General features: G+C 38.1%; 10 protein-coding genes and 1 non-coding gene across 25 annotated transcripts; 6 read left to right on the top strand and 5 right to left on the bottom strand.

Annotated features, from left to right (window-relative positions):
• Positions 1-988: 988 nt before the first annotated feature.
• On the bottom strand, positions 989-59,698 carry LOC133531334 (pantothenate kinase 3). 4 transcript variants are annotated; one of them, XM_061869477.1, is made up of 13 exons: positions 59,547-59,698; positions 47,241-47,318; positions 44,698-44,753; positions 18,077-18,162; positions 16,415-16,527; positions 14,265-14,443; positions 12,921-13,094; positions 11,861-12,004; positions 11,061-11,212; positions 10,298-10,474; positions 9,617-9,752; positions 8,312-8,427; positions 989-7,545 (listed from the first exon to the last, which is right to left on the bottom strand). In XM_061869477.1, the coding sequence occupies exons 2-13, from the start codon at positions 47,248-47,250 to the stop codon at positions 7,461-7,463; spliced, it is 1,428 nt and encodes a 475-aa protein (XP_061725461.1). In that variant the 5' UTR covers positions 47,251-47,318; positions 59,547-59,698; the 3' UTR covers positions 989-7,460. The 4 variants fall into 4 exon arrangements, with proteins under 4 accessions (XP_061725461.1, XP_061725462.1, XP_061725464.1 ...); XM_061869478.1 differs by lacking the exon at positions 59,547-59,698 and adding an exon at positions 49,191-49,318; XM_061869480.1 differs by lacking the exon at positions 44,698-44,753.
• Positions 59,699-59,914: 216 nt separating this feature from the next.
• LOC133531356 (charged multivesicular body protein 7) lies at positions 59,915-82,962 on the top strand. The gene is made up of 11 exons (XM_061869517.1): positions 59,915-60,334; positions 62,159-62,378; positions 62,865-63,039; positions 66,702-66,868; positions 68,153-68,289; positions 71,148-71,235; positions 71,593-71,731; positions 72,926-73,111; positions 74,017-74,160; positions 75,472-75,634; positions 82,193-82,962. The coding sequence occupies exons 1-11, from the start codon at positions 60,063-60,065 to the stop codon at positions 82,362-82,364; spliced, it is 1,863 nt and encodes a 620-aa protein (XP_061725501.1). The 5' UTR covers positions 59,915-60,062; the 3' UTR covers positions 82,365-82,962.
• An 8,919-nt stretch (positions 82,963-91,881) lies between these two features.
• LOC133531336 (LIM domain-binding protein 2) lies at positions 91,882-184,557 on the bottom strand. Of its 8 annotated transcripts, none has more exons than XM_061869482.1 (9): positions 184,201-184,557; positions 156,859-157,241; positions 109,856-109,931; positions 106,188-106,290; positions 104,874-105,046; positions 98,542-98,742; positions 97,462-97,585; positions 96,601-96,719; positions 91,882-93,839 (listed from the first exon to the last, which is right to left on the bottom strand). In XM_061869482.1, the coding sequence occupies exons 1-9, from the start codon at positions 184,225-184,227 to the stop codon at positions 93,675-93,677; spliced, it is 1,371 nt and encodes a 456-aa protein (XP_061725466.1). In that variant the 5' UTR covers positions 184,228-184,557; the 3' UTR covers positions 91,882-93,674. The 8 variants fall into 8 exon arrangements, with proteins under 8 accessions (XP_061725466.1, XP_061725469.1, XP_061725472.1 ...); XM_061869485.1 differs by lacking the exons at positions 156,859-157,241; positions 184,201-184,557 and adding exons at positions 119,916-120,264; positions 122,070-122,155; XM_061869488.1 differs by lacking the exons at positions 156,859-157,241; positions 184,201-184,557 and adding exons at positions 119,916-120,264; positions 121,993-122,097.
• Positions 159,565-159,637, bottom strand: Trnad-auc (transfer RNA aspartic acid (anticodon AUC)). Its single transcript has one exon. It is a non-coding gene; the product is annotated as a tRNA-Asp (tRNA).
• A 996-nt stretch (positions 184,558-185,553) lies between the features above and the next one.
• On the top strand, positions 185,554-233,070 carry LOC133531354 (mannosyl-oligosaccharide glucosidase). The gene is made up of 16 exons (XM_061869515.1): positions 185,554-186,120; positions 191,666-191,817; positions 194,657-194,834; positions 195,908-196,067; positions 198,827-198,975; positions 199,177-199,364; positions 200,515-200,670; positions 201,200-201,348; positions 210,635-210,807; positions 212,304-212,434; positions 212,729-212,839; positions 220,205-220,293; positions 221,486-221,605; positions 224,101-224,218; positions 224,559-224,746; positions 227,749-233,070. Exons 1-16 carry the CDS (start codon positions 185,899-185,901, stop codon positions 227,883-227,885), a joined length of 2,421 nt encoding a protein of 806 aa, XP_061725499.1. The 5' UTR covers positions 185,554-185,898; the 3' UTR covers positions 227,886-233,070.
• On the bottom strand, positions 201,892-205,200 carry LOC133531331 (E3 SUMO-protein ligase ZBED1-like). The gene has a single exon (XM_061869471.1). It carries the CDS (start codon positions 204,328-204,330, stop codon positions 202,756-202,758), a length of 1,575 nt encoding a protein of 524 aa, XP_061725455.1. The 5' UTR covers positions 204,331-205,200; the 3' UTR covers positions 201,892-202,755.
• LOC133531344 (uncharacterized) lies at positions 214,801-219,742 on the top strand. Its single transcript, XM_061869503.1, has 2 exons — positions 214,801-216,006; positions 219,096-219,742. Exons 1-2 carry the CDS (start codon positions 215,035-215,037, stop codon positions 219,111-219,113), a joined length of 990 nt encoding a protein of 329 aa, XP_061725487.1. The 5' UTR covers positions 214,801-215,034; the 3' UTR covers positions 219,114-219,742.
• A 1,561-nt stretch (positions 233,071-234,631) lies between the features above and the next one.
• Positions 234,632-238,065, top strand: LOC133531403 (translocon-associated protein subunit delta). The gene is made up of 3 exons (XM_061869606.1): positions 234,632-234,990; positions 236,852-237,008; positions 237,925-238,065. Exons 1-3 carry the CDS (start codon positions 234,739-234,741, stop codon positions 238,023-238,025), a joined length of 510 nt encoding a protein of 169 aa, XP_061725590.1. The 5' UTR covers positions 234,632-234,738; the 3' UTR covers positions 238,026-238,065.
• A 760-nt stretch (positions 238,066-238,825) lies between these two features.
• Positions 238,826-241,986, bottom strand: LOC133531404 (cytochrome c oxidase assembly factor 4 homolog, mitochondrial). Its single transcript, XM_061869607.1, has 2 exons — positions 241,732-241,986; positions 238,826-239,670 (listed from the first exon to the last, which is right to left on the bottom strand). The coding sequence occupies exons 1-2, from the start codon at positions 241,828-241,830 to the stop codon at positions 239,560-239,562; spliced, it is 210 nt and encodes a 69-aa protein (XP_061725591.1). The 5' UTR covers positions 241,831-241,986; the 3' UTR covers positions 238,826-239,559.
• Positions 241,987-242,313: 327 nt separating this feature from the next.
• Positions 242,314-243,984, top strand: LOC133531402 (methyltransferase-like protein 17, mitochondrial). Its single transcript, XM_061869605.1, has one exon. It carries the CDS (start codon positions 242,650-242,652, stop codon positions 243,967-243,969), a length of 1,320 nt encoding a protein of 439 aa, XP_061725589.1. The 5' UTR covers positions 242,314-242,649; the 3' UTR covers positions 243,970-243,984.
• Positions 243,985-252,208: 8,224 nt separating this feature from the next.
• Positions 252,209-266,319, top strand: LOC133531341 (uncharacterized). 5 transcript variants are annotated; one of them, XM_061869494.1, is made up of 10 exons: positions 252,209-252,309; positions 253,495-253,603; positions 256,474-256,658; positions 257,134-257,257; positions 257,361-257,376; positions 257,937-258,082; positions 258,571-258,692; positions 262,064-262,198; positions 264,450-264,611; positions 265,981-266,319. In XM_061869494.1, the coding sequence occupies exons 2-10, from the start codon at positions 253,519-253,521 to the stop codon at positions 266,200-266,202; spliced, it is 1,197 nt and encodes a 398-aa protein (XP_061725478.1). In that variant the 5' UTR covers positions 252,209-252,309; positions 253,495-253,518; the 3' UTR covers positions 266,203-266,319. The 5 variants fall into 5 exon arrangements, with proteins under 5 accessions (XP_061725478.1, XP_061725479.1, XP_061725480.1 ...); XM_061869496.1 differs by having other exon boundaries at positions 252,227-252,276; XM_061869497.1 differs by having other exon boundaries at positions 252,304-252,387.
• Positions 266,320-274,510: the final 8,191 nt, after the last annotated feature.

The following is a 274,510-nucleotide window of genomic DNA, read 5'->3' as shown; positions in this document are numbered from 1 at the left end:
TGGCCTAGTGGGTAGTGACCCTGCCTACGAAGCTGATGGTCCCGGGTTCAAATCCTGGTAAGGGCATTTATTCGTGTGATGAGAATGGATATTTGTTCCTGAGTCATGGGTGTTTTCTATGTATTTAAGTATTTATAAATATTTTTATATTATGTATATCGTTGTCTAAGTACCCTCAACACAAGCCTTATTGAGCTTACTGTGGGACTTAGTCAATTTGTGTAATAATGTCGTATAATATTTATAAAAAAAAAAACGATTGCCGAAGAGATAACTGTCAATGTGAGTGTGTCACGCGTAAATACTGGAAAATTGGTGGATGATGGAATCCTATTTGTGTTTTAGCGAGACTACGTCCTTAGTATTCTAGGTCCATGGTTAATCCTACTATTTTTAAAACTAAGATTCCTAAATAGAGGGATCTGAGGTTGATGTTGCTCCAGACTTCTTAGAAATAGTCGCTCAGTATAAAGGAAAAATGTATGGTCGCTGGAAGTTCTTTGATGCAAGATCGCAAGAAAAAGGAATATGGTACAAGACCATCCAATGTGAGCCTCCTCGGATACCTTGGTGGGAAGTGGCTGACTTAAACCGGGCGAATATTGTACGTGCTCACAGGCTTCGGTCCGGTCACATTCCATTAAATATGTTTGCTCATCTGATGAGGAAAGCAGAGTCGCCCAACTGCGATATTTGCGGCTCTGTCGAGGATGTACAGCACTTCCTAATGGAATGTGTTCGGACTCGAGACAATAGGGCGCAACTATTTGAAGCAAGGCGTTATGCAGTAACTGATATTGGGGTTTTTCACTCGATATTGGCGGAACCCCTGTCTAAAACTGCGAAATTCGTGTACAGTTTTTTTGACAACTCGTAACACATTGAAACTGTAATGTAGAGGCCCAACGGAGCCGACATGTCTCATTGATAAAGGCTCCTTTTAAATATGTAGATAAAAAAAAAAAGATTCCTAAATAAAACAACACAGTGTAATAGATTATTTTATTTCTAGTCATACAAAATATTTAAAATCGCTCCACACGACCGCCCACACCTCGTCCATTTTCAACAATAAGCGCCAGAAGCAGGCGAAAAAAAATTTTAGGCACCTTACCATATAGTTCCGATTAGAACTATGAGAAAGTACCGCATTTCATCGAAGTCTGTGATCCTGGTACCAAAACCGTACTAGAATTAGAATTCGTATGTCATTTAAGTCACAAAATGCCTAAATATCTATATTATCTGCAGCTTTCATTTATATAATTGTTTTTTTTTTTTTTTAGTATTAGAAAAAAGGTAAACAATCTTGTCTTTTAATTGCTAAACGCTTTTTAAAAATCAGTAACTATTATATCTCATTTTTAATGTAATTTTATTATTATTATATATTTTTTTATGGTCAGTCTGAGTCTGAAATAAATACATAGAATTGAATTTAATTACTTATTAAAGCAAAAGAATGTAAATTATCGTATATGATTTATAATTGTGACATATTTGCCGTGACTTATTTCTTAGAAGTATTTTTCAATAGGGAGCGTGCATGAACTGTAGGAGGCAGCACAGGAGCCGTCAGATTTTTGGCGCGAGGCGTAAATGTGATGTTTATTGTTCCGATGTAGCCCACAAGATGGCAGAACCTACTATACACAAGAAAACACGTGACGTGTAAATGTGCATGTTTATGGTTCCGATTCAGGCCACAAGATGGCAGACCCTCCAACGCGCACGGTCCCTATAAAAAGACCTCAAAATCGTTTACCTTCTATCTAATGTAATAATTCTGGCACAATTTTAAGTAGTTGTATGTAACTGACCTAGAGTGACAACTGATACAGTATGGTTGACGAAACATAATTTCCACCGATCTCTCGTTATGTTGAATCGTGTATTTCGTCAACTATAGACTAAGAACTGAAATACGTACATGTACTCAAATCCATATTCAACAGCTGACCCGGTGGTACATGTAGTATGGCACCAACTGTTTTTATACCCGGTGTGAACATGAGGAAACCGAAAGATTTTAACAGTGTATTCCTGATCACATTTATAGACTAAAATGTCATATAAACTTTTCTGGCTTTCGCTTAGTTTCAGAGTTAACACCAATTAAAAAAAAAACATCTTATTGTAACTTAGAGCAAAACGCCTTTTTATGGCGATGATGCCATTATGGGGCGTAGTCTAATTGATAGATTATCCTTATTGATAGATGTCAAAAAGTGATAAGTAACCTTTGCAAAATCTAAGTTTCACAAAAAAATCGTAAGAATTCATTTTTAGTGCCAGTTTTACCATAACATTAACTTTTTATGTACAAATACATTCAAAATTTAAAATAATATATATTTTTGGCCAATATACTAACTCATATAACATTTTTCCCTTTTTTTGCCTGAGAAGTGCGTGGTTAAAATCTTTCGTGTTCCTCGTGTTACACAGTGTTTGCCAGATACCAAAATGATATTTCGATTGCCCAATCTACTACCCATTCTGACCAATGCAACTGACATATTAGGTACCAATTTTAGTACAAGACCAGACAGATTAGGTAGTAGCAAAGAGAATTTGCAATAGAGGTGGATTGTCAAAGAAAACTTTGTAGACACAGTAAATTAACTGTCATCTTTCGACACATGATTAAAACTTTTAGAACGCCATTTGACTTTGATCCTTATTCTTTCACTGATATGTGTTAAATTTGTTAATAGAGCATAGGCCAGAATGGCGCATCGTTTCGAGCAATGGCGCCATAACCTACAAAGTTTTATTTGACAATCCACTTCCATTTTAAATTCTGTTTGGTAGATAGGGCAATTAAACAGCTATTTTACTATCTAGGGTATAAAACCAGATAACACATGAATTTTAAAGGAATAAAGCGTTAAAGCTATAAAACTGTTTTGGTAATTTATTAAAATAAATAAAACGTTAAGTTTGTCACCCTGCTTTGCGCTCGTTATCACAACACAAGTCTTTACCCATAAAAATATAAATTAAAAAGACGTATAAAATCTTACCCCCCGTTATAAACTACATTATTTTACTACATAACTTTTGGAAAAAAACATTGTCGAGAGTGGGCTGTGTCAAAGCAAATAATAATCAAAATAGATTTTAACTCAAGAATTTATACCGAACAGCTTAATATTTGAATAAAATTTTAATATTTTTTTTATATATATTAATGAGGTCCTTATTATTATTAAGTCAAACCACTTTTTTTTCACTTCAGGCAAAATACTTCCGCCGAAGAGCACAAACGCATTTTGCTCAATGTGCGCAGTGAGGAAAAGTTACTTTGTCCCAAATTAAAAAGCTTTTTCGCAAAAAAGCTTTTTCTCCCTGCTGTTGTAAAAAGTTGTAATCTCAATATTTGTAATTCAAGACTCAATTATTATAAAACTTGTAGTTCGCTCGAGACATAAACTCACAGCAAAAACAAATTTTGCTCTCATGTTGCACAAATAACATGTTACTAAGTAAGTTTTGGCATAATAGTACATTACGATACAAGTGCGAAAAGGGCCGACGACAAAGGGAACACGACCGAAGGGAGTGTTTTAAATCGACACGAGTTGCGAATTACCTATTCGCACATGTATCGTACAACGTTTTACAGTACATATGGCCCTTTAAATGTTCGACACAGTAACATAATATGCTACTTCTCGCACTAGTGCTATAAAGTAACCCCATATGTACTGTAAAATAAGTTTTAAAATCGATTTCAATAACTTTGTCGCCCACTCTCCCGCGTTTCACGCAAAATAAATTCACAATAATATCAAAAATACATCTAAAAGTGGAAATCGTATTTGTGCCTCCAGGAATGACTACTACAAAACACGAATAAGCACTATCCCCGTATATAACCATCTTACCCGTGACGGATATTTCCGTCAGCGGGATCAATGCAATAGCGACTTACGTGCGTTAAAATAAGGATTAAATTCGTATAACGACGCTTCTGTTCTTCTTTTATATGCTTTTTACAATGATTTTTCACATGGATAAGTATTTTATGCCTGAAAGGCTTTCCCTTCGTATAAATATAGTCTGCAGATGTAGGTAGGGCCAAGCGTCCAAAATTTGCTATACACGCTCTCTTATAAAAAAAAAGTGTTTAGATAATTTTGGAGAATTGGCCCGTTTAGTTACTTCTGCTATTGACTGTACATAGCATATCTCTTTCTGGCCAATGCGAGAGAAAGAGACGACGCAAACTATTATTTCCTATAATATCTCTATTATTGCTGACAATGAAATTGAAATATTTTATAAAACGATTTACAATTTTATAAAAAAAAAACATGTACAGTCAAGGTATTAAAAATCGAATAATAATCGTACTTTATTGTATGGGCAATAAGGTCGTTTATATATATTTTTGGCACTTTGTCCGTGCCGATATTTTAATACCTTGACGTACAGTCATTTAGTTAATATGTATTTTTGTAACAATATTATGCTATAAATTAATTATTTTACAGGCATTTTAGCATAAGACATAGTATGACAGTTATTGCTACTATCATTTTTGTATGATCGTTAATTCATTATTTACAACGATATTACTCGAAGAAAAAATACTTGTCTCTTCAAGTTTCGGGCAAACTATGCCAACCATGGGTATAGTCAGCTACAAAATAACGTAGCAGTGGCTATATGCTTATAACTGACTGTACTTACACCTTCATGAAATATAACTATTTCTTTAAAAGAAAACATGTCAAACAATTAATACTCATAATGAAATTTCCAAACAATTTTTTTGATTCATCCTTTCATTAGCAGATTATGTCACAAGGGAGCAAAATGACATATTTACGGTGGCGATGGATGGATTCTATAATATAATTCCGAGCGTAGTGAGGGATTCAAGTGTTAACGCCCTAGTTGGAAATAATTTTGCTACCATGTGGCACACCCTGCTTTTCACATCACCTATGAGGAAATTATTGTTTTAAAATATTATTTCAGCTTAAAAAAAAAAAAAATAATAATAATTCAGCCTATATACGTCCCACTGCTGGGCACAGGCCTCCTCTCATGTGCAAGAGGGCTTAAAAAATAGTATGCAAAAATATAAAAAAATACTGTCCTTGGACAGAAAAGTGCCACTTTGATCTCTCCTAGCAGGGAAGAAAAATCCCTTTTCCTAGGTGATGTGAAAAATATTTTATTCAAAGAAAATGAATTTGATTTTAAAATAATACCTTTACATTTCAACATTTTCAACTCGTTATTCAGTCTAAAATAGATACATTCGAGAGGTCAAAACCGATATATCAAAATATTTTTTCATTAGGCGGGTCCACACAGAGCGAGCATACGCGCGGGCGAGAAAAACGCGTGCGTCGCCTCGGCCGAGGCACGTCTACACTAGCCGTTTTGTGCGCGAGGAAATTGCCTCGCGCGTATGCCCGCTCTGTGTGAACCCTGTTCAAGAACTTAACTTCTTCTAAGCCTATTCAAGAACTCCACGTATGTCACATATAGTTCCAATCTCAAAAACTCTTTTGCTCAGATTTGACCAACCACCCCACGCATTTTATTTAAGTCAATGCATATTTTGATCAATGTCAAGAAATGTAAACCTGGTATCCACAATGCAATTTAGCTGCACCATTTTTAAGGCAAGTAAATATCAAATGAGTGTCAAAAACGTCATTCAACCTTTTCATTTCTCATGCTCGTGAAGTCGCGTGTAAGCGGCTTAAAATTGCTTATTACGCTCTAGAGCATAAAGTAAAATTGTCTATTATAACCCTTATTAACTTAGCTATAAAGACCAAAATCTGCCATACAAACTGCCCCCGCCCGGTCTGAGTACGATTTTCTTTAGTATTGAACAAATACGGTAAAATTACCTAAAATATTGTATATTTTACTCACGATGGGAAATAGCTATAGACAATAAACATCTAATTTAATGAACATATTTTCATAATTTCAATATTTAGGGAGGATAATGAGGACTATGTTGGAGAACCGGTCGCCCGTTTTCCTCTTAATACATCGATATAATATACCTAGGTCACGGCGGCCTTACCGCGTAATGTCCACGTCTGAAAATATAGACACGTACTATAAAGTGCCCAAAAATATGTATACATTTTAATACATGTGCAATAAAGTGGTGTATACATATTTTTGACACTTTGTTCGTATCGATATTTTCAGACGTGACTGTACGGCTCCCACTGACCGGCTGGAGTCGGGCCGCGCGGATTTATATGCGCATATACATTATGTATGGCAGAAACGATAGAGTCCGTCCGGAGCCGGCCGCGTCCGCGAGGAGCCGACCGTACTAATGTGAAATGTGATCCGACTCCACCCAAGGGCGCAGCCAGCCAGTGAACTAGGGAGGAGGGGCAAGTTGATATCACAGGAGGCCTAGAGGGAGGGGGGGGGGGGGGGAGGGGGGGCAGACGCCCCTTGCCTACGCCCATGACTCGACCCGTTCGGTGGGAATCGTACTTTAGTATGTGATTTGATCTGGTTGTATGTTTGAAAAATCACTAATTCATAACTTTCATTGTAGTATCTGATAAATACAAATGTCCAGAGTTTTAAGATTGAGGGTAAAGTCCAAGCACGCTCATGTAGCGTTCAGAACAGGGGGCCTATCGCGAAAACCAAAATTCGCAAATTGCGGGGATCTTTCTCTTTTACCCTCACGGAGACCTAATAAGAGTGACTGAGAAAAATGCCCGCAATTGACGAACTTCGATTTTCGCGGTAATAACCCCGGTCGATCCACGAATGGAAGGAAGGAAGCTTTCATTGTATGAGTGACATTATCGGTGTACAGTCAGAGCCGCCATTTTACTGGTTGATGTAATACCAATGTTGCCAGGTGAGCGGAAGAGAATTATCGTATTTGAGTGTTAAAATTATCGTACCAATTAAAAAAATATCGTACGTATCAAAAAGGCGCCACTCCTAAAATTTCTTGCAAAATAAGCTTACATGTCCAATGTATATTTTTGTTCAACCTAGCGTTTTCCCGGCCTGGCGCTAGCGGCTTGCCTACTTATGTCCAATGAAAGAATTCAAAGAAAAATCTGTTTTATATTTGTGTATTTTTGTGATAGATCCAAACGGTTTACAGGAAATTACGATTTTGACGTAAACCAAGGAGCCGAACACTTAATTATAGTCTATTTCTGAATGAAAATGTCATATTTTGCTTCAAAATCTAGATTTTTTGCGTGGCATCGTCCAAGGGCTGAAATTATCGTACTTTTAACGACAATGCTCTTTGGAACGTACATCGTACGGGAGCCCAAAATATCGTACGTGTACGATAATTATCGTACACCTGGCAACACTGTGATACGTACACAAATATTTTCGTTCAGTGATTGATTCCATTCGTGCCCGTAGTTGTGGATCGGCCAGTGGCGTGTAGCCGGGCTCGCGTGCGGGTGCGGGTCCCGCGGCGATCACCGGTCGGCCGCCGCGGGCTGCGGGCGCGGCTTGCGGTAGTGCGCGTCCAGCTGCAGCAGGCAGCCCACGGCACCGAAGTATCTAGAAGGAATGGGGACATATTACTTTTCCATCTAAATATATTTTTTATTAACACAATAGTATTTTATACAACCGTGATATAATAGAGAGCTTTTCAGTCGAGTACCGTGTTTGGGCAACGAAGTTTGCTGAGTTACCTAAGTAAGGTACGATATTGAAAAGCTTCATTATATCACTATTGTCATAGAGAAATAAGAAGTAATAGAGTGCTCACTCCATACATCAGTTTTGGTACCAAAATACTTATTATTTTCGCAGTCAACATCTAGCATCGAGTAGCGGAACTCTCAGTACTGCTACTCGAAAATAGATATCGCGGTAAACAAAAAGTCTAATGCTCAACGATTTTCGATAATATTATAACTACAGTAAGCGTAGGAGTTGAAAATAGAGTTCCGGTTACTTTGGTTATAATATTAGCGCAATATCGTTGAGCATTAGACTTTTTGTTTGCCGCGATATCTATTGTCGAGTAGCAGTACTGAGAGTTCCGCTACTCGATGCTAGATGTCGACTGCGAAAATAATAAGCATTTTGGTACCAAAACTGATGTATGGAGTGAGCACTCTATTACTTCCTCTTTCTCTATGCTATTATATACAATACGTTTCTAAGAGTCATCTAAAATAAAACTTTTCTTTACTATAAAACCGAAAAGATTAATAAAATTAGTAAGTATCTCAGTACACAAAAATGTTAAGAAGAAAATCGAAATTTAGTGTAATAAAACTAAGTCTATACGTAGATAATTAAATGTAAACCTTACCCTTCATGCTCTAAAAAGAGCGCCTTTAGCGCGCCGCGCGACCAGTACGACATGGCGTATGAGAGAAGTTTCATCGATAGAGGGTTCACTCGTAGGAAATTTCCACAGAACACCACCTTTAAAAAATTTTAATATTCATCATTTTCCTCGCGCTGTCCCGGCATTTTGCCAGTGCACATAATTAAGAACCTTCACTAATGCCAAGAACAAAAAAACCCAGAGGGTAAACTAGGCCTTGTTGGGATTAGTCCGATTTCCTCACGATGTTTTCCTACACTGAAAAGCGACTGGTAAATATCAAATATTTCGTACATAAGTTCCGAAAAACTCATTGGTACCCGGGTTTGAACCCGCGACCTCCGGTTTGCAAGTCGCACGCTCTTACCGCTAGGCCATCAGCGCTACTAAAAAATGACAATTTTAGGTAAGAAAAATAAGATAGAAATTACTTTCACTTTACTTTTTCGTTACTAGAAAATATGCGTCTGGGGGCCCATTTCTCAAACATTATTAGTCTAATATGATTAGCGTGTTGCCATGGTAACCCATACGATATGACAGTTCGTGGAGTAATAATATTAGTCTAATATCGTTCGAGAAATGGGCCCCTGGTCCGACAAACGCGCTGCTAGAGATCCATTCGCGAAGACTCCTCGGGGGATTTAGCAACTGGAGACGCCTTGTCTGCAATTTTCCGTACAAAACAGTCTGCCGATTTTTGCGGGGGAGGGGCACGTCAAATGTATGGCTACTTGTACGTAGCATACAAATAGCCATGTCAGATAAATGTCAGTCCATACAATACATATGACCATTGGCCGAGCTTTTCGACAGAGGGGTAAAAAGCTCTTAACCCTTTTCCAGGCCGCACCAATCTACAAAGCTTTCCCGAAACATCCAAATATATTCCAATTAATACAGCTTAGATGATTCATTTGAAGACAAGTAACATTTCCTAAAAGTGTAATCTAATTTGAAACTTAAATCGGAATGCTAAAGTTGATATTTAAAGGCGCGTATGTGGTCGATAAATCGTACTATGCCTGGAAAAGGGTTAAAGGCGACTCCAGTTATTAATTGCTCTAAGGTCCTACCTATAACACTAATTAAGTTCGATGAAATGTAAGAAAATTAACAAAATCAAGTTCATTTCTGACATTAAGAGATCAAATTAGGAGGGTATAGCACATTGTGGAATGAGGGCGGGTATGTGAAATTTTGCAAACGAGATGCACGACAGGCGCAGGCTGAGAGTAATCTTTAATGGCCGAAGTCAGTGCGAGGCCGTTTAGACAAGCGACTCACCCGCTCTATATTCTGGTTGCTGGCGCACAGCCGCGCTATGGAACCGATGTTGTTGGTGATGGTGACCAGCGTAGCCCGGGCCAGGTCCTCCCGGGACACCTTGGCTCTCCGGTCCGCTGTGCACATTTGTCCAAAACTGGAAACGAAATTTACATAATCAAGTATACATGACATTTGAATAAAATTAAATTATGGCCTCTTCGTACCTGCTGCAGCCGGTTACTAGGCAACAGAGCTTAATAACACTCATTTTTTGGGCATTCGTGAAAAACATATTTTAGGCCTCACCTGCAAGGTCCCCGGAGAGACCGAACCGCGCATAATTCGTAGCTACTGCAGTCGGATAGCAGGCAACAAAGGCCTAATAACACGGTCTTTTTTTGGGCAATCATATGAAAAATACTTTAGGCCTCACCTGCTAGCTACAAGGTCCCCAGAGAGGCCGAACCTCACATAATCCCCGCCGTATTCGTACCTGCTGCAGCCGGTTACTAGGCAACAGAGCTTAATGACACAATTTTTTGGGCATTCGTGAAAAAAATATATTAGGCCTCACCTGCAAGGTCCCGGAGAGGCCGAACCGCGCATAATTCGTAGCTACTGCAGTCGGATAGCAGGCAACAAAGGCCTAATAACACGGTCTTTTTTGGGCAATCATATGAAAAATACTTTAGGCCTCACCTGCTAGCTACAAGGTCCCCGGAGAGGCCGAACCTCGCATAATCCCCGCCGTATATGTCTCTTATCAGCTTGTCGACCGTAGTGTTGTCACCGGAGGCCGCCAGCGTTATGGCCTCTTCGTAACTGCTGCAGCCGGTTAGCAGGCAACAGAGGCCGAGGAATGTGCCGCCGCCAAGACTGGTAGGTGAGGTAGTATTGTAAGAATTACACGATAAATAAAATAAAGTGGTATTATTTTCAAAACTTCTGATTTTAATGGGTTACTAGATAAAATGTATAAAATTATCAAGGGTTACTATTTTAAAGGGTTACTCGATAAATGTCTACGATTTTAAAGGGTTACCAGATAAATGGCTAAAATTTTAAAGGGTTACCAGATAAATGTCTACAATTTTAAAGGGTTACCAGATAAATGTCTAAAATTTTAAAGGGTTACTAGATAAATGTCTACAATTTTAAACAGTTACTAGATAAATGTCAAAAACTTTCTAACATTATGTCACAAAATATTTACAAAGTTTAAGTATCTAATAGACAATATTGACAGTCAAAAAGTTAAGCACGATTTACTTCAGCTATCAAGTTTTGCTACAACATTTTGTACTTTACATCTTTAAATATTTATTTGTCTATGTTAAAACTAATTAACCCTTTGAACGCAACGCCTATCAAGGTGCGTCATCAATGCATCAATATCAATGCAATTGATATTGGATTGTAGTCGCGCCAGGCGGTCAGAGGGTTACTTTGGTAGAAGTTGTACCTGGTGCCGCTGACTCGGTAGAAGTCGTTAGGGCCGTTCACAACCAGTATGGAGACGCCGCTGCCAATGTTCACCAGCAGGAACGGGTACGGGTTCGAGAAGTCGAACGGCTGTCGCTCATAAAGACTCAGGGCTGCTTCGAGGTATGGCGGCTAAAAAAAAATTTGACTTCAGCGATTGAATTAAACTTTTGTATATAGAGCTCCCGACTCAACTCTAATGGATCAATTATGCAATACTTTAGTGTACTATAATGAACTCATAATACAACACCTTAGTGAACTATAATGGACTCATTATACAACACATCACGAAATGATACTATACTTTAGTGAACTAGGCAACTCTGTATAGGTGGTCCAAAAGCCAACATAAATGAGAGTTAGGTCATTAGATAGGGATTTCAATGTACTTCATTTCGTTCTATGGTCACCAAGCGGAATTCCATTGCAGAACTGAGATATTTGTATTTTAGTCAAAATGTCATCACCCTTATTACTTAGGCAATAGAGTCCAAGTAAATGAATTTCTGCAGTGTAGATTTCCGTACCCCTGCGAGAGCGGCAAACCATTCGCCACGCTCGCCCAGCGGTGGACTCTATTGCCTAGGTGATAAGGGTGATGACATTTTGACTAAAATACAAATATCTTAGTTCTGCGATGGAATTCCGCTATGTACCTATACAAGGAAATAAAGTACATAGAAATACCTATCTAATGACCTAATTCTCAACTCTGTTGGTTTTGGGACCATTTTGACGCACAGTCCTTTGACCAATCAGTATTCAAATATGACTAACCGTGTTACTAGTATTGTGGTGAAGTAGCTCCGAGTCCGGCGGCGCCCAGTAGTAGCACTCGGCCGAATGCCACGCGTCGACGAACAGCAGTCCGGCGATTAGCGCGTCCAGTTCGTCCAGTTTTTGGAGGTGCATGTTCACTTCCTGAAAGAAAATTAAAGTTTGTCCTCAGTTTAGATTTTTCTCTTTTTACAAGCTTTTATTTAACTTGCCCTTTAAGTATGTACAGTGAAACTTGGTTAAGTGGGACCTGGATAAGTGAGAGACCTCTATGGCTGGGACTCATGGCCAAAAGAAGGAAAAAAATGTTACATGAGATTAATTAAATTTTTAAAATGTACAAAAGTTAATGTTATGGTAAAACTGGCACTGAAAATGAATTTTTATATTGAACTTAGTTTTTGCAAAGGTTACTTGTCAGTTTTTGACATCTATCAATAATGATATTTAGACTACGCCCCATAATGGCATCATCGCTATAAAAAAGTGGCTGTGACAGAATCGGACAGACAGACGGACATGACGAATCTATAAGGGTTCCGTTTTTTGCCATTTGGCTACGGAACCCTAAAAAGGCGTTTTCCACTAAGTTAAAATAAGAAGTTTTTTTTTAAATTAGTAATAACTCTGATACTAGGCGAAATCCAGAAAAGTTTACGTGACATTTTAGTCTCTAAATGTGATCAGGAATATACACTGTTAAAATTTTTCTGTTTCCTCATGTTACACCGTGTATTTATGTTATTTTGTTAGTGTGGGACAAATCTTCGAAGCTAAATTTGACCCACTTCCCGATTTTCTATTGATCTGAAAATTTTCATACATATATGTATAAATCGGATGACAATAAAATAAATAGAGTTGATCTGATGACGGAGACAGGAGGTGGGCATGGGTGCTCTGATAAAACAACGCAAACTAATTGTGTTTGGGGTTGTTAGAATTGTCTCGATGAGTATTGGTTGCCTGTGGAAAGAAAAGTACAGTATTGTATCTAAATGAGCCGTTAACACGGGGGTAGTAGAAAGTGTACACTCAGGATGGGGTGTGCCTGACTGACCTTGATGAAGTTTTCCTCGAATTTGTAGGCACCGCCGCCCGTGGCGTATATGGTGTTGACGAGCGCGGCCATGCCTTTAGACCGGGCGAGCTGCAGGAACGCCCCCACCTCCGTGGTGGGGAAGCGGATGAAGTGGAGGGTGCCGCGGCGGCCGCGGATCGTCACGTTGTCCATCTGAAACGATTTGAAATTATAAACTGAAATAAATGTCATATACTAAGAAAAGTGACCAAGGCCTCCAGTGCCCCAGGCTGGAATCGAATCAGCGTCCTCTGCTATCGCGGCAGGTGCCTGAGCCATTCGGCTCACGGCGGTATAAGTCGACTTTTTCCAAGTACATGCATTTCTTACTGAAGGCTTACGGCGCCCCCTGGCCATCCTTAAGGTAGAACAGTATGGTTCGACCTTGTAACTAAATCAACTCAAGTGATTCCGAGCTAGCGAGAGAGATGGCGCTGCCAATCAATACTATTAGAAATATTAGAACAAGAAATAAAATGAAGTGAATATAAGAAGCGTGTAAAATTAATGACATATACGCGAACAAATTAAATTACTTTCAGAAAATATTTAAATTTGTTTTTATTTCAAGTAGAAACAGTACGATGTAAATTTGAAACTCAAATAAAAAATAAATATTTTCTTATAATAAATTAATTTATTCTAATGCTTCTAATAGGATTTACTATACTATTAGTTTCAAAAAGGGTATTCTGAATTTGTAATTTATTGTTTAAAATAGAATTAAGCATTGTTTTGTCGCCGCGCGCGGTTATTGACCTGCGCGTTGAAGGTCGCTCCAATATATTGCGTAGACATTTAAAACTAGCTCACATTTTAATGTCCAGACAAAGACAATTTATAGAGGTGGATTGTCAAAGTAAACTTTGTGGCCACGGTAAATTTACTGCCATCTTTCGACACATGATTAAAACTTTTAGAACGCCATTTCACTTTGATCCTTATTCTTCACTAATATGTGTTAAAGCATGGGTGAAAGGTATGGCGCCATCGCTCGAAAAGATGCCGCCATACCTTTGGCCTATACTCGAGTAGATGGTGCCACTTTTAGATATTTATCACTTCAGTGAAAGAATAAAGATCAAAGTCAAATGGCGTTCTAAAAGTTTTAACCATGTATCGAAAGATGGCAGTAAATTTACTGTGGCTACAAAGTTTACTTGTACGTTCACCATCATCTTCCTCGCTTTGTCCTGTCTTTTGCCATGAGAGCCTTGGCAACCAATCGCAACAATTGGCGTAGGCACTATTATAGATATATGTTCGTAAGAACTAATGTATAATCTGTAACCAATATAAGTCAAGAAAGTATAAGAATTTAACCTGTAAATGGACGTCCCTTCTCCCAGTGTTGCCATACGCGGAGTTCCTCGTGAGGTACCGCCTAATGTTCTTGAGGACCTCTGTTTCCTTGTCGAGTTCTCGACGGTTTGTCTCTCGCGGCTCGAAGTAGACGAGTTTGGTCAGGGTGCCGCCGATGTCCATTCCGAACCAGGGCATTGCTGAAACGAGATGGAAAATAAAGGAAAACTTGAAAAATTCATTGCCTCAGGCGAGACTCGAATTATCTCGAATTGGAACCGGGTACGGCCTTGAACTACGTCCAAAAGAGAGTTATGGGCATTGTGATTGTCATCTCGCTTTGTGTGGTAGGGCACAGCAGAGAGGATGTTATTCTATCTAGATCTAGAACAGAGCCCAACTGGGGAAGTTCAGAAAACCGCAGCCAAATAACACTACCTAGTTGGTTACTAAATTGTTACTGCAATAATCTTTATCTACATAAAATATACGAACGAAAGTTGAATAAACTATATATTAAAATGAAGTACACAAAATCAAGAATTACATATGACAATATCATTCAAAATGGCCTCCTCTCGCCTCAAACGACGACGAAACGACGAGGCCAGTCATCAATAGCGGCACGCACGATTGTCATGTCTAATTCCGTCACTGTCTTAACTATGGCCCGCTTGAGGGAGTCAAGATTTGTGTGGGGTTTAGCACATGCTTTCTACTCAATAACCTGCCATATGGCATAATCCAGGGGGTTAAGGTCCGGGCTGGAGGACGGCCAGTCTTCGTGAGCAATAAAGTCAATTTTGTTCCTTCGAAACCAGGCTTGAATTGTTTTTGCCTTATGTGCAGGAGCTGAGTCCTGTTGAAAGACCCATGGCTGGATTTGAAATAGGGTGTGGCTTAAGGGCTTCACTATTGGTTCGAGAACGGTTTCCTCGTAAACTTTGGCCCCAGTTTTCACACCTTTTTCACAGAAATGAACCTGTGTTAGCCCAGAGTATGACACACCCAGCCAAATCATCAGAAGGATGATGGCCTCGTTGCACTCTCGGAACAGCCGCAATCGCCTCTTGACTGTTTTTTGCATACACTCTGTCAGTTTGGGGGTTACAACATTCTTCAATGGTAAATTTTTTTTCATCTGTAAATAGTATTTTTTGGTGGCCATTTTGTGCGTACCGCTTCAATAGCATGCGACTTCTCTCCAGCCTCATAGTCTTTAATCGTCCATTAAGCAAATGACCTTTTTGTCTGCGGTAAGCGTCTAGTCCAAGGTCTTCATTGATAACTTTTTTTAGGGAGCTTCTCTTCACAGACATCTGTATTGCCAACAACTTTTGCTTCCGGACGGGGTTTCTTGCAATTCTCGCCTTCACTGCCTTTATTACAGCTGGGGTCCGAAGGGTGCGTGGTCTTCCAGACCTCTTGCGGTCATCGAAGCTCTGAGTACTATTGTATCTATTAATTGTGCGATAAACAAATTGTTTGTTCATTTTTAGGTTTTCAAGCAACTTCAAAATCATGTTTGGCTGGTGCCCACATTTGTGCAACGCAATTACTGCGATACGATTCTCTTTTAGGCCCCAATTCATTATAGATACGACGAGATAAGCGTTATGTGTGGTATATAATTATAGCTCATAAATCCACCACATTATGTCATTTTTTATTTTTTCGGTAGCATTTGTTTTAACGGAAATAAAGAGGTTGCAAATCGAGTAACAGAACTTAGTAACCAACTAGGTAGACCCTACTAATAGTGTTGCGTTCCTGTCGGTGAGTAAGGTTGCTAGAGCTCAACGGGGTTGCGGAGTGTTAGGATCGGCAACGCGCATGGATCTCCTCTGGAGTTGCAGGCATACATAAGCTACGGAGACTGCTTACCATCAGGCAGGCCATATGCTTGTTTGCCACCGACTCAGTATGGAGAAAAAAATATACAAGTGAACTAATATAAACCTTACTTATGAGAGCCACCCCTAACTAACGTCTACCGAGAGTCGGCGTCTAGTCAACTCTATGGCTGCTGCATGACGCAACATTGGCGCTACTGCGCAGCGACGCCATTTTCCATAGCGGTAACTAGATGCCGACGGTCATAAGACGCTGGAATTAGTCATTAACAAGTGGCACATGGTAAGTAGGTCCAGTAAATCGGGAAGGATACTTACGTGGCGCATTATTGTCAGGTGGCGTGGGCGGCGTGGGGTCCGCCATCTTGGTACAGTTCGATTTGCTGTTGCTCATCGGGTAGGGCGAGCGGCGTCGCTTGCACAACGTGGTTCTGCCAGTACACGAGAGATGGCGTTAAAATAAAAGTGTCTAAATTAAAAATATTTTTGTGTGAAGTAAAAAATGGTAATTTCGCTGAGTCCCCGGCAAGCTCGGTCGAATTTTAACTTCCAATACAAACGGAGTTTCGTTCTCATTTTAAAACTACGTGTTGGATTGTAATGAAACTTTGCACATAAAATGACATGAGGTCAAGTCCTGTAATTAGTTTAGTACCTGGGCGACCGAGCTTTGCTCGGTGATAACTAAGTATTTATTGTAATATGGTGGTGTATAGGTAATAATCTTAACTACATTTTTTTACTAAATTAAACTTGTCTAAAACAATAAAAATTAAAAAATTATATATAAACTTGAACATATAAAAAAAAAAAACAAAAGTTAGTCACCGGGCGAGATTCGAACCCGTAACACTCGTTTCTAGCCGTCCGCGTCTTAACCCGCTGGACCAGACGGAGAGTGACTGGCATCTCGAAATTAGCGACTATATTCTGCGTCGAAAGAAAAACGCATGAAAACTCGAAAACACGCGTTTTCCCAAACATAAGACTAATCTAGATCGATTGAATACCCCCAAAAACCCCCATATACCAAATTTCAGCGAAATCGTTAGAGCCGTTTCCGAGATCACGGAAATATATATATATATATATATATATATACAAAAATTGCTCGTTTAAAGGTATAAGATATAGCTCCAGTTTATAAAACAAACGAAATATAGCAAAATTAAGTTTGAAAAACTTAAATTCGCTGTATTTTTTAACTAGTAAGCTACTTCACATACCATAATTAAACTAATTACAGGATAGATATAAGTATCCTATTGTAAGTACAAAGTTTCAGAGCAATCTAGCTAGTCGTTATAAAATGGGAGCGTAACTACGTTTGTATGGAGAACCGAGCTTGCTGGGGACCCTTAAAAAAACACGTCGGAAGGGAGAAGCCTAAGCGAATTTTACCGAACAACTCATTCTTGCTCAACTCATTCATAGAAAATTGAATTAATAATAAGCAACTGTTTTATTTAAATGCATTTTGATAATTATTATTATCTTCGAGCAACACTGGCTTCCGACAGGAGCCCAAGCGATATGTCACCGTACAAATCGTTCTGCCATTTTTTGCGGGGGGAAACGTGCACACAGTCGCACTTCTCACTCACTACATACAAAATCCATTCCGTAATGACGATACAAGTACATAGAACACACGTCAAGGACAAATCTTGCACACCTCGATCTCTTTTTGTGTACGGACGAGTCACAACATGCACCGCTATAGGTACAGTTGTACCTATGCTGCGGCAGAGGGGAAATAGTATGAATACCGTCTCCCTTCCCGGTGTTGCTCGAAGGTTTGAACGTATCTTTAAACGTCTTTATAATTGCGCAGTGCAGTAACAATCCAAGCGCCAGCTCTGCGCGATTTCTACTTGAGGAAATGGGGGATGAGAGGGGTAAGCGAAGCTCTTCTATAGATCTCTTCTTCTTCTTGGATCTTTGTGTACAGAGTGTAGGCACCAGGCTGTCACGACTTACTTGAAAATACTGCGGGGATAGTCCGCAAGCGGCGCCCGGCGCGGCGGGCACGCCGCGAGGCAGCCCTCACAGCGATGCAGGCGCATCTGAAAAAAGAAAGGTTCATAAGTCATATGGCATATCATCATTTCACATGGGCGTAGGCAGGGGGGGGACAGCTGTCCCCCTAGAGCTCAAATTTTACATACAATGTAAGCCCCTCTGCGGCGAATATTTTTATCTTATAAGGCCCTTACGAGCGTATAAACTTGGCTGAGGGCCTGTTTACATATTTATTAGTGTTAGTACGAGTGTATACATTCGCTACTAAACGTAAGTACAGTCAGCAGCAATAGTAGCGGATGAAACAACGCGCCAAAAGTATCTGATATTCTGGATAAGTTTTCCAAAGATAGATCAATCTCTAAAATTCACGTTCGAAATTATATCTTTTACAGTTTAAATTGTTCTACATATAGAACCATCACTTTTTGTTACGCAGTTACAGAATGGTAGATAATTTTGATGCTGGCTGTACTATCTCGGACGATTGATGTTCGAAATGACATTGATATGTCACCGTTTTCAATTGTTTGGTTGAATTAAATGTAATGCCCGTGTTACAACAACGCTATATGCAACATTTAATTACATATTGTGTAATTCCGCACAAAAAAAAAACCCTTGATGATTAGCGTCTATTTTTAATTATTCGCTGTTAGTATTCGTAATCGCCCTAAGGTGCCCTGTTAATAAACGCCACCAAAAGATCATGACAATGAATTAGTCGTAAGGCACTTTTCACAAATATAACTATACTTGTTTTGACGTAATACAGTACAAAGTCGAGCCAGTGACCTTGATCAGCTGGCCTGCTTAAATAACCTCGAATAATACGCAAAAGATAAAACCTGATTAGCAATAATGTAGGCATCACACCACTATGACGTCACAGTTCGAATTAAAAATGCAAATATGTCTGCGTTATTGATATGCAAAAGAAAACAATACAGCGTGAATAAATAGGTAGTCTGTCTAAGCAAATTTTGCATTGACATGGCAGCGAAAATAAGCGTCATACTTTCATAGGCATTTGACGTTCATAGTATAGTGATCTAGCGACGCATTCCACACCCGCTTCTGTATTTGACGTTCATAGTACAGTGACCTAGCGACGCATTTCACACTCGCTTCTGTATTTCACGTTGATAGTAGTGATCTAACGACGCATTTAACACCCGCTTCTCTATTTGACGTTGATAGCAGTGATCTAGCGAGAGCGACGCATTTAACACCCGGTTCTCTATTTGACGTTGATAGCAGTGATCTAGCGACGCATTTAACACCCGCTTATCTATTTGACGTTGATAGCAGTGATCTAGCGAGAGCGACGCATTTAACACCCGGTTCTCTATTTGACGTTGATAGCAGTGATCTAGCGAGAGCGACGCATTTAACACCCGCTTCTCTATTTGACGTAGATAGCAGTGATCTAGCGAGAGCGACGCATTTAACACCCGGTTCTCTATTTGACGTTGATAGCAGTGATCTAGCGACGCATTTAACACCCGCTTATCTATTTGACGTTGATAGCAGTGATCTAGTGACGCATTTCTCAGCTTCGTTAGTCGGTACAGAGTGAGGTTAGACTCGCAGTACTTAAACTTTAAGTATAAATAAGTTTTTACCAAAAATATCATTTCTGACACAAGCTTTTATCGCTGACTGTACTTCTTTTCCACAGGCAACTAATACTCATCGAGACAGTTATAAAAACCCCAAACACATTTAGGTTGCGTTTTTTCATCACAGAGTTTCCATGGCCACCTCCTGTCTCCATCAGATCAGCTCCATGTCATCATAATATTGCATTGTCACCCGACTTATATATGGATGCAAATTTTCACCTCAATCGGAAATCGGGAAGTGGCTCAAATTTAGCTACCGAGATTTGACCCACACTAACAAACCAATTAATAAACTAACATACTAACAGGGCAAGTTAAATAAAAACTTGTAATAAAGCAAGATTATTGATTATTTTATACAGTATGTTTGCCAATCTTAGCCAAACGCTGCTGTTGGAAAACCACTACAGGTAATTATACTAAAATGTATGTATGTAATAAGTTATTACTAATAACCTGCCATTGTTTATGTCATATATTGTCAGTTATTACATAGGTAATAATTATTCTATTTGTATGTAAAAATGAACAAAGTTACCAGTAGTGGTGTAGGTAAATAGTACCTACATAGTATTTTCTGTAAAATATTTAATATCATATTTTTTACATAAGTTACTAAAAGGTTAAAAAAAGCGTAACAAGCTTGAAATAAATAAATAAAAACTCTTAAAACAGGTTTTGGTAATTTGTTTGAATTTTGGACTAATCTGTGTATGTAAATTGTTTGAACAATCAATAAAATTAAATTCAAGGTTATTACTCGTATTTAGTAAATATTGAATATTGATGAAACACAATAAATATGTATTGTAATTATACTCAATAGCAAATTAATGTAAGTAGTTAAATGATATTATGAGTAATATTCAGATTATTTAGCGATAATTAACCTAAAATTACACGTGTGTGCATCTTTTTATGGTAAGTATAGGAGACAAACGAGCAGACGGATCACCTAATGGTAAGCGATTACCGCCGCCCATGGACACCCGCAACACCAGAGGGGTTCCCCGCGACAGCCGCCGCAGCCGAAAGGCGGAAGCGGCCCCTCATACCCCTCTGACGGGGGTATCGAACGACATCCAGTGCAGAGGGGTTGTAAATGCGTGGCCGGCCTTTATAAGATGGGAATACGCTCTCTTCTTGAAGGTTAGGTCGTACGGTCACGTCTGAAAATATCGATACCAAAAAAATGCCAAAAATATGTATACACGACTTTATTGCCCATATGGTAAGGTAGTGTATATATATTTTTGGCATATTATTCGTATCGATATTTTCAGACGTGTCTGTACTGGTCCGGAAATACCGCAGGCGACAGTTCATTCCACAGTAGCTGTGCGATGCAGGAAGTATAAACTTCTGCTGCTAACAGAGCTAACAAAACATATACGTACAAAAGGCTTTGATTATTTTTGACCAAAAATTCGCAAGAAACTTGAAATAGGTACCTTTGGTTGTTCTTCCTTTTTAATTTCCATTATTACTAAACACTCAAAACTAACACAAACATTTCATTTCAACTTTAAACGCTACAATAGTCATGTTTTGGTAAAATTATTTCACGAAAAAATAAACTAATGGATACACTTAAAATAACAACATCGATTTACAGTTTTATGACGTTCTAAATAAATTCTCACTACGAGTAAAAAGTGATTACACACTCAAATAAAATGGAGCAAACGAATAACACGTCTTTTGCAAAAGAAATATGAATCATGACTGATATGATATAGCGATCCACGAGGCTAAAAATAGGCGATAATATACTATCTCCGAGATTATATTCTGCAATAAAAATATATACATCCGTATTAATTAAATTTATGTTATTCATTATTTACACTCGAGAAAGTGCTCTAATTGGTTTATATTATAATACTCTGTATTTTTCTCCGATCGAATCGATGCCGAAATTTCGTTAGTCCGAATATTATTTTTTTCCAAAACCGATTAGTTTTTCCTAACTTATTAGAAAGGTTTCGTGTAGAAATTGGTTCGGTTGCATTTGTGACCCCAAATATAAATAATAATGTTGGAAAAAATAAATGTACACGACCTTATTGTCAGTGAAACAGAGGCGTGTAAGTATAGTACATTAATATAGAGGCCGGGAAACGTAGGGCTGCAGACCAAGTAGATATATACGGCTGAGCGTAGCGAAGCCGGATAGAGATATGCGGCCGGCAACCCTGTTTCGCGCCGAGATTTGTATAGTGCTTTTCTCAAACTTGCAATTAAAAAAAAAATTGTAGACAATTTGTTTTGTGGCGAACTACTCGACTCGCCACTCTACCAGCGAGCGGTGCCTTACGCGTGTAAGTCCACGCGCCGGTGCGATGGGCCACCGCCGTTGCTAAGCAACGAATATGCACAACAGATCACCGTACCGTACCTATACTTTTTGATGGTTGAATGCCAAGACGTTGTGTCACAATTTGACGTTAAAAAACAAAAGAAGGTTACTTTACAGTCCTAGGTGTGTAAGGCAGTATGAAATTCCTTTACATATCATCTTCACTCATCGCATCTGATATGAAGTATTTCCGGACCTAATTTGACGTAAGTCATGTTATCATTTCATAGCAAGTTTTAGAAAAAGAATTTCTATGTATTTAAGTAATTATATCTCATATATGACGTTGTTTAAGTTGGCCCTCAACCCTCAATGGCTCCTTAAGCCAGTTGAGGGTAGATGAAAACATTACATGATCAAATAATGTAGGTTAAAGATAGGTCGTTCAGTGACAGATCCAGGCGATTTTGCATTTGGTTGGTTAACCAATAAATATTGTAACTACCCCAAAATTTACAAATTTTTTGTTTAATTTTATTTAAATACCTACAGCTACAGATGTTATATGTAGTGTACTGTTGAGGTTGAGTTGACAGCCAAGGATGCGTTCCTGCTTGCCTAACGATGATGAAAAAAACGTAATGCCTATGCATAAGTCTTGGGCAACTAAGTCGAGAAGGCTACATACTTTGTATGGATTCAATCAATCTTCAAGACAATTAAAACCTAAATTTTTATACTTAGTAGAATTAAAAATGGTAATAATTTCCACCTCGGGCGAGATTCTAACTCGTGACCTTGGTATACTTGCCGCAAAACTAAGTGGTGACTGAGGTCATGATGCTATCTCCTTTACTCTTATTAAGATCAACCAAGAGTGAAAGAGATGGCATTATGACCTCAGTCACCAGTTGGTATTGCGGCAAGTATATCTCAGCTGTTAGGGCGGTCCAGCTTACACAGCTTCGAGTTAGAGAAGAGTGGGTATAAAATGCTCCTTGTACCGAATTTATACCGAAATAATTTAATTTATAAATGTCCCGTGTTGAATCTTATAACGACCGGTCTGGCGTAGTGGGTAGTGACCCTGCCTATGAAGCTGATGGTCCCGGGTTCAAATCCAGGTAAGAGCATATATTTGTGTGATGAACACGGATATTTGTTTCTGAGTCATGGGTGTTGTCTATGTATTTAAGTATTTTTATAATTATATATTATATATATCGTTGTCTAGGTACCTACAACACAAGCCTTATTGAGCTTACTGTGGGACGTAGTCAATTTGTGTAATAATTTTAACGCAGCGTTTATCGCATAAAACAACCTCGCGCTCGGTGGCGGATTTGCAGTCTTGGCCGCCCTAATCCTCAGGCCCCTTATAAGTACTGGCCGCCCTCTTTTCAGCACCTTACTATAAATTAGACTGCCGCCTCTAATATTCAGCCGCCTCAGGCCCGCAAAAGCTGACAATCGCGAATAACTCGCGACAGGCCGATATCAGTGGACCCCTTCAGCTTTTGCGAATATCTGACAGGCCGATATCGTCCGGTGAACTGGTAATCAGTGGGCCCCTTCAGCTTTTGCGAATATCTGACAGGCCGATATCGTCCGGTGAACTGGTAATCAGAGGGCCCCTTCAGCTTTTGCGAATATCTGACAGGCCGATATCGTCCGGTGAACTGGTAATCAGTGCCCCCCTTCAGCTTTTGCGAATATCTGACAGGCCGATATCGTCCGGCGAACTGGTAATCAGTGGGCCCCTTCAGCTTTTGCAAATATCTGACAGGCCGATATCGTCCGGCGAACTGGTAATCAGTGGGACCCTTTAGGGCAACTCCGCCACTGCGCGCGCTTGAGGATTTTGTCTGTTTATTATATTGTTATTTCTTACATAATTAAAAACGACTCGTCCTAATAAATTGCAACGGGATTATTTGCCGATTGTAGTGCACAACAACTCAGTTTCCTACACAGAAAAACAAAAAGACATATTGTTAGAAGCTAACAAATAACAATACAATACAATGTGTTCTTACAAAAGTCTATTTAGAAATCCGTTCTAGCCACGCTCCGTGAAATGTATGTAATGTCATACAAAACAGTTGTTATTTATAGAATGAGGAAGTGGTGATGGAATATTGATAATTCGACACGATTAAACATACCTCGTTTGAAACACTTTACGTCAAATAAGTATTTAAAAATGTATGACAGCCCCCTCCCTCAACACAAGCCTTATTGAGCTTACTGAGGGACTTAGCCAATTTGTGTAATAATGTCCTATAATATTTATATTTAATATTTATGACAGAGCCCGTTCATATAATTCCGAACGAATATTCTCGTTTGGAGAATGCAACGCGATTGGTTGATGAGTTCGCAATGTTCGCATCACCCGCGCGATTGGCGCAACTTGTTGCGTTGGACTACGAGTTGTATCCCTTTTGTATGGGAAATTTTCTCGCTCAAGAATATTTCCAATAGTAAATTGAGAACGTTCTCGAGTACGGTACAACTATAGTTGGACTGTACGCTTGGCTCGCATGCGTGTCAGTGTCAGTGACACCACCATTCTTACCATCTTAGGGCCCGTCTTTAGAAAGAAGAAAGAAAATAAATAATATTGCTTAAATCTATTAAAACACAGCCTCCTCAGCTTGATGTCAAGTTACCGTTCAGCATAGAGAAATAAAAAGTAATAGAGTGCTCACTCCATACATCAGTTTTGGTACCAAAATGCTTAATATTTTCGCAGTCGACATTCGACATCTAGCATCGAGTAGCGGAACTCTCAGTACTGCTACTCGACAATAGATATCGCGGCAAACAAAAAGTCTAATGCTCAACGATTTTCCGCTAATATTATAACTAAAGTAACCGGAACTCTATTTTCAACTTCTACGCTTACTCTGGTTATAATATTAGCGGAAAATCGTTGAGCATTAGACTTTTTGTTTGCCGCGATATCTATTGTCGAGTAGCAGTACTGAGAGTTCAGCTACTCGATGCTAGATGTCGACTGCGAAAATATTAAGCATTTTGGTACCAAAACTGATGTATGGAGTGAGCACTCTATTACTTCTCATTTCTCTATGCTTTCAGGTATCTTGACGCTGGTCTTCCGTGGAGACCTGTCCAAGCGATCGCGTCTGTACATAAACTTAACTAACATTAAACTAAGTCGAGATGAGGATAGGAATCACAAACTTTACGAAGTAATATAAGCCAATGCTTTAATATACGTCAATTAAAATTTCCACAGTCACTATAAATAGCTACATTCTAGTATAAGATGTAGGTAACAGTGGCGGATCGTTCAAAGAACTCGATTCCCACCGGCTTGTCTAATTTCAGACCGTTGAGTACTTTCACGATCGGATCATGAAGAAAAGGAAAGTAAAATTAGCTCCGGGTTCCCTACGAATATTTGTGACGCGCCGCCACTGGTAGGTAACATGCCTAATTTGACAGTTTTACCGTTTACATGCCAAATTAACTATGCCAAGATAGGAAAGATACATGGCATTCATACAATTGTTGAACCGTCGCGAACTGTCACGCAATTTTGGCAGATGTATCATTACATTAGAACGCGGAAATCCTAAATGGATTTAAATATAGATTTCTATATACGGGGTGAATAATACGTGATCATGATAATAATAATTAGAATTTATTATGGAAAAGAAACAGTGATAAACTTATACTGACTGTCAATATAAAGACTTTCGAGCGAAAGTCAAATTAAATTTTTTTTTTTTTTTTTTATTAATTTATTTCAAGCTATTTGACTCATATTTGTCCAATATTTACACAACACACACATTATAATAGAAATAGACACTAAAGAATAACTACACTAAAATATACAATAAAATTACAAATATTTTTTTTTTTCATAATAATCGATGAAATCACTACAGAAAATCCTCCAGATTGCTATACTATCCGCAAAACTATCTGGCCGGTCAGGTCATAATGCCATCTCTTTCATTCTTGGTTGGTCTTAACAAGGGTAAAGGAGATAGCATTATGATCTCAGTGGCCAGTTAGTTTTGCGGCAAGTATAATTAAATATTGGAGAACCGTATTGTTATCTAAAAAGACGGTACGTTTTTTCAAAAACGTACGTAAAGTTCACGTCAATCAAGGTACACGAGTCGATAACCCTTCGCGCACGACACTAAATATTTGGAAAGTAGATCAAAGTTCATTGACTTCGCCAATGTCACGGATTCCCTGTATTGAAATTTGAGCTTTAATGTACAGGGATATAGTCTATTTTTATGTGTGGAGCTTTGGTACATATGACGATTTGTTGGATAAGTACAGTTATTGCAAAAAATGCGTATGCGATTGTTATGTAACGTAGATATCGGATTATTTGCTTCGCGGTGCCAGCTTGCGAAATTGTGAGTGTATTTGTATTGTTAGGTACTTGTGTTTACAGTAAAAGGCAAAATACGCGTTATTGTATATTATGGTCATTTTATTTAGATTATTTATGCGAAGGATGAAGACTTCTTCAAAATAGTTGAAATCCAGACCCAGCCTCGACCACAGGAGGATTAGGTATCTAACCCTTCTTCATTGTTCCCATTAGGATTACATTTACTTTAATTTTAAGTGGTACACAAAAGTAATTAGACGATATTTACAGTTTCACATAATTTACCAACATCTAACATGCAAAATATGATAAAAACAATTAAAATGATTACCTATTCCAATCTTAAATAGTAATATTTTTTTTTCGGTAAACTTCGGAGAATAAGGGAGACTTCGGAAAAAACTTGAAAAAAAAATGTGTTATGGAATGAACAGTTTGAGCTCTTTCATGATATGATATTTATGATGATGATATGATAATGATATGATGATATTTATGATGATATGTTAATGATATGATGATATTTATGATATGATAATGATATGATAATGAATGATGATGGACATGGGAGATGGAGAATATCATGGACAAGGAACATAAGAGACTGGTTGGACGTGGGCAGTACAGAGAAACTAATTCGCATGAAATTCAGATAGAATTTAATGGCATATAGACATAAGGTCGCCAACCTCCGGGACGGAGAAGGCACTTAAAGAAGAAGAAGAAGAAATGATACCCCACTAGACTTTGAATTTTGGCCCCCTATTCATATTGGACATTTTCCATACTTAATAAAAAAAAATACTTTCAATGTGTCTGGGATAAGCGTTGTTCATAACTATTCCATTTCAAATCGATAGTTTAAGTGGTTCTCGAGATATTTAGCGATGTGATCATAAGGGTTCCTTTTGTACCTTGTTGGTATGGAACCCTTAAAATAACATGTAAATATAAGTCAAGTTATATAATTGTGAGAATTTTTTTTACACTAACCAAACATCTGGAAAAACAGAAATTATTTTAACATTTCTAAGCGCATTATTTTAAAATAAACAACGTTATAAATACACGAAATAATTCCCGCACCAAAACCCCGTAGTACGTTAATTACAGACACATTAATGACAATTGGAATGTCGGTGAATAAAAAATAGAATAATAACATATATTAAATAGATACCACCCTGTATAAAAATATTATGATTTTCGTGGATTATAGTGTTTTCGATACCAATTTTTACTAAACGTTAATGTTATGTTTGTACATAAATAAAAAATACGTTTTTATTCCTTCCCCAACTTTCACATAAAGCTTGTTTACCCAAGTGTTGATACTACTCAATTTATGTGTATTGTATGTTATATAAAAAGGTTCGTCTTTGTTGTATTTAATTTACTCTGTAGCTGTGTTTTTCGTGTTTTTATTTGTATGTACAATAAAGTATACTTATACATACCTATACATACATACATATAACATAATTACGTGATATCTGGGTTGTTATTGTTATCACATTAACTAGTTATATGTATTATTTATTATCTCATTATATCCGTATGTATAACCTTCAAGTGTATAGGAATGTGTTAATTTACATTTCCTTAAAATTGTTATTGTATTGTATTAATAACTCACGGTAACATATTCAGTCATTTTTTCTATATTTCTGTAAAGAAAAGACAGGGCGTATAAAAATTATAGTAAGATGTAACATAATGGTTATTTACGATACGAAAGGAAATTCGCAACGAGCGGCGATAAATTAAATCTAAATTAGGAATATTCTAGATTAGGAATATTCTGTATTTTGCTAAGCCCTATCCGGGTCCTAGTAGATATGTATGTACCTCCCAACTAGCAAAAGAGTCTCAGGTTGCGCACTTTATAAGACTGATGAGCTTATAGAGCTCTTATTATTGTTTTGGAACATATCATCACTCTTATATTAGTCTTAGACAAGCTAGTACCGGCTTTAGTAAGGTCAGTCTTATTACCTAGTCTTATATATGTATATAAGAGCATTTTATAATACTATTATAAACCTCTTGCTCTTACAAGAACATTTACGAAGTCTCATTGAACTTGAGAGTGCCTGGTCTTATATCCCCTTTCTCTAAGTTCATTTGATTTTATATTAGACTTTATAAATGCTATTGTAAGAATGTAAGACTAATATCAACATAGTATAATACTATTATAAGCCTCTTGGTCCTACAATAACATTTACGAAGTCTTATTGAACTTGAGAGTGCCTGGTCTTATATCCCCTTTCTCTAAGTTCATTTGATTTTATATTAGACTTTATATATGCTATTGTAAGAATGTAAGACTAATATCAACATAGTATAATACTATTATAAGCCTCTTGGTCCTACAATAACATTTACGAAGTCTCATTGAACTTGAGAGTACCTAGTCTTATATCCCCATTCTCTAAGTTCATTTGATTTTATATCAGACTTTCTAAATGCTATTGTAAGAATGTAAGACTAATATCAACATAGCATAAGAACACTGTAAGTACGTACTTTTCTGATCTTATTTAAAGCTATAAACAAGCATAATAAGATCAACAGCAGCACTTTAGTAAGATATTAGAGTGATTTACACTGGAAAGACCACATCGAGCAAATTTGTGTTAGACTGAACAGATTTGTGTTTGCTCTACGAAGATTGAGAAACACAATATCTGTGGAAGCAGCTTTGGCGGCTTATCACGGATATGTGTCTTCAGTCCTTCACTACGGCTTGATTATGTGGGGTAATTCTGTCGATGTTGAAAGAGCATTCATTATTCAGAAAAAATGTGTTCGGGCTATCTGTAACGCCTGGCCTGAAGACCCTTGCTTTCCACTGTTTAAAAAATTGCAGATACTCCCCTTACCCTGCTTATACATAAAAGAAATATGTATGTTTGTAAATAACAATAGACCTTTTTTCAAAAAACGTGGGGAAGTGATACACAGACAGACCCGACCAAATATTATGAATTTGCTACATAAACCACGAGCTTATAAAATTATTTACAAAAAAAATGTATATAACATGTGTATAGTAATATATAATCGATTACCTAATGACATCAAATTATTGAAAGGAAATAGATTTAAGAATAAACTGACTGCTTGGCTTCTTGATAATTGTTTCTATAGTGTACAAAAATATTTAGATCACAACTGACATGCTGCTGAAATTTCTAGTTGATAATTGACATTCATATTCAGGAAATATTGTAAATTCTATTTTATTTATTATAACTTTGACATTTTGTTTAACTTCGACCCTCGATTATTATTTTACTTGACATTGTGTAAATTTGATATTTTTAAATTTTTGTTTCTATTTTTATATATATTGACTGTTTTTTAAAATATTTGCACGCCTGCATGCAGACTGAATGCACGGATTTTCTTTTATCTTGTAAGACCTTTATATTACTGTGTTCTATGCAAATAAATTCTTTGAATCTTTTTGAATCTTTGATATAGGATAAAGATACTTATATCACAAAAGACAAGATCAATATAAGATCGTTTGATCTTAAATCGATTTTGGGAACACTTGTAAGTATGATATTTAATAAAAAAAAAATTGTAATTTAAAGTAAGAGTGTAATTTTAAATAGGTATGGATTACGACAACTGGAAAAAACGTTCGAGAAGTGATGGTTATCGGCGGAAAATTCAGAAGTACAAAAAAATCATAAGTAAATCAAATACATATACAGCTCCTGCCAAGACAAGGTAGTGTTGGTGAAAATATTAGTGAGGGTTCTGTAGGTTCTGCTTGCATGAAAGATGTAGAGGTTGAGGACAAAGTTTTAGTATGTGAAATTAATGATTTTAGTGAAAAAGAATCTTCGACCGATGACAAAACAGATTATGAGAAAGATTTTGCCTTAAAAAGTGAATTACAAAAATGGGCGTTAAAATTTAATATCCCTCATGCAGCAGTAAATGGATTGCTAATTATTTTAAACAGAAGACTAAATAATGTTCTACCAAAGGACGCAAGGACACTGCTTAACACAAACAAAGAGATTGTGCAAATTAATGAGTTGTCTCCTGGAATGTATTGGCATAGTAGCTTAATAACAAGACTTGTATATTGTGTTTCTTCCCAAGGCCATGTTAAATGTTTTAACATGCGAACGTCTTTCTTCATCAAGTAATGGTCTATATCCATAAATACAACCATTTTGCATCACCAATCTTGTCACTTAAATAAAAAAAACATTTAGTTTATTAGTATGTGTCAAGTGATCTAGTAAGGATAAACAAATGTATTTAGGGTTTTAGTAAGTAAACCAAGGAACCCTAATTAATTCAACATGGCCATATCATTTGTATTCTGAATGCAGAATTTAGTGTAATTAATCTTATAATAGTCTAATAGTGCGCTTTAAAAATACACCTACAGCTATGGCTGACTATCAGTACAAATAAAGAAATAAAATAATTATAAACGGATACAAATACCATATTTGATCAGGCGCATGAAGTTTGAAGTGGAAAACAGGGTCTACTTTACAGTAAATAATATTTTCCCACGTGATTACATACCGTAAAACATAAACACACACGATGATAACGAGCACGTTATTCTATTTAAACATAATTCATAAACAGTTAGATAAATACTTACACTAACATATTTATGTCACGCTGCTGCATTTAATTTCACTCGTACACTTATACTTCACAAATAGAATGTTTCAACTCTCTGTGTGATCTTACAAAAAATCTAAATAAGCTTATTAAGGCTCATAAGATTCTAACGTTGGACCAATATAAGCCTATGTAGGCTTACAAGATATTTACGTAAAAGCGATATTAGCCTAAGGTAGCTTAAATAAGTTTTGGAAAGATTACTGTAAATGCAAGCAGCATTCAATTAGACTGATATTAGAACGATATCAAAATAAATACGCTTATAATTTGTGCCTAAATCCGGGCTTATACGATGCTATAAGATCAATATAAGAGCGAAAAAATTGTAGTCTTGAGACTATTCTAAGCGTGTTTTTGCTAGTTGGGCCTAGCATTAAGTTGCATTTGTCTACTGTAATCTACTTTGGTTGTAAATAAATATTGAAATTGAAATTGAAATCGACACAAGTTGCGATTTACCTATTCGCACGTGTATCGTACATCGTTTAACAGTAGATATGGCCCTTTAAGCTTTGTTATTTTACACCGTGGCCCAAAATTACGTTGACAAAATTAAAAAGTAAAATTTTTGAATTTGGAACGCCAAACGAATTCGGTTCATTTTCTGTTACATTCTTACACATATTGGCAACGTTTTATGAATAATAGCTTGTTTGAATTATATGAATATTTTTGGTTTTTATGATGTCTACGCAGCGTAAAGCAATAATTTCCTTGCACGAAGCGGGAAAACGACAGTGTGAGATAGTTAGATCGCTCGGTGTCAGTCGTCAACTGGTGTCCAAGACTATTGGGCGGTATAATGAACTCGGGCATCTTGCTGACCGCCCAGGAAGAGGAAGAAAGAGGAATGTTAGGACACCGTGGCTTCGAAATGTTATAAAAAAACGGCTTAGTCGTAATCCACGGATTTGGTCCGTGGTGGCGAAAAATGGCTCGGGAACTGGGTGTAAGTCGATCAACGGTCCAACGTATTGTCGCTAATGATCTAAAATTAAAGGCATATAAGCTACGTAAAGCTCAGCTTCTAGAAGATAAAGATAAAAAAGTTCGTCTACAGAGATGCCGTTTGATTACGCGACGTGCCGCTACTGAAAAATGGAAAAATATCCTTTTTACTGATGAAAAACTTTTTTGTATAGAACAGGCCCACAATCACCAAAATGACAGAATTTACTCTTCTAGTCGCCCCGGAGAGGTCGCAGTCATTCCCCATCGTCAAAAGCCGGATTCAGTTATGGTTTGGGGTGGTATTTGCTCTACAGGCAAAACTCCTCTCATTTTTATTGAAAAGGGTGTAAAAATAAACCAAGAAATATACAGGAGAGATATTCTGGAAGTTGTAGTTCTTCCTTGGAGTCAACAACATTTCGGCAACCAGCCGTGGATATTCCAGCAGGACCAGGCGCGGATACAAGATTTGGCTTAGGGGGGGGCCATTTTGAGAAAATCATATATTTTTGGTAAAAAATAAAATTTACTCAATTTAGTAATGTGAGAGCCAGGGTTTTAGGGGGGGGCCATTGCCCCTATGGCCCCCCCCTTGTATCCGCGCCTGAGCAGGACTCTGCTCCATCTCACAGGGCCCGAAGTGTGCAGCAGTGGTGTAAAGACAATTTTCCAGGGTTCATAAGCTCGAAAGAGTGGCCGCCCTACTCACCTGATCTAAATCCAATGGATTATAGTTTGTGGTCTATCTTAGAAACAAGGGCCTGTGCTACAAAACACAAGAGTGTAGACGCTTTAAAAGCGAAACTTACCCAGGAGTGGGCAAAAATAACCATGGAGGAGCTGCGGCATATCGTTGAAAATTTTACCAAACGTTTGCGTTTGTGCATTAAAGCCAAAGGGGGCTATTTTGAAGACAATTGATTTTTCTTAAATAAAAAAGGCTGTATTTTTAATTTTAAGTTGTATTGAATAAGTTATGTAAGTATTTAATATTAAAACTTAAAAAAATCTTTGTCAACGTTTTTTTGGGCCACCCTGTAATACTAAGCGCGCGAAATTAAAACCTTACCACGTTACCTACAGGCCTTTTAAAAATATCAGCGATAAAGATTTAGATGTGGACTTAAGTGCACGGAGTGCAGCCGACGCGAGCAACCAAGCCTGAAGAAGGACCCCCGATGGGTGCGAAATATGTCGCCGATAGCGTCGAAAAAAGTCAAGTGAGTGTAGCCGTAATATTTAATATTTTTTAAAAGGAAAAAAAGTTCTCTGCTCACAGTTAACCACCTACCTAGAAAACAACAATATTTTGCCAGATGTCCAATCACATTGCCATATATCTAACGACGGGCCTTACGGGCACTAAGAATGGTGCTAGTTCAGTGGTGTCACACACGAATTCGAGCCAATCGTGCAGTCTAACGCAACTAGTTGCGACCAATCGCGCGCGTGATGCGAACTCATCAACCAATCGCGTTGTGGCGTTACACTGCACGATTGGCTCGAATTCGTGTGCGTGATACCGCTGTACTGGCGCCATTCTTATCGCCCGTAAGGCTCGTCCTCAGATATATGATGTCCATCGGGTTTCTATTTAAGGACGTAGTACATTGACTGCTTTACTTAATGTCATTGAAAAAGGAAATGTGCACATTTTTAGGTACTCCTCGATTTCTCAAGAGCTTTTGATTGTCTGAATCTTAATCTGCTATTATCGAACTGGGCTACCACCTGGCTACCACAAACGAAACCACCACATTACAGTTTTGATCACAAAACTGTAATGTGGTTTGCAAGCTATCTGTAACCGTTCGCAAAGGTGTGGTTGAATTTGTCAAAATTTTCGATTGTATGCAAAGGTGATTTAGTGCGGTACTCCACTTTCCGGTTTAAAGATTTTTTCTCATAAGAATATTTACAATTCACTTACTTACTTTCGTCTTAATTTCCCAGGTTCACCAACATTTCAAACGTCAATGCAATATATCCTTCCTATTCATACCTTAACTACGATACGAGTAAAAGAAAGAGACAAAGCTTTGGACTCTGCCCTCAGTTACGTACATAAGTTGATAAATATACAAATTACATTGTTACCGTGCCGGGTTTGAACCGGTGACCTTTTCTGCATTACGTACAATAGCGACGACAGTACGTACACATATAATTATTTTTTTAATTCAAGGGATTACGAATGCGACATTTAGTTTGCGGTCGTTGGCTTCCGTAAATATTAAAAATAAATCTTAATTTATTATGAAAATTTTAAACGTCTTAAATATAAGAGCCTCGGTACAGAGTACCATTTCATTTGGCGTTGAAACTAGCTCCATGGGCTCCCAGCGCGCACAAGTATTTTTGCAGAAATCGCGAAGCATCTGGTTGCCGTAATTGGTAACCGACGAGCTGGCGGCTTCCTCGCACAGCGTAATAGCAACCACAAAAGCTGATAATCGCGAATAACTGACAGGTCGATATCGTCCGCCGAACTGGTTATCAGTCGGCCCCTTTAGACGATATTTTTTTGGCAAACTTCATAGGTCTAGGTCAACGGGAAGTACCTTATAAATTTTGATTCCCTCGAGAGTTTAGAAATATACTTTTTTTGCGGCATAAGCGGCCGTATTTTTTTTTTTACCTCAACTTAGAAATTTTAGATTTTCACAGCTTCAAGAGACTGTAGACCTGACTATATGTTTTGAGAGGCAACAAAAGTGGTCATTTCTCCATACAGTACATATATGCCCTTACCAGGATTTGAACCTAGGACCGTCAGCTTCATTGGTAGGGTCACTACTCACTAGGCCAGACAGGTCATTATTGATATTTAGGTTCACATTGTTTTGACGACTTTTATTTTAATACTAATACTGACTCTCTGACCTATGTCAAGCAAATATACAGAATGTTTTTTTTTTTATGGAGTATAGGCAGGCGTTTGACCACGATCACACCTGATGGTAAGTGATGATGCGGTCTACGGTGGAGCACGCTTACCTATGAGATACTTATTTACTCTAGCCTTGAAGAGATTCAGATGACGTTTATTTAGTCAGCTGCAATAATTACTTACGGGGTGAAGATACAGGTCATACTGAGTAACTATGACTATGGGACCGACAACATAATCGCAAAAAAAAATCTCTCCTACACAAAATGTCAAGGTCAGACAGCCAAAATGTATGAAACATAATTTTTTTTATTCGTAATTTGGGGTTGGTCCCATAGTAAAAGTTGCTCAGTATGACCTATATATTCACCTCACCCCATCAATTATTGCAGGTGACTAAATAAACACCTGTATGGAGAGGTTTCAATACAGGCGCAGGGGTCCTATCTGCTATCTTTAGTTTGTGTCTCACATAATATATGTCTTAGAAAGTCGACTCATATATGCAAATAAGAAAACTGATAAGGTTCTTCTTCCTCGCGTTGTCCCGGCATTTTGCCACGGCTCATGGGAGCCTGGGGTCCGCTTGAAAACTAATCCCAAGATTTGGCGTAGGCACTAGATTTCACGAAAGCGACTGCCATCTGACCTTCCAACCCAGAGGGTAATAAACTAGGCCTTGTTGGGATTAGTCCGGTCTCCTCACGACGTTTTCCTTCGCCGAAAGGCGACTGGTAAATATCAAATGATATTTCATACGTCCCGAAAAAATTCATTCCCAAAAAAGGAAAAGAAAAGAAAAAAAGGACTTACTTGATGAATAGTAATAACTCCAGTTTGCTGCTTCATATTGAATAAATTAACAATAAATAAAAAATAACACTAATATCACAGATTGAATAAATAACAGCACTATTATCACAAGTCACTCATCCTCCAGCTCGAAAGCGTCAACTAAATTCCTCAATAGTTTTTTCAGGGAATAATTTAGAATTTTGCATAAAAAGAAGTTGTAATAAATAAATATGTAAGTTATTTGTATTATGAGGCGCGGGTCTGTCATGCGTGCGCGCGCCGCGACAGTCGAGGAGCGACTGATCGTTTTTCATTGGAGTTGCGCGTTTTCTTGCGTATGCGCATAGGGCAAAAGTTTATTTGTTTACACGCGCGTTCGGGGTGGACACGAGATATCAGGTTATCAGCGGGCAAAATTTTGCATGTTTTAATTAGATAACTGGAGGGTTATGAGTGAAACTGAGCGTGATCAGTATAAATGTCACTCTCGATACCATGATGCTTGTCAGAACAGGTTAAAATGTGCTATAGATATAGAGCGCAAGAAGATACTGATACAGAATGTTTATTTAGCCATCTGCAATAATTTACGGGGTGAATATATAGGTCATACTGAGCAACTTTTATTATGGGACCAACCCCGAATCGCGAAAAAAAATTGGCTGTTTCATACATTTTGGCTGTCTGACCTTGACATTTTCTATGGGAGTTTTTTTTTCGAGATTTTGGGTTTGGTATAATAGTAAAAGTTGCTCAGTATGACCTATTCAGTCCGTAATTTGTTGCAGGTGACTAAATAAACAGCCTGTATTATTTGCGCTACCCTCTCGACGTTCAGAGTAATGAACATTTAGCTGATAATATCCATCAGGATTTGAAAAAATGGCCTCATGGCATCGTGGCTTGGCTTAACGTTTTTTTTTGAGGGCAAGTTCGTGTAAACAGATGGTTCAAACGATTAACTGAGAAATAAACGATACAAGTTACAGCTGCCATGCCTTCACTGATTTTTAATGTTAGCAAAGCATATTATTAATTTATGAAATATTATTCAGCATTCAGCATAGGTACAAGGTCGGAGGTGGCGGTGTCAAGATTATGACTTTTTGTAAGAACTTGTCATTCAATAGAATTTGTTCTTTGAACTCGCGAAAATTTGTGGAAAAACCATTTGATGTAAGACAATAAATATACGTACTTACAACAATATTCAGATCGTAGGTGAGTCTTATATCTTTGAAATAAGGTCTTTTTGGAAGATGTCAATCGATTCTACTTCCCGTGAGATTCAAATGTTTCTAATAAATCTAATACTTCTGTCTGTAATTATCAGAGAGGAAACTCGGACTGCTCTGAACTAAGTCGGTTGCATAAGTCGTACGCCTGTTCGTTCCTTCTCTGGCTAAGGCCCAATTTAATTTCCGACCGCGAAGCCACCTATCAGCTGTGCCTAAAACACGCACTATGTCCCGTGGCAAATCACCACTTTTCCGCTCTCTTTAATATATTAACGCGTTCCTCGCATAAGCACCGGAATGTATTTTCAATGAAAGTAGTTGGATGAATCTGTGTAAAGAGTGTATGAAGTTCTGTGAGAGGATGGATGAACGTGAATCTTCTGTCTTGTATTAGTCCTGTTTGTCCTCCCCTTATCATGTATATACTCTGTATAATACTGTCTGTTTTAAATTTCACAGTGTATTAGTTCGCTGTAATGCTGTGTAATTTTTTGAATCAATAAAAAAATAAACCTGCTATCTATTGTACCCCAGAAACTTCCAAAATGGGAAAATAAATGAAATGAAAATGCTACATACAAAAAGCGCGCCCTGTGAAAATCGTATGAAAGCCGTTGTTTATCGCGTACATACAGACAGACAGACGCGGCGCGGGACTTTATTTTATAAGATGTACTTACTACGTCGACGCAACGACCCAAAGTGAGTTCAAGCCTCCGACACCAGATCACGGCATGCCTCTCGGTCTTGTAGAAGTAGTAGACTGCGGGCCAGGAGCCCAGGAGCATATATCGTCAGTCATCGCCTCCCGGCTGATGCATTTAAAAAATAGTGAGCCGGTTATACCTACCGCGGTGGAAAAACCGTCAGTTGATGACATGAACATGAAAAAAAAATTTTTTTTATCAGTAATCGCCTGCCGATTCAGATGATAGTTTAGATGCTATTTTAAATTTAAAAAAATCTGTCAGCCGGTTGTATCGGTGGGAAGACCGTCAGCTGGTCACATGAACATGTAAAAAGTGGCTGTGACAGAATCGGAATCGGACAGACAGACGGACATGACGAATCTATAAGGGTTCCGTTTTTTGCCATTTGGCTACGGAACCCTAAAAATACGCGCCTTACCACTTATGTCCGCAAAGTATGCGTTATGCGTGATCCGTTCCGATCGGTTTATTTGAAACAACTGATGGAATGCTACATGCCAAGTGACGTGATTTTGTTATTACTATCATAATAAAGTAAAGCGCTTGTTTTTTACGTTTATGCGACCAGCTGACGTTCTTTCCACCGCGATACAACCGGCTGAAGATTTTTTAAAATAACAGTATCTAAACTATCATCTGACAAAGTATCAAACGGGAGGCAATGACAAAAATTTTTTTTTTACGTGTTTCGGTGGCTGCAATTCCACAACCCACCAACGGAGCGGCAGCTGACGTCCAAGAGGATTGGTCATGGAAATGTACTCCTGGCTCGCGGTGTATTGCGATAGCTCTCGCCAGTCGCAATGGCCGAGGTTGAGCAGGTCTTGAGCTACTACGTACGACGCGGTAACTAGGACGTCCAATCGGGCAGCTCCCATTTTTTTGTCCCAAGTACGCTCTCTTCACGGCACGATCCTCTCCAATTCTCGCTAAGGTCCGAACCACTGAAGCTTAGCCGCTTTTTGTGCTTCTGTCTCTCTCATAATGTTGGGTTCGGACACCAGGTCTTCTATCTCTATATTCTTCCTCCACCTCTTGTCCGCTGTCTGTTCCGCCTGTTGTCTGCCTCTACATTTAATCAATTGTTTATTTTCTTGTATCTTTTTACTGAGGTGTGCCAATAAAGAGTATTATATCTATTCTATCTATTCTATCTATTCTTCCTGTCTCCCACCTCCCGGTTCCGCTTTTGTCGGCCCCAGAATCTTTCTTTCCGCCACTAACAGCTTATTCTCCTCTTTTATTTAGGTGTGCCAATAAAGAGTATTATATCTATTCTATCTACTCTTCCTCACTCTCCCACCTCCCGGTACCGCTTTTGTCAGCCCCAGAATCTTTCTTTCCACCACTAACAGCTTATTCTCTATCAAGGTCAATGTCCAGGCGTCGCATCCATACATTTAAATGGGTTTAGTGACAGTTTTGTAGACTTTAGTGATTTCGTATTTTTGAACATATTTACTGAACAAAATATATAAAATATCTTTCATGCACGTAGACTGTCGTCAGTGACGAGTAGGGAATGCTAACCGGTTAACCGGTTAACCGGTTACCCGGTAATTTGACCAATATTACAGTCGGTAAAATACCGGTAATTTCCAGCCGTAACCGGGAATTTACCGAACGTTGTATAGGCAAATAAAAATGTAACAACCTGTTGAATTAGCCCATCTCAGTCTTCGTACTTACACAAAAAACAATTACTACGGTTTACGATTACGAAGAGACACTTAAAATACTTACTTTTCTGCATCTTATGATCTCGTCGGAGTAGGAACAAGGAAGCAATGTTTGCTTCTCGCCACCCCTATCCGATCCGCCTTACTATGTTCAGTGTCCTTTGTTTTAGTCTGTAGTGTCAGACAAGTGTGGAATGCGAAAGAACATTTTCTACCGCTGGTTACTTGTGTTCAAGATATCGTTCACGAATGTCTAAGCAACGTTCTATATTTTATATATAATTAACAGAATGATCTGATGATGACATATTCCTGATTCCAACTCCTATCTTAAGAGCCCGGTAACGATTTTAGAGCAAAAATTTTAAATTGAAAGATTTAGTCGTTGGAATTGTACACCTTTTGTTACGTAATATCTAAATAACAAGTATTGGTTTCTATTAGCACGTTTTTTCATCTTGCCTTTTAATAATGAGGTCGCAAGCGTGCGTCCCCCCCCCGGTAATAGGTGACGAGAAGGGATAGTTTTTAAAAATTCATATAAATTATGGTAGTAAATTATACAAAATGATGTATAAGAACAGTTTCAGCAAATGTTGGAGATTGTTTAAGTATCAAAATTACGTTGAAATTAAGTCAATTTTCAGAGAAATTGTCACTTGTTTTGAAGTAATTTCTGGAGAAAATTGATTTCGTCTTACTTTCATTTACACTACTTCAAATTTATAGTAACAAAAATGTAGTTTATTAAAGTTGAAGTACAGGATATGTGTAATACAAAATTACCATTTTTAGCAGTCCAAACTTAACGAAGTTTACAAATAAGATCGACAAAATCACTGCTTTTCGCGCGTTTACCTAAACGTCCATCAGAAAAAAAATCATTACTAATTAAGTGAGTCTGTTTAAAAAAAAAAAAAATTATAATGAAAGATAACAAGACGTGCTAATAGAAACCAGTACTTGTTATTTTTAATAGTTAACAAAAGGTGTACAATTTCATGCGCTTAATCTATCAATTTGACATTTTTGCGACTAAAATCGATAACGGCCTCTTAAAGTGCAATTTTAAAGTAACTAGTGTTAAAATGATATGAAACTAATCTTGCTGTTAAATTTTTTTTTTCTTATATTTACTAGATTTTAATGAATGTTGATTACGGTTTTAGTTACTTTAATAACAATATTATATTGATAGATGTGTAAATGCAAACGTGTATGACATTTAAATGACGACTGTCACTTTTTTGTTACCCTTTGATTACTGCGATTTTTAAAGAATTAAAAAAGTTTAATGTTGCTTATTTAATGTACAAGTTCATTTCTCTTTGAAATGATACATGTTTGATTTTTTATTTAATATGATTAGTAAATATATCTTGTTTAATGTTTATAGTTTATTTTCATTATTTTGTTTTGTCGATGTTTCTATAACGTGCTGTTGATTACTTTTAAAGGTTACTGACGAAAATAAGGACACAATCAATAATAATGCAAAATCAATGTTTTTTATTTCATAAACGTATAACCGGTAATTTACCGGTTAACCGGTTAGTGGGACCTCGCGTCGGTAAATTACCGGTAATGAAAAACGCCCGGTTATTGCATTCCCTAGTGACGAGTGACGATGGGACGGGTAATGCATCATTGACATTTGAAAGGTCAAACTGTATGTGTTTATGTCAGAAGATATTGACAAAGTAATGTTATATGATGACAACGTGATGTTTATTTATTTATTTAAACTTTATTGCACACATAAAGAAAAATGTACAAATGGCGAACTTAATGCCAAAAGGCATTCTCTACCAGTCAACTTGTCATTGGGTCAAACAGAGATATTTGTGTATGTTGGTGCAGGAATAATTAATAACAAATAATAGGAAAAAATTAAACGTGAAGTCAAATAATATTAAAAATATATAAATAGTCAAATACCACTACTTATATAATGTATAAAAGATAGAATAATACATATAATTATGTACATATACATGATGGTGAACCTTATTTAAGTTCCTCTGACAGAATTTACACACAATCTGTACTACCTATCTACACCGTGAGCCCATATAACCCGACATATTTTAATCACGCATTCCTGAGGTCATAAAGAGCAAAAAATGTTATAAAGATTTGGTCAAATTAGGCAAAACATTTTTTTTTGTTGTATGTGCGTTTTCTGCAAAAAAACAACATTGCAACGTATTCGTACACGTCGTCATTTATACTTATTAAAATAAAGTTTTCTTTTCCTTAAAATGAGTTTCCTTTAAAACTTTATTGTCTGTCAGTCAGTAGGTTTGTCAACACCAAGACACAAAGTGGCAGTGTCGCAGACAAAAGGGCGTTTTTTACTAATTTATTACAGTAACTAATTTTCACAAGAATTGTCATTATTTCTAAAACAAGGCCGACTTCAGAAAACATTGTATGACATTTTAGTCTCTAAATGCGGTCAAAAATACACCTATAAAATCTGTCGGGTGATATGGGCCGACGGTGTATACCCTTCTAATGTTCTGTCTGTCACCTTTTCTTGCTTAAACCACTGAACTGATTGAGATGAAATTTGGTATGGAGATAGTTTGAGGTTCGGGAAAGAACGTAGGATAATTAATATCAATCATCATCATTATTCCACAGATTTATAAACGGCGTCCTATGGTTCATGTGTTGGCCATACTGAAAGACCATATTGCAATAGCCCGGTTTATCGGGAGCAAAAGCGTGCTATTAAGTGTCACCCCACACTAGCGTCATTTGAGCGCCGGCGTCTAGTCAGCGCTATGGAAAATGGCGTCGCTGCGCAGTTGCGCCAACGTTGCGTCGAGCAGCAGCCATATAGTTGACTAGACGTCGACGCTCGGTTGATGCTAGTTTACGGTGGCTTTTATTTGAGTTAACTGACAGTTGAAGTCACAAAAACAGCAAATATTGAGCCCTTAAGAAAAGTTTAAAAAGGTGGCGCCAGCGCCATTTAAATAAATAATGATGCTTTTATTATGCTGACAGCGGCGAAGGAAATCGGAATGTTACGTTTTGAAAACTATATACCTAAATAGCATTAGGGGACAGATTTTATACGTATAAAGCTAAAATCGAAAAACGTCCGTCTTTAATATTTACTAGTCTTTGCTTATACGTAAGGTAAAGGAAGGAAGTTTTACAACCTGACCGTCCTGACCTGACCACCCCCACGTCACTGAGGCCAGTTAAGGTCAACTGTCAAAGTCAGGTCTAGGACGCGCTATCAGTCAGCTGTCACATGTGACCTGGCCCACAGTCGACTACACACGTAATCTCCTATAAAGTCGAAAATCGAACGACACGGCTACATTGAAATAGAATAGAATGGTGAAGTTTAAGAGGGAAGAATAGCTTTGCGATATTTGCGATCCTAACTTCTATGAAATTTCGGGAGAAAACGTTTTCCACTAATTAAATCGTAACAAATTACTTTGATTTTGATGTCGAGCGCGCATAATATATTCTAGGCTTTTTTGTTGTATTGAAAATTTTGAAATAAAAGGAAATCTATAAACCTAGTTTTTTTTTCATTGAGTCAATAACATACTAAAAAACCGGACGAGTGTGAGTCGGACTCGCCCACCGAGGGTTCCGTACTTTTTAGTATTTGTTGTTATAACGGCAACAGAAATACATCATCTGTGAAAATTTCAACTGTCTAGCGGTTCAAGAGATACAGCCTGGGGACAGACGGACAGAAGGGCGGACAGCGGCGTCTTAGTAATAGGGTTCCGTTATACCGTTTGGGTACGGAACCCTAACTCATGGACCCGGGTATGTCCTTAAACTACGTCCACAAGAGAGGTATGGGCATTGTGAATGTCATCTCGCTCTGTGTGGTAGGGCACAGCACAGCGGATGTCATTCCAGATCTAGAGCAGCGCCCAACTGGGGAAGTACCTCCACCTTACAGAAAATCGCAGCCAAATAACACTAGACCCTACTCATAGTGTTGTGTTCCTGCCGGTGAGTAAGGTTGCCAGAGCTCAACGAGGGTGGGAGGGGGTTAGGGTCGGCAACGCGCATGTAACTCCTCTAGAGTTGCAGGCGTAAATAGGCTACGGATACTGCTTACCATCAGGCAGGCCGTATGCTTGTTTGCCACCGACGTAGTATAAAAAAAAAGAATCTAAAATATTTAAAAATGGAGAATATTTTCTCTTTTTGTATGGAGGAGTATGTGGTATACTTTCCTCTGAAGGCCGCGGACTGGACGCAAGCGGCGCGCGGCGTGCCGCTGCTGTCGTCCAAAACACAGAGCGTACCGCGAACCACGTTCGACGTGTTGCCTCTCTGTCGCACTTGTAAATTCGTACGTAAGTATGACAGAGAGGCAGCACATCGAACGTGGTTCGATGTACTGTACATCGAACGCGGTACTGACTCGAAATAGATAGGTCCTCAGGTTAGTAGCCCGAAGCATTTTGAACGGAACCGGGCGACGCGCCGCGCTGTTTCCGGCCAGTCTAACATGGAATCCACGTGCCGTAGTTCGACGCGTAGTTGCAAAATGAACTGTATAATTTTTGCGTTAATGTTAATTTTGCAATGAACTCTGATTTTATAATGAATAGTAGGTACTTGCAATGCGACATCTTATAAGAAGAATTAACCGGCCGGTGTGCGGCGCGTCAACGTGAACCTAGTCCGAATGCACGAAGGTTGATATATTGGGCTGAAGCCGCGCGCGTCAGTTGACTTGACGTCATTGGCGGTCAACGGGTTAACACGTACACTTAGCTCAACGCAAGCGATGTGACAACTAGCGTCAGACTGATACGACAGTGTGGAAGCCTCCATAATTGTCAAATTCTTATAAATATTTGGCGTTTATTGTGGCAATCCATACCTTTCCCCTCCACAGACTGTAGAGTTAGCATAGACGGACTCTAACAGTTACTTCCATACATTACAAAAGGTGCATCTACGTAGAGAGTCGAGCCCCTAAAATTGTGCTGCACACCTCCACCTCCATCTGGAACTTATTGGTCTTAAGGGCTTTATATGGCCACACCACAGAAATCTAACTTAACTGTACGTTTTTCCAATAACATCGTGCCTCGCACAGCTAAACTGTGGAATGAATTGTCGCCCGCGGTATTTCCGGACCGATACGACCTTCAAACCTTGAAGGAAAGAGGCCTACTCCTATTTTAAAGGCCTCGCAAGCCCTCTGATGTTGCAGGTGTCATTTCATCTCCTGGTTTGGTTTCTATATGATGAAAAACCCTCAAGGTACTGACTTTGGACAAGGGAGTTGGGACCTTAGGAAGTTGATATGAAACTGATGAAGTAGCTTACAAGGGTCAGGAGGCCTGTTGGAGCTTTCTGGATCTGTCTGGAGATGCAAGGGGTACCTGGAGAAGGGATAAAGGTTAGGATAGGATATAAAAGGTAAAAAGCGTTGGTAGCCTAGCGGTAAGAGCCTGCGACTTTCGATCCGGGGGTCGCGGGTTCAAATCCCGGCTCGTACCAATGAGTTTTTCGGAACTTATGTACGATATATCATTTGATATTTATCAGTCGCTTTTCGGTGAAGGAAAATATCGTGAGGAAACCGGATTAATCCCAATAAGGCCTAGTTTCCTGTCTGGGTTGGATTGGAAAGTCAACTGGCAGTCGTTTTCGTAAAAACTACTGCTTGCGCCAATACTTGGGATTAGTTGCCAAGCGGACCCCAGGCTTCCATGAGCCGTGGCAAGCCGGGACAAACGCTTTCCCGGTTTTTGACTTTTGGTTCAAAAGTTAGGCTAGGAAGACCCTGCAGGGTGACGTTCGCGCACCGCTGCGAGCGCGACAAATCATGGGCCGCGCTGACACAGCGGTGGACTTTATTGCCTAGGTAATAAGGGTGATTAGGGCTGCCATCTCGAATTTCGCCAAACCCGGACAAAGATTCAAAAAAAAACCCGAACATTTGGCGTAAATCGCATTTTTTCCCCGGATGAGTCCGAAAACAATTATTTTTAAAAAACAAGACCTTTAATTTTACATGTAGTTTTAATGTGCTTCCTTACATGAAATGTGTCCGGTTTTTTCCCGGACACTTCTTGACCCCCCCCCCCCCCCCCCTCCGGACGGCCTCCACACTAGGAGAAATCCGGGAAAACCCGGGCGGATGGCAGCCCTAAGGGTGATAACATTTTTACTAAAATACAAATATCTCAGTTATGTAATGGAATTCCGCTATATGCCTGTAGAACAAAATAAAATACATAGAAATACCTATGTAATCACCTAATTATCGTCTCAACTCTATTGGTTTTTGTACCATTTTGACGCATAGTCCTTTGTGTTGTTTTCAAACAAAACCACTTTGTCGCTTGCCATAAGGAGACTAACAGGTTCTTCGTATACAGGTACAAGCAAATTTCGTCCTACCTATACCTTACGTTATCCGTAGCTTTTTTAAATACTACGTCGGTGGCAAACAAGCATACGGCCCGCCTGATGGGAAGCAGTCTCCGTAGCCTATGTACGCCTGCACCTCCAGAGGAGTTGCCGACCCTAACACTCCGCAGCTCCGCATAGATGATAATAGTGTAGGTAGCTATCATATCCGTAATGGTTATTAAATATCCTGTATAGGTAGCCTACTACTAGATAGTGCGCTATCAATTTAGGATTACTGCGAAAGTGGCACTTAGTCATCGAGATTAGATACAGGCAAATATCTGGACTCAGTTCAGGGCTCCTCTACATGATGGCCCATCGTACGCCAGTCTAATGGTTCCTCTACTCGTACGTGCCTCTACCGCTGCTGCGTCCCTTAGACTGGCCTACGCTGGGCCATCACGTAGAGGAGCCCTAAGGGACGCAGCTATGCAGTGGAATGAGATAGCAATATCACTTGCTCCCTCTAACGCATAAATGCGTCCCTTGGACTGGCCTACGCTGGGCCATCGTGTAGAGGAGCCAGGCCATCGTGAAGTGTAATGTGTCACATTTCATCATTTTTGGTAAACTTTTTTGTACAGTCGCCATCGGATATATCGCGTTCAAGGTGCTCACAAATATCTGAACACGCCTCTATTGTCAAGGCGTTAGAACGCGTGTTCAGATATTTTTGAGCACCTCGGCTGCTGCACCTAAAATATTGGGGGTAAACTCATTCTCCCCAGTAGGTCAAACGTGATATTAAATCTATTTTTTTTTATACTACGTCGGTAGCTAACAAGCATACGGCTCGCCTGATGGTAAGCAGTCTCCAGAGGAGTTACAATAGTTACATGCGCGTTGCCAATCCTCCATCCAACTCTCCGCACCCTCGTTGAGCTCTGGCAACCTTACTCACCGAACACAACACTATGAGTAGGGTCTAGTGTTATTTGGCTGCGGTTTTCTGTAAGGTGGAGGTACCTCCCCAGTTGGGCTCTGCTCTAGATCTGGAATGACATCCGCTGTGTTGTGCCCTACCACACAAAGCGAGACGACATTCACAGTGCCCATACCTCTCTTAAAACCCTTATTTCAAGCTCAGGCTCATACACTTCATACCATTGACATATATATATTATATATGACGGGCCTTACGGGCACTAAGAATGGCGCTAGTTCAGTGGTGTTCAGTCGAGCCAATCGTGCAGTGTAACGGAACTAGTCGTAACCAATCGCACGCGAGATGCGAACTCATTAACCAATCGCGTTGTGGCGTTAGACTGCACGATTGGCTCGAATTCGTGTGCGTGACACCGCTGTACTGGCCCCATTCTCAAGGCCCGTCCTTAGATATATATGTAAATGCTTCATACAGTGTTAGTTACAAATGTTACAATAGCAGAAAAACTTTTCTAGTAAACAAAAGAAAAATAATAACAGTAAATAAAAAGTCGAATGTTACTTACCTAACAGCATCGCACACCGCACAGGCTGCGCGGGAGCATGATCGGAGGTCACCGGGCCGATAGCCTCATGCTTTGGATCTGGGAACAACATACACTTTTTATTTTATACTGTATTTGCACATAAAAAAGTTTTTGACAAAAATTTCATTTTTGGTACAAGCTTTTATCGCTGACTGTACTTTTCTTTCCACAGGCAACTAATGGCTCCTCTACACGATGGCCCAGCGTAGGCTAGTCCAAGGGACGCATTTATGCGTTAGGAATAAGTGATATTGCTATCTCATTCCACCTCATAGCTGCGTCCCTTAGACTGGCTTACGCTGGGCCATCGTGTAGAGGAGCCCTAATACTCATCGAGACAATTGTAACAACTCTAAACACAATTAGTTTGCGTTGTATTATCACAGAGTTCCTATGGCTACCTTTTGTCTTCATCATCAGATCAGCTCGATGGTACCATATTATTGCACCATAAATCAGGAAAAATACGGGAAAATTTCCAAACGACTCGTTTTTTTTCAAGGTTCTTTCGAAAAAAACAATGCAAATTTCAGTTACAATACTTCCGAAAAAACAAATAAAGCCCATATGAATTTAATTGGGAATTTAAACAGGAAGTTAAGGTTGCACGTCTAATGTGTTAGACGTTTGACACTGTCATCACTCATCAGTGGCATTGTGTATGACGTATTTAATTTTTCGGAATAAAACAGGAAAAAAAACCGAAAAAATACGGAATTTAGTAAAATTCCCGAAAAAGACATTTTATTTTCTTCGTAATTTTCATCCCTACAGGGGAGAGAAACTGCAGGATTCGCTCATTCTCGGCTCCTTATTGCTCCTAGTAATTATAAGGGTTGGCAAAACTTGACGTCCCTTTGCGTGCACAACCATAGATAAGATAATGACTTGAATTTTAACAACCCTAAATAGCCGATAGGGATAGTGCCCTACATTAGAAAGGGATAGCATGATTCGTCCCTGAATCGCTGTCAAACATCGGTTTTGTAGGAAGTTTCTTTTCTGTACGATAGTACTATTACTCATTCTGTGGTAGCGTACACTGAAAAAAATAAATAGCCGAACTGGTTTTGTAACTTTACTAAATAACTAAACTACGGTTATAAGAAAATAAACTTTGCATAAATTTACAAAACTTATTTTGTAGTGAATAATAAATACCTGAACACTGATAGCCAAACACGGTTTTGTAACATATAACACATAGTTCGCAAGTCCCAATTTTTGTGTAAACAGTAACCAAAATGTTTGTTACAGTTATGCAAACATTTATTTCAGTGTATGAGACTTCTGTCGTCATTACGACAGGCGTTAGCGTAATACAGTACAGGCGTAAAAAACAAAACTTCTGACATAATCAAACAATAAAAATTCTTCTTTATCTGACGAGAAAGTAAGATCGTCGATACATCCGCCGAAGACATCTCACGCCACGCCATCGACGCTATAACTAACTAACTGCTTTGGCTCGGCGATCCAAAAAGAATCTTGGCCTCCGAAACGAGAGAACGCCACCTATCCCGATCCAGCGCGGTTTCCTGCCATGAATTGGCATTCAGCCGACGCAGGTCCGCCTCCACGACATCACACCAGCGGTACCCCATTCTGAGTCTGATCGACGCTATGATTTCACAAAGTAAATCTTTTGACTGTACAGGCTACTTATTTGTAAGTATAAACTATGTCACGTTCTTGTTTACCTACATCGGTGACATTCGATGACTTTCAACGTCTGTTGTCAACGAGTCTCCTTGCCAGTAAAATATATGAGATATAGAGTATAAAATCGTATCAGGGTTTAAAGTTGGTTTATTCACGAAGACGCCTGCCTTGATTCGTATTATCGTGTTATTAAAGGTTAGATTTGACAAATCTGCGCGTCATCGTGGATGGTACGAACTATTACATATGACAAGAATCTTTACTTACAGTAAGACAGGTAAAATGTATTTTACATTTATTGGGAGAATACACGTAAATAAAAGGTTAGAATAAATTAACAAAAGATTCACTATCACAAGGCACGGTTCAGAAACAACTCATAAATACTGAGTGAGTTATCTGTGTTATCGTCAATGATCACGATAATGTTATTAATGTCTGCCCGAAACCGGATCTTTTGCCGAAACCGAAGATTCGGTTTTGGGCCAGCCCGCACTAGCGTCTGCCGAGCGTCAGCTATAGTCCGTTTTTTAGCATTAGAAAAAATGTAAGCGATTTGACGTGTCTTTTTATTGAATAATACACGTAAATAAAAGGATAGAATAAATTAACAAAAGATTCACTATCACAAGGCACGGTTCAGAAACAACTCATAAATACTGAGTGAGTTATCTGTGTTATCGTCAATGATCACGATAATGTTATTAATGTCTGCCCGAAACCGGATCTTTTGCCGAAACCGAAGATTCGGTTTTGGGCCAGCCTGCACTAGCGTCTGCCGAGCGTCAGCTATAGTCCGTTTTTTAGCATTAGAAAAAATGTAAGCGATTTGACGTGTCTTTTTATTGAATAACACTTTTGAAAAATAATCAAGGCAAATATTTCACCATAATAAATCATTTACATTATTTTGCTTTCATAAGTAATAGTTATTGATTAAAAAGCGTTTTTTAATAAAAAGACATGTCAAGATTGTTTACCTTTTTTATAACGCAAAAAAACGGACTATTAATGGCTGCTGCTCGACGCAGACGCAACAGAGGCGCAACTGCGCAGCCACAACATTTTCCATAGGGCTAACTACAAGCCGACACTAGTACACATACGCTAATGTGGGCAGGGCTGAGTAGAGACTCGGTTTCGGCCTAAACCAAAACCGAAACTTTTATAGACGTGTTAAAATCGTTAAAAAAATACCGATGGCCTTTCTTTTTAGAAATACATATTATGAGCAATCAAATACTTATAATTTGAGCAAGTTTAGTGATTTAACAAACCAGCCAAGCGTGTGTCAGACCACGCCTATATTAATTAAAAAATCGGTCAAGGGTTCCGTGCCATTATCTATAAAAACGGTCACCCATCCAAGTACTGACCCCGCCCGACGTCGCTTAACTTCGGTGATTGGATGAGAATCTCGAGATTGGAAAGAAATATTTATTTTATTCTGTTTTTAGTATTTGTTGTTATAGCGGCAACAGAAATACATAATCTGTAGAAATTTCAACTGGCTGACTATCACAGTTCATGAGATACAGCCTGGTGACAGACGGACGGACGGACGGACGGAGAGCGAAGTCTCAGTAATAGGGCCCCGTTTGACCCTTTGGAACGACTAATTAGAATTAATTTATCATTATAGAAAACTAACTTAACGCGATCCGAAAGTAAAATGTTGTAAATTTCGGCGCGGTCGGAAGGTTCGGCAGTTTTTTTGACCGAAACCGAACCTTCGGCCGAAACACGATTTTTATGCCGAAAGCCGAAACTTCGGTCGGACACTATTATGATAAACATGATGCGTCACTAAGATGACTCAGAGTGAGAACTTGAAGCGACAGTGGGTTTATGATTTCAATTCAATTCATTTATTTAGACACATAATAAACTTACAGTACATAAGTACAGTTACCAAGTCGTTTACATGTTTAATATCTAATGTCAAGTTGTTGTAATATAATAAAAACCGGGCAAGTGCGAGTCGGACTCGCGCACGAAGGGTTCCGTACCATTATTTATAAAAACGGCAAAAAAATTATGTTTGTTGTATGGGAGCCCCCCTTAAATATTTATTTTATTCTGTTTTTAGCATTTGTTGTTATAGCGGCAACAGAAATACATCATCTGTGAAAATTTCAACTGTCTAGCTACCACGATTCATGAGATACAGACGACAGACGGACGGACAGCGAGGTCTCAGTAATAGGGTCCCGTTTGACCCTTTGGGTACGGAACCCTAAAAATGACAAAAATGTAATATAATTTATAAACCAATAAAAATAAAATTTCCAACAATAAAAGACAAGACAAAGATTTAAGAGAAAATAACGTATAGGGTTGCCATAAGTGTAGTGCACTCCATTTTGGAGACACTGGAGATATCAATGAATTATTTTTATCTGATAAGTCCCTTAGGAGCGTGTACACTTGCCTTAGGGCCTGTTTACATAATGGTTATGGTTAGTGTTTATTATGAGTTTATAACTTTCCTATTAAACGCAAGTACTATCCCGGACGATCGATATTCGAAATGTCATTGATAAGTCATTGTTTGGTGGATTTAAATATAATGTCCGTGTTACAACAACGCTATTAATTTCTTTTTACAAAAAAAAATAGAAGACAAAAAAAATAAATAACAATGCCATTCAGTTTCCTTAAATGCCTTCAGCTTAGCCATACCCCAAGTTAACAGTTTTAGGGGTCGTCCTAATACAACGCGACTACGCGATTATCGCAAGTTCGCGCGAAAGCGCGATCAAACATATTAAACTCGAATGTGTCCTAATTGGTCGCGCGATTGTCAATTATGACACCTATTCGAGTTCTATGTTTGATCGCGCGTTCGTGCGAGTAAAATTCGCGCGAATTTGCGATAATCGCGTAGTCGCGTTGTATTAGGACGACGCCTAAAAATGAAACATCGTGTACAAGCTTACACGTTCGTTAACAAAGCTAGTCTGACACCGCCCTAAAAGTGTTAATGGTTGGTACTCCAACAACCTAGTTTTAATTACTGCATTTTCTGTATTGTTTTCATCTACTGAAGTGTAAGTACCTAATTGTATTATGTATCTGCAATCAAAAAGCGCCATGCTTTACAATTACAGTAGATGCATAGCATATATTTTTGATAGCTAAGATTTTCAAGATAGGTCAAGGAATTTCATTTTAGTACCATTTAGAATAGAATAGAAATAATTTGTTCGTAAGCACGAAGACAAAATAGAAAATTATACAAAACAGAGAAACATAAAAAGCGGCCAAGTGCGAGTCGGACTCGCCCGTGAAGGGTTCCGTACCATTTATGACGTACTTATTAAAATACTACTTACTGGATCTCGTTCAAACCAATTTTGCATGGTAATGTTATAATCAGAGCCCGTACTTTTCATGCCGTTGACAGAAAAATGACGTCACGCTACATAGAGTATGATTCCAATTAATATTTTCGTAATAATTAATCATTTATCAACCTCTTTAGGTAAGTTATACATATACATGACAATGAGTACAGAAACGTCTAACTAACTTTCCTCTTATTGTCACTCAAATAAATAATAGATTATTAATTTATTAAATAATACATATTTTTGATTTTTAACAGCGTAACAAGCTTTTATTCTCGTAACAAGTATTTATTTTGATACCCGACAATAAGTATTAAGTTAGGTATCTAAATTTGTAGTATTGTAAAACAACTCCCTGTATGTTAAATTACGTCATTTTTGCGTCAACGGCATGAAAAGTACGGGCCCTGGTTATAATGTACATCATATATTTTTTTAGTTTTATCATTCTCTTATTTAGAAGTTACAGGGGGGGGGGGACACATTTTACCACTTTGGAAGTGTCTCTCGCGCAAACTATTCAGTTTAGAAAAAATCCGGCCAAGTGCGACTCGGACTCGCACAAGAAGGGTTCCGTACCATTATCTATAAAAACGGTCACCCATCCAAGTACTGACCCCGCCCGACGTTGCTTAACTTCGGTGATTGGATGAGAACCTCGAGATAGGAAAGAAATATTTATTTTATTCTGTTTTTAGTATTTGTTGTTATAGCGGCAACAGAAATACATAATCTATAGACATTTCCACTGGCTAACTATCACGGTTCATGAGATACAGCCTGGTGACAGACGGACGGACGGACGGACAGCGGAGTCCCAATAATAGGGTCCCGTTTGACCCTTTGGGTACGGAACCCTAAATATGATATTAGACAACTCAATATCATTTTTGAAGACCTATCCATAGATACCCCACACGTATGGGTATGATAAAATTTCTTTGAGTTTCAGTTCTAAGTATGGGGAACCCCCAAAATTTTTTTTTTTTTTTCTATTTTTGTGTGAAAATCTTAATGCGTTTCACAGAATACATCTACTTACCAAGTTTCAACAGTATAGTTCTTATAGTTTCGGAAAAACATCTACTTACCAAGTTTCAACAGTATAGTTCTTATAGTTTCCGAAAAAAAGTGGCTGTGACATAAACGGACAGACAGACGGAACAGGTTAGTGAGAGCTAACAGGCACCGAGGTAAATCTCGAAAATTATCTTAAGACTCTTAAGATAGATATATAGATAGATAAATTATTTTTTGCCACAACATGGTAAATTACAATTATTTTTACACACTTAAGCTACTTATACTTAACCTAGAAATTATATGTATAAAATTAAGATCCAATTATAGATTCAGATTCAGATTTATTTATTTCTCAATAGCAATACACAATTTTCATTAATACAAACAAAAATATGCACACATAATGAGATCGTCAAAGTAGGTACACTAGGTACACATTTTAAACTAACATTTACATTATTTTACAAATTTAAAACATAAAATAAAAAATAATAATAATAATATATATAATACAATCACATTTACACATACAATTTGAATAATAATTCGTCAATTATCCGTAGTCTATTTATACATTAATAATTAATCATTTAAGTATTCTTTAACGCTATAAAGTGTCCTGTCAAGTAGGAGCTGCTTAACTTTGCGACGGAAAGTGTTGATGTTAGTCTCAGTTTTTATTTCTTTTGGCAGTTTGTTATATAATTTCTGCTCTATTATTTTGGGACACTTTTTTGCGATTTGTAATCTACATTTGCTTTGCCTTAAGTTGTCAGGATATCTAGTCGGTCGTTTACTTACGTCACCGATACGTTCAAATTCATTTGGATTATTTCTTACATACATTATAACTTCCAATTATATCTGCCTATGTGACAATTGGACAGTCTCAGCTATGTGCCCCGCCTTTACAACAATGAGTTTCAGCACTGGTTTTCAGCTTTGTTCAGGTTTGGCTGTCTGACCTTGACATTTTCTATAGAACAGTAATTTTTTTTTCGCGATTTTGGGGTTTGTCCCCTAGTAAAAGTTGCTCAATATGCCCTATATATTCACCCCGTAAATTATTGCAAGTGACAAAAAAAAACGCTCTGTACAATTTTTTAGTACTGATAACCGATGATGAGGCTTTCGCGAGTGCAGCCTACAATCGGTATTGGATATGGTCACATCACTACGCGCAGCGAGGATTGACAGATGAGCGTCGCGGCAATGGCGGCGTCGTAGTGGAGTTTCCCAAGTTATGTCTGTTTTTATTGTATTAAACCCCTTTATTTAATCTTATACCTTTAAACGAGCAATTCTTGTATATATATATATATATATATTTCCGGGATCTCGGAAACGGCTCTAACGATTTTGCTGAAATTTGGTATATGGGGGTTTTTGGGGGTAAACAATCGATCTAGATTAGTCTTATGTTTGGGAAAACGCGTGTTTTCGAGTTTTCATGCGTTTTTCTTTCGATGTAGAATATGGTCGCTAATTTCGTGTTGCCGGCCACTGTCCGTCTGGTCCAGCGGGTTAAGACGCGGACTGCTAAACGAGTGTTACGGGTTCGAATCTCGCCCGGTGACTAACTTTTGTTTTTGTATTTTTATATGTTCAAGTTTATATATAATTATTTAATTTTTATTGTTTTATACAAGTTTAATTTAGTAATAAAATGTAGTTAAGATTATCACCTATACACCACCATATTACAATAAATAGTTATAACCGAGCAAAGCTCGGTCGCCCAGGTACTGATGATTATTGTATTTAGTTTAACAGTACGAAGTCTCAATTTTAATTAACATTTAACCATCTATATAAATATGAAGTTATTCAATAGGGTGTTTATCTTAAACAGTTCTTCGAACGTCATTGCCTGACAATAGGAAGGATATCCGCTTCATATGTTAGTAACAGACGTCATACTCAAGTATACAAGTTTATTCTTTAGCTTAGCCGAAAGCCGAATGCGTAAGAATCTATTTGCTTTGCATTAGTTAAGGTCTGCATCTGGTGATACAGTCGTCATCTGATATATCGGAGCGTCCAAGGTGCTCACATATGTCTGAACACGTCCCTGGGCTATAACCGCGAAAATCGAAGTTCGTCAATTGCAGTTTTTCTCTGTCACTCTAATTACGTTTTATTTATTTACTTATAGAAAAAATGTGTAAGGGCTATTTGTCGTGCTAGTCCTGATGATCCTGGTGTTCCCTTATTTGAAAAGCTGCATATTCTTCCCTTACCCTGCTTATACATAAGAGAAATATCTTTATTTGTTAATAACCACCGTGCACTATTTACTAAACGTAGTGAAGTTATGCATAGGCAGAAAAGGCAGAAATTTGTAAATCTACTTTTTAAACCACGTGGACGTAAAATGATTTATGAAAAAATTTATATAACATGTGTATATTAATTTATAATAGACTACCTGATGACCTAAAGATACTCAGAGGCAACATATTCAAGCGCAAATTGACTAGCTGGCTTTTGGACAGATGCTTTTATAGTATTAAGGATTATTTGAATAACTGACTTTGCAATTCTTTTTCATTTACATTTTCATATTTTTTACTAATTATTATATTATTCTTTATTCATGTTTGTATTGATTTATGATTTGATGTTAGAATGCTCCTCTATAATCTTTGCATGTCTGCACGCAGACTGAATACAGTGGAACTTTGTTTTTTTTTTTTTTACCAATATGATCTGCATGTATATACGTGTATTCTGTGCAAATAAATTCTTTGAATCTTTGAATCTTAATCTTTATTGCACAATACATGAAGGTACAAATGGCGGACTTAATACTTTAAGGCATTCTCTAATTACGTTTTAGTGAGAGTAAAAGGGAAAGATTCCCGCAATTTGCGAATTTCGGTTTTCGCGTTAGGCCCCTGTCGTCAAGGCGTTAGAGTGCGTGAAAATTCAGACAATAACTATCATAGATAGTAGAATCCTATAGATGTACTATACGCGTGCGCCCATGTGGGACAGAACATACGCAATGCGACAAAATTAAAAACACGTTTTAACATTCCTGACAACATACCAAAAACAACCTTCGTTATTTGGTCGGGTTATTTGTTGCCTATCATCAGAATTTAAGGTGGGGAATAAAAAAAAATAGACTGACAAGCACAAACAATAATAGCGCTTTCTCTGCTACTCCTAATGAAGATACATAAGACTATCCCGTTCGGTCTTTTCCCCTTTTCCATCTTTTCCAGGCATTTAACGATTTATCGACCACATATGCGCCAATCAAATTTAAATTTAACATTGTGTTTTAAGGTTTAAATTAGATTGAACTTTCGGAAAATGTGACTTGTCATAAGACCGCACAAGAGGTTCGACATATAAAAATATAGAATTTTATATTTTAGCTAATCAAAACATTATATTAAAAAAAAAAAAAATTTGATAGCGTTTTGTTGTCGTAGCGCAAACGACTAGGCCCTCTGGTACGTTTTTTGTCCCCAAAAAATTGTTCTATGATCGTATCCTTTAGCCTACACTCAATTAATTAATAATCTTCGAGTAAATAGGTGCTCCACATTATCACCAACACGTTGCGATAACAGACAATAACAAATATCATGACGCGATAACACCTGCCACTATTGCACATTATTTATCATGTATACATAATATACATATATGTAGAGTAGGTATCATCGCTTACTGTCTTCTTCTTCAACCTAGCGTTTTCCCGGCCTAGCGCCAGGGTCCGCTTTCCTACTTAATCTTCTCAACTTTGCCCGGCCTTCGGCATCCTCAGGTGTGAGATTATTCTCTCCCATGTCCGCTGTCACGACGTCCAGCCGGCGCTTCTTAGCCCTACCGCGGCCGCATGGTCTAGGGCCTTGGACAGTGAGGTTGAAGCATCTATTTCCGACGTAGTCTACTCTGCGGCTTATATGGCCATACCATCGGAGGCGACTTTCCTGCAGCTTATCCGCTACGTCACGGATTCCGAGGTATTCCGAGTATCATCGCTTACTGTAAACTGATTTAAACCAGTGGGGGAAAACTGGGGCCAAGGCTCGGAAACGGGTTAAATTTCCAAACCTAGCGCAAAACCTTTTTTATTTCGGTTTCGCTCGAAAAACCGTTATTTTGAAACCGGTTTTTATGAGAACAGTTTTTGTCATATTAACCAGTTTAGAACAATAAAAACCGGTTTCTTCCGATGTCGGTGCCTATGTTTACTTGGCACGCTCCCAGGCCGGCCGGCGGTTTCGTCGACCGTCGAATAACCCGGTTTTTGTAGGTTACAATAAAGTTCTTAATGTTCGCGTTCTTATAAAAGTTCGGAGGAAAACCGAAATAAATCGGTGTTTACCGGTATTTTATAAACCAGTTCCGAGCCTTGACTGCAAGATATGGCCGTTCTCGGCTCCGTTCGTCTCAGCATTGCTACGAGCATTTATTAGGGTTGGCACAATTTTAGTTGGTTTTGGCCGGTGTACCATGGATATCCGCCGTTGATTATTGTAAAATCGAACTCACAAAATCTTACTGGTTCATAAGAATACATAAAGTTGTATAGCATTCTTTGTATAGCAATCAAGACTCGGAAACCGGTAAAATTTCTAAACTGTTATCAACTTATGAGATACTTGGCGCAAAACCTTTTAAATAAAGTTTTTTTTGTGTAACCGTTAAAAACCGGTTTAAAAAACCGATTTTTAGGAGAACATTTCCATAAAGTTCTTGTCGGATGAACCGGTTCAGGATAATAAAAACCGGTTTCTTCCTATGTCAGTGTCTATGTTTACGCGGCACACCACCGGGCCGGTCGGCCGTCTTGTCTCTCGTCGAATAAACCAGTTTATTTAGATCACAATAAAGTGCTTAAAACATTCGCATTGTTATAAAAGTTTGGAGTAAAACTGAAATAAACTAATATTCACTGTTATTTTTTATAACCAGTTCCGAGCCTTGATAACAATTGATTTCAGAAACAACAACTGGTAACAGACATATATATGTATTAAGCAACAGACATATATATGTACTGAGCAATTTGCCCAGAGACATGTTAATTGAGCCAAAAATCTAGATTTAAATTTTTTTAATGGGTCATCATCTTCCTCGCTTTGTCCCAGCTTTTTGCCATGGTTCATGCGAGCCTGGAGTCCATGGAATTATTACTGGTCACTCACTGCACTGCACTTCCTACCTCTTGTAGTGAAACACTTGAAAACTTAACACTCAATTATTCCGAAACCAAATTTGCCTTTGAAAAATCTTAATAGCTTGAAGTAGCCGATAGAACAGAGACATCTATTGTGAAATTGGGCAACTATGAAAACTAAAAATACTACATTTAAGTTATTTAACAATAACAAAAATGTCATGTGTTGCATGCCAAGTCTGACACAATTGCAAGTTTTTATACATACTACAAATTTTAGATATTACATTAGACACAATAGAAATAAAAACTAGCTTACGAGAAAACTGAAGCCAAATAACACTAAACTCGTAAAGTTGCCAGAGCTCAACGGGAGTGCAAAGTGTTAGGATTGGCAATGCGCTTGTAACTCCTCTATAGGGGTACATATGCTATGAAGACTGCTTACCATCAGGTGGGCGTAGTATAGAAAAAGAAAAACTTTTGAGTGTACCCTGTGTAATATGGTGCATTAGGGTAACTTCCAAAGCGGGGTTATTCTGAAAATGGCAAATATTGCAGAAACACATCCACAGTGTACCAGTAAACTCTTCAATAAAATTCAATTATTTTGTTTTGAGACCTTGAAATGGATACAATTTAAATTGGCTTTTAATTGCTCTGGCCAATCAGTTAATTAATCATCGTGAAAAATAAAAATGTAGAGCACCAGGGCAACACTCATTGATTGTAATTATGAAGGTAGGTTATAGTTTTTTTAAAACATGGAGTCTTTTAAATACTGTGAGGCAACAGCTTTGTGTTTTATTATTCATATCTGGAATGATCGTTACGTTGCAAAATAAAGTGTTCTAAGTGCATATTCCAATAAGATTTCTGTTATAATGTGAAGTATGGCTATCAAAATAGAGGTTAAAAGGTATCTACGCGATAAATACACAGTCCGAAGTACAGGGTCAAGCTATTGAGCTAATTTTTCCTCTCAAAAGAAACCGCAATCTTCAACATAACTGTTCCGAGCCGTTAAAGTGGATCGCGACCTACTGGAATTTGCGACAAAAATTCCATCATAATATCAGGAAATATAGCTATCTAATCAATGTTACTTACCACTTATATCATCAAGATTGTTGCTGAAGGTCCAGAAACTTTATTACTGCAGAGTTATTGAAGAAGATAAGCAAATTTTAAAGCAATTCGCGCAAATCGCGACGTGACAACGCTTGCCGAAGAAATGTAAACGTCACACTGACAGGTCAAGTACACACGGATAGTTTCCGAAGTGCACATAACATTTTTTCACATCATAAATGATGAGATGATTATATAACTATAAATTTATTTGTATTCTTATGAAAACTATTATATTATGTAAATGTGCTGTAAATGTGTACAGCAAGTAATAAAAAGTTGCGTACAATCCAGTACAACCATTAAAAAATACAGCTGACATTATATCATAACTGTATAGCCTGTGGTAAATTTGAAAAAGCATGGCGGATTGTCGTTCCCGTGCTGTGTGTATTTTTATTTTGACGTCTCTTTGTGAACTGTCTTTGTTTTAAATCAGCGATATTTATAGAAAACTGTGCACATTTAAACAGTGAGTGTTGATTAAAACCCACAATGGGTTTACCAGACACCTGTATCACTGAGGACAAGCTTCCTCAATGCTGGTCTGACGATGTGCGCATGAATGCACTTTTTGCACCTTTTCGTTTGAAAACTGCAAACCCTGAGTCTTGGGATATGAAGATGAAGTTCTGGTCTGATCTGCTGAGGCAGTATTGCCGCTGGAAAAAGGACCCAGTGGTGTCTGCGGCAGATTTGAAATGCGCCTTTATGAGGAAGGGTCGGACGCCCGCTTGCCTTGACATTGTGGTGGAAGAAATGTTCCGGTAAGGTTTTCTCTTAGTCCGAGCATCTGTTTTATGTCTTAACACAATGTGCGATTGCGTCATCGCTTATTCGCATTATGAATTAAGAAAAACGGGTTTACTTGCTTTGTTTAATAATAATTTATAAAAACAATATACCACATTAATCTTCATTGATTGCTTCTGGATATGTGGTGATTTTCATTAATTTATATTAATTAGATTTTTAATGAATTATTATGAATCTCAGTGTACAGCACAAATACTCATCATAATAACCAAATATTTGCATTTGCAGAAAATGCAATAGAGAATGGTTTTAAATATAGCATTCCTTGTACTATTATGTTTCGCTATTATGGTTAAATTAAAATAGGCAATCTATTATAAACTATATCTTGACTTGGCCTTAACTTGTATTAGAGTCAATAAATGATTTTTTTGACTGTGTATATGTAAAAAATAGTTCCATTGGTACTATGTATCATATATGTTATGTAACATAGTACCTGGGTATAGAGGGTAATTAAAATTTTAGACAATGTTTTGTTCAAAAGTATGATAATTAAAATTCCTAGAAACAAGGTAGGCAAAGTAGAATGTATTTATCCTTATGTGTCTGTAAACAAACGTAACGTTCCAACAATACGATTCATAGACAATCTAGACATCATAATGTCAGATGATCCATTAGTTGCTGCTATTATTGATGGAAATATTATTCGAATTCATATTTTTCTGCGGTTATTTGGTTAATTTTATGTGATGGTTATTGTGTAATTCCAGAGAAAAGTGTGATAATGTCTTCCAGAAGTGTTTGATTACATGATAGGACAAGTAAGGATGACTACATTTTAGGTTTTGTTTATGTCAATTATTATATGTGGGCCCAGATGTAGTGTGTATTTGCTTTGGATGGGCTTGCTCTGGGGTGTTAGTAGGAATTTGACACTTTTCAGTCCAAATTTGAAGCACTTGATTTGTTTTTACAAGTCTGCACTAAAAAACTGCTGACTCTTTTAAGTTCTGACAGAACCACAACTCAAAAGAAGTTGAGCCTCCAAATAAAGACTGTCAACAATTTTTTAGGTTTCCCTAAACACTATTAGCAGTAAAGAAATAAGCGTTATTGCATAGTGTTGTTCCTAACCAAGGATTATTATTATTATTACATTTATAATACATTAAGACAATGTATTTTGAATTTTTTTGTAGAGTTCTCTGAAAAGGACTAAATTCTCTATGAATGATTCGGCTCTCTAAATAGTTGAAAAGAACTTGAGTTTCAACTTAATAATATGAGTCTAAAAACACAATCAAGTCTTACCATACCAAAAAAATTAGCAGACAAATGTGAATGAATCAATGGTATTAGAAAATAGAATTTAATCTTATTATTTTAAAGTTGACAAAACAAAGCAAAAGCAACTCTGTTCCATTTAATAATGATTTTAATTTCATTGGAGTCAATTTGTACATACTAGTAGGATTGTGAACATCTGGGTTTAAAAGCAGAGGACTTGAAAAACTTGAGTCTTAACCAACACTATTGTTCAGTGTGGTTACCTCATTGCCAATGTAGTTAGAGCAATTGGATTCTTTTATTTCAGGTCCTTAAAATGCTACTTAAGTTACAGCACAAACAATCTAAAATAAAATATAAATTAACTTAACATAAAAATAGCCTTATATGAGGAAATTTCCTTGCGACGCTGCTCGCTCTGAATGGACCCGCCTATTCAGTTGTTTTTTTTTTTTAAATGTTTATTGTAAAAGAGAAGAGGGGTCCCACCACACAGTGATGATGTCAATTCACTTAACTATAACTTTTGTATACCATTTCAGCAATGGCGAGCTAGCACCCCTAACAAAGTACCAACAGATCCTGCACAACGGGCCAGAAGGTTGGGTGCGCTGGGGTGCTCGCTTGGCATTCAAGCCGGCAGCTCTGGCCCTGACGGCTGTCAGCTCACTTCTGCCGGCCCGGCAGGCTATTGACAGTGATGGGCTACCAAAGGCCAGCATTGATTCCACACAGAGATTTGTATGTGAAAGTGCTGTGAAGGTATGGGTACAGTAATTTGAACCACTTTAATATCTTTATTAATCCTTTTGTTATATCCCAAATACTAAAATAGGCGGGTCCACACAGAACGAGCCGCCTCGCTAGGAAATTGCCGCGCAAAGCAGCTCGCTCCGTGTAGACATGCCTCGGGCGAAGCATACGCACTCGCGGCCGTAATGCCTCGGGCGAGGCACGTCGCCACAGACCGAGCTGCTTCGCGAGGCGACTCGTTCTGTGTGGATCCGCCTATTAACAGTTGATTATCAAAACTGGTCCATAGAGTTCATTCAATCTACTATTTTAGTACAAAATCAGGATATAAGGATAGAGCAGCATAACGACAACATGCAACCTCATGGCTCAATACATTGCTATGGTCACTAAAGTATGAGGTTCCCAGGCAACCAACAATGGTTGCATGAACAACCCCCTGTGATTATGCTTTAAACACTTAAACATACTAGTATTATTTATATTTTTACTCAGGAGCAAGCAACAGAACTTTTAGAGAACTTTCCCAATGATGCAGAGCGGATAGGAACCGTAGATGAGCTGATGAAAATCTGCAACTGGCAGCAGGGAAGAGACACTTTTGAGATGCTGCTCGGGTACCTAGTGTCCCAGGGTGCCGCTGTCAAGAAAGATGAAGTCATCAAGCTGGGTGAGTAATACCATAGGAACCACATGAAGAGCTGCAAGCTGCAAGCTGCTGCTGCAAGCTAGCACCACTAGCACCAGGGAAGAGACACCTTCGAGATGTTGCTCTGGTGCCGCCAAATAAATACCAATCTAATGACCTAACTAATTTCTTTTGGTTTTTGGCCCAGGCTCCATACAAAGTTGCCCATGGTCCTTTCGAGTCCCGCGGACACGACTGAAAAGTTACCTTTAAGTCCCATGGACGCGATATTGCGTACAAACTATGAAAATCGAAACCGAAAACCCTCAACCGACTTTTGCCTCATTTCTCAGGACAAGCTAGCCAAGTGCCTTGGACCTTTAAGTTTGCAAATGACAGTGACAAAAGAAGGTCGGTGGGTATAGGTCTTGTCATTCACGAAGACGCCTGCCTTTACCCGTAATGCAGTGTTGTCACATCTACCAACTTTTGGGTAGATCTACCTATTTTGCCTGTGTTCTACCTATCTACCTCCCTCGGCCTGAAATCTACTTATTTTTCAAAATGGTACAATTGTAAGTAATTCTCAATACATGTGACGGAACATTAGGTACTTAATTTCTACCGAATTTAGATTCGATGTCATGAAAACTTGCCAAAGAAACAGATTATACAAGCAGATTCATTACCTACAAACAATGGAGATCCTCATTTTTGTTTCGATTTCTTTAATAAACAGGAGTACTAACATCACAATATTAATGACTAATAAATAATTTGAAAATTTTTATTACACATTTTAAATCATAAAAATGTACTTGCTATTGAGTGTTACATCTACCTGTTTTCCATTTTAAAACCACCCATTTCTACCTATTTTTGCACCCTGTTCTACCACTTCGGCAAAATTGTATGTGACAACACTGCCGTAATGTCATGTTATTAAAGGTTAGATATGACAAATCTGCGCGTCATCGTGGATGACACGAACTACATATATAAATATTTGCACCTGAATGACTAGATATGCTTACATGCCGGCGGCGGCGTGCGCATTTTTGGGTTATTCCCTGCTGATACCACCAAGTCGTTTTAGTGGTAACAACTGGGAAAAAACATTTTCAGCTGTAACCACTGGGTACAGTTGGCATTTTTTGAAGTGAAAACTTCTTTAGCGGCGCTGTGCACTTTTTATGAGGGATCACGTGTCCGACAGATTGAAAATTCGTAAGACGGACACGTGACATCATGGTGACGTGCAAATTGAATGTCATCGAAGCCTGGTTACATTTGAAAAATCGTATCTCATTCAAGTGTGACATTTTATTTTCTTCATAATCAAAGTGCTGTTATAACGGTTAAAGAGGTTTAATCTTTGTTAATTGTGTTGTATTGTATCTTTGTGTTCTTGGGTGTCCGTGATCGTAGATACTCATATTTTTCCTTACCAAAAAGTTAAATAACAAAAAAGAAGCGTGATTGTTTTACTTAATATGATAGTGAACGATTCATTAACATTTACTGATTGTGTAGGCTGTAGTCCTGCTCACGTCTCATGAATTACTCTGTATATGTTATATATTAACACTAAAATTCGCATTTCAAAATATTTTCCACACTCAAATTTATTTACGTAGATACCTACGTACTGCTACTCAATTTCTTCAAAATATCAAAAATGCACAACGTTAATATTCAAGTTTTCACTTCTGCCGGCACTCCCGGCAACCCGATTTTTTTTACCACTAGATATTATCAAAATTTTGTTCGACTTTATACTAATAAAAACATTATAATAGTTAGTACTTAGAGCAGGGGTTCCCAATCTTTTTCAACATGCGGCGCAGTTATAAGTTTAGTATTTTGCAACGGCGCCCTTGTAAATTTAAAATCACGGTCGAAAAAGAGTGATACGACGCTATATTATTTACCGATGCGAGCGCTCAAATAGGTACCCGCGAATATTTGTGGTTTCGGATAATGATAGAACTCACGGCGCCCCTCTTTACTTTCTACGTCGCACCAGGGCGCCGCGGCGCACACTTTGGGAACCCCTGACTTAGAGTATTATTAATTTCTCCTTAACTTTTTTAGTTTTTCGATGAAATTTGCTATATGGGGGTTTTCAGGAGCGAAAAATCGATCTAGCCCTAGTTGGAGTTCAATACTAAATATCTGGGAGACAAAACGTATAAAACAGAAAGAGAAAACATGTGAAACGCGCATTATTGAGTTTTTATATGTTTTCCGAGCAAAGCTCGGTCTCCCAGATATTTAGTATTCAAAGAAAGAAAGAAAGAAAATACATTTATTTAACGCCACAACACATACATTTGGAAAAAGGAGAACATACAGAGAAAAAAACATTGGACACTAAAATAGGATGGCATAATGCCGCGGCAATCCATGTCGCTGGTTTTAAGTGGGGACCTGACTTAAAAACTATGATAGTGGCGGCACATGCGCCAACAGAACAGAAAAAAAAAAAACAGAAATAAAAAGAAACACCAAAACCATTTTTGCTACTGTACATTATTAAGATTGAAATTGAAAACACTTATATTATTATAAAAAAAATTAGATACGTAAGATTGAACTCTTAACAAAATGTTTGTGGTAACAACTGGGAATAACCCGGATTATTCAATAACTATTTTCATTAACCAGATAAGCAGAGATAAGAATTGCAGCACGTTTTGTTTTTTGTTGTCTCGTTAATTATTATTGTGTCGCGGAGAAGTAGTATATTTACACCATGTGTGCTTAGACATGACAAGCTGACAGTGGCGGCGCGTCACAAATATTCGTAGGCAACCCGGAGCTAATTTTTTGTCTATAAACCGATCGTGAAAGTACTCAACGGGCTGAAATTAGACAAGCCGGTGGGAATCGAGTTCTTTGAACGATCCGCCACTGCTGAAGCTGAGTAATTGTTGATAAGCACCAATTTAACCCTTTTCCAGGCATAGTACGATTTCTCGACCACATAAAGTGTATTCATAATAATATAAACAAATGTGACGTTCCTGTAATACGATTCATAATAGACAATCTAGACACCGTAATGTCAGCTGAATGGTTCGTTACTGCGATTATTGATGGAAATCTTATTAGAAATAGAATTTTTAGTGATTAACGTGTAATTCCAGAAAAAAGTGTTATAATGTCTTCGAGAAGTGTTTGTTTACGTGATAGGACAAGTAAGGATGAATACACTTTACGCGCCAATGTAATTTCAAGTTTATAATTCCGATGTAAGGTCCAAATTAGATTGCACTTTCGGGAAATGTAACTTGTCTTCAAATGAATCGTCAAAGCTGAATTAATTGGAATATATTTGGATTTTTTGGGAAAACCTTGTTGATTGCGGTCTGGAAAAGGGTTAGAGAGAGGACAAAGCGTCCGCACCGTGCAAGAGACGGATGTGGACTGAACGTTGGTCGCCATGTAAATATATCCCGTGAGTCTTGGTTAAGCTTATCGCTGATCAATTACCTGGTTGCCTTAGATTTCTGGTACTATACTTCGTTTTTTTTCTTCCGTTTCGTTTTTTCGACCGGTCTGACCGAGGTCTCTCCCAGAAGTCCTCGGCAACATCAAGGGTCTGCTAGGCTTCTTGGTAGAGTTGGGTTGGCAAGAGTAGTGCTGACAAACCACCACGCAAAATAAGCAGAATTTATGACGTTTATGAATATTTTTTGCAGCTGAGCCGAACAAGAAAGCGACGCCAGTAACGGAGACGGACGAGGCCCTGGTGCGCTTGGTGGCGGCCGAGGCGCGGCTGGAGGCCGAGGCCGGCAAGCTGAGTCGAGACGCCGCCGCCGCCGAAGGCGAGGCCAGGGCAGCTTTGCAGTTGGGCAACAGACTCGCTGTAAGTCTTGTGGATTTAGTTACATACTTAGTTTTATTTAGTTATGTCATTGAATACGATGCTACCTTATGTGCTTTATTGCATGACATATGTAATTAGTTTATATATCTTAGTTTAAGGAAAGGTTTGTTATACCCTTTTAGGGTCCATGAGATACTTGTATATGCTGTAACAACTCTTGATTTTTACCATGGTGCAATAAATGATGATTGATTGATACTTCCAATCAAAATTGAAGTATATCACCGAGCAACATGATATCAGTTGAAAAACCGACGCCAGTAACAGGCGGACGAGGCCCTGGTGCGCTTGATAGCAGCCGAGGCCGGCATGCTGAGTCGAGCTCCTTTTAAATCATGTGTAATGGCGACGATAGAGAAGTCCCAAGAAGGCCCAAGTCTCGAACGGTATTAGTCTAATAACTCTTATATTATTAGTGTGTTTCGATGGTAAACCATACGACTTGACAGTTCGTGGACTAGTAATATTAGTCTAATACCTTTCGAGAAATAGGCCTCAGGGCAGCTTTGTAGTTGATGTGGGCAACAGATTCTCCGTAAGTCTTGTAGATTATGTTACTTCCAATCAAAATTGAGCCATATCACCGAGCAACAAGATAGCAGTTGGAAAGCCATGCCAGTACCAGAGACCGACAAGGCTCTGGTGCGCTTGGTAGCGGCCGAGGCGCGGCTGGAGGTCGAGGCCGGCATGCTGAGTCGAGCTCCTTTTAAATCATGTGTAATGGCGACGATAGAGAACTTTAAATGTGTGTGTACAACACCAAAGATAATTTGAAATAGAGGTGGATTGCCAAGTGAGATAAAGAAACAGAAGTAAAAAGACATTGTGCTCGAGGATTTATGGCCTTTCGTGGCTACTATCAAAGCGTATTTGAAAAAGAAGTGGATTGTCAAAGACTTTGTAGCCACAGTAAATTTACTGCCATTGCTACATGATTAAAACTAGAACGGCATTTGACTTTGATCCTTATTCTTTCACTGATATGTGTTAAATTTATTTAATATCAAGAGTGGCGCCATCTTACCGAGCAAAGGTGAAGGTATGGCAGCATCTTTTTTGAACGATGGCGCCGTAACCTTCAGCCTAAGCTCGAGTAGATGGCGCCGCTTTTTGATATTTAACTGTGGCTACAAATTTTACTTTGACAATCCACCTCTATTTCATATTGTCTTTCACAATAAAAATATGTGTGTGTGGATTTATCATATTAATCTAATATAAATGTTAATCTTAATTCTGTTAAAGGAATTTTTTGTTTAACAGGCTAAAAACCACCTCCGCCGCAAGCACAAACTGCAACAACGCATCGAGCACACCGACGGCGCGCTGCAGAATGTGAAGCAGCTGTTGCAGCAGATGCGGGAGGTGGACACCACCAGCGCCATCGTGGACACCTACAAGTTAGTACAAACTGCAACAACGCATCGAGCACACCGACGGCGCGCTGCAGAATGTGAAGCAGCTGTTGCAGCAGATGCGGGAGGTGGACACCACCAGCGCCATCGTGGACACCTACAAGTTAGTACAAACTGCAACAACGCATCGAGCACACCGACGGCGCGCTGCAGAATGTGAAGCAGTTGTTGCAGCAGATGCGGGAGGTGGACACCACCAGCTCCATCGTGGACACCTACAAGTTAGTACAAACTGCAACAACGCATCGAGCACACCGACGGCGCGCTGCAGAATGTGAAGCAGCTGTTGCAGCAGATGCGGGAGGTGGACACCACCAGCGCCATCGTGGACACCTACAAGTTAGTACAAACTGCAACAACGCATCGAGCACACCGACGGCGCGCTGCAGAATGTGAAGCAGCTGTTGCAGCAGATGCGGGAGGTGGACACCACCAGCTCCATCGTGGACACCTACAAGTTAGTACAAACTGCAACAACGCATCGAGCACACCGACGGCGCGCTGCAGAATGTGAAGCAGCTGTTGCAGCAGATGCGGGAGGTGGACACCACCAGCGCCATCGTGGACACCTACAAGTTAGTACAAACTGCAACAACGCATCGAGCACACCGACGGCGCGCTGCAGAATGTGAAGCAGCTGTTGCAGCAGATGCGGGAGGTGGACACCACCAGCGCCATCGTGGACACCTACAAGTTAGTACAAACTGCAACAACGCATCGAGCACACCGACGGCGCGCTGCAGAATGTGAAGCAGCTGTTGCAGCAGATGCGGGAGGTGGACACCACCAGCGCCATCGTGGACACCTACAAGTTAGTACAAACTGCAACAACGCATCGAGCACACCGACGGCGCGCTGCAGAATGTGAAGCAGCTGTTGCAGCAGATGCGGGAGGTGGACACCACCAGCGCCATCGTGGACACCTACAAGTTAGTACAAACTGCAACAACGCATCGAGCACACCGACGGCGCGCTGCAGAATGTGAAGCAGCTGTTGCAGCAGATGCGGGAGGTGGACACCACCAGCGCCATCGTGGACACCTACAAGTTAGTACAAACTGCAACAACGCATCGAGCACACCGACGGCGCGCTGCAGAATGTGAAGCAGCTGTTGCAGCAGATGCGGGAGGTGGACACCACCAGCGCCATCGTGGACACCTACAAGTTAGTACAAACTGCAACAACGCATCGAGCACACCGACGGCGCGCTGCAGAATGTGAAGCAGCTGTTGCAGCAGATGCGGGAGGTGGACACCACCAGCGCCATCGTGGACACCTACAAGTTAGTACAAACTGCAACAACGCATCGAGCACACCGACGGCGCGCTGCAGAATGTGAAGCAGCTGTTGCAGCAGATGCGGGAGGTGGACACCACCAGCGCCATCGTGGACACCTACAAGTTAGTACAAACTGCAACAACGCATCGAGCACACCGACGGCGCGCTGCAGAATGTGAAGCAGCTGTTGCAGCAGATGCGGGAGGTGGACACCACCAGCGCCATCGTGGACACCTACAAGTTAGTACAAACTGCAACAACGCATCGAGCACACCGACGGCGCGCTGCAGAATGTGAAGCAGCTGTTGCAGCAGATGCGGGAGGTGGACACCACCAGCGCCATCGTGGACACCTACAAGTTAGTACAAACTGCAACAACGCATCGAGCACACCGACGGCGCGCTGCAGAATGTGAAGCAGCTGTTGCAGCAGATGCGGGAGGTGGACACCACCAGCGCCATCGTGGACACCTACAAGTTAGTACAAACTGCAACAACGCATCGAGCACACCGACGGCGCGCTGCAGAATGTGAAGCAGCTGTTGCAGCAGATGCGGGAGGTGGACACCACCAGCGCCATCGTGGACACCTACAAGTTAGTACAAACTGCAACAACGCATCGAGCACACCGACGGCGCGCTGCAGAATGTGAAGCAGCTGTTGCAGCAGATGCGGGAGGTGGACACCACCAGCGCCATCGTGGACACCTACAAGTTAGTACAAACTGCAACAACGCATCGAGCACACCGACGGCGCGCTGCAGAATGTGAAGCAGTTGTTGCAGCAGATGCGGGAGGCGGACACCACCAGCGCCATCGTGGACACCTACAAGTTAGTAGCCTTTGAATTTGATAGTCGAGACTCATTTGACATTTACTAGTCGGTTTTCGGTGATGGAAAACATCGCGAGGAAACCGGAATAATCCCAACAAGGCCTAGTTTACCCTCTGGCTTGGAAGGTCAGATGGCAGTCGCTTTCGTATAAACTAGTGCCTACGCGAATTCTCGGGATTAGTTGCTAAGCGGACCCCAGGCTCCCATGAGCTCTGGAAAAATGCCGACGCGAGGAAGAAGAGTATAATTTCATAGATGATTGACGTTTATAACACTTGCATTGGCTGGGAAAATCACTGCTAACTTATCTTGGTACGACTCTAAAGGCATTTATTTGTGTGATGAACAAACAAACAAACACAAACTTGTTCCTGAGTCATGTATGTTTTCTGTGTATAGTATAAGTATGTATTTATCTATAGGGAGCGTGCATGAACTGTAGGAGGCAGCACAGGAGCCGTCAGATTTTTGGCGCGAGGCGTAAATGTGATGTTTATTGTTCCGATGTAGCCCACAAGATGGCAGAACCTACTATGCACAAGAAAACACGTGCCGTGTAAATGTACATGTTTATGGTTCCGATTCAGGCCACAAGATGGCAGACCCTCCATCGCGCACGGTCCCTATATACGTATGTACATCGTCGCCTAGTACCCATAGTACAAGCTTTGCTTAGTTTGGGGCTAAAGATTATCCCCAAATATTTATTGATAATTTTTATTTATTTATAGGGTGACATCGCAGGCACTGAAGCGCGGCTTGAGAGAGGGAGGCCTCGATGAGGACGCCGTGCACGATACTATGGACGATCTTAAGGAGGTAATATGAACTGACCAATATTCTACAAAGTAGATCTAGAGCAGAGCTCAACTGGGGAAGTACCTGTACCTTACAGAAAACCGCAGCCAAAGAACACTAGCTAGACCCTGCTCATAGTGTTGTTTTCCTGCCGGTGAGTAAGGTTGCCGGAGCTCAACGAGGGGTGGGGGGGTCAGGTTCGGCAACGCGCATGCTTACCATCAGGCGGGCCGGGTGTTTGTGTGCAAGCTGCGTCTGACTTGGGTGCGAATCGCCTATGTATCGATATTCGATATAAACGGCGCGTTTAAAAGTCGCAGTGTTCATAGACCCTAAGCTCATAATTTGATTGTATACATGTTGTATTAACTTTGCCAGGTCATGGAGCAATACAATGAAGTGGAGAAGGCCCTAGCAGGCTCCGCAGAAGACGTGGATGCTGCGGAACTAGAGCAAGAGCTCAAGGAACTCTTGTCCGGCCCTGCAGCGCCCCCTGGCGGCGGCGAGAGGAGAGAAGGTCGGTTCCATTCACTACTTTATGCTTCAACTAGTAACTTACTCTACAATGGAGCGATTCAACGAAGTGGAGAAGGCCCTAGCAGGCTCCGTAGAAAACGTGGATGCTGCAAAACTAGAACAGGAGCTTAAGGAAATCTTGTCTGTACCTGCAGCGCCCTCTGGCGGTGGCGAGAGGAAAGAAGGTCGGTTCCATTCTCTACTTATAACTTACTTTACAACACAACGATATGGAGAAGGCCCTAGCAGGTTCTACAGAAGATGTGGATGCTGCGGAACTAGAGCAAGAGTTTAAGGAACTCTTGTCTGGCCCTGCAGCGCCCCCTGGCGGCGGCGAGAGGAGAGAAGGTCGGTTCCATTCAATACTTTATGCTTCAATTTGTAACTTACTTTACAATGGAGCGATACAACGAAGTGTAGAGGACCCTAGCGGGCTCCGCAGAAGACGTGGATGTTGCAAAACTAGAACAGGAGCTTAAGGAAATCTTGTCTGGACCTGCAGCGCCCCCTGGCGGTGGCGAGAGGAAAGAAGGTCGGTTCCATTCTCTACTTATAACTTACTTTACAACACAACGAAGTGGAGAAGGCCCTAGCAGGGTGGATGCGGCAGAATTAGAGCTAGAGCTTAAGGAACTCTTTTCCGGCCCTGCAGCGCCCCCTGGCGGCGGCGAGAGGAGAGAAGGTCGGTTCCATTCACTACTTTATGCTTCCAACTTATAACTTACTTTACAATGGAGCGATACAACGCAGTCTTGTGCGGCCCTGCCACGCCCCCTGGCTTACATTCACAATCCTGCTTTGTATATATTATGTTGTTCCTCCTCATTTATACCTATTTGAAAAAAACATTATGCCTAATATGCCCATTATGAGATTTAAAAAAATCTATTACGTCCGCTGGTATAATATAAGTCACTCAATCTCAGTATGCTGGCATACAATAACACAGTTTACGAGCAAGTGTGATGAAAAATATTTTCTTTCAGTGCTTATATTTCGTCAGGTGACAGGCAAAACTCACAAATGACAAAAAATTATAACAAAAACAAAACCTTATTTTAGTAGTAATAAGGTTTATTAGGGATATGAACCTGTGGTGGTAATTAGTGAGTTTTGCTTGTCAACTGACGATTTGAGTCTTGGAGTTAACTGTATAACAGCATATTATTGTAATCTCAAATATTTTAATCCGCAGTCCCCGTCCCGAAAACGCCGCAGGCCAAAAAGAGTCCCGAACCCGATTTCGTGTTCGACGGCGAAGAGCGCGTGATCGCGGAGCTGAACGAGCTGAGCGTCGAGGACGCGTCCCCCCGGGCGCCGCGGAGCAGGGTGCCGGTGCCGGTGGCCGAGGGCGGGGGAGCGGCGCCCGCAGGTAACGCCCGCCCTGAATATATAAGAGATGCAACATCTCACCAATCTTTTAAAACAAATTTGGAATCGTGGCTACTGACAAAAAACTTTTATACTTTTAACGAAATGATGGAATTGCCACTGACTATATAACATTTTTATTTTATTTTATTAAGGATAACTGACATTACTAATATTTCGTACGAAATAAGTGTACAAAATTGTTTTTTGATTTGTACCAGCACGCTACCAATAAAGATTATCTTATCTGAGCTGTGCACCTTGAGCAATGGCAAACAAACACCAGGTCAGGCAATGGGGATGATGACACATGTTGAATTATATAACAAAATCTAGTAAAATAGATAGCAATTGAGCAATTTATCGCAATAATGTGGTTATTAAAGTAATATATGGAAACGATAAAAAAATCTATCGGACCTGAAAGTTTCAAAATTAAAGGTTTTTTTTTTTATTTCCAAGAAGGAATAAAGAAAGGGCACCAAGGGCGCAAGGGAAAAAATATTGTATTACAAATATATACATAAACGCAATATTTCACCGACAAAATCGTAATTTTAATGTTTTTCATACTTCAAGATGGCCGGTGACCGTGACGTCACGTTTGCTTATCGTTTTGTTGGGAGCGTTTCGCGAGTGAAGTACGACTGTCAGACTGTCACTATCATTTCTGATTTTTATATTGCTTTAATGCGATGGGTCCCATATAGACATTTGATTCTAAAAACGAACCTGAACGATTGATACCATTAATAAAAAGTTGTCATCTAGCCTATTGCATTGCAACTGTACTTATTTTTGAAAGTAAATAATAATGTTTGAAAGTTTAGATGAGCTACAAATTGTAAATAAGAAGTGCCCAATCTCTGTTACATCTTAGCAAAAACTAAAAAAATCATGTTTTTTACTCCGTAGCGAAACCCGAACGCAAAGCTTCGCCGAAGCCATCTCAAAGCTGGTACCCACCCAGCACTGAGTGCCTCCGTCCTGACACCACTTGGAACAACAACCCAGACCGCAGTTACGACGAACTACGATTGGATGACAGATTACACCCCGGTGAGTATCTATCTGACATTAACCTGAACCCAAAGGCTTTCGGAAGCCATCTCAGAGCTGGAACCTACCCAGCACCGAATGCCTCCCTCCGGACACCACTTGGAACAACAACCCAGACCGCAGTTATGACGGACTACGATTGGATGACAGATTACACCCCGGTGAGTATTTATCTGATATTTCCATGAATAGCTCTCTTTATAAACTGAAAAATGTTATATAAGATTATTTAAAATACCCTGGACCCAGGTATGTCTTTAAACTACGTCCAAATGAGAGCTACAGGCACAGCACAGCGGATGTGATTCCAGATCTAGAGCAGAGCCCAACTGGGGAAGTACCTCCACTTTACAGAAAACAGCAGCCATATAAGACTAGACCCTACTCATAGTGTTGTGTTCCTGCCGGTGAGTAAGATTGCCAGGGCTCAACGAGGGTGCGGAGTGTTAAGGTCGGCAACGCGCGTGTAATTCCTCTGGAGTTGCAGGCGTACATAGGCTACGGAGACTGTTTACTATCAGGCGGGCCGTATGCTTGTTTACAACCGACGTAGTATAAAAAAAAAGTGACCAAGGCCTAAAGTGCTCAGGCCTAGAATCAAATCAAATATCATTTATTTTCAGGCAACTGAACCCTTCGATACATACCTTACAGACTAGTTTACTTTTTGGCGACGCAGTTTCTGCTGAATCATTCCATAGTCTACATCTTCAGTGACGACTGAGGTTAATAACAATAGTAACTGTTTAAGTTTAGGTTTTAAGTCACATTTTTTGATTGTCAACTAAATCAATGTAGACAAATACAATACAAAATTTTATCTGAATCGGTTCAGCGGTTATTGGTTTCTCATACAAATTTTCCACTCCCCTTTTCACACCCTCAAGGGATGATTTTTGGGATAAAAACTATCCTATGTCCTTTAGCGGGACTCAAACCATCTCTATACCAAATTTCAACTCAATCGGTTCAGCGGTTTAAGTGTGAAGAGGAATTTATTTAAAATGTATGTTATTTTATTTATATTATTACTTCGGAATGGTGTCAGCGTGATATCATAAATGATTCGGCATCCCCGGTTTATCCAAAAACGATACCAAACTTGGCCTAGGAGCTTAAATTATGTAAATATCAAGACCTCCCTTTATATTTAGGGGGGGGGGGGGCACCCCTAAATATAAAGGAGGACCAATCCCGCCAAAGGAATAAGAATCTTTGGTTCACGAAACGCCGTGTTTCATCAGCTGCAACGGCCACTAATGGGGTAATAAGCTTAAGTAAATGACATGCTAATTACACTAATATTTCCAGGTCAACCTTTCAACATAGACTTCACTTTGCCCGCAAAACTATACAGCTCAGACTTTCAAGTCCGGGACCACAAGCCCCACTCCGGAGTATGGCTCTACAACAGTAGAGATGACAACAGTAATAACCTTAATAACTCTTTCGGCTCTAGTACACAGTACACTAGGTAAGTGTCCTTGAATTAAATAAATTCTAAATCCCAACAAATTGGGAGATCTATCCGCCAGACACGTTTGTGAAATACGACATTTTCAGTCATCATGGTAGTCGATTTCGAGGTTTTTAGGGCTGCAGTTTTCGAGAATATCTATTTTGGAATCCAAAATGAGCGCTCTGAACAAAATTTAATATACTGTTTTGTATTTATCTCGATAAGTGAATTGTAAATTCTTATGAGAATAAATGATCTTAAACCTAAAATGGTGGCCGTGCAATTTTTGCCAATAGTAGTCATGGTAGTCGATTTCGAGGTTTTTAAAGCTACAGTTTTCGAGATTTTGGAATCCAAAATGGCGGCCATTTGCAATCAACAGCAATACTCTTAATAACTCTTTCGACTCTAGTATAGTCACGTCTGAAAATATCGATAAGAAAAATGTGCCAAAAATATATACACTACCTTAATATATGGACAATAAAGTCGTGTATACATATTTTGGCTCTTTTTTCGTATCGATATTTTTAGACGTGACCGTACACAGTAGACTAGGTAAGGAAGTTTTTGATTCAATTACAAACATTATAATAGTATTATAAGATATTATTACTAAGCGTTCATTGTCTTTTCGTTTTGTCTAGTTAATATTTGTGTACACGAAGTAAAGCAATGTATTTAAGACGCGTAGATTCGTTGAGTCGTGTAGAATACAGATAGATCATACTATTCAAATAAACAGTACCGTGGCGGCGCCAATGTCTCAATTTTCTAATTTTGTCTAATTTTTTGGAACGTTGGACCACGCATGTTGGCTATTAATTTTTTTCTTCGAACAATTTACTGCACTAACGTCTCAATCCGACTGATGGCAGATTCGTGGATGAGGCCATAGAGATAACGGCCAATGTGTGTGTCGCGCGTAAATACTAGGAAATTAGTGGATGATGGAAACCTAGTTAGATCCATGGTAAGTTGGTAACGTAACTTGATTCATATGAATCTTTCTTTTTTTTCGTGTGTTGAAAAACGTCGCGTGAAATACACACAAATTTGCTTTCATATTGCGCACCATATAGCCTCTTGTTTAAGGGTGTTTTCAGAAAATAGTGAGTCCAATTATGGTAAATTGTTAAGAAAAGTCAATCACTGTCCGTTTTGTAACGACAATTAGGCATTAAGTTTCAATAAAAAATTGGTTTTGGTTTTGGTGTTTATTTCATAAGCGATATTACAATGTAAAAAGTTGATTCTCATGAAGATTTCATGCTTAATTGTCGTTACAGAACTGACAGTGATTAACTGTTCTTAACAACTTAAGCTAATTTGTTCTTAACAACTTAAGCTAATTTGTTCTTAACAACTTAAGCTAATTTTGGACCCGGGTATGTCCTTAAACTACGTCCACAAGAGAGGTATGGGCATTGTGAATGTCATCTCGCTCTGTGTGGTAGGGCACAGCACAGCGGATGTCATTCCAGATCTAGAGCAGAGCCCAACTGGGGAAGTACCTCCACCTTACAGAAAATCGCAGCCAAATAACACTAGACCCTACTCATAGTGTTGTGTTCCTGCCGGTGAGTAAGGTTGCCAGAGCTCAACGAGGGTGGGAGGGGGTTAGGGTCGGCAACGCGCATGTAACTCCTCTGGAGTTGCAGGCGTACATAGGCTACGGATACTGCTTACCATCAGGCAGGCCGTATGCTTGTTTGCCACCGACGTAATATATAAAAAAAAAAAAAAAAATTAAACAAGGTACACTGTTTTCTGAAAACTTCCTTAATAACAAACGTAGCACAATTGTATCACAATGTAGTATTAAGGTGGTTCGACTAGGTTACCCAAAGCTTAAACCTCACTAGATGGCGCCACAATTGCAAATTTTGAGTTTTAATTTTTTTGTGGAGTAGTCTTGGTATTTCTATACTGTAAATTATGTTTAGCGCACTCTTTAAATAAATATTGAACTATTACAACAAACATTGAACACTTCATTGTACAAAAACTACCCCTTAATGTCGACAGAATGTTTCTTGACTCTATTTCTAAGTATCACTCACACATTCAAACAGTCGTACTCGGATCCTTGTAGTAGACAATTTGGCACAGCGTGAGTAGGCTTCAATAGCGTTGCGGTATGTACGTGGAAATACATGCAAGAGGATGTGGGTTCGAGACTCATTAAAATTATTTTTGTTATCAGTATTATCAAGTACCTATTATTAATAAATTATTTTATGAGAAATATGAGCGTTTTCCATAAAAATATTAAAAATCTGACTCTCACACATCATGATATTTTTGGGTTCTTCCAACTTAGAATCACTAGCATAATCAATCCTCGTGCTAAAAAAACCCGAAAATTTGTATTGAAATTTTAGTTTTACATTGAAATTTCTTTCACACTAAAATGTGACGTAATGGTATGGATATTTTAGGATATCTTTTTTTAATGCTAGGGTGGAGAAGATTCTAAGTAGAATGAACCTAAGAAAGTCCAAATTTGTAAGTCAGATTTTCCGGTATTTTTTTCAAAAAAAAAACGCTGTTTTGTTCTAAGCGATCCCTTACTGCCCAGCCTTTAAAAAAGTAGGTACTATTTTTTACGACACATTTAATTAAATTACAGTGAGTTACAAAATTGCATGGCCTTCTATTTATAACCATTATAAAAAGAAATGAGATACTTATTTACCATGTTTGTTTATATTATTGATTTCCCGATATTTTGACACAACTAGAAGTTTCACACAATGCCTAGAGACAGAAAATTATTTATTTATTTTATTTATTGTCAATTTCATTCAACGGATCACATCATATCCAATTTATGTGTTTATGTATTGCATTGTTTTCTACCTAGTTGGTTATTAAATTCTGTTACTGCAATAATCTTTATCTACTAAACCCAACAAGGCCTAGTTTACCCTCTGGGTTGGAAGGGCAGATGGCAGTCGCTTTCGTAAAAATTAGTGCCTACGCCAAATCTTGGGATTAGTTGTCAAGCGGACCCCAGGCTCCCATGAGCCGTGGCAAAATGTCGGGACAACGCGAGGAAGAAGGAATAATCTTTATCTACATAAAATATACCAACGAAAGTTTAAAAAAGTATATATTAAAATGAAGTACACAAAATCAGGAATTACATATGACAATATCATTCAAAATCGCCTCCTCTCGCTTTGACACAGGCCCTCAAACGACGAGGCCAGTCATCAATAGCGGCACGCACGATTGTCATGTCTAATTCCGTCACTGTCTTAACTATGGCCCGCTTGAGGGAGTTAAGATTTGTGTGGGGTTTAGCACAGGCTTTCTCCTCAATAACCTGCTATATGGCATAATCCAGGGGGTTAAGGTCCGGGCTGGAGGACGGCCAGTCTTCGTGGGCAATAAAGTCAATTTTGTTCCTTCGAAACCAGGCTTGAGTTGTTTTTGCCTTATGTGCAGGAGCTGAGTCCTGTTCAAAGATCCATGGCTGGTTTTGAAATAGGGTGTGGCTTAAGGGCTTCACTATTGGTTCGAGAACGGTTTCCAGTTTCCGGTTTTCACACCTTTTTCACAGAAATGAATCTGTGTTAGCCCTGAGTATGACACACCCAAAATCATGTTTGGCGGGTGCCCACATTTATGCAACGCAATAGGGTTGTTTCCATCTACAAATCTTAGGGCATAATTGTATCCCAATAAATTCTTTTGGATTATAAGAACATGTTAAACTACTTTTAGGGGACCTGTAATGACCATATATTTGTAAATATTGAATTTAAAATATCTTTTAGCACACGTCACGTGACCAAACTCGAAACGTCATTGAAGATTCTGATGACGTCACAACTCTCGAATTGACACTGTTGACAGTTAGGCGATTAACAACAAATGACAAATATCAGTTGACAGTTCGTATCTTCTACGTGTGTATGTAGTTATGTGTCAAACCATAAACTGTGACGTCACACAATTTTCAAAGAGCGTTTTGGGCGCGAAAGCATCTGTCAAAATATATTTTGTTAATTTAACATATTTAAAGCCGTTTTTAGTATAAAACCTGAATTTTAAGGCAACTTTTAATTAATATAGAAAGTAATACAAGCGTTTCAAAAAATTGGAATACGATTCTCTTTTAGGCTCCAATTCATTATAGATACGACGAGATAAGCGTTATGTGCGGTATATAATTATAGCTCACAAATCCACCACATTATGTAATTTTTTATTGTTTCGGTAGCATTTGTTTTAACGGAAATAAAGAGGTTGCAAATCGAGTAACAGAACTTCAGAACAGATATCATTTGATATTTACCAGTCGCTTTTCAGTGAAGGAAAACATCGTGAGGAAACTGGACTAATCCCAACAAGGCTTAGTTTTACCCTCTGGGTTAGAAGGTCAGATGGCAGTGGCTTTTGTAAAAACTAGTGCCTACGCCAAATCTTGGGATTAGTTGTCAAAGCGGACCCCAAGCTCCATTGAGCCGTGGCAATATACTGGGACAACGCTAGGAAGAAAGAAAGAAATCGAGTAACAGAACTTAGTAACCAACTAGGTATAATAGTTATGATGTAAATGTCCATATCATGTTGGAGTCATATATGTATTAGCCAACTAATTATTCAAGATCAATACACTTAGCTCCCTTAGGTATTCGCCTAAGTACAATCTCGGGCAAAATTGAGTTTTATAAAAGTGAACTAGTTTCTAGGTCATTTTTGTAGACTCCAATTACAGTTACACTTTTCCTGGTTTTTCGCGGACCAGAATATCGATGATTTTTGTAACTTGATTTAGACGTTGCTATCATTTTCAATCCAAAAACACATAAAATCACAATTCAGAACATGCGGCAGCGTTGTTTCCTATCAAGTACCTCAAGCACCAGCGCGGCTACCGGGAAAATCGAAATTCGTCAATTTCGGGCATTTTTCTCTGTCACTCTAATTACGTCTTAGTGAGAGTAAAAGAGAAAGATCCCCGCAATTTGCGAATTTAGGTTTTCGCGGTAGCCCCCAGGTCCTGTCAAGTTTCAGCAGTGTTGCCAGGTGAGCGGAAGAGAATTATCGTACTTGAGTGTCAATATTATTGTACCGTTGAAAAAAATATCGTACGCCAATCAAAAAGGCAGCCCCTAAAAATGTCTAGCAAAATAAGCTTAAATTTCCAATTAATAATAAAAAAAAGAAAATTTTCGTCTAAATTGCGCAAAAAATCTGTTTATATTTGTGTATTTTTGGGATAGACTCAAACGGTATACAGGAAATTGTGACATTTTAAACTTACACCAAGGAGCCGAACACCCAAAAGATAGTAATTTTAGCCTATTTCTGAGAGAAAGTGTCATATTTTGCTTCAAATTACTAGACTTTTAAGGTGGCATCATCCAAGGGCTGAAATTATAGTACTTTAGTGTACGATAATGCTCTTTGGAACATTACGTCATACCGGGGCCCAAATTATCGTACATGTACGACAATTATCGTACGCCTGGTCACACTGAGTGTCAGTGTCGACAGAGTCAGCTAAAAACGCGTCAAACATCGCAACGTCGCGCCGATGGCCGTCCGAGGCGGGGTGGCAACGCCGCAATGTATTTGTACACGACATTTGTCACACACACATGAGTAAAATTTATAAAAATATAACGTTGATTATTGCATGATTTCTGTATGAAACAAAGTTTTTCTATTAATTTAGCGCAAATGAATATTCGAAAGTAGATAGATGCGCAACTATTTATGTAATAATATTGTGTAATTAATTAATAAATAGCGATTGGTTTTTGTATGAAAATCGAACCACCTTAAAGCACAGTTTTCCCGCCAGCACGGAGTAGCGATGAAAAAACCGGAAAAATATGGGAATATTTGTATTTCGCGAACTAGTGCTTTTTACTTTTCCACTTGTTCCAATTCATGACTACTTATTGATGAGTGTTAATGTTAGTTTCCTTTAAAAGTCGTAATCAACATAAAAACCTACTGTTGATGTAAAAATAATAAATATAAGCATATTTTATTACTTACCTCTTCATCATTATAGCACGTTTATTTTTTAATATTGAATATTGAAAAACCGTTCTTAATAAGTTGTCCGAATGGAACGGAATAGCTGCCGAAACGCCTGTCAAAGCAGAGGCGTTTTTTCTTACTGCAAGAATGTTTTAAGTTTCCAAAGGCAACATTCGATATTGGATACACAAATAATCGTAAATAACTATACATAGGTAATAATAGTACCTATAATATTTTATATTTACAATTGTTTCTTTCTTATAGAACATGCATAAAGATTTGTTGTTTTTCTTATTTTTTCGCAACTGTATTACAAAACGTCGTTTACAGTACATATGGGGCTACTTTATAGCACTAGTGCGAGAAGTAGCATATTACGTTACTGTGTCGAACATTTAAAGGGCCATATGTACTGTAAAACGTTGTACGATACATGTGCGAATAGGTAATTCGCAACTCGTGTCGATTTAAAACACTCCCTTCGGTCGTGTTTTAATTTATCGCCACTCGTTTCGAATTTCCTATTTTTCGCACTTGTATCGTAATGTACTATTTCATCACTAGCACGGACAGCCCGGGCGGGTTCCAGATGGCGCCGGGCGGCGAGCGGCGCCGCTCGGCGGCCGCGCCCGCGCCCGCGCCGCCCGCCGGCTGGCCGCGCGGCGCGCGCGAGCCCGAGGAGGACGTGGCCGACATCGAGCGCCGACTGCGCAACCTGCGCGGCTTCAACTTATAATGCCCGGACTAGTGCACGCCCGACAGGTAGGCTGGACTCGCTGATGTACCTTTAAGTGGACGAGCGCCACTTGCACCCGGTCACACCTGGAGTTACCGTGGTTACCCGTACAATGGGGCTACCCGGTAACCCCGGGTTAGTGGGGCAAGTGGCCCTTAGTGTTGATTTTCTGCAATATAATGCCCGAGTTAACCGATTTTTATTATGTTGTCGTTTTTTTTTTTCGTCAAATCTTGATAAAATTTGGTATTCTGTACATAATAAGCGCAATTCTTAAAAATCTTTTTCTGAGTTACGAAAACGTACGGCATTTTCGGAATTTATATTTTCATCACACTTGCTCGTAAACGGTGTTGTTGTATGCCAGCATTCTGAGTTGGAATGAGCTATATTATGCCCGTTCATTATTCCCATGGGCATATCATCTACCTACTCAATTTACGCAAGGAACTGTAAATGAGTTTTACTTTTAAATTATTTTTCGTGTATGTTTGAATTGAAAATATTTAATTTATTCGCAGTTTAAAATAAGTTTACACAATTTTCTATCGTGACTGAATGTCAGATGCATCTGTGCCTTCTACTCACAAGTGGGATTGTGTATGCCAAGAATTACGAACTCCTGTTAACGCATTCACTGCCAGGGGGCGTGGCCTAGGAACAAACTTGTATGACGGTGAACGCATATATGCGTCGGTGGCAGTGAATGCGTTAATTAAGCCCTCGCCTTCATGAATTAATTATGTTCGTAAATCCTTTTTTACTGCCCTGAATACACAATGTACTATTTTGCCTCAAATGGTCATTTCCTATTTATTTCGCCCGGAATGAAGAACTCTTCAAACATATCAAATATTATCCAAATTTAAGGAAAAAAAATCGACAACAATAAAAATTGGCCCAAATGTACAAGCAATGAAATTTGCCTGTAAACAGAAGATCTAGCGTAAATATCTTAACATAGTTGTATATTTGTATATTCATAGTGTATATTGACATGTCCTGGTGACATTATAGGATACTCAAATTGTACATATTGTTTTGTTTGTGAATTATTATAACCTTGAAACCTAGGCTGTTATAATCATTCACAAAGTAAAATCGACCTTATATCGTGTACTATAAGTTTGAAATTCATCTTTCGTGACGGCTAGCTATAAAATATGCTATAGGTAAATGTACTCGTTTTTATGTGTCGAATGTCGAATTAGTGTCATTTTTGGTTATACTTTTGTGTGTCTATGAGATATCTTTTCCATGCGGCTTTGCTTGGTTTAAATTTTAAGTTTCTGTTTGATGATTTTTTAATATTTTTTGATCAATTTAAAAAGATAAAAGATCATGTAAAAATTGTTTATAGTTGAAATGCTTAGTTATGTACCTACTTGCGAAATTAAAGGTCTTTTAAGACGGACTTAACACTGGATGCAAATTCGCACGTCGCTCCGGTGTGCGAGCGGGACATCACACACACACAGCGTTGTCACACTCATACACCGGAGCGAAAGTGTGAACGTATTTAGTTAATATTGTTTTTTTTTTGGAGTCTAATAATTATGTGAATTTGTTTGACGAAGTGTTTACAATATTTTAGTTACACAATTATATAGATTTTTTTAATAAATCCGAGGAAAGCCGCTAGGAAAGGTAAAATAATATTTGACTGATGAATTAATTAAGGTTTTATAATCAAGATGTGATTTAAATAGGTTATTAATGTACTAGTGTGCTGTATAATTTAATTTTGGATTTGTTCTTCCGACTATTGTTGAAGATATTTAATTTTTCAATTTAGTCATATAACAAGTTATATCAAAGATAGTTTGAAATAGGGGTGGATTGTCAAAGAAAATTTTGTAGCCGCAGTAAATTTACTGCCATCTTTCGACACATGATTAAAACTCTTAGAACGCTATTTTACTTTGATCCTTATTCCTTCACTGATATGTGTTAAATTTTTAAATATCGAAAAGTGGCGCCATTTAATAGATCAAAGGCCAATGGTATGGCGGCATCGTTTCGAGCGATGGCGCCACAACCTTTAGCCGATGCCTGGTAATATGGCGCCATTTGATATTTAATAAATTTAACACATATCAGTGAAAGAATAAGGATCAAAGTCAAATGGCGTTCTAAAAGTTTTAATAATGTGTCGAAAGATGGGAGTAAATTTACTGTGGCTACAAAATTTTCTTTGAAATTCACCTCTATTTAAATCTCTTTGGTTATATTAAATAAATATTTGAAAACGATGAAACGTTTCATCCTTTAATTTGGATATGGTCTTCAGATGGCATAGTAGGAATGTAGACTATTAAAAAACAAATTATTTCACACCACGCAAGATATATAAAGCTTCAGTAAGTATAAGGTCTGAGTGGACGCTTGAAGCGGAGCGTTCGGCGGGGCGTGCAGCGTGGCGTTGGGCTCACAAGCGATGTGAGAAGCGTGCAGTGTGGCCGCTCCGATACGTTTGCATTTGTTGCTCCGCTGCACGCACAACTCGAGCGTCCACTCAAGCCTTACACTAAATTATTATAATAAAGAAGAGAGTAATTAGTTTTTGGCGTGATTTCTATTTAGCAAATCGGATAGAACTATAAAAAGCAGACAATTTGCCAGTGACTTCAGTGGCGAGAACTTTATTCCTGACATTTAATTTACTATTTGCATGATTTTAAAGTCTCAAGTCAAGAAATAGAAATTAGTCACATCAGCCTTTATGTAAACTGGAGACTATATCCGTTAACTTTTTTTTCTTTGATATAACAATCTAGTTTTTATAATATTTTATATTGTATTACTTTAAAGAACTCTTTTTGTTTAAATACCTCAATATTCCCATATAAATGTTGTCGGTTATAACTTTATATTTAATTTAGACATTTCAATGTGAAGTATGTATAGTAATACACTTAACTCTAGTTGTGCCTGTGCCTATATTAGCTTAATAGCAAAGATAATTTGAAATAGAGGTGGATTGTCAAAGATTTTAGTAGCCACAGTAAATTTACTGCCATCTTTAGACTCACAATTAAAACTTTTAAAACGCCATTTGGCTTTGATCCTTATTCTTTCACTGATATGTGTTCATTTTGTTAAATATCAAAGAGTGCCGCCATCTTACCGGGCATAAACCATAGGTTGTAGCGCCATCGCTCTAAACGATGCCGCCATACCTTTGGCCTTTGATCTATTAGATGGCGCCACTTTTTGATATTTAACAAATTAAACACATATCTGTGAAAGAATAAGGATCAAAGTCAAATGGCGTACTAAAAGTGTTAATCATGTGTCGAAAGACGGTAGTAAATTTACTGTGGCTACAAAGTTTTCTTTCTCAATCCATCTCTATTTCAAATTCTATTTGGCAGTAGACATCCAGGTTCACTTCGTATATCAACAATTACTTCAACGGGCCTTCATTGCCCAAAGCTGGAATGGAACCTGCGTCCTTTGCATTCGCGGCATTCGCCTAGACCACTCGGGCGACGGCGGCGGAGGACCCTGGTTCAATTCCAGCCCTGGGCACTGGAGGCCTTGGTCACTTATTCTTTCGTATATGGCATGTATTTCAGTTTATAATTTAATATGAAACCGCTTGAAATACCTAACAGAAATAAAATATTTCATAAATAATTCAATTAATTTCCTAGTAATACTTCAATGGGTTTCTTTATATGAAATTTGCACAAGCTTTAGAATGAATAAATAAATAAGAAATTAATATTATAGTACATTATTTTATTATATAAATTGAATAGATCCCACGGTAAGCTCAATAAGGCTTGTGTTATGGGTACTTAACCAACGATACATATAAATACTACATAGAAAACACCCATGACTCAGGAACAAATATTCCTTCTCATCACACAAATAAATGCCCTTACCGGGGTTCGAACCCGGAACCGCCGGTTTCATAGGCGGGATCACTACCCACTAGGCCAGATAGATTGTCTAGCAACATACAGTGCATTATAATTTTATTCCGCTCGCATGAATTAATAAAAAAAACCTTTTTCAATTTAACCGTTGTGTTAAACTTAATTACAAGCTTTTATATGTAACTGTTTGTTTAAGTCTAATCTTGCAAGACAAATTTGACCCACTCCTCGGTTTACAATGAAGCTGAAATTTTGCATACATATGTAAGTCGGGTGACAATGCAATATTATGGTACCATCGAGCTGATCTGATGATGGAGACAGGAGGTAGCCATAGGAACTTTGTGAAAACAACGCAACCTAGCAACGTAATGGTTGCCTGTGGAAAGATTTTTTTTTTTAAGTTATTGGTATGTGAAGTGAAACGAAAGTGTTATTGTCCTATTTATATTTAATAAGAGTATGTTCCGAAATCAAACCCTAAGCAGTATGATTTTCATACGACGAAACATTATGCTAATGAAAGATAAAATATATCTATTTGTAATTATTTTATTGGAAACTTATAAGTACCTCAAATTTACAGTCCAAATTGTTTGGAACGTATATGGTACAAGGTGTTTAAGGGGTTGGTTAATCATAAGATATTTTCCATTTTAAACTTGTACTGTTTCTCATATATTTTGCCGCAGCATCCAATATACACCGTGGGCCAATGAAACCCGACAGATTTTAACCACGCAATCCTGAAGTCATAAGGAGCAAAAAATATTATATGAATTGTGGCCAAATTCGTCAATTTTTTTTGTGTTTTCTTTCTGCACACGACACGTTATTTATTTTTACACGTTGGTGAAAAAAATCATTAAAAAGAATAAAATAAGTTTTTTAAAACTTTAATGTCTGTCAGTAGGTATGTCTAAACCAAGTCACATAGTGGCAGCGTAACAGCTAAAAAGGCGTTTGTCACTAAGTTATAATTATAACAGAAACAAATTTTCACATTAACTCTAAAACTAGACCGATTTCATGAAACTTTGTATGACTTTTTAGTCTCTAAATGCGTTCAAGAATACACATTTAAAATATGTCGGGCTTAATTGGCCCACGGAATAGTTAATTGGAATAAAGATATTTATTTTGTTCACTTTGGAGCTCATCGTTCTTATGTTATGAAAGTTAGATGTGTAGTGGTTCAGTTATTTTTTGTTTTATAATTCTCGATTTGTATGTGAAGTGACGCCAATGTATATGATTATTATGTCCAATATATACATGGATTATGAAAATTCAATATTTTATAAATTCAATCCCTTTTTTAATATATGTTTCTGAAAGTGCGGTTATTCAATTCAATTCAATTGTTTTCATTTCAGATTATGCATCCATATCGTGTTAGTTAAAAACTAATAAATTTTAAATTAACTATGTTAGTCAAATAAATGATGATAAATTAAATAAATTATGTATAGTGGTGTAATGTGTGGGTGGCGAGAATATAAACATTTTCACAACGAAACATATATTTAAAAAAGTAAAAAAAAAAAAATAAAGTTGTCTAAACTACCTCTGCACAGAGTTTGGCGTGATTTTGTCATTACAAACGTCATGTTTTCAAAATATTTTGACATTTATGTCTTGTGCAGAGTTGGCATAGTCAGAGTGGTGCGTTGCTTCCATACCCTTATTCATTATATTAATTAAATACTAATAAGCATGTAAATACTGTATGTTTGTATGTGATATTGACACTGCCTGTGTTCTAGTTCATGGGTTGTTTTGTTATATTTTTCTAGTTATGCCAATGTAACGTAGGTCATAAGTTCTCGTTGTAAATGCACTAGGGTTATTGCGAGTTAAAAAGGGGTCTTAATGTTTCAACTTATCATAATTATTTAATATAAATGCTGTAGAAAATTACTCCTAATCCTTAAGACGAAGTGGGGGACCCGCTGGAAATTGTCTTTTCATACAAACGTAGTCCTCATTTTCCTCCCTGTATAATAACATTATTGAAAATACAGATAATTTGATTGATTTTAATCATAGCTATGCCCGACCGTTATATTTTTACTTTATTATAAGAATTATGAGCTTTTAAAATATTGTATGTAACCTGTTTTTCGCTCCTAACTACGAAAAAAAATCAAACGGTCATGCCATGTTTAAAATACGTCAAATTGTGTAAAAATATTTTCGATAATGTCAATATCCAGGAGAGAAATGAGGAGTCCGTTTTGTATGGAGAATCAAGGGTCCCCTTTCCTCTTAAACTATTAAGTCATGAAATCCTAAAGTAGGAAGCGTCTATATGCTACATTGACCGCTTACGCTTAAAAGTAACGCTTAAGGTACTAAGATCCCTTCATATAAGGACTACACGTAGGTATATTTGGCCATAACACTGATTTTATCACAACGGTAAGGTGCGTTGCGGTAATTTCGAGTGCGGGGTAATTTTAATAGAATTTGTGTAAGCCCTATAAATATTATGTAAAAACATGTAAATAATATAACGCGGCTGGTCCGTGAAGTGAAATTTTGTAATCAAGAATAAGCAAAAAATGAGAAAAAAAATCATTTAAACATTGTAAAGTACTTTAAGTAGGTTATCAAATTCAAATTATCGTTAGATAGGGAAAAAAAAGAAAATGTGAAAAAAAAACTTTTGTACCTCGTCGGTGTATGGAAATTTTTTGAGTTTATTTTTTTATTGTGATATGGATTAACATGTGTTGTAATATTGTTTTTTTTGTGAACAATGATTTTTCTATCGTATGTACTGATTGAAAAAGTTCAACCTAGTCTATGACGTAATTCAGCGTCTAAAATGCGTTTAAAGGGGCCTTTAGACGTGGCTAAATTTAGCTAGTAGCTGCATGCTTACAAAAAAACAGAAAAATGTAAAAGCACATTACATTTGCCAGCTAACTTTACTCAATTCTTTTAGTATTTACAAAACTTTTTTCTTCAAGTCTCCAAATACTTTCAAATATTTAAATTACATTTTGAATTATAATTTAGCCAATATGATACTTTTTATGATGCCGCTGATAGTGTTCAGATAATATCATTTTACGATTTCAAAATTTTGAAAAAAAAGACGACTTTCTATCTAAGTATATCATGAAACCTGTTTATTATTAGCAGATACGATTTGACAAGTGTACTCGTATTTTTGTCTTCTCCGATTCATGCGAGAATCCGCTGACATGTCAGTACAGTCGCCATCAGATATATCGAAGCGGCCGAGGTGCCCACAAATATCTGAACAGGCCTCTATTGTCAAGGCGCTAGAGTGCGTGTTCAGATATTTTTGAGCGCCTCGGTTGGATAGATGTAACGAACGTAAAATGAAATGTTATTATTTTCTTGTCAAGTATATATGGTAGAAAAGTCATTGTTAGTAGTCATGAATTAACATGTATAATGCTCTCGAACGACTGAAAGATCATAGAATAATTTTACTTACAGTAAAAAATTACCGAAATATAGTAATTATTCATTGTGAGTATTTCTTTGTTTCATTTTCTTATCCTCGGGGGAGCTCCTGGCCTAGTCGGTAGTGACCCTGGTGACGAATCGGGAGGTCCCGGTTTCGAATCCTGGTAAGGGCATATATTTGGTGTATTACCATCTGTCCCCTCCCCACGTGACAACAAGAGGCGGGAACAGATGGGAATGATTGGTATGTAGCGCCTATTCCCTTAGTGCCCGGCAGGGACAGATGGGAATACACCATTTATTTGTGTTTATCACCGATATTATCCCTTTGAAATATCCCAAAAAATCCCTGGGAAGAGGAAGACCGCCTGGCACATGGTGGTCCAATATATATATTTTTTTTATACTACGTCGGTGGCAAACAAGTGAAACAAGCATACGGCCCGCCTGATGGTAGCCTCCGTAGCCTATGTACGCCTGCAACTCCAGAGGAGTCACATGCGCGTTGCCGACCCTAGCATTCCCCCCCGAATGAAAAATGCCCGAATGAATGAAGAGGGAGATGAAAGCCTAGAACCTATCCCCTGTGGCAACCCAGGAAAGAGCGTCCTGGCGCCGCCGTACATGGAGCCCCGACCCCAGATAAAACTGGGACTAAGGAAAGGAGGAAGAAGAAGAGTTGAGCAGAGAAGAACTTTTGCGAAATTTTAGGTGAAGTTGAAAATAAAACTGACTGTTTAGACAAGTTTGATTTATAATGAAAAATTCTTATTTCTTGTGTAAAACTGTCGACCTGCGCTAGCTAATATACTTACTTTACTGTTTGTTCTGCATTTTGGGCGATCCTTGAGCGCTGCTGTCTTGTATAGAAGACTTCTCGTACAGCGTAGTGCGGTGGTATTCAGGGACCGGTCCAGTATCCCCTTCGTGGGATAGTAGATAGAGAAGGGGTATTTCGTAAGGCTTTGCTTACCAAAGCTGTTGTTAAACCATTTCATTTGACTGTTTAAGCGCTTGATAATACGGACCCTCTACATCTCTAAGGATAGTTTAATATATATTTTTATATTTTATCTCTGACACTTAGAGACTTATACATCTCTAAAGAATTTTAGTATTTTATGGTTTTATTTTTTTATCATAGTTTTTTTTTGTGTAATTTGACATTTAGAGACAGTATACATCTCTAATAAAGTATTTATTATTTCATAGATTCGATATTTGTATTGTTTTTTTTTTTTTAATTTATTGTTTGTAAAAATGGACATGTAAAAGTGCCCCTGTGGCCTATTTGCTGAATAAATGTTTGATATTTGGATAAGCTGATACCAGTTGCTAAGCGCTAACCTCTTGAAAGGGTATATCGGGTATATTTAATATCTGTGTCTCACGGAAATTTTGTTATTAAAATTCTATAAGGGGTAGTGATTATTATAACGCTTATGCCATTTTCAACTTTCTCTAAATAAAAATAGAATCAAATATTGCTTATTTATGTTTCAAGTGAACAACTGAATGTCTAGCGCATTGATAGCACACGCGTCATAATTTGTGGATTAGAAAGGGGATAATTTTATTTCTAGCGGTATTATACCCTTTAATTTTATCGGTATCTCTGAAAGGGAAACCCCTTGCTAGAGCGAAGTCAAATGAACGGGCGAGCAACTCAAAGGGAAATCCAATTGTTGGGGTTATTCGATAAACGACTAAGCCATTTAAAGGGTTTTTTTCTGGGAAGGGTGGACCAGGGACCCTGGTGATATTACGTCATGAATCGATATTGTTTAGTTGTAATTTTTGTGATAAAGCTCTATATTTTTTATTAAAAATTGAAGTTGGTTAAGAACAAAGCCAAAATAAAAAGATTTTTAGTATCTTTACAATTCATTTAAATATCGATGTCACTAATTGCAATGCCTATACTTTTTACATATGTTTGCTTAAAATTTGCTCTGGCTTTTAAGCGAGCGTCTTTGCGGACTAGGTCAGGCGGCCAAAAAAAATACGCTACCGCCACGCCTATTTCAATAACGCGCTATTGAATCTATACATTGAAATGCATGAAGGTCTATGTTACACTGTAAATCTAAAATCAATGAACGTTTTGTCTGGATTTAGAATATGGGTTACATATAAAATCTGGAATAAGGTAGTTTGATGTAGGTAGTGTAAATGAAACAAACAGATTAACTTATTTTATCCGTAAAGGCCTATATTTATTTATTTATATCTGTTGACAATAATCCATGTGTGCCCGCGTTTCGTAAAAGTCAAAAAATTACAATGTACCAGGGGCTCATAAACAGTCTGGAGCACTGACGCCTTCCAGGACGCGTACAGGGCTTGTGATCGATCCGAAAACACGATAGCCGTCTGGTCCCTTTCACTCACTCAGTCACAGCTGCAGTCAGACAGGGATAGGATATTCCACCGCTTTTCGAGACGACAAGACCCACAGACTACGCGTAGCGTTTTCACGATTTCTCTTGCCATAGATTCGAAAGCAACGGAAACATCTGTTGAATGATTTTTATTTTAGATCTCTATTCTTAATCTATTGTGAACGGAAGGTAGTCATAAATTAAATATTACCCTGAATTTTAGCAAAACTGTTATCCATAAGATGTTTCCTTGCTATTTTAGACAGTGATTTGTCAAAATTCATAACTTCTTAGCGTCTACTAACGTCAACACAGTATTGAGGTACATAACTGTGATTTATAGCAACTAAATGCACTTTAAACCGGATATAAGTTTTAAATTATTTGTTCTTGCCCAGCTAGTCAACTTAAGCCCAATATTTTACCATTGGGAATCTCAATGGATTAAATGGCTCTGTAATGTAAGCAAACATCAAACAAAAAAATGTTGAAAAAGTATTTAGGAACTTCTTCTAACTATGTTTTCTGTATCTGACCACGCCAAAGAATTACAAACTGAAATTGATGTCATATCGAAAGGAAAACTGACTAAAGTCTCCAGTCCTAGGCTGTGATTGAACCAGCTTCTTCTGCATTCGCAGCAGCATAACCGAACCATCAAATCACGGAGGTCGAATCGATCGAAATTCTTAAGTATCTTTAAAAAGCTAGGCGCGTTTATCTTTATAACATTTCTCACCTTCCTGATCCGTTCATTGGTAATTTTTTCTTTCCTATATAATATCTATTTCAGTTTGTATAGTAGTGCGACTACATAAATTTACATAAAAATATTTAATAAAAAAAATAATGCGTTTCCTAGTCGTTAACAAAATGATGCTGCTTCTAAATTCTTGGCCTTCAAATGCTTCAATTGATATCGGCTCACCGGTTAATAACACCAAAGTTGATAAATTTTGAAATCACCTTCAAGTGCTTCCATTGACATCGGCTCACCGGTTAATAACACCAAAGTTGATAAATTTTGAAATCACCTTCAAGTGCTTCCATTGACATCGGCTCACCCGTTAAGAACACCAAAGTTGATAAAATTTGAAATCACCTTCAGGTGCTTCCATTGACCGGCTCACCAAAGTTGATTAACTTTGAAATCACCTTCAAGTGCTTCCATTGACATCGGCTTACCGGTTAATAACACCAAGGTTGATACATTTTGAAATCACCTTCAAGTGCTTCCATTGACATCGGCTTACCGGTTAAGAACACCAAAGTTGATAAACTTTGAAATCACCTTCAAGTGCTTCCATTAACCAGCTCACCGGTTAATAAATTTTGAAATCACCTTCAAGTGCTTCCATTGACCGGCTCACCGGTTAATAACACCAAGGTTGATAAATTTTGAAATCACCTTCAAGTGCTTCCGTTGACATCGGCTCACCGGTTAAGAACACCAAAGTTGATAAATTTTGAAATCACCTTCAAGTGCTTCCATTGACCGGCTCACCGGTTAATAACACCAAAGTTGATAAATTTTGACATCACCCCGTGGCAAGAGAAGCGCGTGGTTGTAGCAAGTCTCGTAGTGCAGTCTACGGGCGTCAGTGGTTGCCGGGCGGGGTCTTGGCGGGGGAGGCGGGCGGCGGCGCGCTCCACTCGACGCCGTCGCCCTCGTACTGCGTGTTCTCCAGCCGCGTGATCAGCCGCTCGTCCTCGTCGCCGAACTCGCCGCCCATGAGCGACGGCTCGCCCACTACCATCACGTCCTGGGGACAAACGTTTTAAGTTAGTTAACCATTTGACTGCCGAAGACTGATTGACGCGCGCGGCTACGCCCCAGGGATCGGAACCGGTTTTTTGCAAAAACATCGAAATAACCATATATTTCGGTTTATTTTATACTCAAAATGTAGGACTCAGTTGTGTTTTTAGATAACGACTTCGTATTATTAGATTGCCCGATTAGGAATGAAATAATTAACAAAGAACGAAAAAATACCGTTTTCGTTCCCATACAAAAAATACCGGTTTCCGCTACGCCCTAATATTTTGTAACCACAGTAAATTTACTGCCATCTTTCCCATTTGACTTTTTGCAACGCCATTTGACGTTGATGCTTATAATTAATAGAATCAGGCGTTACTTTGCGGAAATCCATGCAAAAAGTCAAATGGGAAAGATGGCAGTAAATTTACTGTGGTTACAAAATTTTCTTTGCAAAGCAAAGTAATACTTCTTGTTTTAATTGTTGATGCTTATTCTTTTACTGATCATCATCTTCCTCGCGTTGTCCCGGCATTTTGCCACGGCTTATGGGAGCCTGGACCCCACAACTAATCCCAAGAATTGGCGTAGCCACTAGTTTTTACGAAAGCGACTGCCATCTGACCTTCCAACCCAAAGGGTAGACTAGGCCTTATGACTCGCCGCACGTGACCGCCGTCATACATGAGGCGGGGACAGCTGGGAATGATTTGTATGCAGCGCCTATTCCCATTTGTTCCCGGCGGGGACAACTGGGAATACACCAACGGTGACGTCCACACGATATATAGACGTGGCGTTTAACCCTTTGACCGCTGTTGTATACAAGACAACGATAAAACCATACGTTAACCCTTCTCCAGGCATAGTACGATTTATCGACCACATACGCGCCATTACAATTTCAACTTTAGCATTGCGATTTAAGGTTCAAATTAGATTGCAGTTTCTGGAAATGAGATTTGTCTTCAAATGAATCGTCAAAGCTGGATTAATTGGAATATATTTGGATTTTTTGCTAACTCTTTGTTTATACATATTTTGTATTATTCCGATATTTTTAGTTTTATTTTATTATCAGTTCTGTTGTACACTTGTAGATTTAGTACCAAAACCTATATATGTATTAATATAGGTATACTTAATGTTTTCTCGGGGGTGAGAGCCTGGTGAACTGTAATACAGGTTTATACCTAGTTCAGACTCCAGTCTCTCACAAAGGATCACAACCTCATCTCGAATTTAAATGTTGTTATCATACTGTGAAATTGTTACAAATCCTTTGTGAGCTGATAAATAAACATTTTTATTTTATTTATTATTATTTTATTATTTTTTGGGAAAACCTTGTGGATTGGTGGGGCCTGGAAAAGGGTTAAACGTTAAATTAAACTCCAAATTCGTTTTTGTGTTCCTAGTCGCGTTCGCCATTGTCTCGACTCGATATGGGAATTTTCAAAGTAAATATCGAATCCAAAATCTGTTTTTATTAAGACATTTGATCACTAGATTATCGCCATGATGCAAACATCCATACAACCATCTCCTTCTGCCGCATAAGCGCGTCCTTTACGTTTGTTGTTTGACATTTGGCGTTGACATATATAACGAATGTTTTCGTCTAACATCAAAACTTTACAATAGATAAATTAAACCAAAATTTCGTGACATTGGCCTCAAACTTAATTTTGATAAATGCGAATTGTACATTTCTGAAAATGTAGAATCATCTTTGGCACACCAGGTACTTTAAAATTTTTCGAATTCAGCTTTAAACTATGGAAGGAATGAAATGTCCATGTACTAAAAAGAGTCATCAAAAAATTTTAAATAGGTGACGCTACAATACCTAGAATACTTGAAAAAAAAATCATAAATTAAATAAATTCACTCCGTCAATAACGCCTAGGTTCTTAGCTACTCCAGCGCTACTCTGGAGAGATTTGGAACTATTATTTTTATTTTGGCACTATTATATTAGCTGACAGCAGGACACTTTTGCAACAGTTCTATCATAAGATATTTCACTCCTTTTAATTCCACACATTTTAAACATAAAAGATTTGTCTAAGGACAATCTGCCTTTATTCGGCCCTCCAATCTTAAATGAGGCCATCCAATACAATACGCAACGCTTAGTCAAAATTAGTAGCCACTCCGTTCTATTAATTTTAAAAGTTTGCTTTCTGGTGATGAAACTCTCCTATTGAGATGTAGTCGCGCGCGTCATTTGACGTCCTTGGTGGTCAAAGGGTTAAGGATGTATCACGCTAGAAGGGTCCACGTGATCACCGATCACCCGTCATAAAAAACGAAGCGTCTGATGCCTCGGCTCGGACCCGGTGCGGTTTAGGGTGAGCCATACTTTACTGGGCTGGCTCTTGTGAAGATGTAATAAGTAGTAGATTGTGCCACAAGGGAGCAAAATGACATATTTACGGCGAGGGCGTATATTGAATGCAGAACGAAGTGAAGGGATCTACAATTGAATCCCGAGTGTAGTGAGGAATTCAAATGTTAACGCCCAAGGTGGAAATAATTTTTCTACCATGGGACACGTACTGCTTTTGGAAATTATTATGTTCCATAATGTTTTTAGGTAAAAAAAATATATGCGAAAAAGAAATAAAATCGTGTCCCAGAATAGAAAATTGTCACTTTGATACCTTCTAGCAGAGAAGAAAAGTGCCACTTTCGTCCCTCCTAGTAGAGAAGAAAAAGCCCATTTTCGGATGGGTATCGTGAAAAGTAGTGTGGCGTACCTGTGAGGCGAGGCTGAAGTTGGGTCCGGGGGAGCGCTTCTTGGCGGGCGCGGGCGGCGCCGCGTTGGCGCCCGCGCTGCCCTTGCGCTTGCGCCGCTTGCTCGCCGGCCGCTGCGACTCTGGAGGAGACACCACATCTTACTTTTAATGACATCACTTTTTAAGGAAATGCTCATTTAACACATAAACATGTTTAACCCATTAAACGCCTATCTTGTGCGGCGCGTCATAGTGAGCCTTGCCGGAATGCACGAAGGTTGATTTTGGCTGTAGCCGCGTGCGTCAGTTGACGTCTTTAGCGATCAAAGGGTTTTGGAGCTGGTCAATTCGCGTTCCAGGGTATAATTGCGTACTCAGCTTTGCTCTTTTACTTTTATAAGAGTAGATTATGAGTAATAAATTGACTGATATTAAAACTGTCGTTATAAGGTAGTTTTCAGAAAATAAGGTGTATATAGTTCGTGTCATCATGGATCATGTGCAGAATACTCGTACGAGTCAGCCGTCAGGGCACGTGCGAATAGTTAATCACTGTCAGTGTTCTGACAAAAGTTAAGTATGATTTCTATTTTCTGAAAACTCCCATAATCATCATATCTATCTAACTTAATTCCGACATTTTGCCACAGCTCATTTAAGGAGCATGGTGACCACTACGTAACCTAATCCCAAGTATTGCCATTACCATCTGTCCTTTCTATCCAAGGTGAAAACTAGTTCCCAATGATTAATCCAATTTTTACGCAATATTTTCACCAAAGAGCAATTTGTAAAAAAGTCATTGAGGTTTGAACCCGGGAGCTCCGGTTTGAAAGTCACTACTAACCGCTAGGCTACAAATACCAGGAGCTCATGACTCACCAGGGGGTGCGACCATCCGCTGCCACTTCTGGAAGAGCGTGGTCTTGAGGCAGTCGCGCGGCGACAGCGCGTACGCCTTGTGCCGCGACATCAGCTCCTGCATCGGCTCCAGGATCACGCATAACTGGAAATATACATAATTATATTAGCACACTTACATCATAATCCTAAATTTTATACGCCTCGCTTATCGTGGGCGGCCCAACATCGTGAACCATGTTGGAATTCAAAACGAAGATTGATATTGAGGTGTAGCCCGCGCGTCCGTTCGTCCCGTTTAGCGTTGCTTATTAGTCTCCATAGGCTACTGTGGCCATAATCGAGAAAAAGCTGCCCAAAAATTGAATCTAGCAAGGACCAAGTACCAGGGCCTCATGAGTTACGAGGTGTCGCTGACCGGCCGGGCCGGGGCGGTCCGGGCGCGTAAGAATGTATGCTTTCGTATCTTCTGTATACTTTTGGTTTGTTTACCTATAAGTTTCTACTAGTTTAAAGTATTATTTTTGTAGACTTAGAAAAAGTATCGTATGCAACGTTGTATAAGTAGGTCAAAAAATACTCGTGGCGTGTTCCTTTATAATGTTCGCCTACGCCTGCGGCTCCGGCTTATATTGTAACCCACGCCACTCGCCTTATTTTACCCTTCTTATACAACGGTTGCATAAAATACTAATTTAGTGATCGTATAAAATGTAAGTAATAAAAATAAAAGTAGTTGTGAAATTGCTGTAACCGAGTGGATATTGCGTCAGAGGAGGTGATGCGGAGAAGCGGGTCGGGAGGTAACTCCTAACTTAAAACGAACGGGTAATGGGTAATGTTCTCTGGTCGAAGGTGGACGGCCAGGCTATATAGATTAAAAGTCTATACTGACCCTCAAATAGTTGAGCATGGAGTTCGCGATGCCCTGACGTGTGATGTTCTTGGAGAGATGGTCGAGGGCAGCATGGTCTGGAGAATTGACGGCCTGGCCAAGATCTATACTGATCCTCAAGGAGTTGAGAGTGTAGGTGATGCCTTGGTGATGTTCTTTGGTCATAGGTGGATGGCATGGCTATAGAGCCTAAGATCTATACTGACCCTCAAGTAGTTGAGCGTGGAGTTGGTGATGCCCTGACGTGTGATGTTTTTGGAAAGCTGGTCCAGGGCAGCATGGTCTGGAGGATGGACAGCTTGGCGCGGAATGAGCTCTCGATGAGCCCGGACCGCCATGTGCCATGACTTGATGCGCATCAGGTCGTCAAACGTGAACTCAAGGATCAGCCGACCTTCTGTGCACACCTGGAAATGACGGGTAAAACATTAATGCCGTACAACGGTACAACTGAACATTTTTGCCCAATTTGGGTCTAGTACCGTTACCACCAATTTTGACATTGAATAGAATAGAATAATTTTTATTCGTAAACACAAACAAGACACATTAAATTACATGATGTAACAAAAACAAAGAAAATATAAAGTGCCACGAAATGGCCTCATCTCAGCATGTTGCTGTTGGCTTCCAGCGCTGATCTTCCGATGAGACCATCAAGTGAGAAAAATCACGAAAGGTAACAGACAAGAAGGAAAAGGACATAAAATAATATAGAGTGAACAAATTGAAAAATAGATAAAAGATAGCGACTAAATTAAGTAAAGATTATTTATATATCAAGCATCGTAAACATAACACTGTATCGGTCCGGTCCAACCATACCTTGGCTGAACATTACAGCTGCATACGCAACGAGCGCCAACGGTAGCTACACGCACTAATAGGCAATGAAGAGACCACACCAATATCGAGCGTCCATTAGATCAATTTACAAGATTTTTATATTATGAAAACAGCATCAGAAGAAGATTTAAATTGACATATTCGTTCACGTCTGCGTAACTTACTTTCTATGCATCTTGCTCGTATTTACATATTAGTGCAAGCGAGATGTATAGAAAGTAATTTACGTAGACGTGAGCGAATATGTCAATATCAAAACTGGCGGTAGCCGTATAGTTGACAAATAAAATATGACCATGGCCGGCAAAACATCCCACTTTGTCGTTTGCAATAAAGTCGAGATTTGCTTGTATCTGTATACGAATCACCCGTCAAGGCATCCTTGTGGTAAGCGACAAAGTGGACATATCTTGCACATATTACTCAATTGTGTCCGGAGCATTTTTGCTGTAAAGTAAGTTACGCACACACTATCGAATATGTCAGTGTCAAACTGGTGGTAAACACACTAAAGAATAAAAAAACGGCCCCGATCCTTCCTCACGGTGTCCTGGCTTTTTGCCACGGCTCATGGGAATCTTCCCACCCAGAGGGAAAACTGGGAGTTAGGGACTGATCAAGTTTCCTAACGATGTTTTCCTTCACCGAAAAGCGACTGGTAAATATCAAATATTAATGGTTCATGAGTTCCGAAAAACCGCCTCCACCTTCACCTCCGGTTGAAAATCCGCACGCTCTTACCTCTGGGCTGCCAATGTTTAACAACTGTGGTCTCAATCGAATCGTTGCGGAAGGAATTCTTGGGTTCCCTACAGTACTAGCCATACTAGGATGACCTTCATACAGCTGTCAGTCTGTGAAGCTTTTTGTCAAATGTGTTTTAAGAGTTGTCTTTTAAGGGGCGCCAGAGGGTGCAGTTGTATGACCAACTAGCCTTAGTGAACATGGGTTTCTCGTGATGCGTGACCATCGTACAATAGTCGCAGTCTCGGATGCCGGTATTGTCAAAGGCCTTTAAAGAGTAACTCAGTGTTTTGTAAGAACTTCACGGGTTACCGCAGGGTACAGTTCTAAGACCAACTAACCTTACTGAACATGGATTTCTCGTGATGCGTAACCATAGTACAATGGTCGCAGTATCTGATGCAGGTACTGTCAAAGGCCTTTAAAAAGTCGCTGAGTGTTTTGGAAGGACTTTACGGGGTGCCACAGGGTACTGTTCTAAGACCAAGTTACCTTAGTGAACATGGGTTTCCCGTGGTGCGTGACCATCGTACAGTGGTCGCAGTCTCTGATGCTGGTATTGTCAAAGGCCTTTAAAAAGTCGCTCAGTGTTTTGGAAGGACTTTACGGCGTGCCACAGGGTACAGTTCTAAGACCAACTAACTCAAATGAAACGAATAGCTGTTGCAATGAGACTGATTTTATTTTTTCTAATGTCACAGACAATGACATGTACGGTTTACATATCGTGTATAACAGATGGCGCTAGTAGTAATTAACTTTGATTATTTAGATACATATTTTAACACCTCCACTTATCAAAATAATCTAAGTGTAGTTTCTAAAAAACAAAATAACAATTAAATCTAACTACACTACACAATGTTCTGAATGCCCATTTTTCGAACAAAATAATTGTGCTTTACACTACTTAAACCTTTAGTCAAAAGGTCTGCAGGCATTTCAGATGTTGACAAATAAACAATTTTCACAAGATTGTTAGCGACAGCTTCCCTAACAAAATGATGACGAACATCTATATGTTTTGTTCTTTTATGGAACAAAGGATTTTCAGTCAATTTCTGAGCCCCTTGGTTATCATTGTATAAGACAATTTTATAGTCGCATACAACAATTTCTGAAAGCAAATTTTTCAAATAAATTGCCTCCTTGACGGCTTCAGAAATTGCCATATACTCAGATTCAACTGAGCTCAAGGCCACTGTTTGCTGCTTTTTACATTCATAAGAGATAACAGAGCCTGATAATTTAAAGCAGAAGCCAGTGTATGACTTTCTGTCTATGTTATTTGAAGCCCAGTCAGCATCAACAAAACCTTCCAAATTTTTATCATCATTTTTAAAAATTAAGCCAAAAGATTTAGTTTTCTGCAAATATTTTAATATTCTTTTTGCATGTGACCAATGTTCAGCCGAAAAACAATTATTGAACTGGCTCAAATAACTAACACTGTAACTAATGTCTGGACGTGTAAGTACAGCTAGGTACATTAGACTTCCTATCAGCTGTTGATAAGGGTATTGTTTACAAACTTCTTCAGATTTTTCCAATTTTAAATTACATTCAATTGGGGTATCCACAGAATTACAATTTGACATATTAAACTTTATCAAAATCTGATTTACAAATTGCTCTTGATCCAAAGAAATACTGCCATTTTCATACATTTTTACCCTCATACCTAAACATTTTTTCACTTGACCCAAATCCTTAGTTTTAAACTTTGACATTAAATTCCTTTTTAATTCATCTGTCATAGCTTTACTATTTGAAAATATGAAAAAATCATCTACAAATACAGTTATAATAATCTGCTCATTTTTTATGCGCTTACTATACAAACAGGGTTTCAAGTTTTGACTTTACATATCCCAAGCTCAATAAACAATCATTAACTCTCTTATTCCAAGCTCTGGCAGATTGTTTTAAGCCATATATAGCTCGCTTTAATTTAAGCACTGAATTTGAATTACAATTCAATTCTGGTGGCACTTGCATGTATACATTTTCATCGAGATAGCCATTTAAAAAAGCTGTTGTTACATCAAGATGGGTAATTTTAAAATTTAATTTTACACTCAAAGCAAATAACAGTCGTAGTGTTGAATATCTTAGGACTGGTGAGTATGTTTCTTTATAGTCTACACCTTCTTTCTGGGTAAAACCCTTTGCCACTAAACGAGCCCTAAATCTCACTTTGTTATCACTTTCAAATTTTTTCTTAAACACCCACTTGCACTGTATCACTCTATCTGCTTCCTTAGCATTGACGACTTCCACGCTTGATTATCTTCAAAAGCCTTCAGCTCTTCTTGCATAGCCTGCTGCCACATCTCCTTCTCTGGACCATTCATAGCATCCTCATAGGTGATTTCTTCACCACAAGACTCGTCTACCACACACAGGTTTGAGAAACCGTATCTGTCTACTGGTTTTTTGACTCGCTTGCTGTCTACTATAGGAATGTCTTCTGACGACTGTGAAACATCACTCTCATCTTGACATAAGGTGAAATCTGAGTCATCTGATGTCACATCTGAAGTCAATGATTCACCTACATAGGTAGAATCATTTGGGTCCATGAAGGTACTTTCATCTTCCGATTCTTCCTCCACTGGCTGTGGCTCTGGTTTCTTCACGCTTTCCTGCACTACCATCTGAGCTGCGTCTGTCTCTGACTCTTTTTCCATGATAAATACATCTCTGCTCGTAGTAATCTGCTGTGTTTTTGGGTTATATATCCTGTAACCCTTAACATTGTCTGGGAAACCAAGTAAAATAAATTTCTCAGCTTTCTTATCCCATTTTAATCTTTTTTCTTTGGGTACATGCACCATCACCGGACTGCCGAAGACCCTGACATGGCTGAGATCTGGTTTTCTTCCTGTCCATTTTTCAAATGGTGTCATATTTCCTAGACCTGAGGCCGGCGACCTGTTTTTCAAGTACACTGCCGTGTTCACTGCCTCTGCCCAGAATTTCTTCTCCAGTTTAGCCTCAAACAGTAAACATCTTGCCTTTTCAGTGGCTGATCTCACATATCTCTCCGAGATAGCATTTTGTTGGGGCGTATAGGGGTTAGTTCTTTGATGAACAATACCTGCCGTCTTGAGATAACTTTGCATTTCCTGTGAACAATATTCTCCACCATTATCTGTCCGAAGAGTCTTTATTTTATTTCCGGTTTGGTTTTCTGCCATACTCCGAAACTCTTTGAAACACTGGAGCACTTGATTCTTTTCTTTCAAGAAATACACATAACACATACGGCTTGCATCATCTATGAAAAGTACAAAGTACCTTGCTTGACCTATAGATTTGGTCTCCATTGGCCCCGCCACATCCGAATGTACCACTTCTAGTAAGACTTCGCTTCTATGGTTCACCGATGGAAAGGGTAGTCTAGCCTGTTTCCCTTCGCAACATACCTCACAGTTAGACTTTTGAACATTGGGTTTATCTGTATAAGATACACCTTCCACTGCACCATTCTTCATCTTCTTGAGGTCGTTACAATTAATATGGCCCATTCTTTTATGCCACTGCCTTGAATCTGCTGTATGTATAGCTGCCGCTGCTAGCACCTTCTCTGGCTTCAAAGTATTCAACCTGTATACACCATTCTCTAAATTTGCTATGCCAATTAACAAATTCTGTTGATTACGGATATAACACGCACTCTTTCCAAATGAAACTGTGTTCCCGCTTTCTATCAACTTGCTAACAGATAGTAAATTTGTAGTGAGGTCTGGAACGCACAAAACATTTCGTACAGGAATGTCAAACTGAAATTCATTCACTTTCGTTGTGACTTGCGTTTCACCGGCACATACAACTGGCATGGTCGTTTTATTTGCAACAACTATGTCTCCTATATCGTGTGCTTGTCGTGTTTGCGATAAACTTTCTTTATTCGCCGTAATGTGAAAACTCGACCCCGAGTCCACATACCAATCTTCAGTACTAAAGTTGCCGTTTAGAAATGCAACGCTAAATGCACCAGCGACCTTTTTCTTCGATTCTGGGCACTGATTTTTATAATGCCCCGTCTTTTTACACTGATAACATTTAATCTGTTTGCCATTTGACGTTTTGCTAGTTGACGGCGATGACATTGACGTTTGTTTTGACTTCTGATGGCCAGTGTTACCAGTTTTCTGTCGAGCACTTGAATAGAAAGCTGCTTCTGTCCCACTGCTGCTAACTTCAGAGGTCATATCGAGCAACTTCGTTTTAATGACGTCTGCACTAATTGTCAATCCAGAATGTTCGATTGCCATTATCATTGGCGCGAACTTTTCGGGTAGGCCGGCCAAAAGTAATGAACCGATCCATTCTTCGCCGATTTCAAAGCCCGTTCCTTTTAACCGTTGCGCTGTATCCACCACTTGAGTCACATAACTTGTCATGGAATCACAATTTTCAAGACGAATAGATATTAAAGTCCGAAGTAAACTAATCTTCCTTGTAAATCCGTTGTCGTCGAACAATGTCTTTAACTTATTCCATAATGTACTTATAGTGTTCTCGTTCTTGATATGCACATATAACGAAGGATCTATTGTCATCACTAGCTTGGCTTTAGCTTTCTTCTGATCTTGATCACTCATATTCCCACTTATGGCGTCAATATCGATGCCCTCCAACAACAGAAAGTTTTGTACCGCGAACGCCCAATCATAATTTTCACGTCCTTTTAGTTTAGGAACATTCACTATGTAACTTGATGTCGACATTTTGATAATCACACACGAAAATACTTTTAAAAAACTGCTTAGAAACATAGAAAGCCCATAACCTCAAATGAAACGAATAGCTGTTGCAATGAGACTGATTTTATTTTTTCTAATGTCACAGACAATGACATGTACGGTTTACATATCGTGTATAACAGATGGCGCTAGTAGTAATTAACTTAGATTATTTAGATACATATTTTAACACTAACCTTAGTGAACATGGGTTTCCCGTGGTGCGTGACCATCGTACAATGGTCGCAGTCCAGCGTGATGCTGGTGTTGTGGAAGGACTCCTTGGGTTGCCGCATCGTGTAGTACAGCTCTGAGACTCCGCCCTCGTATATACTGCGGAAGTAGCGCGGTATCAGCGTCCTTCCTATTGCTGGAATGTGACAAGGAAATGTATTATTCATCTTTTTTACTTGTGATATGATAAGAATATGATGTCAAAAGAATATTTTGGAATACGTAAATTACGTTTAGCGTTCTAGTAACAGTTTACATCAGTACCCCTAGTGTAAATAAATTCGATTTTGAAACGTGACGTACGCGTTTGCGTTTAGTCTCATTTTGTATTGGATTTAGAAAGAGCGCGCCAAGCGGGACGTTTTGGAAACTCAAAATCCTATACAAAATGAGACTTAACGCAAACGCGTTCGTCACGTTATGATGTCGATAAAATTTACACTAGGGGTACAGAACCCAGGCGTAACGTGACGTACGCGTTTGCGTTAAGTCTCATTTTGTATGGGATTAGAGTTTCCAAAACGTTCCGCTTGGCGCGCTGTTTCTAAATCCCATACAAAAAATTTAGAATCGAAACTTATAAACCTAGAATATATTATGCTGAAGCGATCGACATCAAAATCGAAGAAGAGTAAAAGAGAATTTGAAATAGAGGTAGATTGTCAAAGAAAACTTTGTAGCCGCAGTAAATTAGCTGCCATCTTTCGACACATGATTAAAACTTTTAGAACGCCTTTTGACTTTATTCCTTATTCTATCACTGATATGTGTTAAATTTGTTAAATATCATAAGGTGGCGCCATCTTACCGCGGGCATCGGCTAAAGGTTGTGACGCCATCGTTCGAAAGATTCCGCCATACCTTTGGCTTTTGATCTATTAGATGGCGCCACTTTTTGATATTCAACAAAAACACATATCAGTGAAAGAAGGAATAAAGCCAAAAGGCGGTCTAAGTTTTAATCATGTGTCGAAAGATGGCAGTTAATTTACTGTGGCTACAAAGTTTTCTTTGACAATACACCTCTATTTCAAATTTTCTTTGCTATCGTACAGTGATCGTAGTACAGAACTACTAGTGTAAATTTATTCGATAGCGAAACGTGACGTACGCGTTTGCGTTAAGTCTCATTTTGTATGGGATTTTGAGTTTCCAAAACGTCCCGGTTGGCGCGCTGCTTCTAAATTTCATACAAAATGAGACTTAACGCAAACGCGTAGGTCACGTTTCGCTATCGAATAAATTTACACTAGGGGTACGAAAGCTAAGATACTTACTGTATCTCTTAGGTCCATCTTCTAAACAGAAGGTGAGCGTTAGCGTGGCGTCGTCCTCGAAGAACTCTGTCGCGAACGCGTCCCACCAGAGGTTGTCTGAATCCTGGAATGTGAGAGCTTCCAGTTACTTATGAGCTCCTGGTACAATAAGATAATGATATAATAGTTTTATATTGTCTCCAAATGTTTATTTGGCATAGGTATTAAACCTAATCTACGTCTAACGACATTATGTCCATATCAAAGAGAATTTGAAATATAGGTGTGTTGTCAAAAAAACCTTTGTAGCCTCGTAAATTTACTGCCATCTTTCGACACATGATTAAAACTTTTAGAACGCCATTTGACTTTAATCCTTATACTTTTACTGATATGTGTTAAATATCCATGAGTGGCGCCATCTAATAGACCAAAGGTATGGCAGCATCGTTTCGAGCGAGATCAAAGTCAAATGGCGTTCTAAAAGTTCATGTGTCGACAGATGGCAGTAAATATACGTGGCTACAAAGTTTTCTTTGACAGTACATATATTTCAAATTCTCTTTGTCCATATAAACTATGCATATCTAATATGTATAGTAAAAGTTAGTTTCTCAACCAAACATTTTGATATTAGCTGTGAAATGAAATTAGGCGAATTTCTTTCACCGAAATGATAATATCCGTAATATAGGCTAACATAAAATGTAATACATAGTACAAATCGTGCATTTACGTACTACACATACAAGTTGCACTTGTTATCAAGATTGTAGATGTCCATAAAAACTACATTCCTAAGATATAGCAAATTTTTGTAGGTGGTAAGGTGATCCGAGTACTTAATATTGAACCTACACGTTTTTGTCATGTTTAGTTTATAAACTTGATGATAATCAACGAACTTGTTTCATTATTATATTGTCTTCTTTAGTTATACACAATTTTATACATATTTTTAGGGTTCCGTATCCAAAGGGTCAAACGGGACCCTATGTAGACTTCGCTGTCCGTCCCTCCGTCTGTCACCAGGCTGCATCTCATTAACCGTGATAGTAAGCCAGTTGAAATTTCTACAGATTATATATTTCTGTTGCCGCTATAAGAACAAATACTAAAAACAGAATAAAACTAAATATTTAAGGGGGCTCCCATGCAAGAAACATATTTTTTTGCCGTTTTTTATAAATAATAGTACGGAATCCTTCGTGCGCGAGTCCGACTCGCACTTGGCCGGTTTTTTTACTTAATGCCCTAGAGTCTAGACTGTTTTCTATTGTCTAGGGCCTAGATAATAGAAAACAGTCACAGCGAAATCGGCGAATTTGAAAACGACTAGTGATTATTACCTTCCATAGGGAAAATTACGCAAAACTCCGCGTAGGGGGCGACACTAACTCATATCGAGGGCTTACCGCAAAGCTCATCAATCGAAATTTCATGTCTTGCATAATATTCGAGTGATAAAAAGGCACTTAAGAGCCCATCAACGTGCTCACTAGCGCCACTGGAAAATAATTGTGTTTATTTAAATTTAACGATAGATATTTAAAAAAGGGTGCCGCTACGTACTGTATTTTGTATTTAAGTACCTTTTGAATACATCAAACTAGTTTTTATGTTGCTATCGTATAATTTAAATAATCACAATTATTTAGCAGTGGCGCTAGTGAGCACGTTGATGGTCTCTTAACGACGTTTCGATTTTGGAATTTCGCGGTAGTCCCCCCGTAAAACGGCCTTGCAACGGCCTTGTTGCAAAAAACTATTTAAGGCATAGTATGTATAAGTTCATAGATTTATAAGTTACTCTATGCTCTATGGATTACAATATGTGCTAGTGCTGCACTCTGGCGGCAGAAAATTGCAGTATTTCCATTCTTGAATTTAATAAAAATAAGTAAACATCAAAGTGGATGGCAATAGAACTTCCAAATTATGTAAACAAATGTGACAGATTTTGTTAGCATTTGACGTATAACCTATAAGTTTTACGATAGTTGTTTTCATTGAAATATTAATAATCAACGTATATTTTAACTAGTAATTGATATAAATAAAAGATTTAAGTATATAAACTGTTGATGTCATAGTTGTCCACAATAAGTGCGAGATTACGAAGGTTGACTGGTAGAGAATGCCTCATGGCATTAAGTCCGCCTTTTGTACTATAAGGTTTTCTTTTGTGCAATAAAGATTAAATAAATAAATAAATAAATAAGAAATGAAGGAAAATTGGTTTGTTTACATTATTTGCAAGTTCTATTGACGTCCACTTTACCGAAAACAGCTTGTTGAAACTAACCAGATGTTTACAACCACAGATGGCGCTAATATCAAAGTTGTATGTCCGCCACCGCGGTAATAGATGTCGCTAGTAGTATTAGGAAATTATTGCTTTTTAATATGGTTGTCTTTAAAAATAATGTCTTATCACTCTGATCATTGGGTTTCACTTGTGTGTTTATTTTTAATCTGCTTATAGTGCCTTTTTACCCATACTTTATACATGTTCATTCCTAAAAAATGTTAATGTTTGTTCACGCAGTGGCTAGTAAATAGTAAAGACTGACAACTCGCGATAGTTATAGATGGCGCTAAACACTGTTTTTACATTTTAGTTGTTTCTGCAGCGCCCTCTACGTCATCTGTGAAGCGACTGCAAAATTGCCACAGGCCGTTTAAAATAAAGTATGGAAGTCATCGACTTATATGTTACTTCGTAAAGACGGGCTTTACGGGCACTAAGAATGTTGCCAATACGGCGATGTCAGTAACACTTCTATAACATTGTGACGTTTAAATAACACTTGTACTGTCTGGGCGATCAAAATGGCCGCCAAGTTAGCTTGGTCTCATTTTATCTATTATGCCTCTATGGTATCTATGAACAAAGATACATTGATTGAGTAAGATGTGTAAAATCTAAGACAATTTCGCGCTTCGAATGTGACAGGTAAACGAGATGGCGCTGTACAGTTAAATACGTTTTGCGGTAACTCTGATTGTCAGAAGTTGACGTTTGACATGTCAGTGACCGCAAAACATATGGTACAGTACAGCGCCATCTGTTTTAGATGTCAAACTAAGGGGCTAGTTTTTAGGGTTTCGTACCCAAAGGAAAAACGGGACCCTATTACTAAGTCTCCGCTGTCCGTCCGTCCGTCTATCACCAGGCTGTATCTCATGAACCGTGATAGCTAGACAGTTGAAATTTTCACAGATGATGTATTTCTGTTGCCGCTATGACAATGGTTATGGGCATTGTGAATGTCATCTCGCTTTGTGTGGTAGGGCACAGCACAGCGGATGTTATTCCAGATCTAGAGCAGAGCCCAACTGGGGAAGTACCTCCACCTTACAGAAGACCGCAGCCAAATAACACTAGACCCTACTCACAGTGTTGTGTTCCTGCCGGTGAGTAAGGTTGCCAGAGCTCAACGAGGGAGAGGGGGGTTTAGGGTCGGCAACGCGCATGTAACTCCTCTGGAGTTGCAGGCGTACATAGGCTACGGAAACTGCTTACCATCAGGCGGGCCGTATGCTTGTTTGCCACCGACGTAGTATAAAAAAAAAACAAATACTAAAAAGTACGGAACCCTCGGTGGGCGAGTCCGACTCGCACTTGTCCGGTTTTTTCTTAGACTTCACTTCTCTATTGCAATCAATTCTCTTTGCTATGAACTCACCTCTGTCCTCTGTTGTAACCGCTTGTTGAGTTCGTAAACTCTGTAATCCGGTTGTCCGAAATATGGAGTGTGCCGTCTGAAAATAAGAGAAAACACTATTTAAATTCGTGTTAATTGAATATCATCCTCCTATAAATAGCAAGCATAAGGAACACATGTGTACGGTATTGTTGAGTAATATTGGGTTCAAGCTTATTTGGTTGTCTATAATCAATATTAACGGTATGAAATGTCCAATGTATAAACACTAAATGGCTCAGCAATTAATGTCCGTGATCTTGTACTTAACATATGGGTCATCTATTCATTATATCACACGAATTTCTAGGTTTATTGACCCCTCCTCGTCACATTTGACAAACCCCTCCCCCTCTGGTGTGAAATCACATTTTTCGAATTGGCTATTATTAATATTTTATCAAATTATTTTTGATAAAAGTATTATTAGTAATTTTATAACACAAAACCGATTAGGAAAGAAAATTAAACGAATATCATTCCAAAAACAAAATAAACAACCTGTATAAATAAGTAAAAAAAACCGGCCAAGAGCATGTCGGGCCACGCTCAGTGTAGGGTTCCGTAGTTACTCTTCCGTCACAATAAGCTAAACTGGAGCTTAAAGTATAGTAAATTGTTAACCAAGGGATGAAACGGTACCTTTCACCCGAGTTAAACAAATAGGCAAATTTGCATAATCAGTACCTAATTAAATAAGTCTTTTTACTATGAAGGGGAAACTTTTTGCGATAACTCAAAAACAGCTAAACTGATCATGTCCGCTATAGTTTTCATTTAATGTATTTCTTAAGCTCTACTTTCGCGATTTTTTTCATATTTTTTGGACCTATGGTTCAAAAGTTAGAGGGGGGGGGGGGGGGGGACACATTTCTTTTTTCTTTCTGAGCGATTATCTCCGAACATATTCACTTTATTAAAAAATGTTTGCTGAAGACAAACACTGCAGGTACCCTAAAAAAAAAATTTTTAGATTTTATTGTACGACTTTGTCGGCTTTATTGATTTATATATCCATGCCAAATTTCAGCTTTCTAGCACTAACGACCACGGAGCAAAGCCTCGGACAGACAGACAGACAGACAGACAGACAGACGGACATGGCGAAACTATAAGGGTTCCTAGCTGACTACGGAACCCTAAAAAAGAGAGATAACTCCATACATCAGTTTTCTCACGAAAACGCGAGTTATTTCGTTGTCGACACGTCAAGTAGTGTCGACATCGTACTGTTAAATCTACTACTTGACGTTAGAAAGTTAACAGTACCACTACTTGACACCAGATGTCACAAGTGTCGTGACTGACGAAAAATGTATTGCCAAAACAATTTACAACTAAATTACAAGCAGCAGGAGTGGAAATAGAGTTTCGGTTAATCTGGTTATGATATTACGAGTAGCTGAAAATTGTTGATAATAGGGTTGTTTCCATCTACAAATCTTAGGGCAGAATTGTATCCCAATAAATTCTTTAGGATTATAAGAACATGTTAAACTACTTTTAGGGGTCCTGTTAAGACCATATTTTTGTAAATACTGAATTTAAAATATCTTTTGGGACACGTCACGTGACCAAACTCGAAACGTCATTGAAGATTCTGATGACGTCACAACTCTCGGATTGACACTGTTGTCAGTTAGGCGATAAACAACAAATGTCAAATGTCAGTTGACAGTTCGTATCTTCTACGTATGTATGTAGTTATGTGTCAAACCGTAAACTGTGACGTCACACAATTTTCAAAGAGCGTTTTGGGCTCGAAAGCATCTGTCAAAATATATTTTGTTATTTTAGCATATTTAAAGCCGTTTTTAGTATAAAAGTTGAATTTTAGGGCAACTTTTAGTTAATGTAGAACGTAATACAAGCGTTTCAAAAAATTGGAAACAACCCTATTAGAGTTGTCACCAGTAGTAATAAATTCCGCTACTTGACGCTAGATGTCCACTACGAAATAACTCGCGTTTTGGTAAGAAAACTGTACCCCTACTAGTATACATTTATTGGATATCGTAACGTGACGTACGCGTTTGCGTTGTCTCATCTCATTTTGTATGGGATTTTGAGTTTCGAAAACGTCCCGCTTGGCGCGCTGTATCTTAATCCCATACAAAATGAGTCTTAACGCAAACGAGTACGTTACGTCACGCTATCGAATAAATATACACTTGGGGTTCTGATGTATGCAGTAACCACTCTTTCTTTACTTATATTTCTCTATGGTATAATGAATTAATGACCGTGTACCTTGTAGGGTTTTTTATAATATAGATGACAAACAAGCAGAGTAGTAATCGCCTAATGGTAAGTAACTTAATCGGTACCAGTGGGGAGACACTAGAACGTTCAGGCATTCTCGGTTCCGTTCGGTTCAACATTGCCAGGGCCGGATTTAGGCGAGGGCAACCGGGGCTACTGCCCCGGGCCTCCACAAAAGAGGGGCCCCCCACAATAGAGAATTCGGTAAATTTACCATTTTATTTGGAAAAAATTTGGGGCCAGGGGGTCTCCACTCCTTTATTGCCCGAGGCCTCCAGACCTCTAAATCCGGCATTGAACATTGCTCCGAGCAATTATTAGGGTTGGTACAACTTGACGTTCCTTTGCGTGCACAACCACAGATAAGATAATGACTTTAATTTTGACAACCCGAAATAGCCGAAAGGTATAGTGTCATACGTTAGAAAGAGACAACATGATTTGTTCCTGAATCGCTGTCAAGTAGTACTATTATTTATTCTGTGTCGGTACCTAATTCAGTAGCTAACGACAGGGACGCAGTTATAAGTTAGACACGGTAGAAATATCTCAGTTGACTGTACTGAAGTAAGTAACGTGTGTGAAGCGCTTTACCTTGGTCTGACTAGGTATGGATATCTGCCTAGCTTGAAGAAATACTTTTTTCATTAAAGACGAACTACACTTTTAATCGCCAAAGAAGCCATAACTTCAGACTTGCGAGCTGTGGTCTTCATTTGATTGTCGACTTGATTTGTTTTTGAAAAGGAAGACGTATAAATGAAGACGGCGGAGCGGCTCCACATATTTTCATAGACAAACCACTTTGGAAATTGTTCCTGAACGCAACCATATTATATGACCGAATGGTTTTATTCACCGACTCACTCAACCTCTTCTTTCTCAACGGCTCCATCGCTCTGTAATTAATTTAAGTTTATAGTCCTTTATCCTAAAATAAATTATGTACGGTCACGTCTGAAAATATCGATATGGACAAAGTGCCAAAAATATCTATACACTACCCTAATATATGGTCCATAAAGTCGTGTATACATATTTTTGGCACTTCGATCGTGTCGATGTTTTCAGATGTGACTGTAACAACGACATATTCTATAATAACCTAACTTTTGTTAGTTTCGCTACCCGTGTCCAACATGCATCGCCTCGTAGGTGATTGTTAGCTTGTTCTAAGACATGGGCATACTATGCAAAATCTGTTACTTTACGAAACTTTCAAAAAAGCATCGAGTTAGACTAAGATCTGTACCCCTAGTGTAAATAAATTCGATTTCCAAACGTGACGTACGCGTTTGCGTTTAGTCTCATTTTGTATTGGATTTCGAAAGAACGCGCCAAGTGGGACGTTTTGGAACCTCAAAATCCTATACAAAATGAGACTTAACGCAAACGCGTTCGTCACGTTATGATGTCGATCAAAGTTACACTAGGGGTACAGTACCCCTAGTGTAAATAAATTCGATTTCGAAACGTGACGTACGCGTTTGCGTTTAGTCTCATTTTGTATGTGATTTAGAAAGAGCGCGCCAAGCGGGACGTTTTGGAAACTCAAAATCCTATACAAAATGTGCAGAGAGGGAACGCGGCCAGTGTCCTGGGAACAATGCCTCAGGCTAATGTAGTCTTAGTTTTTTGATAATATAGCTATTGTAATTGATTATGTAAATATATAAATGATTAGAATCTTTACTGATTTAATAATAATATATACTGATCTAGGAATTCACGAATTCGCATGGGAAGCTGCGGGTTAAGTTGCGTAGTTTGCGAACACGTATGAAGTTTTCCTCTCATTGGAGACGTGTACTATACTAGTTTAAGGTCAACCAACCATTTTATGTATAGCTTTAAATTTTTCCTCTGCCATTCTTGAAATATTGGCAACTAATGTGGATGCGTTAAAAGCAAAATCACACTTAGATATTCATATTACATGTGTTCTAGACTAGGATTTAAATAATTAGGTTATATCTAATCTTGATTAGTAGTTATCTCCGATTGGTTTGTGTTTACATTTAAATCCGTTGCAGCTAAATTAGGAACACCAGTTTTGAGGATAGTGGCCCAAGGTTAGGCTTTATCTTAATAAGCTCATATATTTAGAAAACCAGTATCTAGTAATAATATAATTTCGGATTTAAAGACGGCGTCTAAATTTAAAAAAAAATCCTAAATCATTGACATATGTGGGTCACTCGCGAATGCGAGCCAATCGTGCAGTCTAAGGCCCCATACGCACTATGCGGCCAGCCGCGTGCGGTTGCGGCGGACCGCTTAGTGCGTTCAGTATTTATGGTTGCGGTTTCATAACCGTCATGCGGCTGTCCGCACGCGGCTAGCCGCTTAGTGCGTACGTAGCCTAACGCAACTAGTTGCGACCAATCGCGCGCGTGATGCGAACTCATCAACCAATCGCGTTGCGGCGTTAGACTGCACGATTGGCTAGAATTCGTGTGCGTGACACCGCTGTACTGGCCCCATTCTTGTTAGCCGTAAGGCCTAACCTTAGATATATGTCAATGACCTAAATTAATTGGTAGTTTACTGCAGCTAACGTCAAAATGAATGTTGACGACATAAAAGTTACTTTAGAATCTTAGTAAGGGGTCAGCCTATTCTTCTAGGGATATAAAAATCGTCTTACGCAATAAATTAATGGCGCCATTACTGTCACGGCATCGTTGTTGCCACCGCTGTCAATTTCCTTGAAAAAATTAGTGACATTCGCCAAATTGTCACCGTATTTATTACCAGGGGGAGGAAACTAAAGCGTTCGGGCATTCTCGGCTCCGTTCGGCTCAGAATTGCAAGCCTCCGAGCAATTATTAGGCTCAAAAAATTAAGGCAAAAACTTTTTACTTGGCTGGTTAACAAATGTTTTTATAGTACCACTGAAAATTTTGCTAATGTAAGTATTTAATAGGTTATTAGCAAGTAAGCTAAAAATTTAAAATTTGCATGACTTATTTTAAGTCTAGATATATGGACCTGTATACATATATTAGCATAAGATATGTTAGTACTATATCTATTGCAAATAAAGATTTATGATTTATGATAGGGTTAGCAATACTTGACGTTCCTTTGCGTGCATAACCACAGATAAGATAATTACATTAATTTTGACAACCCTAAATATCCGAAAGGGATAGTTCCATACATTATAAAGGGACAACATGATTCAGCCCTGAATCGTTGTCAAACTTCGGTTTTGTAGGATGTTTCCTTTCTGTACGGTACCTTTTTAGCAGTCCAAACTTTACGATTTTACAAATAAAATCGACAATATCAGTGCCTTACGCGCGTTTACCTAAACGTCCATCAGAAAAAAAAACATTAAGTACTAATTAAATGTGTCTGTTTTCAAAAAAATGATTTATAAAAATGAAAAATAACAAGACGTGCTAATAGAAACCAGTACTTCATATGTCTAATAGTTAACAAAAGGCGTACAATTTTATCGACTAAGTCTATCAATTTGACATTATTACGACTAAAATCGATAACGGCCTCTTGCGAACGTCACTTTAAGGCATAGACTGTTGCTACGTCAATAAAGACAAGCGCTAAAACGAGGTTAAGTCAGCTGACTGAGTGACCTGCTTAATACTGCCAAAGACTAGGAAACATTGCAGACCGACAACTCCACGTATGCACAGGCGCGGATACAAGATTTGGCTTAGGGGGGGGCCATTTTGAGAAAATCTCAAATCCTCTATTACCTCTATTAAAAGATAACGCTCCAGAGTGTTGTGGAGATTTTCATTTTGAACGTGTTTGTACCTCCGATGTAGTAAAGGCGTTTAATTCGGTTAATGTCAAAAAAACGAATGACCTCTGGGGAGTCTCTGTCCATGCTGTCAAATCCTTAGTAGAAATTATAGCGCCTGACTTAGTAATTATATTTAACAACAGTGTTGATTGCGGCGAGTTTCCTGATTTAATGAAACATAGTAAAATAACTCCTTTATTTAAATCGGGTAGCAACTCTGACCCCACTAACTTTAGACCGATATCTGTGCTACCAACGTTCAGTAAGATTTTTGAAAAATTAATTCTTTCTCAATTAGTACGACATTTTAACGTCAATAATTTAATGCATAATAAGCAGTTTGGTTTTACACGGGGTCGCTCGACAACTGATGCTGGTGTTGAGCTAATTAAGCATATCTTCGATGCCTGGGAGGAGTCACGAGATGCTATAGGTATCTTCTGTGATTTGTCTAAGGCCTTCGACTGCGTTTGTCATGAAACATTAATCAGGAAACTACACTATTATGGAGTTAGAGGAGCGGCACTGGATTTACTTAAGTCCTACTTAAATGGTAGAATACAAAGGGTCGATGTGAATGGACAGCGATCACCGGGGTCATTGGTCTCTATGGGTGTACCACAGGGGTCAATATTGGGACCTTTCCTGTTCCTTATCTACATAAATGACTTGCCATTCCTTGTAAAGACCCACCATGATATAGTATTGTTTGCAGACGACACTTCACTTATTTTCAAAGTCAAACGACAGCAACAAGCTTACAATGATGTAAACGATGCTATTTCAAAAGTAGTAAATTGGTTCAATGTTAATAATTTATTGTTAAATGAGAATAAGACTAAATGTATTAAGTTTGTCACTAGTAATGTAAGGCATGTAAAAACAAGTGTCATTGTGAAGGATGAGGAATTGGAATTAGTTGATAGTACAGTTTTTCTTGGTATAACTTTAGATTCTAAACTCCAGTGGGGTCCCCATATTGCTACTCTTTCGAATAGACTGAGTTCTGCAGCTTTTGCAGTAAGCAAAATCCGTCAGTTAACTGATGTCAAAACAGCTCGATTAGTATATTTTAGTTACTTCCATAGCATTATGTCATATGGTATTTTACTGTGGGGTGGTGCTTCAGATATAAATACCATTTTTGTTCTGCAGAAGAGGGCTATTCGAGCAATATATAAAATGAACCATAGAGACTCACTGAGAGATAAATTTAAGGAAATTGACATCATGACAGTGCACTGTCAATACATTTATGAGAATATTCTGTATGTGCATAAAAATATTGCCGATTTTAAGAAAAATTGTGACATTCATAATATTAATACTAGAAATAAACATAAGTTCGCCGTGCCCTTCACTCGGCTCCATAAAATTAAAAAATCATTCATGGGTAATTGTGTGAGATTTTATAATAAACTTCCAAACCATATTACTGAGTTACCAATTAATAAATTTAAGAATCATGTAAAGCGTAAACTTATTTCTAAAGCTTATTATACCACACAAGACTACATGAATGATAAAACAACGTGGGATTAATTGTGATTCGAAATGATTAATTATTTATTATATTTGAATAATGATGATGAAATGGATATTCCAATGCATGTATTTCCTTTGTTGTTTTTATTATATTTGTTTGACATTTAGAATTTATTCTAGAAACAATCTAGACTAGTATTTTTTATACATTTTTTTTTTTGCATGACTATATTTTGTGAAAGTTTTAGTATTAAATTTGATCTATGAATTATATTCATTAGTATTATATGTGGAATAATATTTACAACATCAATAAATTGCTCTGATAATTAGATTAAGATAATTATATGTAATACTGTCTTACTATTCATAAGTGCTTGTTGCTAGGCCTACATGAATAAAGTATATTTGAATTTGAATTGAATTGAATGGTAATCAATTTCAATGGTAAATCAATTTAGTAATGTGAGAGCCAGGGTTTTAGGGGGGGGGCATTGCCCCTATGCCCCCCCCCCTTGTATCCGCGCCTGCGTATGCAGATACAATCATATGGGTGTTTAATGCTTAATATAATTATAAAAAAACTATCATGCATTTGCTATAATGCCATTTGTCATAATATTATATGTTATAATGTAATTTTTATTATACGTTTCTTTTGTTATATTGTGATTTCATCTAAACCCATTTATGTCATGCATCATGCACTCATTATGCCACATAAATAATTATGTGATGTCACTTGTTAGAACAAATGATATGCTTTATAGGATGTAATCATTACGGTAAAGTATATTATACGAAGTATAGATATACCTTATGACCATTATGCCAATAATAACATTATGTTTGCCGTTAATTAAGTATTACGGTAGTATGCCATTTATTACGTTATTCAAAATAACGATATATCAAACTATAATATATGAAAATTAATTATAAAAAAAAATAGTGCACTTCAATCGTATAGTACTGTCACTTTATTTATTCATTTAAAACTTTATTGCACAAAAGAACAACTTAATGTACAAAAGGCGAACTTAATACCATGAGGCATTCTCTACCAGTCAACCTTAGGGCAAAGCAGAAAATATTGTAGGCGGTGCGTTTAAAACTAAAAGAAATTGTTATTGAAAGAATTAGAGTCCTAATACACATAAATTAATTATAAAATACTTAAATACATAAAGACACATACATACATCACATAAATATATATATACATGACCGATTCGTGAGACTGATACTTAATTGATCTTTAAACTGCCAGTAAATAAATCACGCACAGATTTTTTGACAGCAAAATTGTTGGGAGCTTTTCTAATGTTAGGGGGAAGACCGTTCCAGAGACGTGCTGCCTGAATGGCGTAAGAGTTAGACATGAAGCTTGCTCTATGAGTGGGGATAGAAAGAGAGAGATTGCCAGTAGAGCACTTTATTGCTGATCAAAATTGTGACCACTGTTATAGGCGCATAAGTGGAAATTTGGAATTTTCCCAATTTGGAAGTGATAAATTCGTTATTATTAAGGATTAGTGTAAGTGTAGTGTAAGTCTGTTTATTTAGTTCCGATCACAATGCTGTCCTAAAACTACTTTCAGACCTCCTAGTGGGAATTGTCTTATAATGTAGGCTATATCTACCATTTCTAAATCATGCCTGTAAATATTATTATCCTGTATCTGTTTTTTTTTTTCCAATAAAGAAAATAAAAAATAAAAATTTCACATGTAACAGAGAAAACATTCATTTTGGAGATGGAAAATTTCGGTTATTGCTTTTTTTTATACTACGTCGGTGTCAAACAAGCATACGGCCCGCCTGACGGTAAGCAGTCTCCGTAGCCTATGTACGCCTGCAACTCCAGAGGAGTTACATGCGCGTTGCCGACCCTTAACCCCCCCCCCCCCCCCCCCCTCGTTGAGCCCTGGCAACCTTACTCACCGGCAGGAACACAACACTATGGGTAGGGTCTAGTGTTATTTGGCTGCTGTTTTCTGTAAGGTGGAGGTACTTCCCCAGTTGGGCTCTGCTCTAGATCTGGAATGACATCCACTGGCTGGCTGGCATACTTACATTAATATGAGAAGATTTCAGATTTTTTTCCACTGTTGGAATTTCGCAATTTTGGAAACTTATACTGTACTTATACGGCAAAGAACGCGTCACAATAACATACAATAAATATAGGATAATAAAATTAAATAAAAAAAATATAGTATCCCAAATAATAGATAAATTGAGTTAGCATTTCATTATTCCGGATCTAAAGGGGTTCACTGATTACCAGTTCGCCAGACGATCGCGTATACCTGACAGGCCGATATCGTCCGGCGAACTGGTAATCAGTGGACCCCTTAAGGCCATTTAGAGTTCCAAATTATGATAGTGATGGGAACATTATAAAAATTACCGGTTTTTTAAAATCGCTATTTAATCAATGAAATTGAATTAAATGTAAAGTAGGGACATTTGGTATAAGTGCAGTCCGGTTGAGTATCGCTGATGAAGGATGTTTACCTGTAATAAGGGTCCGGCACAGGATGGTAAATCGGCGGCGCATACTCATGGTACTGCAGCGGGTGCGGCGAGAGGTGGTGGTACTCGCGGTACTCGCCCTCGCCGCCGAGCGAGCCCAGCGCCACCGGCATGTAGGCCACTTTGTCAACTTGTCGTCATCCTTTGACTAATGCACTTCACTTTGAATTTAGAACTATAGAGACTGGACTGTTTACCGGTTTTCCCGTTTTTTTATTAAATTTAATTAATTTTCATAAATAAATTTGTAAATAAATAATCTTCCTTAATAAATAACTTTGGGCACTTTGGTTTGTTAATCACTTCACTCAGCTTCACGTCATGTCACAATCTGCAAAACAGGTGGAATTACGCCTGACGCGTATTAGCGACTGATAAAAAGCATTTCGAATTTTTCGCGCCGGGAAGTGCCAGTGTAGCGTGAAGAATGTCACAAGTTCCTTATGTACTTAGCCGTGATACACGATTGTAGTCTGTAGCGCGCGGGAATAGGAGCGATAAGCTTGTAGATGCTAGTCGCGAGCGGCGGCGGGCTGGCAACGTCGCTCGTCAGCTGGCCGCACTAGAAACGAGGAGCGTTCGGAAAGGTCAACATCGGTAACTATTTTTTTTATCCACGAGCTATTTTTGTAAAATTGTTTGTTTTTACTATCACCCACATAAGGATACACATTGTAATAACAAATCCATTAAGTATGTTTTAAGGCACGAAACTGCCACTTAAAAAAACATAAAAAAAACTTCTAACTAAAGTAAAAGTAATTTATCTAAATTCCGTAAAACTTGAAAATTATAAACTACATATCATTAGTGAGACCCGTTAAGTGAGCTGTCATCACTCGCCGTTCGAAAAGTAATTATCGCAATATGCATAATGTATTATTCAAAAAATAATAAAAAGGCTATTGTTTTCACCGCGGCAAGGCCTCCGAACGCACGCGACGTTGCCGCTCCGGGCGTTCGCGCCATACTTTTTACTGTTTCTTAGCACATAGAACGCTCATTACGCTGGCACGCACACACTGGCAACGACGCTGATATTGTTATATCCGTTGTACATACGCTCTACATAGTGCAAGATGTACATACATTCCGCGAGCTACGGCCGTAGATTATGTAGGTAAGCTACGACGCCACGCGGTATACAAATCAAACAGTACGTCTATAAATAACAGACGAGACGTGTCCATGAAAATTTCTTGCCTCAATTTGTCTGCAATGAATTTCAGTTCTAATATTTCATTCATTTATCTTAAACGTTAGATGACAATCTGTTTGACTACGTCATAATGACGTGCGAATGTGACCGCGTCAACGCGTGGATCAATTAATAAAAAAGGAATTTGTGGTGCGGCAATTATTTCGTTATATTATCTTGTTAGTCAATCAACCATAACAAGCCGCAATTATGAATTAAGAAGTTGCATAAAGTCGACGATATAATTAGTGATTTCAAAAACCGGTAATTTTAGTCGCGGAAAAATTCAATTTGTAGTAAATGCATTTTAAAAAGGTGACAATTGAAATAAATAAAAGTTTACAATGAATGTGAATATAAAAGGACAGATTGAGATAAGACTATTGACAAAGTCCGACGGCCCTGAGCGAGTTACGCCAAGCACGAACACAAGTAAATAAAGCGCACTATTATTGTTACTATCATTGTAGAAACTATCCCACAGTTCACGGGCCGAGCGCTATCACAGATACATTGATAACCGGACGATAATACACTACGGAAACCACCCAGATAAATTATAAGGCCGTAAAACTATTTTAGACAATACACTCGCGCAAAAAATCGGCGAGAAACCGCGGACGTGTTAACGTTCCGTCAGTCAGCGCGGAATGTGTGTCACGCCGGCGTGTCAATGACTCGCAGCAGCACGTAAACAGCCGCACGTGCGTCACCGGGCCCGTACCGGAGTCCGGGCCTCCGGCGTCGGACCTGGAACTTGTGTACATAACGTCCGCTGCACCGCACGCCCGCCGCGGAATAACCACGTAAAAATATCGGTTATACGGCGAATCGATTGGAAAAAATCACGCGTCCGCTCACGCCTATCGACAACTCGATCATCGACCGAATTTTGAAACTGCAGTGTAAATAGTTTGAAAAGAAAACGCTAGAGTTACCGGCGCGGCGGCGCGTATACTGCGCCTATGTAATTCAATACATAAGAGAAGTGTGCCGCGCTGTGACGGACAAGTGACGAACTGTCAGCCGATCGGCGCGCCTCGGGCGGGCTCGGGCGCGCTCGCCGCGGCAAGTTCGGATATGTTACCCGATTAGATTATGTCATGATTTATAGAAAACCGGTTGTTGTCGCAGGTCAATCACTTCACAAGCTACAATAGACGAAAATCTAGTTTGACGGGCAAAGCCTCTGACTGGTGTTGGCCATTAGAGCGCAATAAATCTAAGCTTGTTGCTAATATTTTAAGCGAGTTGCATCAATAACTTACGTTAACACGCCATTAAATCAAATACATTAAAAATGTTATCTCAAAGCGGTATATTTATGTTTTTGCAAGTATATAATTTCTGCAAATTTTTGATTTCCTTTCCGGACACGGAGATGAGAGGACGTGCGGGAAGAGATGTAGATTACAATCCATGCTATTGGTCGATTCCCTCACGTCTCTTCAAATCTCAGCCTCAGTGGAAAGGCAGCCAAAATGACAGCATCTAAAATGTCATAACTATCTTATTTTTCGAAATTCTGTAAGACTCCTTATTTTTTAAAAAACATATTATCCTATCACATCAGAACGCTCCTAACCATTGTCAAAGAGAAAGTAAGTGAAAGGAAGCTGTCTTCTGGCACTCGTTTGACGGTTCGACTGCGCGGGACACGCGCTATTTATTTATATACGGAGCGGCTAATGCACCTGTCTGATTAGAAACAAATCATTAAGAGCCGTTGGTAACTAACTAATAGGGATCATTTGTAGAAGGGCGAATCGACATATACAATATATTTATACCGACATTTTTCACGTCTCTGACGTTAGCAAAAAAGTCTATGAAGTTACGAAGAACTCACGTTTCTTATTTAATATTTGTCTAAATTTTAAGTCTATCAGAGAGCAAATGTTGTTAGTATAACATAAACTGATATTAAAAGTAATATATTATTTGTAAGCGAAATCTTAGACTGAAGTCTAAATGACGTAAACGAAGTAATGTCGGTCTAAAAGATCATTTGCCCAGAAGACAGAAGTTTTATAGACAAAAAAACTTAACAAATATCTTCATAAAGATGATGCATGCTATATTATCGTCATTATCAGTAGCTTAAATACGTCCCTAACCTCCAAACGGCGAGAAGCTTATAGCACCTGTCGGAAATAAGCCTAGTACGGATTTGGAGACTTAACACTAAGCCCTTAACTCTGCATTGACTTTGATAGAACGAATTGTGGCAGGGTCATTTAAACGTCAAATATTTACAGACATTTGATGTATATGGTGACACTTCTACTCTTTTTGCAAATTCTGAGCAGGTCAGCTTGATCCAATTCATTGAATATATTCGTCAGAGACATGTCGATTTTCTCACGGTGTTTTCTTTTATTGCAAAGCTAGACCACCTCAATAGTTTTCCAAATAGTTTTTTTGTTACCTGTACCATACAAATACATGCACTAAATTATATTAATATCAATAAGTACCTTCTAGTTTTTTAGTTTACTATCTGATGTAAGTCAAAACCCTTTAAAATGTCATGTTCATTAAAAAATGATTCCAAATTTAATAATGTAATAGAAAAAAAACGCATGTAAATCGCTAATGACTTTGTGGTAATCTACACGTATCACTTAATTGCCCAAAACAATTAACAATCAATAACCTTTGACGTTATTAATAACCAACCACAACATGGTTAGCCACAAACATGTAAGTTACATTTTATAAATGTGTTTTACAGCTAGCCGCCATTGCATTATCGTAAAGTTAGGTACATAGCGGTGTTTACCGTTAAGCAACCGTAGTTGTATGGGCCATTGCTTTCATACCGACGGTCGGAATGAGGCCTAATTTTTCAGCACGTTAGAATATGCCAGATAAATAATCTTAAGAGGCTGTCAATACCTACAACGCGCACACTGTCTATTTGTATCGGAGTAAATGAGATAGCACTGTCGCATGTTACTGGACCTGGGCAAGGGAATAATAAGAAAATTATTGAAATAGAAAAATATGGATTATTTGTGCAATATTACTCGGTAGCGGTTTAGCAATGGATGTTGAAATTATTATTGTAATTGCAGACCCATAATTCAAAAAAATTACATAGATAGAACCGTTTAATGGTGATTTTTAGACCAATCTTTGCAATTATTTTCTATCGAGCGGATTCCGTTCAGTCATTTAACGAGTACGGCCAAGGTCTTTAAAATATAATGAATATTAACATATATATATATATATATATATATATATATATTTACAAAAACAAATAGTTTTCCTTCAAAAACTGCTTAAGTAACATCAATTTCAATGACATTATGTATTGACAGCCTCTTAATAATAAAATTTTTGTGACACACAGAAACCAGTAATCGTACGATAACGAGGAGCTTCCCCGTTACGGAGCTAAACATGACGAGAAATCTTCGACTTAAAATACGCAAGTGTAAAAGGATAAAACTACGATTTATTTATAAATATTAATAGTCTGGCAAATTTGTCAGTAGAAAAAAGCGCAAAAATCTAAATTGGTGTGGGACATATCAACCGTCCACATTTTTCATATTTATTGCCTTTTCTTTAGAAAATAAATTTGAAGGGCAGAATTGGTTTTATAGCAAAAATATCTCCAGTAAACATTTAGTAGTATTATTATAAAAAAAAAAATTGTGACTAGCAGTTTTCTAAAAATGAATTTAATTCTAAAATCAGTAGTTATATCTTGCTAAATTGCAGTTTTATATAATTTAAATAAAAATAGAAAACACTTAAGTAAATAAAATAGGACTACGTAAGATGCGCCTTTGAAATGAAGAGGTTTAATAAATTCAATATATTAATAGTTTTATTTAATGACGGTACCCTTCAATACCCAAGAGTAATAAAATCGATAATGTTCATTATTTATTATCTATAAAAAAGAAACACGCGTAAACATAGAAAAAAGGAAATAACTATATGTTCTGCGGAGTTGCGGACCCTTTTTAAAAACCGGTAAGATGATGTCACGTCACTAGCAATTGTCATAAATTTCAATTAAGTACTTTTTATTTTAAATAATTGAATATACCATTTTAAAGCAACAAAAAATATTCATTACAATACTAAAAGAAAAGAAACCTTCAACTCCTAAAAGAAATACCAATTTGAAATTTAAATATCTTAAAATTGAAGTATGCCAACGTAACAAGACTCCAATGCAAGGACTCAAAAATCGAATTTCTATTTTCAAATATTCAAATAAGAACTGATCATCTCATCGAGAGGGAGCAAGCGAGAGGTCGTTAATTTAATTCATTAGAGCGACGAGAATGGCGCTACCGGCGTGTGACAAGGATGGCGTTATCGAGATGCACTTTGTGTGAATGAGTGAAAGGTACCGGCGTGTGAGGGTGACGGCGTGAGGCGCGTGCCGTTAGTCGGACAAGGACGGAGTCAGTCTGTTGACGTAGTAGTAGATGAGATAAGGGGCTATCAGTTGGAGGAGTGTTTGGATGGGTTTAGTACTTGAAGGAAATTTAGGTAATTTTATTATCTAAGATTTAAGTAGGTACATGTGTAACTATATGATTTTGGTTATGGCTTAGTAGTTGTGTGTGCAAGAGGAATGTATTTCCCACTTTATTAATTAATTTAGAAGCGATCTTATTTTTTTAATTGTAACATCAAGTATATTTTTATCATTCATAGAAATATAGAACCAAATTCTCTATCGTAACGGAATAAATTTAGATATTGTCTATGGCGCATGTTTCTTGTATGGGAAAATCAACACGGTCAGGAAATATCTGATTTTATTCAGTGACTACAGAGATTTTATTTTTTAATTCAGCTCGTTACTCCTAGTAACTTCTAGATTTAAGTATAACAAAAAAAAATACGTTTACTAAACAATAACTGACAAAACACAGATACTGCATAAAGTTTGGAGATGGAGAATGTGGTTATGATATCTTTTTTAAAGTAGTTTTGATTGGAGATTATTTTATGAAAATTGGTTCATATGGATTTAAATGGCTTTATGTACAATGGATTATATTTTGGCAATATGGTATTACTATTTTTGAATCCGGATTTCAACCATCTCTTCGTTTATTCATATTAAAAAAGCTATGTTGGGAAAGGTAAATGCAACTAATTTTAGGAAAAATAAAAAACTATTTCAAGGGCGGATCCAGCTTTATGTTCATGGGGGGAGGAGGTCCCCTAACTTATGTTTAGAAAAATATCTATTGTTTTCCTAGACGGAAAGAGGAGAGTAGTGGAGTATAAGGGAACTAATAGTAACCAATACATTCTATGACCCTTATCTTTCCAAATACACAAACTGCGTAAATATATTTTTTCCCACTACAATCACCACTCGCATATTCAAGTAACTCGTCCATCTCAGCTGATCCAAACGAGGCACACTCACACACAGACAACGAGTTGACTCACGCACACAGACGCATTTTATTATTATTACGGCGCGGGATAGCGACAGAGTGCCGTAGCTGAACATTCCATTCCGTGTGATTATTTAATTTTATTTAATTTTACGTTATTTGCTACGAGTTTTTAATATTCTAGGATAGCAGAGTACGACTGTAGTTGACCTTCCAACCTGGAGCGCAATCTAGGGTCATTATAGGCAAGTATTAGTCGTGATTTCTATACAATGTTACGTTCATAGAATAACAAAAATAGAGTGTAAACTCATTAAACATCACTCGATATAACGATTAACTCCCTCGACATTTGTTGGCTATAGTTGGATATGCTATTTTTGAAATACAAACGATAGAAGTTGATAATTTAGAAGTATTGACCACTCGTTTTCAATCTTATTATTAGAATTTAACGGCCTATTAGTGGAAATATTATTAAAGAGAAAACACGAAATCGAGCGATCGAAATTCAAAAATCGGTCCCTTGAATGTTGCTGTATAGAGTTTACAAAACAGGAATGTACCTACAGGTTTTTAAAGGGTCGGCAACGTGTGTAACACTAACACCTCTGGAGTTGCAGGCGTCCATAGGCTGCGGTGACGGCTTACCATCAGGCGGGCCGTATGCTTGTTTGCCAACGTCGTGGTATAAAAAAACACCGTATTTGTAAAACCATTTTAAAGAGAATAGTTTTACATATAAGACTTTTCTTTTATATGTAATGTGTCTTAGGTTTTGTTTTGGTCACGTAGTTAATAGCCTCTAGAGAAATCTCGTGTAGGGAATGCAATAACCGGGCGTTTTTCATTACCGGTAATTTACCGACGCGAGGTCCCACTAACCGGTTAACCGGTAAATTACCGGTTATACGTTTATGAAATAAAAAACATTGATTTTGCATTATTATTGATTGTGTCCTTATTTTCGTCAGTAACCTTTAAAAGTAATCAACAGCACGTTATAGAAACATCGACAAAACAAAATAATGAAAATAAACTATAAACATTAAACAAGATATATTTACTAATCATATTAAATAAAATTCAAACATGTATCATTTCAAAGCGAAATGAACTTGTACATTAAATAAGCAACATCAAACTTTTTTAATTCTTTAAAAATCGCAGTAATCAAAGGGTAACAAAAATTATAACTAAAGAGTGACAGTCGTCATTTAAATATCCTCGTAAAGGCCCAAGGTCCTACCTATAGGAATTATTCAGTTCGATGAAATTTAAATCATATTCAATTAGGACAGAGTTGCATTTGTTTTGTTTCCTGCAATTTTCAAACAAAATAAAATCTACTGTATTTCGTGCACTATAGGTTCAAATTCCAGTGGCAAATTTTGGATTTTTCATTTCTATGGCTGGGCCTTAAGAGGATATCATACAAGTTTGCACTTACACATCTATCAATATAATATTGTTATTAAAGTAACTAAAACCGTAATCAACATTCATTAAAATCTAGTAAATATAAGAAAAAAAAATTAACAGCAAGATTAGTTTCATATCATTTTAACACTAGTTACTTTAAAATTGCACTTTAAGAGGCCGTTATCGATTTTAGTCGCAAAAATGTCAAATTGATAGATTAAGCGCATGAAATTGTACACCTTTTGTTAACTATTAAAAATAACAAGTACTGGTTTCTTTTAGCACGTCTTGTTATCTTTCATTATAATAAATATATTTTTTTTAAAGACTCACTTAAGTAGTAATGATTTTTTTTCTGATGGACGTTTAGGTAAACGCGCGAAAAGCAGTGATTTTGTCGATCTTATTTGTAAATTTCGTTAAGTTTGGACTGCTAAAAATGGTAACTTTGTATTACACATATCCTGTACTTCAACTTTAATAAACTACATTTTTGTTACTATAAATTTGAAGTAGTGTAAATGAAAGTTAGACGAAATCAATTTTCTCCAGAAATTACTTCAAAACAAGTGACAATTTCTCAGAAAATTGACTTAATTTCAACGTAATTTTGATACTCAAACAATCTATAACATTTGCTGAAACTGTTCTTATACATCATTTTATATAATTTACTACCATAATTTATATGAATTTGTAAACTATCCCTTCTCGTTACCTATTACCGGGGACGCACGCTTGCGACCTCATTATAAATAAATAAATATTATTATAGGACATTATTACACAAATTGACTAAGTCCCACAGTATGCTCAATAAGGCTTGTGTTGAGGGTACTTAGACAACGATATATATAATATATAAATATTTATAAATACTTAAATAGATAGAAAACACCCATGACTCAGGAACAAATATCCATGCTCATCACACGAATAAGTGCCCTTACCAGGATTTGAACCCGGGACCATCAGCTTCGTAGGCAGGGTCACTACCAACTAGGCCAAACCGGTCGTCAATTATTAAAAGGCAAGATGAAAAAACGTGCTAATAGAAACCAATACTTGTTATTTAGATATTACGTAACAAAAGGTGTACAATTCCAACGACTAAATCTATCAATTTAAAATTTTTGCTCTAAAATCGTTACCGGGCTCTTAAGATAGGAGTTGGAATCAGGAACATGTCATCATCAGATCATTCTGTTAATTATATATAAAATAATTGCGTTTTTTAAATATCTAGGCGATTAATTAGAACGTTGCTTAGACATTCGTGAACGATATCTTGAACACAAGTAACCAACGGTAGAAAATGTTCTTTCGCATTCCACACTTGTCGGACACTACAGACTAAAGCAAAGGACACTGAACATAGTAAGGCGGGTCGGGTAGGGGTGGCGAGAAGGGAAAGGGCGAGGGATTAGCGACCACTCATTTGTCACAAAACATTGCTTCCTAGTTCCTACTCCGACGAGATCATAAGATGCAGAAAAGTAAGTATTTTAAGTGTCTCTTCGTAATCGTAAACCGTAGTAATTGTTTTTTTTTGTAAGTACGAAGACATAGATGGGCTAATTCAACAGGTTGTTACATTTTTATTTGCCTATACAACGTTCGGTAAATTCCCAGTTACGGCTGGAAATTACCGGTATTTTACCGACTGTAATATTGGTCAAATTACCGGGTAACCGGTTAACCGGTTAACCGGTTATCATTCCCTAATCTCGTGCTTTTCCGATCTTTACTCAAATATGGCAATTTAGCGCGCAACGTTTAGTACTTTTGAAATTCACAGATGACGCAAATAATTATTTTTTTAACTTTCTGTTTGCAAAAAAATGCTTAATATCACATGTGTGAGTTCCAAGGGAAGGGGGGGTTAAAAAGTAGGTCACGTAGTAAGTATGCGATTAGCGTTTTCTATCAACGATTGACATCTTGGCTAGGCCCCCTGACACGTATGATTACCGTATTTGCCGCGAGGTCCGTAATATATTATGAAGCAACCAGTTTATAGTTTTTACTCTCAGGACCGCATTGGGATAATTAGACATAAACAAACCAGCTATTGATAGCTTTCAATTGAACTTCCTATAGACTGGTTTAACGTAATTAAAAACCAGAGGTTTTATTTTTAATCTGAAGTGATATTTTAGAAAAGGAGCTCCCGTTTTGATTGCCGAACTAGACGATGATATAGGTGCCATGTTTTGTGATAGGTAACTAAATTATGAAACGTCAGTTTTTGACAGTTACCGCATAAATGACGCGTGATGTATAAGTCCAGGCACAAACTTTGTATAAAACCTAACAACCTCTTATAAACCTCTGCTAAATTTTGTCTCTTTCTAATAGACAGAAATACCAAAATGACAGATACGGACAGACGATTTTCAATATAAACGGTTTATTATATTTGACAAACGTTAATAAATATCGCCATTAGACTTTATAGTCTTTATACCTCTAGTACTAATCATTCTTTGATCTGTAGTACTAGACAGGTTGTCTGCTATGCTGGTAAAAATATTCCACCGCATTTGGTGGTGAACAAGAATGTTTGTGGACTACGAGTTGCACCATACACATCAATTAAGGTATAAAATAGCACGTCTGACTGTCAATGCGTAAAGTACTTTCTATCTTCGAGCATTGACATATATCTAAGGACGGTCCTTACGGACACTTAGAATGGTGCTAGTTCAGCGGTGTCACTCATGCATTCGAGCCAATCGTGCAGTCTAACGCAACTAGTTGCGACCAATCGCGCGCGTGATGCGAACTCATCAACCAATCGCGTTATGGCGTTAGACTGCACGATTGGCTAGAATTCGTGTGCGTGACACCGCTGTACTGGCACCATTCTTATGGCCCGTAAGGCCCGTCCTTAGATATACATATATGTAAATGTTGTATTGTTTTGTGCAATAAAGGTTAAATAAATAAATGTCTTCGAGTCTTTATGAATTCGAAATGTACACATGATAAGTCTAAAAAATAACTTATGGACAACGATTTTTTTGTATTTGTATTGCACTACTAATTAATATTAATGTAATTTATTTATAACGAAATTTTTATTTGCAGTCTGGCCAACCATATCCCTCACTAGAAAAAGGCGCGAAAATTAAAAAGTATGGGCAACGATAACAACACTTTCTTTATTTGTCACGCTCTTTATAAAGGACAGAAACAGCTTTCCAGGTTGTATGACTTGTTTGGAATCAAGTTACCATATTAAAATATTAAAATACAACGACTAAATTCAAAAATGTCCTAAGTTATAATTGTAATACCTACATAAAAATTGGCCATGCCGGGACGGTAGGACAGTGCAAAATTATGTATCTTTTTATAATTATAACGAGCGAGCTCATCGCCAACAAACTGTCTCGCAGTTTGGCGAATATTTTGTTTTGTGGTACACATATTTTAAAAACAAGAAAAAAAAAAATATATACAGGGTCTTTATTTAGTCGATCTGCAATAATTCACGGGGTGAATATATAGGTCATACTGAGCAACTTTTACTATGGGACCAGTGCAGGTGACTAAAAAAACACCCTGTATATAGTATGTTTCAAACAGTTTGGGTACGGTGACAGATGTCATCTCCATACAATTGTAAACTTTAAACGCAAAATCTCGCACAATTCTTTTCCGATAACATCTGTCACCGTTTCCGATAACATCTGTCACCGTAACTAAGATGTTTAAGAAAAATTGTAACAATATAATAATTATTTTATTCTACAATAAAATTTTACTCAAAAAATGAGAAAAGTCAGCTGCGGCCGTCTGCCGTGGCGCCAGCATTTTGAACTCACGCACACAAAGGCAGTTTACGTGCTGTGTGCGGAGACAATAAACGCGCGTCTGTGTGCATGCGTATAGTGGGATTGAGAGGTTATGATGCTTTTCGACAGGTACTGACGAGTACTTGCGTTTATAAACAATCACATAAATTAAATAGGCTTTCTCTTTTAACAATAAATTCACTTTATGTCTTCTACTTAGACATAAAATCTAAAATAACTTTGGTAATCATTAGCGCGCCTTTTTATCTCATTTATTTTTAGCTGTTTTTTTTTAATACTATGTCGGTGGCAAACAAGCATACGGCCCGCCGGATGGTAAGCAGTCTCCGTAGCCTATGGACGCGCAACTTGCGCGTTGCCGACCTTAACGCCCCGCACCCCCATTGAGCCCTGGCAACCTTACTCACCGACAGGAACACAACACTACACTTACACTTAGTCACTTTTATTTGAATATTTTGTTATTCCAAAAATAAGAATTTAACAATAAATGCATTACAGATATGTTATAAGTCCAGGTTTCTTGAGTCAGTCTTTCTGGCATTGATATAAGGTTCATTTCATCTGTAGGTTTATATTTTTTACAAGCTTTTTTTTAACCTGCAATGACATGTAACTATGTTTGTACGTGTCAAATCTTGCAAGTTACATTTGACCCACTTCCCCGTTTCCAATGAAGCTGAAAATCCACTAAACTGGTTTGGTGGTTACTACTGGGATTTTTTTCCCACTAAAATGTTGTCAATGTTCAATACTAATAAAAACAGTAGAAATAGTATAGTATAAATATCGAGTACTTTAATAAATAATTATAAGTCGATTAATGTTTTAGTAAACTGCCTTAAAAGTGATCAAAATTTAAAGTGAATTTAAAGTCATTTAAAGTGAGTAGTTACAGTTACCACCAACTTGGTTTGTTGGTAACTACTGGGTTTTTTTTTTCCCAGTAGTTACCACTGGTAAGAGTTGGGGAAAAAATCCCAATAAGTAGATACAACTGGTAATAACTTGGTGGTAACTAGTGGGAATAACTCAACTAGACTCAGGACTTAATAGACTCGGAAGTTTGTAAGACTTATATCATTATAGTGGTACTTAAAATTGTAGAAATTAAATAAAATTCCTTCTTTCTTTAGCTGACCATGGGACTTAGTCAATTTGTGTAAGAATGTCCCTATAATATTTATTTATTTAATTGAACTAAAGGCGAAACATAGTGTTAACACCAGTTGATTTGTCACAACAATAATTTTTTGTCATTACGACGTAAACAATCATTTTTATTTTAAAATATTTCTATATTAGACTAGTTGTGTTTTCAATGAAAAGAAATATTCCTCCGCATCAAAATTAATAAAAAAAAAGTAACAGTTAAACTCGGAATACAACATAAATTCGGAAAAGTAAAAAGCACTAGTTCGCAAATACTAACTTTGCGAACGCTAAAAAGCTACGTAAACTAGCTACCACTTTTTGAGAAACTGTATAAAAAATAGGTATACCACGTTGATGGAAACAAGTACACAACTGTTGACCTATGTTAACTCTGGGGTGTCACAAGCACGTTGCCAACCCTTTAAAACCTACACACATAATTGTGCAGTATCCATGTACATATAATACTGTAATAACTGATTAACACGTTACTGTAATTTTTTTTTTTTTTTACTTAATTTTTTGTTAGTATAACAATAAATTGTTATATAAATTCATTTTAAAACGTTACATATTCTTGTACTTAACTAAAAATTCAGGATTTTCAACACAGAACTTGGCATCCATATAGATCTCGATTCTTTTGTAGGCGAAGACAACAACGACGCATTATCTTAATTTTATATTGAACTTGGCTCTCATTTCACATTTATGTTTTTGATGGGATTACATATTTTCAAACAAAGAGACTAACATTTGAACAACATAAGACGTCACGTTAAAAAGTTAAGCACAAGCATTACGGAGACGCAGACCTTTTGATTGATTAGGGAAAATAGGTCATAGTCCACAGCGCAGCCCGCTCTTGTGTACGGTGAACGGTTACGGACATTAAATGCTGATCCATTTAGGGTTCAAGCTATACTCGGTCAAGTAAATCTCGTCTGTCGCAATGGGCGGCAAATTTAAAAAATCACGGGTAGCAACACTGTTTACGAATAATTCCAAAATCGCGTGTTATCTGTGTTTTATCTGTGGAATATGGATAGTGAGTGACAGGCTGACAGCCATCATGTTTGTTTACATTCTGAACATTTTAAATCGTTACCATTTCAAGAGAAATTTCTGCTGTCATTATTAAATACCAATATATTAAATAAGCTTGTGCATGAAGTTAAGCTAAGTCAAGGTGAAACACAATACAATCACGGTCGTTGATCGTAATATTTGTAAAATTTGAGGTTATGATGGTATGTTTTTGGTTTGATGTACATTGCTGCTTTTCTTAGTGCAATACCAACGTAATACTGCTTTTTGAGTGTTGCCCTACTTCACATTGCTGTACATTGCTACTGACATACTTTGCTTGACAGACTATAATTAATTTGGTTGTTAATATTAACGGTATGAAATGTTCAATGTAATGTAAACCCTAAATGGCTCAGCAATTCATGTCCGTGAATGTACCTTTAGTAATTGATGTCTGTTTTCTAGCTGATCCCGTTGGTAGTACCTAACTTGAGTCTTTTGAGTCTAAATTTGAAAAACTCAACTAGTTTATAGTGGTACATACAATTTTAGAAATTTATTGAGGGCGCCACTGAGCTTCAACTGGCAACACATGACGCAAACATTGAATGTATAGAACATTCAACTCCTATGCGTTTGTTTTTGACATTTTTACGTTGGTGTGTTGAGGTATAGGATAATTTAGTCTAACTTAAAAAAATTACAACAGATAAATTAGACCGTAGAAAATACTACATTTTTCATCAATAATTTGTATCATGGCTTGATTTATCAATATAAAGTTATGTATTAAGAGATCATTCATAGATATCTCTAAATCAGATCATCATTCGACGACATGAAATTTTGGCCAACCGCGTTTAAAACACGTTTTACGTTATATCGTCCGAAGAGTTTAACTACTTTTTTTATTCATTTTGATGCGTACTTTTCTAGAATTAGAACACTGATTTCGTGTGAGCAAAGAAAACTCGATTATTTCAAAATCATGTTGTTGTTTTTTACTTTTTAACTTACACGGGCATTATTAGATCCATGAGTATTTAATTATCATATTCAAATTAACAACTGATCCGACAAAAGTTACATTTTGTACGGTAACACAGCAGAATTTTTTTTCTCCTATACAAAACTCAGGGACGTACCATTTTTGTATGCTAGGGATCGATTTTTCTTTGCTAGGGAGTCTAGGGACACGAAATCAGTGTTCTAAAAGTTGTTTACATAGAAATGTCAAAAAGCGATTGTTGTGACAAGTCAACTGGTGTTGCCACTGTGTTTTGCCTTTAGTTCAATTCAAATATATTTAAAAATAAATTTCTACAATTTTATGTACGACTATAATGACACAAGGCTCACAAACTTTCGAGTCTATTAAGTCCTGAGTCTAGTATTATATTTAGTCTTTTTTAAGTTCAACTCATAAAGACTCGAGTCTTTGAATAAAGAAAATAGGCATTATTGTATGATTTGTGTATCTTACACATCAATTTTACATGAAGTTTTTTTTTTGTAGATTTTTGTAGAGACTTGGGATTAGGCTCCCCAGTGGAATCTACGTTCTCTTAGCGAGCTGTGACAAAAAAGTCGAAAAAATGCTAAGAAGACGATAGTACCTAAGAAAAAATCTATTGCCATTAATCAGCGTGGGAATGTCGCCTGCGGGATGGGCACCTTGCCCTTGAAGGGGCAAAATCTAGAAAGTCCTTCTACTTTATTATTTTTATTTATACATTAAGGAATTTCATTTTTATTATTATCATATAATTTAGTTTTTACGACTGCGCCGCAAGCTGGGTTCTCCATTCAAACGTAGTTACGCTCCGCTCTCATTTTGATCTCATTTGATCTAGAACGTTGTATTTAGGACTATAATTAGTTTATGTAGCTTCAAAGATACCATAGTTTAAAAAAATCAACGATTTTAAGTCTTTCATACAAATTTTTTTGCTCTATTTCGTTTGTTTTATAAGCTGGAGCTATGGAAACTAATTACAGGCATAGGTATACCTCATGTTATTGTATGTGCAATGTTTCATTACAATCCAACACGTAGTTTTAAAATGAGAATGAAACTCCGTTTGTATGGGAAGGTGAAATTCGGCCGAGCATGCTGCGGACCATTGACATATATCTAACGACGGGGCTTACGGGCATTAAGAATGGTGCTAGTTTAACGGTGTTACTTACGAATTCGAGCCTATCGTTCAGTCTAACGCAACTAGTTGCGACCAATTGCACGCGTGATGCGAACTCATCAACCAATCGCGTTGCGGCGTTAGACTGCACGATTGGCTCGAATTCGTGTGCGTGACACCGCTGTACTGGTCCCATTCTTATTGCGAGGCAGGCCCGTCCTTACCTTAGATATATGTCAATGTTGCGGACTCTTAATATACCTTTATTATTTTATTACTTGTAATTTACTCGTGTAAACAAATAAATACTCAAATGTATTTTTTACCGAGGTGTGCAATAAAAAGTATACTTAAGAGGCTGTCAACACCCAATGTCCTTGAAATTGATGTTACTTAAACAGTTTTTTAAGAAAGACTATTTGTTTTAGTCAAGTAAGAAAAATATATGTTCATATTAATTATATTTCAAAGACCGTGGTTGTACTCGATACACGATTGAACGAAATCGGCTCGATAGAAAATAATTGCAAAGATTGGTCTTAAAATCACAATTAAACGGTTTTATGTCTTTATTGTTTTGACTTATGGGTCTGCAATTAAAATCACAATTTCAAAACATTTATATCTAAACCGTGGTCGATTTAAATATTACACTAATAATCCACTTTTTTTTATTTAAATATTTTTCTTATTATTCCCTTGCCCAGGCCCAGTAACATGCGTCAGTGCTATCTCATTTACTCCGATACAAATAGACAGTGAGCGCGCTTTAGGTATTGACAGCCTCTTAAACTGAAAATAAATGTCATATTCGTATACTAAGAAAAAGTGACCAAGGCCTCCAGTGCCCCAGGCTGGAATCGAACCAGCGTCCTGCTATCGCGGCAGGTGCCTGAGCCACTCGGTCACCGGGGTCACGGCAGCATTGATCGAAAAAAAAAAAGTAAATGTATACTTTTTCTTCATATCAGTAATATCCTCTCCTCTCTAACGGCCTCTTGAGCTACTCGTAGTTGGCAGTGACCTTGTCCACGAAGCAGGAGGTCCCGGGTTTGAATCTCGGAAAGGGCATGACATTTATTTACAAACTTACCTAAATTTATAACCAAAAGCTAAATCTGTATTATGAATATTGTACATTAATTAATTTATTTGTTTGACATTTATTAGTGATCTCATGTGTAATATAAGAATAGCTTCATTACTTTCTTAAATAAGTTGATAATATTGCTAATAATATGATAATATGTTATGAGTTATGAATAAGATATTATATGCTGTGCCCTTGCAGGGTCCATGTGAGACATTGTATATCATGTATAACATCTATACTATACCATGGTTGCAATAAAGAATGATTATGATTTATTTATGTGTTTATCACGAATACTTGTTCCAGAGTTATAGTCGTTATATATGTATTTAAGTAAGTATATAATGTATAAGGTGGTATAAGTAAGTAATATGCTCGTCACCTAGTACGCATAGTAAAAGCTTTGCTTAGTTTGGACTTTGGAGCTACATCGATCTATGGATTGTCCCCAAATATTAATTCATTTATAAGTACCTTGCTAACATCATTTGATATTTACCACTCGCTTTTCGGTAAAGGAAAACATCGTGAGGAAACCGGACTAATCCTAACAAGGCCTAGTTTACCCTCTGGGTTGGAAGGTCAGATGGCAGTCGCTTTCGTAAAAACTAGTGCCTACGCCAAATCTTGGGATTAGTTGTCAAGCGGACCCCAGGCTCCCATGAGCCGTGGCAAAATGCCGGGACAACGCGAGGAAGAAGAAGAGAGATAAGTACCTTGCTAAATTCAATCGTAAGTACAATGGCAATAAGACCGTTGTTTTTTATCAGACACAGGTTAACAAAGCTCACGTGTCCGCACCACGCCGGCGCGTCACGTTTTCGGTTACGAGTTAAAAAAGTAACAAGTGATCGATTTGAAGCAATAACGCTTTTAAATCTTGCTTGTTTACGTTTTTTTATTTGGTGGCAAATATTCATATGGCACGTTTGATGGTAAGCGATCATCGTAGCCTAAGAACGGACGCCTGCAAGGGTATTACATATTACCTGACACGGCACGTTCTGGCTTAAACGTCCCACTTTGTCGTTTGCCATAAAGACGAGATTTGCTTGTATCTGTATACGAATAAGCAAAGGCGTCCTTAAGATAAGCGACAAAGACGTTTTGCCGGCCGTGGTCATAAATAAGAGTTATCTACTAAAATTACTAAAAACTGTAGGTTTTTAGGGTTCCGTACCCAAAGGGTCAAACGGGACCCTATTACTGAGACTCCGCTGTCCGTCCGTCTATCACCAAGCTGTATCTCATGAACCGTGATAGTTAGCTAGTTGAAATTTCTACAGATTATGTATTTCTGTTGCCGCTATAACAACAAATACTACAAACGGAATAAAATAAATATTTCTTTCCAATCTCGAGGTTCTCATCCAATCACCGAAGTTAAGCAACGTCGGGCGGCGTCAGTACTTGGATGGGTGACCGTTTTTATAGATAATGGTACATGGTACGGAAGTTCCGTACCATTATCTATAAAAACGGTCACCCATCCAAGTACTGACTCCGTAACGGAACCCTTCCTGTGCGAGTCCGACTCGCACTTGGCCGGTTTTTTTAGATACATTTGTAATACAATAAAAATAATTAATTTTATTTTTCTGAACTACGGTCTTTGATTATGATTACTTCTAATTAGAATTAATTAGATTATTCATCGTGGCTCGTGAAATTTTATCTCAATAAATAAAGGGTAATATGATAACGTTTTATTCTTTCGTAATATAATCAGACCCAACAGTAACTAAAAACTCTTCTTCATTGCGTTGTCCGGCATTTTGCCACGGCTCGTGGGAGTCTGGGATTCGTTTCGCAACTAATCCCCAGAATTGGCGTAGGCACTAGTTTTTACGAAAGCAACTGCCATCTGACGATCTTCCAACCCATAGGGTAAAATAAGCCTTATTGGGATTAGTCCAGTAAGTCCGGTTTCCTCACGATGTTACTCCTTCACCGAAAACCGACTGGTAAATATCAAATGATATTTAGAATAGAATAGAATAGAAAAACGTTTATTGCAAAACCATCTACAAACAGCACCACATTAGAAAACAAAAAAAAGTAAGAAAGAAGATCTAATACACTAAACAGTTATAACTACTTGTAACTTATACTAACATGCAATTGTTACAGTGACATTTCATACATAAAAGTTCCAAAAATCTCATTGGTACGAGCCAGGGTTCGAACCTACGAACTCCGAATTGCAAGTCGCACGCTCTTACTGCTAGGCCACCAGCTATGTAACTAAAACTATATGTATGTACTTCTTTAATCTACATATATATATTGAGTTTTGTACATATACACGGAAAATCCTTAAATTTTTTACCATGGGATACAAGCTCCTGTTTCGTCAAATGACTCCATAATAATTAAAATTTTATAAACATATGAATTAGTCCTTTACATTTATAAATTACCATAATAACAAATCCTAACGCCATCTATTTATTAAAAGTTAAATGTTAACATGAATTAAGATTTCACATACCCGAAAATTTTAAATAAGGGCACGCAAAATACAACTCTCTTTTCTTTACCTTAGCGCTCAATTTAAAACTGCAAATCATGCAGTAAAAGGGTTCAGTAAAATTTTGCAGTAGCTATACACATTAAGTATCAATATTTTCCGAGCAGAGTACCTAACCTTACGCAAACACAGACAGTTTGTACGGTGTAATAGCATTTGACAATTACCTGTACGTGTGTGTGTGTTCTCGGTTACGTTCAAAATAATATTTTTTATCGGCAAAATGTACTCTTGTCCTTCTCTTGGGGTATATGGAGGTTAAATTTAGAATCAAATAAAATATCTCTTTTACCAATGTAAGTTACGTTGTGAATTGAATATTGGTCAAAACTTTTTTTTAAAATTTGATTCATAATGCACAATAATTGACGTTACGTTAGCGAAGGTCCATTTTAACTCGGGCATTTTGCTTTGTTTGTTTTCTACACTACGTCGGTGGCAAACAAGCATACGGCCCGCCTGGTGGTTACCGTAGCCTATAGACGCCAGCAACTCTACTGTCATATGTCCGGATCATCCGAATGTTCCCTACACGTCGGAATTCTTAACCATTATCGCGAAATTTCGAGAACAGATTCTATGAATAAATAGATTTTTATTGTCGTTCCAGTTTTTAGAATTTTTTCATAATGCAGAAATTGGCATAAAAAACTTAACGCGAGGTCTCACAGAGCCACTAGTATATAGGTAAAGTCAGACCAAGCTATCTTGGCAGCGATTTTGATAGCACAGACTGCAATTTAATAAAAGTTTGATGTTTAAAATAACACTTGCATAGTCTGTGCTATCAAAACGCTGCCGAGTTAGCTTGGTCTGACTCTAAGTGGCTATTTTTTCGAAGATCGTGATTGTAAAAAAGTTTCGTCAATAATCTAAAACGAAATTCAGATTTCTTTAATAATTAACATGTGCATCTGAATAGATAGGGAGATAATATCTTCGTTTGACTAACTATAATTTATTTTTTGTCTAAAACCAGTTTTCAAACGTGAAACTATAATTGATTTAAGCGCCCTCTGTGACTGGGCGGAGACAACTCGATGTCAACAAAAAGTTACCACAGTGTTTTGGGGTTGCGATTGCAGATTTTATAGTCTCCCCATTAATAATCGTCCGTCCCGCTCGCTCTCGCGTCGAACCGTCGCGCTGTCTCTGTCTCCATGCAAATGAAAAATCAATGGACACTCGGTCGCACAAGTGAATTTAATAAAATATAATTTTGAGTAATTGTTTTGATGATGGATTTTGTACTTAAGAAATGTTATGTTTAATTTGTTTTGTTGCATATTTAAGTTTAGATTAAGTTTCGTAAAACTTATACATTAGTTAATACAAATAAAAATATTTGAATAATATATTTGCATTTAAATAAAAATATCAACTTTTCGGTCACAGGTTTGCGGGCCTACCGCGAAAATCGAAGTTCGTCAAGAACTCAATTTTCACCGGCTACCCTGTTTTTTTTTATAAAGTGAATTTGACACTATTTTTAATTCAAATAGTTGAGCAGGGGCCCATTTACTAACGGTGTATTTGTGTAATATTATTAGTGTGTTGCCATGGTAACTCATACAACTTGACAGTTCGTGGACTAATACTCGTAATATTAGTCAAATACCGTTCGAGAAATGGGGCCCTGGTTTTCTGATATGTATGAAGCTCCGCCACTGACATGAATTTAAGTTTAAACTATTAATTAATTAATTCTTAATTGTCAGAGTTGTAATTAGTTAATTGTCAGTTTTTTTTTAGTTTGACATAATTGTTCGACAAATGACAATTTATAGGTACCTAACTTTGACATGACTCAATCGCAATATTATGGTATATCTGGCGGCTTACCGCGAAAACCGAAATTCACAAATTGCGGGGATCTTTCTCTTTTACTCTTACTAAGATGTAATTAGACTGACAGAGAAAAATGCCCGCAATTGACGAACTTCGATTTTCCCTGATTCTAAAGACGAAAAACTCTGAAGGACCTTTTTGTAAACCTTTTTGCAACGTCAGAAGGACTATTATTGATCAGCAAAAGTGTATTATTTTATTAGTACGCAAACTTGCATTGGCAACAACATAATACTTGGCCTACATTTTAAGCAAAATTCGCGTAAAAACTTCTAAATGACCTCTTAATTTTGATTATACAACGACTATAATGACACGTAGAACGGCACTCATGACATTTGACCTACATTTTAAGCTAAATTTGCGCAAAAAGTTTGTGCTGGGCTAGCACGCTCGCGGGAAGCGTATTTTTTCTGTCAACATTGCTTTTTGCTGACCTTACTTTTGATCAGGGATCGGAAACCGGTATTTTTTGTATGGGAACGAAAACGGTATTTTTTCGTTCTTTGTTAATTATTTCATTCCTAATCGGGCAATCTAATAATACGAAGTCGTTATCTAAAAACACAACTGAGTCCTACATTTTGAGTATAAAATAAACCGAAATATATGGTTATTTCGATGTTTTTGCAAAAAAACCGGTTCCGATCTCTGCTTTTGATACCTTTTTCTCTTCTGGACTGTAAGTTGTGAGCTCCCTAGTTTTTTAATAACCATTGAATTATACACATATATCACTTCGTTTTCTGACCATTACTCTAGATATTCTACAGCGGTATCGAAATACGAGACAAAAACGGGATAAATGCAAATACGGGACGCGATCCTATATACAAATACGGGACAGACGCATATACGGGACGTATGGCAACCCTACATATAAGAGCACGGTCCGCGTGATACCACGGACCTAGAGATTCGTAAGGAACAAACTGGCGTGGCGGATAAACAGTTAAAGTAAAGAATTTTAGTATTTGTTGGTTTTATTTTTTAATCATAGTTTTTGTGTAATTTGACATTTTTTTTATATTACGTCGGTGGCAAACAAGCATACGGCCCGCCTGATGGTAAGCAGTGTCCGTAGCCTATGTACGCCTGCAACTCCAGAGGAGTTACATGCGCGTTGCCGACCCTATACCCACCTTCCCCTCGTTGAGCTCTGGCAAGCTTACTCACCGGCAGGAACACAACACTATGAGTAGAAACATTTAGAGACAGTATACATCTCTAATAAAGTATATATTATTTATCGATTCCATATTTGTAATTGTACTTATATTGTATTTTTATTGTTTGTAAAAATGGACATGTTAAAGTGCATGGCCTGCCTGGCCTATTTGCTGAATAAATGTTTGATATTTGATAATTTGATAGGAATATTTTAGTTTTAATTAGATTTTTTAATTATTTGTCCTTGTGAAGAGACTAAGACAATAGACCATACTGCCTCATCTTCTGTAAAACTTGGATCGCTGAGACGAACAAAATGCTCTCTAAGCAACAAGAAAATCAGCCAAGAGTTTGTTGGTTTTTGAACCATGCTCAGAGGGCCTACCGCAAATACAATTGCGGGCACGGACATCTTTCTCTGTCACTCTAATAATGCCTTCACTGGAGTAAAAAGAAAGATGCCTGCAATTTGCGAACTTCGGTATTCCGCTAGGCTCTCAGTAATCTCAGTGTAGGGTTTTGGCATGGCATAATAATTTAAAACCGAAGATTTAATTATAAGCCGAAGGAAACACTAATAAAATAAATCAAAAAGGTATCGCTTCATAGCTTGGATGTTACAAATATACAAGGTGCCTGTACGGTCAAATTAACTCAAATTTCACTAAAGTCAGGAACTAATTCTAAGGACTAATAAAATCACTACGGATTGTTTTGTATGGGCTAAAAATCGAACTTTATACAATCGTTACTAAATTCACCCCCCCCGGAAAGGGGTGAAATCGGCTGAAAATAATGTAATGGTTATAACTAAGAAGAGAAAAAAGGTGTACTCGGTGTAATTTGGCGTACGTTTTACAACACTTATATCTAAATTCGCACGTGTTATTTATGTTAATTTAAGCTACGGAACAGGCAAAAAAAAACAACATTAAAAAAAATCTATTTTGGCCATTGCGGGTCTGGGGAAAGTAATGTACTCGGTGCAAATTGAGTAAATAATTAGAAAAAATATCTAAATCCAATGTCAAATTCGCACCATGGTGCGACACCCGGAAAGTAGTTTTTCATGTTTTACTGTCGTTGTACTTCGGGGGAAATTTTAATACTATTGGAAATTGATGCAATCATATTCATTTGATTTTGTTTACATTCGCACCCCATAAAAAATTGGCATTTTTATACGGAACAGGCAGTTTTGTAATCAAGTACCAAAAACGTAGAGCAATAAATACACAGAAGCGACAAGCGCGTGATTAGTGGCAACTTGGCAAGAGAAGGAACGCGCGTAGATGCACCGATGAAGCACGGCTCTTGAGGCACGAGTAGTGGCATGTACTGCAAAAATAGTAGGGTTTCTGAGTATGCAGACAGACAGTCAACAAATTAAATACAGGTACGCTCAATGTTTGTTAAATTCGAAAAATCGCGTTTTTCCATATACTTACGAAAACGTTAGACTACTTAGTTCACTCAATATTGTTTAAAACAATAGTTCCGTTTTAATGCCAGAAGAAAGATTTGTGCTCGTTGCCCGTCAAAAGTGTCAAACAAACTGTCTCGGAACAATCGCTGCGCGTAGGGTTTGAGATCCGGATATCCGAAATATCCGGATATCGGGTCATAAGATCCGGATATTACGGATCCGTTAATTATGGTTATTGACCTATAACCGGAACAATTTTCTAATGAAATTTATGAATAATTTCATACCATTTTGTCATTTAAATATAGTATTTTCATATATTTAATCAATTCAAATACTAACAGCACATCAATTTTGATAGGTACATCATGTCACGCAGTAACTTTATACAATGAATGCGAATGTTGCTTAATGCAATGCAAACATTAGATCATTGGATATCTTGATGACTTGGGGCTATAGGCTCAAAACAAAAGCAACCTGAAGGCCAAGGCTAGGATAGTAGAGTAGGAAGGAGAGAAAATTGGTCTGATAATCAACCACTAGAATATCTCCAAATGAATAGGGCTAAGATGGTCGGCTCTTTATCATTTGTCATGAAGGGCATAGTGACAAGTGATAAAAATAGAACCATGCTGCCACCGCAGATCGAAAAGAAAAGACCTACCTAAAGTAATCGGGAAGAGGAGATAGATGTTCGAATCCAAAATGCCCTAAGATGCTCAGCAGCGCTTCGCCGAGTTCTAGTGTCCAAGCTGATCAGTAGACTGTCCATGATTCAAGTCTATAAGACAATAATTAGATTTTGATGAATGACATCGGTAAGTATTACACTTGGACTCTGAATCAGAAAAAAAAGAACAAGTTCTTAGTGAAGAAGACGAAATTCTGGCGGAATATTCTGGGACCTATCAGAGATGAAGATAGAGAAGATGAAAGCGTAGGAAAAATAGGGAGCTAGAGTAGCCTTAAAACGCCCTCGGAGTATCCAACTAGCGTGGAGTTATGAGAGCATAGTTAGTATTTCATGACGAATGAACACGAGGTGAGGCATTGGATGTATTTCCAACTATGCACCAGCTAATCCAGATATAAACCCTCCTTATTAAGTACGGTTTTAGAGATAACATTATGTTAGCTATTATAGTAATCAAGTAATCATTTAAAATTAGTTGGGGTGATATCATTGTATTAAAACATAGTTAAAAACGTTATTTCTGTGTTATCTAAATCAGTTTATTCGGATATTTATTTTGGTGGATATTCGAATAATTAGAATATCACAATATTCTAATTGCAAACCCTACATATAACTTCCCAGTAGGGACACAAATAGGTAATGTAAATACTGCGAGGAGGATCTTGTTTAGGAAAAACCAGAGCGATCGAGTATATTCCTTCAACAGGATGCTCTCCTACAGCATATAAAAAGGGCTTAACAGACCCACATTGGGACCAATTTACCTGAATAGCGACCCACAAATGCTAGATTGTTGCAACTAGGCTTGGCGAAAGAAAAATGATGGACCAGCGTACACCTCTGCAAGGAACTATTGTCTTGCAAGTGCAAAGAACGCTGTACAGGGTGTGGGGGAGTAAAACACGGATTTAAATACACTATGCTTTGCGTATGCGAAGGTGCATGCTCTGGGACAAAATAATACGTAAAAAAAAAATATTTTTGTTTAATTAGTGTGTAACTTTAATTAGCTAGATCCGGAGTAAATTACAATATTCTCAATTTTCTTAGATCTCAGTATTCTTAATTTTGATAATAATACTTTTATCGAAAATATTTTAAGTTACCTTTACTTAAACATCATTTGCCTTGCAAATTGTATTGAAACAGCCATCCGACTCTTGGTGGTGTCATCCGGTATGGAACAAAAATAGTGTAATTTGCTTGTTTATAAACCGATTTTCAAAATTTTAATGGAATTTTATAGCTTATTAATGTAGCATTCACATCTTGATACAACGTCTTCCTGTAAAGTTACTAGTAAAGTTGATGAAAACAAAAAACGGATTTTTTTTCGGGAAAATTTAAATAAAACTTAAAATTTCTCGCAAACTATGGTATTTACAAGGTCAAATGTATAAACGATATTGTAGCGCATTTAATTTTGCTTTTTATGACACCCCACACAAGCTTACATGTGATATAATTGCTGTGGTATACGCAATATTCTGAACACGGCACCGGCCATTTTGATGACGTCATAACTGGTGACTTAGCCATGTTAGAAACTGTCTCCCGATGGTTTTTTAGTCAGAATAACATGCTTAACAACATACTAAAATATGATGCTGGTTTCATCAAAGGCACCTTTTGGGCCCTATATGACCATAAGGGAAGCGACTTCATACCTACTCGTATAACATTTTTTTATACAATCAAACACATTTGAATAAGTAGTCGATAAAGCAGTCAAACACCGATAGATTATTAATATGTTGTAACATGACATCACTATTTTTGATCTCACATAGACAATTTACGCACAAACTTGCATTTCATTTTTGGTCGCACTTTTGAAGTTTGACAGTCGTTCTTGATATCCTATTTCTTTCTATGTATCCGGATCCGAAAAATTGTCGGATATTGCAAACCCTAGCTGCGCGCTGCGCTATCTCCCCGCCCCGCGCGCCCCGCGCCGCGTGCTGCCAACCACCTTCGCTTGCAGTTCGTTGCGATTAATTCTATTTACTTTTTGACAAACTTCCGGTAAAAAAAATCTATTTTTTATTTAGTGCAAATGTAGTGTCTTTAGATAAGTACCGTTTTTAAAATTTTCACGTCTCTCTTAATTTCCCCCGAAGCACAATGTACAAAATAATTAAAAATACATGTTCCATAATTTGCCCAGGCGTGCAAAGTTAACTGAATGTTTATAATGCTTTAAAAAGCTTAACTTGAGATTGCACCAACCGACTGACTTATCCTCGAGCCGCAATCGAAAAAAAAATGTTTTTTAGGGTATCATACATTGCACATCTTTTTAATTAAGATATACTATGCACCAAGGTGTTCTCTATACACTACTTAGCTTGAACCTAATAGCTTTTAATTTACTCCAAAATTACGGCACTTTATAGTTTATACCTAAAATTTAACGGTCTTCCGTACATAATAGAAACGGTGCAACTCGGGGGAAACAATCTAGTTGCGCCATCTAACAAATCCAAAAAAAGCACGACTACACGACTTACTTCCATACTTTTTCTTAACTTGACTATACTAGTGAGCATTGCGAGACATTTTAACTAAGCATTCCTGGTAATATTTAGAAACTAAAATGTCATATAAAATTTTCTGGATTAGGCTTAGTTTCAGAGATAATTAAATGTTTTTCGAAATCATTCTTTCGCCATAAGTCGGTACAAAACACATTTTTGACTGCGGTATTGCCACTTTGAGGTCTAGTCTGGACATACCTATTGATTGACATCGAAAAATTAAAAAAATGTATTCGATAGGCTACCCCCCAAATAAATAAAAATCTTTTTAGTTCATTTTAGGTTATGTGTTTGTCAATAAACATTACGTTTTATTTACGGGAGTGTTCAAAAAAAGCGAAAAAAAAAAAAACAAAAAAAAAAGTTTTTTTTTGTCGAAGTTCAAAAAAGTCATTTTTTGCTTCTGTTTGGTTTAAAATCTCTCGCAATGCTCACGAGCACCTTGTATTATTAACGGTAAACATTTTTATTAGGTAATAAACAAATCCATCAATATCTTAGGAACTTTAAATACTATACACTAGGGAATATAGCTGCACATTTAAAGTTAATATATTTAATGACAATAAACACAATGGGAAGTTATTGAATGGGTCATAAAGTAAATTTATTTCATTTACTGGCGAAGCGTAAGGATCTTGATACTGTTTATTCTAGTATAAATTACCTAATACCTACCAACAATAGGTACATTACACTATTTAGTACTTGGGTTGAAATTCCTTTCGTTGCTTTGTTTCTGTACCCCTAGTGTGAATTTATTCAATAGCGTGACGTGACGTACGCGTTTGCGTTAAGTCTCATTTTGTATAGGATTTTGAGATTCCAAAACGTCCCGCTTGGCGCGTTGTTTCTACATTCCATATAAAATTTGACTTAACGCAAACGCGTACGTCACGACACGCTATCGAATAAATTTACACTAGGGGTTCTGACCACTCTGTCACGCTTGCATCTATGTCTTCTATCAAATAAATAAATAAATAAAGTCGAGTGCTATTGTATGTCTTTCTAGCTGTTGATTATAATTTACATAAGAAAAAATAAAAATATTTTTTATCTCATAAAAAAAGAAACGCTTTGTTACATTTTTTGGGGACAAAAAACAAGATCAAGTTGTAAAATGGTTTTTTTACAAATGATGAAAAAATATGATGGAAATTGTACAACAAATCCATTTAAATCCAAAATTTTAATTACTTTAAAATAACGTACATGGAACGGGCAGTGCTCTAGAGAAAACATATCATTTTCTGCACCTTTTTCACAACAACGTACCACTTTCAAAGCATGAGAAATGAAAACGTAATACTTCTACAATTATATCGTGGTTATGTGATACAGTCAAGGGGTGAGCCACGTGCCGCCCCCTAGCGTGGCCGACCACAACCATTTACTTGCGGTAAGCTCACTGGTTTAAAGGTTTTCGTTTATACCTTATTAGTGCTGACAGCCTGGTGTTATGTCTGTCTGTAAAAAATTAAGGAAGCTAAGTTGGCAGCGATTTTGATAGCCCGACGGCGCAAGGTAACCGTCAGAATTTCATAGAAGTTTGACGTTTAAAATAACACTTGCACTGTCTGTGCTATCAAAACCGCTGTCAACTTATCTTGGTTTGACTCTACCTATGTACCAGAGGCGTTAACTTTGATTGTATTGTCCATAGAAATATTCTCTAAAATGTGTTTGACCCGGTTTTAGTATTAATGTTTACGTAATAGGGTTGTTTCCATCTACAAATCATAGGGTAGAAATTGTATCACAATAAATTCTTTTGGATTATATTAAGAACATGTTATACTACTTTTAGGGGACCTGTAATGAACATATTTTTGTTAATATTGAATTTAAAATATCTTTTGGCACACGTCACGTGATCAAACTCGAAACGTCTTTGAAGATTCTGATGACGTCACAACTCTCGAATTGACACTGTTGACAGTTAGGCGATAAACAACAAATGACAAATGTCAGTTGACAGTTCGTATCTTCTACGTGTGTATGTCGTTATGTGTCAAACCGTAAACTGTGACGTCACACAATTTTCAAAGAGCGTTTTGGGCGCGAAAGCATCTGTCAAAATATATTTTGTTCATTTAACATATTTAAAGCCGTTTTTAGTTTAAAAGTTGGATTTTAGGGCAACTTTTAGTTAATATAGAACGTAATACAAGCGTTTCAAAAAATTGGAAACAATCCTATTCATGAAATGTCAATTCTAATTACGATAAAAATGTCGACAATATATTACCTGGGCGGCTACCGGGAAAATCGTAATTCGTCAATTGCGGGCATTTTTCTCTGTCACTCTAATTACGTCTTAGTGAGAGTAAAAGAGAAAGATCCCCGCAATTTGCGAATTTTGGTTTTCGCGGTAGGCCACCTGTACCCCTAGTGTAAATAAATTCGATTTCGAAACGTGACGTACGCGTTTGCGTTTAGTCTCATTTTGTATTGGATTTAGAAAGAGCGCGCCAAGCGGGACGTTTTGGAAACTCAAAATCCTATACAAAATGAGACTTAACGCAAACGCGTTCGTCACGTTATGATGTCGATCAAATTTACACTAGGGGTACTGATTATAGGCCATACGTGCGACTTTTATAAACTGTGCCAGTACAAGCACAAGTAATTGTGCACGTCTACTTCGTCTAGGAATGTTATTAATTGCGTACTTCTATTCAAATTAGACAAGTGGGACATGTCGAGAATATAATTGTTTAAGAACAAGTGTATGCTAGACGTTAGGCGATTATAGCTGGGGAGCCAACGATGCCAAATATGTAGTTAGGTACTATAGCGTCGTGGAGACCTATTGGAATTTAAATATGGACGATAGGAAGTATAAAAGGTTATATTATAAAGTTTTCTTTCCCAGCGAGCAGGAACTCTAGTTTTTTTTTGGGGGGGTTAGTGGAGGGTTAAGAAAATCGTTAAGTATATTGTGGATTTGGTAATTTTGGTTCAAGTTATTGCTATAATTTTTCTATATAGGTAACTTAAACGGACAATTATTTGTACACATTTCCTCAATCGGACGATTACAAACTTGGCGCCCAATTCTCACATTGTACTCGTAGTCGTCAGATTAAGAAAATGCGTACAAATAATTTATTACTTACTTAATATTCGTGACACTGACAGCAATTCCATATAAAAATGAACCATCATTCAACGCGAGAGGTAATATAGGTTTTTTATTTTTACAAAAAAACAGCCATGTTTGTACTTGTTACCAATGCAAGATATGCCGTGTCTATCAATTAGAATTGTCAAAATTTTATTATCTATTTTACGGAAGGTGGAGGTAAGGAAATAAATCTCCATGTACCAAAAAGTGTAATCAAAAAACCTTAAATAGGTGGCGCTACAATACCTAGATAGAACTAGAATACTTGAACAAAAAAATCTAATCATAGACAGCGCACTTCACTCCGTCAATAGCGCCTAGGTTCTTAGCTACTCTAGCGCTACTCTGGAGAGATTTGGAACTATTATATCTGGACACTTTTGCAACAGTTCTACCATAAGAGATGTCACTCCTCTTAATTCCACACTCCATAATCTATTTCAAAAGAAATTTTGAATAAATTTTACGCCAAACTAAGGGCAATGTATTGGCGAACTGAGCGCTCTTAAATTGTTTTGTTAGAAAATTTGTTATTTTTTTGGATAAAGGTTGACCTAAAGGGTAATATTAGGCTCCGAAAGGACTGGGCCAATTACTTTGAAATTTGGTATACATATGTATGTGACCCAAAGACGGACATATAATCATATAATCTAAATAAATGAATTTTAAATATAGAAGCCACTTATAGGGGGTTAATCATAAAAAAAAAACCTTGCGAACTATTTTGTGAGAATTTCAAATATACTTATTTTGGTACTTATACCTACCTTCTTCAACAATAATGAAAATATTAAGAAGATTTTCTACATGTTTCGCTGCCAAATCAAATTACAATCCTTCGTCACCAGTCTCAGTTGTGGGCACGGTGGGATCAGTAACACTAATATAATAACTTGATAAGTATCATAGATAAGTCCCCATGCTCTGGGCCACTATGGGGACTACAGCTCATCCCCTTTTGCCTGTGGGATGAAGCTTTTGCCCAAAAATGTCGCAGGATGTTCAAAATATTTTGCCCTTGGTGTACGTAGGACTTATCTTTGTGTTTCAACGTGTCAATTTTGATTTGTCATAACCTCATAAGTCCCAATGTCCATTACAATGTACACTCAGTTTCACTCTAATTAAGAGCCATTCATAAACCAAATAACATACATATACCATACATGTAGCATCTTCTGTTTCGGTGCTTTCTCAAACAAAAGAAATTTATCTCAATTTACTATAGGATAAGGTCCAAATTAAAAATAGGATATTTTTTACGGTGGGCCCAGGTTAAAATTATTCAAAATATTCGTTTTCTATAAAAGTAACATACATTATATTTTTTATGTAATAATGTTATATAAATTAAAATCCAAAATAAAATGCTTGTTACCGAAGTGATTTGTTTCAGTACCTTGAGCTGATTTGAGTGTACAATTTTGGTATATTCATAAATAATAATTATTATTTATAAAAAATAGTTACATAAAAATTTAAAAGGTACTTGGCAGAAAAAAAGCAACAGCAACCAACGGAAAAATATAAAAACGTCAAAATTCCATTTTGAATTTGGAACGATTTTGATCGGGGAGCACGGCAGACGACACTCGAGGCCCGTGCCGTCTCACTCCACAGTCTTTACTTATGTACATACCGCGACCGGTCTCACTTGACCCCTGTAACATCGTACAAATACCCCTTTATTACTAGCTGGGGCATCTGTCGAGGGGGGCAGCGCGGGTCAACTAAGAATGGGCGCAGCGGTACCAGGGATCCATAGATATAGGTAGATAGAGAGAGGTTGTACTCGGGGTGGGCGAGTACAGTCGTCGGCAGCGTTAGAAAATTATCGGTTGTTTTGTTTTAGACGCTATAACTATTTATTTTAATTAGGACGCTGATAATAATTGTAGTTTGTGACCATTTCTAGCATAAACATAACACATGAAATATTTTTGATGTATTCTTGAATAATCTGAAAATAAAAAAGTCGTCCTATACTGTATGTTGTTAAAGGTTTTTTTTTATATTTATGAAAGCCTTAAATGTGAAACGTGAGCTGTTTTTTGTAGTTCAATCTTTTTTAGTTGCATTAACAGTCGTAAAACTATCGATTCCTGTTCAAGTTGTGTTTATTACTTATCTAATTCATAAATTAAGTTACAAGATAATTAAAAAATTAGCGCTTAAAAAAAGTTGTATACAGACGATACAGGACTGATACCTACATACTGGATCGGTAATTTGGCGTGCCGTTCATTTGGCGTTTGTCAATTTGTCATTCATATTTTATTTTTAGTGCATATTATTTGTATTTATGTTAAATAAATAAATATTATAGGGACATTCTTACACAAATTGACGAAGTCCCACAGTAACCCAAGAAGGATTGTGTTGTGGGTACTCAGACTCAGACAACGATATATATAATATATAAATACTTAAATACATAGAAAACATCCATGACTCAGGAACAGGCGATAAATAAAAACACGACCGAAGGGAGTGTTTTAAATCGACACGAGTTGCGAATTACCTATTCGCAGTATTCGCACATGTATGGTACAACGTTTTACAGTACATATGGCCCTTTAAATGTTCGACACAGTAACGTAATATGCTAATTTTCGCACTAGTGCGCTAAAGTAGCACCATATGTACTGTAAAATAGATTATTTACTAGATTCAGACTAAGATAAGTCTGCAACGATTTGGATAGCACACGCAGCTAGTGCATGTGTTTTTATAACGTCAAACTTCTATGACGATTAAATAACACTTGCACAGCGTGCGCTATCAAAATCGTTGCAGACTTAGCTTGTTCTGACTCTAGAGATCACTTATAAGTAGATACAAGTTCGCCTTTGTACAGCAAGTTGCAAAAGTGCATACCCACTCAGTGAATAAATTCCATTTATAAAGAGTGTACATATTTATTTCATTATTATTGTATTTTATTATGAAATTTGATTCGTCTTATGTACAATAAAGTGTTCAAACATACAATGTACATACAATGCATATTATTATCAATATCGTGATATTTTCAGCACGCTTTACAATTACTCAATAGATAACTCCTCATTTAAATTATTTGATTTTTTTATATCGATTTAAACAAATTTACTAATTTCGGTAAAATACTACACAAAATGAGTCAAATTCAGTCAAATTACTCTTACGTTTCAATTTAAATAAAAAAAACAACAAATCATGAATAATAATAACATTATCCATATAATTAGCACTAAATATCGGCCACATAATCAATAATGAGTACCAACACAAATTAACCACACAAAAATCATTAGCGCACCATTTCACATAATCGCTTCGCGCCTCAAAATTAATTAAAAAACCTTTAATTGATAACTTTTCCGCGCAACTGTACCACGCTTCACAAAATATATACGTACTGCTCACCTACATTTATTTGTGCACTCACACAGACGCGTTTTATGGGAGCACACATAGATACACACCGACGAGCTTTGCGCACACATACGTAGTTTATTTTACTAGAGGATAAATTTGCGATTTTTATACGAATGGTTTTATCAGAGAATAAAATATTGATGTTTAAATTAATAATGGATTGACGGTTGGAGATTTTAGGATTTAATAGGGTAAATCGTCAATTACTGGCCACTCTTCTATAACTAGCCACCTTATCCGAAAAATGAATTATTTATTTATTTATCTATTTTAATCTATATTGCACAATACATGAAGGTACGAATGGCGGACTTAATGCCTTAAGGCAATTAATTATTAATTAATTAATTATATTCACCTATTAAACAGAAATATCTGGGAAACCGAGCTTTGCTCGGAAAACATATAAAAACTTAAAAAAACGCGTTTTCCCAGAGATAAGACTGATTTTTCGCCCCTGAAAACCCCCATATAGAAAATTTCATCCATATCGTTAGAGCCGTTTGAGAGATCCTCGAAATATATATATACAATATACAGTGTTTTTTTTTTGTTTTCCGTTAATTTCAAGGGTGCATCCCTGAGCTTAAATTCTCTCTCTCAAGTAACTCTCCATTTCGGAGATAATCAATAATTATTTTTTTACTGATATAGCCCTTACGAGCATGTGCCATTGCCTTAGGGCCTGTTTACATATTGATAGTGATAGTAGATTTCGTAGCAATTGTACGAGTTCATACAATTGCTACGAAACATTATCTCGAACGATCGATGTTCGAAATGACATTGATATGTTACAGTTATCAATTATTTGATTGAGTTAAGTGTTATGCCCGTTGATAAAAACGCTATATGAAACATTTAGTCACTTTTTATAATAAAAAAAAATAATAAAAAATCAATTATTTGATTGAGTTAAATGTTAATGCCCGTTGATAAAAACGCTATATGAAACATTTAGTCACTTTTTATAAAAAAAAAATTAAAAAAAAAATTGAAAAATTTTACGCCATGAAGTTTCCTTAAACGTGTTTCCACTGGCGATTTGCCACCGTTGTTGAATTGAGTAGAGCGCCAACGAGTTCGCCGCGAACGCGCAACGAGTTTAATTTGTTCAATATCAAAAAGTGGCGCCATCTGATAGGTCAAAGGCCAAAGGTATGGCGGCATCGTTTCGAGAGTTTTAATCATGTGTCGAAAAATGGCAGTAAATTTACTGTCGCCACAAAATTTTCTTTGACAGTCCACATATATACGTTACGAGATAATTGAAAGTTTGTACGGAAACCTCGGTGCGCGAGGAATACGAACTCACATTTGACCGGTTTTTTACTTATTGTCCAAATAGTAGCAAATTATGCGCAAGTTCTCACTACTACTCGTACTGATAAGAACGGTCTAGAACAAGTCTGCCGCCCTTATCTCACGGCGGTCAGAGGTCAACGATGAATGCAATATGAATCCAAGTACATATCTACAATCTAGCTCAATAATGCAGATTTGGAGTCGGTCAGGTAGTTCAAAGTCCATTTTCAACAGTTAATCTCACGGCGGTCATGAATTAGATTTGGAATAGAAAACACTCGAACATTGTGACCGCGGCGGGCAAAACGTCCTACTATGCCGCTTGCCATAAGGACGCCTTGACAAGTAATTCGTATAATAATACAAGCAAATCTCTCCCTTATGGCATACAAAGTGGGAAGTTTAGCTGGCCCCGGTCACAAATGAGGATTTGGAATCAGTTACATGGTTCTAAATTAGCTTTACACAATAGCAAATCTTATAACGGTCAGAGGACAGGGTATAATGCAGCTAGCATCTTCTGAACCTTACCATCTAGGCGCTGGTGGCCTAGCGGTAAGAGCGTGCGACTTGCAATCCGGAGGTCGCGGGTTCAAACCCCGGCTCGTACCAATGAGTTTTTCGGAACTTATGTACGAAATATCATTCGATATTTACCAGTCGCTTTTCGGTGAAGGAAAAACATCGTGAGGAAACCGGACTAATCCCAAGAAGGCCTAGTTTACCCTCTGGGTTGGAAGGTCAGATGGCAGTCGCTTTCGTAAAAACTAGTGCCTACGCCAAATCTTGGGATTAGTTGTCAAGCGGACCCCAGGCTCCCATGAGCCGTGGCAAAATGCCGGGACAACGCGAGGAAGAAGAAGAGATCTTCTGAAGCTTACCACGGGGGCCTTTGTTAGATTTAGCCTAGTTTAAACTTGTATTTAGGATAATATATTTTTTTAATATATTGTTTTTCTGACGTGTGTTGGTCAATGTCAATTTAGTATAAATAAATATTGTATAACATTTACAACAGAAATTGTTAATTTAAAAGGTTATTTGATCAAGTGGTTCAATCGAAGTCCGTTTTTGGCAATGGCATATCTCAGATACCACGGTCAGAAGTCACACTACAATGTAATACGAGTACAGTCCTACTATGGAAGAAATGGCCGATTAAGGTTATACCAGGATACCTAACTTAGGTGGTCCGAAGAAGTCCGTTAGATAGGTAGATGTGGCTCATGGCGGTCAGAGGTTAAATTAGGTTGGTAATGAGTTCAAATCATTTTGAATGCCCTATCCGGTTAGTTTCTGCTGATGCTGTCTATTACTTTTAAATCTAACCGTTAACCCTTTGACCGCTAAAAACGACACCTGACGCGCGCGACTACCTATACAGTCCAATTTCAACCTTCGTGCATTCCGACAAGGTTCACGATGATGCAAACTATAGGCATGGCATTCAACGGTGACACCAGTCTGGTGTCAAGCAAAGCACGTAACCACTATCTCCATGTCATATGAAATCCATGGGTTACGATACTTTCGTCGTATTGGGCCCCAAGGCAACACTGCATTCTTGAGAGTATGACATTTTAGTACCAGGGATTCAGAAATGACAAGAAGCTCACCTGTCAACAGGCGGCGGTAGCGGCGCCATCATATGTGGATGCGGGGGCATCGGATGCGGCGGGTGCGGGTGAAACGGGGAGCCGGGCGGCGCGAAGTTCGGCCCCGGGAAGTGCCCCTGCTGGGGCGGCGGGCCCGGCGGGAAGCCGCCGCCGCTCCCGGGCCGGGCCGAGGGGCTCCCGAACGGCGCCGCGTACGGCGGGCCGGCGAAACCCGGGCCGGGGGTGGAGGGCGCGGGGGAGGCGGCGAAGGCCGGGCCGGCCGGAGAGCCCGCGGGCGGCGCGAAGGACGAGAAGGGCGGCTCCGGGTTGCCGCTCTTCCAGGCCGCCGGCACGCCCGGCGCGTCGTCCAGCGGCGGCACGCGCCGCTGCAGGCCCACCGACATCTGTGGGAGGACAGCGTTAGATGGTTGACACAAAAAGGCCAGGCGGTGACCAACCAAGCTTTCCGACAATCTAATATCGCCCTGTGGTCGGGGCGTAATGAAATTTAGTGGCCAGACACTGTCTGAGGTCTATATACGGTTGAAGCATGGTGACCTTAGCCAAAAGCTTTGTTGGTGATTTCTGGCCGCTTCATTAACTCTTATTTTATCCCTACACAGTACTGCATAAGTAGTGAGTCAACTTGGGAGTCAGATTTATTAAACTTTTGTGGTTACTTTCCACCGAAAATGGCCACCAGGCGGCTTTTTCTATAGACTTGGGCAAAGACTTGCATCCCCAAAGTTTAGTTAACTTGGCAAGCCTGGTATCTAAATAAATTGGCAACACTAATGATGAGTTCCCATACTTTCTTAAGTTTCCCAACTTTGGAAAGTCACAAACCGATAGCTCGGTCAGCATGGAAACACATCCAACAATTGGAAACTTAAGGATGACACTAGACCGGGCCGGGGCTGGGACGGAGCGTCCGACACGTCATTTTCTATGACGGCTGATTGGTGATCACGTGGTGCTTTCCATAGAAAAAGAAGCGCCGGAAGCTTCGGCCCGGTCTAGCGTGAGTCATCCTTTATGGAACACGGTTATATCTTAAAACGCTAAGCTGTATCAGCCGAGTGAAGATCTTCGAGTGAGAGTACAATGTAAGGAGGTATTTTTGTAAGTTTTAACATGAGCAGGAGCAGCATCGATCAGGAACTAATGGTGTTAGGAGGCCTAAAACGCGGTAGCATGAGGGTTTCGCTACAGGCAGATCGACTACGGGTCAACTCAGTCGAGAATAAATTATCGGGTTTGGTAACTTTGATAGCAAATGAAAGAAATGAACAAAAAATTTAACGTAATATTTTCATATAAATTTGACATTAATAATGAGATGATGACATTAAAAATGCTACACAAGGTTAGCTTATTGGTGCAACTCTATAAAAATATGAAGCGTGTATTTTTTCTATGCAATACTAATAAATTGTATTTACAATAACAATATACATAATAGATATATACACTGGATTACTATAACTAGCTTAAATCTAAAATAGGCCCTTGAGGCATTGGTACCAAGGATGCTGGCGGCATTTCCTCGTTGTATCGCAATACTGATACGTTGTGCGAGGCAGCCGCCAGCTCTTCGGTCACCAGTTACGTCAGCCACACGCTTCGCGATTTCTGCAAAAAACTTGTGCGCGCTGGGACCCCATGGATCTAAAGTTGCAACGCATTAGATGGCATACTATTTATAGGACGCCGCAGAGGGGCATACATTGTATGTAAAATTTGAGCTCTGGGGGGGCAGCTACCTACGTGATTTTTATGCTGCCTGAACCTGCTTACGCCCATGGCTCGCACATCGGAGCGACGTGCCATTCGCATCCAGCGAGGCAACCGCCTTAGACGCCGGTCTCTTGGTATTTAAAACGATGTAAACAAAACCACGTGACTCAGCCACTCTGCCAATGAGATCCCATTGATACAAAATATAAATATTATTATTTGGATTTTAGCAATTAATGTGAAATGGGACCCCAGTCCTTTAAGTACTTTTTAACCGACTTCAAAAAAGGAGGAGGTTCGCAATTCGACTGATTTTTTTTTGTATGTATCTTACTCAATATCTCCGAGAATCGTGAACCGATTTTTAAAAAAATAATTTTAATCGAACGCGTTTAACCCCTAGATGGTGTCCTTGGCACCAAGTCGGGGTCTGATGATGGGATCTTGGAGAAATCGAGGGAACTCTTCAAATGTTATAGGTACATGTATGGCGCTTTTGGTAATTTTTGAAGTCGGTTTTATTACTATTTAATTTAGTTTAAATCTTTACAATTGGTCCTATAACTCCTATAATATATGTATATTTCATGGAACTAATTAATACTAGTGGCTCTGTGAGCTGTAAACCTCGCGATTTCAGTTGTGATTGTGAGGTTGCTGTGAAAAATACTTCGTTGCGTAATTTTCACAGCAAACTCACAATGGTCTTAGTAAGTACTATAGACCTTATTCGCGCTTAAGTCTTTGCCAATTTCCACCATTTTGAACATTTTCCAAAAAACGAAATGACAAAAAAATTATATTTAATTTAACTATCGAAGGTGCTCACAAAATTTCTCTAGAATCGGTTCAGAAATGCGACCTGCAGAGGAGAACATCAATGCTATTGGCTACGTGCGAAGCATAGATAAATATAAGTAAACAGAGTGGTAACTCCATACATCACTTTTCTTACCAAAACGCGAGTTAATTTAAAACTGGAAAAATTACTGTCTTGGGTGAGACTTGAACTCACGGCCTCTGGATCGATACTCCAGCGCTCTGCCATCTGAGCCACCAAGACCTCATCCATAAGCAGCAAATTTTTCCACCATATGGGTCTTGGGGACCCTAGCGACATCTACCGTAAGAACGTTACACCTCTTAGAGGGCTACCGGAGTTCCAAGTCATACTGGAAATTCACCAGTAACGATGTGCTACCCATACTAAATTAATTTTTAACAAGCACAAACGTCTGCGAACGATGCTATTAAGAGGCTGTCAATACCTAAAGCGCGCTCACTGTCTATTTGTATCGGAGTAAATGAGATAGCACTGAAGCATGTTACTGGGCCTGGGCAAGGGAATAATAAGAAAGTATTTAAATAAAAAAAAGTGGATTATTAGTGTAATATTTTACTCAACCACGGTTTAGATATAAATGTTTTGAAATTGTGATTTTAATTGCAGACCCATAAGTCAAAACAATAAAGACATAAAACCGTTTAATTGGGATTTTAAGACCAATCTTTGCAATTATTTTCTATCGAGCCGATTTCGTTCAATCATGTATCGAGTACAACCAAGGTCTTTGAAATATAATTAATATGAACATATATTTTTCTTACTTGACTAAAACAAATAGTCTTTCTTAAAAAACTGTTTAAGTAACATCAATTTCAAGGACATTGGGTGTTGACAGCCTCTTAAGCTTAGAATAAATTTAAAAGCGGAAAAATTACTGTCTTGGGTGAGACTTGAACTCACGGCCTCATGGCTTAATTAATATGCCAAATTGCCATATGGTCCACTTTCCTGTTTCGTCTACATTCCTATGTGGTCACCTAGAATACTAAGGACGTAGTTTCGCTAAAACACAAATAGGATTCCATCATCCACCAATTTTCTAGTATTTACGCGTGACACACTCACATTGACAGTTATCTCTATGGCCTCATCCACCAATCTGCCGTCAGTCGAATTGAAACGTCAGTGCATTAATTGTTCGAAGAAAAAATTAAATACGCCGGCATGCGTGGTCGAATGTTGCAAAAATTATACCGACCGAAAGAAAAAAAAGCCGGATAAATTTTCATAAATAAGTTAATCATGGTAAAATACGATATTAATCCATGAAGTTAGTTAGTACCTAAAGTCACAGCTAAAGTTGCTATAGCTGATGAGGCGTTGGAACCAACTGCATGAACCCAACGGACCAACGCATCATCGAAATAGATTATGTTAAGTAGTTTTAGGTATTTATTGTTTTGTTTATATTGTACTAACTTAGATATATAGGTAGATAAATAATAATTGTTGTATGTACTAACACTATATGAGTTTTTAGCTCGAAATAAATGATTTTCATTCATTCATAAAGTGGAGGGCGCTCTCACATTTTTTGCCATACTAAATTGAACCTTATCCCCGAGCTACAAAGGTGTTCGTACCAAACTAGAAAAAATGTACTCAATCCGCCTAGGTATACATTCGTGACACGCACACATTGAATCCTTCCGCCATTGCAGTGTCACAGCTGGTCGTCAGTTGCGCGGCCTCTGTCAAATTGTTCCTCTATGGTGGTCACCTTCTCAAATCGTCCACATTCCTATAGGGGCCGTGCGCGTTGGAGGGTCTGCCATCTTGTGGCCTGAATCGGAACCATAAACATGCACATGTACACGTCACGTGTTTTCTTGTGCATAGTAGGTTCTGCCATCTTGTGGGCTACATCGGAACAAAAAACATCACATTTACACCTCGCGCCAAAAATCTGACGGCTCCTGTGCTGCCTCCTACAGTTCATGCACGCTCCCTATAATATCGCCTTACCCATACCGGGACGCGATGTAAATACGGTTACTATGGAAACCCTAGTTAGCTTAGACCGACTTCATGGTCATAGTTACTTTACCTACTTACTAGGTCCATGGGGCCCCAGCGCGCACAAGTGTTTTGCAGAAATCGCGGGTAACCGAAGAGCTGGCGGCTTCTTCGCACGACGTATCAGCATTGCGATAGTCGACACAATGAGGAAATTCCGCCAACAGGCTTGGTATAATGCCTCAAGGTCCTATTTTAGATTTAAGTTAGTTATAGTAATCCTCTGTATATATCCATTATGTAAATTGTTATTGTAAATAAAATGTACTTTACAACTAGATTTCTAATCCCAAATAAAAATAATATTTTGGCAAAAAGGTCGGGGGGTTACTTGGCCCTTCTTAGCAATAAGGGCTAGCGATAGTCAGATGTCAGCGGATAGGTAATTCTAAGTTGCAATACTTCTACTATGGCAGTTAGTCCTTTTATAAGCTTTTATAGCCGACTGTACTTTTCTTTCCACAGGCAGCTAAAACTCATCGAGACAGATAAGAGTTTGCGTTGTTTTATCACAGAGTTCCAACGGCCTCTTCCTGTCTCCATCATCAGATCAGCACCATGTCATCATAATATTGTATTGTCACCCGATTAACAAATGTATGCAAAATTTCATAGGGACCGTGCGCGTGGAGGCTCTGCCATCTTGTGGCCTGAATCGGAACCATGTGTACATTTACACGTCACGTGTTTTCTTGTGCATAGTAGGTTCTGCCATCTTGTGGGCTATATCGGAACAATAAACATCACATTTACGCCTCGCGCCAAAAATCTGACGGCTCCTGTGCTGCATCCTACAAAGTCAAAAGTCAAAATATTCATGTACGCTCCCTATAATCGGCGTAATCCGTAATTGCTAAGGTTGCCGTCATCGAAATCGGAAGGATTATAATATATAAGTCAACACATACACACACAACTCAAAATTTGCCCCACATGTGTATAAAATGCAATTTTCTCATTAGTTTTTGAACTATCAAGAGGGCTTTTACCAGCCGATGTGGTGAAAAATAACGCACATACACATACTAACAGGACGAGTTAATAACTTGTAAAACCGTCTTCTAGATCTACATCTGCAATCTGAAGCAGTTTAGCTGACGAAAGTTTGTAAAGCAGCATAACTCCAATTTTCACATTTTTGCGTGATGTGATTATATGGGAGCAGCGACATCTAACGGTAAACACTTGAGTTAGATATTTGTGACAGGTGATTCATTTTATAATTATCACCTTTTCAGCTTATTATTGTTTGATATTTTAGAGAGAAAATCATAAATTCATTACCGTGCAAAAAATGTTGATTATAATGTAATGATTAATATTGTTGCAGTTTGTAACTGGTTTTTTGTACATTTTCTATGTGGTAATATAATTTTATTTTACAGTACATATGGTGCTACTTTACCGCACTAGTGCGAAAATTAGCATATTACGTTTCTGTGTCTAACATTTAAAGGGCCATATGTACTGTAAAACGTTGTACGATACATGTGCGAATAGGTAATTCGTTTTCCTATTTTTCGCACTTGTGTCGTAATGTACTATTATTGAACTCTGTAAATTAGACTAGCCTGAACTATTTTTGTGAGCATTTCTTTAATTAGTACATAATTTAGTACTGTAAACTCTTTGTAGTGTTAGAAAAGTTCCTTTATTCCCATGGGTATAATAAACACCTATTTATGTCTTTCTGCTGTCTATCCATTTGTCTTTCGCGATGTTGAAGCTCGTAAATAGATTTACAGACCGGAGGGCCTACCGTGAAAACCAAAATTCGTAAATTGCAGGGATCTTACTCTTTTATTTACTTCAATGAATGCGTAGAATGACAGAGAAAGATGCCCGTAATTTGCAAACATCGATTTTCGCGGTTATAATCCTGAGTTTATAATTTACAGCATTGATTTTGCGACCGAAGAGCCATATTGGTATCATATTTTTTTGTAAAAATAGTACATTATGACACAAATGTGAAAAATAGGAAATTCGCAATGAGTGGCGATAAATTAAAACACAACCGAAGGGAGTGTTTTAAATCGACACGAGTTGCGAATTACCTATTCGCACATATATCGTACAATAGTATAGTCAAGTTAACGAAAAGTATGGAAGTAAGTCGTGTAGTCGTGCTTTTTTTGGATTCGTTAGATGGCGCAACTAGATTATTTCCCCCGAGTTGCACCGTTTCTATTATGTACGGAAGACCGTTAAATTTTAGGTATAAACTATAAAGTGCCGTAATTTTGGAGTAAATTAAAAGCTATTGGGTTCAAGCTAAGTAGTGTATAGAGACCACCTTGGTGCATAGTATATCTTAATTAAAAAGATGTGCAATGAATGATACCCTAAAAAAATTTTTTTTTTCGATTGCGGCTCGAGGATAAGTCAGTCGGTTGGTGCAATCTCAAGTTAAGCTTTTTAAAGCATTATAAACATTCAGTTAACTTTGCACGCCTGGGCAAATTATGGAACATGTATTTTTAATTATTTTGTACATTGTGCTTCGGGGGAAATTAAGAGAGACGTGAAAATTTTAAAAACGGTACTTATCTAAAGACACTACATTTGCACTAAATAAAAAATAGATTTTTTTTACCGGAAGCTTGTCAAAAAGTAAATAGAATTAATCGCAACGAACTGCAAGCGAAGGTGGTTGGCAGCACGCGGCGCGGGGCGCGCGGGGCGGGGAGATAGCGCAGCGCGCAGCTAGGGTTTGCAATATCCGACAATTTTTCGGATCCGGATACATAGAAATAGGATATCAAGAACGACTGTCAAACTTCAAAAGTGCGACCAAAAATGAAATGCAAGTTTGTGCGTAAATTGTCTATGTGAGATCAAAAATAGTGATGTCATGTTACAACATATTAATAATCTATCGGTGTTTGACCGCTTTATCGACTACTTATTCAAATGTGTTTGATTGTATAAAAAAATGTTATACGAGTAGGTATGAAGGCGCTTCCCTTAGGGTCATATAGGGCCCAAAAGGTGCCTTTGATGAAACCAGCACCATATTTTAGTATGTTGTTAAGCATGTTATTTTGACAAAAAAACCATCGGGAGACAGTTTCTAACGTGGTTAAGTCACCAGTTATGACGTCATCAAAATGGCCGGTGCCGTGTTCAGAATATTGCGTATACCACAGAAAGTATATCACATGTAAGCTTGTGTGGGGTGTCATAAAAAGCAAAATTAAATGCGCTATAATATCGTTTATACATTTGACCTTGTAAGTACCATAGTTTGCGAGAAATTTTAAGTTTTATTTAAATTTTCCCGAAAAAAAATCCGTTTTTTGTATTCATCAACTTTACTAGTAACTTTACAGGAAAACATTGTATCAAGATATGAATACTACATTAGTAAGCTATTAAATTCCATTAAAATTTTGAAAATCGGTTTATAAACAAGCAAATTACACTATTTTTGTTCCATACCGGATGACACCACCAAGAGTCGGATGGCTGTTTCAATACAATTTGCAAGGCAAATGATGTTTAAGTAAAGGTAACTTGCTGAACGATATTTATAGTAAAGTAATATTTTCGATAAAAGTATTATTATCAAAATTAAGAATACTGAGATCGTTTTATTGTAATTTACTCCGGATCTAGCTAATTAAAGTTACACACTAATTAAACAATTTTTTTTTTTACGTTTTATTTTGTCCCAGAGCATGCACCTTCGCATGCGCAAAGCATAGTGTATTTAAATCCGTGTTTTACTCACCCACACCCTGTACAGCGTTCTTTGCACTTGCAAGACAATAGCTCCTTGCAGCTGAGACCAGCATCAGGAAGGGTTTTCTACAAAGAGGTGTACGCGGGTACATCATTTTTCTTTCGCCAAGCCTAGTTGCAAGAATCTAGCATTTGTGGGTCGCTATTCAGGTAAATTGGTTCCAATGTGGGTCTGTTAAGCCCTTTTTATATGCTGTAAGAGAGCATCCTGTTGAAGGAATATACTCGATCGCTCTGTTTTTAGGGTTCCGTAGCCAAATGGCAAAAAACGGAACCCTTATAGATTCGTCATGTCCGTCTGTCTGTCCGATTATTTCCTAAACAAGATCCTCCTCGCAGTATTTACATTACCTATTTGTGTCACTACTGGGTGTCACTACTATATGTAGGGTTTGCAATTAGAATATTGTGATATTCTAATTATTCGAATATCCACTAAAATAAATATCCAAATAAACGGATTTAGGCAACACAGAAATAACGTTTTTAACTATGTTTTAATACAATGATATTATCCCAACTAATTTTAAATGATTACTTGATTATTATAATAGCTAACATAATGTTATATCTAAAACCGTACTTAATTCTGCCGGTAACCGGTTTATATCTGGATTAGCTGGTGCATAGTTGGAAATACATCCAATGCCTCACCTCGTGTTCATTCGTCATGAAATACTAACTATGAAAGCAATACTTACTTACTTCACTGGATCAGTGACCCAAAAAGAATCTTGGCCTTTGACACAAGTACAACGTCACTCTGCTCTATTCTGCACCACTCCACGCTAGTTGGATACTCCGAGGGCGTTTTAGGGCTACATCGCTCCTATCTTCTCACAGCCCGATTCTCTCCCGTCCACTCCAAGTGACCAAGTCTGCGAAGTCGTGCGGCTATAATCTCGCTAATTATATTGGGTGCCGCAACTAGCTACTCTAGCTCCCTATTTTTCCTACGCTTTCATCTTCTCTATCTTCATCTCTGATAGGTCCCAGAATATTCCGCCAGAATTTCGTCTTCTTAACTATGAACTTGTTCTTTTTTTTCTGATTCAGAGTCCAAGTGTAATACTTACTGATGCCATTCATCAATTAATAATTTTAATTATTGTCTTATAGACTTGAATCATGGACAGTCTACTGATCAGCTTGGATACTAGAACTCGGTGAAGCGCTGCTGAGCATCTTAGGGCATTTTGGATTCGAATATCTATCTCCTCTTCCCGATTACTTTAGGTAGGTCTTTTCTTTTCGATCTGCGGTGGCAGCATGGTTCTATTTTTATCACTTGTCACTATGCCCTTCATGACAAATGATAAAGAGCCGACCATCTTAGCCCTATTCATTTGGAGATATTCTTGTGGTTGATTATCAGACCAATTTTCTCTCCTTCCTACTCTACTATCCTAGCCTTGGCCTCCAGGTCGCTTTTGTTTTGAGCCTATAGCCCCAAGTCATCAGGATATCCAATGATCTAATGTTTGCATTAAGCAACATTCGCATTCATTGTATAAAGTTACTGCGTGACATGATGTACTTATCAAAATTGATGTGCTGTTAGTATTTGAATTGCTTAAATATATGAAAATACTATATTTAAATGACAAAATTGTTCATAAATTTCATTAGAAAATTGTTTCGGTTATAGGTCAATAACCATATTTAACGGATCCGTAATATCCGGATCTTATGACCCGCTAGATCCGGATCTTATAGTTGACGGATATCCGGATATTTCGGATATCCGAATCTCAAACCCTACGCGCAGCAATTGTTCCGAGACAGTTTGTTTGACACTTTTGACGGGCAACGAGCACAAATCTTTCTTCTGCCATTAAAACGGAACTATTGTTTTAAACAATCATTGAGTGAACTAAGTAGTCTAACGTTTTCGTAAGTATATGGAAAAACGCGATTTTTCGAATTTAACAAACATTGAGCGTACCTGTATTTAATTTGTTGACTGTCTGTCTGCAAACTCAGAAACCTTTTACGAGAGGTATGGGCATTGTGAATGTCATCTCGCTCTGTGTGGTAGGGCACAGCACAGCGGATGTCATTCCAGATCTAGAGCAGAGCCCAACTGGGGAAGTACCTCCACCTTACAGAAAATCGCAGCCAAATAACACTAGACCCTACTCATAGTGTTGTGTTCCTGCCGGTGAGTAAGGTTGCCAGAGCTCAACGAGGGGCGGGAGGGGGTTAGGGTTGGCAACGCGCATGTAACTCCTCTGGAGTTGCAGGCGTACATAGGCTACGTATACTGCTTACCATCAGGCGGGCCGTATGCTTGTTTGCCACCAACGTAGTATAAAAGAAAAAAAAATCATACTATTTTTGCAGTAGGTACATGCCACTACTCGTGCCTCAAGAGCCGTGCTTCGTCGGTGCATCTACGCGCGTTCCTTCTCTTGCCACTAATCACGAGCTTGTCGCTTCTGTGTATTTATTGCTCTACGTTTTTGGTACTTGATTACAAAACTGTGTGTTCCGTATAAAAATGCCAATTTTTTATGGGGTGCGAATGTAAACAAAATCAAATGAATATGGTTGCATCAATTTCCAATAGTATTAAAATTTCCCCCGAAGTACAACGACAGTAAAACATGAAAAACTACTTTCCGGGTGTCGCACCCTGGTGCGAATTTGACATTGGATTTAGATATTTTTTCTAATTATTTACTCAATTTGCACCGAGTACATTACTTTCCCCAGACCCGCAATGGCCAAAATAGATTTTTTGTATGTTGTTTTTTTTTTTACCTGTTCCGTAGCTTAAATTAACATAAATAACACGTGCGAATTTAGATATAAGTGTTGTAAAACGTACGCCAAATTGCACCGAGTACACCTTTTTTCTCTTCTTAGTTACAACCATTACATTATTTTCAGCCGATTTCACCCCTTTCCGGGGGGGTGAATTTAGTAACGATTGTATAAAGTTCGATTTTTAGCCCATACAAAACAATCCGTAGTGATTTTATTAGTCCTTAGAATTAGTTCCTGACTTTAGTGAAATTTGAGTTAATTTGACCGTACTACAACGTTTTACAGTACATATGGTCCTTTAAATTTTCGACATAGTTACGTAATGTGCCAATGACAGCACTAGTACGGTTACGGTAAAGTAGCACCATATGTACTGTAAAATAATTTAGTATGGATTAGAAATTTACTCTAATTACGCGATTTTGATAGCCCAGAGGGTGCAAGTCTTATTTTAAGCTTCAAACTTCAATAAAATGACGTTTGAATATGACGTTTACTTAACACTTGCATGATCTGAGCTATCAAAATCGATGCCAACTTAGCGTGGTCTGACTCTAGCACATTATAATTAGTGAATTCTTAATACAAGTTGGGACTCCGGTGCCGTTAAGATGAAACATTCTTACGGTAGATGTCGCTGTGCGCCTCCGTAAGGCATGTAAACAAATAGGAAGGAATGGAAAAATTCGGATTCACACGCTTCTGGGGGCCTACCGCGAAAACCGAAATTCGTCAATTGCGAGGATCTTTCTCTTTTACTCCAATAAAGGCGTAATTAGAGTGACAGAGAAAAATGCCCGCGATTTGCGAACTTCGATTTTCGCGGTTATAGCCCTGGTCAGCTTCGGTAACTCGGTTGATTAAGAGCGATCGGTGATCGCGGTGTTAGAGTCTTGCCTGAAGCAGAAATCTTTTAATTTTCCGTTCCACGGGGTCTCTGCCCAGCGCGCACGAGTTTTTTGCAGAAATCGCGAAGCGTCTGGTTGACGTAACTGGTGACCGAAGAGCTGCCAGCTTCCGCGCACAACGTATCAGCATTGCAATACCACGAAGAAATGCCGCCAGCATCCTTGGTATAATGCCTCAAGCCTCAAGAGCCTATTTTAGATTTAATGTAGGACGCAGTCCCTACACTGGTTATAGTAATCCTCTGTATATATCCATTGTGTATATGTATTGTTATTGTAAATAAAATGGCCTGTATAATAATTTTTCCTTCAGTATAATCATTTGTACCTACTATCGCTCGCAGACGACACAAATATTGGAGGTCATATATGGGTCATATAACCGACATTCGAAGAGGACGTTGTCAATTGTGTATGTATTAATGAGTGTTTTGGTACTATAAAGGAATTTGAAAAAGAGGCTAGCAACCCGCCCCGGCTTTGCACGGATTAACTTTAACTAATTATTCACCTAAACCTTCCTTTTTTAGGGTTCCGTAGTCAATTAGGAACCCTTATAGTTTCGCCATGTCCGTCTGTCTGTCTGTCTGTCTGTCTGTCCGAGGCTTTGCTCCGTGGTCGTTAGTGCTAGAAAGCTGAAATTCGGCATTGATATATAAATCAATAAAGCCGACAAAGTCGTACAATAAAATCTAAAAATTTAATTTTTTTGAGGGTACCTCCCCTACACGTAAAGTGGGGGTGATTTTTTTTTCTGCTTCAACCCTACAATGTGGGGTATCGTTGGAAAGGGCTTTCAAAACTAATAGGGGTCTTCAACAAACATTTTTTGATAAAGTGAATATATTCGGAGATAATCGTTCCGAAAGAAAAAAAAATGTCTAACTTTTGAACCATAGGTCCAAAAAATATGAAAAAAATCGTGGAAGTAGAGCTTAAGAAAGACTTTAAATGAAAACTATAGCGGACATGATCAGTTTAGCTGTTTTTGAGTTATCGCAAAAAGTATCTCCTTCATAGTAAAAAGACTTTAATTAGGTACTGATTATGCAAATTTGCCTATTTGTTTAACTCGCGTTTCATCCCTTAGTTAACAATTTAATATACGTTAAGCTCCAGTTTAGCAGTCCTTATTGTGACGGAAGAGTAACTACGGAACCCTACACTGAGCATGGCCCGACATGGTCTTGGCTGGTTTTATTTTTTATTTTCTTATCTTTCTTCTTCTTATTTTTTTTCTTATTCTTATCTATTGATAAGTGAAAACCGCATGAAAATTCGTTCGGTATTTTTTGAGTTTATCGGGAACAAACAGACAGACAGACGCGGAGGGAGACTTAACTAGACTTTTATATCAAATAGTGATGATGTACGAAGTCGTGTTTCATTATTTATGTAGATGGACTAGATGGCGCCATTAGTCGATAGCTTCTCGTAGGTGGTGGGACAAGTGCCCAATGTTTACATTGCAATTTTCAACTTCAATGAATTAAATAATCCAGGTTCATGTGCTTTTATTACAATTTATATCAGTAGCCTATCCATACGTCCTACATGAAATTGGTCACTTTTCTTTCTTTTTATTATGTTTTATGTAATAGGCAGCAAACGAGCAGGCGAGTCGCCTGATGGGAAGCAGTCATCGCCGCCCATGGACATAAAGCAACATCGGAGGAGCCACTTATAATTTCGTATATGATTGAAACCTCCTTTAGCTGACGCGGTTATCACTGGGTGAGCACTGCACGCAGTGTGTGAGCAAAACAGCGTTAGGTTAGGTACTAATATGGTTTACTAACAATATTGACCCCTAGTTGATCTTAAATAAATGAAATTTAATTTCAATGTAATGTTACGAGTATAAATGCGAAAGTGTTAACTGTACACGCTAATATCGCTTATTGTTTAAATTTGATATAGAGATAGTTGCTGAGTTCGGGGGAAGGACATATAAAAGTTTTAATCCCAGAAATCATCAGGATTGAAAAGGGAGGTGGAATTTTGTATGGGGAATCAATAACCGATTTCGGTGAAACTTTCGTAAGGAGATAGTTTGAGTTGTGGGGAAGGATAATAAATATAAAATAGTTAGTATCCCCGAAATCATCCCGTAAGGGTGTAAAAGGGGAGGGGGATGTGGGTTTGAAATAAGGACTTAATTAATAACGGTTATAATTTAACTTTTCGTAAGAAATCAGAATTTTTATGTATATTTTACCAATTAGCCATCTCTTTAGACTTTAGAGGTGGATATATCATAAGCTACCCGAATTACTAATTCCACGCAGATGAAGTCGTGGGAAAAAACTAGTACTCGTAGTATGTAGTGCGGAAAATTTTAATGGAAATTTTTAAATCCAGCTTATAAAAAAATCCTTTAATTAAAATGAGCTAACTTAGGTTCTAAGGTACTTTCCCTCCAGTGCCCATAACACATTTTTTTAATATTAGTACAAGTAGCGCCTTACAGTTTAAATAGTTTAAACTGGTTTGAACTCTGTACGAGTATACTATGAGAACAGCCATGAGTTAGGTCAAAATGATTTCGTTTCTTTTCAATGGAGTTCGCCGTCCTAAACGATGTGTAATAAAATTTGAAAGTCCCGCCGTTAACAGCCGTTTTTCCCACGATACGCTATGCATATACATTATGCAACACCTAGAGACCTTCTAATCTAACCATGCCCACAATAAATGTCATATTTTGTATAGAATATTGATTTTTGTGGTGACACTTCCAAACGTAGTTATTTTAAAGCCTATGTAGAGTTATCAGTTAGCTTGGGCCTATTATATTACCTATAAGGGTTAACAGAATACATTCAATTGTCTCCCTTTGACTTAATTATTGTCTATGTGCGAAGTTGGTTGGAACGCGCCGAACGCGTAATCGATGTTGGTATTTCTATCTGACAACCGTATGTTATACATAGACGCCAAAGGCAAATAAATACAGGCTTTTTTATTAAACGCAACACCGGCTGTCACTTTTTCCTCACAATCCTAACGACAATGACCTTCGATCTGAATCCCTTAGTTTTCTAATGTTTTATGTAGCTTATCATATTAACAGCAACGGCTGTAAGCAATATAGTATACCATATTTACTTCAGAGTTCACTGTCTTCGAGATATTTGGCATCAAAGTTGAACACTTTTAGGCCAAAAAACTGGTTTACTAGCCATAACTTTTGTGGTAACTACTTTAAAATTAAAATATCTGACCAGTTTTAGAGACGTCGAAAACGAACCCAAACATGTAGATTTCGTATATGTAAGATCCTTCACAGCAAACGAGTAACAAAAAAAGTGTTTTTTTTTTAGACAATGTTTAAAAATATCATGAAGAAATAAGTGTTCATATCTTTCAAAATCCGGCACACAAGAATGGAAATAAAAGATTGAAGAACCGATAGCCGTTTGTTTTATAATTATATTTGTAATGCAAATGTAAAAGTAACGACTCAAAATTTGTCAAAAATCGATGAAAACCGCATGGAGCCACTTAAGAAGACCGCTAAACCGCCAAGTCTCAATTTGAACGTAACTAAATGCAATTTGTATTCTTATTGTATACAAAATTTAGGCGTGCGCGGGGGTCAAAGTCAACACGTAGTCTTGTAAGCATTTGACAATGAAGGGGTAACCTAACCCACAGGGACATAACCGGTCACATGAGGGAACTATTTGTGTTAGGGTGGATCATTCATGGGCATTTGTTTATTGATAATAATAATACGTCATTTCATAGACATGTGTCAATCTATTTTTATTTCTATTAGTACTTACATACCTTGCATGCAATTTCACTTTTATAAATTTTCTCTATTTTTCATAATAAACTTTTATTTAACTTGCCCTGTTAGTTAGTAGTTTGGTAGGTCAAATATTGGAAGCTAAATTTGAACCACTTCCCGATTTCCGATTGGTCTAAAATTTTGCGTACATATGTAAATTGGATGACAATGCAATATTACGGTGATACGGAGCTGATTTGATGTTGGAGACAGGAGGTGGCCATGGGAACTCTATGATAAAACAACGCAAACTAATCGTGTTTGGGGTTGTTGGAATTGTCTCGATAAATATTAGTTGTCTGTAGAAAGAAAAGTACAGTCAGCGATAAAAGCGTTGCCAAAAACTTATTTTTAGAACATTATTGAATTTTAGGTCCTGTCGTAGTAGCCGTTTGCGAAATAATGTAATGTGAGCGAAATTATCAAATAAGTAAGCTTAAGGACTATTCAGTAAATATGTAATTCGACTCATTGGATGAAGACATACCTAATTGAGAGAATTTTATGTGACTTAAAATGTGATGTTGCTATACATGTTGCCAACTGTCATGTTTACTCCCGTAAAGTAATGAGATTTTACTATTGACACTAGAATAATTCTAGCTCAGTTTTCTTTATATAGTTAGAAAGAGAGATTTAGGTGTGAAGTTAGGCACGTATCGAAAACTACAGGAACAATCGAGTAGAAAACGTTAGTGATTCATGGTACGAGCTTAAAATTTTAATATTATATGTAACAACTTGAGGCATTGTACACTTTCTCCGTACATTTTCCGTGACGTTCTCGCTATCGAGTAACGTACTCTGATCTCATGGTAGCCAAATATACAGATATAATATAAATATAATCAACTTGACATGTAACTTATGTTAAGAAATTTAATTGATTTGTTATTCTTTGTACTGCAGTTCGTGTTTGTTATTCTGGCGGTAAACTTTTCACCTTAGATTTGTAAAGTTTATACGTGTCATAATTTTTTTGTAATCGTAAAAATAAAGTTTAATATCAGGGTGATGGGTAATGTTTAATGACTTACATATTTCAGAAGTGGGATGGCCGAATGTCATGATAGACGGGATCTCAAATACAAACTATTAGAAGACTGAAAAAGGATTTTAGTTACAGATGATTTTCATGGTGTAGGTACAATTTATTTCTCTGGATAAGAAATGTTTTATAAGTGCCTCTAAATGGGCTTTTTCAGCTGCGAGTATTTTCGACCTTTGATTGAGTTTCGTGCGCTGGAGTCATGCCCGAAGTAGGATGGCCAAATGTCAAGATTTTTTTAGTAATTTTACCAAGTAGTGTAAGCAAATATGAATTTTACTTGACAACGTTCTTAAAATATCTAAGTTTAATATCAGGATGATGGCTAATGTTTGACTTACCTGGCAATACTTGAGTTACCAAGTGGCAGGGGTAAGCGGAAGCTACAGAGAGTCTAGTACAGACTCGTTCACTTGGATTGGGGAAGTCAAAGGGAAGACATCTTGATGGTAACGTGTTGAGCAAAGTTAGAGAGGCACCTCCATATTATACTTATAGCAATTAGATATATTAATAATATATGTAAGTATGTAAAGGGCATAAAATTATGAGAAGTAAGTATATTATTCAGTTAACTGATCATTTTTCATTAGTTTATATATTATTATTTCAATCCATTAGGTATTACTTGGAGGATTTAACAACTAGAGTCGCCCTTAAGAGCTTACCCCTCTGTCGAAAACCTCGGCCAATGGTAATATGTATTATATGGACTGACGTTTATCTGACATGGCTATTTGTACGTATAAATAGCCGTACATTTGACGTGCCCCTCCCCCACAAAAATCGGCGCAATGTTTAGTATGGAAAATTACAGCCCAGGCGTCTCCAGCCCAGCTGTTAAATCCTCCAAGAGGTATTACTTCAAAATGGTGATCGACAAATCCCCGGTAAGTAGAACTGTAGAAGTGCCTAAGTAACAATTTAAAAATACCAACAATGTACGGATACGCATGCTTTTAAACCATTAGCAACCAGGCGCGGATACAAGGGGGGGGGCCATAGGGGCAATGCCCCCCCCCTAAAACCCTGGCTCTCACATTACTAAATTGAGTAACATTTTTTTTTTACCTTATTTTCTGTGCAAAAATATATGATTTTCTCAAAATGGCCCCCCCCTAAGCCAAATCTTGTATCCGCGCCTGTTAGCAACACATGAAAGTAATTTTGATTTGTCATCTGTTAAAATTATACACTAAGGTCGGTTTGCAACTGCACCACGCGGTTCACGCGCATACTGTTCACCGTCAAAATAAATATAGCATCGGCAGCCGTCATCCTATAAAAAACTGTCAAACTTTTCATACAAATAAATTATTAAGGAATGAAATTAGCTTCTTTCAAATAGGGTATTTGAATGACTAGTGAAACCAACTTATTTTTTCGAATAAGGTATTTTTCATCACACTTGCTCGAAAACAATCTTATTTCATGCAGGTGTACTATAGGACAAAGGCCTATATTGTTCCCCGGGAGTTATGGATCGGGAAAAAGAAGCTATAACTCCCTAGGGCCTTACAGCTTTTTTTTTAAATTCTGTCACTAATTCACATGAACAATGTAGGTTTACTTTTAAAATACTGACGTTTCTAATTAAATATTTTTGTTTATGTTTAAAAAGATTTAATTTATTAATTTAATAGCCGTTTAAAATGTTTATACACAATTTTCAATCGTGGCTGAATGCCAAATAGGTCTGTGCCTTCAATGCCTAACCTGTCAAACAATAACAATATGGCGGACGAATGTTTGGAATGTCACCGTATTTAAGAATATATTTCGCTTAAAATTTAGTTTTTTCTTCGCAAGTGTGATGAAAAACATTGTGTTAACTTCGAGGGTAAGAACATTGCAAACTTTATTTCCCTCCAGCCTGTGTGTCCAATGTTTCACTTACCCCCCTCGTTGCACAATGACTACTCAAATCAGTTTCTTAATAGAATTGACGAAACGATTAGCCACTATGGAATTTATATGAAATACAGAACAAGTGACGTCACGGTCAAGTTACCTACTCTTTATAGTTCTATCTTACTTACAAAATAGAAATTGGGACAATAAATAATTGCTAACCACTTATTGTCAATAATTTTCTAGAGGTTTCTTTCGAGCATGGCGTAAAATATTTTAAACAGTCAACAATAATGTTACGATGACGTCGATGACGTTGATAAAGGTTTGGTGCAACCAGCCCGCGGCCCAAGAAAATCATCCGGTCGGCGCAACTCGCGTGCTCGCGTGTCCTTGAGGCCGTGAACTCCTGGCACCGCACCTGCAGCTTGCATTCAACCTGTCTCGGCCTAAATTTTTAAATTGTATAACCAACGTGAGCACTAAACACTATTTTATGAAAGATAGGTAATTCGAGTCTCACCTAGATGCATTTATTATTTTTAGCGGCAAGTAATTATTATGTGTGTATTAACAAAGACTTCATCAATTAAAAGCACAATGTATAATCGACGTAAAAAAATCCAAAAAATAAGTAACGTATTGTCTCAGTACAAGGGCGCCATTCATTATTACGTAAGACGATTTAGAGGGCGAGGGGGGATCGGCAATGACTTATTTTTTCTTACAAGGCAGTGGGAGAGTTTTTTTTATCGTTTTTACGTAAGATTACAAAGATGCTAATTTTTTTTAATTTCTATGAAATTATGACGATTAAAATAATACTTCCACACTCTATGCTGTCAAACACGGTGCAGAGTTAGCTTAGACGAAGTCCATGCAGTACCTTTGTAAGGATAACTAAGCGTTCCAAATTTTTTTTTTTTGAGAAACAAACAATGAAACAAACGAAACTTGTGTTCATTTTTAGGGTTCCGTAGCCAAATGGCAAAAAACGGAACCCTTATAGATTCGTCATGTCCGTCTGTCTGTCCGATTCTGTCACAGCCACTTTTTTCCGAAACTATAAGAGCTGTACTGTTCAAACTTAGTAAGTGGATGTATTCTATGAACCGCATTAAGATTTTTACACAAAAATAGAAAAAAAACAATAAATTTTGGGGGTTCCCCATACTTAGAACTGAAACTCAAAAAATCTTTTTTCATCAAACCCATACGTGTGGGGTATCTATGGATAGGTCTTCAAAAATGATATTGAGGTTTCTAACATCATTTTTTTCTAAAATGAATAGTTTGCGCGAGAGACACTTCCAAAGTGGTAAAATGTGTGTCCCCCCCCCCGTAACTTCTAAAATAACAGAATGAAAAATCTAAAAAAAATATATGATATACATTGCCATGTAAACTTCCACCGAAAATTGGTTTGAACGAGATCTAGTAAGTAGTTTTTTTTAAATACGTCATGAAATTAAAAAAATTTTTTTTTTTTCAACATACCCATACATGTGGGGTATCTATGGATAGGTCTTCAAAAATGATATTAAGGTTTCTAATATCATTTTTTTCTAAACTGAATAGTTTGCGCGAGAGAACCTCCCAAAGTAAAAAAAAGTGTCCCCCCCCCCCTGTAACTTCTAAAATAACAGAATGAAAAATCTAAAAAAAATATATGATATACATTACGATGCAAACTTCTAACGAAAATTGTTTTGAACGAGATCTAGTAAGTAGTTTTTTTTAAATACGACATGAAATTAAAAAAAAAAATTTTTTTTCAACATACCCATACATGTGGGGTATCTATGGATAGGTGTTCAAAAATGATATTAAGGTTTCTAATATCATTTTTTTCTAAACTGAATAGTTTGCGCGAGAGAACCTTCCAAAGTAAAAAAAAGTGTGTCCCCCCCCCTGTAACTTCTAAAATAACAGAATGAAAAATCTAAAAAAAATATATGATATACATTACGATGCAAACTTCTAACGAAAATTGTTTTGAACGAGATCTAGTGAGTAGTTTTTTTTAATACGTCATAAAATTAAAAAATTTTTTTTTTTTCAAACCCATACGTGTGGGGTATCTATGGATAGGTCTTCAAAAATGATATTTAGGTTCCTAATATAATTTTTTTCTAAAGTGAATAGTTTGCGCGAGAGACACTACCAAAGTGGTAAAATGTGTGTCCAAAGTGGTAAAATGTTGAACGAGATCTAGTAGTTTAAGTAGTTTTTTTTAATACGTCATAAAGGAACCCTTCATGGGCGAGTCCGACTCGCACTTGGCCGCTTTTATTCCCTTTAGATTCTTACGTAATATAGAGGGGCTCAAATACTGGCCAAATACACGTCTTACTTATTAAATGAATGGCGCCATTAGATAAAACTAAGTAATATAAGTATGTTATTAAATTATTATATACATAAAATTTAATTATAAAACATCAGATACGCCCGCGACTTCGTCCGCGTGGATAAGGCAATAATATTATAAACAGAAAATACGAACCCTATCAACACTGGTATAACTAAAAAGTGAGCATGATCTATAGGACTATTCCTATATTCCTTCAAACTAACAAACAAACAGACTTGAAACTAGCCTAGCATGAAGACAACTCGCGTGTCCATGCGTCCTTGAGGCTGTGAACTCCTGGCACCGCACCTGCATGCACTCAACCTGTTTCGGTCCTTAACTTTTTCAATTGAATAAACGACTTACTCGACTTGACCTAATTTTGTGTAGATATTTGTCTGAATCATTATTCTGCCATGCTAAGCTAAAAAGCAGTATTTAAAATTAAAATTTTAAAACAAAAATGTAATTTGAAATTTTAAAAGTTTATGTTTCAAGTTCATTTGTTTTTGATATACCGTCTTTTAGCTTAGGACGGAAGTATCACTATTTGTGACGTTTTCAACCAAAAGGTACCACGTTGTCGGTTATCGATGAGGTTGATTTCAAATTGAAGCTATATGGAAATAGCACCTTATTGACAACCGACCTTCTCAATAGCTTGCCCGTCTATCTATTTCTCTATCTTCATAATAATCATAATATTACTTGAGTTGAATTTATTTATCAAGAGCTTTTTATTCAATGTACAAAACTATTTAAAAAAGAAAATACTTCGGACATAAAACGTCTCAAGGCAAAATTGCCTAAGTAATATTTTTACGAAAAAATAACGATCGTATCAAAACGCTTCACTTTAGACTAGTTCAGTCATAAATTCTGATCTATAAAATTTTCTATTGATATTGTCAGCAAACATAAATATGAACACATTTCTAATCCAACCTCCTAGGATATAAAAAAGGTATTACGTAGCAACGTGTCACGGTAAAAGTAAGTACCTAAGTTCTAGTTCTACTAAGACATGCGTGAAACAGTATTAAATTTAAATTTATAATAATGTCTTCTTGATATTGTAAGCAAGCAATAATATGAGTGCATTTCTAATCTAACCCCATATTTAATATATCCACGTATTACGTAGCTTCGTATTCATATTAACTTCCGAAATAACCCACCGCATCTGCATCCCATCGACTATAGCTGTACCATTGTTGCGTACATTTAGAGGAAGTATCGGCTATTTGTGTCCAAATATTTGTTCTTTTGTGCGACCCAAGGTAGCAGGTAATAAACGATCTTGATCCCAGTGTGACCGTAATGTAGCTCGTGACGATTGAGTCAGTTTTAAGAGGTTTGCTTTTGGGTTTAAGCGGGGATAAGATAACCCTGCGCTTGTGTTTATGGGAATCATTTTAAAACTTGAGCATTTTGACACATGTATCTTAAGAACTAGTTTTAGGTTTGAACTTTGAACTTGAGATAGGCTCTCTCGCCTACTAATTTTAATGAGTTGAAGTTATAAAGCGACCCAATGGGCTAATTATTTAATAATTTTATGGTCTTATTCACTTATCGTTAGTCATTAGTCACTACGTGTGACATGTTTTGGAGAATCTTCATCTTCGGGCACTTACATATTATTTGATCTTATGATGGTGGTGCCTTGGGTTGTTGGTTGAAAAACGTGTTTTTGAACTATGTATAGTTAACTGGTTCTAAAAAAACATATCTCTGTTTTCATTGTGGTATCAAACATAGCATATTTATTATATATAAGTCTGGCCTTACGTACGGCCTGGAGTTGTAAAATGATTTGTTTGATTCTTTTCCGCCGGTTAACCATAATAAAATGCAAACGGACAACAATGCATGTATGTCCATCTATGCTTCGTACGAAAATTGATAAGAATTAATGTAATTTAAACCAACAACGATTCATTATCTAATGCCCCTTGTAGAATTTTCCATCAGTCACCGATGTGTTGAAGACCATTATAAAGTTACCATGACAGCAGGTTGAGTAAACATTTAAAAATGCAATAATATATGCAAGGATAAGAATACATTAATTAAGGACTTTACTCACCTCTTTTGACGTATCGGCCATCAATATATCCGTACAGTAAGTAATATTTAGTATTGTATTTGTTTTCTAGTTGGCCAATGGTCATGTTTAATAGCTTTTGAGCCTATAATTTTGGCACTACTGTCCTGGGGGCTTAGCCAAGTTGACAATCGTTAGTAGTCATTATCGACAAACGTTAAACGAAAAGATATATTAACAATATTTATTGTAGTTTTTATATGCGATATATTGACATTAATTATATTGTTTTTTGATTATTGACATGTTCGAATTTATTTTAAAAGTAGAATCCGCGCCGGGTCGTAGCTTCTTCTAGCGGCGTTAATGCTAAAAGGTTGGATCGTAACAGTTGGGTTGGAAAAAAAAAAGAGTCACGTGACTGTTACCATACGAGTACATTGTTTAGGTTGGATTGGCGTTTTCTATCAACGTTCTTGGTGCAAAGTAATCTTTATCGGTTAATTTTTCTCCAGTTTCTAGTATAATTTTTGGTAGCTTAGGCGTCTCTTCGGTGTCACACCATAAATCGTCTGCAATAGACGATAAGGCCGATGATTGATTGATTAGAATACGCGGGGTTGTGTATGCACATCATTCTTTTAAATATTTTATATTAATCTGTAGCTTGATAGCGTTTATGTATAATTTTTGCTCTCATTTTTCTATGATTTGTAAAGTTGATTGTTATTGATCACAGTTACAGTTTACCTTAATTTTGTTGCACATTCTTTTCGTTATTGTGTTAATCGAAGAAAATAAAACTATTTTAATGATATATAATTCATTCTGATTATAAATCAGAAAAATAATTCCGTTGAGTTGAACGCGACAGACGGTTGACTTTGGGAAAGTGCAGTGAAAACGCGTGACGTAGCACGCAATGATGCAGATCTTCATTACGTATTGTTATAATAGAGATTGTATCTTTACCTTTGGGATGTTTATAAATACTTTGAGACTATTGCCGACAAGCGAGGCACAATATGGAGTGAAATCGTTTGAATCAAATTTCATGATGTTTGTTAACAAGGTACGGATACGGATATTCATTCCCATAACTTTGTTGAAAATTTTCACAAATAGATAGGATTTTATATGTCTACGTTTATTACATGCAATACAGTGTAAAGTCTACATATCGCCACTCAATGGAGCGGCCACTTTTTGACGTTACAGAGGGTTTTCGTTAAACAGAGAGAATTAATATTAAACTAACTAGAGCAAAGATTGTCGATATTATAGGAAGTGAAACGTTATATCGATTGACGTCATATGGAGTTTATATACACTCTATTTAATGTTTTAGATAATGTATAAATAATGAATCAAGATATTCAAGATGCATTAAGTATATTTAATCCATTCATTTTGTCCATACCATTGTTTGGCGGGAATCACGGGATAACTAATGTAACTATGTCTAACATTCTGTGCTACCCAAAGCTCCGACAGGGATCCCTCGTTAATTAAGATCTGTGTTTGAACGTGACCTTACCATGAAGCTCAACTACTAAGCTTTCTCTGATCGAAGTGACAGGCGAAGGTAAAGCGGATTCTTAGTTTTTTCATTGCCGCAGACCTCACGCTAGTAAAATACTATTGCAAAATTATATCTATTATTAAACAAATTACATATCTTCAAATCAGTACGGTACGAAAATAAATGCATTTAGCGTGGCATCGCTATTTCTCGTGTCGCGCTGTGCCACGGCGTGCCAAGAAGTTATCGTGGCCGATAAACCGTCCAACACGACATATGTACCAGTTTGGCATGAAGAATATAGTGTACCTTAAGGCGATGTTTAGGACTCCATACACAACACCGCCCGTGAGTGCCTTTGCAACAATGTTAGATTGTAAGATAGAGTATTTTCAGAGATTTTCCAAATACGAAGTGAAGAAGTATGCACGTCCGGATAGGAAACCGTACAGAAAAGTTGCCTTCCTATGTTACAACAACTATATCACTACAATACTACGTGTGCTGTTAAACAATAATCCGGCAATTTGCGACTCAGGTGACCCGCTCTATAATTCGACAGTTTACACAGTCTAACTCCGGATTACAGAGAAGCTGTATTTGATGTAAAAAAAAAATTTATAAATTTCCTATACAAATCCAATAATACGCCGCGCCGTTCCTACAATCCAGCATAGAGGAATTACCAAGCACCTGCTGTAGTTTATTATGATATGATTATTAGGGTTTGTGACCATCAGAATAAGTCTGATCTTCCATTTTCTATCTCAACAATCCCGACGCAGATACGTGCTCGAAGTATAACTGTAGCTATATACTTGACAACCAAGTCTGTCAAAAATGCTCGAATTGAGTAAAGTCATCAAGACCAGTCTGTTCGATGTAGCCTTGCTCTTCAAGGTAACATAATAAGGTTCTATCATAAATTTACTCAAAAATGAGCACTTACGATACAAACATTCAAGTTTTTATTATAGATCAACAATCATACACCATTCCCATTAGATTTCGACAGCGCTTAGAAACTGTTGCAAAATAAGCCACACTGCTTCTCAATTTCAATGATTTTACATCTAGTCTATTCACTCATTCCCACCGCTGTTCATTTTTGGGGCTGGATTATATTATGATGTCGAAATTATCGAACCCTTATAGTTATTCCAATCCTTGTCGCACTCATTGATTATGATTCCCCTGTAGACATAAAACATGTTTACCGATTTGGCTTGGTTGGTTGTATCTTTCATCAGCAGATTTGGATTCAATTTTTAGATGATTTCAGTACTTTATTAATCGTGTTAGAAGGTCCTTAAGCCCTGTGAAGGTTGTTGAAATTAAAATATGTATAGAAAGTGAATCTAACCTGACTGGTTATATACGTCTAGTTAAAGTGTACATCAATTTAATTTAATATATAATGCTAAGTATTCAGACGAAAATTCGATTACTAAACAGACAATTGATCTTTATACATCTAATGCATTTTGATCGAATCAAATGATATTAATACAAATGACAATTGCATTAGTAGATCGTCAATTGATTCTTGTTATGGTTGAAACCTAAGAGTTATTGCTATTGTTGTGGTCTGTAGATTTGTTTATTGTGGTTACCAATGAAATTTCTTTTAGACTAACTAAATTATGATTTTCCATTTTATGTGTACTTACACCACACATTTTCAAGGGATGAAATGTTTTATCTCTTATAGATGAATATGTATATATATTTTTTTTTTCTTTAGGATATGATTAAATGTTATAGATAATGGATGGATGGATGGTTGATGGGTTTGGAAAATCAATTCGAGTTGTTCACAATTTGTAAAATTTATTAAAATATTGCGTTTATCGGGCGAAACTAATTTATACGTATTTATACCTAAATGAAATGAAATTTTTATCGTCCTTTATTTGCGTAGGTACAGGTACATAATTCCGAGTTCATATTAAATTAAATATATTCGTTGTTATCGTATATAATAGATTAGTATACACTTTTGCATTCGACTTGTTTTTTTATTTACATATGACAACAATAACATTGTATGACACTTGCCCAAATATTGACTTTGTGCGGGCATTTCAGTAATGTCTTTTTAATTATAAAACATTACTGTACAGGTTGGTGTTTCATCATTTGATCACGGGAGGCTCAGTCAAACAAGTTTTGAGGTTACCTAAACACCGTATATAGCGTTCCAGTTTTTTTGGACAGCGCGGCAAATTATTGATTTTAGTGTTACTACACTTTGTTATCGTGGGAGTCTACTAAATTTTCATTAACCGTGCTACCATTGCCAACGCAAGAAAACATTACGATAATGTTATTATTGATTTGAAATTGGGTGTGTTTTGATTGTAAGCGAAGCTTAAGGAGATGGGTTTTTGTTACGATATTTATCTACTTTTAAGAGTTAAGTTTACTGTCACACTCGAGCGGCCAAAATGCAAGCTACGGAGATTAGTGTATCATAACCTACAAGATATCGATTCGTAAACATTCCCTCCAAAAAAATACGCCGCACAAAAAAGGGGTTCGGAACGAGACCTGCACGGTATAAAAAACATTGAGTGAGTATACGAGGGATAGACCTCCGTACCTCCGTAGTGCGCTCAGCGGCCTCCCCACTCGTATGTTAAAACCTCCGGGTACAGGGGCGAGCTACCCCGCATTTCTGCTCTGACACAACAGAATTAACACTGAGAGCGAACTCTCCACTTACGATGTTCCGGTTGCCTTTCTTCCTCATACGAACATTGCACGCCGTTTATCCATTTAACTATTTTAAAACTACACTACACTGACACTAGAGTCCTCACGCTCACTGACATCGAAATTTTAGTTTTTTTTTTTATTGGAAGCGTTGTCGCGTGCAGCGTCCGCCGGCCGGCGGGAGGACAACGGAGCGGGCACGCAGATGACGCCGCGGCGGCTTGTAGTTACTTTTTGACGAACGTTTTACATTATTTCACTGATTATTTGAGGAAAATAGTCGCGTTCGCCTCATAATCGCGTAGTGTGACGCATTGTACGGTCGTTGGTAGCAGGTACGCCCGGCCCGTCTCGCTCGATCGTACTGGGGTTCGGTCCGCGTCGGGCGCGGGGCGAGGGCCGCGGAGGACGGGGGTCGCGCCCTAGCTGCTTTACCGACCGCGCTGCTGCTCTGCTCCATCCAGCGAGCAGACAGGTGGCGCGGCCATTTGCAAATATGCGTTTGTATCGATGCTACCTGCATCTTGTTTGTTTTCATGTTTTTTCATTGTTTTGACATCTTTTTGTATTCACATACAAAAAAATTATTTAGACCTCTTAATTTCCAAAGTTAAAATAATTATTTTAAAATTCTATTCTATACAAATACGAAATCATTTTCAAGCAACTATAAGTTCCATGTAAACTCAACGCTGTATTCCCTACAAATAGTTTAACAATAACACAGCTAGCGCCATCTCCCGATACTACATTAAACAACATGCTTGTGCCATAATCAAATCAAATAAAAAAAATCATTATTTTTGAGTTACATGCTTTCACAATGTGGCCGTACTCCTTAGTAGAATAAGTAAAACTGAAAACAATTCAAAATGCATCTATACTATGTCAATAATTGTTAAATACTTTGTATTAGAAATAATACAATCTTTATTTCTAAAAGAAATATATTTACAATCAATAAATAAAAAGCTTTTAGTTTGGACAAGCGAGCAAAAATCGAAAAAGTTAAAATAAAAACAAATAATAGTTCCATTAAGTATTAACTAGTATAGTGTAGCGACTGAAGCATTTTTTATAGAACTATGCAAATAAAAACAATTAAAAAGCTTATTTATTGCAATCCAACATCAGCGAATATTTTTAAAGCTGTCGTACTTCGTATTCAAATTAATTATGTTTAATAATTTCATTAATTACCTTCATAGTTAAAACAAGTTAATTATCACCTGTTACTGGTTGATTTTGTACAAACAAAATGCCATTACAGTCATTTGCGGAAAATTATAAAGAAATATTTATATTTCTTTTCCAGTTTTTATGGCACTGATAAACATTTAGGTTGCCAGTCGTAAAATATCAAAAATTAATGAGGGGGTTTTGTACAAGCTTATTTTTATTTATACATCCATATTTTTGTTTAAAAAAAAGTGTATAAATTTATTTTAGTATTTATTTTATAATTAAACCGATGAAATATTTACTAACCTTCTATAACGTCATCGTTATAATTCAGTATTCATTTTTGAACGATAGATATCTGTCAGTTCAGTTTGCTGTCAAGACGTCGCACGTATTGACGTTTGCTGCATTGCATTGACCATACAAACGCCGACAGGTCAAAGACAAAAAAAACTATAGGTAAATTAAGGAACCACGTCAATTAAGCACATATGTAACTAGTTAAAGCATATTTAAGTTTAAAACGATGGTTCGGAATAGGAAAACCGTTCATATTCAGCATACACATCGGGGTAACGCGACCAGTAGTAGTTCAGCGAGCAGTGACACGGCTACTGGTAGCCGCACACTAAAAGTTCTTTCAGGATGGAAAACTGTGATAGGATCCGTGTGTTTAACTGTTGCTGTGTACGTCGGGACTTTAGGGTACTTGGAGACCAGGGTGAACACGCCCTTCAGTGATGAAAAGGTACGTTGTTGATGTGGTAACATTATTCATGTTTTCCAACTGTGTTCTCTACAAACAGTGGTTTACGAGTATTGACAGAGTATATGCCGGCCGGTGACATCATGTAGTTGTAATTTTAATTAGATTTTAAGTCAGAAAAACGTTGTTACGGATGTTCTAATTAGGATAGACATATTTGCACCGAATAGAGTTATTGTTTGTATGTTTTCATTACGCTTTGCAATTGTTATTCATAAAATAAAATAAAATAGCCTTTATTTACACGACATAGAACAGTACTACTATCTCTCTATTATCTCCCATCTTTTGTATTCTTTGCCTGCTTGCCCTTCGGCAAAGGCCTCCTCCAACCTTCTCCACTCTCTCCGATCTATTGCCACTCTGCTCCAGGTACGGCCAGCTACCTGCACAATGTCATCATCCCATCTCATTAGAGGTCTCTTTGCTCCTCTCTCTCCCTCTCTTGGGTACCATTGGGTGACTCGCTTGCTCCATTTATCTGTGCCTCGGATGATATGGCCAGCCCATTTCCATTTATGTCTTCTAATTTTTATGGCAATGTCTTGGACTTTCGTCCTATTCCTAATTAGGGTGTTTCGTAGCCGGTCAGTCTTCCGTACACCTATCATGCTCCTTTCCATGGCACGCTGGCAGCATGCTAGATGGGATGTAGTAGCTTTTGTCAGCGCCCAGGTCTGGCTACCATACATTAGGACGGGAAGAACACATGTGTTAAATAGTTTACCCTTTGTTTTAGAGTGGAGTTGTTTATCTTTGAAGACTTCTTTCAGGGACCAGTACCTTTTCCACCCGTTCACTATTCTTCTCTCTATTTCTTTCTCTATTGTTTCGTCAGGTGATATAATCTGACTGAGGTAAATGTATTCGTCCACATATTCCACTGTCATTTCTCCTATTTTAATGATGTTCTTCTCGCCATTTGTCATCACCTTTGTTTTTTCCAGGTTCATTGATAGTCCTACTTCTCTGCTGTTAGTTTCAATATCGTTTATCATTCTGTTTAGGTCGTCTGGGTTTTTAGCAAGTAGAACAATGTCATCCGCAAATCTTAGATGTGTTAATTGGCGGCCACCTATGTTAAGACCGAGCCGATCCCAGTTCAGGTTTCTGAATACCATCTCCAAGACAGCAGAGAATAGTTTTGGGGATAAGGGATCCCCTTGCCTTACTCCTTTTTCTATTCTGAAAGTCTCCCCATATCTTTCCAGTTGAATGCGTGATGTGCTGTGTTGATATATTTTGCTGATGACTCTGATGTATTTGTGTTCAATACCTTGCGTCTTTAGTGCCATCCAGATTTTTTCGTGTATGAGGGAGTCAAAAGCCTTGCTGTAATCAATAAACGCTATGTAGTATGTAAGGTTGTATTCCTTGTACTTTTCTAGTATCTGCCTCAAAACATGAATATGATCCAGTACTGAGTACCCCTTTCTGAAACCAGCCTGTTCTACTGGTTGTTCTTCATCTAGTCTTGTTTCTAGTCGCCTTAATAAAAATTTTGCGAAGATCTTGTATAGATTGGACATCAGGCTTATGGGTAATTGTTATTCATTTAAATAAAATTATAATAGATCTGTTCAGTGAGTTGATTAACAAGACTAACAACCATTAATTTGTTAATAGGTGGTTACTCACAGAGCGAGCATACGCGCAAGTTTTTTTCATCACGCACAAAACGGTCAGTGTAGACGTGCCCCGGCCGAGGTGACGCACTAGGGCGAGGACAACACGCGCGCCGCCTCGGCCGAGGCATGACGACACTAGCCGTTTTGTGTGTGAGGAAATTGCCTCGCCTGTATGCTCGCTCTGTGTGGACTCACCTAATCATTAGTTGATAACCTTATGAATGATCACGCAAAATAGGCGCCAGACATCGAGTTGCGGAAAATCGCCTGTACTACAATACAATAGTTGATAACCAGGGCTTGAACTTTCAAGTGTGGATAACATCGTTTTTTACATAGGTGATATGGTGGATAATGAGTATAATGACTTTATAATTTTACTATTTATTTTATTTGCCCCATATGAAGTAAAATGTACAAAAATAAAATTTGTTAATTATTTACCTAAGGTTAAGGGTTTCAGTGTTATATTTTGATCTCAGCAAGAGCAATACACGTTTTTGTTACATGACTCCAAAAAGTTTAAGAGTAACTTCTTCCTGCGGACACTCCGGCTGTGGAATGAACTACCAACCGAGGTTTTCCCGAGGGCCTATTCATTCTTTATTCATTCTTTATTCATTCATAACAATAAAATATTGTGTTGAACATAACTTAAAATTAAAAATAAAACATTACATTATATTAAAGAAATTAAAGCTTAATTAGTGATCCCAAGATGAGTCCTACAGTATGAGGTTCTTAAAAAACCAGACAAGTGCGAGTCGGACTCGCCCACTGAGGGTTTCATACTTTTTGGTATTTGTTGTTATAGCAGCAACAGAAATACATCATCTGTGAAAATTTCAACTGGCCTGGCGACAGATGGACGGACGGACAGCGGAGTCTTAGTAATAGAGTCCTGTTTCATCCTTTGGGTATGGAACCCTAAAAATGAGTCTACAGATTTTATAGTGTTGGCAACGCATATGTAACACCTCTGGGATCTCAGGTATACATAGGTTGCAGTGACCACTTAACATCAAGCGGGCCATATACTTGTTTGCCACCGTTGTGAAAAAAAAAGACTGAATATTGTAACACTATTCTTGTAAAGATGACATTTTAAAGTGACTTTTTATACAGAAGTAAAAATGTTGTGAACATACAACAACTAGCCAATGACAATGCCAAATTCTTGTTAACCTGAATGATGATCAGTAAAAGATGTTATTTACTGGACGAAGATGTATGGTTAGATCAAACCTCCATCTCCCTCTTTAGCCCGTCTCTATCCTTCGGGTGTAGGCCTCCTTCGTTTTATGCCACTCGTCACGGTTCTGAAGCCACTACTTCCCCACAGTCCTTTTGATGTTGTCGCCTTAACGCATTTGGGGTCTCCATCCTACCTCCCCATGGGTGCCACTGAGTAGTTGTTTACTCCACGAACCGTCTTTCGTGCTATATGACCAGTCTATTTCAACTTCAATGTGGCTACGTGTTTTACATTGGTGACCTAGCTGAGCTGTCTCCGCCACTCATTCGTATTACGGTCTCTCAATGTGATCCCAAGCAGCAAAAGATGTTATTTACTGGCAATATCATTTAATTTAATGGTTGCACTACACTTGCACTTAATGATCCAGTCCTGTTGATAACTGGAAAAATATACCAATTATTATACCATATTCTAAAAACCACAATAAGTAGTGTTTGCTGAAAAGGATCTTTTGCGGAAACTAAAATTTAAAGTTTGGTTTTGCTCTGGTTACATTCGTAATTTAACTGTGGATTTGGATGTTTTATAGTATTTAATATTTATAAGAGTTATTTAAGTTTTAAAGTATTAATTTAGTGTAAGTAAAATATAAATTATAAGTAACTATTTTCACACGAAAACCCTATTGTTAACCCTTTTCCAGGCCGCACCAATCTACAAGGTTTTCCCAAAAAATTCAAATATATTCCAGTAAATCCAGCGTTGATGATTCTTTTGAAGGCAAGTCACATTTTCCGGAAGTGCAATCTAATTTAAACCTTAAATCCGATGGCTAAGGTTGAAATTTTACTGGCGCGTATGTGGTCGATAAATCGTACTATGCCTGGAAAAGGATAGAATAAATAAATACATATAAATAAATATTATAGGGACTTACACAAATAGGGTATTTGACTACTAGTCAAATCAGTTTATTTTTTCAAACTGACTAAATTTATTTTCCACTATGGAATTTATATGAAACACTAGCAAATGACGTCACGGTCAAGTAATCTACTCTTTATAGTTCTATACGAATTATAAAATAACTGCTGACTACATGCAATGCTACAATAATTTATATTAAATACAGTCAAATACCCTATTGACTAACCCCCTTATTCATAAAAAAATTCAGGCCTGATTTAGTTAAATTATGTTTTATCCCTTTCTGACAAATACGGAAGTCAAAATGACAGATAGAGAATAGAGATAAACGATTCATAGCTAATTTAGGCAAGTAAAGCGTTTATGAATAACGCCAAGTCCCATGGTAAGCTCAAGAAGGCTTGTGTTGTGGGTACTCAGACAACAATATGTGACATATGCTTGAGAATGTCACATATTCTTCTCTGAGTACCACTTTGTCGCTTACTTTAAGGACGAATTTTGCTTGTATATTGATACGAATGATCTGTTAGAGCGTCCCAATGGCATGCGACAATGTGGTACATTTTTCGTGAAAACGTTACATATATATATAATAATAATCGCCTTTATTGCCGAAACTAAAACAGTATTACATTACATGTATAAACAAATTTACTTAAAAACTAACACATCAGATTGTCCGGATTAATGTTCAGCGTGTCTTCTTAATACCAGGGATCGGAACCGGTTTTTTTGGAAAAACTTTGAAATAAACATATATTTCGGTTTATTTTATACTCTAAATATAGGACTCGGTTGTGTTTTTAGATAACGACTTCGTATTATTAGCTTGCCCAATTAGAAAGGAAATAATTAACAAAGAACGAAAAAATACCGTTTTCGTTCCCATACAAAAAATACCGGTTTCCGATCCCTGCTTAATACAAATACTTAAATACATTAGTATTCTAGATTATACAAATACTTAAATACATAGAAACATCCATGTCTCAGGAACAAATATCTGTGCTCATCATCATCACACACATAAAAGCCCATACCGGGATTAAAACCCAGGACCATCAGCTTCATAGACAGGGTCACTACCCACTAGCCTAGACCGCTCGTTGTCGTATTACAGATCAGTACCTGGGCGACCGAGCTTTGCTCGGTTATAACTATTTATTGTAATATGGTGGTGTATAGGTGATAATCTTAAATACATTTTTTTACTAAATTAAACTTGTCTAAAACAATAAAAATTAAAAAAATTATATATAAACTTAAACATATAAAAAAAAACAAAAGTCAATCACCAGGCGAGATTCGAACCCGTAACATTCGTTTTAGCCGTCCGCGTCTTAACCCGCTGGACCAGACGGACAGTGGCCGGCAATACGAAATTAGCGACCATATTCTGCGTCGAAAGAAAAACGCATAAAAACTCGAAAACACGCGTTTTTCCAAACATAAGACTAATCTAGATCGATTGTATACCCCCAAAAACCCCCATATACCAAATTTCAGCGAAATCGTTAGAGCCGTTTCCGAGATCACAGAAATATATATACATATATACAAGAATTGCTCGTTTAAAGGTATAAGATATGTAAAATGCCAGTAATTAAATTAATTGTTAACAAGCAGAAACGTATGCGAACGATGCTATTAAGCTTAGGATAAATTTAGAAGTGGAGAAATTACTGTCCTGGGTTAGACTTGAACTCACGGCCTCTGGAGTATATTTTTCACTTTTAAATTTATCCTATGCCAGTAATTATCTCGATTCCAGATTGTATCAGAGACAGGTCTCGCTGTCCCGAGCCGGTACTGGGGCTCGTACCGGCCTGGAGTGTACCTTGGAATGAAGAGCCGAGAGCCCCGCTCCCCCGTGTTTGGGCTGATGTGGTATGACTTGGCCAACGTTTCGCAGAAGGGCATCAGGTGATTATAATTCTATATAGTCAGTGTTGTCACATACAATTTTGCCGAAGTAGTAGAACAGGGTGCAAAAATAGGTAGAAATGGGTAGTTTTTAATGAAAAACTTTAAAAAAATGAAAAACAGGTAGATGTACCACTCAATAACAAGTACGTTTTTATGATTATAAATGTGTATAGAAATTTTGAAATTATTTATGAGTATTTAATATTGTGATGTTAGTACACGTGTTTATTAAAGAAATCGAAACAAAAATCAGGATTTCCATTGCTTGTAGGTAATGAATCTGCTTGTATAATCTGTTTCTTTGGCAAGTTTTCATTATATCGAATCTAAATTCGGTAGAAATTAAGTAATGTTCCGTCACATGTATTGAGAATTACTTACAATTGTACCATTTTGAAAAATAGGTAGATTTCAGGTCGAGGGAGGTAGATAGGTAGAACGCAGGCAAAATAGGTAGATCTACCCAAAAGTTGGTAGATGTGACAACACTGTATATAGTATCAGAGAGGCTGTCCTAAGCTGCTCAGTAAGGACACTATACTCTGTATCTTTAGGTATTTAAATAAAAGCAAACAAAATCTACCCTCAAATGGCTCCTTAAGTTGATGGTAGATGTAAACATGACATGATCAAATAATGTAGGTGAAAGTCAGGTCGTTCAGTGACAGATCCAGGCGGTTTTGTATTTGGTTGGTTAACTAATAAATGTTATAACTACCCGAAAATGTACAAATTGTTTGCAATAATCGAATCGCGACCGTCGTGAACGCTGCTCCCACTGTTAGTGCTTGGGAAAGGAGACCAGGCTCTCCGAAACATGTCACGCGAGTGACTGATTTTTTTTTAATACTATGTCGGTGGCAAACAAGCATACGGCCCGCCTGATGGTAAGCAGTCTCCGTAGCCTATGTACGCCTGCAACTCCAGAGGAGTTAAGTTGAAATTCGTAGAATTAGTTTAATACAAATTGTTTGTTTACATTTATTTAAATACCTAAAGATACAGAGTAATCACGAAGAATTCTGTACAGGTTGATTTCACAAGAGCTGGCACGAATGGAATGAACGAAGCTTTCATTGTATGAGTGACGCATGTATCGGTATACAGTCAAGACGCCATTTTATTGGTTAATGTCATACACACATAGATATTTTCGTTCACTCATTCATTCCATTCGTGCCACCTCTTGTGAATCTACCTGTACAATCAAGTTTAAAACTGTGGACCCGGGTACGCCCTTAAAAGAGAGGTATGGGCATTGTGAATGTCATCTCGCTTTGTGTGGTAGGGCTCAGCACAGCGGATGTCATTCCAGATCTAGAGCAGAGCCCAACTGGGGAAGTACCTCCACCTTACGGAAAACCGCAGCCAAATAACACTAGACCCTGCTCATAGTGTTGTGTTCCTGCCGGTGAGTAAGGTTGCCAAAGCTCAACGAGGGTGCGGAGTGTTAGGGTCGGCAACGCGCATGTAACTCCTCGTGAGTTGAAGGCGTAGATAGACTACGGAGACTGCTAACCATCAAGCGGGCCGTATGCTTGTTTGCCACCGACGTAGTATAAAAAAAATGGGTCCACATAAGTTGCTCAAAAATATGTCCCATAGCTCTTATGTCGACCAATTAAGGACTATGGGACATATTTTTGAGTAAGTTGAGTGGACCCATATTTTTACTCTTGACAGTACATTGATCTGCCATTTCCTATTCTCTATCTCTGTTTCTAACGGCTCACGTATGGAGAATAACTGAACAAGCACCCGTACACAAGGAGATGCAAACTCGCAAATGGCATTGGATTGGGCATATCCTCAGGAAGCCTGACACCCTATCCAAAGAGGCCCTGACCTGTAAGATGTTCGGCAAACGGAAACATGCACGCCCTAAATTTACTTGGCGCCGTTCCGTGGACCAAGAGTTGGGTGTATTGGGTAGTCAGTGGAAGAAAATGGTTCTCCTACACCCCAGCAGGGGGTAACAGAATGAAAAGAACGACAGGGCACTTAGATACTATACAAATAATTTTTGGCCAAAATAACCATCCTTATAACATATTTTTGTATTTTTTCATGTTATAGGAATATAAGGTGTTTTGGACCCGGGTACGTCCTTAAACTACGTCCTAAAGAGAGGTATGGGCATTGTGAATTTCATCTCGCTTTGTGTGGTAGGGCACAGCCAGTGGATGTCATTCCAGATCTAGAGCAGAGCCCAACTGGGGAAGTACCTCCACCTTACAGAAAACCGCAGCCAAATAACACTAGACCCTACTCATAATGTTGTGTTCCTGCCGGTAAGTAAGGTTGCCAGAGCTCAACGGGGGGGGTTTAGGGTCGGCAACGCGCATGTAACTGGAGTTGCAGGCGTACATAGGCTACGGAGACTGCTTACCATCAGGCGGGCCGTATGCTTGTTTGCCACCGACGTAGTATAAAAAAAATAAAAAAATAAGGAAAAATGATGCTTGACTAGGGAAATATTACGCTAAACTCTGCATAGGGGGCGCCACTACCACAATCCATCACAATCTGAGAGTTTACCGCGAAACAAGAAAATCAAAAGTCGTTATCGAACCTCTCTATCACTCTTGTATATTCGAGCGATAAAGAGGCAGATAACTAAATTTCGATTTTCGCGTTTCCCGATAGGCCCTTTGTAAATAAACCGCCTTGATGCGTCAATGTCATATTTCATTATCTGTGATAACTTGTGAAAACACAGTTTAAGGCACAGTACGATGGGTGCTAATGCTGCAGTCTGGCAGCAGAACATTGCAGTAATACTCCCTATTGTGTATTTTTTAAATCTTGACCGTTAATGGGTTAAAATGTGTTTTAGACATTGGTGCGAGCAGGGCGACGACCTCCCCTCCTACGGCTGGCTGCAGCATGACGGGGAGCATTTCGGGGAGCAACGCATCTTAGATCCCCCCCACGAGATCTACACCTCCTTCATCAAGACTCCGGGGGGCGAACATGGCGGGCATTGGACTGTTCGTATCAATGTCACCGCTAAGGTAAGGCGTTTAGTTTCCCCGATGATATAAGGTGCGCCCTTGATTTCGGCATTCTTCCTTATCCTCCACGTGCCACGTGTCATCTTGATAGGTCCCAGGATCTTTTGAAAGACCTTCCTTTCCGCTGCCAGGAGCTGACTTTCTCTTTTTGTGTTAGTATCCAGGCCTCACAACCATACATAAGGATTGGTCAAATGACGAAAAATAATCAACAAAAATAGATTCATTCGTAGGTAATGAAATAAGTGTAGAAGTATGTTTTGTGCACTTTAGTCTTTATGTATGAATAAAGGTCTTAGCACATTGTTACAACTCAACAGCCACTCGACTCAAAATTAAATATTGAAATTAAAGCCTTATCTTGTATGTCCTATAGTACAATGTTTAAAATTTAGGTAACTGTCGGGTGGTCTACGCGTCGTCCACTCGTCGTCCACTAAGGTGAACCAAAAGTGAGTTGAGTTGGTGTGGAATTGGTATAGTGTGCGAAGACCTTATTTATAACCTATCTATTCCATATCATAGATTATAAACCGATATATAAGTAGATGTCATAAACTAAAGAGTGACTGTGCCCTCCGGCGGCCGAGGCCGGAGTCGAACCAGCGTCTAGTTTACGCGGCTAACGTCTTGACCACAAGACTACCCTACCACGGCGGTAGGTAGGTAAATACTCTAGTATTTTTTTTCGTAAAATACTTATGACTATATACATACAAAAGCTTCGCCAAACTGAAGACAGTTTGTTGTGTTGTTGTTCGCACTTGTATCGTAATGTAGTAATATACTAGTGTACTACTACTACTACTACTACTACTACTACTACTTAATGGCGCAGCGACCCAAAATGAGTCTTGGCCTCCGACACGAGTACACGCCAGTTGTCTCGATCCTGTGCCATCTCCCGCCAGTTATCGGCCTGGAGATCGCGCAAGTCCGCTTCAACAGCATCGCCCCAGCGATATCTGGGACGTCTGATAGGCCTCCGCCCTACCGGACTACTTAAAAAACACACATAAAAAAAAATTGTTAAATAACTTGATTTGTTCCGTAGTTGACATGTATTGTTGCAGAACAACGCCTACGCCCCGTACGTGCTGGTGTGGTACGGGGCCCTGGACGAGTCGCTGGGGCCGGCGGCGCCGCTCTCCCGCCTCTGGCTGGAGGGCGGCGCCCTGCACGGCCACACGCCGCAACTGCACAACTTCCGGGTCAACCTGGTGCCGCTGAAGGGTGAGCATTAAAGAACAACGCCTACGCCCCGTACGTGCTGGTGTGGTACGGGGCCCTGGATGAGTCGCTGGGGCCGGCGGCGCCACTCTCCCGCCTCTGGCTGGAGGGCGGCGCCCTGCACGGCCACACGCCGCAACTGCACAACTTCCGGGTCAACCTGGTGCCGCTGAATGGTGAGCATTACAGAACAACGCCTACGCCCCGTACGTGCTGGTGTGGTACGGGGCCCTGGACGAGTCGCTGGGGCCGGCGGCGCCGCTCTCCCGCCTCTGGCTGGAGGGCGGCGCCCTGCACGGCCACACGCCGCAACTGCACAACTTCCGGGTCAACCTGGTGCCGCTGAATGGTGTGGTGAGCATTACAGAACAACGCCTACGCCCCGTACGTGCTGGTGTGGTACGGGGCCCTGGATGAGTCGCTGGGGCCGGCGGCGCCACTCTCCCGCCTCTGGCTGGAGGGCGGCGCCCTGCACGGCCACACGCCGCAACTGCACAACTTCCGGGTCAACCTGGTGCCGCTGAATGGTGAGCATTACAGAACAACGCCTACGCCCCGTACGTGCTGGTGTGGTACGGGGCCCTGGACGAGTCGCTGGGGCCGGCGGCGCCGCTCTCCCGCCTCTGGCTGGAGGGCGGCGCCCTGCACGGCCACACGCCGCAACTGCACAACTTCCGGGTCAACCTGGTGCCGCTGAATGGTGAGCATTACAGAACAACGCCTACGCCCCGTACGTGCTGGTGTGGTACGGGGCCCTGGACGAGTCGCTGGGGCCGGCGGCGCCGCTCTCCCGCCTCTGGCTGGAGGGCGGCGCCCTGCACGGCCACACGCCGCAACTGCACAACTTCCGGGTCAACCTGGTGCCGCTGAAGGGTGAGCATTAAAGAACAACGCCTACGCCCCGTACGTGCTGGTGTGGTACGGGGCCCTGGATGAGTCGCTGGGGCCGGCGGCGCCACTCTCCCGCCTCTGGCTGGAGGGCGGCGCCCTGCACGGCCACACGCCGCAACTGCACAACTTCCGGGTCAACCTGGTGCCGCTGAATGGTGAGCATTACAGAACAACGCCTACGCCCCGTACGTGCTGGTGTGGTACGGGGCCCTGGACGAGTCGCTGGGGCCGGCGGCGCCGCTCTCCCGCCTCTGGCTGGAGGGCGGCGCCCTGCACGGCCACACGCCGCAACTGCACAACTTCCGGGTCAACCTGGTGCCGCTGAATGGTGAGCATTACAGAACAACGCCTACGCCCCGTACGTGCTGGTGTGGTACGGGGCCCTGGATGAGTCGCTGGGGCCGGCGCCGCCACTCTCCCGCCTCTGGCTGGAGGGCGGCGCCCTGCACGGCCACACGCCGCAACTGCACAACTTCCGGGTCAACCTGGTGCCGCTGAATGGTGAGCATTACAGAACAACGCCTACGCCCCGTACGTGCTGGTGTGGTACGGGGCCCTGGACGAGTCGCTGGGGCCGGCGGCGCCGCTCTCCCGCCTCTGGCTGGAGGGCGGCGCCCTGCACGGCCACACGCCGCAACTGCACAACTTCCGGGTCAACCTGGTGCCGCTGAAGGGTGAGCATTAAAGAACAACGCCTACGCCCCGTACGTGCTGGTGTGGTACGGGGCCCTGGATGAGTCGCTGGGGCCGGCGGCGCCACTCTCCCGCCTCTGGCTGGAGGGCGGCGCCCTGCACGGCCACACGCCGCAACTGCACAACTTCCGGGTCAACCTGGTGCCGCTGAATGGTGAGCATTACAGAACAACGCCTACGCCCCGTACGTGCTGGTGTGGTACGGGGCCCTGGACGAGTCGCTGGGGCCGGCGGCGCCGCTCTCCCGCCTCTGGCTGGAGGGCGGCGCCCTGCACGGCCACACGCCGCAACTGCACAACTTCCGGGTCAACCTGGTGCCGCTGAATGGTGAGCATTACAGAACAACGCCTACGCCCCGTACGTGCTGGTGTGGTACGGGGCCCTGGATGAGTCGCTGGGGCCGGCGGCGCCACTCTCCCGCCTCTGGCTGGAGGGCGGCGCCCTGCACGGCCACACGCCGCAACTGCACAACTTCCGGGTCAACCTGGTGCCGCTGAATGGTGAGCATTACAGAACAACGCCTACGCCCCGTACGTGCTGGTGTGGTACGGGGCCCTGGATGAGTCGCTGGGGCCGGCGCCGCCACTCTCCCGCCTCTGGCTGGAGGGCGGCGCCCTGCACGGCCACACGCCGCAACTGCACAACTTCCGGGTCAACCTGGTGCCGCTGAAGGGTGAGGATACACCTTTTTAATCGCCGTACTTAGCTGTGATATATATATATGTACTTACATTACGTGTTTACTATGAGGTTTACTGCACCTGCCGTGAGCTTCGCTGGAGACTTGTAATGAAGTCCAAGGCCCCCGGCGGGCTCGGCCTTTCGCCTCCCAGCTAAAGCCACCAGGCTTGTTTAATATTAGGTGCTAAGAAGCCGCTGTGATGGATTCTTCCTTAAGTTTGCTTCACAACTTTAGCTGTGCACTTATTCAAAGGTACAATGGGTTTCTACCTACACTAACTCGTCAACACCAACTGTATTTTGTGCGTTCTTGTGCTTAACGCCTAAAACATCGCTATGAAGAATAGAATAATCTCTATCCCTCCCTTCCCCCCTTCCCTTCCCCTTAAACATTAATTTTCAACACTATCTGATGAAAAATGCCGAAAATCAAAATGGCGTCCATTTTTATGATAGTAAAAACTATTAACAATTTGAACCGCGGTCTTTTTTGACAGGGAAGGTCCTCCATACTTCGTTTTCCGAAGGCCACGCACCAGGCCTGCATCTCCTGAAGGAGAAGTTCTATTCCCTTCTTAAAGCTGAACAACACCCTACTTTCGGTAGAATACCTGCACTTCGCCCTGACGAAGAACTGACGAACAAGGTAATAGGGATGACGACACATGTTGAATTTTATAACAGAATCTACTTAAATAAATAGCATATGAGCAATTTATCGCAATATTGTGGATATTAAAAGAATATATGGAATTGATTAAAAAATACAGGACCTGAAAGTTTCAAAATTAAGTTTTTTTTAAATGTTACCCCTTCACCATAAAGTTGCTATTATACCTTTTTCCAGGAGGCAGAAGTAAACTTCGTGCCAATCCAGATGATAGTGGAACCCCCGTTCGTGATGGACGTGGTGTTCACTATAGAGGACCTCCCCACCCCCCCTCTGAAGGGGGCCGAGTATACCAGGGTGCTAGAAGATAAGAAGAGGCTGTTCAACGACGAGTTTGAGAGAAAGTTCGGATTAAGACAGAAGAAGTAAGTCATAGTACAGAGTAAATAATAGTACTATAGTACAGAAAGGAAATTTCCTACAAAACCGAAAGTTGACAGCATCCAGGGACGAATCGTGCTGTCCCTTTCTAATGTATGGCACTATCCCTTTCAGCTATTTAGGGTTGTCAAAATTCAAGTCATTATCTTATCTGTGGTCGTGCACGAAAGGAACGTCAAGTTCTGCCAACCCTAATAATTGCTCGTAGATTGCTGAGCCGAACGGAGCCGAGAAAACCCGAACGCTGCAGTTTCCCCCAACGGGTCATACTTTAAAGTGTTTTTTTTTGTTGATGTTTTTCGCGCTTGATTTGCGTCTATAATAATAGTCAGTAGGATGGTTGCGCTTTTATCAACTATCGTTAAATGCGTCGCGCTCGCTCTTACAATCTTACATACTTGTGGGAACGCGATGGGTACGATGATAGACGTTAAATCGCTAACATCATAGGCTCACAGCTCGAAATGTAAGTGAAAGTTGAGTTCCCTTAAAGTGCGACCATCATAAGCTTGCAGCTCGATAAGTAGATAGAAGCGCGACCATCATTGGCCCCCACGATACGTATTTTTAAGATACCATTCGTAATGGACGTGGAATTCACTATAGAACACCTCCCCACCCCCGCTCCGTAGGAGGACGAGTATACCAGGGTGTTAGAAGATAAAAAGAGACGCATTTCCATCTTCACCACATAGATGGTTGGCAGTCCTAGAAACTTCGAAAGAAGCTAATCTGTGGACTGATCTGTCGCCTGCGGTATTTCCGGACCGATACGACCTTCAAGAAAATAGTGTACTCACATCTTAAACGCCGGCCACGCACTTACAACCCATCTAGTGTTGCGGGTGTCCGTGGGCGGCGGTAACCGCTTACCATCAGGCGATCCGTCCGCTTGTTTGCCTCCTGTATCATAAAACAAAGAAAAAAAAAAGTTCGGCATAGACTAAAGTAAGGACTGACGTTTGTTCCTATCTCTATCGCACACAGATATACTATAATGATATTGCTGTTCCGCTCTCACAGTGGCACTGTCAATGTCCGAAATTCTTAGCGTTACTGTGTTAATTTACTTATTTCTGATGGCGCTACAACCCTTTGTATGGCCTCCTCCACTATCGTACATATTTTTTCCAGTTATTCGGACCAGGACACCAGGATAGCTCAGGCGGCTCTGTCGAACATGATCGGTGGCATCGGGTACTTCTACGGCGCGGGCCGCGTGCGATCACAATATACAAGAGAACCGGTGCCTTATTGGAGGGCTCCACTGTACACTGCTGTACCTAGCAGGTCAGTTTTCTTTTTTTATTAAACTATACTGGCACAGCCACTTTGTCAGTAGAAAAAGTCAGCCATTTAAAAAAAAGGCAGCGCGAAGGGTTAATCTCCCATAGAAAATTGAATTTCGTGCGTTTTGGCAGGAATATTCTATAGACATCCAGCTAAAAGTACGAACGTACACTTGACATTTAAACGATATTCATATTCACCAAAAATAACATTGCGCATTCAAAAATTGTAAGTATGAAAATTGCTTCTAAAAATGCGCAATGTCATTTAGTAGTAGTAGTTAATCACTTTATTGTACACAACACAGGTTCACATCAAATTAACCAGAAAAGATTTATGATCGAAACATCGATTAATTTTTTTGTTAAAATTAACAAAAATATCAATCCATAAACAATGATATCCGTGATCTCAAGCACGCACGGCCGTCTGCACAGTGCTCAGCGAGCTGAGAGAAGGACTTGAACTAACTACACCTTAAATTCCTCTTATATCATCTCTGAATCTTATTTATGAATATTGTCAACAGGTCATTTTTCCCCCGAGGGTTCCTCTGGGACGAAGGTTTCCACGGATTGCTCATCCAGCGCTGGTCTCCAGAGATCCAGATGGACATAGCGGCCCACTGGCTGGACCTCATCAACGTTGAGGGCTGGATACCCAGAGAACAGATACTAGGTGAGCTATCAGATCATTCTTTCCCCGGGGGTTTCTCTGGGACGAAGCTTTCCACGGCCTGCTCATGCAGCGCTGGTCTCCGGAGATCCAGGGAACAAATACTTGGTGAGCTATCAGAAAAGCACTATATAGTGTAGTCTGTATACCTCAGAAACAAGTATTTTTGACTCGCATCTTTTGTCAGGCCTCGACTTGGCACCTACCTCGCCAGAACTAGGGCTCGCGGTCGTGTCCGTGATTCGTGAACCCGTAGCCGTGCGCCCGGTTTCGTGTTTCACGGCAACGGTTTTCTGGTCCGTTCCGCACGTGACATTCGGGTACGTGAAATTAGGGTACGTGAATCCGTGTAGATCCGTGTAGGCGTGATCACGGCTTCACGTATCTTAAGAACACGCCGGTTCGGTCCGCCCGCGACGTTGAGTGAAGATACGATGCGGTCTCTAAGAGCTACGAATAAAAATGTATCGTGAGTTTTTTATTCATAGCTCTAATTCCGTTTCATTACTTTTGAATTAACGGGTTGCTAAAATAATACAACAACACTGTGTGGGGTACAAAAGCTTTATTAAAATAATTTGCTCAGCTTTAAAAATATCTTATAAATCAACAAAACCACACAACAACGTTCAGTACCCCTAGTGTAAATATTTTCGACAGCGAAACGTGACGTACGCGTTTGCGTTAAGTGTCATTTTGTATGAGATTTTTGACTTTCCAAAACGTCCCGCTTGGCGCGCTGTTCAAAAACCCATACAAAATGAGACTTAACGCAAACGCGTACGTCACGTTTCGCTATCGACTAAATTTACACTAGGGGTACTGAACAATTATTTATTCATAAATCAACATGAAGTAGGTAAGTATATAATTTCTTAATTTAGAAATAATTATAGTTATAAAAATGACAGTAAAAAATAACACATTAATATTGAAAAAAATAAACTGGATAATATCACATGAATGTATAAATAAATATAGAATCTAAGACTAATAAAATAAAACGTATAACCAGACAGGTAAATTTTCTTAAATATCTAAAACTTTTTAAAAATTAGGTGCATTGATGAGATATTGATTGATTGATTGACGGGACAATTTTAATAGATGAATTTAAAACGTAATTAATAACGTTAACTTAAGCTAAATATAATTATTTTACATATCTAATTAAAACTTCGATTTCTTGGTTACAAAAACAGCTTTCAATACCTACTCTTACCGTGTGAAACTTCACAAAGTTCGGAAAATTAAAATAAAAAAAATTGAACATCAGATCGGTGAAAATTTTGGATAAGATACAAATAAATAATTACATATTAAATATGTTTCTAAATTAAACACCCTCTTATCGCTATTAAAATAATTACACAATAATAATAAAAAAGCAATAAATATGTAGGTATATTATTAATCTAACATTTTTTTGTTTTGATACAAAAATACCAATAAAGAAACGTTTTTTGGAAGAAGACAGCTACGTTTTGCTGTAACGATGTTACCCGCTGTTGAAAAAGTTCTTTCCGAACTTGCGGAGGTAGCTGGTATACATAAGTAGTTTTTTGCAATGTCTGCTACCGCTGGGTATCTTACTGCTCGCAATTTCCACCACTGAAATGGGTCCATGTCAAATCGAATCTGTGGTTCTGCTAAATATGTATTAAATTGCTCTAAAGGATGCATATTAGAGTAACTTTTTGTTTTATAAATGTACTCTAATGCACTTTTATTAGAATTTTCATCAGCTTCCGTAGACTGTTCTCTGTCTTCAATAGGTACACTGTTCTGTAATTTGGCCATGACTTTATTTCTTATAAGCTGCCTAGCGTCAATATGTTCATCACACAAATCTTTGTATCGTGGGTCGAGCAGAGATGCAATTTGCCGAGCGTTAACTTCGCAGTCTTGATTCCAGATTAATTTAAACCGCTCTTCTAGTTCTGTTTTAATGATTAATTTGACACCTTTAGCGGTTTCGGAATCAGTGTCATCGTCATTTAAATGGTTTTTTATTATAGCTTGAAGCAGTGGTCGCACCATTGATACCGGTGAGTGTGCATCTGAGCAAAGTAAATTTGTAGCCACTTGTAGCGGTTTTAGAATTTTCACCAATTCGTCAATTAAAAACCATTCTGCTTCGAACATTTCTAGACGCTGTGCGGTACTTGGTAGTGTTTTTGTGCGATCATTTAACACGTTCATTACAGGTATCCTATTTACCAGTAGACGGTCAAGCATCTCATATGTTGAATTCCATCTCGTTTTGCAGCTTTGAATTAGATTAAGCTGCTTCATTTCTAGTTGTTCTTGCATCGTTTCTAATTCTTTGGCTGCTACGTTGGAATGACGAAAGTGTCCAACAATTTTACTTGCCTTGCTGCATACATTTGCCACGTTTTCCATGAGAAAAGATTTGTTAACAGCTAGTTGAATACTGTGAGCAGCGCAGGTCAAATTGTTTTTTTCTAACACATTTGATGATGAAACAGCGTTAACTATATTTGTGGCGTTATCTGTCACTACTGCTGAGAGGCTCGACGATATTCCCCATTTATCGGAGATTTCGTTTATTTCTTTGGCAATATTTACTGCCGTATGCCTTTCTTCCATCTCCTGTGTACTTAATGTCATTGTTTCACAATTCCACTCATCATCTATAATGTTTGTTGTACACGTTAAGTACGACTCCTGGGTGCGAGATGACCAAAGGTCTGCAGTGCATGCTATGCTCTTGGCCTTTAACAATTTTTCGCGTATTTTGTCGGTTAGTTTATCCGCTAAAAGATTAAGTCTTCGTTTCAAAGCATCTTCTTTTATTATTTTATAGCCGGGTTCGATAACCGCCATAAACTGCTGGAAGCCTTCACTTGCTGTGAATGATAGAGGTAGCTGATTCACAGCAATTAATTTTGCTACAGCTTGGTGCAGTGCCGGATTAAGACATTTTGATGCCCTAAGCATTTCTAGACCATGGTGCCCCCTCATCAAGAGTACATTGAATTTTCTTGGTAAATTGAGTGACGTTTATTGCCGCATTACTGCTGAGAATAGAATTTTCAATCCAACACATCATTTTATCACGGAAATTGACAGTACTGCAGTAGTAATGTTCCAACAGTAAGGTCAAGTGTTAGCAAATTGAAGATCGTGCTTCGCATAAGGCCGGAGGCGAGCCAACCAATGTCCAAGTATGAGAAGACATAAAAGGCATAGGCCGTTCTCCGCACAGGGTTTTGCAACCTCTAGAGCTTTCCTGCGAAGCTCATTCATGTGAGGGCAAAGGCAGAGCTTCAGTAGGAGCTTAGCCATTAGGGGACTTAATAGGGTAAGATTTAAAATTACCACTGATCCGATGTTTCAAAAACTGCGTTGTCCCCATGGTCTCGGAAAAGACTAGGTAAAGTCGACATCAGTATCTTGACGTTGGAGGTAATTTTAGAACTTAATCAAACGCGATTAAGTCCCGTTTTCTTAAATAATAATGTGTCACAATTAGGCCAATAAAATCAGTTTTCTTCGAATTTGGTCCTAAAATGCGTGTAATCCGAGTTTGCTCCATTCCTGGAGGTGTGCATAAATGTTTCCTCTTTTTCAGTTTTTTTGCTTGAAAATCGAAAACGGTACGTCCGACGTAAAATTTGTTCTAATTATGATTAAAACTGATATCTGAGGATCCGAAATGTAATTTAATTATGTTCTTGCAATAAAACATATTGATTTATTGAAGGTACCCTAATATGTATTCCTAGTCTAAATTGTATAAAAAGGTCGACATTTTTTATTTTTGGTAAAATCATGTTAAAAATCCAAAAACGCGTTCTTACCAGTGTCTAATCCACGAACTGTCCTATGTCCTTCAAAATCAAGTGGTTTCGACAGGAAAAAAATATCTCCTAAGGATCCCAAAATGTATGCCCCCTGGGATGGAGCAAACTTGGATTACACGCATTTAGAATGAAATGAAAGTATTAAAACATTTTCCAGCTTGCTGGGAATTAATTCCTCAAAACGCTATTTTTGGATTTAATTTGATTGGCCTAAATCGTGAAAGTTTAAATCAGTGTTTTTAAAGGCAAAGTCTAAGGCTGAGCTTTTCATAAGGCTGAACGCGCGGAGCGTTCGATCGGCGGATGAGGCCAAAGGTCGAGCTGGAAGAAAGCATTTGAATTTGACCACTGGCGAGGTATGAATGGCTGAACGTCCGGAGCGTCCGATCGCGGTGGGTTATCATACAATACAACTGATGGCGTGGTGTGAGCAAGGCAGAAGGCCCAGCTTCGAGAGAGGACAGCTTAGATTTGGATCCATGTTAAGTGAAAGTAAGGCAGTTTGCACAAAGTAGAAGGCCTAGCGTCGCATAAGACCTAACGCCGAACTGCAAAAGAGTGGCTTGAAATCGAACCTATGTAATCACGGTTCTCCTACTGCTCGGCCTTTGGCTTAAGTGGAAACCAAAACTTAATAAGTTGCTTTTGGTTTTGTGCCTTCGCGGGGCCCTTTATAACAGTTTGACAATTAGGTCGCAGGATCGTGGTTCTGCACCAACTCGGCTAGGCCGACACATCTGGCGTGCAAGAGAGCAAAATTCGCTACAAAATCGGTAATCTACGTCGAGAAAATCGGTTGGCCACAAGCCCGGCGGTAAGATATTTTGGCTTTTAGCTTTGAGGGCCTCTGCGAAGGGTTGGTGATGTGCTTACGTGTCCTCACTCTATTACGACCCTTCGTTATTAGATGGGTACTTGCACACGTCAAAGTCGACAACAAGTTTCGTGTACATAAGTACTACGACTGCGATGCAGCCTGCGCGTTTTTTTCCTACGATTTTGGTGCCCCCCCTAGACGTGGTGCCCTAAGCAAGTGCTTATTTTGCTTAATGGTTAATCCGGCACTGGCTTGGTGAATGTTCTCTGTTCTTTCAGTGCTGCATGATGTACGGTCGCAAGATTGACTTTGGCGAAATCGTCTCCGTTTTTGTACATTTGACGGCACTCTACCTTCACTTTGCTCACTGCCGCCGGGAACCGCTACATCGCTTGGGATTATGTCATCGTCGACAGATGATTGTCTGCAATTGAATTAAGTTTGAACGTTCAATTTATGTGATTATCATTCTTTATAAAGTTCCTAGACTTTTTTCCTGTGTAGTTTTTCAAAAGCACATTGCTTTATTACATAATCCCAACAACATCTTCTAATGACCATATCAATATTATAAATCTTTTGTTTTAAATAAATAGATTGACTTGGCCATCGCATGAAAACACAATGTACTTATCTCACAAGTAATACACATTACTTTAGTCTCGTCCTGGTAAAAAATAATAACGTTTAAATTAAACAGTCAAACTGTGCAAACAGTTTTGTGGGACGTTGTATTTAATATTAAGTCATTGTCCATTGTATTTTATTGAAATAAATAATAAATAAACTTGATGAAGCATTTATTGGATAATTTATTCGTGAGGGTGGAAAACAGGAGAAAATATTAACGCCTTGATTGTATAGTTACAGGGATGAAACTAAAGTAATGGTTCTACTATTGCATATATATAATACGTTACAAGAGTACAACTATATTGATATACGACGATAGGTGTTTTTTTAGGGTTCCGTAGTCAACTAGGAACTCTTATAGTTTCGCCATGTCCGTCTGTCTGTCTGTCTGTCTGTCCGAGGCTTTGCTCTGCGGTCGTTAGTGCTAGAAAGCTGAAATTTGGCATGGATATATAAATCAATAAAGCCGACAAAGTCGTACAATAAAATCTAAAAATTTAATTTTTTTAGGGCACCTCCCCTACACGTAAAGTGGGGGTAAATTTTTTTTTTCGCTTCAACCCTAGAGTGTGGGTATCGTTGGAAAGGTCTTTCAAAACTAATAGGGATTTAACATTTTTTGATAAAGTAAATATATTTTGAGATAATCGCTTCGAAAGAAAAAAAATGTGTCCCCCCCTCTAACTTTTGAAACATAGGTCCAAAAAATATGAAAAAAATCGTGGAAGTAGAGCTTAAGAAAGACATTAAATAAAAACTATAGCGGACATGATCAGTTTAGCTGTTTTTGAGTTATCGCAAAAAGTTTTCCCTTCATAGTAAAAAGACTTACTTTAATTAGGTACTGATTATGCAAATTTGCCTATTTGTTTAACTTGGGTGAAAGGTACCGTTTCATCCCTTGGTTAACAATTTACTATACTTTAAGCTCCAGTTTAGCTTATTGTGACGGAAGAGTAACTACGGAACCCTACACTGAGCGTGGCCCGACATGCTCTTGGCCGGTTTTTATTTTATTATTATTTAATAAGTACCTAGTCGCATAGTCGTAGTGAACGTCCTCTTGTCAAGCTGAACACAAAACATTTATCAAATAATACCTAATAAATAAATGTTGTCAATTATTAAGTAAAATGACATCAAAAAAGTTTTAAAGCTTGATAAAGTAAATAACAAAACATCAAAAAAATTGTACCTCATAGGTACCAGTATAATTTTAATTTCCGATGTCTCATTTGGAAATGTATTTTTTTTTAATATATAAGCAATTACTTTATTTCAAATAACAGCAATGTGTACATAAAAACTTAAAATTACAGTTAAACTAAATACATACTCTACAAAAATAAATCTATACTAAACTAAATTAAATTAAATCTAAAAAAGGCCCCGGTAAGGTCCCCAAAACTTTACTCTTCATAATATTCTATATAAGATAATTTGCACTGCTTTCATTTACACCCTATTTAATATAGTGAAAAATTGTACTTACTCGTTGGATGGCGTGACAGGAGCTTTCAAGTGAACTGCCCTCAAATGTCTCCCGATAGATCCTGTAGTACCACCACTACAGGAAAACTCATTATTTGTGCGATCATTGCACAAGGTACATAAAGCTGTATCTCCGACTCTGGTGGCATATCTCCACACCCAACTTCTCTTCATTGTTAATAGTTTAAACACACCATTAGAGTAACACTAATCATACACTAACAATAACAAAACAAAAAATAACGAAACAACAACAAAAATAACTTTAAATTCAGAGCTAAATTAAAACTTGAAGACCAACTGTGGTGTCAGGAGTAACTAATGACAATGAATGTGAGTTCGAAATTCTAAACTGCCCCCTCCAGATTAAATAAAAAATACCACGAATTTGTAAAACAACATCGCGGTCACTTCTTTCAACTTCACGAACAAAAGGTAAAGCCCACAGCTACTTATGTATATTGTTTGTTTCACTTTAATAAGTCGCTCGCAAATCTTATTATCTTTGTCTGCACGTGCAACTGCACTTCTTATCTATAAAAAAAACCCGGCTTAGCTTGTTAGTCATACAATAAAACACTCTAACAATAATATGTCATTATTACCTTCAATGTAGAAATAAACAGTACTCTTTAATGTGCCGAAAGTTCGAAACTGATAAGAACTGCAGCTGCGTACTTTTTTTCCGTGGCCCCGTACATGTGTTTTTGTTGAATTTGTTTACCTGTATTACCTTTATCATACCTACCGAAGATTTGCAGAAATTTACCTTTATTATATTTATTTAGGCTACGTTATATTCTTTGATAGTAGCAAGATTTTACAAGTATGTTTCATTCATTTCATTAATACTTAACAGAAAAAAATGTCTTCTCTTGATTTAATAATGACAACCAGTAGCACAGCGTTGCTTAAGTTCATAATTATAGTGATACTTACTAGGGAGTTTTACACCTTATATTTATATATATTAGTGCAATGCAACGAGCAGGTCGCTAGTTTTGACTAAAATCAATAGCTGGTTATACAAAAAACAGAATAACCCCATAAATTATTTAGATATAACCATTATATTCAAATCGATGCAAAAAATACAATTTAAGTTTAATTCACACGTAAATGTTTGTCCGACGAACGTACCGTATTCAATATACTAAAGGGTAACTCAATTCAATAATACCTAGTCCTTATTTATTTTTCTCCCGGGCGTGTCGAACCTACAAGACGTGCGATAAGTACCTATCCAACGGAACCGAGCCCGAAGCTCCGCACACGAACGCAGGTACGGGCTACGTATCATGGCGTGTCACGGTCACGGCGTGTCACGTGAATCCGGTCGCGAACGCAGGTACGAGGTACGTACCTTGCCGTGTTCGTGAAATTCGTGATCTTAGTACCGCCGGGCTTAAGAACCCGTAGCTACGGATCGGCGTGTATCACGGATATCAGGAGCCCTAGCCAGAACTTGCCTTCTTCACAAGGTGGACATTACGAAAATCTTTTTTTTTGTACAATAAATATAATTAATAAAGAAACAAAATGCCTGTCTTCAATCTCTCCATAACATTATTTCCCTGTTTTATCTGATAAGGGTTTTTACTCGTAGAACGTGTACAGTCAGCGTCAAATACTTCGTAGCAGTCAAAGTGGCCAAATAGTTCGGTACACCATACTAAATATATGGTGTACCGAACTATTTGGCTACTTTGACTGCTACGAAGTATTTGACGCTGACTGTACACTTGCCTTAGGACCTGGTTACATATTAATTAGTTTTTAGTACTAGTTTATACAATTGCTGCTAAACGCAAGTACTGGTTAAGACTATGGAAGGTGGAGGTAAGGAAATAAATCTCCATATACCAAAAACTGTCATCAAAAACCTTAAATAGGTGGCGCTACAATACCTAGAGTACTTGAACAAAAAAATCAAATCATAGACAGCGCACTTCACTCCGTCAATAGCTCCGTTCTTAGCTACTCTAGCGCTACTCTGGAGAGATTTGAAACTATTATTTATAGCTGACAGCGGGACACTTTTGCAACAGTTCTATCATAAGAGATTTCTCTCCTCTTAAATCCACACTCCATAGTTAAGACGATCGAAGTGACAGAGTTTTTAATTATTTTGTGGTAACTATGGAGTGTGGAATTAAAAGTTGAACTGTATAAATAATAGTTCCAAATCTCTCCAGAGTAGCGCTAGAGTAGCTAGGAACCTAGGCGTTATTGACGGAGTGAAGTGCGCTGTCTATAATTTGATTTTATTTTCAAGTATTCTAGGTATTGTAGCGCCACCTATTTAAGGTTTTTTGATGACACTTTTTGGTACATGGAGATTCCATTCCTTACCTCCACCTTCCATAATTTTGTGGTATGAAAAATAAAAAAAATTTTTTTTACGAAAATTAACTATTCCATTTAGTTTCCTAAAAATACCTAGCCTTACCCTAAGTTAACGGAGTTCAATAAAAACATCGTAACTATAATTTACCAGAAATCACACATTTTTTGTTCACAGGAACGGAAGCATTTGCAAGAGTCCCTAAAGAGTTCGTGGTGCAAAGCAACGCGGCTGCCAACCCCCCCATGCTACTATTAACCATCGCTCATCTCGTCAAAACACAACCTCAACTCTTCCAACCACAGTGGCCTTTGAGAAGGACATTGGATCGAATGTTCACCAGACTACAGGTGAGTTATGATCGCCTGGTACTTTAAGATCATCGCCTCCCAGCTGATACTTTGTCAGATGATAGTTTAGATGCTGTTTTAAACTAAGAAAACAGTCAGCCGGTTCTATCGCGGTGGAATGACCGTCAGCTGTAAAATGAACGTGTAAAAAATATGCGCCTTACCACTTTATGTGCGGCAAAGTATGCGTAATGTGTAAATTGCGTAATCCGTTGATGACTTTTCAGGCGTGTACGCCTGATGAAATGCTACATGCAAAGTTTCATGATTTGTTATTGCTATCATAAAAGGTATAGTGCTTATTTTTTACATGTTCATGCGACCAGCTGATGCTTCTTACCACCGCGATATAACCGGCTAATGATTTTTTAATTAACAACAGCATCTGAACTATCATTTGACAAAGTATCAAGCGGGAGGCGATGACATTTTTTTTTGTTTTACTTGTTTCGGTGGCTGCCATTCCTCAACCCACCAACGGAGCGGAAGCTGACGTCCACGAGGGTTCATCATACCTAGCCGTTAACCACTACACAAGTTTTCAGCCGGGAGGCGATTGGTCATGGAAATTGTTCCTGGCTCGCGGTCTATTTGATTATGAAACACTTGCTTTCATTACTAAACTATGACACAAAGTGCTTCTAGACAAGTTTAGAATCTAGAATTTCTCGTTAGCGAACCAATATACTCTGTCCTTACATTTAACCCCTTACCAAACCTTTGCAGAATCTTCTTTTTTTTTTTGATTTTTTCTACTTCGAATCATGCGGACTATCGATTTAAAAATGAAAAAATAGTGTCCGGGAATAATTACAGTTTAGTGACGCATTATCGCATATTTGTTCTATAAACTGTCACAATACCATAGAGGTACAATAACTATAGAGACGAAATGGTAGAACCGGCAGATGACCGAACGAGATGCTCTTATGTAACTTTCAGTAGGAGTAGCAGAGAAAGCGCTATGATTGTTTGTCCTTGTAACAGTCTCTTTTTTTTATTCCCCAACGTAAATTTTAGTATGGCTTATAATAAATAAATAAATTTAAATATTATAGGACATTATTACACAAATTGACTAAGTCCCACAGTAAGCTCAATAAGGCTTGTGTTGAGGGTACTTAGCTACTTAGACAACGGTATATATAATATATAAATATGTATAAATACTTAAATACATAGAAAACACCCATGACTCTGGAACAAATATCCATGCTCATCATACGAATAAATGTCCTTACCAGGATTTGAACCCGGGACCATCGGCTTCGTAGGCAGGGTCACTACCCACTAGGCAAAACTGGTCGTTAAAATGCTTATGGTGGGTAAGAAATTACGTACGTCGTCGTGATGTTGAGTCGAAATTGCCCTGAAATGGATATAAAAAAAAAGTAAATGGAACACTCTTTTAGAACCCCCATTCACCACATCAGCCTTAGGACGTCCAAGTCCAGAGGTGTCACACACGCGTTGCCTCAAGTAAAGCCGTGTTTCAGAGCTGGTACCAGTGGTTCCAGTCGTCTCAGAAGGGAGACGAACCCACGACCTATCGCTGGCGAGGCAGGGAGGACGACGGGCTGCAACTTAACCCGAAAACATTGACTTCGGGCTTGGATGACTATCCCAGGTATTGTTAATAATTGACCGAGCGTTAGAGAAGGTCTCGGTTTTAGCTTGGGCTAAAATGCTTTCGTATGACCTGATGTTCTCCTTGATGATGTAGTGTAATTTCGACATTATTTCCTTTACTGTAAAGTTCAATTTATCGTAAGGGACGAGGGCTCATAACTTTGGCTCGTTTTCGCCTCGAAACTCATTTACAACTGAATTATTTTGTAGGTGAAGTCGACAACTTGGTTCTCAATTTCACATTTTTGTTTTTGATGGAATGGGATACTAATACAAGGGCCGTTTTTTTCAGAGCGTCACACCCGTCAAGTATAGAGCGTCACGTAGATCTGCGCTGCTGGATGTACGCGGCCGCTGATGCTATGGCGACCATAGCTGACGTACTACAGAGAGATACTACCAGGTAACCATAGACAACGTCAGGTATAGACCGTCACGTAGACCTGCGCTGGATGTACGCGGCCGCTGACGCTATGGCGACCATAGCTGACGTACTACAGAGAGATACTACCAGGTAACCATAGACAACGTCAGGTATAGACCGTCACGTAGACCTGCGCTGGATGTACGCGGCCGCTGATGCTATGGCGACCATAGCTGACGTACTACAGAGAGATACTACCAGGTAACCATAGACAACGTCAGGTATAGACCGTCACGTAGACCTGCGCTGGATGTACGCGGCCGCTGACGCTATGGCGACCATAGCTGACGTACTACAGAGAGATACTACCAGGTAACCATAGACAACGTCAGGTATAGACCGTCACGTAGACCTGCGCTGGATGTACGCGGCCGCTGACGCTATGGCGACCATAGCTGACGTACTACAGAGAGATACTACCAGGTAACCATAAACAACGACAGGTATATAGCGTCACGTAGACCCGCGCTGGATGTACGCGGCCGCTGACGCTATGGCGACCATAGCTGACGTACTACAGAGAGATACTACCAGGTAACCATAAACAACGACAGGTATATAGCGTCACGTAGACCCGCGCTGGATGTACGCGGCCGCTGACGCTATGGCGACCATAGCTGACGTACTACAGAGAGATACTACCAGGTAACCATAAACAACGACAGGTATATAGCGTCACGTAGACCCGCGCTGAATGTACGCGGCCGCTGACGCTATGGCGACCATAGCTGACGTACTACAGAGAGATACTACCAGGTAACCATAAACAACGACAGGTATATAGCGTCACGTAGACCCGCGCTGAATGTACGCGGCCGCTGACGCTATGGCGACCATAGCTGACGTACTACAGAGAGATACTACCAGGTAACCATAAACAACGACAGGTATATAGCGTCACGTAGACCCGCGCTGGTTGTACGCGGCCGCTGGCGCTATGGCGACCATAGCTGACGTACTACAGAGAGACACTACCAGGTAACCATAATCAACGACAGGTATATAGCGTCACGTAGACCTGCGCTGCTGGATGTACGCCGCCGCTGACAATAATTCCGATATATTTTTATTAGATATACATTTCAGGGATGAATTAGATATAAAAAAAATTGTTTTGAAAAATTTGGAAAAGAGGAAAACCTACAAACCTAGTTTTTTCATCAGTCATGCTCATTATACATTAGGTGTTACAGTTTGAAGATGGTAGGTACATGACACCCTGTAAGGGCACTCAATATTTCTTAAGTCTAGGTATTTAATACTTATGGCAACGAGATCTATATTTTATAACGTTATATTTTATCGACTTTTATGCAATATAAGATATAAAATGTCAAGTTCGTTTATGAAATTAATAAAATGATGATGGTAAATACTAAATGTAATGGTTATTTTATTAATATATTAAAATAATAAGCAACATGGTTGATATTAATTAACTATAGCGTGATTTTAGATATTGCATGAATGTCGATGAATACTTACAAAACAATAATATTATAATAAAATTTATTTAATGGCAAGTACATAGCATTATTCCAGTGTTTGGTCATTTAGAAATTCGTCTATTGTATAGTATGCTTTCTCTAAAAGGAGCTTTTTAAGAGTATTTTTAAATTTTAAGTCATTCAGTTCTCGTTTTATACTGTCGGGGAGTTTATTTGTAATTTGAATACATTGGTAATAGGGCCCCTTTCTGCACATAGCCAACTTGGTATTTGGTACGGCTAGCTGATTTTAGAAGTGGAAAAACATTATTTCCTCTTGAAACAAATACAGACAGACGTGGCTCACTCCGCAATGTCGTCGCTTCGCTACAAGTACATGCGGCCCGCACCAGATCTGGTGACTAGCAGTAGTGGTTGTCGCGCCGCTAACGGACGCCTGCTACCTTTCGCCACCTTGCGGTCATATCTGTCATATAATTAGCATGTGGAATTGTCATATAATTAGCATGTGGAGGGTAAAATAAAAACCAGTCTCAAAGCAGCGCTCGTCTTTAACTTACGTTCCCTGTGCCCTTGCATACTGAACATGGCGCAGCCGGTTTTTAAAATTTACTAATTCATAGTCAATAGTGTTATTCGAAGTAGAAGTGATAAGATATAACTGTAATAAAAACGTAAAAGTGAAAGTGCTATGCAATATAAAAGCTAAAATAATTACCAAGTACAATGGAAGCCATTTTGCAACCACCGCCGCCGTTTATATTTGAAAATAATCTTGTAAATGTGACATCTGGTAATTTAAGTAAAGAGTGGGACAAATGGAAAAAGAGTTTTAAAATTTACTATGCAGCGTGTGAAATCGGCAAGAAAGATGTGATAGTGCAGATAAATATTTTGCTTCACGTCATTGGTGATCGGTGCAGAGACGTGTACGATCAATTTACGGATAAAACAAAATGTGATACGGTAGACAAAGTGTTGGAGAAATTTGATTGTTTTTTTTTTCCAAAGAAGAATTTAACGATCGAACGTCACAGATTTTTTACACGCGATCAGAGTGAATTCGAGTCCGTGGAACAGTACGTGTTCGAATTAAATAAAATGGCAGTGAAATGTGAATTCAAAGACCTGTGCCAAGACTTAGTGCGAGATAGATTGATATGTGGAATAAGAGATGGATCGCTACGGGAACGCTTGTTAAGGGAACCTGATTTGACTTTAACGAAGGCTGTAGAGATAGGTAATTTGGCAGAATTATCCCGAGCACAAGCTGTGACCTTGAAATCGGAGAGCACTGAGCATCACCACGTTCAAGAAATTTCGAATGAAAATCAGGGTACTAACTCACAAGTGAAGGAGATTGATGCCATACGAAAAGACCGCCGTTTTTCTCGAGGGCAGCGGTCAAGGTCATCGCGCGCGCGATCGGGCGGACAATGGTCGCGCCCATGTCCGTCGCGGCAGCAAGAGTATCATCAGGACTCGCGTGGTGCTAGAGGTAGCCTACCTACTTCACACTACCGTGAGGAGAGAAAGTGGCACAATACGCCGATGTATCGTGGTTGTCTACAATGTGGTGGAGTTCATCCGAAGTTTAAATGCCCGGCATATGGACAGCAATGTTTAAGTTGTAAGAAATTCAATCACTACTCGAGAATGTGTGGAATCTATGAGGTGCGCGAGGACTCTTCCGATCAGGTAAATAAACAAAAGGGTGTAAAGAATGATGATTTTCTAGAGAGTTTACAAATTTGTGGTACAAACATAACTTTCAAGCTAGACACCGGTGCTGACGTAAATGTACTTCCTGTAAGTAGGTTAAAAGAATTAAACATTCGTGAGTCTGATTTGACTAAAACGTCCCTAAAATTGGAAGCTTATTCAAGGGGTCAGTTAAAAGTGGTAGGTAAATGTTATCTAAAAGTCACGCATAAATCTAATGTATATATTTTACGATTTGTTGTCGTTGACACAGATTCGGTGCCGATACTAGGTAAGTATTCATGTCGGGAGCTTAAATTGGTTAAGAGAGTATACACGATAGAAAAGAAAAGTGAAATTTTAGATGAATATCCAGACGTCTTTGTTGGTGTAGGTTGTTTGCCAGGAAACTACAAAATTAGACTAAAAGATGACGTCAAACCAGTAGTCCATTCACCTAGGAAATTACCGGTAGCATTAAAAGATAAAATCAAAAATAAGTTGGAAGAAATGCAGGAACAGGGCATTATTGCCAAGGTTGAGCGCCCCACGGATTGGGTGAACAGCATGACGGTGGTAAAAAAGCCTAATGGCGACCTGCGGATATGTTTGGATCCCCAGGACCTTAACAAGGCTATTCGGCGTGAGCATTTTAAGTTGCCAACCTTAGAAGAAATAACTTCTAGTTTATCAGGAGCTAAGTACTTTAGTACCTTAGACGCAAAACACGGATTCTGGCAAGTGGCACTACATGAGTCTAGTACGGATTTATGTACATTTAATACGGCTTTCGGCAGGTTCAAGTTTCTCAGAATGCCGTATGGCATCTCGTCTGCATCAGAGGTATTTCATAGGAAACTATATGAGCATTTTGAGGACATCGAGGGGGTAATTCTTTTTGTCGATGATTTATTAGTATACGCAAACTCAAAAGAAGTTCATGATCAGAGACTTAGGGCAGTACTCGAGAGGTGCAGGGAAATAAATATTAAGTTAAATCGCCAGAAGTGTAAAATTGGATTAAACGAATTAAAATATCTAGGGCATAAAATCACCCATGCTGGGATAAAGCCAGATGATAGTCATATATTAGCTATAAAAAACCTCCCGAGGCCACAAAATACAAAAGACGTCGAACGATTTTTAGGACTAGTTACATATGTAGGTAGATTTGTTCCAAACCTATCAGAGAAAACATTCCTTTTACGAGATTTATTAAAAAAATCTGTAGAATGGCATTGGGATTATCAACACCAAGAATGTTTCGATAAAATAAAGGAATGTTTGACTAATCCACCGGTACTACAATATTACAGTCTAGATAAGCCGGTAGTTATCTCGGTAGATGCGAGTAAACACGGGTTAGGTTGCTGTTTACTTCAAAATGACCTACCAGTCTCGTATGCTTCAAAGTCCCTGTCAAAGGCCGAACAATCGTATGCTCAGATCGAGAAGGAGTTATATGCGTGTGTTTATGCGTGTGAAAGGTTTTATAGCTATATATACGGGCGAAGTGACGTTACGATAGAAACAGATCACAAACCGTTAATTAGCATCGTAAATAAACCGTTAGCAAACGCACCTGCGCGATTACAACGAATGTTATTGAGACTTCAACCATATACCTTTAAACTTGTTTACAAGCCGGGCAAGTACTTATTCATCGCTGACGCACTATCCCGTGCAGTTGCACCGGGCGCGAGCGAGAACTCCGTTCCACGCGACTATCTCGAGGCGCAGGCGCAGGTGTGTGCGCTTACCACGTCAAATCCACTCACAGATTCACATTTTTTAGAAATACAAAAATATACTAAGCAGGATGAAGAGTTACAGCAACTAATTAAAGTTATTAAGTCTGGATGGCCGACACATAAAAATAAAATAAATGCGTTATTAAATCCCTATTGGGATGTGCGGGATGAACTCACCCTTGCCTTTGGAATAGTTTGGAAAGGAAACCGCGTTGTGATTCCTAAATGTATGCGTACAGAGATGCTCCAAAAAGTCCATATAGGCCATTTAGGTATAGAAAAATGTCGATTAAGAGCTCGTGAAATTATGTACTGGCCCAATTTAAATTCCCAATTATTAGACTATTTGTCGCGTTGCCAGGCATGCCTCACTTATAGAAAGAAAAATAGTAAGGAGCCCCTCATACCACACGAAGTGCCCAAGCGGGCGTGGAGCAAAGTAGGTGTAGATGTCTTTCACTATGGCGGGAAATCGTTTTTATTACTAATAGATTATTACAGCAAATTTGCAGAGGTAGTAAAACTAAAATGCTTAAGAACCGAATATGTCATCAATAAAATAAAAACTATTTTTAAAAGGCACGGTATTCCCGAAATACTTATGAGTGATAATGGCCCAGAGTTTAACTCGAATAGCTTTAAACAGTTTTCCAAAGAGTGGTCATTTCAGCATGTGACGTCATCACCTGGGTTTTCTCAGTCGAACGGTCAAGTCGAGCGATTCGTACAGGTGTTCAAAAACATGATGCGTAAAACTACGTTTGATAACACAGATTTGAACCTAGCTTTACTGGAATACGCAAACACTCCCATTTCATCTAGTCTTCCATCCCCGGCAGAATTACTTTACAACAGGAAATTAAGAAGTATAGTTCCATGTTCACCTATTTTATTAAGGTCAAGAGTACAGAAAGATGTTGTCAAAAACTTGAAGGCCCGCCAATACAACCAGAAAATTTATTATGATAAGGGAGCTCGACAATTATCAGAGTTATACATAGGTCAAAAAGTGAAGGCTAGACATAATGATTCTTGGAAGGCTGGCACGATACTGAAAAAGCTGAGTTTTAGGTCTTACATTGTTAAATTACAGTCAGGGACAGAGGTAAGACGAAACAGAAAACACATAATTGTCGATTCACAGTTTAGGGTTGATAATGAATTGCCGCGCGCAAATTATGATGACATAATTATAGGTAATGATAACGCACAGCTGATCAGTGCGCCTACGTGTTCCCTTGCCCCCCCGCAGTTCCCGCCGCACTCGCTCAGCACCGGTTCTAACGTTCGCAATGTTCCCATAAACAATACTTACCGTACTACTCGTTCCGGCAGGGAAGTACGACCTCCTGATCGGTGGGGATTCCCAGCCACATCATGAAGGGTGAACTACATGCAGTGAATCTAATCCCGGCGCAATTTGTCAATGAACAATGAATTCAAGTTTAGATTGTTTTAACAGTCAAGTATAGGAAATCAATTGCATGTCTTTGTAATGTTTAACTTATGTATCTTAAATTGAATTTTTAATATAGTTAAGTACGTAAATTTTAACATATGTATATTATTTATTTTTACCAATGTCAGAATCTTACCTGGAAATGAATTGAAATGCATTTTTTATTGTAATTTTTTTTTACCACTTTAATGATTCTACCTGCCAATGAATTGTAATGTATTTTTATTATTTACACCAATGATGTTTTATATATATATACATATTTTTTTTTAATAGTAAGGAGATTACAGATAAAACTTATTGCATGTTCAGAAACGAATGTATTAATAGTCAATAAGTAAATAATTTATGTCAACTTATATTTTATGTTACGCGTAAAATTTTACTCAGTCATAATTTATATTTAAGCGATTGTTACGTGTAATGGTCTGTATTTTTTTTTCTTCTCTTTTTCTGTTTTTGAAAAAGGGAATTGTCATATAATTAGCATGTGGAGGGTAAAATAAAAACCAGTCTCAAAGCAGCGCTCGTCTTTAACTTACGTTCCCTGTGCCCTTGCATACTGAACAATATCTGTCGTAGTAGACGCGTTTAGTTAGAGAGTGAACCTTCTGTACGTAGTACTATTATTTATTCTGTGATATAAATCGTGTCATTCACTACGTCGTGTGCGCTGCGCGTCATCGTGGATGACACTAAATATAACTATTGCATTGACATATATCTGAGGACGTGCCTTACGGGCAATAAGAATGGGGCCAGTACAGCGGTGTCACGCATACGAATTCGAGCCAATCGTGCAGTCTAACGCCACAACGCGTTTGGTTGATGAGTTCGCATCACGCGCGCGATTGGGCGCAACTAGTTCCGTTAGACTGCACGATTGGCTCGAATTCGTGAGTGACACCAACGAACTAGCACAATTCTTAGTGCCCGTAAGGCCTGTCCTTAGATATATGTCAATGAACTATTGTTTATTCATCAGATTTGAAGCGACCCGAGACCAGTTAGGCGACGAAGAGTTGCTGAATCAGTTGCACTGGTCGCCGCACACTCATACTTATGCAGACTACGGTAAGAATGCAGTCGCCGTCAGATATATCGGGGCGGCCAAGGTGCTCAGAAATATCTGAACACGCCTATATTGTCAAGACGCTAGAGTGCCTGTTCTTATTTTTGAGCACCTCGGCCGCTTCGATATACATGGTGGCAACTGTACAACTCAAACTCTTTCAAATTATATCCAATTAAGGCTGGGGAACAGGTTTTAAAAATTTTGCATCTTTCATAGTGACTTGAATAAAAAATTATTCATTTTAAAAACCTATCCTACGATATCCCACGCTATTGAGATAAAGCAAAAAAAAAAAAAAAAAAACAAAAATACTTATCCATTTTGTATGGGAGGTACCCTAATTAAATATAATATTTTATGACTTTTTCGGATTGATTGATTAATGCAAGGTGCCCGTGAGCGTTGCGAGAGATTTTAACCGTGCATTCCTGATGGCAACAGAAGCAAAAAAAGTTATATGACTTTTTGTGGAATTCGGCAAAAAAAAATTATTTGTTTTTATTTTCCCTTTTTGAACACTCCTATACATAAAACGTAATTTTTTTTGATAAACACATTACCTAAAATTAACTAAAAAGTTTTTTTTTTAATTACTTTATTAGAACTCTAAAAAGGGGATTAGTTCGCCTATGTATGTACTACTGATGTGTTTTTTCCCGTTTTGTTTTTAATTTGATATACAATAAAATGTTTACTATGAAATTGGCGTTTTGTATACTTTAACGAAATTCGATTTTTCATACAGTGAATTTTGCGGATTATTTTGTGATGGCATTTTCAAACCAAACAAATTTTTGCCAGTAATCTGAGACATTTTTAAGGCACATTTTCTATCTCATATATTTTTTTTATCTGTCCCGTCAGAAAAATATAAGTCATTTAAATACTCGAGCCGGCAGCACATGAAAAGAGCTGTTTTCAGGGCGGTATTCTGAATAAATAAAACAATAAAAGTAGCAAATAATTGTATGTAAAATCGTCGTTATGTAGCGCACTAATGAAATTAAAAAATACTTCGAATTTACTATTAAAATAAATAAACTATGACATGACTAATACTTATGAACAAAAACGCCAATTTCATGGGTAATGACCCAATAAGTTGCAGGGACCGGTGTAAAATGGTGGATTACGTTGGAAATCTTATTAAACGTCATTGTATTAAGCGGGTTCTATGTGTATTGTTTTCAGGTTTGCACACGGACGGCGTCCGGCTGGTCCGGCAGCCGGCCAAGCGTCCGGGGGAGACCGCTAAGGTGGTCCGGAGCGTCACCGTACCGCCGGAGCCTAAACTGGTCACTTCTGCCTTTGGTGAGTATCACTAATATTATAGTACATTGTGCAACGAGGCGGGGAAAGTGAAATTTTGGATACGAGGGTGGTAAAGGGAATTAAAGACCCGAGTTTGCAATATTCTTACCCCCGGAGTTACACACAATGTTTTTCATCACACTTGCGAAGAAAAAACTAAATTTTAAGCGAAATAATTCTTAAATACGGTGACATATCAAACATTCGTCCGCCATTTTGTAATTTCTTGGCAGGTGAAGCATCGAAGGCACAGACCTATTCGGCATTCAGCCACGATTGAAAATTATGTAAAAATATTTTAATCGGCTATAAAATTAATCAAATTAAATAAATTTAAACATGAAAATAGTATTAAATTATAAACGTCAGTATTTTAAAAGTAAAACTCATTTATGCTACTTGGTTTGTATGAATCAGTGACTTAATTAATTAAAGAAAAAAGCTATAACTCCCTAGGGAGGTATAGCTTTTTTTTCACAATCCATAACTCCCGCGGGATAAAATAGGACTTTTTCCTTCAGCACACCTGCATGATATAAGAAATTTTTCGAGCAAGTGTGATGAAAAATATATTGATGATGTTATTGATACACCCAAGGCCAAAAGTATGGAAACAAGGTTGTTTTCTTTATTATCTCATGTTTCTGTCTTTGTTTTATAAATGTAACCGAAAATTTACATTAAGCAACCACAAAAGATTAAAAATACTCGCTAAATATCAAAACATCCTAAAATATTGTCAAAAACTTAAAAAAAAAAATAGGAAAAAGTAACATAATTATACCCTTTTTATTGCTTTGAAACATGTTGAACTGCCTACAAATACCAAAGATACATTGATTAAGTAAGATGCGTAAAATCTAAGACATATTCGGGCTCCGAATTTGACAGGTAAACGATATATTTTGCATATGGCAGGTAGAGTTAAGGAATATTATCTCCATATACCAAAAAGTGTCCGTCAATAAACCATAAATAGGTGGCGCTACAATATCTAGAATATTTGAGAAAAAAATCTAAACATAGACAGCGCACTTCACTCCGTCAATAACGCCTAGGTTCTTAGCTACTCTAGCGCTACTCTGGGGAGATTTGGAACTATTATTTATAGCTGACAGCTGGACATTTTTGCAACAGTTCTGCCTATGGAGATTCTGTTCCTTGCCTCTACGTTCCATAATTTTGCGGTAACTCGGATTGTCAAATTTGACGTTTGACAATTTAGTGACCACAAAACATATGGCGCAGTACAGCGCCATCTGTTTTTTGATGTCATACTAAGGGGCACGGTTTTTAGGGTTCCGTAGCCAAATGGCAAAAAACGGAACCCTTATAGATTCGTCATGTCCGTCTGTCTGTCCGATTCTGTCACAGCCACTTTTTTCCGAAACTATAAAAGCTATACTGTTCAAACTTGGTAAGTAGATGTATTCTATGAACCGCATTATGATGTTTACACAAAAATAGAAAAAAAAAACAATAAATTTTGGGGGTTCCCCATACTTAGAACTGAAACTCAAAAAATCTTTTTTCATCAAACCCATACGTGTGGGGTATCTATGGATAGGTCTTTAAAAATGATATTGAGATTTCTAATATCATTTTTTTCTAAACTGAAAAGTTTGCGCGAGAGACACTTCCAAAGTGGTAAAAAGTGTGTCCCCCCCCCCCGTAACTTCTAAAATAACAGAATGAAAAATCTAAAAAAAATATATGATATACATTGCCATGCAAACTTCCACCGAAAATTGGTTCGAACGAGATCTAGTGAGTAGTTTTTTTTTAATACGTCATAAAAATTAAAAAAAAAAAAATTTTTCATCAAACCCATACGTGTGGGGTATCTAGGGATAGGTCTTCAAAAATGATATTTAGGTTTCTAATATCATTTTTTCTAAACTGAATAGTTTGCGCGAGAGACACTTCCAAAGTGAAAAAATGTGTGTCCCCCCCCCCTTTAACTTCTAAAATAACAGAATGAAAAATCTAAAAAAATATATGATATACATTACCATGCAAACTTCCACCGAAAATTGGTTTGAACGAGATCTAGTGAGTAGTTTTTTTTTTAATACGTCAATAAATTAAAAAAAAAATTTTTTCATCAAACCCATACGTGTGGGGTATCTATGGATAGGTCTTCAAAAATGATATTTAGGTTCCTAACATAATTTTTTTCTAAACTGAATAGTTTGCGCGAGAGACAGTTCCAAAGTGGTAAAATGTGTGTTCAAAGTGGTAAAATGTTGAACAAGATCTAGCAAGTAGATTTTTTTTTAATACGTCTTAAATGGTACGGAACCCTTCATGCGCGAGTCCGACTCGCACTTGGCCGCTTTTTTCTTAGACTACCACCATACCTGACATAGATATGTATATGTTACTTAAATGTTCATGTCAAATTTCATGTTAGTGGAGAATTTCGTTTTAAATAAGAGCGTAACTTCAAATATGGCGGCTAGGTTCACTCTGCATCTGTTATCTTTTGTCCGTAGGCTACGTGTCCCTCTTCCCCATGCTGCTGAAAGTACTGAAACCTGACAGTGAGCACCTGGGCAAGATACTGCAGGACCTGGACAAGCCGGACCTGCTGTGGTCTAAATATGGGCTTAGGTATTTTTTTTATTTCATAAAGTAGTCATTTATATAGACCGGTCTGGCCTAGTGTATGAGACGTAAAGCTTCATATGTAAGCCAGGTTGTACAGTCGCTATCAGATATATCGGGGTAGCCAAGGTGCTCAAAAATATCTGAACACGCACTCTAGCGCTTTGACAATAGAGGCGGGTGCAGATATTTGTGAGCACCTTGGGCGCTTCGATATATCTGATGGCGACTGTACCATAGTTTAGTACTCATAATACTAGTCTTATTGAGCTTATTTAGTGGAATAATTAGATTTGCATAAGTCCCATACAAAAAAAAAACACTGATTTAGATATTTTGATTTCAGATCGCTTTCAAAATCATCACCACTCTACATGAAACGGAACACAGAACACGATCCGCCATATTGGCGCGGTCAAGTGTGGATCAACGTCAACTATCTCGCTCTGGCGGCTTTGAAGCACTACTCTAGAGAGGGACCGCATGCTGTGCGAGCGGGACAGCTGCACGACAGACTGAGAGAGAACATCGTTCGTGAGTATCGAAGTGTGGGAGAACGTCAACGGTCTCGCTCTGGCGGCCTTAAAGCACTACTCCAGAGATGGACCGCATGCTGTGCGAGAGGGACAGCTTCACGATAGACTGAGAGAGAACATCGTTCGTGAGTATTAAAGTGTGGGAGAACGTCAACGGTCTCACTCTGGCGGCCTTAAAGCACTACTCCAGAGATGGACCGCATGCTGTGCGAGCGGGACAGCTGCACGACAGACTGAGAGAGAACATCGTTCGTGAGTATCGAAGTGTGGGAGAACGTCAACGGTCTCGCTCTGGCGGCCTTAAAGCACTACTCCAGAGATGGACCGCATGCTGTGCGAGAGGGACAGCTTCACGATAGACTGAGAGAGAACATCGTTCGTGAGTATTAAAGTGTGGGAGAACGTCAACGGTCTCACTCTGGCGGCCTTGAAGCATTACTCCAGAGAGGGACCGCATGCTGTGCGAGCGGGACAGCTGCACGACAGACTGAGAGAGAACATCGTTCGTAATTATCCAAGTGTGGATCAACGTCAACTATCTCGCTCTGGCGGCCTTGAAGCACTTAATTAACGTAACTCGGCTGTTATACGATTACAGGCTGAGTAAATCAATTCTTATAGGACTGTTTTGCTAGTACGTAACGTACAAATAGCCATGTCAGATAAACGTAAACACATACAATACACACATATGACCATCGGCCGAGGTTTTCGACAGAGGGCTCTTAAAGGCTATTCCAGTTGTTATATCCTTCAAGTATAGGGAGCGTGCATGAACTGTAGGGGGCAGCACAGGAGCTGTCAGATTTTTGGCGCGAGGCGTAAATGTGATGTTTATTGTTCCGATGCACAGTGGATTTTGGGACCCGAAAAAGTGACATGGTTCAGTTTATCACAAAATCGAATAGGCCTACTTACATGCACCCCGAAACAAGTTAAATTTTTTTCTGATAACTTGTAGTTTTTTTTCTAGACGAATTTCACAAACGCTCAATACGACCCCGGAAAATTGGGAAAATTCTTTATATCGACAAAATGATACAGCTTAGCCAAAATCTGATGGTATAGTATCTTAGATATAATAATCTTCTATATGTGAGCTTAAATTGGCACATCAAAATGTAATACTTTAGGAGAAAATTCAATTTCCTTAATTTTTTTTGTAAATTTTTTTTCAAGGATATCCTATAGTTTGGGGATTCATTACAAGCACAGATGTATAGCTCTTTGCATGTTCTACTTGCTTAATTTTTTTCGTAACCCCAAAGAGCGGTCGTTCCGCGATTCAAAACTTTTAAAAAAAATGCTAGGGTTGCCACATTTCTTAGTAAAGTTGGCGCCTGAAATTTCTTTAAGAGCAAAGCACATCAAAGCACTTTGCATAAATATTTATTTGTGTGTGGACTGTATTTATGTTATTTTGCTTGAATCGTCGGTTAAACGAAAATCAAAAAAAGGAGGAGGTTCTCAAATCGACCATATGTTTGTCGCTTTTTTATTTTTTATGTTTGTCCGAGGATAACTTCGTCGTTTATCAACCGATTTTGAAAATTATTGAAAATTCAGTTTTACCATTGGGATTGCTCTCCGAACAAGCCGGAGAATCCAGAAATAAATTATGGAGATACGATAGAGAGCATCACTGCAGAAAAAATGATCGCATTAAAACAATTACTGACTTGTTTCACCGAGCACTAGAGTCATCCGATCCAATCATATCCAGTTTTAGACTATCTGATCGTCAAAATAAACGCAAAGTTTTGCCCCTTCCACCTGCAGTTATAAATTTGCTCAAACCACATGACTCAACGAATATTAAAGGCATAGAAAATGATGATGATGAAGATATGACACGTTCTTTAGTAGAAAACGACCTCGATGATGATGAGGGTGGTGAAACTTTAATCGCAGATGATAATGATTCAGGAGAAGAGACTGATTGAGCAGTGTAACTGAACTGATTGTGTGTGTGTGTGTTTCTTTTACTATGAAGATTAATAATAAATTTTATTTTACTATGAAGATTAATAATAAATAGTAAGTACTTTATGGTTTTACTTTTTTTTATTTTTTACGTCTTACATAATTGAATTGCAACACGGTGAACATTTTGGTAGTTATATGATAGTTTCAAGTGTATTTCTGATGATTAATAGCACTTTACTTTAAATTGGAGTACCATGCATATTCCCTATTATTTTAAATTTTTGTGACAACCCTAGGCGCGGAAAACGAATAAAAAAATGGAAAACCTTTTATTTCAGAACGACCGCTCTTCAGGGATACGAAAAAAATTAGGCAAGCAGAACATGAAAAGAGCTATACATCTGTGCTTGTAATGAATCCCCAAACTATAGGATATCCTTGAAAAAAAAATTTACAAAAAAAATTAAGGAAATTGAATTTTCTCCTAAAATATTACATTTTGATGTAATATTTAAGCTCACATATAGAAGATTATTATATCTAAGATACTATACCATCAGATTTTGGCTAAGCTGTATCATTTTGTCGATATAAAGAATTTTTCTAATTTTCCGGGGTCGTATTGAGCGTTTGTGAAATTCGTCTAGAAAAAAAACTACAAGTTTTCAGAAAAAAAATTAACTTGTTTCGGGGTGCATGTAAGTAGGCCTATTCGATTTTGTGATAAACTGAACCATGTCACTTTTTCGGGTCCCAAAATCCACTGTGCGATGTAGCCCACAAGATGGCAGCACTTACTATGCACGAGAAAACACGTGACGTGTAAATGTACATGTTTATGGTTCCGATTCAGGCCACAAGATGGCAGACCCTCCAACGCGCACGGTCCCTATATAACCGCTAAATTTGACAAAGCCTCATCACTACAAACTTCAATAGACAACTGTCGAAAATGTCAACTTAGATCTCAAAGACTATAGAAGTAATTTTTAAATATCTGCACTTTTTAATTTCCCGCTGCAAGAATCAAAATTCGAACAATGCCCCAGCGCCCAATGTTTTTTTTTTGTTCAGGTAATCTCCTGTCCGAATACCGGCGCACGGGATACTTCTGGGAGCACTATTCGGATGTGGACGGCTTCGGCGCCGGCTGCCGGCCCTTCACCGGCTGGACCGGGCTACTGCCGCTCATCATGGCCGGGGAATACTAATAGCTACAATGTCCATTCACTGCCTTTGGGGTGTATTAGGTTCAGAAAACTGTGATTTCGGGGTTGGTCCCTAAGTTGTAAGGCCTGAGTGGACGCTCGAGTTGGGCGTGCAGCGGGGCGGAGCTTGCAGCGTGCATGTTAAACAAATGCAAACGTATAGAAGCGGCCAGTGTTGTCACATCTACCAACTTTTGGGTAGATCTACCTATTTTGCCTGCGTTCTACCTATCTACCTCCCTCGGCCTGAAATCTACCTATTTTTCAAAATGGTACAATTGTAAGTAATTCTCAATACATGTGACGGAACATTGCTTAATTTCTACAGAATTTAGATTCGATGTAATGAAAACTTGCCAAAGAAACAGATTATACAAGCAGATTCATTACCTACAAGCAATGGCAATCCTCATTTTTGTTTCGATTTCTTTAATAAACTCGTGTACTAACATCACAATATTAAATACTCATAAATAATTTGAAAATTTCTATACACATTTTTAATCATAAAAACGTACTTGCTATTGAGTGGTACATCTACCTGTTTTTCATTTTAAAACCACCCATTTCTACCTATTTTTGCACCCTGTTCTACCACTTCGGCAAAATTGTATGTGACAACACTGGAAGCGGCCTTATTGCACGCTTACATTTTTTTTTAATTTGAACTATTTATTTCTTTTTAAAGTTTTTTACATCAGTACATGTCCCGATACTAAGCTTAATCTATATTGGTTTGAAATTATTGGGTAAGACGAGCAGGCTATAATTTAAATTTATTAATTACATGCTTATTTGTCTTTACTACATTATAGATTTATTATGACTTAAATCTAACAAGGCTTTCTTGGTTATACATTTAATCTTATGTGGCTTAGCCTCTATATTATCAATGACAAAACTATTTAGGATACTTGGTAAGTAGCTATACCATACTCTTTGTCCATATATGTTAATACTCCTGGGAAGGTTAAATTTTTTTTCAGTTACCAAATGTTTTTCCAATCGCTTGTGAGCCCGACGCCACGCTGCACGCTCCGCTTCGAGCGTCCACTCAGACCTTTACACTAAAGGTTACACAAATGACCTAAATCTTTACGGGTTTGAGTAAAAGGTTTTAGTTAATAAACATAGTGAATATTAGCGCAACCATAGAAAAATAAGAAGTAATAGAGTGCTCACTCTATACATCAGTTTTGGTACCAAAATGCTTATTATATGCGCAGTCGACATCTAGCATCGAGTAGCGGAACTCTCAACTGCTATTCGACAATAGATATCGCGGCAAACAAATAGTGTAATGCTCAACGATTTTCCGCTAATATTATAACCAGAGTAAGCATAGGAGTTGAAAATAGAGTTCCGGTGAAAGTGATATTTGTATATAAAGTGACGGTGAAAATAAGGTTTTTTTATCATAAAATAATTTTTGAGACAAGCTATTATCGCTGACAGATTTTTGACCAAAACACAACCTGTGTTTGGGTCAAAAATCTGTCAGCGCCAATTCTAAAAAACCCCAAACACAATTAGATTGCGTTGTTTTATCACAGAGTTCCTATGACCACCCCCTGTCTCCATCATCAGATCAGCTCGATGGTACCATAATAATGCACTATCGTCAGTCAAAAATCTGTTGCGTTGTTTTATCACAGAGTTCCTATGGCCACCTCCCGTCTTCATCATCAGATCAGCTCGATGGTACCATAATATTGCATGTCGTCAAATTCACATATGCGTGCAAAATTTCAGCTCAATCGGAAACCGGGAAGTGGGCAAGAGTTGATTACAGACAGTCCTATAGGCGTGCGCCCGTGAGGGACAGAATATACGCAATGCGACAAAATTAAAAACACGGTTCACAGGACAAGTGAAATTAAGTAAAAGCTTTCAATACCTATAGTTTTTTTTGCATTAGAAAGACGATCTTGATAAAGATTTTTATTTACAATAACAATATACATAATGGATATATACAGAGGATTACTATAAATAGCTTAAATCATGTACATGCAAATATAGGCCCTTGAGGCAGTGTACAAAGGATGCTGGTGGCATTTCCCCGTTGTATCGCAATACAGATACTTTGTGCGAGGAAGCCGCCAACACCGCGGTAATTATATTATATATTGGCCCTCAATACCGTATTTCCGGAAATAATATCGGTATTGAATATGACAATTCAAAAATTAAAGGTACATGTCAGCCATCTTGGATTCAACTATTGACATTATTTTCCCCCGAAAACCTAGAAAACGATAACCATTATTTTAACAATTATGTCTGAAGTCACTCGGTACTGGGGACAAAAGGGCATAGGCCCTATTAAAGAAGAACAACGGGTCGGCAACGCGCATGTAACACCTCTGGAGTTGCAGGCGTCCATAGGCTACGGTGACTGCTTACCATCAGGCGGGCCGTATGCTTGCTTGCCACCGTCGTGGAATAAAAAGAAGAACAGTCGGTCTAAGCTAGAGTGCGACCAGGCTAACTCTGCAGCGATTCTGATAGCACAGACTGCAAGTGCTATTTTAAACGTGAAACTTCTATGAAATTATAACGTAAAATAACACTTGCACAGTGTGTGCTATGAGAATCGCTGCAGAGGTAGGTGACGTCTTTGGCGGTCATTGGCTTAATAATGACATGACCGCACTTTGTCATTGCAAATGGCACGCACAGTAAGCTAGGTCAGAATCGTACATGCAAATAATAGTTGTTAGTATAGTAGTCAAAAAAGTAACTCTTTCGCATTTATATATTTAATAGTGACAAATATGTGATTTCGGGGTTAGTCCCATGGTAAATAATAAATAATATAAATAAATATTATATTACACAAATTGACTAAGTCCCACAGTAAGCTCAATAAGGCTTGTATTGTAGTGTACCTAAACAACGATATATATAATATGTTATAATTATAAATACTTAAATACATATAAACACCCATGACTCAGAAACAAATATCCGTGTTCATCACACAAATATATGCTCTTACCAGGATTTGAACCCGGGACCATCAGCATCATAGGCAGGGTCACTACCCACTACGCCAGACCGGTCGTCAATCATGGTAAATGTTGCTCAGTGTGATCTATATATTCAGCCCGTAAATTATTGCAGATGACTAAAAAAGTGGCTGTGACATAACCGGACAGACAGACGGACATGACGAATCTATAAGGGTTCCGTTTTTTGCCATTTGGCTACGGAACCATAATAAACACCCTGTATATATCAGCGAAGATCTTCTCATATTAGAAAAACTAACTTTAAGTGCCCTAGTTCCAAGTTGTACAATAGGATAGTACATCATTGAAACGAATAGTGTGTTCATACTTCATACATAAATAAATCGTAGGGAAAAAATTCGTAGTTAACCCTTTGGACGCCTAAAAGTCCTAAAACCCTTAAGTGTCATATTGTACGCTGTAAAAGTAACCTTTTCAGCTTTTAAGACTCACACCAAACCTTGTATAAAAGTTGTGTATGTAAAAATTCTTCTTGCTATAATTCCTATAAGATCTAAACTTTTAAGTGCCAATTACATCCACACTTTATCAGGGCTGATATCAGACCCGATTTCGGGCCCGAAAAAGAGTATTTTTCCGTTTCACCATACATCAGCACATCGTTTATAATATTTCAATATAAAAAAAATGTTTCATATGCAAAAATATCATTGAACATTTTTGGCAATTAGAGATTATTTTTTACATTTCAAATATTGTAAACGATTTGCTATTTTCCGTGAAACGGAAAACGATTATCAGGCCTGAAATCGGGAAGGGTGGATGTAATTGGCGCTTAAACTATATTCTGTATCTTTAGGTTTTTAAATCAGAGTAAATAAAATCTACCCTCAAGTGGCTCCTTAAGCCAGTTGAGGGTAGATGAAAACATTACATGATCAAATAATGTAGGTTAAAGTCAGGTCGTTCAGTGACAGATCCAGGCGGTTTTGTATTTGGTCGGTTAACCAATAAATGTTATAACTACCCGAAAATGTACAAATTGTTTTTTTACTTCTATTTAAATACCTAACGATACAGAGTATATTACCGCACCAGACATATACACCGTGACTTTATTTTGGCAATTTTTTATTTGGGACCAGATATCCAAAGCTTAAAAAAATCTATATCCCTGTAGGTAAAAAAGGTGTATGTCAAATTTAATGTTATTTCGATCGTATCATAGATGGTAGGATCGTATAGATGTGCTAGACCGCGTGCGCCCGTGAGGGACAGAACTGTGGGAATTAAAAAAAAATGAGACTGTGAAAGGGACAAATAATAATAGCGCTTTCTCTGCTACTCCTACTGAAAAATACACAAGACTATCCTGTTCGGTCATTTCCCCCAATCGCTCATGCCTGGGCGGCTACCGGGAAAATCGAAATTCTTCAATTGCGGGCATTTTTCTCTGTCATTCTAATTACGTCTTAGTGAGAGTAAAAGAGAAACATCCCCGCAATTTGCGAATTTCGGTTTTCGCGGTAGGCCCCCTGATCCAGGGCTATAACCGCGAAAATCGAAGTTCGTCAATTGCGGGCATTTTTCTCTGTCACTCTAATTACGTTTTACTGAGAGTAAAAGCGAAAGATCCCCACAATTTGCGATTTTCGCGGTAGGCCCCCAGTTATACTAGATTCATGGATTGTATGGTGGCGTTTAGGTTCTTGTTACTCTTGAGTAAGGTTTATATTGACTCTTGTATTATGCGCGTGGTGTTCAAAGGGCGTGAAAGGGCTAATCGAAATAACTGATCTTATAAGGCAAGTTACCTTAAGTAAGACATAAACATAAGCATAGAGTTAAATCAAGTTAAGTTGGCAGCGATTTTGATAGCCCAGACGGTGCACGTGTGTGTTATTTTAAACGTCAAACTTCTATGAAATTATGACGTTTACCTGACACTTGGACTATCAAAACCGCTGCCAACTTATCTTGGTCTGACTCTACTCACTATGCCGTATTTGCTGAAATATGTAGATATTTAATAAATTGCATTCCTTTTTTTTTAGCACAAAAAACAGATAATTCTTATTTGAGCATATGCGGCGAAGTGTGTAGGCTATAAGACTTTTAGTTCATTTAAAATGTAAAGTAGGAAAACATTTTGTTATTATAATTTTGTGTACGTATATTATTTGATTATAAAATAAATTGTTACTACAAACTCACCTTGGATTATTTTTGTGTTCTATAGGTTCCATTAGTGAGGTAATTTCTAAAGGCCCGTCCAAACGGTATGATCTAATTGCCCAATTTGATCAGAAAATAAGTTGGTGTCAACTTCATCTAGCATCCAAAGGCACACAATTTTACCACCAATTTTAGATTTATTTTACATTCGCTCGAAATTAAAAAAAATAAATGCCCCCCAACGCGCATACTAGCGTCGAAAATTGGCATTATTGCGTCTGCACCTCCATTTGATCTGTCATAAATTAGGCATCGGAGATTTTATCGCATGGTAAGACTAATAGCGAGCTATGGAGTCGACATTAGCAATAAAATTCAACACTTATTCATACTCATTCATCTATTTAATTACTGATTTTAATTTTATAGTCAAGGACAAGAATGGCAACGAGTTTGTAAACAATCCTTTAATTTTGTCTTTCAGGACACTAATATAACAAATAAGAATAATGAGTATTTTTGTATTGATTAATTTCTATTCATATTATTTTTACCTCTTTTAATATACAAATTTGGTTTTTTTATGACATTTCTTAATATAATTAATACGACTCTGCTCATTATTCTTATAAATAAATAAATATTATAAATAAATATTTATAGGACATTATTACACAAATTGACTAAGTCCCACAGTAAGCTCAATAAGGCTTGTGTTGAGGGTACTTATATAATATATAAATACTTAAATACATAGAAAACACCCATGACTCAGCAACAAATATCCATGCTCATCACACGAACAAATGCCCTTACCAGGATTTGAACCCGGGACCATCAGCTTCGTAGGCAGGGTCACTACCCACTAGGCCAAACCGGTCGTCAATCTTATATATTCAAAGATAAAATTAAAGGATCGTTTACAAACTCGTCAACGTTCTTGTCCTTGATTATAAAATTAAAATCAGTAATCAAATAGAAGAATGAGTAAGAGTATGAATAAATGTTGAATTTTATTGCTAATGTCGACTCCATAGCTCGCTATTAGTCCTTCCCATGCGATAAAAACTCCGATGCCTAGTCATAATATTTCAATGGAAAAAAGTGGGATCCGCCAACAAATTTAATTTGATCAGAAACCTTGTCCCATTTGGACTGGATTCAATATTTTCAAAGCTTGGGTTGCATATCCCATTTTCACTATATTTTTTTATTCTTATGGTAAAAACCCTATATACTTTACTTTTTAGTAAAAACTGTATAAATCATTTTCTTTACTATTGTGGTTTATGTTTCTTTAATAAATTAACAAAAACTATTTTTAGGTAAATATTTTGTCCCTTAATGTCGATCGCAGCCATAAAAATTTGGCGTTTTGGCCACACGTCATCGGTGATGTTTAAGGTTACGTTCAGAATATAAATTATTATACAACAGCAATAAGAAGAATCGGAGCTTAAATCATTAGTAGTTAGTACCAAATTTGAAGTAATTAGTTAATGAATAATTTTTGTAGCTTTGTTATCAATACTATTAACTAAGTGCAGAGGAAATTAATAAGATGACAAATTAACTTTCTCTTTCTGAGGCTATGTTCCGAACGCTTCAATACGTGGACGACATTAATCGAAATCGGGAGACGTCGAACCGTTTCCTGTTAGATTTTATTTAGTTTAAGACATAAAGGTCACAAATAAGTTAGCAAAATGGTCACAAAATACGTTATTGCCCTTTTCGCCCTCTGCTCTATGAGCGGAGCAATAGCCCAAAGCTGCCAAAATCCTCAGGTCGAGGCAGCTTCGTTCACAAGTTTAGATGCTACCGTGGTCACACAAATAGCCTATATTACGGAGTTTACGCTGAAGTGTGATAATCCCCTGCCTCCGAACTACGCTTTGTATGCTGAGGTTGAAGGTAAACCTCTGACTGCTGCCCGTATTGGAGAGAACAAATACCAGGTCAGTGTAACCTCAAAATATTTCATTTGGCCAATTATTTTTTTATGAAATCTCTCTGTAATGTAGAATAACGGCCAAAAATGGCAAGAACTAGACTATATTTCGTTTATTAATTTTTAAGTCATACACTTTGTATCAGAAAAACGAATATCATAAAACTTCTCTGAGCAGTGCAGAGTGAAATTAGAAAGGAACGTAACTGTTGTATCTTAAAATAGAACTGATATACAGTTAGATCTGTCTTCTTCCCTAGTCCCTCTGCATATAAAAGTGCCAATATTTCTAGCTTCTGATGTAATTTAGGTGTAAAAAATTATGAACACTGTACTAAGAAAAGACTTTCTGTAAGAACAAAACTTTATTAAGTTTGATTCTGATTTTAAAAAAGTGTATTATGGAGTGTGTATAACTTTTATTTATCTGAAATAAATGATGATAGCCGGGTCCACACAGAGCAAGCATACGCGCAGGGGCAATTTCCTCACGCACAAACTGGCCCGTGTAGACATGCCTCAGCTGAGGTGGCATGCTTGGGCGAGGAAAACGCACCTGCCGCCTTGGCCGAGGCACGCGTACACTGGCCGTTTTGTGCATGAGGAAATAGCTTTGAACTTATGCTTGCTCTGTGTGGATCTGGCTATTGTGAAAACCATTACAAAAACAATATCCAATATTATGAGGCATAAAAATCCCCAAGTATCATTGATAATTATCCTACCCTGATTATTGCTCATAAAACCAATAGTTTTCAAATTTCTAAGATACGGGACTCGTCTTATTAGTTTACTGGATTTTAGAAAGAAACCATAAAACCTACAATAATGACCCACTTGTTGTCTGCGAAAAAGCCACACCCATACAATTAAGTAACATTCTCATTTTAAAATAACATGCTTAACCTTTTAACCACTTAGAATTTTTCATCAAGCATGCTCATGTTGCCGCCAGTATGAAGTTAGACGAAGTTTTGTCTTATTTATCAGAGTGCGGCAACATGAACTGGTCTGGCCTAGTGGGTAGTGACCCTGCCTATGAAGCCGATGGTCCCAGGTTAGAATCCTGGTAAGGGCATTTATTTGTGTGATGAGCGTGGATATTTGTTCCTGAGTCATGGGTGTTTTATATGTATTTAAATATTTATATATTATATCTCTCGCCAGTTTGGCCAGCCGGTTATATCGCGGTGGTAAGAACCTCAGCTGGTCGCATGAACATGTAAAAAATAAGCACTATACCTTTTATGATAGCAATAACAAATCATGAAACGTTGCATGTAGCATTTCATCAGGCGTAATCGCCTAAAAAGCCATCAACGGATTACGCAATTTACGCATTACGCATACTTTGCCGCACATAAAGTGGTAGGCGCATATTTTTTACATGTTCATTTTACAACTGACGGTAATTCCACCGTGATAGAATCGGCTGACGGTTTTTTAAGTTTAAAACAGCATCTAAACTATCATCTGACAAAGTATCAGCTGGGAGGCGATGACTGACGAAATATGCTCCTGGCTCGCGGTCTATATCCTTTTGAGCAGTTGTAAAAGTCTGTGACAGCCCCACTGTGTTCTTGTGCGGTGTCGGCATTTACGCAAACATCAAAGGCGTTTAGGGTCGGTAACGCGCATGTAATACATCTGGTGTTGCAGGCGTCCATAGGCTACGGTCACTGCTTACCATCAAGCGGGCCGTATGCTTGCTTGCCACCGTCGTGGTATAAAAAAAAAAGGCGTCCCCTGATAATTTTTACACTGTGGCAGGGCTAGATTTGTGTGACTGTTTTTATTAAGTACTAGTAAGTAGTGCAATAAAGAGTATTCTATCTTCTATCTAATGATATATTGACTTCAATCTCCAGGTGTCGTGGACCGAGGAACCCGCTCGTGCCCGCTCCGGCACACACGAGGTCCGTGTGTTGGACGAGGAAGGCTGGGCCTCCCTGCGTCGCGCTCGCCGCGCCGACCCCGCCGCCAATGTGTCCCCGCTACTTGCTGTCCAATTGACCCACCCCGGCAGTGAGTACCACCAGCCATTCCTCTTCTTCTTTGTTATGACTCGTGTCAAATGATGGGCTTAATAAACTAACATCGTTGAAGTAATACTTATGTTCTTAGCACAACAGTTCATAAAGGCTCTCTTAATTGTTCAAAAACTGACGAGAAAGTTGCATTTTATTCACATGTGTGCCAAAGTAATTTGATGAAAATTTCGAGTACATTGACATATATATCTAAGGACGGGCCTTACAGGCACTAAGAATGGCGCTAGTACAGTGGTGTCACTCGAATTCGAGCCAATCGTGCAGTCTAACGGAACTAGTTGCGACCAATCGCGCGCGTGAAGCGAACTCATCAACCAATAGCGTTGCGGCGTTAGACTGCACGATGTGCTCGAATTTGTGTGCGTGACACCGCTGTACGGGCACCATTCTTATTGTCCGTCTTAAGATATATACGTCAATCTTCGAGTAGTTTACTAGTATTTATGTTGACGGTAGAATTGACTTTTAAATGATGGATTTGAATGATAAATATTTAATGATGTTCATTTAGATTTGATTTTATTCTGTTGATGTTATATTATATACATAGTTAGCAATGTTAGCATTTTCCTTGCATAGGTGTGGTAAAAAAAAATATTTCACTCAGTGGCAAATTTTACTTCACCCTCATGCCTTGAAAGTTGAAACCCTCGCATATTCGAATCTTTCGCTTACTCAGCACGAGTGGTCCAACAACAATTTTGCCCCCTTGTAAAACAAGGAACTATTTAAAATATTTTTATTTGTTAAATGTTACATTTCTAAACTTCCAAAAAATGTCTACAAAAATTTTACGTGAAACTACACCCGTTTTTTAATGTATGTAAGGTGTGGTAGGTAGGTAAGGTGCATTATGTATCAGTTGCATAAACCATTGTTTTGTCTGGCAGGTTACTCCGGCCCTTGGGTGAACTCCGAAGTGCTCGCTACTGCTCTCTCGGTGCTGGTGGCCTACACAGCTCTCCGCAACAAGAGCAGAATCCTTGCTTAAATGTTATTTATTTTTATATTTAATAAATATTTTATAATAACCTTATTTCTTTATTAAACTCATACATTTTTTTTTTCAAATAGCTTCGAATTTGAAAGATAAATTACTCTATTGAAAAACCGGGACGCCCAAAATACGTGATTCGGTATTTTGAAAATTGATGGCATCCTGTAAAATCCTATATAACAAAGTAAGATATTTTCATTGGTGTCGGTTAATTGTGTTCGCAAATATTACTTATATTTATTTCTTTAGTAAAAATGAACGAGAGGAATTAGTTTGTTGTACGGACAAGATGTTAATAAATAATTACAAAGTGACAACCATTTGGGGTAGGTAACAAAAATATTTAAAAAATACGATGAGATGTAAAATTATGTACATACATTGCCAATCTTAACCTTTTAACCGCTTAGTGTAAGGCCTGAGTGGACGCTCGAAGCGGAGCGTGCATCGTGGCGTCGGGCTCACAAGCGATGTGAGCAGCGTGCAGTAAGGCCGCTCCTATACATTTGCATTTGTTGAACATGCACGCCGCACGCCCCGCCCCGCTGCACGCCCAACTCTAGCCTCCAGTCAGGACGAACTTACGCTTAAAAAATAATTAACGAGCGTGCTTGTGGCGCCGCCGGTATGAAGTTACACAAAGTTTTGTCTTATTTATCATTATCACTGCGACTGCGACGAAATGAGCTGGATATTGTATGTCTTATATATCAGGCGGTTAAAAGGTTAATAACCCCTTTTACTTTGAAGGAAAGATTTTTACTTTAATATTGCCATACAAAAACTACAAGACATACTAACTACACATTTTTATTTAAAAAATAACAGTATTTTAAAGATATCATTAATATAACAGACATTTTAACATTAAACATAATTGCGAACGCCAACATAAGATCAAGAACTGTCTTAAGACACGAAAAGTAGTGCAAAATATTGTATAGCCACCGTTTTAACAGTATATAAACAATATGTTCAGAAGATTTTGGATACAGGCATCAATTATTGCAACTGCCTGCCTGCTTTATAAATGATTATAATATACACAGTGGTCTGGTAAAATCAGACAGAAAAACAGTTATGTTAAATTTACAGAGAAATCTGTAAATTTAACACATATCTCTGTAAATTTTACAAAACATCTGTAAATTTAACATAACTGTTTTTTCCGTGTGGGGTATTATGTAATAAAAAGGTTCCTTACCACACCATCTTCTGCTGTCAGCACTGTATCTACAATATTTTGCGCTACGTTATGTGTTTTACTCTGAAAATATTTTAGATTATTTACAAAAAATCCCAGCAATATTTGATTCATCATAGGCACATCACTGTGACATCAGTCATACAACTTGCTATTTTTTGAAAATTCAGTACTGTATTTAATTCATACTTTGGTAATTATTTATCATACACAAAAACATTTCTGCACACAAAACTCCAGAATATGTTAATGTGCATAAGTCAAGTCTTCACATTTTCCAAGAAATTTGATTTATGGTGCAAGGCCCCATACGTTAATTCGACGTTAGTTCTTGGCTTTGGTGATTTCCTCCTGCTTGTGTTTGCCGATACAAGTGCGGAATGCCTCAACTTCTGTTTGGCATTTTCTCCAATCCTTTGTGGTGGCTATGCACTCCTGGAGAGTAATAATAATAAATCCGTTTATGAAGACAACATAGTACCAACACAACCGTATTACAATGTAAAAAAGCAAAATTATAAAATAAATTAAAACAGTGACATTTTGAAATATTTGAACATTACTGGAATTTATAAAAAGAAAATAACCATATCAAAAATCTGAATAAAACATTTAAAATGTAAAATAAAATACAAAAATAGTGTATATGCAAAATTTGTGTTGGTTAACACTTGAGTAATTTGAGTCCTCTGCTTTAAGATGCACTAGGTTCAGAAAACGGATAAAAAAGTCGTAGAGCTTTTTTGGATCACAGTTGCCATAAATTTAATTAGCAATCTTGAAGCCTTTCTCGAGGGCTTGTGTAGATTCGAATCCTGAGTTTTTGACTTTTGCTCATCATGAACATAGGTCTAAAATGCACTTATAAAAATTGTAACACATTATACACAAAAGCTAAAAATATGCAAATTGTGTCTTAAAATAAGCAATATTGTGTTTGAGGGAACTATCAATCCCTTTTTTTTTCAACATATGAACAATTACAGTTAAAAACGGCATTAATGCGAAATAGTTTCTTTGGAATGGCGCCAAGAATATTTAACAAAGTACCGATACATATCAGAAACCTCCCAGTTCATCGATTTAAGAAGCAGTTGACTATCTATTTAATCGAAAAATGTTTTTACTCAATAAAAGACTTCCTAGAGGCTCCTTAATAATGTTAGTTTAGCTATTATTTGACCTAACTAATTATTTGACTACCTCAGTTATTAATCATATGTATAGGTACTTTTATGGAATGATATTTTGTTATTTACAACGCTATGATTTATGTATTTACATTGTTAATTTTAATTTTATTTTATTATTACCTGCATGCAGTTTTACGCAATACTTATTATTTCTATGCCTATTCAGGCAGGGTGTGCTGAACAAAAATTGTTTTATTATATCATACTATTGTACCGCATTCAAAGAAATAAATAAATGAACGATGAACGCGCTACCAGGCACGCACTTCACCTCATCCTTACGCTCAGTGAGAGGGAGAGAAGAACATGAAATTACTGCACCTTGAGACTACTTAGTTTCTAGACTAATAATTAAGTCGAAACTTGATTTATTTTTTAACTTGTTGCAGTCTTTTGTAGAGACATGAGCTATTTTCAGAGAACTCAATTTTTTTACAAATAAATTGTAATTGGATTGTTTTCACTTCTTCAGAATAATAGAATTAATAAGTTCGGTACACAAACCATACTATTACGCCTAGTTGCTTTACTTTTAGATAAAACCTACAAAATGACCCAATGGCAATATTCAGCCAGAGTCCTTTGAATTGAATTTAAACCAAATTACTTTACTGCGAACTTTTTTTAGCGTGGAGCATTTATTTATTAGAGGTCAGGGACACCCGAAAGTGAGATGAGAGGATGATTTCCCACCAAAGTGGATGTGAAACGCTTGGAGCAGAGAAGACTGGAAAGCTTTAGGAGGCCGTTGTTGGAAACCCCAACAACCTGATTAGTGACAAAATGACAAACAAGTCAGTAAATAAAGGCTGAATTGAAGAATTATTTGTTACGTCGCCAGACTCCAGGATGACAGGTGGACCTTACAAGTGGCAGCCTGGAAAGGTCCAGTCGGGAAAAGAAAAAGAAGACAGCCATTGGCATGCTGGGCTGATGACATAATGAAAGTAGCGGGGGCCAAGTGTATATGGGAGGCCCAAGACAGCAAAAAATGGAAAAATCTGGAAGAGGCCTATACTTTTTAAGAGGCTTCTGGTGTAATTTTTATAATAGATTTAAGTTATATTTTTTGTTCTGTTACCCAGAAATACTGTCTGTTTTGACTGTTGTGACTGGCTTCCCAACAAATTGTACATACTTATACCGGTCTTCCCCACGTCTTAATTTTTTTAAATGTTTTTTAGACTAGGGGTGTCTTCGGAATGGATATGCCACTGCTTGAGAGGTTAAAAGTCGAACGATGAAATAGTTTAAGTAGGACCTCAGTCAGTATACAGGAAAATAAACGATAAGAATTAATTACCTGCACTTTATAATGTAATTCAAGGCATCCGGTTTTCTTTAGCATGTTTTCGACGGGGTCATCGTCATTATCCGGTACGTCTCGCGGTTTCACCGTCATGTTGAAGGTTTATTTCATTAATTAACAAATTCTATTTTTATATTTATATTTCAAACGAAATTAATGCCCGACGAGTGCCAACAGCAAGTTGGGATTTTATTTGACTTATGTTATGTATGGTTTGATCGACTCAAGTCACTCAAGGGTCAATGTCATAAAGTGTCAATTACATCCACACTATATCAGTCAGGCCGATATTCGTCGAGCATTTACCGTTTCACCAAATATCAGCACATCTTTTACAATATTTGACACGTAAAAAATACTTTTTTTCTAATTGCTAAAAGTGTTCAATGTTTCATATTTTTGCATATAAACCATTTTTTTTTATATATTTCAAATATGCGACAATTACATCCACACCAGTGTACTCTATCCACCTTATTATCTACGTCCGTGTTTCGCACATTATTCAAGTGCCACTTACATCCACACTTTGTCAGGCCTGATATCAGACCCGATTTTGGTCCCGAAATATCAGCACATCGTTTACAATAACTGAAATTTAAAAAAATGGTTCATGTGCAAAAATATTAAAGATTGAACATTTTTGGCAACTAGAGACAAAGAATATTTTACATTTAAAATACTTTAAGCGATGTGCTGATTTTCCATGAAACGGAAATCGATTATCAGGCCCGAAATTGGGACTGATTTTGGGCCCGAAATCGGGAAGGGTGGATGTAATTGGCGCTTCACGCCTTATTTTCAGTTTTTTGACCCACACATTTTACAATAGGCAACACTACCATCACTGTATGTGTCAATTTGACAGTACTAAACAATAACACGCAAAAGTTAGGTTATAAGCTCAACGAAATGTTTAGAAAATTAAGAATAACTCGGTTCTCAACGCTTTACTCCAACTATTCAGTTAAAGTAGAGATAGACCCCAGCTTGAAAGATAAATTTGAAAGCAAAGAGTTCAAGCCGCGCAAGCACCCGGGCACAACACGAGTGAAAATAGCAGCGTTACCTCCAGATACAGTCAAGGCTATAAAAATAGTATTAGACGATTCTGGCGCAAGTTCTATGCACCAAGACAGCATCAAGCTCAGCAACTATTTGCGCTCACGCTTACTTCCACCAGAAGAAGGTGATATTGACCAGAAAGCAGCAAAAATACACGACAAAATTTCTAAGAAAGCGTATTCGAAAATCGGGGATAATTTGACAGAAGACGAACTGAATCAGTTGAATAAGCAGGTGCAATCAAAAGTTTTTAACGTCTTAAAGGCAAATGTTTATCGCTGGGGTAATATATCATATGACAAAGCAACATGCTTACAATATTTAATGTCTAGATCTGCACCTGAGTATGCCGTCCTAGTACGTGTATTAGATGAATTAAGAATGAAATATCCGGATTACAAGCCAAGAAGCTTCTTCGACTTTGGCTCAGGAGTAGGAACGGGCACATGGGCGGTCAACAACTATTGGAATGGGGACATATTTGAATATTTCTGTGTCGACACTTCACCACACATGCATGATTTGGCCCGATTAATCTTATGCCAAGGGAAAGACAATGTGACTATGCCTTTGAAAGGCTATTTCCAACGTCAGTTCCTACCGGCATCAACAGATCTCAAATACAATATAGTTTTATCAGCATTTTCATTATTCGAACTACCAAGTATGCAAGCAAGATTGGAAACGATTCAAAAGCTATGGAAGAAAACAGAAGATTTCCTGATAATTGTTGAGCAAGGGACTAACGCTGGCTTTCAAATTGTGAATGAAGCTAGAGAATTCGTATTGAATTTACCTAAAGGCAAAAATAACGGTTACGCATTCTCACCATGTCCAAATGATAATGTGTGTCCAAGGTATTTAGAATTGAAAACACCTTGTAACTTCATTATGAAATATGAATCGCTGCCATACCCTTCAAAATTGGATGTGTTTGCAGAATTATTCTCGTATGTAATATTAAGAAAAGGTGAGCGTCCATCCGATGATCCTCAGTGGCCTAGGATAGTCCGAGCACCCATTGTCCGCTCCGGGCACACTATTTGTAGATTATGTACGAAACAAGGGGAACTGCAAGAGATTATATTTTCCAAGTCCAAGTTTGACCAGACCACATATAGGTGTGCTAGGTCCAGTAATTGGGGAGATTTGTTGCCTGTAAAATAAATTAATTTAAAATCTCATTGTTTTTGATTTTTTGCATTGGTTGCTTTATCTTTTGTTGCTGTTAAACTCCTAGCCCAGTTGGTGCCTACATTTTTTGATAACCATAAAATATTGTTTAGGGTTCATCCATTACGTTTACGTCAATACGTCAATTACCTCACACGAATTTCGAAGTTTTTTGAACCGTCGCGTGACCGTGACCCCTCCTTGTCACACTTGGTCACAGTTGGCAAACCCCTCCCTGGTGTGACGTCACATTTTTTGCAAATTTTGTTTTCAACGAAATCGGCAAATCGAATTATTAGTAATTTAAAGAGATATTAGTAATTTTATAACCAGACAGAACTTTTTGTGGCATAAACAAGTATTTGTAAAAATTAAACATCGATAATTTGCTATTGATAAGTCAATCATAGACTAATAATTAAGAGATGTAAATTCTACTTGGTGTTAAATACCGAGAAATTTCAAGAATGAAAGTTAATTACAAATCTTTACATAATTTTTTTATTACATTTAATTTGTACTTAAAAATAAAAACATAAACCGTAGTATACAGTGCTGAAAGAATAGAAAACAACCAATATATTAAAGAAGATACCGAACGTGTTGTGTATTTTGCGGTAGCTATCTTCACTTCATAAAATATAGGTATATAGGTAACGTTAAGGTAACATCGATAACAGACATCTCGATATTTCATTTTGTCAAACACTTTAATTTGCCACAAAAACTTATATGTCTGTATATAACACAAAACCGACCAGGAAAGAAAATTAAACGAATAAAAATGACTAGGCGGGTCGAGGAAAACGCGCGCGCCGCCGCGGCCGAGGCACGTCTACACTGGACGTATTGTGCGCGAGGAAATTGCCTCGCGCGTATGCTCGCTCTGTGTGGCCTAATGAAGATTAACACGAAACGTTGCTAGAGTTAAACCAAGTTAAGTTGGCAGCGATTTTAATAGCCCAGGCGCGCCTAGGCGGTGTAAGTGTTATTTCAAACGCAGAGGCGGCGTAAGGCGTGGGCGACGTGGGCCACCGCCGCCTAGGTACGGCCTCGCGGTTCGAGGGGCCTCGCGCCTGCAATAAGCACAACTCGGACACAATATAAAATAATGCTGTGTAATTTTGTTGTTAAAATAATACTGTGTAAATAAAAATGTTCGTTATTTCTTGCGCCACCAGAGGGCCTTGCTAAATGTACCTTGCCCACATACAATTTTGGTCTTGCCCCGCCACTGTTCAAACGTCAAACGTCTGTGACGTTTAAATAGCACTTGCACCGGCTGGGTTATCAAAATCGCTGGCAACTTCTCTTGGTTTACCTATTGTTGGTTTTTGTTTTTTGGTTTGGTTAGCGGCGTATACGGGAGACCTTAGCCATTGGACAAACACTGAAATCCCACGTAGGGTTACTTCTCAGGAATGCTCTGACGTTAATATTTTTTTAATTAGAGATAAAAAAATAATTTTTTCGAACAAAAGTTATTTGCAATAATCGACAACAAAAAGAAACACACTGTGTTTAATCTTTGGCAGTGTTTTTGACAATTTGTTCGAAATATTTGATAATGATGACATTTTTCAAAAGTCAGAAGCTTATTAGTGTCGTAAATAAAAAAGATAATCAAAAAGGTCGAAGAAGGTTCCATACTATTCTTTGAGGATATTACCTTAGGAGCTACTAACACATACAGGCTGCTCCAAAGTAAAAAATGGTAATTTGTTAATTTCTTCGAAACCGCTACACCGGTTGTTATGATACTTTGTACACTGGTTCTTAATACCCTAATGCATATGTACATTTCGGCTTTATCCAATGGCTAGGGACACTCTGTATAGATACCCGAGTTCACAATCGTACTAATTACGGCGAAAATTTTGTTTAAATTAGTGCACAAACAAAAGGTCTTTAGAGTTAGACCAAGATACCTAAGTCTGATGAACACTTGCACAGTCTGTGCTATCAAAATCGTTGCAGAGTTATTTTATTCATACTCTGTTGCAGCCATACAAAAAAAAAAACCACCAAAACTTTTTCCCACGGATCCCTACTACTATTTTTGTTACACCTTGTGTGGCAAGAGGTGTCCTATTCAGAAGTATGTTCTCGTGCGCTGCATCCTGTTGCTCAGGTGAACTCTGCAGGCACTTATGTTTCCAGTTTGATTCCAATATTTATACTATCGTCCATGATTTACTGACCGTCCACGGTGGTATAAAAACGATTGCATACAATCTAATACATTTTGGACCCCTGCTGTGTCGTAACGATAAATCGTGTCTTTACCGTGCTCAAGCACGATGAATTATAATAAGTTTTTGGCAAAAATTTCATTTTTGATACCAGCTTTTATCGCTACTGTACTTTTCTTATCGAGCCAATTCTAAAAACTCCAAACACAATTAGGTTGCGTTGTTTTTTCACACTGTTCTCATGGCCACCTCCTGTGTCCATCATCAGATCAGCTCGATGGTACCATAATATTGTATTAACTTACATATGTATGCAAATTTTCAGCTTCATCGGAAACCGGGAAGTGGGTCAAATTTAACTTGCAAGATTTGATTACAGACCGACAGACAGACAAACGGGACAGGTGAAACTAAATAAAAGCTTGTAAAAAGCGCTCATGATGGGGCCAATTTTACTTGAGAAAGTGAGTGAGAACGTCTCACGCGTTTATAATAAGGTATTAGGACATTACGACTTACGACGTCACGGCCGAGTAACCTGCGTACTCTATAGTTGTTATTTATTAAACAAATAAGTGTTCTTGGAAATGCAAATCACTATTTGACTATACCTATAGAGGTACTTAATTAAGTGTTAAAAGTCATTAACTAATCCATTTTATGAAGACTACATTGATAGTTTAAATACTCTTATGCGAATTTAACCCTCGGATTTCTTTGACTATCGATTTTCTAGATTAGTGTGATAATTTTTGACGACTGGTCTGGCCTAGTGGGTAGTGACCCTGCCTATGAAGCCGATGGTCCCGGATTCAAATCCTGGTAAGGGCATTTATTTGTGTGATGAGCACGGATCTTTGTTCCTGAGTCATGGGTGTCTTCTATGTATTTAAGTATTTATAACTATTTATATATTATATATATCGTTGTCTAAGTACCCTCAACACAAGCCTTATTGAGCTTACTGTGGGATTTAGGATTCAATTTGTGTAAGAATGTCCTTATTATATTTATTTATAATTGATTTTAAGTCTTATAATGCTTGCGTTAAGTCGTTATTTGCAAGACAGTGCTTCGTAGAATGTTCTCTTGACGATGGAAAATATAATGTGGCGTGCAATGTGACGTCACCGCATTGTTTATACTGTGAGTAACATCGTCCGCACTAACTACCTAATTATAAATCCTATTGAAATGACATTAAGGTCCACCGATGGGCAGTTATGTGCTGTTACTACAACGAGTATGACTCGGCAGTCTACCAATGGTTTTAAATAGCTTTAACATAGACATACGGCAATAGATTTAATCTAAATTAGTGCGTAAAAACTTGTCAAGCCGCACTATTGGGTTGCGAGTCGAATAATAAAAATATATCGGGGACTATATCACCAAATCGCCAAGACGAGCCAAGCGAAGCACAAGGTAGGTACCTACATTTTTTCTAAAAGCTTTGACGTTTTTTTGAACTCTGGGCATGAGGCCAATAGTGGACCTATTAAACATAAATAGTTTCAGTTTGAGCCCTTGTTATAAATATTAAATACTTATGTCAAGATTTTTAGTAAATCACCCCCACCCTTTAAATTGGATGAAATTGAAAGAGGATGGAAGATTGTTATTAAGCGTCTTACTAAAAGAAGTGAAATTCCACCAAAAACATTTTCATGAATGTTGCCAAGGCGAAACCATAAGGCTCGCAATGTAAAAAAGTTATCAGGCCGCGTAGCCATCGTGCAAATCGCTTACGCTCCGTAGCGATCGAATCGCAATTGTCACTGTCGCACTAATATGGAAGAGTGATAGAGGGACACTAAGCGATTCGTTGTCGAAGCGATAGCGATTGTCACCTTGGCTAGGCCGGCAGATCTCTTGTAGAGCCAAGCTTCTAACTCTACAAACCCTAACTTCACAAACTCTACACCTTACCCTTTACCCAAGCTTTATACTTACTTAGATTGGAATATTTACTTACTTACTTACCTAATACTTACCCTTTGAACACCAAGAACTCCTAAAGGTGTCGTTACTAGTCATGCCCACAGCGCCAAGGTCACCTATAGGTGTCATGGCGGACACTGCCAAAGTAACCTTCACACTTTCGAGTAAGGCTTGCGCCCGGGAGCTTGGCGTTTGAGTGATGTTTGTGTTCAAAGGGTTAAAACTTCTAATCGATACTCCTACTTACAATTTACTTAATAATTTCCTCTTGAATATATTAAGTACGTAATGTATAAATTAAGCAATTATCATATTATTCGGATTTAAGTAATTATCGTAAAAACAAGTAACAAAACTTAAAACCTACTACTAAAATTAAGTACGAACTAAAAAAATATATAAAACTTATACTCACCTATCTTAGGTCCCCTAGATCTGACCCCTGCGGAAGGGTGCCCATAAGGCTGGCCACATTCCCACGCTGAATAGCTATGGCTATTCTTTGGCCTAGGAATGAGCCAGCCCTAGGGTCACCCGTAGACTCAATCAGGCTCTGAAAAAGTTTATGGGCGTCATATATTAATGTATTAAGTATATGGATACGTGTCCTTGAAATATTAATTATAGTCAGGGATCCTTATGACGCGAACGATGCACATTGTGGAGAAAACCCAAACAAAACTTTACCTACTTTACTATGTATCAAGTTAAATTAAATGAGTAAGTTTGTATACCGGGTGTTTCTTGTAACACGAGCAAAAAATTAAAACATATTGTACTCCTTAAGCGAAAACACTTTTGTTGAATTAAAAATTCAAATTAAACTAAAATTATTTATTTGGTCGCATACAATGTTCATATAATTGTGCTAGTATCTCTTTTTAGGGTTCCGTAGTCAACTACGAACCCTTATAGTTTCGCCATGTCCGTCTGTCTGTCTGTCTGTCTGTCCGAGGCTTTGCTCCGTGGTCGTTAGTGCTAGAAAGCTGAAATTTGGCATGGATATATAAATTAATAAAGCCGACAAAGTCGTACAATAAAATCTAAAAATTTTTTTTTTAGGGTACCTCCCCTACACGTAAAGTGGGGGTGAATTTTTTTTTTCGCTTCAACCCTAGAGTGTGGGGTATCGTTGGAAAGGTCTTTCAAAACTAATACGGGTTTTGAAGAAACATTTTTTGATAAAGTGAATATATTCGGAAATAATCGCTCCGAAAGAAAAAAAAAATGTGTCCCCCCCCTCTAACTTTTGAACCATAGGTCCAAAAAATATGAAAAAAAATCGTGGAAGTAGAGCTTAAGAAAGACATTAAATGAAAACTATAGCGGACATGATCAGTTTAGCTGTTTTTGAGTTATCGCAAAAAGTTTTCCCTTCATAGTAAAAAGACTTACTTTAATTAGGTACTGATTATGCAAATTTGCCTTTTTGTTTAACTCGGGTGAAAGGTACCGTTTCATCCCTTGGTTAACAATTTACTATACTTTAAGCTCCAGTTTAGCTTATTGTGACGGAAGAGTAACTACGGAACCCTACACTGAGTGTGGCCCGACATGCTCTTGGCCGGTTATTAAGTATTGTAAATACTTGTATTAAGAGAATACATATGAATAACTTTAAAAAATGATGAAGTCTTTAGATTTCTTATTTTTCATACAAAATAAATAGACCATATAAATGACCATATAGGACCCGGGTACGTCCTTAAACTACGTCCAAGAGAGGTATGGGCATTGTGAATGTCATCTCGCTCTGTGTGGTAGGGCACAGCACAGCGGATGTCATTCCAGATCTAGAGCAGAGCCCAACTGGGGAAGTACCTCCACCTTACAGAAAATCGCAGCCAAATAACACTAGACCCTACTCATAGTGTTGTGTTCCCGCCGGTAAGGTTGCCAGAGCTCAACGAGGGTGGGAGGGGGTTAGGGTCAGCAACGCGCATGTAACTCCTCTGGAGTTGCAGGCGTACATAGGCTACGGATACTGCTTACCATCAGTCGGGCCGTATGCTTGTTTGCCACCGACATAGTATAAAAAAAAATGTTTTCAATGTACGCCATCATTGTTGTAATTTACGTTACTTCTCACGCTTTAAAAGTTTAAACATGATAAAATTCGCAATACATTGCATCTTAGTATCAACTTTAAAGTGTACTAAAAATTAAAACATACCTAAGCAATTTTTAAAAGTAGCTGAACAAATGTTGGTCAGTTTGAGGAGTACAGCCTACAGTTTAATTTATTGCTCCTGTTACAGGCAACACCCGGTATAATTTTTATAGAGTAGCTAGTTTTCATTGTTGTTGAGTGTGGTTGTGTCACAGAAAACCGCCTAGGGTTTGGTCTGTGGGTTGTGTCAACAATTTAACTGTCCAGTCACTGTTTAGCTGCGTTAGTCATAATGACGGGACTTTACCATGCATAACGGTAAAATTTTACTATAAACATAGACAGGTTGGACTTGTCATAAGTGTCAGAACTGTTGTAACTGTATGAGCATTGACATATAAGTCTTACGGGCAATAAGAATGGGGCCAGTACAGCGGTGTCACGCACACGAATTCGAGCCAATCGTGCAGCCTAAACGCCACAACGCGATAGGTTGATGAGTTCGCAACACGCGCGCGATTGGTCGCATCGATTGGTGGTGGAGACTGCTTACCATCAGGCGGGTCGTATGCTTGTTTGCCACCGTCGTAGTATTACAAAAAACATTTTTAGTGCCCGTAAGGCCCGTCAAGTGTAAACTAACTGTATAAAATGTCCATACTTACTATAAACTCAAGTAACTTTAGTGTTGGTTTGCAAGAGAGCGAAAAGAAGCAAAAAAAAAATTCTCCAAAAGTTTTATATATATATATATATATATCTATATATATTATACTACGTCCGTGGCAAACAAGCATACGGCCCGCCTGATGGTAAGCAGTCTCCGTAGCCTATGTACGCCTGCACCTCCAGAGTTACATGTGCGTTGCCGACCCTAAACCCCCCTAGTTGAGCTCTGGCAACCTTACTCACCGGCAGGAACACAACACTATGAGTAGGGTCTAGTGTTATTTGGCTGCGGTTTTCTGCAAGGTGGAGGTACTTCCCCAGTATTTAGGAAATATTAAACTTATATATCATTGAGGCACATATTTTTACTCAATTATTTTGAATATAGTGGTAATCATGAAATAAAAGCATTTTAATTATTCCCATATCCGTTTTTGATGAGTAAATGTTAAACGTACAAAACAAACAGTCAAAAGATTTAATTTCTGACCCATTATTTCGTACCTTGTCACAGTGACAAACAACATGAAACTCGCTAGAGACCTTATACCATTGTCACGGTGACAAGGTACAAAATGGGTCACAATCACCAATTAAATCTTTTCTAACCTATGACATGATATATAATTTTGGATGTCACAATTTTTTTGATAATTTTCTGTTAACAGAGTGTTATTATCCTATAGTAAAATGCGGAATATACAAAATACTTACAGGACACTACAACGTACCCGCATTGAGTGATATTTTCACTCGGAATATGTGACAGACTGAGAGGACATTCTCTGCAGCTGACACGGACGCAGAGTACTCGTAGTGGTAACCCAAGACGACACTTCCTGTCTAACCGTGTAGTGTGTACCACACACTAGTACTCGACATGGGCACCTTATGTCAAAGTGACACTGATTAAGTTCAAATACAGAAAAATCTTCGTTGTTTAAATTTAACCTATATTATATTGCGATACAACGAGGAAATGCCGCCAGCATCCTTGGTACAATGCCTCAAGGGCCTATATTAGATATAAGCTAGTTATAGTAATCATCTGTATATATCCATTATGTATATTGTTATTGTCAATAAATATTTTTCATTATACAACCTATATTTCATGTATATTTCCATGTAATAAAGTGCCCATGTCGATGACTAGTGCAGCGTCGAGCACTAGTACTTCTACCTTACCTCTTATATTTATTAATTAAAAACCCCACGAAATTAAAAAGTTCATTAACCTAATTAATGAATATATTTCGAGCGATTAACCAGTGAGTTTTTAGTTAACGGTCTGTCCGATAGTAGTGGCAGCGCGCGCAGCTCATTTACCGTAAATCGTCAGTGTGTGTTCTTATTCCAACGAAATCGGACGGAGACTATGTGATCTCTGTGTGTTTCCCGCCGTAACTTGCCTTTATATAGGTGTAGTACATTATAGACTGTTATAGGAACACGGAAGCTTAGGACTAGGTACCTATGTATATCTAGTTGAAGTGTTGCGTGAGTTTAAAAAATATTTGTCGTACTCTATTATTTTTATTTTAATCGATTTGATTGTTTTCAAGAAGTGTTTATTGAAGCATGTAATTGTATTTTATTTGTGTTTGAATTAATTAAATTTATTTTGGTAACATTACATATACAGAGTGATTTTGTAATGTCTGGATATATTTTGGGGGGTGAATGTGTGGTCATACTGGACAACTTTTACTAAAGAGCCAACCCATAAAAGAAAAACTGGCCAAGAGCATGTCGGGCCACGCTCAGTGTAGGGTTCCGTAGTTACTCTTCCGTCACTATAAGCTAAACTGGAGCTTAAAGTATAGTAAATTATTAACCTAGGGATGAAACGGTACCTTTCACGCGAGTTAAATAAATAGGCAAATTTGCATAATCAGTACCTAATTAGGTAAAGTAAGTCTTTTTACTATGAAGGGGGAACTTTTTGCGATAACTCAAAAACAGCTAAACTGATCATGTCCGCTATAGTTTTCATTTAATGTCTTTCTTAAGCTCTACTTCCACGATTTTTTCATAATTTTTGGACCTATGGTTCAAAAGTTAGAGGGGGGGGGACACAATTTTTTTTCTTTCGGAGCGATTATCTCCGAATATATTCACTTTATCAAAAAATGTTTGTATAATACCCCTATTAGTTTTGAAAGACCTTTCCAACGATACCCCATACTGTAGGTTTGAAGAAAAAAAAAACCCTCAAAAAAATTATATTTTTAGATTTTATTGTACGACTTTGTCGGCTTTATTGATTTATATATCCACGCCGAATTTCAGCTTTCTAGCACTAACGACCACGAAGCAAAGCCTCGGACAGACAGACAGACAGACAGACGGACATGGCGAAACTATAAGGGTTCCTAGTTGACTACGGAACCCTAAAAAATATGTCTCATACATTTCGGCGAACAATATGTTAATTTTTTCTATGAAACAGCAGATTATTTTTGCGATTTTGGGGTTTGGTCTCATAGTAAAAGTTGTCCAATATGACCACATATTCACCCTTCAAAAAAGCTAGACATAAAAAAATCAAATATACGCATAAAAACATTACGTATATGCAAACAAACTATAAACTATTGTCCACAGGAGTGATAACTTTTGTTTTGGTGTATGATGCACATGTGTTTGGATATAATGAAGTTGCTCAGCTGTTTACTTTTACTGGTTATGTTGAAAGTAGATCGGATCGGTGGTGGTAAGTTTTCATCTTTATCATTTCGATATATTGGTGATAAGCAAGTTTTGTTTTTGGTAGCCTTTTAACTTTAATTGTTTAGTTTATGATAGTTTACTTCAGTCACTAATTTTAATAGCAATAAAATATTTTTGATTATAATTATGATTAGAAAAAATGTTGCTAAAGGCATGTACGTGTATACACTTTAAATTATTATTTTTACTGTATTGAAACTAAATACATGGTGTTAAAAGGCGTTTTCCATTAAGTTACAGTAAGATGTTTTTTTTTAATTAGTATTAACTCTGAATCGGCGAAATCCAGAAAAGTCATATAAAACATTTTAGTCTCTAAATGTGGTCAGGAATATACTGTTTCGGTTTTCTCATGTTACACCCAGTATATATATTTTTTTGTAAAATATTTCCTCATATAAGTATAGATAGTGTGTGATTCATTACGGAACGTTAAAAAAACTATACTTATTCAAATAGTGCGAATAATATTTTCCTATTTGAACAATCCGTGCCTTATCTCTAAATATGAAAATTACCCGGCAAAATACCACAACAAAAGACCTAAACACTTATACGAATAACTAATCTACATAAACTGCACCGGAAGTAGATAAAAAATATAGTTTTTTGTCAAAAAAATGTTATTAAAAAAAGAAATATATTACTATGACAGACTTTGATACAAGTTTTTACTGCTGGTGGGTCAATTACATCTACATGCAAACGGGCCCGATGTTGGGCCCGACGTCAGGCCCGTGTAAGACTATTTTTCCGTTACACCAAATATCAGCACATCTTTTTAAATATTTAACATGTTAAAAATACTTTCTCTCTAATCGCTAAAATTGTTCAATGTGTGACATATTTGCATATGAACTATTTTTTACATTTAAAATATTGTTAACGATGTGTTGATATTCCGTGAAACGGTACACGATTATCTGGGCTATAGCTATAACCGCGAAAATAGAAGTTCGTCAATTGCGGGCATTTTTCTCTGTCACTCTAATTACGTCTTAGTGAGTGTAAAAGAGAGAGATCCCCGCAATTTGCAAATTTCGGTTTTCGCGGTAGGCCCCCAAACCCGACATCGGGGCTGACTTCGGACCCGATATTGTTTATTTAAGTTTACAAAGGACAGGCCTTACGGGCACTAAGAATAGTGCTAGGTTCAGTGGTGTCACTCACGAGTTCGAGCCAATCGTGCAGTCTAACGCAACTGGTTCCGCCAACCGCGCGCGTGGTGCGAACTCATCAACCAATCGCGTGGCGTTAGACTGCACGATTGGCCCGAATTCGTGCGCGTGACCTCTCAGGGCCTACCTCGAAAATCGAAATTCGCAAATTGCGGGGATTTTCCTCTTTTACTCTCATAAGACGTAATTAAAGTGACAGAGAAAAATGGCCGCAATTGACGAACTTCGATTTTCGCGGTAGGCCCCCTGGCCCCATTCTTATTGCCCGTAAGGCCCGTCCTATGACCTTAACAGCTAGAGCCACAGCCGGCACCAATTGGGATACAGTAATACTTACATTGAGTTCAAAATATCGGAAAGTGTGGATGTAATTGTCCCTTGACTGTACTCTTCCTGCCCGGCAACAAATAATCATCGAGACAATAACTAACAACCCCAAAGAAAATTAGGCTGTGTTGTTTTATCACAGAGTTCCAATGGCCACCTCCTGTCTTCATCATCAGATCAGCTCAATGGTGCATACATAATATTGCAGTTTCACCCAACTTAGTACTTAGGCCTCCAGTACCCCAGGCTGGAATAGAACCAGCGTCCTCTGCTATCGCGGCAGGTGCCTGAGCCACTCGGCCACTCTTAGTATATGGCATTTATTTCAGTTTATAATTTATATATGTAGTAGTGTTTCTACTTGAAATAAAAACAAATTAAAATATTTTCTGAAAAATTAACTAAACACAATTATATTTATTGAGATAACAATATACATAATGGATATATACAGATGATTACTATAACTAGCTTATATCTAAAATAGGCCCTTGAGGCATTCTACCAAGGATGCTGGCGGCATTTCCTCGTTATATCGCAATACTGATACGTTGTGCGAGGAAGCCGCCAGCTCTTCGGTCACCAGTTACGTCAACCAGACGTTTCGCGATTTCTGAAAAAAACTTGTGCGCGCTGGGACCCCATGGACCTAGAGTTTCAACGCCAAAAGGTACAAAATGGTACTCTCTACCGAGGCTATTATGTTTATTACGTTTCAAAATTTCGGCGCTTTCCGCCGCTGCGCCCGCTTTTACATTAGTCCGTTGGAGGTGGGACGGTGCCAGTGTGTCTACGACTGATGACGGTGGCAGCATCCCACACTAACATCCGTCCCAAACTCCAAGGAACCAAGGACACCCCATCAGGCCTCTTGCCATCATCCCTGATAATGCCAGTCGGCTCAAGAAGAGCAGGCACATTGATGGTAGCAAGAGATCGACGGATTATTTCTGAAAATAATTAATTTTTTCTCATACTTCTAATAGTTACTATGTATGCAAATTTTCATTCATTTCCTCCCGCGGACGCTCGGGCTGTGGAATGGGCTCCCTTCCGAAATTTTCCCGAGGGTCTACACTGTTTACAGTATGGTGTTGTTCAAAAAATGGAGTGTACAGGTATTTAAAGGGTCGGCAACGCGCATATGAAACCCCTGGAGTTGCAGGCGTCCATAGGCTGCGGTGACTTAACATCAAGCAGGCCGTATGCTTGGTTGCCACTGTCGTAGTATAAAATAAATCGGGAAGTGGGTAAAATTTCATTTGCAAGATTTGATTACTTACAGACAGACAACGGGACAGGTGAAACTAAATAAAAGCTTATAAAATTTGTTCCGTATCTGTTCCAGACTGCATTCTTTCATTGAAGAGCGACTTCGGGTCCCCATCGCCCGTGTATTTATTGGGGGGAGATTACCTCACACCCAACACTGCCAGTGGAGCTATCTCAGTGCGTCGCGGCGCTCTCCTGACGGTCGCATGCCCGCAGAGGACGGTCACCATCGCTGGGCAGGCTACTAGAAAAGAAGCAGTGGTAAGTTTGAAACAAATAGCTTATTTGTAGAGTCAGTTCCAATTTAACATTGCCAGCGGGACCGGGACTATCTCAGTGCGTCGCGGTGCTGTTCTGACGCTCGCATGTCCGCAAAGGACGGTCATCATCACTGGGCAGGCTACGAGTACTAGACAAGAAGCAGTGGTAAGTTTTAACTGAACACAGTAAGGACGCTATAAGTACGAAGTATGTCATACAATTTATACAAAGAAACAGTGGTTAGTTTTAGCTGAATAACTTATAGAGTCAGTTCTAAGTTAACTCTGACTGTACTCTAACTGTAAATAATGGATATATACAGAGGATTACTATAACTAGCTTAAATCTAAAATAGGCCCTTGAGGCATTGTACCAAGGATGCTGACGGCATTTCCTCGTTGATTACTTATACCTGTTTGTTGTTCCACACTTCGTCGTTTTTTGAGTTTTTCGAAATGGCATTCGTCTTTTTCAGGACGCAAAATGCGTGTCAACGTCCACCTTCTCCGTGGGACGTTGGACCGGGGAGCTGAACCAGCTGAACTGCAGCTCGGCGCCAGTCTTCACAGTCAAGGAGACCAGCAAGGCGTGCTACCGAGGTGGAAAGCCGGTCAAGTTAGTAGTAGTAATAGACTATTGTACCTGACTGGAGCTCAGCACCAGTCTTTACCGTCATGGAGACCAGCGAGTCATGCTACCGAGGCGGTCAGCCGGTCAAGTTAGTAGAAGTAGACTATTGTAGCTGAACTGGAGCTCAGCACCAGTCTTCACCGTCAAGGAGACCAGCAAGGCATGCTACTGAGGCGGTCAGCCGGTTAAGTTAGTAGTAGTAGACTATTGTAGCTGAACTGGAGCTCAGCACCAGTCTTCACCGTCATGGAGACCAGCAAGTCATGCTACCGAGGTGGTCAGATGGTCTAGTCAGTATCTTTAATTCGTCGTCGTCGTTAGAATGACGCTTATGTGTCATCTGTGCTGGTGACTGTTCTCCGTGACCCACAGACTAACAGACACCGCATATGAATGAATTAATTCGAATTGGTAAAGAAGTTGAAATTCACAGTTGGTCTCATTGTCATTAGGTAAGGAAAGGAAAGGAAACCTAAAGATCTCTTTATGGTGGGTCTGTCTGTAGGCACGCCTATACTAATTTGCGTTTTTCTTTAACCAACGCGTTCATTTTCTGTCAAATGTAAACTACATTTGCTGAAGCTAACTAAAACACTAAAATGTTATATTCCAGTTTTATAAATCCTGTTCTTTGTTATTTGTATTCAGGGTGGGCTACACAGTCCGCGACAAGCTTTACGAGCTGTACTCAGCGTGCTTCGACCGAGGCACACTCAACACGCTCTTCGTGAAACATGAGTTGACGCCGAGCAGCGTCAACATACAGTCCGGGCACAACCGCCCGCAGTTCACAGGTGACTATCTTCAGGGGCTACACACGCGACAAGTACGAGCTGTACTCAGCGTGCTTCGACCGAGGCACACTCAACACGCTCTTCGTGAAACATGAGTTGACGCCGAGCAGCGTCAACATACAGTTCGGGCACAACCGCCCGCAGTTCACAGGTGACTATCTTCAGGGGCTACACACGCGACAAGCACGGGCTGTAGTCGGCGTGCTTCGACTACGGCACGCTCAACACGCTATTCGTGGAGTACTAATTGATTGATTGCGTCAAGATTGAGTCCACCACCCGCAGTTCACAGATGATTATTTTTATATTATATCAAATGAATCGCCTGATGGTAAGGGATAAACTGTCGCCCGGATTATTTGTGTTTCATTCGGGTTGTAAGTGGGTTTCTAGAATTTAAGATGGGAGGTTGTGTGCTCTTTTCTTGAAGGTTTGAATTTAGTATGACATGACGATAAGCGATAAAAACGTGATAAATATCCTTGCAGGTGGCGACCTCTTTCCAAGCAAAGTCCACATTGAGAAGCTCTACAAGACGCAGTACGAAAAGGATAGATTCAACGAGATTCTAGGACCTAATATGGCGGACAAGTATTTTAGCAAGAATCAAGTGAGTGAAATGTAACATTTAGTTTTTTTTAATTGTTTAAATGCAATGTTTTATTACTCTACTCTAAGGTGTTCTTCGTTTAGGCAAAAAATGTGTCGTATACAATTTAGTAAATTCGATCTCGAAACTTCTAAAATTGGTTAAATTGTGTTTCACTAAGCATAAAATGCCGTGGCTATCCATGGTGTTAGATTTCAGTGGAAACCCGATTTAAGCTACGAATTAGCACATATTGAATTATTTCAATTATTCGTTCGAATTCGAATCAAAATGTACAAGCTTGGACGACCGTGATATGTCGCCCAAATTTGTAGGTATATTTATACTAACTATATATAGTATGTACTTACTTCTAGGTACCTGATGTAACATTATCCTATGAAAGGTTTGGTTTGTGTACTTAAGAATTGTTGGAATTTTCCTACCTTGTCCATGGTTATGGCATATCATGGTCGAGAACCGAGATATGAGAAAGATAACATAATGATAATGTAGGTAACTAATTACTAATCATCTCACCGATGATCTAGACAAAGGGTTTTCTTACTATTTATAGAAAAGCATTAGAATTGGACCATCAATAGTTATTTGTTTTACAAGGGGGCAAAGTTGTTGTTTAACCGCTCGTGCTAATATTGATACCCGAGCAAGCGAAAGGTTCGCAAGCGAAAATTGAACCACCGAGTTCGATAGTAACGAGTGATTCGAGAAGGGGAATATTGAGCGTTGCGAGGGTTTCAAGGCACGAGGGTTAAAAAAACTTCGCCTCCGAGTGAAACGCAACAATTTTCACTACACCAACGCGAGGAAAATACTAGCTATGAAATATAAAAGAAATCAAACCAAAACAAATCCAAATGAACCAAATAAAATAAAAATCTATTAAAAGTCAATTCTACCAGTTAAGATAAGAAAACAATTCAAATTTTACATCTGATTACTTTGCCCCACATGTGGATAAAATGCAACTTTCTCATTAGTTTTCAAGAGGGCCTTTACCAGTTGGTGTCGTAATAGGTTTATTTTCTTTCGCCATAAAAATTGTATTTGCGTCTCGGTTATTCCCATTCCTTTCCATTCTATTTTACAAACTAAATGCGTTTTCAAATTAGGTTGCAGTAGCACTCATGGCAAGAAATGCCGATTTTCCCAGAAAATAACTCATTAATTACCCATAGATTACAGGAAAAATCATCTTCAAGGCAAAGGCAATATTTCGTGATAAAAAGTGTGATTAGCGAGTCCGACCCGCACTTTCATTCGGTCAAGATATATTCTAATGTATGGGGAAGTAAATTATATCCAGCTTCAACTGGGACATATTTTATGCTAAAAGGGTGGTCAGAGGAAGGGGAGGGGACGCTAGTGTGCGTAAAGCACCATACCCAAAGGTACTGCATTGGTTTCAATTTGGATATAATTTGTTTTTCAAAAAACATAATTTCAACGATCACTTGTCCGGTATTATTTCTTTTTTTATCGGTTGTGTTTTTTAATTATTCATGCTAACCTTACATCAAACACATTTGTATTATAAATTAATATTCTCAAGGAAGTTGTCTTATCCAAAGATGAATTAAAGCAATACCAAATATGAACTAGTTAAATCATAGTGAAATATACTGATAAGAATATTAGCCTTATCAACAGCAAATTAAACTAGAAATCCATCAATATCATAAAAAAATGAAAATTGTTTGAATCTTATAACTTTTCTTTTGATGATACCTAAATTAAGTGACACATGAGTTTCATTGACTGAGTGACAAGTCTGTGATCAAAGTAAAAAAGCGGCCAAGTGCGAGTCGGACTCGCCCATGAAGGGTTCCGTACCATTTATGACGTATTAAAAAAGCTACTTACTAGATCTGGTTCAAACCAATTTTCGTTGGAAGTTTGCATGGTAATGTATATCATATATTTTTTTTAGATTTTTCATTCCGTTATTTTAGAAGTTACAGGGGGGGGACACACTTTTTTTCACTTTGGAAGTGTCTCTCGCGCAAACTATTCAGTTTAGAAAAAAATGATATTAGATACCTAAATATCATTTTTGAAGACCTATCCTTAGATACCCCACACGTATGGGTTTGATGAAAAAAAATTTTTTTTTAATTTTTATGACGTATTAAAAAAAAACTACTTACTAGATCTCGTTCGAACCAATTTTCGGTGGAAGTTTGCATGGTAATGAATATCATATATTTTTTTTAGATTTTTCATTCTGTTATTTTAGAAGTTACGGGGGGGGGGGGGGGGGGGGGGGGGGGGGACACACTTTTTACCACTTTGGAAGTGTCTCTCGCGCAAACTATTCAGTTTAGAAAAAAATGATATTAGAAACCTCAATATCATTTTTAAAGACCTATCCATAGATACCCCACACGTATGGGTTTGATGAAAAAAGATTTTTTGAGTTTCAGTTCTAAGTATGGGGAACCCCCAAAATTTATTGTTTTTTTTTTTCTATTTTTGTATAAACATCATAATGCGGTTCATAGAATACATCTACTTACCAAGTTTGAACAGTATAGCTTTTATAGTTTCGGAAAAAAGTGGCTGTGACAGAATCGGACAGACAGACGGACATGACGAATCTATAAGGGTTCCGTTTTTTGCCATTTGGCTACGGAACCCTAAAAACAACTGTTATAAGTACCAACATATAAAAAAACATCTAACTTTTAACTACCTGAGCGAAATAATAGATGGTGCAGTTATATCATGTTTGATAATAACTATACGTTGTTTATTGATGTTGTAGAAGTTTTAATAAAAAATATGTTCATAAAGCAATCTTTTTTTTATTTACATCTTGAAACTATTTGTTACTTGAAGGTTGCAGGGAGTGCAGTTGACCAACAGAGATTGAAAATTGTACCTAAATGTCCCCCCCTAGCCCCTCCTGAAATCAACTATCTGCATGACACTCTTGCTAGGCAGTATTTCTGAGGCTTGTATGCCTATCCACAATATTATATGGCCACTTTATGAATGAATTAATTCTTAATGTCTTAAATAGTTTGTACCATACAAAAGTATTTCGTGGAAAGTATAAGCCATCTAAATCACCACACAGACTGGCACTGATAAGGTAAAATATTCTACAACAGTCAGGGTTCTTTACACAATAAGAATGGTTGAACAGCAATTTGTACATCAGGATCCATGGGGAAATACTTTACTGTGTTAAAAGTACAAATTTAATCATCAATTGACCTAAGTTATGCAGAAAAGACGAACTCAATTTTTTTATCAATGCAGAAAGCGTCCAATCCACTGAGTTACGATATAAGACACTTTAACAAACATAAAAAGTTGTTCGCTTTCTGCATAACTACGGTCAATTGTTCCATATTTCACTCCCCCAGTTCCTGACGCGTGGGCACTTGGCTCCCAGAGCGGACTTCTCCCTCGCAGCATTGCAGCGGGCGACTTTTCACTTCGTTAATGTGGCGCCACAGTGGATGAAGGGCAACCGTGGTGATTGGGGCGCTCTTGAGGAGGTAAGTTCTTAGTAGCGCTCAAGTAGACTGAGTAGCGCTATGTTCCAATTCGTTAACGCAGCGCCCTAATGGTTGAAGGATGAAGGACAGCCATGGTGACTGGGGTAAAAGTTAAGTTGTCATCGGCGCTGGAGCGGGCATAGAAGCGGTGCGGAGCGCTAAGTACTCTTTGTGAACGTCGCGGCGCAGTGGGTGAGGGGCAATCATGGTGGCTGGGGTGCTCTCGAAGGGATAAGCTGTAAGTAGCGCTCTAGTGGATCGAGTAGCGCTGCAAAACGCTAAGTACTCTTCGTGAATGTTGCGGCGCAGTGCATGCGGGGCAACCGTGGTGACTGGGGCGCTCTTGAGGAAGTAAGTTGTAAGTAGCGCTTGAGTGGACTGAGTGGCGCTACGGAGCACGACATACTCTTTGTGAACGTAGCGTCACAGTGGATGAAAGGCAATCGTGGCGATTAGGGCGCACTTGAGTAGGAAAGCTGTCAGTAGCGATGGAGCGGACTGAGTAGGTAGGAGCGGTGAGTGGGGCGCTCTTGAGTAGGAAAGCTGTCAGTAGCGATGGAGCGGACTGAGTAGGTAGGAGCGGTGAGTGGGGCGTTCTTGAGTAGAAAAGCTGTCAGTAGCGATGGAGCGGACTGAGTAGGTAGGAGCGTTGAATGGGGCGTTCTTGAGTAGGAAAGCTGTCAGTAGCGATGGAGCAGACTGAGTAGGTAGGAGCGGTGAGTGGGGCGCTCTAGAGTAGGAAAGCTGTCAGTAGCGATGGAGCGGACTGAGTAGGTAGGAGCGGTGAGTGGGGCGCTCTTGAGGAGGTAGTGCTAGAGAGGACTGAGTACCGCGCAATACATTGCCGGTTATGTAGGTTCAATTCAGCTGTTCAATTGACCGATCGCAAGCCGCGATGTATTAAAAATCTCATGCAAACGAGGTGACACTTGTTCTTGTAGACATAATTAGACTCAAATAAAGACATATGTCTCTGTACACATTTTGTTCCTTTGTTTGCGATTGTAACAGGATTGTAAGGTACTCGTGACAGCGCATATTGTGAATAATATTCGCTTAAAGCCACGATTCAATTTTCATTTAAATGAAGAGTCCAGGGCCACTTACTACAACTGATTAGGAGTCCGCTGCATGCTCGATCGAATTTCACCTTCCCATAAAAACGGAATTCATTCTCATTTTAAAACTACGTGTTGGATTGTAATGATACTTTGCACATACAATGATATGAGGTCTATGCATGTAATATTGTTTTTTTTTTTTTTTTTTTTTTTTTTTTTTTTTTTTTTTTTTTTTTTTTTTTTTTTTAAACTACTTATAAAATAAACTAATATAACTAAAGCTAACTCAAAAAGTAAAATAACTAAAATGTACACTCCAACCCTTGGCTTCTTGGCAGAGTGCCCATCAGACAGGCAGCATTCCCGCGCTGTATCGCAATAGCGAGTCTTTGCGCGAGAAAGCTGCCTGCACGAGGGTCTCCTGTTGCCACCCTTAAATAATGTAATTAGTTTAATATAACTCCAGGTTATAAATAGGTTAATGAAATAGAGCAAAAACAAGGTTGGCATGGAACATTAAAATTCTCTGTAATTTATTAAATATGGTATCTAGAACGCTATGCAACGTATGGTAGCCACAAGCTACATAAGCTAATTACAGGCATAGATATATGTAATTATCCTATTGTAGTACAAAGTTTCAGAGCAATCTAGATAGTAAAATTGTCCTATACTCGTAATACATGTATTTATATTTATGTACGTATAATTTTATATAATTTTGTGTTTTTTTTTGTCATTTTACTCTGTATTCTGACCCTGCACCAATTAGGATCTTTCGGTTTGGCTCATGGTTGACTGGTAGAGAATGCCTTCTGGCATTAAGTCCGCCATTTGTACTCTTCATGTATTGTGCAATAAAGTTTAAAAAAAAAACCTAATATTTAATTGTTTATCTGCATGCTTGTTTGATGACCGGTCTGGCCAAGTGGGTAGTGACCCTGCCTATGAAGCTGATGGTACCGGGTTCAAATCCTGGTAAGGGCATTTATTTGTGTTATGAGCATGGCTATTTATTCGTGAGTCATGGGTGTTTTCTATATTTTTAAGTATTTATAAATATTTATGTGTTATGTTATATATATCATTGCCTAAGTACCCTCAACACAACCCTTATTGAGCTTACTGTGAGACTTAGTAAATTTGTGTAATAATGTCCTATAATATTTATTTTATTTATTTATCACCAGGCCCTCCGCCGGAGAGTGAAGACCACCAACTCCTCAGTAACAGTATACACCGGAACCCACGGGGTGCTAGCCCTACCCGGGACCCAGGGAGAGAAGGAACTCTATCTATATTCAGATGAGAACAACAATATGGCTGTGCCTGTGCCGCTATACTTTTATAAGGTAAGCAAAGGGGATGTTAGAGCAACACAGACTCAGAGATCAGGGGGCTACCGCGAAAACCGAAATTCGCAAATTTCGGGGATCTTTCTCTTTTACTCTCACTATACTCTGTATCTTTAGGTATTTAAATGAAAGTAAACTAAATCTACCCTCAAACGGCTCCTTTAGCCAGTTGAGGGTAGATGAAAACATTACATGGTCAAATAATGTAGGTTAAAGTCAGGTCGTTCAGTTACAGATCCAGGCGGTTTTATATTTGGTTGGTTAACCAATAAATGTAATAACTACCCGAAAATGTATAAATTGTTTGTTTACTTTTATTTAATTACCTAAAGATACAGAGTTTAAGACGTAAACGTAGAGTGATAGAGGAAAATGCCCGCAATTGACGAACTTCGATTTTCACGGTTGTTTTCTGCGATAAACGCAGCGTTAAGCGCGTTTGCCGCACACCCGTGTTACATGGGATAATCTAATGACACTACCACAGAATAAATAATAGTCCTACCTTCACAGAGAAATAAGAAGTAATAGAGTGCTCACTCCGTACATCAGTTTTGGTACCAAAATGCTTATTATTTACGCAGTCGACATCTAGCACCGAGTAGCGGAACTCTCAGTACCTACTGCTACTAAAGTCTAATGCTCAACGATTTTCCGCTAATATTATAACCAGAGTAAGCGTAGGAGTTAAAAATAGAGTTCCGGGTACCTACAAAACCGAAGTTTGACAGCGATTCAGGGACAAAATATGCTGTGTCCTGGCTGTGTCTTTCTAATGTATGAAAATGAAAATGAAAAATGTTTTATTTGTTAACAATACAGGGTTCAATTGTAAAGTAATTGTAAGTATTGTAAGGTTGTAAGTTGTTGTATTGTGGTAGGGTTGGTAAGGTAAGGTCTATTAAGTATAAACTACCTGTGACAGAAGACTAACAACACGTGTAGAACTGAATTAACAAATATAAACAACAAGCAGTATTGCTATCTAAAAAGAACAAATATAACTATCTTGATATTTACAATATCAATACATTTATTTTTACTAATACATTGAACTACATATCCCTTTTATTAATATTATAATTACTTATGGTATGGCATTTCGGCTATAGGGTTGACAAAATTCACTTCATTATCTTATATGTGGTCACAATTTCATTTATTTTATTCCCCACCGTAAATTTTAGTATGATTTATGGTGAGCAACAAATAACTCTACCAAATTACGTAGGTTGTTTTTGGTACGTTAAAACGTGTTTTAAATTTTGTCGAATTGCATATGTTCTGTCCCTAACGGGCGCACGCGTATAGCACATGTATACGATCCTACCATCTATGTTAAACAACTTTTTATTTTTAATTGCAGCTAGTCCACGACCCAGCCCGCCGTGCAGCCACAGCCTTCATCACAATAAACTCGTCGTTCTTCAACGCGTCGACAGAGAACGCGTTGACGTTCTGCGACGATGCGTGCGCATCCTGGCTGACGTGGCGCGACGACGCGACGCACAGCTTCTGCTGCAGCTACGACACGTTTAGTCGGGTTATAGACCATGTGCCGCAACTGGAGGTCAATGAACTCTATTAGGGATTGTGACCAAAAAAATAGTGGCTGTGGGACTATAAAAGAATTAAAAAATATAATTTACTATTGAAGCCAGTGATGTTTGGTGGAATTAAACACAAATAAATAAGGAACTAGCCATAGTTTCCTTTAATTTATTCTTAACCTTTTCTTTTAATTATTGCAGCCTATTATTAATTAACTTATTCACATAGTGGGTAGTGCCTCTATGAAGCCGGTGGTCCCGGGTTCGAATTCCGGTAAGGGCATTTGTGTGATGAACACAGATGTTCCTGAGTCATGGGTGTTTTCTATGTATAAGTATGTATTTATAGGTACGTATGTATATCGTCACCTAGTACCCATAGTACAAGCTTTGCTTAGTTTGGAGCTAGATAGAGCTTTGTAAAATTGTCCCCAAATATATATTTTTTTACTGTCCATATATTGAAGGGCCAATAACTTTTGTAGTATGAAATAATGAGAAGATTATGCGTTTTCCTTGTGGACATCACAAAATAAACGCACTTCACAGCCAAATTTTCTTGCGGGACCGTTAAAGGTATATGTAAACCTTATTATTATTTATTTATTTGATACACTAGCAGCTCTTGGAGCTGATGCGTGTATATCGCAGCACTTGTGTTTATTTAGCACTTTTTAATGTTCTAAAATGTGTATCTAGTCTATTTTTGAAAGAGTTCACTGACGGTGCACTAACAACAGTTTCTAGTATAGAGTTCCACACATTTACTACACGATTTGGCAAGAAGTGTTTCCTAGGGTTGCTAGCACATGGAGGTTTGACTAGTTTTTTAGAGTGTCCTCTTAACCTTACATTCTGGCTTGATATGTATAAGTCTTTAATATTTATACTTATACTTCTTAAAATATTATATATATATATGTATGATGAAAGCCTTAGTGAAAGCTTATAATATACATTTTATTTACATAAATCTGTATGGGATCTGGAAGAAATCCTATACAGGGATAAGTTCGCTTTGTTGTATTTAATTTACTCTGTAACTGTGTTTTTCGTGTTTCAATTCTATGTACAATAAAGTATATACATACATACATACATAAATACTATGAACGAAATTTTACTTCGCTCAAAAGTTACGGTTTTTTGTTTATTTCTTAATGCACCCACCTTGACGCTTTTCTGATTTGCCTTATGGTTGACTGGTAGAGAATACTTATAGTGGTATTAAGTCCGCCTGCTGTATTCTTTTTTATGTGCAATACAGTTTAAAATACATAAATATAGTTCGTTGACGGGAAAGCACTAAATCTTAGGGAAAATCCGTCAACTGACGTATATTTGTAAAAAAAAAAATTTATAAATAACCTGCAGTACTAGTTATTTCATATAGGTACTATTATATGGTGAAATAAATACTTTAGGGTTCCGTACCAAAAAGGTACAAAAGGAACTCGTATGGTGAGACTCTGTCCGTCCGTCTGTCTGTCTGTCACATCGCTAAATATCTCGAGAACCACTTAAGCTATCGATTTGTCTATGTCTATAACCCCGATAAATACGAGTAATACGCTAACCCAGACACATTGAAATTATTATTATTTTATTTTAAATAACTATGGAAAATGACCAATATGAAGAGGGGGCAAAATTTCAAAGTCTAGTGACTAGGTCAAGGGGGTATCATTTGAAATAGTTCAAATTGAACATTCCAAAACAACTTTTTATTATTTTTTCATAGTGCAAAAAAAATGCTTTATGAAGGAAAATGTGAAAAAAAAAAATACCATTCCCCTCCCTTTATCTCCGAAGATTACCGATGAAAAATTATGAAATATTTTACATAACCTTAACATTACTATAAATTATTCAGGAAAAATATAATCAGATATCTATCATGATAACTTGTTCTTAATTATCAAAATCACTGCCAACTCGGCTTTCTCTAACTGGACAACTGAACAAGACTTAAGAGGCTGTCAACACCCAATGTCCTTGAAATTGATGTTACTACAGTTTTTTAAGAAAGACTATTTGTTTTAGTCGAGTAAGAAAAATATATATTCATATTAATTATATTTCAAAGACCGTAGTTGTACTCGATACATGATTGAACGAAATCGGCTCGATAGAAAATAATTGCAAAGATTGGTCTTAAAATCACAATTAAACGGTTCTATGTCTTTATTGTTTTGACTTATGGGTCTGCAATTAAAATCACAATTTCAAAACATTTATATCTAAACCGTGGTTGAGTAAAATATTACACTAATAATCCACTTTTTTTATTTAAATATCTCTCTTATTATTCCCCTGCCCAGGCCCAGTAACATGCGACAGTGCTGTCTCTTTTTACTCCGATAGAAATAGACAGTGTGCGCGCTTTAGGTATTGACAGCCTCTTAACAGAAACACGGCGCGGAGCTCGGAGGGTTGTATTTTTTATGACTCGAATTTTTAATTCTCGTACCTCGTACCTCCTGTTGCACGCTTAGATCACGCTTGCGAATCACACAGCGTCGTTATCCGGGATCCACTGTGTCCCTTGATCCATTGAAGGGTGAGTTTGTTATTATGAGGAACGAGGACGGCATAGGAAAGGAAGCATCCTTTGGTCCGTTTTCATAACTATGGTTTTCGTAACTGGCTGCCAAAGAAGATTTATTTTTCCTGTTTCATAATTAATTATCAAACAAGAATTCACTTTCTGCTTTCGTAATCGAGTATTTTTTCTTCGTTCGTAATTAATTATCAAAACTTATTACTTTTTCTTTTTTCATAATTGGACATTTTCGTGTGATACACTTAGTACCTTTTTCATGTAAAACGATACATACCTTTTTTTAAGAAAGACAAATTTAATATCTTTCTAGTATTTTTATTAATCTTACATATTATGTTTTAATATCCAAAAACAAAGAAATAAACATACATAATAAAATAAAACTTATTAACAACTTAAACTAAAGATAAAAAATTTGGCCCAAATCGCCGTCAATGGGCAAGGTGCCTAGAAGGCTGGCCGTATTTCCCCGCTGTATGGCGATACTTATACGCTGAGCGAAATAGTGGCCAGCCCTCTGGTCGCCCGAGGCCTCTATTAGGCGCGCCGACAAATCTTTAAAAAGCCGACGCGCACTTGGCCCCCATGGCCCCAAGGTTTCAACGCCAAACGCCGCAAACATGTAGCTACTTCCTAGTGCTGAATATTTGCGGCGCTTGAGGCTTTCGGCCGAGGATGCCGCAGCGCCAACGGCCAACAAATTTAATGTTATTTATATACTCAGAATCATGAGCTGATTCCATCCTCCTACGAAAAAGTAGGCATATTTCTGAATATAAAACTTAGGACGCTTTCTTTCTCCTAGTAGGATAGAAAAGAAAGAGCGTGATCCTAAGAATGTAACATGAGAATTATTCAGGATAATTAAAAGTCAAATTTCTGATTGGAAACCAGCAAGAGTGACTTTAGATTACGAAGTAGCAGCTATGAAAGGTATTCAAATCGTATTTCCAGACGTCATAGTGAAGGGTTGCTTTTTTCACTTCTGCAATACGCTTTTCCGTAAAGCAAAGATGCTCGATATGAAGTCGAGAATTCAAAGACGTCATGTCGCCCGTTGTGCCGGTTTAGCACGTTAACCTTTAGCGTTCTTTAAGAGCAATTCCTAGCTGAGCAACTTTTCAAATCTCGAATTTTTGAAGCTATGTTTCTGTCGCGCTGCGGTGGGCGGGAGCGGGAGCTATCTAAGTGTGAGTGCGCGCACACAGACGCGAGACTCGAACGCTCGCTCATTGCGCGCCGTACCGTCGATCGCCCGCGAGCCGGACGGAATTTATCCTGCGCTGCCCGACCGACGCAAGTTGTTTTTGTTGTTATCACATAATATTGTTTTTCATTTTTATATTATACTGTATCTATTAATTACTATATAGGTAAGAGAAAAAAAAGAATGATGTCCCTGCTTCGGTCGTCGTCGTACAGTCAAGTGCAAAAATATGTATCGAAAGAATCGTCTCATAAATATGGTACTACGCTCTTATTACACTGGAATAAGATGCAACGGGACATATTTTTGAGTAAGATGTGTACACCCATATTTTTACACTTGACTGTACCTATCCGTATCAGTAAGTTGGGAGTGATCATGGTGTGTTGTGAAATTTTGTAAGTAGGTATAAATATATGTTTAAACGACAATCTATTTAACTTGTAGTACGATGGGGCTAAACTTGATGACAATGACAATCTGGGTAATGCCGGACAATTTTGGGACCAATTGAGAGAACTCGTGAAAAAATGTTTTTTCGAGATCTCAACACGTGACAGATTCTTGAAGTACGGAGCGAATCGTTAAATAATAACCGTAGATTCGGCCTGAATTTTGGTAATCTTCAATATAGAACGGTTAGGGTAACGAGTGTTTTGCCATCAAGGGAGAACATCGAATGGTGAAAAAAAGTTGCTTCTAATGGAAAGAGAATAAGGTATCACAAAGAAATAGGTCCGGTGTCTACCCTTATCCATTGTATATAAATTATATTACAGCCACCAATAATTACAAACTTAAAAGTTGTCAACGAAAGTGTTTTTCTTCGTATTTTTGTATCCGATCTTAACCCTGATACAAAAAATGGGAAAATTGTGGCTCTCAAACTTTGATACCTATGTCATAACTCATAAGGTAATTTGATAAGTAAACAATGTGGTAAAAAACCTCTTATTGTAAGGTTTACACGAAGTAATAAAATAAGAAAAACCACTAAAATAATTGATAGGTTTCGAAGTTTTGACAATTTAAGATTTCGTGAATTGTACAGGTTTAGTGAAAGTGTAAATGTATTGTTTATTGAAAGGAATGTACTGGAATATATTAAGTACTTAAGTAGGAGGGACAAAAATCAAAATAAAAAATAATCGTGCCCAATCATTTTTAATGAAGGTCGCCAAAAAAATAAGAATCAAACTTAAAAATCAAAAAGACTAAGTAGTTCTTTAAAAAGGTCAAGGTCACTGCGAGCCCATCTTGAAGTATGGAAAATAAGTAAAATTGCGATTTTATTGGTTTAATTTTGCAATTATGTATATAATATATAGTGATATATAATCTTCTTTTTTGATAAAATGTAAGGATCGTATGTAAAGAGTTAAGTAAATATATAGGAAAAGAGAGCCCTCTTGAAGCATTTTAAGGAAACTAATTTCGAAGCCCTATCTCTATTTTGTATCCGAAACTAGCAATGTATGTATGCGTGCACATCTACATATGCATCCGTATGTGTAGGTACTTTATTGCGAAAAATTGCTCATTTGCTATCTATTTTACTCGATTTTGTTATAAAATTCAACATGTATCATCATCCCTATACAATATAAATACTCTTTATTACACACCTCAATGTCCTCAATAAAAGAAAACAATACAAAAGAAAACAGAAACATAAGCACAGGTAAACAACATGCGGTCTTATCGCTAAAAAGCGATCTCTTCCAGGCAACCTTTGGGTTGCGGAAATTAAAAAAATTACATTGTCAGTAAGTAAGTGTACATAGGTACACATAAAACTGGATGGTACTGGATAAAATTAATGATACGAAAGTGTGATCAAGAAAACAATAAATGTGATAATTAAGTAGGTCAGTAGGTAAATTGAAGAAAATTTAAAGTTTGACAATCACTGCTGTTTTAAATACGTAAAGATGGGATTGTTTCTTTCCGATCTTTACCTGGATGGGTCACGATCGGATATCGGTTTACAGCATTGCTAGGCCTGTTAACACAATTACAAAAACAAACACAGTTTCTTCACAATACGCAAAATAAATTACAGGGCGAATTCAAATTCGCGAAATTTACCTTGCTCTCTGTGATTGCGCATAGCACAAACTCCCTGAGCAACGCTCTGAATTGGTGTCTTACACAATGTTGCCACCATTAAAAAATAAAGCCAAATTAGGGAGAAATGAATGTCCTACGTTCTTCACCCGCATCCGGTATTTACCCAACATACCTTAATCGTTGAACCGCCGCATTTCAAAATGGCCCTTATTTTGATATCGGCTAGCCGTAATGTAATACGGCGGATTATACAATACGACTGCGATACTTATAAGCAGGGATCGGAACCGGTTTTTTGCAAAAACATCGAAATAACCATATATTTCGGTTTATTTTATACTCAAAATGTAGGACTCAGTTGTGTTTTTAGATAATGACTTCGTATTATTAGATTGCCCGATTAGGAATGAAATAATTAACAAAGAACGAAAAAATACTGTTTTCGTTCCCATACAAAAAATACCGGTTTCCGATCCCTGCTTATAAGTATATAAATCCCCTCGTCAATGTAATTGCATTAAATTTGCCATCTAGTGGCAAACATCAAAGTAGTTATCTTTTACTTGTGACGCACAAGTGTGAGCAATGTAAAATACTAAGTATATTTCTTAAAAAAATTACCTTGTTTATTGATTGATTATACGTAGTACATGTGATTATTAAATTATAATACGAAAAGTGGTCAAATCTCAAAATGCTGTCGTTTTATTTAAAATAATGAAATAATTAGACCGGTTACGAAAGTACCGGGAAATCCTGGTTCTTTAAAACAGTACCGGTTCTGCAATCCCTAATAAGGATGTTATGCCCATCACTATTTCTTCTGTGTACGTATATTTAGAAACTGTCTCCGCCTCCAATTCGTGCGATAAGGACAACTGCAGCCCGGACTGAAATTCACATGCAAAAAACTCAAAAATCGAGGTTTCGCTCTCGACTGTTTCCTCCTCCAAAACGCAATCAATCTTTATGAAATTTTGGAAACTGCAAGAGGAAGAAATAATCTATGCCGCTATGTTTTGATATTTTGGATATTTTTTGTCATATTTGTATACTGTGCCTTTTTTTACAGCCAATTCAATTGAGCCGTTTTTGCGATTTTCGAGGCGCTGTATCTTTCTTCAAAATAAAATAATCCAAAAAAGCAAAACATAGCGGCACAGATATTGATGATATTGATCTTATTTGAAAAAATCACTGCTCTAGGTTAAAAATCCAGGGAGGAATCAGTCGAGAGCTGTATGGAAAAATCGCAACTAGGAATTCCTCTTAAAGAGGGATACGAATATGTGATGAATAGAGCCCCAAATGATGATCAAACTACAATATTTAACAAGTACTACCAATTGAAATGGAAGTAAGACATCGGATTTATTAAAAAGTGGTGCTGCGAAGACATGAAAATCCGAACCACAAACGCAGTTGAGGCGTGGCACTCGCGTATAAATAAATGTGGGAAGAAAGAATCCCAATATAGCACAAATATTAGATGTGTTAGAAATGGAAACTAAACTTCGCAATTATAAGCGATCAATGAAGGTAAATAAAAACTATCAAGAAATCGATCAAGAGATTGAAAAGGCAGTAGCAGAGTTAGTTGAAAACAAAATAACTACCGGGCCTCCATTTATGTATTAGATTGGACTAAGAAGAATTATTACGAAGTGAAAATTTTATTTTTTGTTAAAGGAAGTTAGGTCATATTTTTCATTTATTTTACTGTTACTAAGGGTACTCTGTTTTAACAAGCTTTTGTATCTATACAAATCTAGAAAATTAAAGTAGATGATTTACAATATTCGTATTTTTATTTTCTCTAATTTACTGTAGGGATATCTATGTAGGTACTTTTATTGTATCTAAGTTTTTTTTTAATCAAAATTGGTACAGAAAGTGTCTGGATGTTGCTCTCTTCTCTTTTGTAGTCAATTTACCCAGTCAGTCACTCACAGGGTAAATTGGCAACAAAAGGGGAACTTAACTTCCAAAAAATATATCGAAGTTAATAACGAAACTCGATTACTAAAAGAGTAATAAATTCTTGTTTGATAACTAATTACGAAGCAGCGAAAAATAATTCATATTTCGTAGTCAATCCAAGCGAAAACAGAAAAGAAAATCTTATTTCATAACCAGTTACGAAACTCGATTACGAAACCAGAAAGTAAATTCTTGTTTGATAATTAATTATGAAATAGGAAAAAATAATCTTCTTTGGCAGCCAGTTACGAAAACCATAGTTATGAAAACGGACCAAAGGGAAAACAAACGTAGTCCCCATTTTCTTCCCTGGATATTGACATTTTTGAAAGTATTTTGACATAATTTGATGTATGTTAACCATAGCTATGCTCCTTCGTTAGACGTTTTTAGATTTTTGTATAATTTAAAAATAAGGAGCGAAAAAAGATTTCATACGAAATTTAAAATGTCTTCTATATCCTATAATAATTAAAAATTCAAAAAAAAGTAGGGGCATAGCTTTGACGACCGGTTTGGCTTAGTG

The sequence above is a fragment of the Cydia pomonella genome, chromosome 25, assembly GCF_033807575.1.
Source record: "Cydia pomonella isolate Wapato2018A chromosome 25, ilCydPomo1, whole genome shotgun sequence".
NCBI lineage: Eukaryota > Metazoa > Arthropoda > Insecta > Lepidoptera > Tortricidae > Cydia > Cydia pomonella.
The sequence above is the reverse complement of the archived record's forward strand: the minus strand, read 5'-3'. Positions and strand labels throughout refer to the sequence as shown.

Excerpts from the sequence above, each read along its gene's own strand:
- LOC133531334 (XM_061869477.1), bottom strand. Across the intron at positions 16,528-18,076 it reads TATCCCCGCAGTATTTTCAA|AACCACGTTGTGCAAGCGAC; the intron begins GTAAGTCGTGAC and ends GTGTACTGGCAG. Across the intron at positions 11,213-11,860 it reads ACCACAATACTAGTAACACG|CCGCCATACCTCGAAGCAGC; the intron begins GTTAGTCATATT and ends ATTTTTTTTTAG.
- LOC133531356 (XM_061869517.1), top strand. The coding sequence starts at position 60,063 with ATGGGTTTACCAGACACCTGTATCACTGAGGACAAGCTTCCTCAATGC. Across the intron at positions 60,335-62,158 it reads GTGGTGGAAGAAATGTTCCG|CAATGGCGAGCTAGCACCCC; the intron begins GTAAGGTTTTCT and ends ATACCATTTCAG. Across the intron at positions 75,635-82,192 it reads TCTAGTACACAGTACACTAG|CACGGACAGCCCGGGCGGGT; the intron begins GTAAGTGTCCTT and ends TTTCATCACTAG.
- LOC133531336 (XM_061869482.1), bottom strand. The coding sequence starts at position 184,227 with ATGAGGAAGAAAGGCAACCGGAACATC. Across the intron at positions 109,932-156,858 it reads CTACCGCCGCCTGTTGACAG|ACGGCACACTCCATATTTCG; the intron begins GTGAGCTTCTTG and ends TCTTATTTTCAG. Across the intron at positions 97,586-98,541 it reads CCACGCTCAACTACTTGAGG|TTATGCGTGATCCTGGAGCC; the intron begins GTCAGTATAGAT and ends GTATATTTCCAG.
- LOC133531354 (XM_061869515.1), top strand. The coding sequence starts at position 185,899 with ATGGTTCGGAATAGGAAAACCGTTCATATTCAGCATACACATCGGGGT. Across the intron at positions 200,671-201,199 it reads TACACTGCTGTACCTAGCAG|GTCATTTTTCCCCCGAGGGT; the intron begins GTCAGTTTTCTT and ends TATTGTCAACAG. Across the intron at positions 212,840-220,204 it reads CTACAGAGAGATACTACCAG|ATTTGAAGCGACCCGAGACC; the intron begins GTAACCATAGAC and ends TTTATTCATCAG.
- LOC133531331 (XM_061869471.1), bottom strand. The coding sequence starts at position 204,330 with ATGAGGGGGCACCATGGTCTAGAAATGCTTAGGGCATCAAAATGTCTT.
- LOC133531344 (XM_061869503.1), top strand. The coding sequence starts at position 215,035 with ATGGAAGCCATTTTGCAACCACCGCCGCCGTTTATATTTGAAAATAAT.
- LOC133531403 (XM_061869606.1), top strand. The coding sequence starts at position 234,739 with ATGGTCACAAAATACGTTATTGCCCTTTTCGCCCTCTGCTCTATGAGC. Across the intron at positions 234,991-236,851 it reads TTGGAGAGAACAAATACCAG|GTGTCGTGGACCGAGGAACC; the intron begins GTCAGTGTAACC and ends TTCAATCTCCAG. Across the intron at positions 237,009-237,924 it reads CCAATTGACCCACCCCGGCA|GTTACTCCGGCCCTTGGGTG; the intron begins GTGAGTACCACC and ends TTTGTCTGGCAG.
- LOC133531404 (XM_061869607.1), bottom strand. The coding sequence starts at position 241,830 with ATGACGGTGAAACCGCGAGACGTACCGGATAATGACGATGACCCCGTC. Across the intron at positions 239,671-241,731 it reads AATTACATTATAAAGTGCAG|GAGTGCATAGCCACCACAAA; the intron begins GTAATTAATTCT and ends ATTACTCTCCAG.
- LOC133531402 (XM_061869605.1), top strand. The coding sequence starts at position 242,650 with ATGTTTAGAAAATTAAGAATAACTCGGTTCTCAACGCTTTACTCCAAC.
- LOC133531341 (XM_061869494.1), top strand. The coding sequence starts at position 253,519 with ATGATGCACATGTGTTTGGATATAATGAAGTTGCTCAGCTGTTTACTT. Across the intron at positions 262,199-264,449 it reads ATTGGGGCGCTCTTGAGGAG|GCCCTCCGCCGGAGAGTGAA; the intron begins GTAAGTTCTTAG and ends ATTTATCACCAG. Across the intron at positions 264,612-265,980 it reads TGCCGCTATACTTTTATAAG|CTAGTCCACGACCCAGCCCG; the intron begins GTAAGCAAAGGG and ends TTTTAATTGCAG.